The following is a 288,358-nucleotide window of genomic DNA, read 5'->3' as shown; positions in this document are numbered from 1 at the left end:
ATATATGAAGAACCACCACCACCACTGCCGACAAGGAAAGCAAAACCTGCTAAGCATAATACTAGTTGACGGTCATGACGAAGAAGAAATTCTTCATCATGATCAAAGTATCATTCACCATCAGGAGATTGTCCTTTCTCCATTGCTTGCTTTCTAAAGCAATGATGTACTGTGTAAGCTTAGGAATGTAAGTCCATTACACATACACAGTACATCATCAAAGGGCAGAATCTGGAAACAACATGGCACCATTATACAAAGACATTATTTAAGAAAAGTAAAAATTATTTTTTTCTTAACTAATGTCATTTTATAATAGCAATAACCCACTGCTGGCTGTGGGTAGTGCTGGTTTACCCATGGCTGGCTTTCTTTGGTCACTTGGGATTCACCTTTGTGACCAAACCATACCAACCATGGGCAAATCTAGCATTACCCACACCCACATGTGGGTTATTGCTATAATAGTCAGCTATAGAAAGAGATGCTGTTTAATATCTACATGACAAAGTCCTTTGCTTTCATCAAGTCATGTGCTTTACATAAAATTGCTCTCTCTCTATGCTTTGGATCTATTTCTTGTGTCATTTTTGCCAAAATACCTGGTGACCATTAGTCTCCTCTCAATCTGACATATATTGCTGGGGGGGTGCTGTTATCCATACAGCCATTTGAGTATTTTGTCCTTTCGCCAGCATCCTGGCAATGACAGCTTATTCCATTTGTAAGGCCTAATCTCACCTCTGATGGTGATGTAAGAATTAGTGTTACTGCAAGGGCCACCTATGCCCTGTAGTACAGGATGAGCATGTGTGCCCCTACATATATGCTGACAGGAGCTAACGTCACCAGCCTAGGTGGCCATGCCCATGTCTTCCTGGTCAGATTGTCCACATCATGATAAGCCCCTACTCCCCAGCTAATGCACTGTCATCAGAGCAGTAATGTGAGCTTGGTGGAAGCCACTGCCACCCCTGAATGGGAACACTCATCCTACCTGCCTGCACTATCAACTGTTTGAGCTAGCAACCAAACGGGGGTCACACTGACTGTAGCCAGGGCTTCATCCCTCTACAATGCCTGTGTGGGCATATGGGAATCTATTTCTTACTTTTTATTTACCATGTAATAAGATTTGTTCTTTCTCTTGCATGTCAAGCAATATCTTAGTTGATTTTCTTCATTTTAACTTTTATATTGATGCTATGAAACTGTATGTTATGTATTATAATGATAATTTCAAAATGGTGGGTAACAATTTAAAATGAATATTGATGAGACCATGTTGTTATTTATCTCCATATCCCTGGTTTCTTCTTCCTCTCTCCTAACTCTTGTTGTTTCCTTTAAATTAAAATAACTGCTAAATAAATAAATGTACAAATAAATAAACAAATAATAACTTGTCATAACCACACTGATGTTGTGATGGCAGGCAATTGTTGCTCAGCTTCTTTGGCAATTCTTTGGCAACAGCAGCCATATCATTTGGATGTCTTTGTTTAAGAGAACTGCTGCTTCCTCCAGTTGTAATATCTTGACTGTGCATATGTCAGTGATGGCTGCCCGGGATGTACAATGAATATTAGGAACAACTGACCAAGTGCTTTGAGTGTGAAGGGGTCATCCTTTAAATCTTTAGTAGTACAGACCTTACTTATTGGTTTTCTGAAGTTAAGCTGGAAACAAATGTGTTTGTTAGGATATTGGAAATGTTATGTGATTTAGAGCAGGTTGTACCACTGATCGATATGGCTTTATAGTCTTCATTATTACTTCTAAATGTCATTATGTAGTTATGTAGGTGTAGGACACTTCACTTTCGTCTATTTTATTTTGCATGCTTATGTTTAGAGAAGGTACTGGTTGAGTGCATTGTCCATGTGAGTAATTTATGAACTAGACTGAGCTTGTTTTTAATTTTACAAACTGTGTTTCATTTTGGGGTATGTATTGCCTTTTCTTCCAATTATATTATTTTTCTATTATGTTGTTCTAGCACATGGGTTTATTGCTACATTTTCCAGTGTATATGTGTTGAATGGAGACATAGTTTATGATGTGGCTACACAGGGAGTCATCAGATTTATGTAAACTATCAGTAGCTGACATGTTGGAAATGTTTGGAGCTTGATTTTAATTAGTACTGCTGAAGACATTATTAATTTAGGGTAGTCACTAACAAAACAATTCTTGCATGTGAAGATATTGAACATAAGATTAGCTTTTTTTTCTGAAAGCCACCTCTGTCTCAGTGTCTGTCACAAAGGCAAGGCTAGTGGTAAGGCTTGAGAAAGCCACTAGTGCTCTAGCCAAAAATAACATTCAAAATGCTTTTTTTCCCAGTGGTGAAATGTTTCATCAACTCTTAGAAGTTATTAGCATTAGTAAAATCAGGGAGTCATGGGGCTCATTTATTACATCAAGTGAATTATCCCAGTGCTTTGCAGGACAATTGAAATCCTACATATTAGTTGTATTATTTTTGATTACTACTTCCCTTAAGTCAAGGATGAAGTCTTTGTGATCATTCTAGGTCATGTAAAGGGTGAAGTAACAAAAAGATACATGGTAATAAGTATTACTGATGGCTACTTTCAGCTCAGTCCTCTTTGGGTTTTTATGAACATCTGGGGACACACTCCACAAGTCCCATAAGGTCTAAAAGAATTGAAAACATTGTATATCATATTTTCTATCTGAAAACATTATTTTAATTCCATCTGAATATTCTGAGGATGTACAGCTATTTTGTTGTTTTGCTACCGGTATATTTATTCTATAGAAGGGTATGGTAGAGTGATTTAATATGTTTTTAGGTATATAGAACATTGTTTCTCTTTTTTATCCTTCTCTGTGTGCAATTCTAATGAGGAAATAGTTTTTAGATGTTAAAATATGTAGAAGTTATATAGAAAAGAATGTCAAAGACTTTCATTACTTCATCGTACTAGCATGAATACACCACATGTCTTTAATAATGTTATTATGGACAATTTAGGCATACATCTAGGTGCCTAGGTTATATGTAAAGGAAGGGGATTTTATACATGATTTGGAAGAATTAGAACTGAAATTTAAAACAAGAGGTTACAAACAGAAAGACAAATGACAGAGTTGGTTACAATGAAGGTTCACCAAACTGATCAGAAGACTGGACTGTAAGACCATATGGAAAGACTTTGGCATATGTAATGCAGAAGAGTGAGGAATAAGAATAGAGATGATACGGGCAGGCTAAATTACAATGGGGCGAGTAAAGGATTTGGTATTGGGGAGAAGGTGGCAGTGGATACAGCTGGAAGGGGAGGGAAGCAGTTCAAAGCAGTCCACATGAAATACTGCTTTTAGAGAGAGTATTGTAGCCTTAGACAGTATTATCAGAAGTAATGGCAGCATGCAGATCAAAAAATAATTTTAAACTAAAAGGTAAAGGTGGTGGGAAAAGGGTGTGTGAGAGAAAGCTGAATAATGGAGAACTGTATCACTAGGCTGGAGTCAATAAATCACAGCAATTATTCTGTCAGCATATTTAATTAATTTGTTTTTTTTTTTATTTTTGATCAGATCAGAGACTGAGACATTGTAGTTTGTGAGGTACGAACTTACTTTTCAAGCTCTTAGAGTAAATATTCCGAGCAAAGACAAAAATAAGGAGTGTATAAAGGTCCAACTTTTTGGGCAGAGTTTAAATATTACTTGTTTAAACTTGAAAGCTGATAGAATAACAAGTTTTGCACTAGTGTGCACTTTCTAAAGGATATGAATTCTGAAACTCAAATGTCTGTCACTATTGAATGACTTCAATCCTCAATTATTTACCAAAAAAAAAAAAACATAAATTTTATGAGCAATAGACCAAAAATACAAGAAAAAAATATGTTCATTCTGAGAAATCCCAAACAGTTGTGAGGTATGGCCCTGAAGTATGGACAAGTACAGGGCTCCTAAGCAAGAAATAAAGTCAAACAAGTATATAAATAAATAAAATAACTCTACTAGAATAAATCAGAAATCACATTTTGATACAACAAATTTCTCTCACTGAAAACAGGTACGCCAGAATAATACAGTGGCAGGAAGCAAACTCCAGCTTTTCATACGTCTCTAATTTTACCTAATCAACCTAGAGGTCATTGCATCTTGGGCCATATTCCATCACACGACTCTAGCCAAGATAACAATTTAGCAAGCCATGGCTTCTGGCATGCTGAATTCAACTAAATAGCATTCAAGTGATCAGGTTTGGCTGACCTGGTGAAACGAAAATTAAGCTCTCCATCACAGAGGTCTGAATTACATTTTTCTGTCTGTAAATATTTCCCATTCCTGTTATAGTTTGCTCATCTCTGTATATGCTGCTGCATTTAACTGCATTTCTGGTTTTCCTGTATTTGTTCATATAATATTTGTTTATATATTTTCTTTATTAGGAATGTCCTGTCTTCCATTATTATAAATTTGGACCCAACCTATGGCTAGCAGCTAATATCCACTTAGCAAACTTTTTAATTATTTAAGTAGATAACCTAGCTAGAGCGTCTTCTGCGTGGAGACATGCATGAATGGGCGTACCTTTGTTGAAGGTTGTGCATCAGGGCTGGTAACTCGGCACATAAAAATCAACTACCAATCATTAGCGGACCGGAGTTCCGCTGTGGTGACCCCTAACCGGGAAAAGCCAAAAGACACAACACAACAAGTAGATAACCTCAGAAAAATGTGAAAATACAGCTACATCATTTTTAAATTATATTTTGTTTACTTTGATAGTCCTACCACTGAACCAAATGTTCCATAACAGGACAGACCAACTCTATATTTCAAAGGTATAGAAAATTTATTTGAATAGCTAGTCTACCTACCCAACGTGGCTTTGGAATGTGGGAAGAAACCAGAATACCTCTAGAAACGTCCCACAGACAAAGAGATAACATCATTTAATCCTGATAGCATCTGAAAGCTATCATTGATCCCTTCTGTTCTTGGAGAGGAGAAGAGAATGAACAGAAATATCCATAACATTTTTTAATCATTTTATTTCACTGTGACAAGATACACTTTAAGTGATTGCTTACAAAATATGATAAAATACTGCACAGAGCACAAAAAGGGGCATTATTCTTTCAGGCAGACTTACTATACAGAATAAATCATAGTCTATGGGCTATACTTATTTAAAGCAACGGCAGTTTATTAAATGTATTCACCACAGAGTGGCATGACCAATTACCTCAAGACCAAAACATGCACTAACAGGAAATGTGAGACATGTCAAAATAGGATCAAAATGTTTTTTTAAAAAACATTTTTCAGTAACATATTAAGTGGAAATTGTATATTGAGTAGCTTGATGAATAAATGATCAGGTTTTAGTTATGGAGTACACTTTCTGATTGATGTTCCAGTTAACAACTTAATATTTCTTTAACTAATTGACCAGAGCAGTGTAATGTTGATACATGGGAAAAAAACAGAATTCTGGGAGGGCACACAGAACACCTCCTGAAACATTGGGTTTGGGAACTTGGACTTGGGTTAAACATTTACCATAGAGTCTGTCACACATCCATACTGTCCAAATTTGTAAAATACAGTGACTACATATTTCTGAGAGGCTTTTGTGTTGACTTGCTTTAAACGTAGTGCACAACCCAGTGTTACCCTGGTACCCCAATAATTAAATTAAATAATAACTCATCTGCAAACATTTAAATACAATAAAGAGAATTCATAGGCTAAATAAATAAAAATAGCATTTGAAGAGGCTTACATACAGTTTATTAAGTGTCCTATACTCAATGTCATTTGGTAGATTCATATCTGTAATTTGGATTAATTATTTAAGTAGACAGGAGACCAAAAACATCTTACAATGCAGGTTATTAAACCAGTCTTACCTACACTAAATTACTTGACTTTCACTGTTTCTATTCTGTGTAAACAGCTACTAATTTTGCATCTGAGAAATTTGCACAAACCAGAAGTGACTGAAATCTGCCTGACTTCAGATGAATCACAATTTTATCATAAGCACCAAACGATGGGATCTATCCATTAAGTACATGAAGATGAAACATTGTAAGTGAAGAAAATTAAATCATTCAGTGATTCCATCCACCCAACCCTTATAGAATGCTGCCATGATCCTGCAGCTGATATCAGAGTTTGGTAAAGCATTAAGGTATTAATAAATAACAGGTAACACCTACTGTATGTAGGTTTCGAGAGCTCTTTACTTGTTTATATTAAACTACAATTAAAGGGGAAAAAGAATGATGATTATATCTACACCTGTTGTAGTAGAAAGATTTTACGTTTCTTTTATGTGCACTGTATTAAGTTTCTATTAATATTTGAAAATGTCATCAGGATGCAGCAAAGCCACTAGAATTAAATGGAATAAATAAAAAGCAGTAAGTGTGCTTTGGATGTACAGTTGCAGACAGCAGCACTTTTATCTGAATAGATGACTGACTTAATGAAGAACTTAAAAAATCCCTACTTCACTGCAAGGGTGTAGCCAGGCATACTCTATTTGTACTGTACTGGGTAAATTATTTTTGGAGTATCACATCAACATGGCTTTTTCAGGTCATATTATGTCTACAACTGTCTAAATGAATGCCTTTAACAACAGGTGCAATATTGTTTATCTGAAAACAATATTTTAAAGGTTTTAGGTGGAACAGCTGAAAATGTTACTTACATTTATTAAGTACTTGGGGGCAGCATTTTAAGAGAAGTGTCCATTTTTAAGTGATAGGTGTGCAAAGGGCCTGTGAGTACAAAATGGAATTTGCTTGCTACACTCCTGCTTCACTGCTTTATTCATTGAGGTTTGTAGATAAGAGTTAATATAGCACAATCTAAAAATGAAACAATCCCGTCTTATTGTTGTTCAAATGAAGATGTCCGTCTGTATTTTCATAAACAAACAAATATTAAGCAGATTCATAAGTGCATGTTAATGTCTTTCATCACCGTCTAACCCCATCCCCCATCTCAGTCAAAAAAAAAAAAAAAAAAAAAAAACAAGTCTTGCATAGCTAGTTGCTGGCATGAGTTTATAGGAGCTCTTTGTTGTGAGATGCATTTGTTTGCATTCTGCACGTTTCAGGCACATGGTAAATTCTTGTATAGAGGAGCCCTCTGCTGCTGCAAACTTTGTATAGCAGGATGCATATATGTATTCGAATACCTCTCATTTCCTGTAAGCTCCAATTAATTCGGAAGCACAATTTAAACAATGAGGCCTTTCTGACTGCAGGCCCCAGTTTAAGTGAAGCAAAAGATAGAGTCTGAATGTTGGCACAAGTATAATTGCTCAGGCATGCCATGAAGAGCTGATGCCATTTTTTTAATTAATATTGAGGTATTTAGTAACAAAATTATTTCTTCTGCAAATGTGTTAGTTGTACATTCAGAAATGCTAATTTATAAGTTTAGTTTTCTGTTCATTGTGTTTCATAAAAGTATCAATATATATATATATATATATATATATATATATATATATATATATATATATATATATAGTGTTTAAACAATAATGATAACCAGCAATATTAAATGGCTTTAAAGCAATATGCTTTGAAGATTCTTCTTCTGCCTTATGTATTTTAAGTTAAAAATTGCAACTAAGAGTTTTGAAATAAACATTCATAGTGATTTGGGATATATGACACTTTATCTGTTTATTTTCTGCATGCAGTACCTATAATCTATGTTTTATTTATATTTTTACAGCACTGTTTATTTAGTATATTCCAAACCATACTTGATTGCTTGACTGCTGTGTTTTTACAATCTGTTTTTCTCTTTTCTGCTTTTTGAGTAAATGCAGTCTAGAACTACCTGCCTGCCACAAATCACCCTTAAATGACAAATATGTATCTCTGGGCATGGTACAAATTAAATAAAGGGCACAGTTGTTGTTCAGAGCAGGAAACTTGGTGGATATATGAATGAGTCTGGAATACACAAGTCTTGATGCAATGGTGTTTGGATTCTGAAGGTACTGAAAGGTACAGATAATCTCTGTTTGGTGTGCCATGTAGGAGTTTTGCTGTTTCTTGGTTGTAAAAAAGGGTTAATGGCATGGGTAAATCTATTCAGTTTACCTATGCCAGAATTCAGTGGAATTACGTGATTTTTGTGGAATAAGACTTATCTGAAATGTTTGTGGTCGAAATCTATTGACCAGGCACAAACTAAAAAAGAAAACCTAAAACTCCATTTTGCAATGTTACGATGATAACAAATATTATGTGTTTAATTTGATTTGAAATGGTTTTAAATGTAATTTTAGTAACTGTTTTTTAATATGAGTACAATTCTTGTGAGTATTGCTTTAAATTTCAATGATTGTACAAACTGATTAATTGAAAGGGGTATTTAATTTGGTTGGGTGACTGTAATGTTTCTTTGTTCTGAGGAAGTCTCTGTAGGGGAGAGGAAAGTGCTTAACATTTTGTTAACAAATTTAAGTATTATACCTGTTTTAAAAGAATTGTCAGATTCAATGTGCATGTCTTTTTAAGATCAAATTGTTGGAAGGTCTTGATCATATGATTTCTTTAATTGTTATACAAATAATTTTCATTTTCTAAGCAACAAGCCTGATGAAGCATTTGTGAAAGTTTTTAATTTGCATTTTTATTGTGACATTAAATACAATTTTTACCAGTGACACTTGTGGTTTCAGCAGACTTTTCTCTTTGTGTTAACATTTCTTTGGTTTGCTGGACTTTTGCTATGTTATTTCATTTGTTCTATTTATTATCGTATCGAGAAAACAGAAATGTATCAGTTTTATAGAGACGATGACTACCAAAAGAGATTCCCATGAAGAAGGCAGCAACTTTACTGTTCCAGGAATAAAAAGATAACCAAGTTGTTGGATGTGATGTGTTTGTACTGATCGCACATCATCAGGATGAGTAGGTACTTGGGTAGACCATATGGTAGGAGGGTGTGCATACAAAAAAAAAAAAAAAAGCAAAAAAAACAAAAAAGTGCAGGAATAGCCATGTAACAGAACCTAATGGATATTAGCTAAGTTCTGCTTCTTCTCATCTCAGTGGCATTGCGGTGGTGATGATGTAATCTGTTGTACAATTCCAGCCTGCACTAAGCACTAAACAGTAAAACAAAATTACTAAATTAGATGTTTGAAATCTGCTACATTTTATTGGGGAAGTTGTCTTCAAGATTATGTTCAACACGATTCACTTGCTGGATTGCTTTTGATGCGACCAATTGTTTTTGCCATAAACTATGTTTGGCCATTGCAGTGACCCAAATATGGAAGACGCTATTTGAAATAATTTTCCATTTTTCAAGGAATGGATTAATGAACTTATAACAAAATGGATAAAGAAAAATTCTACTAAGAAATCAATGCATTGTGGGATTTTGGACTAGAGGATGTAAAATATATTATTACCTGTTGCAGATAACAAAATTGTTAAATTTACTAAATTGTTTTATTTGGCAAGGACATGGATCTTGTAGAATATTAAGAGCAGGTTAAGAAATGTGTTAACTGTAAGGCAGAGGGAAATGTAGGTTTTCACTGCACTTCCATGATGTCTCTCTTAGGTTGGCAGGGAAGGACGTCCAAAAGGCGATTTTATCATTTTATCTCAGTGAGGAAAATGTCATGGCTAAGTGATATCTCCAGTGGAAGACAGAGAATGTACACAGTGTGAGGAGTGGGAGCCAAGGGCAAATCTCTTTTGACAGTAGGTCAAGTATATTTGGTAAGGGGAGAAAGGGACAAATACCTGTTAGAAATGGGTCCACTTCTGAAATGCAGAATAAAAAAAGGGAAGATAGAAATGCTAGAAAACAGGGTTTTGACACAGATGTCATGGGAGCTAGAGGTAAGCTCTGTAGAAAAGAAGGCAATCAGGATGTTTGAATGACAAAGTGACAACAGAATTACATTCAGTTATCCTCCACCAATGAGCATAGCAGAGGTCAAGGGCTGTAAGAAATGGAAGCAGGAGATCTTAGCAGAAACCTGGTATCTGGAAGGAACACAGCTGGATCAAAAGTGCCTAGGAGAGTGCAGTTGTGAAAATTATACAATAAACCACTGTGAGGATGTGTGATGAGTGTGTGCTGCCCTAAGCTTCTGTGGGTATCTATAGAGTCTTGCTATAGATCTGTATTATTACTTTTTATATTTATATTTGGATGTGCTGGTGCCTTGATATCATGTTGGATGTACTGAGCTAGAAGTTGAGGGGTTGAAACTGTGAGTCTGGATGGTAATCTACATTTGGTAGGGTAAGGCCATTTGCTCTGCAGTAGATATTGTTGCTCATTCACATTATAGGCCATCATTTGAAGATGTGGGAAACTGATTTATGGTTTCAGCATTTCAACATTTTTCTATTTCCTTGAGTGCACATGCACCCCTGGAGGTATGGGAGAAAAGCTTTATTTATTTAGAGTTTTTATAGCATTACTACTCATGTGGCATCTTTTGGCAGAGGTAAAGATTCATAAAGGCAGTGCAATGTTCATGCCCTGAGGCTGTTGGTATAGCGACTTCATTTAGTAACTGCTTTTCAAAGACTAACTCCAATTACAAGGGGGAATGTATATTCCTCCAGCTTGTATCTTCAGCCATAGCCTACCCAGTCTCTATACTAATAAATAGATCCATCAACAAACACCACATTCCATCCTTATGGAAAACCTCATGCATCAACCCCTTCACAAGGCTGGCCCATCCACTGACGTATCCAACTACCGCCCTATTGCAATTGTCTCACCACTTAAATCCTAGAAAGATGTATCCATCACCAACTCCTCTCCCACCTACTCTCTAACAATCTACTCTCCCAAATCCAACACAGATTCTGTCCTGGCCATAGCACTACCACTGGCTTAATTAGCTTTAGCAATACCATAAACATATACAGAAATCAAGGAAAGTTAGTCTCTGCCACCTTCTCAGATTCATCAAAAGCATTCACACAGTCTCCCACAATAAATTACTATCTACCTTATCCAAACTCGACTTTGATAATTCTACATTACAATGGTTCAGTAGCTACCTAGGCAACCACTCTGAATCAGGTAAATGGCACAATTCCCTATCCCCCCACTCCCAGTCAAATGTGTCATTCCACAAGGTTCCATACTTGGTCCCCTCTTATTCAATATCTTCACAAACCAACTCCACCTAGCAATCACAAAAGCCAACATTATCCAATATGCAGATGACACTACCCTCATCTGCAACTCACCCAACATCCATCTGCTACAGGCCCAATTCCAAGATTCTTTCTCTGAAATAGAAAACTGGCTAAACAATTCTCAGCTAATACTCAACCCCAAAAAACACAGCTAATACTATTCAGCCAAACAAAGACTATAGACACCACCTTCTGCATTCTCTCAGCCAACAACACCCCCATAACTCCTGACCCCGAAGCCAAATTACTTGGAATTACAACTGACCACCAACTTAAATACAATAAACACATAACCCTAACCATCTCAAAAGTCCATAAAAAGCTAGGCTTTCTCTATTGTAGCAACAAATTCCTAACCCAAAAATCCAGATCTACCATAGCTAGAACTCACCTCCTACTAACCCTACTTTACGCATCCCCAGTATTAACAAATCTCAGTTAGACCAACCTTAGAAAACTAGCGACATGTTACAACAAAATAGCTAGGTTCACAACCAATGCTAAATAATGCTCACACCACTGTCAAGCCCTGCATAAGCTTCACTGGTTAGAATTTCCAAACCTACTTCACTACCACCAACTCAGCCTAGCCCGTCAGATACTGTACCACCCAGACAAACCCCCTGCCTTAACACATCTAATAAACTTCCACAACACAAACAGGGAACTACAATCCAGTACCTAAACCCTAGCAGAAGTCATTCCATGTAAAAACAGCTCAGGGGAATCTCTATTCCCTTATGAAGTTGCAAAATTATGGAACACATACCCCCCACAACTCAGCCTACAAAACCACATTACTACATTCAAAAGATTTTAAATAAAACTGCATTGTCTTAATTTTTCTGCCTGGGTATCTGTGGAAATCTATGCCTTGGGTGGCCTTATCTGAGAAATGTTATGTGTACATTTTTATTGTAAGACTGGAGTAAGACTGGAGGATAACTGATATACAAGGACCGATTATACTAACAGAGATGACATATGAGTCCCCATTCAGTATGTATGTGTATGTACTCACAACTACAGTGATCACAATGGTTTCTACATAATGCCCCATTCAGTATGTCATCACAATGGTTTCTACATAATGCCCCATTCAGTATGTACCTGTATGTACTCACAACTAGAGTCATCACAATGGTTTCTACATAATGCCCCATTCAGTATGTACGTGTATGTACTCACACCTAGAGTCATCACAATGGTTTCTACATAATGCCCCATTCAGTATGTACGTGTATGTACTCACAACTAGAGTCATCACAATGGTTTCTACATAATGCCCCATTCAGTATGTATGTGTATGTACTCACAACTAGAGTCATCACAATGGTTTCTACATAATGCCCCATTCAGTATGTATGTGTATGTACTCACAACTAGAGTCATCACAATGGTTTCTACATAATGCCCCATTCAGTATGTACGTGTATGTACTCACAACTAGAGTCATCACAATGGTTTCTACATAATGCCCCATTCAGTATGTACGTGTATGTACTCACAAATAGAGTCATCACAATGGTTTCTACATAATGCCCCATTCAGTATGTATGTATGTGTATGTACTCACAACTAGAGTCATCACAATGGTTTCTACATAATGCCCCATTCTGTATATACGTGTATGTACTGACAACTACAGTGATCACAATGGTTTCTACATAATGCCCAATTCAGTATATACGTGTATGTACTGACAACTAGAGTCATCACAATGGTTTCTACATAATGCCCCATTCAGTATATATATGTATGTACTTACAACTAGAGTCAGCACAATGGTTTCTACATAATGCCCCATTCAGTATGTATGTATATGAACTCACAACTAGAGTCAGCACAATGGTTTCTACATAATGCCCCATTCAGTATGTTTGTGTATGTACTCACAACTAGAGTCATCACAATGGTTTCTACATAATGCCCCATTCAGTATCTACGTGTATGTACTCAAAACTAGAGTCAACACAATGGTTTCTACATAATGCCCCATTCAGTATGTATGTGTATGTACTCACAACTAGAGTCATCACAATGGTTTCTACATAACGCCCCATTCAGTATCTACATGTATGTACTCACAACTAGAGTCAACACAATGGTTTCTACATAATGCCCCATTCAGTATGTATGTGCATGTACTCACAACTAGAGTCATCACAATGGTTTCTTCATAATGTCCCATTCAGTATGTATGCATATGTACACACAACTAGAGTAAACACAATTGTTTCTACATAATGCCCCATTCAGTATTTATGTGTATGTACTCACAACTAGAGTCATCACAATGGTTTCTACATAATCCCCCATTCAGTATGTATGTGTATGTACTCACAACTAGAGTCATCACAATGGTTTCTACATAATGCCCCATTCAGTATGTATGTGTATGTACTCACAACTACAGTCATCACAATGGTTTCTACATGATGTCCCATTCAGTATGCATGTGTATGTACTCACAACTAGAGTCAACACAATGGTTTCTACATAATGCCCTATTCAGTATGTACGTGTATGTACTCACAACTACAGTGATCACAGTGGTTTCTACATGATGCCCCATTCAGTATGTACGTGCATGTACTCACAACTACAGTGAATACAATGGTTTCTACATAATGCCCCATTCAGTATGTACGCGTATGTACTCACAACCAGAGCGATCACAATGGTTTCTACATAATGCCCCATTCAGTATCTACGTGTATGTACTCACAACTAGAGTGATCACAATGATTTCTACATAATGTCCCATTCAGTATGTATGTGTATGTACTCACAACTAGAGTCATCATAATGGTTTCTACATAATGCCCCATTCAGTATGTATTTGTATGTACTCACAACTACAGTGATCACAATGGTTTCTACATAATGCCCCATTTAGTATGTATGTACTCACAACTAGAGTAATCACAATGGCTTCTGCATAATGCCCCATTCAGTATGTATGTGTATGTACTCACAACTAGAGTCATCACAATGGTTTCTACATAATGCCCCATTCAGTATGTATGTGTATGTACTCAGAACTAGAATCATCACAATGGTTTCTACATAATGCCCCATTCAGTATGTATGTGTATGTACTCACAACTCGAGTAATCACAATGGTTTCTACATAATACCCCATTTAGTATGTATGTGCATGTACTCACAACTAGAGTCATCACAATGGTTTCTTCATAATGCCCCATTCAATATGTATGTGTTTGTACTCACAACTGCAGTGATCACAATGGTTTCTACATAATGCCCTATTCAGTATGTATGTGCATGTACTGACAACTAGAGTCATCACAATGGTTTCTACATAATGCCCCATTCAGTATGTATGTGTATGTACTCACAACTAGAGTCATCACAATGTTTTCTACATAATGCCCCATTCAGTATGTATGTGTATGTACTCACAACTGGAGTTATCACAGTGGTTTCTACATAATGCCCATTCAGTATGTAAGTGTATGTACTCACAACTACAGTGATCACAATGGTTTCTACATAATGCCCCAATCAGTATGTACATGTATGTACTGACAACTACAATGATCACAATGGTTTCTACATAATGCCCCATTCAGTATATACGTGTATGTACTGACAACTAGAGTCATCACAATGGTTTCTACAGAATGCCCCATTCAGTATGTATGCATATGTACTCACAACCAGAGCGATCACAATGGTTTCTACATAATGCCATATTCAGTATGTATGTGTATGTACTCACAGCTAGAGTGATCACAATGGTTTCTACATAATGCCCCATTCAGTATGTATGTGTATGTGCTCACAACTAGAGTCATCACAATGGTTTCTACATAATGCCCCATTCAGTATCTACGTGTATGTACTCACAACTAGAGTGATCACAATGATTTCTACATAATGCCCCATTCAGTATGTATGTGTATGTGCTCACAACTACAGTGATCACAATGGTTTCTACATAATGACCCATTCAGTATGTATGTGTATGTAATCACAACTAGCGTCATCATAATGGTTTCTACATAATGTCCCATTCAGTATGTATTTGTATGAACTCACAACTACAGTGATCACAATGGTTTCTACATAATGCCCCATTTAGTATGTATGTGTATGCACTCACAACTAGAGTCATCACAATGGCTTCTGCATAATGTCCCATTCAGTATGTATGTGTATGTACTCACAACTAGAGTCATCACAATGGTTTCTACATAATGCCCCATTCAGTATGTATGTGTATGTACTCAGAACTAGAATCATCACAATGGTTTCTACATAATGCCCCATTCAGTATGTATGTGTATGTACTTACAACTAGAGTAATCACAATGGTTTCTACATAATACCCCATTCAGTATGTATGTGCATGTACTCACAACTAGAGTCATCACAATGGTTTCTACATAATGACCCATTCAATATGTATGTGTTTGTACTCACAACTGCAGTGATCACAATGGTTTCTACATAATGCCCCATTCAGTATATACGTGTATGTACACACAACTACAGTGATCACAATGGTTTCTACATAATGCCCCAATCAGTATGTACATGCATGTACTGACAACTACAATGATCACAATGGTTTCTACTTAATGCCCCATTCAGTATATACGTGTATGTACTGACAACTAGAGTCATCACAATGGTTTCTACAGAATGCCCCATTCAGTGTGTATGTGTATGTACTCACAACTAGAGTCATCACAATGGTTTCTACATAATGCCCCATTCAGTATGTACATGTATGTGCTCACAGCAACAGTGATCACAACGGTTTCTACATAATGCCCCATTCAGTATGTACGTGTATGTGCTCACAACCAGAGTCATCACAATGGTTTCTACATAATGCCCCATTCAGTATGTACGGGTATGTACTGACAACTACAGTGATCACAATGGTTTCTACATAATGCCCCATTCTGTATATACGTGTATGTACTGACAACTACAGTGATCACAATGGTTTCTACATAATGCCCATTTCAGTATATACGTGTATGTACTGACAACTAGAGTCATCACAATGGTTTCTACATAATGCCCCATTCAGTGTGTATGTGTATGTACTTACAACTAGAGTCAGAACAATGGTTTCTACATAATGCCCCATTCAGTATTTATGTGTATGAACTTACAACTAGAGTCAGCACAATGGTTTCTACATAATGCCCCATTCAGTATGTTTGTGTATGTACTCACAACTAGAGTCATCACAATAGTTTCTACATAATGCCCCATTCAGTATCTACGTGTATGTACTCAAAACTAGAGTCAACACAATGGTTTCTACATAATGCCCCATTCAGTATGTATGTGTATGTACTCACAACTAGAGTCATCACAATGGTTTCTACATAATGCCCCATTCAGTATGTATGTGCATGTACTCACAACTAGAGTCATCACAATGGTTTCTTCATAATGCCCCATTCAGTATGTAAGCATATGTACACACAACTAGAGTCATCACAATTGTTTCTACATAATGCCCCATTCAGTATTTATGTGTATGTACTCAAAACTAGAGTCATCACAATGGTTTCTACATAATCCCCCATTCAGTATGTATGTGTATTTACTCACAACTAGAGTCATCACAATGGTTTCTACATAATGCCCCATTCAATATGTATGTGTTTGTACTCACAACTGCAGTGATCACAATGGTTTCTACATAATGCCCTATTCAGTATGTATGTGCATGTACTGACAACTAGAGTCATCACAATGGTTTCTACATAATGCCCCATTCAGTATGTATGTATATGTACTCACAACTAGAGTCATCACAATGTTTTCTACATAATGCCCCATTCAGTATGTATGTGTATGTACTCACAACTAGAGTTATCACAATGGTTTCTACATAATGCCTCATTCAGTATGTACGTGTATGTACTCAAGACTACAGTGATCACAATGGTTTCTACATAATGCCCCAATCAGTATGTACATGCATGTACTGACAACTACAATGATCACAATGGTTTCTACATAATGCCCCATTCAGTATATACGTGTATGTACTGACAACTAGAGTCATCACAATGGTTTCTACAGAATGCCCCATTCAGTGTGTATGTGTATGTACTCATAACTAGGGTCATCACAATGGTTTCTACATAATGCCCCATTCAGTATGTATGTGTATGTACTCACAACTAGGGTCATCACAATGGTTTCTACATAATGCCCCATTCAGTATGTATGTGTATGTACTCATAACTAGAGTCATCACAATGGTTTCTACAAAATGCCCCATTCAGTATGTACGTGTACGTACTCACAACTACAGTGATCACAATGGTTTCTACATAATGCCCCATTCAGTATGTATGTGTATGTACTCACAACTAGAGTCATCACAATGGTTTCTACATAATGCCCCATTCAGTATGTATGTGTATGTACTCACAACTAGAGTCATCACAATGGTTTCTACATAATGCCCCATTCAGTATGTATGTGTATGTACTCACATCTAGAGTCATCACAATGGTTTCTACATAATGCCCCATTCAGTATGTATGTGTATGTACTCACAACTACAGTGATCACAATGGTTTCTACATAATGCCCCATTCAGTATGTACGTGTATGTACTCACAGCAACAGTGATCACAACGGTTTCTACATAATGCCCCATTCAGTATGTACGTGTATGTGCTCACAACCAGAGTCATCACAATGGTTTCTACATAATGCCCCATTCAGTATGTACGGGTATGTACTGACAACTACAGTGATCACAATGGTTTCTACATAATGCCCCATTCGGTATATACGTGTATGTACTGACAACTACAGTGATCACAATGGTTTCTACATAATGCCCATTTCAGTATATACGTGTATGTACTGACAACTAGAGTCATCACAATGGTTTCTACATAATGCCCCATTCAGTATGTATGTGTATGTACTTACAACTAGAGTCAGAACAATGGTTTCTACATAATGCCCCATTCAGTATTTATGTGTATGAACTCACAACTAGAGTCAGCACAATGGTTTCTACATAATGCCCCATTCAGTATGTTTGTGTATGTACTCACAACTAGAGTCATCACAATGGTTTCTACATAATGCCCCATTCAGTGTCTACGTGTATGTACTCAAAACTAGAGTCAACACAATGGTTTCTACATAATGCCCCATTCAGTATCTACATGTATGTACTCACAACTAGAGTCAACACAATGGTTTCTACATAATGCCCCATTCAGTATGTATGTGCATGTACTCACAAATAGAGTCATCACAATGGTTTCTTCGTAATGCCCCATTCAGTATGTATGCATATGTACACACAACTAGAGTCATCACAATTGTTTCTACATAATGCCCCATTCAGTATTTATGTGTATGTACTCAAAACTAGAGTCATCACAATGGTTTCTACATAATCCCCCATTCAGTATGTATGTGTATTTACTCACAACTAGAGTCATCACAATGGTTTCTACATAATGCCTCATTCAGTATGTATGTGTATGCATCACAACTAGAGTGATCATAATGGTTTCTACATAATGACCCATTCAGTATGTATGTGTATTTACTCACAGCTACAGTAATCACAATGGTTTCTACATGATGCCCCATTCAGTATGTACGTGTATGTACTCACAACTACAGTGATCACAATAGTTTCTACATGATACCCCATTCAGTATGTATGTGTATGTACTCACAACTAGAGTCATCACAATGGTTTCTACATAATGCCCAATTCAGTATGTATTTATATGTACTCACAACTAGAGTCATCACAATGGTTTCTACATAATGCCCCATTCAGTATGTATGTGTATGTACTCACAACTAGAGTCATCACAGTGGTTTCTACATAATGCCCCTTGCAGTATGTATGTGTATGTACTCACAACTAGAGACAACACGATGGTTTCTACATAATGCCCCATTCAGTATGTATGTGTATGTACTCACAACTAGAGTCATCACAATGCTTTCTACATAATGCCCCATTCAGTATGTATGTGTATGTACTCACAACTAGAGTCATCACAGTGGTTTCTACATAATTCCCCATTCAGTATGTATGTGTATGTACTCACAACTAGAGTCATCACAATGGTTTCTTCATAATGCCCCATTCAGTATGTATGTGTATGTACTCACAACTAGAGTCATCACAATGGTTTCTTCATAATGCCCCATTCAGTATGTATGTGTATGTACTCACAACTACAGTGATCACAATGGTTTCTACATAATGCCCCATTCAGTATGTATGTGTATGTACTCACAACTAGAGTCATCACAATGGTTTCTACATAATGCCCCATTCAGTATGTATGTGTATGTACTCACAACTAGAGTCATCACAGTGGTTTCTACATAATGCCCCATTCAGTATGTATGTGTATGTACTCACAACTAGAGTCATCACAATGGTTTCTACATAATGCCCCATTCAGTATATACGTGTATGTACTGACAACTACAGTGATCACAATGGTTTCTACATTATGCCCCATTCAGTATATACGTGTATGTACTGACAAATAAAGTCATCACAATGGTTTCTACATAATGCCCCATTCAGTATGTATGTGTATGTACTGACAACTAGAGTCAGCATAGTGGTTTCTACATAATGCCCCATTCAGTATGTATGTGTATGTACTTACAACTAGAGTCAGCACAATGGTTTCTACATAATGCCCCATTCAGTATGTATGTGTATGTACTCACAACTAGAGTCATCACAATGGTTTCTACATAATGCCCCATTCAGTATGAATGTGTATGTACTCACAACTAGAGTCATCGCAATGGTTTCTGCATAATGCCCCATTCAGTATGTATGTGTATGTACTCACAACTAGAGTGATCACAATGGTTTCTACATAATTCCCATTTCAGTATGCATGTGTATGTACTCACAACTAGAGTGATCACAATGGTTTCTACATAATGCCCTTTTCAGTATGCATGTGTATGTACTCACAACTAGAGTCATCACAATGGTTTCTACATAATGCCCCATTCAGTATGCATGTGTTTATAGTCACAACTAGTGTCATCACAATTGTTTCTACATAATGCCCCTTTCAGTATGTATGTGTATGTACTCACAACTAGTATCATCGCAATGGTTTCTGCATAATGCCCCATTCAGTATGTATGTGTATATACTCACAACTAGAGTCATCGGAATGGTTTCTACATAATGCCCCATTCAGTATGTATGTGTATGTACTCACAACTAGAGTGATCACATTGTTTTCTACATAATGCCCCATTCAGTATGTATGTGTATGTACTCACAACTAGAGTGATCACAATGGTTTCTACATAATGCCCATTTCAGTATGCATGTGTATGTACTCACAACTAGAGTCATCACAATGGTGTCTACATAATGCCCCATTCAGTATGTACATGTATGTACTGACAACTACAGTGATCACAATGGTTTCTAAATAATGACCCATTCAGTATATACGTGTATGTACTCACAACTAGAGTTATCACAATGGTTTCTACATAATGCCTCATTCAGTATGTACATGTATGTACTCACAACTAGAGTCATCACAGTGGTTTCTACATAATGCCCCATTCAGTATGTATGTGTATGTACTCACAACTAGAGTTATTACAATGGTTTCTACATAATGCCCCAATCAGTATGTACATGTATGTACTGACAACTACAGTGATCACAATGGTTTCTACATAATGCCCCATTCAGTATATACGTGTATGTACTCACAATGTTTCTACATTATGCCCCATTCAGTATGCATGTGTATATACTCACAACTAGAGTCATCACAATGGTTTCTACATAATGCCCCTTTCAGTATGTATGTGTATGTACTCACAACTAGAGTCATCACAGTGGTTTCTACATAATGCCCCATTCATTATGTATGTGTATGTACTCACAACTAGAGTGATCACAATGGTTTCTACATAATGCCCCATTCAGTATTTACATGTATGTACTCACAACTAGAGTGATCACAATGGTTTCTACATAATGCCCCATTCAGTATGTATGTGTATGTACTCACAACTAGAATCATCACAATGGTTTCTACATAATGCCCCATTCAGTATGCACGTGAATGTACTCACAACTAGAGTCATCACAATGGTTTCTACATAATGCCCCATTCAGTATGTACGTGTATGTACTCACAACTAGAGTCTTCACAGTGGTTTCTACATAAAGCCCCATTCAGTATGTATGTCTATGTACTCACAACTTGGGTCATCACAATGGTTTTTACATACTGCCCCATTCAGTATATATGTGTATGTACTGACAACTACAGTGATCACAATGGTTTCAACATTATGCTGCATTCAGTATATACGTGTATGTACTGACAACTAAAGTCATCACAATGGTTTCTACATAATGCCCCATTCAGTATGTATGTGTATGTACTCACAACTACAGTGATCACAATGGCTTCTACATTATGGCCCATTCAGTATGTATGTGTATGTACTCACAACTAAGGTCATCACAATGGTTTCTACATAATGCCCCATTTAGTATGTATGTGCATGTACTCACAACTAGAGTCATCACAATGGTTTCTACATAATGCCCCATTCAGTATGTACGTGTATGTACTCACAACTACAGTGATCACAATGGTTTCTACATAATGCCCCAATAAGTATGTACATGTATGTACTGACAACTACAGTGATCACATTGGTTTCTACATAATGCCCCATTCAGTATATATGTGTATGTACTCACAACTAGAGTCATCACAATGGTTTCTACATAATGCCCAATTCAGTATGTATGTATATGTACTCACAACTAGAGTCATCACAATGGTTTCTACATAATGCCCCATTCAGTATGTATGTGTATGTACTCACAACTAGAGTCATCACAGTGGTTTCTACATAATTCCCCATTCAGTATGTATGTGTATGTACTCACAACTAGAGTCAGCACGATGGTTTCTACATAATGCCCCATTCAGTATGTATGTGTATGTACACACAACTAGAGTCATCACAAGGGTTTCTACATAATGCCCCATTCAGTATGTAGTTGTATGTACTCACAACTACAGTGATCACAATGGTTTCTACATAATGCCCCATTCAGTATATACGTGTATGTACTGACAACTACAATGATCACAATGGTTTCTACATTATGCCCCATTCAGTATATATGGTTATGTACTGACAACTAAAGTCATCACAATGGTTTCTACATAATGCCCCATTCAGTATGTATGTGTATGTACTCACAACTAGAGTCAGCACAATGGTTTCTACATAATGCCCCATTCAGTATGTATGTGTATGTACTTACAACTAGAGTCATCACAATGGTTTCTACATAATGCCCCATTCAGTATGTATGTGTATGTAGTCACAACTAGAGTCATCACAATGCTTTCTACATAATGCCCCATTCAGTATGTATGTGTATGTACTCACAACTACAGTGATCACAATGGCTTCTACGTTATGGCCCATTCAGTATGTATGTGCATGTACTCACAACTAGAGTCATCACAATGGTTTCTACATAATGCCCATTCAGTATGTGTATGTACTCACAACTAGAGTCATCACAACGGTTTCTACATAATGTCCCATTCAGTATGTATGTGTATGTACTCACAACTAGAGTCATCACAGTGGTTTCTACATAATGCCCCATTCAGTATGTATGTGTATGTACTCACAACTAGAGTCAGCACGATGGTTTCTACATAATGCCCCATTCATTATGTATGTGTATGTACTCACAACTAGAGTCATCACAATGGTTTCTTCATAATGCCCCATTCAGTATGTATGTGTATGTACTCACAACTACAGTGATCACAATGGTTTCTACATAATGCCCCATTCAGTATATACGTGTATGCCCTGACAACAACAGTGATCACAATGGTTTCTACATTATGCCCCATTCAGTATATACGTGTATGTACTGACAACTAAAGTCATCACAATGGTTTCTACATAATGCCCCATTCAGTATGTATGTGTATGTACTCACAACTAGAGTCAGCACAATGGTTTCTACATAATGCCCCATTCAGTATGTATGTGTATGTACTCACAACTAGAGTCATCACAATGGTTTCTACATAATGCCCCATTCAGTATGTATGTGTATGTACTCACAACTAGAGTGATCACATTGTTTTCTACATAATGCCCCATTCAGTATGTATGTGTATGTACTCACAACTAGAGTGATCACAATGGTTTCTACATAATTCCCATTTCAGTATGCATGTGTATGTACTCACAACTAGAGTGATCACAATGGTTTCTACATAATGCCCTTTTCAGTATGCATGTGTATGTACTCACAACTAGAGTCATCACAATGGTTTCTACATAATGCCCCATTCAGTATGCATGTGTTTATAGTCACAACTAGTGTCATCACAATTGTTTCTACATAATGCCCCTTTCAGTATGTATGTGTATATACTCACAACTAGAGTCATCGGAATGGTTTCTACATAATGCCCCATTCAGTATGTATGTGTATGTACTCACAACTAGAGTGATCACATTGTTTTCTACATAATGCCCCATTCAGTATGTATGTGTATGTACTCACAACTAGAGTGATCACAATGGTTTCTACATAATGCCCATTTCAGTATGCATGTGTATGTACTCACAACTAGAGTGATCACAATGGTTTCTACATAATGCCCATTTCAGTATGCATGTGTATGTACTCACAACTAGAGTCATCACAATGGTGTCTACATAATGCCCCATTCAGTATGTACATGTATGTACTGACAACTACAGTGATCACAATGGTTTCTAAATAATGACCCATTCAGTATATACGTGTATGTACTCACAACTAGAGTCATCACAATGGTTTCTACATAATGCCCCATTCAGTATGTACGTGTATGTACTCACAACTAGAGTCATCACAGTGGTTTCTACATAATGCCCCATTCAGTATGTATGTGTATGTACTCACAACTAGAGTTATTACAATGGTTTCTACATAATGCCCCAATCAGTATGTACATGTATGTACTGACAACTACAGTGATCACAATGGTTTCTACATAATGCCCCATTCAGTATATACGTGTATGTACTCACAATGTTTCTACATAATGTCCCATTCAGTATGCATGTGTATATACTCACAACTAGAGTCATCACAATGGTTTCTACATAATGCCCCTTTCAGTATGTATGTGTATGTACTCACAACTAGAGTCATCACAGTGGTTTCTACATAATGCCCCATTCATTATGTATGTGTATGTACTCACAACTAGAGTGATCACAATGGTTTCTACATAATGCCCCATTCAGTATTTACATGTATGTACTCACAACTAGAGTGATCACAATGGTTTCTACATAATGCTCCATTCAGTATGTATGTGTATGTACTCACAACTAGAATCATCACAATGGTTTCTACATAATGCCCCATTCAGTATGCACGTGAATGTACTCACAACTAGAGTCATCACAATGGTTTGTACATAATGCCCCATTCAGTATGTACGTGTATGTACTCACAACTAGAGTCATCACAGTGGTTTCTACATAATGCCCCATTCAGTATGTACGTGTATGTACTCACAACTTGGGTCATCACAATGGTTTTTACATACTGCCCCATTCAGTATATATGTGTATGTACTGACAACTACAGTGATCACAATGGTTTCTACATTATGCTGCATTCAGTATATACGTGTATGTACTGACAACTAAAGTCATCACAATGGTTTCTGCATAATGCCCCATTCAGTATGTATGTGTATGTACTCACAACTACAGTGATCACAATGGCTTCTACATTATGGCCCATTCAGTATGTATATGTATGTACTCACAACTAAGGTCATCACAATGGTTTCTACATAATGCCCCGTTTAGTATGTATGTGCATGTACTCACAACTAGAGTCATCACAATGGTTTCTACATAATGCCCCATTCAGTATGTACGTGTATGTACTCACAACTACAGTGATCACAATGGTTTCTACATAATGCCCCAATAAGTATGTACATGTATGTACTGACAACTACAGTGATCACATTGGTTTCTACATAATGCCCCATTCAGTATATATGTGTATGTACTCACAACTAGAGTCATCACAATGGTTTCTACATAATGCCCAATTCAGTATGTATGTATATGTACTCACAACTAGAGTCATCACAATGGTTTCTACATAATGTCCCATTCAGTATGTATGTGTATGTACTCACAACTAGAGTCATCACAGTGGTTTCTACATAATTCCCCATTCAGTATGTATGTGTATGTACTCACAACTAGAGTCAGCACGATGGTTTCTACATAATGCCCCATTCAGTATGTATGTGTATGTACTCACAACTAGAGTCATCACAAGGGTTTCTACATAATGCCCCATTCAGTATGTAGTTGTATGTACTCACAACTACAGTGATCACAATGGTTTCTACATAATGCCCCATTCAGTATATACGTGTATGTACTGACAACTACAGTGATCACAATGGTTTCTACATTATGCCCCATTCAGTATATATGGTTATGTACTGACAACTAAAGTCATCACAATGGTTTCTACATAATGCCCCATTCAGTATGTATGTGTATGTACTCACAACTAGAGTCAGCACAATGGTTTCTACATAATGCCCCATTCAGTATGTATGTGTATGTACTTACAACTAGAGTCATCACAATGGTTTCTACATAATGCCCCATTCAGTATGTATGTGTATGTAGTCACAACTAGAGTCATCACAATGCTTTCTACATAATGCCCCATTCAGTATGTATGTGTATGTACTCACAACTACAGTGATCACAATGGCTTCTACGTTATGGCCCATTCAGTATGTATGCATATGTACTCACAACTAGGGTCATCACAATGGTTTCTACATAATGCCCATTCAGTATGTATGTGCATGTACTCACAACTAGAGTCATCACAATGGTTTCTACATAATGCCCAATTCAGTATGTATGTGTATGTACTTACAACTAGAGTCATCACAATGGTTTCTACATAATGTCCCATTCAGTATGTATGTGTATGTACTCACAACTAGAGTCATCACAGTGGTTTCTACATAATGCCCCATTCAGTATGTATGTGTATGTACTCACAACTAGAGTCAGCACGATGGTTTCTACATAATGCCCCATTCATTATGTATGTGTATGTACTCACAACTAGAGTCATCACAATGGTTTCTTCATAATGCCCCATTCAGTATGTATGTGTATGTACTCACAACTACAGTGATCACAATGGTTTCTACATAATGCCCCATTCAGTATATACGTGTATGCCCTGACAACTACAGTGATCACAATGGTTTCTACATTATGCCCCATTCAGTATATATGTGTATGTACTGACAACTAAAGTCATCACAATGGTTTCTACATAATGCCCCATTCAGTATGTATGTGTATGTACTCACAACTAGAGTCAGCACAATGGTTTCTACATAATGCCCCATTCAGTATGTATGTGTATGTACTCACAACTAGAGTCATCACAATGGTTTCTACATAATGCCCCATTCAGTATGTATGTGTATGTAGTCACAACTAGAGTCATCACAATGCTTTCTACATAATGCCCCATTCAGTATGTATGTGTATGTACTCACAACTACAGTGATCACAATGGCTTCTACATTATGGCCTGTTTAGTATGTATGCATATGTACTCACAACTAGGGTCATCACATTGGTTTCTACATAATGCCCCATTCAGTATGTATGTGTATGTACTCACAACTACAGTGATCACAATGGTTTCTACATAATACCCCAATCAGTATGTACATGTATGTACTGACAACTACAGTGATCACAGTGGTTTCTACATAATGCCTCATTCAGTATATACGTGTATGTACTAACAACTAGAGTCATCACAATGGTTTCTACATAATGCCCAATTCAGTATGTATGTATATGTACTCACAACTACAGTCAACACAATGGTTTCTACATAATGCCCCATTCAGTATGTATGTGTATGTACTCACAATTGGAGTAATCACAGTGGTTTCTACATAATGCCCCATTCAGTATGTATGTGTATGTACTCACAACTAGAGTCAGCAAGCTGGTTTCTACATAATGCCCCATTCAGTATGTATGTGTATGCACTCACAACTAGAGTCATCACAAGGGTTTCTACATAATGCCCCATTCAGTATGTAGTTGTATGTACTCACAACTACAGTGATCACAATGGTTTCTACATTATGCCCCATTCAGTATATACGGTTATGTACTGACAACTAAAGTCATCACAATGGTTTCTACATAATGCCCCATTCAGTGTGTATGTGTATGTACTCACAACTAGCGTCAGCACAATGGTTTCTACATAATGCCCCAATCAGTATGTACATGTATGTACTGACAACTACAGTGATCACAGTGGTTTCTACATAATGCCCCATTCAGTATATACGTGTATGTACTCACAACTAGAGTCATCACAATGGTTTCTACATAATGCCCAATTCAGTATGTATGTGTATGTACTCACAAGTGGGGTCATCACAATGGTTTCTACATAATGCCCCATTCAGTATGTATGTGTATGTACTCATAACTAGGGTCATCACAATGGTTTCTACATAATGCCCCATTCAGTATGTATGTGTACGTACTCACAACTAGAGTCATCACAATGGTTTCTACATAATGCCCCATTCAGTATGTATGTGTATGTACTCACAACTAGAGTCATCACAATGGTTTCTACATAATGCCCAATTCAGTATGTATGTGTATGTACTCACAAGTAGGGTCATCACAATGGTTTCTACATAATGCCCCATTCAGTATGTATGTGTATGTACTCACAACTAGAGTCATCACAATGGTTTCTACATAATGCCCCATTCAGTATGTATGTGTATGTACTCACAACTAGAGTCATCACAATGGTTTCTACATAATGCCCCATTCAGTATGTATGTGTATGTGCTCACAACTAGAGTCATCACAATGGTTTCTACATAATGCCCCATTCAGTATGTATGTGTATGTACTCACATCTAGAGTCATCACAATGGTTTCTACATAATGCCCCATTCAGTATGTATGTGTATGTACTCACAACTACAGTGATCACAATGGTTTCTACATAATGCCCCATTCAGTATGTATGTGTATGTACTCGCAACTACAGTGATCACAATGGTTTCTACATAATGCCCCATTCAGTATGTACGTGTATGTACTCACAACTAGAGTCATCACAATGGTTTCTACATAATGCCCCATTCAGTATGTACGTGTATGTACTCACAGCAACAGTGATCACAACGGTTTCTACATAATGCCCCATTCAGTATGTACGTGTATGTGCTCACAACCAGAGTCATCACAATGGTTTCTACATAATGCCCCATTCAGTATGTACGGGTATGTACTGACAACTACAGTGATCACAATGGTTTCAACATAATGCCCCATTCTGTATATACGTGTATGTACTGACAACTACAGTGATCACAATGGTTTCTACATAATGCCCATTTCAGTATATACGTGTATGTACTGACAACTAGAGTCATCACAATGGTTTCTACATAATGCCCCATTCAGTATGTATGTGTATGTACTTACAACTAGAGTCAGAACAATGGTTTCTACATAATGCCCCATTCAGTATTTATGTGTATGAACTCACAACTAGAGTCAGCACAATGGTTTCTACATAATGCCCCATTCAGTATGTTTGTGTATGTACTCACAACTAGAGTCATCACAATGGTTTCTACATAATGCCCCATTCAGTATCTACGTGTATGTACTCAAAACTAGAGTCAACACAATGGTTTCTACATAATGCCCCATTCAGTATGTATGTGTATGTACTCACAACTAGAGTCATCACAATGGTTTCTACATAATGCCCCATTCAGTATCTACATGTATGTACTCACAACTAGAGTCAACACAATGGTTTCTACATAATGCCCCATTCAGTATGTATGTGCATGTACTCACAACTAGAGTCATCACAATGGTTTCTTCATAATGCCCCATTCAGTATGTATGCATATGTACACACAACTAGAGTCATCACAATTGTTTCTACATAATGCCCCATTCAGTATTTATGTGTATGTACTCAAAACTAGAGTCATCACAATGGTTTCTACATAATCCCCCATTCAGTATGTATGTGTATTTACTCACAACTAGAGTCATCACAATGGTTTCTACATAATGCCTCATTCAGTATGTATGTGTATGCACTCACAACTAGAGTGATCATAATGGTTTCTACATAATGACCCATTCAGTATGTATGTGTATGTACTCACAGCTACAGTAATCACAATGGTTTCTACATGATGCCCCATTCAGTATGTATGTGTATGTACTCACAACTAGAGTCATCACAATTGTTTCTACATAATGCCCAATTCAGTATGTATGTATATGTACTCACAACTAGAGTCATCACAATGGTTTCTACATAATGCCCCATTCAGTATGTATGTGTATGTACTCACAACTAGAGTCATCACAGTGGTTTCTACATAATTCCCCATTCAGTATGTATGTGTATGTACTCACAACTAGAGTCAGCACGATGGTTTCTACATAATGCCCCATTCAGTATGTATGTGTATCTACTCACAACTAGAGTCATCACAAGGGTTTCTACATAATGCCCCATTCAGTATGTAGTTGTATGTACTCACAACTACAGTGATCACAATGGTTTCTACATAATGCCCCATTCAGTATATACGTGTATGTACTGACAACTACAGTGATCACAATGATTTCTACATTATGCCCCATTCAGTATATATGGTTATGTACTGACAACTTAAGTCATCACAATGGTTTCTACATAATGTCCCATTCAGTATGTATGTGTATGTACTCACAACTAGAGTCAGCACAATGGTTTCTACATAATGCCCCATTCAGTATGTATGTGTATGTACTCACAACTAGAGTCATCACAATGTTTTCTACATAATGCCCCATTTAGTATGTATGTGTATGCACTCACAACTACAGTGATCACAATGGCTTCTACGTTATGGCCCATTCAGTATGTATGCGTATGTACTCACAACTAGGGTCATTACAATGGTTTCTACATAATGACCCATTCAGTATGTATGTGCATGTACTCACAACTACAGTGATCACAATGGTTTCTACATAATGCCCAAATCAGTATGTACATGTATGTACTGACAACTACAGTGATCACAGTGTTTTCTACATAATGCCTCATTCAGTATATACGTGTATGTACTCACAAGTAGAGTCATCACAATGGTTTCTACATAATGCCCAATTCAGTATGTATGTATATGTACTCACAACTAGAGTCATCACAGTGGTTTCTACATAATGCCCCATTCAGTATGTATGTGTATGTACTCACAACTAGAGTCATCACAATGGTTTCTTCATAATGCCCCATTCAGTATGTATGTGTATGTACTCACAACTACAGTGATCACAATGGTTTCTACATTATGCCCCATTCAGAATATACGTGTATGTACTGACAAATAAAGTCATCACAATGGTTTCTACATAATGCCCCATTCAGTATGTATGTGTATGTACTCACAACTAGAGTCAGCACAGTGGTTTCTACATAATGCCCCATTCAGTATGTATGTGTATGTACTCACAACTAGAGTCAGCACAATGGTTTCTACATAATGCCCCATTCAGTATGTATGTGTATGTACTCACAACTAGAGTCATCACAATGGTTTCTACATAATGCCCCATTCAGTATGAATGTGTATGTACTCACAACTAGAGTCATCGCAATGGTTTCTGCATAATGCCCCATTCAGTATGTATGTGTTTATACTCACAACTAGAGTCATTGCAATGGTTTCTACATAATGCCCCATTCAGTATGTATGTGTATGTACTCACAACTAGAGTGATCACATTGTTTTCTACATAATGCCCCATTCAGTATGTATGTGTATGTACTCACAACTAGAGTGATCACAATGGTTTCTACATAATTCCCATTTCAGTATGCATGTGTATGTACTCACAACTAGAGTGATCACAATGGTTTCTACATAATGCCCTTTTCAGTATGCATGTGTATGTACTCACAACTAGAGTCATCACAATGGTTTCTACATAATGCCCCTTTCAGTATGTATGTGTATGTACTCACAACTAGTGTCATCGCAATGGTTTCTGCATAATGCCCCATTCAGTATGTATGTGTATATACTCACAACTAGAGTCATCGGAATGGTTTCTACATAATGCCCCATTCAGTATGTATGTGTATGTACTCACAACTAGAGTGATCACATTGTTTTCTACATAATGCCCCATTCAGTATGTATGTGTATGTACTCACAACTAGAGTGATCACAATGGTTTCTACATAATGCCCATTTCAGTATGCATGTGTATGTACTCACAACTAGAGTGATCACAATGGTTTCTACATAATGCCCCATTCAGTATGTACATGTATGTACTGACAACTACAGTGATCACAATGGTTTCTAAATTATGACCCATTCAGTATATACGTGTATGTACTCACAACTAGAGTTATCACAATGGTTTCTACATAATGCCTCATTCAGTATGTACATGTATGTACTCACAACTAGAGTCATCACAGTGGTTTCTACATAATGCCCCATTCAGTATGTATGTGTATGTACTCACAACTACAGTGATCACAATGGCTTCTACATTATGGCCCATTCAGTATGTATGCATATGTACTCACAACTAAGGTCATCACAATGGTTTCTACATAATGCCCCATTTAGTATGTATGTGCATGTACTCACAACTAGAGTCATCACAATGGTTTCTACATAATGCCCCATTCAGTATGTACGTGTATGTACTCACAACTACAGTGATCACAATGGTTTCTACATAATGCCCCAATCAGTATGTACATGTATGTACTGACAACTACAGTGATCACATTGGTTTCTACATAATGCCCCATTCAGTATATATGTGTATGTACTCACAACTAGAGTCATCACAATGGTTTCTACATAATGCCCAATTCAGTATGTATGTATATGTACTCACAACTTAAGTCATCACAATGGTTTCTACATAATGCCCCATTCAGTATGTATGTGTATGTACTCACAACTAGAGTCATCACAGTGGTTTCTACATAATTCCCCATTCAGTATGTATGTGTATGTACTCACAACTAGAGTCATCACAATGTTTTCTACATAATGCCCCATTCAGTATGTATGTGTATGTACTCACAACTAGAGTCATCACAAGGGTTTCTACATAATGCCCCATTCAGTATGTAGTTGTATGTACTCACAACTACAGTGTTCACAATGGTTTCTACATAATGCCCCATTCAGTATATACGTGTATGTACTGACAACTACAGTGATCACAATGGTTTCTACATTATGCCCCATTCAGTATATATGGTTATGTACTGACAACTAAAGTCATCACAATGGTTTCTACATAATGCCCCATTCAGTATGTATGTGTATGTACTCACAACTAGAGTCATCACAGTGGTTTCTACATAATTCCCCATTCAGTATGTATGTGTATGTACTCACAACTAGAGTCATCACAATGTTTTCTACATAATGCCCCATTCAGTATGTATGTGTATGTACTCACAACTAGAGTCATCACAAGGGTTTCTACATAATGCCCCATTCAGTATGTAGTTGTATGTACTCACAACTACAGTGATCACAATGGTTTCCACATAATGCCCCAATCAGTATGTTCATGTATGTACTGACAACTACAGTGATCACAGTGGTTTCTACATAATGCCCCATTCAGTATATACATGTATGTACTCACAAGTAGAGTCATCACAATGGTTTCTACATAATGCCCAATTCAGTATGTATGTGTATGTACTCACAACTAGAGTCATCACAATGGTTTCTACATAATGTCCCATTCAGTATGTATGTGTATGTACTCACAACTAGAGTCTTCACAGTGGTTTCTACATAATGCCCCATTCAGTATGTATGTATATGTACTCACAACTAGAGTCAGCACGATGGTTTCTACATAATGCCCCATTCATTAAGTATGTGTATGTACTCACAACTAGAGTCATCACAATGGTTTCTTCATAATGCCCCATTCAGTATGTATGTGTATGTACTCACAACTACGGTGATCACAATGGTTTCTGCATAATGCCTCATTCAGTATGTTTGTGTATGTACTCACAACTACAGTGATCACAATGGTTTCTACATAATGCCCCATTCAGTATGTATGTGCATGTACTCACAACTAAAGTGATCACAATGGTTTCTACATAATGCCCCATTCAGTATGTATGTACTCACAACTAGAGTCATCACAATGGTTTCTACATAATGCCCATTCAGAATGTATGTGTATGTACTCGCAACTAGAGTCAGCACAATGGTTTCTACATAATGCCCCATTCAGTATCTATGTGCATGTACTCACAACTAGAGTCATCACAATGGTTTCTACATAATGCCCCATTCAGTATGTATGTGTATGTACTCACAACTAGAGTCATCACAATGGTTTCTACATAATGCCCATTTCGGTATGCATGTGTATGTACTCACAAGTAGAATCATCACAATGGTTTCTACATAATGCCCCTTTCAGTATGCATGTGTATGTACTCACAACTATAGTCATCACAGTGGTTTCTACATAATGCCTCATTCATTATGTATGTGTATGTACTCACAACTAGAGTGATCACAATGGTTTCTACATAATGCCCCATTCAGTATGTATGTGTATGTACTCACAACTAGAGTCATCGCAGTGGTTTCTACATAATGCCCCATTCAGTATGTATGTGTATGTACTCACAACTAGAGTGATCACAATGGTTTCTACATAATGCCCCATTAAGTATGTATGTGTATGTACTCACAACTAGAGTGATCACAATGGTTTCTACATAATGCCCCATTCGGTATGTATGTGTATGTACTCACAACTAGAGTGATCACAATTGTTTCTACAGAATGCCCCATTCGGTATGTATGTGTATGTACTCACAACTAGAGTGATCACAATGGTTTCTACATAATGCCCCATTCGGTATGTATGTGTATGTACTCACAACTAGAGTGATCACAATGGTTTCTACATAATGCCCCATTCAGTATGTATGTGTATGTACTCACAACTAGAGTGATCACAATGGTTTCTACATAATGCCCCATTCAGTATGTATGTGTATGTACTCACTACTAGAGTGATCACAATGGTTTCTACATAATGCCCCATTCAGTATGTATGTGTATGTACTCACAACTATAGTGATCACAATGGTTTCTACATAATGCCCCTTTCAGTATGTATGTGTATGTACTCACAACTACAGTGATCACAATGGTTTCTACATAATGTCCCATCTAGTATGTATGTATATGTACTCACTACTAGAGTGATCACAATGATTTCTACATAATGCCCCATTCAGTATGTATGTGTATGTACTCACAACTACAGTGATCACAATGGTTTCTACATAATGCCGCATTCAGTATGTATGTGTATGTACTCACAACTACAGTGATCACAATGGTTTCTTCATAATGTCCCATCCAGTATGTATGTGTATGTACTCATAGCTAGAGTCATCACAATGGTTTCTACATAATGCCTCATTCAGTATGTATGTGTATGTACTCACAACTAGAGTCATCACAATGGTTTCTTACAAAAAATATATTCCCTAACTTACAAAAACTATGCAGACCATCTCAAACCTCTGTCCCTCTCCTTGGTATCATTCAGACTATCAAGAGGCGACCTCTGCCTTGTATGCACATCCGCCACAGACCCTATCCAATCAGACCTATTACTCATTCAAAAGTATGATGGTACCATGAGCACCCACAGAAGGGATCTCAATATCTTTTGCAACTTAAATAGAGCATGTTGCAGGGACTGGTATGTATCATGGATAATACCTCTTTTGTGTATCCATGTTCCAATTCACATAAAGCAAAGTACTTCTCTTCCTCTAAACAAATGTCATTTGAATAAATGACCAGGACACCTCAAATCTGCCTCCTGATTAGCACTTATGTCCCTCATGGATAGGGACAATAAATAAATATCCCAACATATCTTTGTTCTGCCCACCACTGGGTCATTTGTACCTAAAATATAATATCTAAAAACTACAAATGGGAATGTAAGGCTAAACTTTTTGAGATCCTCGCAGGTTAATTGCTTAGGAAATACCTATGAACCTATACAGGTTGCAGAAAAAGAAGTGGCCAGGACATACATATATGGGAGAAGGAAGCAGCTGCATTTATTAACTCAGTGCCCACATGGAATAAATTCTGGAGGATGACAGATAAAGAGGTGGAGTGGGAACTAGCAATGGCCAAACATCAGATAACATTTTTTTCTGAATAAGTCAGGCCAGTTAGTGGCTCCTAACAGAAAAAAAACCCTATGACAAATACAGCGTCCCCTATAAAGAATGGTACACCAGTGTCACAACAAGGCCATCCCATGGTAAGTCCAACAGATGTCCATAACCCTTGGTGGAATATCTCTTCTGGTAAAAGTGGGAGACTGCAGCAGACAGGACAAGAGACTTTGCTGAAGACGCAAGAGATGAAGGCCTGTTGTAACTAGAGCAAACAAGGTCCCAGAAGAAGACATTAATCTCTCAATTTTGGAAATTCAGCAGAGGAGACTAGGACATGCACTAAGAAAACATGGTTTGATATTTTCTTGAGATCATCTTTACCAGTGGATAAGCATTGTTGGTCCTCTAAGGGGCTGCAGAAACTAGACAAAAGTAGAATGGACAACTAAATGTTACTAAGCTTCTCTAAAATGGTCATTGAGGTCTAACTATTATCCTTTCTGTATTAAAATCTGGCAAGATTCTCTTCAGTGGACCTAAGATCATAAATGCGGTTTGGTAACCAATTTGTCCAGGGCCATCTTCAGGTGGGGCTCTTGGTAAAAGTAGTAATGGGTACTAAGAGAGTAGTGGAAGGAATCTAGTTGGGGGGAAGAAAGGGTTAAATGGGAAAGTAGGATGATCGAGAGGAAATGAGGTAAGTGTAGGGAGGGGGTTAATGGGTTTTATGACAGTGTAACTGGGTAAGGAGACACATTTTGGCATGATCTTGCTCTCCACCCTCCCTCCCTGTTTGGAACTTTGGAGATTGTGTGGTTGTTATAAGTTGGGAGGCAGAGAAGAGGGGAGGTTTGTTCCTCTTCTTTTCCCCCTCTGGTGTTGGATGTTCATTTCAATGAGTTGGGAAATGTAAGGGAGCTTTGGGACGCTGCTTGATAAGTAAAAGTAAGCAAGAGAAGATAAGAATGCTGTTTATTTGGATGGATGTTTATTTCAATGAGTTGGGAAATGCAAGTGAGTGGTGGGACACTGCTTGACAAGTAAATAAGCGAGCGGGGATAAGGACGCTGCTTATTTGGTCAGGGTGAGCAGGGTCATGTTGCACAAGTTAACAGTTATATGGCTGTTTATGCTGTGATTAATAAATTAAAATATTAGTTCGTCAATAAATTTATGTTTATGGAACTTTAATAAAGGGCGTCAAATGTCATCTGGTGTGGTATGTGTTTATTGAAGGAGACTGGGACAACTGCACTTTTTTATGTCTTCCACTTTAGGTAGTACAGATGTTTAAGCTAACAGTAGTGAAGTAAATATGATGTTGTGGCTTTACTGCCTTGTGTATCTGGGGGAGAGTGTAGGGGGGAGTAGATTCAGTATGTACCTGATATATTGTTGTGTAGACATGGATGACTAGCTAGCTTGTGAGGGTTTTGGATTTTTAGTATAATTCCTACATATTGTGCTATATAGTTCTGCAGTATTTATTTTATTTAATTTCTTTATTTTTTGCATTTTTTACATACGCAATCTTTATTTTTTTTGTGTGTCTGTGTGTGTGTTTGTGTGTGTGTGTGACCTACATTACATAAACCTTTTACCTCCCCCCACTGATGCATGCTTCCCAGATGTTGGCGAAGGATGCTCTTCTTTGATTCAGCTCCTCTCCAGCTGAATAAAATGTTTATTGCTTGTGTGATTGATGAAACACAATTGTTGTTATTGGGGATAAAGAACTTAGAAAGGTGTTTAGGGAGTTTTACGTATCTCTCCATAGTTCTGCTTTCTCCATGGATGCCAAATTATGGGAATTCCTGGTAGCTCAGACATAGTCTTTAATCCTGAAAAGGGGATGACTTTGAATAAGCCTTTTAGCTGTGAAGAAGTGGTAGGGGTGATTACCAACCTCGAGTTCAATAGGGCTCTTAGGACTTCATGGACTTTTAGCCATGTTTTATAAGGGTCTATTTCAAGTCTTCAAACGGTTAAAATTTCGAACATTAAATGGTCGAGACCAAGCGTTTGAAATTTCAAGTGTTCAAAGATTGACTTTCAATGGCGGCGTACGGTGCAGATAGGGAGAATTCCCTTTTCTGCACTGAAGTACGGTCTTGGAATTGGTATATTTAAGTAGGTGGGGGTGCAGTGGGGCTTGACCCCCTGCTCACACTGTTAAGATGTGTTTTTCTTTTTTTTATGTGATATTCGAACATCCAAATGTCGAACATTTGGTCCCGACCATGTAACATTCGGCATTTTGGATGTTCGAATATTTAACATAGACCCTTTTATAAGTGGAGAAGCAGGGACTTTTGCAAATGTTAGGGGGCTTTACAGCACTCAAGACTTCTTTGTAGGTCTTGCCTATCACTGTAAGCAAGCTATGATAACAGTTATCCTAAAACTCAACACAGAGGTATTAATGTTAGAAAACGTTAGACCCATTTCCCTTATCAACTTAAACCTGAAGGTTCTGGCTAAATTCCTAGTAGTCAGGTTACATGACTTGTTGCCACAATTATAACAGGAAAGACAAAATGGATTTGTGAAAAGTAAAGACATTGCCAGTAAATGGTGAGAGATAATGGTTTTCTTCTATAAATATGGGAAGATGCAATCAGATGCAAGTATACTTCTTTTAGACCGCTAAAACTTTTGACATAGTTTATTGGGATTTCTTATTTACTGTTCTGCAAGTCAGACAACATGGAAGTAGCATCATGCAGTGGATAAAAGGCCTTTATAATGATCTTTCCTTCTCAGTGATTATCAATGGATGGCTTCAGAGGCTATTGGCAGAGGTACAGACAGAGGTGTAGCTAGCTATTATTGTAACTGTTGCTTTCACTTAGCTGACACCTCTCCTCAGACTTGAGGATACAAAAATAAAAAACTTCCTTCCTTCCTTTTAAACTGCTGCAAACTGCTCACTACAGTTTATGACACACACACACACACACACACACACACACACACACACACACGCACGCACGCACGCACACACACACACACACACACACACACGCACGCACGCACGCACGCACGCACACACACACACACACACACACACACATTGCTACAAGTACTCTATAGCTTTCTGTGTGTGGCAGAGGGAACTACAGTTTTTCAGTTTTGATACTGGCAGGCTGAATTTGTATTGAAGACTGATCAGGATCTGCTAATTGAGCCCCTACCACTTTGCCGTCCTCTTCACCCCACCTAATGTACTATCACATATCATTTACCTGATCAGAAATCTACCCATTCTAATAACTCATCAAAGCTTCAACATCTGCAGGAGATGATTAATAACCAGGTACTGTGAAACTCAGAGTGGAGAATACCTACCACACTAGCATATGTGTGATAGAATATCACATAGAATGTGATGTGGAGAATGGGGCCAACCACATGTGGCTAACTATGCCATCACCTATAAATTAACACAGTACATTATATGGATATTATATGGATTATATGGATATGCATTAGCTGTAGGGATACTCCTGAATTAAACTAAAACTACAGCAGTGATTTAGCTATAACTAATACAGAACTGGAAGTGGACAATATATAATTAGTGCATAGAGTAAGGAAGTATGGCTTGTGCAAGGAGCTGTACAAATGTTATCGGGGACTCTCCTACAATCTTAAATGCTGTTAAAGGTCCCATAAGGGAGTACTGGAAGGATAAAGGGGTTGTGGAGTGTAGCCAGATATTGTTAAACAGAACATGTCTATATTCATTAATTTTGAAGTTGTCTGGGCACACCTCTAACTTACAAAACAGGACTAGATGACATTTATGAAGATAAGTCACATATGGACTAGATATATATCACCAGAGAAGGTAAGCAGGTTTTCCTATTGAAGAAATGGTTGAGTGCAAGGGTGGGCACGCAGGTTTAATATACAGAGATGTATGAAAGACAAAGGAGACAATCTTCTTACCAATGGAGGAGTAGAAGCAGGCTTGGAAGGAGTGTAAGAAATTAAGTCATTGGCTTTATTACATAGATCAAAAGAAAGCACTTAAACATTTAAAAATAATTTAAAAAACCTCTCTAACAATCAACAACTGCGACTGTCAATTGTGTTCCTCCTAAACAGGGTCAATATACAATTTTCTCATCTGCTTTCATATTCATACCCATAACCTAAGCTATCTACGACAATCCTAAACTAAGCCTCTTTCTTCTGACCTCATAATTTTAATTTTCAACCTCATAACCTTTTCACAGCTCCTTAACTAATAAATCAGTTATTGCTCTAAACTGAGTTACAAAAAAATCAAAACAATAATTCTTTGACTAAATATTTGTAGTTCTCTTATAGCTTTAGTAAATCTCTTTTTCTAAACATTCATTGGCCACTGACTTAAACCATGCCTACATGTACAAAATTCATCTTCATTTACATGTTTTGGCAACCGTTTGGAATTCAGAGACAGTACTGACACAGTGCTGTATGAAGCTGTAGCATCATCTACCAAAAATGAAGTAGTACAAGGAACAGTGGGTGGGGTTGGGGGGAACCACTAGCCACCAGGAATAATGCAATTGTGCTTTAACAGTGCCAATAACAATATGAGCATTAGGTGTGGGGGATACACTAGTCACAAGGCATACTATGCTTGTGCATTAACAGCACCTACAGCAGTATAAAGATTGGGATGGGGCAGAAGCAGTAGACACCAGGGAATACTCTAAACCCTTGTCCCTTAACAGCACTTAAACTAGCACTGGGATTGGGTTTTGGGGGAACCACTAGAAAGGGAAAGAGCATACAACTCATGTACAGGCATGGGACTGTGGTGTGTGTGCGTGCGTGTGTGTGTGTGTGTGTGTGTGTGTGTGTGTGTGTGTGTGTGTGTGTGTGTGTGTGTGTGTGTGTGTGTGTGTATGTGAGTGTGTGTGTGCATTTGTATTTTGAACATATACTTCTGAATGCGGGAGTGTGATTGAGGGGGTATGCCTTCATGATGCAGATGATGCAGTTAACTACTGCGATGTCCAGATCAGAGCTTCAGAGATAGGTAAATTAGATGCCAATGAGGTGTTTTCTCATCATAGCTAACATGCCTCTGACTCATAAACTACGACATCATGAGAGCAAGCCCTATTGCTTGCACAAGGTCCTTTAATGAATTTCCAGAAAATATAAACAAATAAATATTACAGACTGGATTTCATCTCTAGATATAGATTGCCATGACCAAGACACACTATAACATTTCAAATACTTATTTCAGTGTGTTTTCAGTAAAACTGTCAAGTAGGTTTACAATAATTGCACATTTTGTAATGCAAATGGTTGAGGATAAGAAATTAATATTGATGGGATTTAACCGGTCACTTTGGTATAAAAGAGTCATAGTTACAGCTATAATTTCCTACCAGTATGATATGAAAAGTATTGGAGATAGTGCATACATAATTATGTTGCCTATGAAACAGACAGAGGTTTCCATGAATACACAGTTGATAATGCTGAAAAGGTTAAGCATAGGGAATTAGTGAGGATAGGACATTGTAGGTGACTTGGTGTATTAGAAGGGATACAGTAAGAATTTGAGAAATGAAGCACAACAGCCTGGAGTATTTGAAAGCAAGAGACCAATGGTAGATATCATTAAATCACAGTAGTATTGGCCAAGTAGAGTGGGGGATGGAGCTGCCTGATACAGATTGATCAGGAACTGCAAAAGAGGAAGAGCTAGAACTGGAGAAGCAATTAACATAAAAAAGTATCAAATATGAGGTCAGAGAGGAGGACAAGGTACACTGCCTGTGAAGGGAGGAAATAGAGTGGACAGGGTCAGAATCCAGAGTATTCATCCTGCTGGTTAAGGTAGAGGAAGGGGAAAATTAGGGAAATTAATACAGTGACTGACTGCAATAGCTTTCACAAGAGGAGGATAATAGAACTTAGATGGGAATAAAGGAATTACACTGGAATAAGAAGTGCATATTCCTTGGAGATCTGAATCTGACAGGAGCAGACTGGGATATTCCAGGCTCTTCAATAGAGAGGGAGTGGACGTTGACTGTGGTTTTCAGCAAAGAAGTGTTCAGCCAACTGGTGTGGGACAGTACTAGAATTGATATAATTCTAGATGTCATGTTAACTAAGGTTGATGGGGTCAAGGACGTCTAGGTAGACACATAACTTATCAGTGATGGTCATGCCAGTGTCTGATTCTGAATAAAGGGGGCATTGGAAGGATAACAACATAAGAACATAGCTGACAGTGTATAACCTTAGAAAAGTGGCTAATGACAAGCTGTGGTGAATATCAGAGTTAAAAACAAAATAAAAACATGAAGTATTCCTAAAGATGCAGAAGTATAAACATTAAAAAAAGAAAAATGAAGAAAGGCAATGCATCACATTCCTGGACAATAAAAAAGAAACATTTAAGGTATAAAGCGATAAGCCAGTTGTCACTTTTGTTTCCAGCTACACTTGAAATGAACATCATCAGAGGGATTTAACAGCAATTAAATCACATTTAAATAAGTTCCCTAAACAGCAGTATGTTCAAAATCCACCAATAAAAAATCACTAAATACGAATATCAAACAACATGAATTATGTTTGGAAACAGACAGAAAATACATTTTTAATATTTCAAGAACTTTACAGACTGAGGGAATAATTGGTCAAGGATGCAGTACTCAGAGCTTCAGACAAAGGTCTGATAAAGAAGGAAAAAGGCAAAAAGAGGAGAAGACAATGGCCCTGATTCCAAAAGACTTGCTCTTGGTGAAAATGACTACTTACACTTAGAGAAGGCTGAGAAAAGGTCTTTTGGAATCTGGCGCATGTAGCAAGCTTGCTTAAAGCTAGACCTTATATTAAAGTAAGTCACTTACACTGAGAGTGACTCTTGGAATCCGGCCCAATGTGATTACACTGGAAGATGAAGCTATTAATTAGGACAAAAGACAAAGAATAGAAGACAGGGTGGGGGAGCTGTAGAGATAGAGGCGTCTCTGTACAAGACGCTACAGAAACACAGTAAAGGAAGTGAGAGCATTTTATTTATTTATTCATTCATTAATTAATTCTTACTGACATTGAGGGCAAAGGCAGAAATAGAGTTGGCAGAGGAGATCAAGAGGAGAACAATGGCTACATTAAGTAAGTATGTTACAGAAAGAAGAAAGGGAAAGACATACCTCTTCAGGCTGAATAAAAAAGAATGGCGATTACAGAACATTGGGAAAAAGAAGTACTGAATTAAAACTTTTCTTTATTCATTGTAAAGAAAAGGAAATGTATGATGTCGTGTTGGAGAGAGGTAGGAAAGAGTGGAGGAGAAAAGTAGAAGAACAGCAAAAGAAAAAGAGTGGAAACTGTCTTTTCAGAGGAAGGCCCCATCTTTGTGAGGTGCTGGCAGCTCAGTTGGATGAAGAAGACCCCATGGCAGTTACTGAAAAGAGTAGGGGATGTTCACTGGTTCCCTGTCCATATTTCTGATAGTCAGTATGAATAAAGCTTTGGGCTTCACATGAAAAGAGGCCATTGGCTTAGTAGGCCTAACCAGGTCAACAAAGTGAGTAAATAAATAAATAAACAAACAAATAAATATAGTGCTAGGATATCCCATAACAGTCAATGTATCAGTTGCCACCATGGAAGTGCTTAAGAAATGGAACACACCAAGTGTGATTCCTTTATACAAGAAGGGGGGAAAATATAAAATCATGGAACTACATGCCTGTTAGGTACACATCAGTGTCAAAGAAAGTCATAGAGATAATACTGGGAGGACTTTGGGTGTTTTCCTAGAAAACATCATTCTCTAGAATGATATCATGGAGTCATGGTCAAAAGAAGTAATCACTAAACATTAATCCAGTTTTATGTCTGGGTTACAGAGCAACATTTCAGGGGAGTACTGATGGATGTGGTCTACTTAGGTTCATAGGTTCATAGGTTCATACTAGGCTATCTGCCCTAGGGCATTTATAAGCCTAGCCAGAGTATGTTTGGCTTTCGCCACCCATTTTAAATTAATTTTGCTATGCCCTTTTTCGAGGTTAGTATACTGTGCCTCTGTCTAACAGTGACACAGAAGTGATACCGGGGTAAACCTACGATCTCCCATCCACTCATCAAGATTCCTCTTGAAGAGAGTCAATGAGGGACTCTGCCTAACCTGGTCTGGGATTTTATTCCAGAGTGAAGGGAACCTCTGGGTTATGAATCTGTCCCTCCTGCATGTTCTATTTATTTCAGTGCTGAGGTTCAAGTCTCTCGAGCGCGTAGCTCGATGGGATTTGGATTTTTTGAGGTGCAGCATGTCCCTTAATTCCGGGTTGGACATGGCTTTATACGTCAGGCACAGATCGCCTCTGAGCAGGCGGTATGCCACTGAGTAGAGCTGGAGTTTCTTTAACCGGGCAGCATATGGAATCTGTTTGAGCCCTTTGATCCTCTTGGTGAGGTACTTTTGGGGTCTTTCCAGTTGCTGCAGGTGTCTGGTAAGGTACATCCCAAAAGGGGCATTGTACTCGATTATGGGCCTGATGAGGGATGAGTAAAGAGGCCCGATGACCTCCCCTGATCTAGATGTGAATCCCTTCATGATTAGGTGGGCTATATAAAATATTTTTCTAACCACTTTGGCCACGTGGTTGTCAAATGAGAGATTGCTATCAACTTGGGTCCCCAGGTCCCTAATTACTTCTTCTGTACTTAATGGATTACCACCTATGTGGTAATTTGTGGGCACTTGTTTTTGCCAAAGGGATGACTATACACTTTTTGGCGTTTAGCTTGAGGCCATGGCTCTGGCACCAGTTGTCTGTTTCTATGAGGCCCTTTTGGAGGATGCTTGTGTTGGCTGGAGAGTCGATTATGGCACCCAGTTTGCAGTCATCTGCGAACTTGGTCAGCCACAGTCCTTCCGTGTTGGCCTGTACCTCCGAGAAATATATACCGAACAAGGGAGGTCCCAGGACTGAGCCTTGTGGGATGCCACTTGTAACTGGTTTGGAGTCTGACATGGCTCCAGCAATTCTAACCATGTGGGTTCTGTCCTTGAGCCAGTTTGCAAACTATCTAGTGACATAGGGGTTTATATTTAAGCTGGAGAGCTTATCTATAATGCCCGAGTGGGGTATTGTATCGAAGGCTTTTGCGAGGTCCAGGTAGGCTGTGTGGACCACCTTCCCCTCGTCAATGGCCTTGGTGACTGTTTCAAAGAAGTCGACCAGGTTTAAGAGGCAGTATTTGCCCTTAACAAAGCTGAACTGGGTAGGATCCAGTGTCTGTAGGTCCCCAATATCTTTATTTATGAGGTCCATGATGATCCTTTCCATAGCTTTGCAGACCAAGCTAGTCAGGCTTATGGGGCGATAGTTTCCAGGGTCTGTTGAGGCACCACCTTTGTGGAGAGGGACCACTGTTGCTATACGCCACTCTTTGGGTACCTATCCTGTAGTAGGGCTGAGACTGAACAGTAGTTTTATGTTTGGGTTTAGCTCTTCTTGGACTTCATTAACTTGGACTTTTTTAAAGATTTTTATTCAAATTTAACACACCAATACAACGTATTAACATTTGAAAGAAGAACAAACAATCACACACACAAAAAAAAACTATTACAATAGTGTCTACATCACAACAATTAAGCCTTATGCTTCAGAAAAGAGCTATAAGTATGTTAATTAACATAACCATTGTAAAATTTTTAAATAAGTATTTTCTATAGCACATTCACCTTTAACCAATTATTATATTCAGAAGTAATTGTATTTGTTCTCATCTCAGTCACGATCAATTCATTCTGACATACAATGTCTGCAATGTTTTTAATTCCCTAAACAAGGGAGTGATTTATTTTTTCTAGTTTTTTAGAGTAGCGTTTCCAGTAATGGCTAAAAGACTCCAGAGAGGAGGATACTGTGTTCTGGGTACACTTCTAGGAATTGCAGTGTTAAATAAAACTAATGTGTTAGATAAATCAAACGTGTCTGTCCATAATGCTTGCAGAAAGCCATCGATCTATTTCCAAAAAAAATGTAAGATTTTGCAACCTAAAACATGTTGAAAATCAGCTTTTAGCATCTGATACCTTTTATACATGAGTTCAGAAACAGAAAGGGAAAAGGAAGGAAAAGAAGTAGTAGGAAGTTAACCAAGGAGAACTAGAAGAGCAGCCAGGTGAAATATATCAGAATCAGACAATTACACAGGTAGCAGACTAGCCCAGCCCAGCCCTGCACTTTAAACATGGCAAACAGCATTCTTCCCTGTTTTTTCCCAGGAACTCTGCAACACTGCAGTATACAAAGAGAGAAAGCTTAAAAACTTTAAAGTCAGACAAAATTTTAGGGGCTGCTCTTGCTATCATAAACCAACATGTGCAAGGTGCTGAGGGTGGTGATGTTGTGAATGCTGCTGAGCAACCCACAGTGAGGAGATGGAGAAGAGTGTGCAGACCCAGGGTAACCTACCAGAGGGTATATGAGCTGGAGATAGTGGAGCGCTATAGGGTGGACAGAGACCTCCTGCAGCAAATTGTTGAGATGTGCTGGCCATGCCTCACACACAGAACCAACAGAGGGGAACCCATCCCAGTGGATACAAAGGTATGTGTTGGCCTAAGAATACTAGCTACAGGTACCTTCCAGAGACCAACTGGTGATATGATGGGGATTTCACAGGCGTCAGCATCCAGGGTACTGCACCAGTTCCTGGATGCCATGTCAGCACATATTGGTAAGCACATATATTTCCCCAATTGCCATGAGGCATTGGCCAGCAATATGTGTTTTTTCCACAAAATAGAAGAATACCCTGAGGTAGTGGGTGCAATAGACTGCACGCACATACACATCAAAGCACCACCCGGTGAGCGGGGTAGGGTCTACATGAACCACAAGGGCTTCCTCTCCATTAACTGCCAGGTCATGTGCAATGCCCAGGGCATAATAATGAATGTGTGTGCTGGCTGCCATGGAAGTTATCACGATTCCCACATCTGGCATCTGATGCAGCTGTACCAGAGATTTGTCAATGGAGACATCCCTGATGGTCACCTAGTGGGGGATGCTGGATATGCACTGGAGCCGTGGCTGATGACACCCATCAGAAATGCACACACACCCAAACAAGAAATCCATAATGAGGCACACGCACAAACAAGAAACATAATTGAGTGTGTGTTTGGGATGCTCAAGTCACGGTTCCGGTGCGTGGACACATCTGGTGAAGCCTTGCAGTACTCACCAACTACATGTACCACAATTGTCATGGTATGTGCCATGCTACACAATATGATCCTGCAGAAACAGCTGCAGCAGGAACAACATGGGGCAGGGCCAAACAGCCCCCCACCATTGCCAAGGCCTGCACAGACACAGCATGACTCAGAGGAGAAACAATCTGAGCCTACCCCAGTAAGCAGAAGGAGGCGTGCCCCAGTATGCCCTGACCTTGGCAAGAGGCAACACATAGCACGTACACTGACTCAGTAGGAACCCTAGAATGACACCTCTCTCTGACTCGCACATACAGTAAAAGGGATGACGAACTTGACACTACCTGTTTTCAAACATGTATAGGGAGTGTAATATGTGCATCCGACATAGGCAGCCCTGCAGCACCACCTGAGGCATGAGTCCCTATTTTAAACAATATAAAGCAGTGCTAAGCAAATTTTACCAGTATTGAGCATATTTAAATACAATTGTGCGTAGCTGCGCAACACGCTAACCAGCGCAACGTTGAGCAGTAGGTTCATAGGTTCATAGGTAGGTACTAGGCTATCGGCCCTAGGGCCCATACAAGCATAGCCAAAAAATGTACTCTGGCTTTCGCCACCCAAGAAAATTATTTTCCTGTGCCCCTGTTGAGCAGAGCCACAGAAGTGATCCCCGGGGTGAATTTCCCATTTCCCATCCAATCATCAAGATTTTTCTTGAAGAGTGCTAATGAGGAGCTCTGTTTGACATAGATAGGTAGTCTGTTCCAGAGTATGGGAAGTCTCTGGGACAGGAATCTATCCCTCCAGCATGTTGTGTTTATTGTGGTGACAAGTTTAAGGTCCCTAGAGCGTGTAGCTCGGAGGGATTTCTTTAAGTGGAGCATGTCCAAAAGCTCTGGGTTTGACATAACTTTGTATGTTAGGCAGAGATCGCCCCTGAGTAGGCGATATGCGATGGAGTAAAGCTGTAGTTTTTTGAGACGGTCTGCATAGGGCATCTGTTTGAGGCCAGTAATCCTCTTTGTGAGGTATTTCTGTGGTCTTTCCAGTTGTTGTAGATGTCTTGTGAGGTACATACCAAAAGGGGCGTTGTACTCTATAATGGGTCTAATGAGTGATGATTAGAGGGGAACAATGACCTCTTTTTTTCTGGATGAGAATCCTTTTGTGATGAGATGAGCCACGTACAAGGATTTCCTGAACACTGTGGCGATGTGATTATCAAAGGAGAGACTACTGTCCACCTGTGTCACAAGGTCTCTTATCACATTTTCGGCATTAAGTAGACTACCAGCTATGTGGTAGTTCATGGGTACAGCGTTTCTACCAAAGGGGATGACAATACACTTTTTGGCATTGAGCTTCAGGCCATGGCTTTGACACCAGGTATCTGTCTCAGTGAGGCCCTTTTGTAGTTTGTCCACATCGTTAGGTGTTTCTATTATGGCTCCTAGTTTGCAGTCATCTGCAAACTTGGTTAGCCAAAGACCTTCTATGTTGGCCTGCACTTCAGAGAAGTAGATACCAAACAGGAGAGGACCCAGGACTGAATCCTGTGGTACTCCACTTGTCACTAGTCTGATGTCGGATTTGGAATCCGCTACTTTCACAGTGTGGGTTCTGTCCATGAGCCAGTTGGCAACCCATCTTGTGACATAGGGATTTATACCTAGTTTAGTGAGCTTATCTATAATTCCAGAGTGGGGGATGGTGTCAAAAGCCTTGGCGAGATCTAGATAAGCTGTGTGAACCATTTTACCCTCATCTATGGCTTTGGTGACTGCTTCAAAGAAGTCAATCAGGTTTAGGAGACATGATCTGCCTTTTACAAATCCAAACTGAGTAGGGTCCAGAGTTTGGAGATTACCAGTGTCTTTGTTTATGAGTTCCACGATGATATGTTCAATGCCAGGCAGCACTGGGCAATGTTGGGCAATGTTGGGCAAAGTCGGGCAAAATCGAGCAAAGTCAGGTAAACACGCTCACACCTGCTTTACTGTTCCTTAACCAGTCAGGTCTGCCCAGCAGGAAAATAAAAAGCAGTGACAGGGCTCGAACTCAGGATACTGTGCACTATAGTCACACTACTGAACCACTAAGCCATGACAGCATTTCACTGGCACAGACACAACTTAAGTCATTCACACATACCAGTTGGGGGGGGGGGTCACATACCTAACAGTCACAGCCAGCAGGACAATTATAGACAAACGCAAACACAAACAAATGCTGTATCATACCCTCTGAAGAGGCATATGAGTAACTGTCAGAAAAATATGTATTAATGTGTGTATGCTTAATGCTAATTAGAAACTAAATAAGTTAACACGTTTTTCATTCTGTTTTATATGCACTGTTTTATATACAGTTGAGTTTTATATGAGACTGAAAAGATGCTTTTTGAAACTGCAGTGTGCTTTCTGAAACTTGCAAGATGCCCTCTGACCTAGTAATTGCTAGCACAGCAATATTCATGTTTATGCCTTTTGGAAATGTACTTGAGAAGCAGGTGATTATCTACTAGGTCAGGAAAAATGAATGAACAATGCTATATTCTGTAAATGTAATGACTTTAAACAATCAGCTCTGTTCGAAGTATGGGAACCTGCACAGCTGCAAAAGTTAGAGATAACATAGACAAAGGACTGTTAGAGAAATGAACTGTAATCTATACTTGCTTTGTGCTCGAATTAGCCATAGTACCTTGAATGGTAACATTGCATATATCTAACTGGTGGTAGCCAAGGCCACGTTGTTTTTCTTAGGAAGTTTCTCACAAAAATTGATGGTACCAGCAGAATATTGTATAAACAATCACTGTGAAGTAATGATGACAGAACTTGTGATTCACTACGTCAGCTTGGTAGGCAATGTCTTATTAGAAAATGCATAAAAATACTTGCATTTCCTGATTCTAGTTAGACAAACTTTGTATTAGCACGTTTTTGTCTCCTTGCTGCAAGATTAAAGTGCCTTAACCTGAACATACCGTGTTTTGATAATTTTTAAGGTATATTTTCCCTTTGACAGTTTTGGTCCTTCGGACCGGAAAGTACCTCTCACTCTAGGCTCAGGTCAGAATTGGGCCCGGTGGCATGTACCCATATGGAGAAGTGGCCACATCAGCTCTTCTGTCTTGAAAGACCTCCGACTGAATTGTCGTTCGAAAGAGGCCAGCCACTGTTTCTGATCTGGGATTGGAGGACGAGTCAACGTTCCGGTGGATCAACACACGAAGGGTCAGGTAAGGAGGAATTTACCTTTTTTCTGTTTTGGATCAGGGACTTGTTACAGTATTGTTTTGTCAGGAGATTTGCATGTGCAGATCAGGGACAAAAAGATTGCTGTCTTGTCATAGATCAGGGAAACAGAATAGGTAGGCAGTTATTCTAGATAAACTGTGAAAAGGTGTAAAATCGTGGTACCACGTGATAAGAAGGGTTATGTAACAATTTCTAACTTAGCTAAGGCAACATGGGAAATCAGTGCACGAAAATTTCCCGAGACCCGCCCCTAACCGAAGACGCGAAATATATGCAATTACAGCGTGCCGATAATGTTAAGCATTATACAAAATGGGTTGATAAATACAAATTTGATTGGAATTTAGATAAACCTTCACTTACACTTGTTAGACAACTTAAAACAGACGTGAAATGTCAGCTAAAAAAGCAACAACATTTAGGAGTCCCTCAGGCACACAGGTGGCTTGAGGAAGCAAACCGCAGGGAACAAAAGATTAAAAATTCAAAAGCGATGTTCTTAAATAAAGAAGATAATAACTTGGTAATAGCAACAGGCCCTCCTCTGCCCCCTCCGCTTCCCTTACCAGAATATGAAGCGAGTGGACAAGCTGATCCACCTCCGCTATACCCAGCTGTTCTTGCAAAACCAAAACCGTTTGTCAGAGATCCTATCGAGACCAGGTCTTGAGCACGCAACTTGAGAGGGGATATTGAATTATATGAAATAAATAAAAATTCACAAGCTATGAGTGAAGAAGAGAAATGTCCACTCATAGAAGTACCAAATCCGCAGGCAGGACAGGCAGGACAGGATCCAAATCTTCTAGTATATAGACCGTGGAGACCGGAAGACATCCGGAAAGCCACAGAGGGAATTCCCCATCCAAAGTTAATTTTAGAAAATTCTTAGAAGACTTACAAGGCATGAGGTTAAGTTACCATTTGAATGGAGAAGAAGTAGAGAAAGTAGTTAGACAAATCGTAGGTCCAGATTGGCACAAATTCAGTGGCAACTGGAATCCCCGTGACGCAGAGCTTAGACCACTCCCACATAGTAACGTAGAACTGGACAACAGAGTGAAAGGTCTGATAGACCGAATCTCTGAGAAATGGAAGCCTAGGGCTGATTGGACTTGCATTAATCAATGCATACAACAAGAAGGTGAAACTGTTGATAGATATTATGCCAGATTATTAGAATGTTTTAATAACCATTGTGGAATGCAGGTACCTGAAGATCAAACACATGATTCCCCATATGAGCAACATCTAAAGAATGCATTTTTAAAAGGCAGTATTGTGCCCATTAGCAGCTTTATTACAAAGCACATGGTAAATCATCGTACAAGTAGATTACAGTCATTACTTGAATATGCAAGACATGCCGAAAGGCATTTTAATAGCAAAAAGAAAAAGAAAACTCAAGTATTTGCAGTAGAAGATGGATCAGAAGTCTTTGTAGTACAAACTGGGAGGAAGGATAAGAAAAATACCCAGGGAAACAAACAATCTGATAAACGATCAGAAGACTTTGAAGAAAGAAAGAAAAGGGGTGAATGTTTCAAATGTGGGAAAAAGGAACATTTAGCAAGGGATTGCAGGCAAAATAAAAAGGTAACCACAGAAGACAAGGAGGGTGAGGAATGACTATATGACAGTCAAGAATCACTGGATAGGAATAAACAAGAAAAGACAAATGCAAATGTGATAGAAAGGGTAGAGGATGTGACAGAAGAAATAGAGGATGTACATAAATTCATAAATAATGAAGAAAATGAAATTTTGGACTTAGCATTATTGAGCTTAGAGCTCTACTTGGCAGACACAAAACCGGAAGTTACACTTCTGGTAGAGGGGAGGGAAATCAAATTCCTGTGTGACTCAGGGGCTTCACGGACCCTGATACATCCTTCCAAACTACCAGAAAATTCAGAATCACTGGACTACATATTAGTGAAAGCAGCTAATGGACAGCTGTATCGGGAGCCACTCTCCCACTGCATAGCAATAACTGACTCAGTTTCAGGGATGACCCAGAAAAGCAAAATTGTTGCTTCTGCAAAATGCCCAGTGAATCTCTTGGGCAGAGACCTAATGTAGATATTTATCATAGCCGTAGTTCCAACTATGCAGGGTATGGAAGCACAGTGACAAATGGATACTTTTGTAGTGCGACCAGAGGGTGAAACATTTTATTGGTACAGCCAGGACTTAGTTACGACAGGTCCAGGGGCAGTAACCGAAGAAATGATGAACGTAGCCATCAGTAAATCCCCCTCCCTTGACACTGATAAACAGCATTTGTTGCATTGCACTCTATATTACTGTAACAGACCAGGACCTGATAAAGAATATGAGCAAGAACTGTTTAGAAACCATGCTAATAGGTTAGTATTACAAAATTTGTACTGGGACACAGAAGGAAACAGTGTAGTAAGCTGTTCATTGCCCCAGGAATTCCTAGCACTTTACAAATCTAATCGATTACCACATGTAAGTTTAACTAAAGATAGAAATTTGAAGTGGACAGACCTAGGAGAAAAAGTCACAAGGTGGGAAAAACAGACAGAGTTAGAACTCTCTGAACAAGGAGTACAAAAGCAGAAATTAAATTAGATAACACAGACACACCCAGCTGTGCACTCACAGGCAAGTGAGTTTAGCTGAGTAGCACTCTTACTAGAGGAAGAGGAAAAAGCCTTACGAGACATACCAGAGACTCTCTGGTCAACAGGGAAATCAGATGTAGGACTTATTTGTACAGCAGGACCAGTTACTATCATGCCAAAATCAGCATTTAGACCTAAAAAGAGACAGTATCCCTTAAGAAAGGATGCAGAAATAGGAATCAAACCTATAATAGCAGCCTTACTTAAGGAAGGAGTCTTAATAGAATCTCCTGATTCACCATGTAATACACCCTTATTTCCTGTTAGGAAAGCAAACGGAGAATGGTGTATGGTCCAAGATTTACAAGCTGTAAATGACGCAGTTATACCCAGGGCACCTACGGTGCCAGATCCACACACTTTATTGAATGATTTAAAACCTCAACAAAAGTATTTTTCTGTGGTAGATATAAGCAATGCATTTTTCTCAATACCGATACACCCAGACAGCCAACATTGGTTTGCATTTACATTTCAGGGGAAACGGTATACATATACGAGACTACCACAGGGATATTGTGAAAGTCCAACAATATTTGCACAAGAAATGGCAAGTAACCTGGCGGGAGTTATCCCACCGAAAGGCAGTCAGATTTTACTTTATGTAGATGATATTCTGCTGGCAGCCTCCACCCAGCAAGAATGGAGAGAGGATACCATAGCATTATTAAAATGTTTAGCCACTCAAGGACACAAGGTAAACAAAAACAAACTGCAACTTTGGAAAAAACAGGTCAAATACCTGGGATATGTAATATCCAAAGTAGGCAGAATATTAGATGAAGACAGAAAAACAGCAATATTACAAGCACCTAAACCAACTACCAAGAAGGAAATGATGTCCTTCTTGGGTACTACTAACTTTTGTTGGAGTTGGATTCCAAACTATGCTTTGGAATCTGCTACACTGACTAACTTGATATTCAAAAAGACGATGACAACACAAGATTTATTACAGTGGACACCAGAAGCAGAATCAGCTTTCTGCAAACTGAAACAACTGATAGCTTCTTCCATAGTTTTAGGATTACCAAACTATCATAAGCGATTTTTCCAAACTGTAGACTGTAAGCAAGGTTATATGACATCAGTGTTAACACAACAGCATGGGGACAAACAACACCCCATAGCTTATTATTCATCACAGCTAGACCCAGTGGCGCGATCCTTGCCCCACTGTGTACAAGCAGTAGTCGCAGCTGCAGTGGCAGTGCAGGCTTCAGCCTCAGTAGTATTGTTCCACCCTCTCACATTGAGAGTGCCTCATGCAGTCGCGATTATTTTACCGCAAGAAAAAGTAGCATATCTTTCTCCTGCTAGACATCTTTCCTGTATGACTATATTGTTGAGCCAACCTCATATGACAATTGAACGATGCACAACTTTGAATCCATCAACCTTGCTCCCAACCCTTGCAGATGGCAAACCACATTGCTGCCTGCAGGAGATTGAGCAAAAGACACTACCTAGAAAAGACCTTACAGATGTTCCCTTGGATGATGCCGAGGTGACATACTATGTGGACGGCTCGTGCAGGAGGGGTCCTACAGGACAGAATCTAGTGGGGTATGCAGTAGTTTCTGATACCGAGATTTTAGAAGCAAAGTCTTTACCACACAACTTATCTGCACAAGCAGCAGAATTGATTGCCTTGACAAGGGCATGTACCTTAGCAAAAGGTAGGAAAGTAAACATTTTTACTGACAGTCAGTATACTTTTTCTACTGTACATGTTTTTGCGCAGCAGTGGAAAAATAGAGGAATGATAACATCTACTGGTAAACCAATTAACCATGAGCAATTTATTTTAGACTTGTTAGACTCTATTCAGTTACCTCAGAAAGTAGCTATTTGCAAATGCGTAGCGAATACCAAGCAACAGGATAGAATTTCAAAAGGTAATGCGAGGGCTGATACAGCTGCAAAACAAGAAGCTTCAGCTTCAGAAGTTTTTCTTTTGAGTGAGGAATTACAACCATCTGAGATTTTAGACTTAGAAATGTTAAAAACAATGCAGACAATTACTACAAATGTAGAAAAATAGAAGTGGATAAAACGAGGAACAATCCTTGAGAAGGGACTGTACATCTCCAAAGAAAACAAACCGATTTTACCATCTAACTTGTTTAGATATGCAGCTTTGTTGAGCCATGGGCAGTGCCATGTCTCAACAGGGGGGGTGGTACAGTTAGTGAATCGAGTGTTTACGACGTATGGATTTACAAACTACACAAAAAAATTTTGTGCAGCATGCCATGTTTGTAACAAGCATCATGCACAAGGGGCATTGAAACCTAAGCAAGGGAGTTTCCCTGTACCACCGTATCCATTCCATACTATTTGTATGGATTTTATAGAACTGAACAAATGTGAAAATAAGAAGTACTGCCTTGTCATTATAGATATGTTTTCCAAATGGGTGGAAGCTTTTCCAACTAAAAATCCAGATGCAGCTACTGTTGCAAAAGTCCTTGTTAAAGAAATTATTCCTAGATTTGGCATACCGGAAAAGATTTATAGTGACAATGGCACACACTTTGTAAATCAAACTATACAACAACTTAGACGTTATTTCGGGATTTCTCTGAAAAATCATTGTGCATACCACCCCCAATCTGCAGGATTAGTAGAGAGGCATAATGGGGTTTTGAAAAACAAACTTAGAAAATTGATTAGTGAGACAGAAAAGAACTGGGTGCACTGTTTACCTCTGGCACTGTTGAGCATGAGAACTGTTCCAAATGCAAAAGTGTTAAATCCTTTTGAAGTTCTGTTTGGGAGGGCATATTATACACCTCAATGGAAACCTCTCATGCCTGCAGAGCAGGAGGCTGACAGTTCACTTGCAGGGTATATGAGGCGATTTTTGAATAACAAACTTCTGCAGTTGAATTCTGTTTCAGATAAAGAGCAAACAAGACCATCGGAAGCAGCAGTAGCCCCAGGTGCATGGGTCTGGGTGAAGGTTGTGAAGAAAAAGAACTGGAGTTCTCTGAAGTGGGAAGGGCCATACCAGGTACTACTGTCAACACCCACTGCAGTCAAGATCGCGGAGTGAGCGTCCTGGATTCATTTGACACACTGTAAACTGGTTAAGAACTTTGAACTGGACAAAAACCTTGTTACTGTTGTACGACGAGAACAAAATGACCAGGTATAGAGTAAACAGGGATGCAGAACAACCTCAGAAAACTTGCATGATTATTCTGGTAGCTATACTGATAACAATGATCTTTTTGTTGTGGCCTTTCCTTTTTCCCACCACAAAAGTTGAACTGATTAAACGTGATAAGTCGACCATAGACTGGCACCCAAACTTTAACACTTATCAGGCAATTGCATGTGTGTATGCTGAGACTTTTAATGTTTCGAACTGCTGGATTTGCACAGCCATACCAACAGCATACAGGGGGTTATTAATGACTGCAGTCCCCCTAGGGATCAATGAGATCTGGGAAAATTTGATTCATGACACCATAGCTATTAAAGCATATGATAAGGTAGCACTGTATTTGCCTGTGACACAGAAGGGAATTGTATGTTTTTATAAGAATGACACAATTCAAGTGGGTTGGAGCAAGTGCAATGTGACTGTACATTACAAATGTTATACCAAAGAAACAAAATGGGTACAGCTTGGAATTCAAATTATGACTCATTTCTTGAGTCCATGCATAAGACTATTGAACAAGTGCAACGTAATCCTGTACTTTTTAAACAACTATCTGTAATAGATAAGAAAATGTTTCATGCAGGGCAGCCATTTTGTAACAAAGTAACTACTAAGGTAGAGGATTGTTATTTTGTGTGTGGTAAGAAAGCATATAAATGGTTACCTGAGAATTGGTCCGGCAGTTGTTTTTTGGGGTACCTGGTCCCGGCCATATGACACACTGCAGTTTTGCCTCAGGAAAATATTCAAAATACCTGAGATGTGGCCAAGAAAGCCATCAGGAAGCCTGAAAACCCAGTGGGACAGATCGAGGCTGGCTGGAAAGACCATCATACTGTGGGTACCAAACTGACGCACATGGACTTGAGTGATGCTGTCATATCGTGGGCAGGCATATTACCTGCATATGGTGCAGTGAAATTGATTTGGGAGTTGTGAAAACTGTCTAAACTTCTCAAAGTAATGAGTAATGCAACTTTTTCTGCTCTTGAATTGATAACTGATGAACTGAATGCTATGAGAACTGTAGTGCTCCAGAACCGAATGGCTCTTGACTTCACCCTAGCGGCGAGAGGTGGTACGTGCACTTTAATCAAAGAAGAGTGCTGTGCATATATACCTGATCATCAACATGAGATAAACGACCACCTTGAGGTGATACAGCAAGTGTCGACCATGACCAAACCAGGCCCAAACCCTCTGACGGACTTTTTCCAGAATTTGTTTGGGGGATGGGGTTCCATCCTAATGAACATCCTGATTGCCATTTGTGTGGGATTACTCCTATTAGGAGCATGCAATTGTTGTGGTATTCCCTGCATGAAAAAGTTAATCAAAGAATTTATAGATATATCAGTTTCTGAGACTTTGTATCAAAGTACTGAAATTGAAGAATTGTTAGAATGTGAAACACTTTCATAAGTTTAAACTGAATGACTTTCTTAACTGCAAATCCTGAATGGAAGAGGTTAGGAGAAGAAGCAAACTGTTTATCCTTTTGAAAATAGAATTAAAAAGTATTAACAGGGGGGAAATGTCAGAAAAATATGTATTAATGTGTGTATGCTTAATGCTAATTAGAAACTAAATAAGTTAACATGTTTTTCATTCTATTTTATATGCACTGTTTTATATACAGTTGAGTTTTATATGAGACTGAAAAGATGCTTTTTGAAAATGCAGTGTGCTTTCTGAAACTTGCAAGATGCCCTCTGATCTAGTAATTGCTAGCACAGCAATATTCACGTTTATGACTTTTGGAAATGTACTTGAGAAGCAGGTGATTATCTGCTAGGTCAGGAAAAATGAATGAACAATACTATATTTTGTAAATGTAATGACTTTAAACAATCAGCTCTGTTCGAAGTATGAGAACCTGCACAGCTGCAAAAGTTAGAGATAACATAGACAAAGGACTGTTAGAGAAATTAACTGTAATCTATACTTGCTTTGTGCTCGAATTAGCCATAGTACCTTGAATGGTAACATTGCATATATCTAACCAGTGGTAGCCAAGGCCACTTTGTTTTTCTTAGGACGTTTCTCACAAAAATTGATGGTACCAGCAGAATATTGTAAAAACAATCACTGTGAAGTAATGATGACAGAACTTGTGATTCACTACGTCAGCTTGGTAGGCAATGTCTTATTAGAAAATGTATAAAAATACTTGCATTTCCTGATTCTAGTTAGACAAACTCTGCATTAGCACGTTTTTGTCTCCTTGCTGCAAGATTAAAGTGCCTTAACCTGAACCTACCGTGTTTTGATAATTTTTAAAGTATATTTTTCCTTTGACAGTAATCTCCTCCCAGGCCTATGCAGACAAATAACAGCAGGCCAGGCAGTGTGATGTGGGTTGGGTAGGCTATGAAGTCACAAACTAATATGCGTGTAATTGGAAGCTAAGGTCTGTAGTACAGTGGTAAACCTCAAGCCAGTATGATAGGCAACAGTACAGACTGAAATGCAATACCTGACATAGCAGTGCAGGCCTAGAAAATGTGTATAAGTGTCAGGTGTACCCCTCATCCTATGTACACCCACAGTAACAATCAGGTGTGCCCCCAGGTAGAAATGTACAAATAATAGCTGTCCCCCCCCTGTATGTAGAAATGTTGATAAGTCTATGCAAATTTACTCATGGAAGCCCTGCAGGCACAGCGTGCTTCCTGTCAATATACAACACAAAGCTGAGCCCTGAAGTAAAAACCAATTGATTTTTCACACACATATATGCCCATAGTGGGCATGCTCACACACTTAAACAAATTTAGCAAATTTCAGTCAGCAACATACTGAAAGGTCATACTGGGCATGCTCACACACAAACAAATGAAGCAAATGTCAGTCAACAATATATTGAAAGGCCATACTGGGCATGCTCACACACAAACAAATGAAGCAAATGTCAGTCAACAACATACTGAAAGGTCATACTGGGCATGCTCACACACACAAAAAAAAATGAAGCAAATGTCAGTCAACAAGATACTGAAAGGTCATACTGGGCATGCTCACACACTTAGGCCATGTCTGAGTACAGCAGTGGGCCACACATATCTGGCAGTTGCAGTTCTTACTCCAGACACTTGTCACTATTCACTAATCTTGCCTTGCGCACACAGTGATATGAAAACAGACCCATATAATATATTGGACCCCTGTCATAATCAAACTATGTACTACAAGTACATAAGTTGCTCATGGGTTCATAGGTTCATAGATTAGTACTAAGCTAACTGCCCTTGCGAGCCATTTTAAGCCTAGCCAATTATCCCTTGTGAGACTCAAACCCTGGACCTTGTGTTTATAAGGCAAACACCTTAACCATTAGGCCACCCTCCTAACCTAACTCAAAGAAAGTGAAAATGCAAAGAAGATCAATAAATCCCCAATCAGTTTCATCAAGAAACAATGAGCACTCCTAACATTATCCAAGTCATGTTCTGGCAAAAATATTGCCAAGGAGTCCATAGAGAACCATGAAGCTTTCTTTCACTATGTCATAAATATCAATGTTAACTTATATATGTTCTGAGTCAGTGCAAAGTGTAAATGAATACATGTACATGACTGACATTGCCAACATCTTGTCAGACAGGTTCATACATATTTGCCCCCCTCTCACTGACAAAAGGGCCCATTACCATACCTGGAGATTGTGAAAACCCAGAAATCATGTATACAATGGTTAAACATCTCTATCCAAACCTAAAAACACGGCGTCTATGGGATGTGGGATGACATGGTTTCCCTGGCTGTGTCATATGTGAACTCCAAAACAAACAGACCCTGCACCTGAACAGTCTGTTGAGACTAACCCTCTGTACAGGATATGAAACTGTTGAATGAGTTACAGCAACATTTGGCACACTACACATGTGTCGGTGCACAACAGACCATGGGAACTATAGTCTTATAAGCCTAATAAGCCTGATCTGCAAGGCCATGGAGTCCATCATTATGGAACTCATAAACATATCAAGTCAAAGTATTTATTGTCAGCTTCACTTTGTCATGGTTATCATTATTTTAATAACAATTTGGTCGTTATTATTTTTTGTGTTCTGGACAAATAATTTATACAAATTAATTTGTTTAAATTTGAATATTTTTTTATTTATTTTTTCTTTTTAATTTCATTCCTTTTTCTATATATCAGTTTTAAATATATGCACCTGATTGTCTAATAATGTATAACAGGTTTGACCTTAAAATGTTATATTTATTTACTGACATAAGCACTGCCAGTATCAACATTTCCATATTAAGCAGTTTAATGATGTAATGGTAGAAACATTTTGCACAATGGCTACTCTTAAAGTCAAAACAGTCTATTTGTGAAAACAGCATGTCACTGTGAGTGTTAAAATTATTATTGCAATAATCTAATGTCATGCAGTTGCCATGAATAGATAAATCACAGACTTACAACCATGATAGATGTAACACATTAACTAAATCCATATATATATATATATATATATATATATATATATATATATATATATAGATATATATATATATACAGTCAGTAATCAAAATTCAGACACACACCATGACGTAACCAGATAAAAGTGAGTTCTTATTTTGTCTACATTCTATTTATTTATGTTCAATTTCACTGATTTATGTACAATTTGCTTTACCTTTCTGCTCCACATTTCAGGTCATCAATACAATATGCATCTTCAACTTTCTTTTGAAACTCTGGGCTCTGTCACTTTAAAAGTATGTATAGTTTTCATCTGTCATCTTGTTTAGTATGTAGTTTACAGTAACTTAAAAAAACTATTTTCTACTGTGGTGACCTGGGCTGAAGATTCACAAGAAAAGAAACTGTACAGTTTTGATTATAACTTAAGAGTACACAATGCACAGAATTTGGTTTAAAAAATATTGAACTACAGTCTCTTATATAATTATTGGGTTTTTCAAGCAGTAAAAATGTTGTGTCATACAAAAATATATTCTTATCTGCTTAACCATGTTTCTCATCAGACTAAGAGGAATGTTAATTGTATTAATAATATTCTATTGCAATACACTTGAAATAACTCTACTCCATGTGTGAGTGTGTGTGTGTGTGTGTTTGTGTGTGTATCTACTTTTAATTCCCAAACAGCCACTTCATCAAATGATGGAAAGTAAATTTTATGAACACCCGAATCACCATTGTGTAACTCTGGGAAACTAACCACCATGGCCACCATGGTGACCTTCGCCCTTTTCTCCACTATAGTGTGATCTCAGAGTTGGTATAATTAGATAGGGGGGTTGTGGGGGGTGCAGCCCCCCACTTAGATGGGTTTGATTTGTTTTGGTTTTATTTTAAAGTGTTGCTGACCAAATGGTTTCTTTCCTGAAGTTACATTATGGTGATCCAGGTGTTCATAAAATTAACTTTTCAGCAACGTCGTCTCAATGTTCCATCGTTCTATGAAGTGGACATTCGGGAATTAGAAGTACATTTGTGTGTGTGTGTGTCTGTGTGTGTGTGATGTATGTGTATATATGTGTGTGTGTGTGTGTGTGTGTGTGTGTGTGTGTGTGTGTGTGTGTGTGTCTACATGCATTTGTGTGCGTGTGTGTCTGCATGCATGTGTGCAAGTGTCAGTGTGACTATTTAATCCTTGACTTAAGATAGCTGTCTCTGTGCATCACTGTTTTGTGTCTTGCCAGGTAGGGCATTCTAAAGGAACTGTAAAGATATTGTTATGAAGAAAAAAGTGAGAACTTATAATGTAAAATAAAATATCTCATATCATACAAAATAAAGTACAATCTACCATGCACAGCAGTTCATTCCTCAGTCTACAAGGAATAATGGCCAACGTCACTGCTTTCATCTTAGCCATCCTTTTTTGCTGCTTTTCAGTATTAAGCAGTGTCTGTAACTCTCTCTTTCTTTCACTCTCTCTCTGTGTTTGTTAAGCTTGAGCTAATTTATTACTAAATGTCCTGTGCTGCATCTGAACACTATCATCAAGCAAAAAGAACACATCCATGGAAAGTCTCATTCTATAGACTGACTGTGTCCACTCATTCCTCACCATTACAACAGATGACACCATCTCCAAGCTTTTATTCTGAGGTGGACCCACAACTAGTTTTAAAGAGCTGGCAACAAACTCTTTACTTCAAGCCTTTACTCAAACTACATGATAACTTACTTCTCTACCATACTTTCAAGAAAATAAAACAATCTGCCCCCCACTATAAAGACACAGTTAAATTGCCTTCAAATCCCATATATGACAATACTTGGCCTTCAACTGGAAATGTAATTTTATACAAACTGTGTGTATCCTGTTTCTAGCTCTTAGCATTTTCTCTTATATTAATGCACTTAGTTACTGTGTATGTACTGTAAAGTTACAATCTGCAGCAATGTTGCACACTACTTCTATGTGACAATACAAAATAACTGATTTACTAAGTCATTTAATGAAACAATGCATTCATAAAACTTGAACCTTAAAACTCTTGTATGGTGTCATTTTCTATTCTTTATTTTCCATAAAGCTTTTCATCTTTCTTCTTGTGTAATTAAAGTGTCTGCATTTTGTAAAACTGAATTGTGTATTGATACTTTTTTTCCCTACACTTCCTTCAAAAACTGGTTTCTAACTTATTCATATGATCTCAGCAAACAAAGTCAGATAAAGATCTAAAGAAATTGCTTTTCAGCTCTTGCAGTTGTTTCAGAACTAGTATTACATATGCATCAGGGCGGGATCCACATACAAGATCTTACTTTCAGCCAATTGCCACACTGTCATGCTAACAGTAAAAATCATAATTCATTTGATAGGTACACAGATGATGGTAATAATAAACTTTTAATTCTAACAGAGTCTCAAAGCATAATTAAATACTGCCATGTAAATAATGTTTCAAATACATTATTACTACTGTCCAACACATTGTCACTGTTTAGATTTACATTTTACCAATGCAACGTCTGAGCAAGAGCACATTTTTTTTAGTCATAGTGAAATAATACCACAAACCTAAACTGCACAATAAAACAGCCATATAGATGACATCATCCATCTATCCATATACCACCCATTTTTTCTCATTTTTGCAAATGGGGTCAGGGTGTGACTTCAGCAGTGACAATCATCTAGAGCTATCATACCATATAAAATTTATTTTTTGTTTGTAGGGAACTGTAGATTCTACACAGTGCATTAAAATGCACTGAGCCAGATCTCATAAACTTAAAATTCACCTTCATTGTGAAAATAAGACAAAAAATGTTGTTGTACAGGCCATGAAAGTACTTCATTTTAGAGTTAGTCCTCTTCCATTGATGTGTTTTAAGTCAGTAGCACTGTGTATGTGTATTAAAATGCAATAAAGTGTGTCTTAACTCGTGTTTTCCTGTTCAGGATAGAGGAAATGCTATTTGATACATACAGCCTGAAAGCTGAAGGTATATTCTGATTAAAGAAATTAATTTACAATTCAGGAATATAAGGCTGAAGTATTATAAGTAGATGTTTAGTGAGGAGTACATGGTAAGAACTAGAATAACTATAGACATTTACCTCTTCTTTTAGTTTTTGCTGTGGTTTGCTTTGATAGCATGCTATATACATATCTAGTCTGTCTGCCAGCTTCTATAGATTTTTGTGCACTTTTGAACAATTTGTAAACATTTTCTGATGGAAAATAGCATGTCTGTTTACCTAGCCATCTTCGGTGCGCATGTCTGTTTATCGTCATTCTCTGAATCATAGTATTAGTAACACTGTGTGAACAGTGAAGATCTGATGAGTCATCGTCATCTTCATTGTTTTGAACTAGGTCACTCAGAGTTTGTATTTGTCTTATGTTCTCTTTTTGGAAACTAGCATTGCAAAACTTGTTCAGGTTTTTCAGCTCTGTGACTGTTAATCAAACGAGCAAAGAGCTAACTACACAATGTCACTGAAGCTGTTTGCTTTATAGTTCATATTGGAGGCCTTTCTGAAGTCATTGTATCTATAGGTTATCTGCATGACTAATTTAAAAAGGCTCAGATAAATTAATTTCTAACCTGATAGCCACAAACATGTAATAAAAGTAATAAAGTAGGACAGATTTTTTGCTGAATCAAAAAATGTTCAGATTTTTGTATGTAAAGACACAAAATGTTTGCATAAAGTATACAAGTACAAATACACACACAAAGAGAGATACATGTCGTATTCTAATAAGTTCCTCTACCTCAGTACTTCTGTATATTCATTGATTCTTTTAAGTGGTAAACTGTTATCACATTACCTTTCCTTTGCATTAGTGAAACACAGTTCTCAGCAGGACTAACCAGTACAAGTACTTTATATATTTGTAATCCCATGGATAACAGCAGTCATTTTTGGCAGTTAATTTAGTTATCATCATTCATAATAACTGTGCTTATTTAACATTAAATAAATGAAGGTGTAAGTAATGCTTAATCCTAAATGAGGCAAGTAGTTTCTAGTTAATCACCTGAATACATTAGCATCATTCTCCATTCCAAAACATATGTGGCCAAGTTCCCAAAGACTGAGACAAATTTAAATGGACTGTTATCTGTATGACAAGCCAACATGAGAGGAAAATATGCAATGTTTTATGGTGTTGAAGGTAAGCCTATGATTAATACACATCTGATATTGATACATCAACAACACTAGATGATTAATACATAACCTAGATTACTATATCAACAACACAGTGTGATTAATACACAACCTATTTTACTATAGCAACAATACCAGATGATTAATACACAACATGTATTACTATATTAACAACACTGGGTGATTAATACCCAACCTATATTACTACATCAGCAACACCAATTGGCCTGACACACTACAACCTACATATTTATGTAGTTTTATAGAATTCTTCTTGGTTAAGCCTTCCAACCACTGACTTTTTGACTGGATCATGACATACTCAGAAGCTGATTGAGCCCAGCAGAGGTTCTGACGTGTCAACATTCTGTGGAATACCTGATGAACTTTGATGAATGGATGATTCTACCACTATCAGGTGTAAAGTTAGTATGTGACCCAGCTGTAGAGCTTCATGTTTCTCCAGAGGTACAGAGACTGTACTTCCCTGCATACCCCAAACAGGTTCTGGGAATGTAATTGTGATGACATACGATGACTTGGTTGGCTATTCCATCCCTCTGTCCAACTTTAGAGACATTGACAGCAGGTTGGAGCTTAACAAGCTGCGTTATAGAATTTGCCTGATGGCACCAGTGTCTGTAATTGGTTTTAATGATACCATCTGCCTTTTGGTCAAGCTTAAAATCATGCCAGGAAGGTTGAAGACTCATCACAGTGCTGGATTTGTGGTTCTAACCTGTAAGCCTAGTATGAGGTAAGCTGGCACGATAAGCACTAGATGTTTTTGCTTCTCACTTATTGTTATGCACTGAACGGGATAGATTTTAGAGAACTTTGTAAAGTCTTCACCCTAAACTGAGACCCATTATTATTAATGAGGATATTTGCCATGCCATCATGTAAATATGTTGTTTAACTGAGCTACAAGTTTCTATTAATCATGTCAAGCAGAAACAGACACTGCAACAAACAGCTGTGTGCATGTGTTTCCTATATATTGACAGCCACTTGTTTGCATAGCCCAGCACTCATTTAGTTCTATTGTGTTTTCATATTGGTAGGTAACGCATTGTGTCACTTTGCATTCAATACCTTTGCTTCCTCATAGCCACCAAACACTTAATTTTGCTCATTCTCATTAATAGGTAATGCCATGCTATACATCAAATTCTTGGCCAGTGATTTCTACTCTTGTTTTTCCTGGACCCATCTAATGTTTGGAATAGTGTTATACACCTCTGATAATGCATTCTTTTCTGATAAAAATAAGGTTTTGCAGCCTTTTGAATCTTTTTGCATATATCAGCCAGCCCAGCATTAATCAAACTTACTAACCAGTCTGCTGATCCTAGTCTATTACTGTTACCTACCTAGCCAGATCCAGTGTGGTTTCATAAAAAGGTTGGGTGGTAAGGGTTATTTATTCACAGATGTTGATTTTTTTTTTTATTCATCTCTGACATTTCAGGTTGAACTGCTGAGAATGAATGCCCTGCCAGCGTGACAGCTATAGCCTGAACTATAGTATAAATGTATAACCAGTACAGGAAGTGACAAGCACCATCACCCACACACACACACACACACACATACACACAAAACAGAGCCAGACAGAAGTAGCATGTGAAGGTTCAACAGTACAGGAAGTAATAGCCAGTAGCGGAAATGCAGGTTCAGGAAGCAGAAACAAAGAAAGTGCAAACAGCCCCAGGAGTGTGGGAATGAGGTCTTTGCTTTCAAGTGAGAAAGGAGAATTTAACTGAATGGAAATTCCATCTGCAAACTCTATTAAGTGCTGTAGATGAAAGCAAAAGGGTGTATGTGTGTGTGTGTGTGTGTGTGTGTGTGTGTGTGTGTGTGTGTGTGTGTGTGTGTGTGTGTGTGTGAGTGTGTGTGTGTGTGTGTGTGTGTGTGTGTGTGTATATGAATGCATTACATATTTAAGTATGTTTGTGTCTGTGTGCGTGTGTGTGTGTGTGTGTGTGTGTGTGTGTGTGTGTGTGTATGAATGCATTACATATTTAAGCATGTTTGTGTCCATGTGTGTGTGTGTGTGCGCATGTCTGTGTGAATGCATTACATATTTAAGTATGTTTGTGTGTGTGTGTGTGTGTGTGTGTGTGTGTGTGTGTGTGATGGAAACAAATGAAGGGAAACCTAGTAGTTTTAGAAGAGTATCACTAAGGTGAAGTTACTGAAAGTACTTTTAACATCAAGAAATGAAGCTTGTTGTACACCTTCTCCCACTGGGAACCCCCCTGTGAGTCCGAACACTGTTCATACTTAAATCACTCGGTCCTTGTGCATACCTGTGCTGAATCTACCAATGTTTCTGGGAACTTCGAACCACTACAGTACTACCCAATCAGCTTTCTTGGATATGCTTTCTCCTAGTCTACACATGCCCAGTTAGAATCTTTCCTTCTCTCTAGCTTCTTTTTGACTATCTGTTCACTGCAAACATCAGGATGCGTGTGCTGCATCCTCTCTGAATCTAGACTGCTCATCTTCCTTGCTACTTTCTACTACTCTGCTTATTCATTTATTAGTCACTCTGTCCAGAATTTTCATGCAATGTGACAGGAGTTTGATACCTCTGTGCTGCCCACAGTTTGGATGTCCCCTTTGTTGTTGAACACTGGCACTGTTTGCTTATTCTCCAAACACCTAGTATATCTTTCCTTCCATAGTGCAAAGAGTACACCCAGAGACACTTGCCTGCTTTCTCACTTAACATCTTGATCACATCTGCCATGACACATTTGGGCCTGCTACTTATCCTGGGTTCATTTTCCTTAGTGCTCCTCTTTTTCTTTCATCTTAGGCTGTGTCTGGGGCACTGCTTCTTCCATGAGGTTTTCTTCGTTCAGAAGGTGCTGGAAGTATTCCATCTGTCTTTTATTTTCTGTGGACTGGTGCTGCACAGGTTTTTGCTAGCATCCCTTATGAAGGGTATCTGACTATCTTCTTTATCTGTCTGTCTGTCTGTGCCTTGCAATCTGATAGAATTACTTTGTGCCATCTTCTGATTCATTTTACAAAAGTTGATACCTTCTGTTTTTCTATTGCAAGTCTTCTCTTAGCCTCTTTGTTAGCCAACCAGTATTTCTTCTTAGCCTAGTCTTTTATATCTCACCCATTTTTCCTGCACCCCTTCTTTCTTTTGATGACTTCCTAGATTTGTACATTGCACCACCAGCTTTCTTTATGTGCCTTATTTCCATATGTAGCCCAGCTGCATGCCTGCTCTATAGCCATTTCACACGCTGTGTTGAGGTGCTGCCATTCTTTCCCACTTCCACCTATTTCATCATTTCCTGAAGTGCTAGAACCCTGAGTAATTCCTCTTGTGCTTTCTCTCCAGTCAACTTCCAGGTCTTCAGCCTTGTCTCTGTCAGCCTGAGAGCCTTCTCTGACCACTGCTTGCAGATGATTTTGACAACCATTGGTTTATGCTGTGGGTCAGCTGTTTCACTGGAAATGATGTTGCAATCATTGATTCTACACCAGTGCCCTTTCCTTACTAGCAGGACGTCAACCTGAGTTGCATGTTTTCTACTCTTGTATGTGATCTTGTGACTGTCTTTCTTTCTGAAGCATGTGTTGGCCACCATCAAGCCATTTACTAGACAGTAGTTTTGAATGGCCTCTCCTTCTTTATTTCTGTTGCACTACCCATGTGGACCCTAGGCAGTCCTTATATCCTGTTCTTTCTGTCCTGACATGCATTCAGGTCACCCATTACCAACACCAATTCATGTTGCCCTGCTTTATCTAGTAGGTCTTGCAACTGCTGTCTGAATTCACTCTTTTTCTCATTATCACAACACTGCTGTGGGGCCAAGGATAAGATTATGAATACTGCCCTCTCCTTACACTATAGTCTGATTGCCATGAGGCGATCACTAATTCTGATTATGTGTCTGTCTTCTGAAGCATCTCCTTCACCATAATTCCTACACCATTTCCAGCCTGTCCTTCTGAGTAGTAGACCCTGGATTCCAAGCCAAGTGTCTTTGCTGCACGGCCCTTCCATCTTATCTCATGGATACATAGGATGTCTAGCCTCCCTTTTACCATCATGTCATCCATTTCCAAGCTGCATCCTGTCAGTGAATCTACACTGAGTGTAGTAATCCTTAGTTCATGTTCTGCAAGTTGACTGGTTTGATGTCCAGCTTTCTCTTAACAGATCTATCCCAGGTAACCTAAGTCTGTAAATAGAGCAGTGAAGTGGATGGCTTTAAGCCAAGTTTTGTTAACACTATTGGTTGCTAAAAGCAAATGAAGCTCAACAAAACAGGAAAAGAATACTGGTTGGCTAACAAAGAGGCTGAGCATAGTCAGAATAGCAAAGAACAAGGCATTCGAGGCACTGTACCAGCTTTTGGAAAGCGACATAGCAGATACCAAAAAAATTAATAAATAAGTAAATAAATACAAATGCATCAGCTTTCAATGCAAAGACAGAAAGATAAAGAAGACATTCATCAGACACCATTTATAAGGGATTCCAGCAACAAACTGCTCACCAGTCAAAGGCAGATGAAAGGAGTACTTCCAGCAGTTTCTGAAGAAGGAAAGCCCTACAGTATCTGCCTCATTCAAATCCTAAAATGAAAGAGGAAGAAGCACCCACCAAAGAAGAAGTAAGAACAGCACTTAAGAAAACAAAGTCAGAGGAGTGCAGCAGGTTCAGACAAAGTCACTATAGAAATGATCAAGATGTTGAGTATGTTAGGGAAGAAAAGGCACCTGATGGTACTCATAGCAGTATAAAGAGAAATGCGCATCCCAGATGAATGAACAATAAGCATTCTAATGCCAGTGCTCAAGAACAAATGGGACATTCTGAGCTGTGGGCAGTACAGCTAGACTTGAGTAACACTGCTTGAAAGTTCGGGAGAGGATGATTGATAAATGAATATGCAGAGTAAGATGGGAGATGAGCAGTTCAAATTTAAATTGGGAAGCAGCACAATCAACCCGATGTTTGCAGTGACAGATAACACAGAAAAAGTTAGCGATGAGGAAAGAGTCCAACAGGACCTTCCTACACCTGGAGAAATCATATAGCAAGGTCCCAAGAAAACTAATTTGGGCAGCTCTGTGATGGTTCAAAGTCCCATAAGTATTGCTTTTGTGACAACTATGTATAGAAACCCAATGACATATAAGTAAACAGTATTCAGACTCACAGAAGGGCTCAGAGTGGGAGTGTGTGTGAATTACAGTTCAGCTCTGGGATTACTTGGTGTGACATTATAAGTGCACACCAACCAGGATCTTCAGCAAAAGATTGAAGAATGGAATGGACTGCAAAATGGAGGGCACATGAGATAAAATAGTACAGATGAAACATTTTTCATAGCAGCAAATAGGAGAAATTGGAAGAAACTGAAAATTTAGATAAGAAGGGAAAATAGTGAAACAGATTAAGAGCTTTAAGTATCTGGCAGGGGTGCCTGAGGAGAAGGGAAGTCTAAATTAGGTGGTCAAAGCTAGAATCAGAGGTCATGCAGCCAACTGACAGAGTATTAGGGTTAGTGTGTGACAGACAAATGCCAAAAAAACTGAAAAGCAAGGTGTATAAAACAGTGGTGTGACCAGTACTTGCATATATTGCAAATACCTGGGCAGTAAAGACAGCACAGTTAATGAAGCTAGCGGTGATGGCGATGAAGTTCCTTAGACAGGTAGTAGGATACTCACTCTGGGACAGATGAAGAAAGAAGGGCATCAGAGCACAAACCAAATAAGCTCCAATCACAGAGAAGGTTAAAGAGAGCAGATTATGGTGCTTCAAACAGATGTGCAGGGAAGCAAAAGATGATTTGTTGAAAATGACTTTGCAGAGACAGAAGGAAGGCAAGAGGAAAGAGATGCATAGATTGCATGAGGGAAGATCCATGACTCTCAGGGAAAACTGTCAAAGATGGTATGAGTGACACTGAACAGACAGAGGTGTTGGCAGTTGACTTGGCACACTCACCCAATGTAGAAAAAATGGGAAAAAGGGGAAGCGATGATAAGATGATGTTGATGATGATTTGTTAAACATATTCATACAAGATTCTCAGTTGTTGTCAAACAGCAATGACTGTAGCATGACCTTTGGTCCAAATAAATTTGACTGCTTTTGCAATTCTGTCGGTCAGTAGTTTTGTTCCCAAATTACTTAAATGATATTTATCATTTTCTTTCCATATTTTCCCATAAATGCATAGTGTGCATTTCTTTACTAAATGTCTATGTCAGTCAGCTGCTGAACTGGACTGCTTGTTATTCGCGTTTATATCACATTATCGAAAGATGAAAATAGTGAACGCTATTTCATCGGCCCCAAAACATCTAAACATGAAAATATCGAACATTCAGAACAGCAAATTTTTTCCCATGGAAAAAATTTGCTGCTCCGAAACACATACACAAGCAAATCAAACAAACATCAACCACACACATACACTTAAATTCCTACATCTAACGCTACACTAAACTAAACATACACTACTATCTACCCACTTACCTTATCCCAAACCCTAACCCTAAGGTCTGGCACTATCTCACACTCACCTAAGCCGCCCCCTAACCCCAACTCACTTAAACCGCCCCAACCCTAAATTCTGTCACTACTGCACACACGCCTAACCCGCGCCCCAACCCTAGCTCACTTAACCCACCCCTAACCCTAACGTACAAACAATCGCACACTTACCTGAACCCAACTCGTAACTTTCCACCACAGCGCTAAAAATAGCGAAGCCACAAAAACGGCCAACCAAATTCTTTCCTCAGGAAAGAATTCGCTGTTATCAGCTTCGCTATTCTTAGTGTTTGCTGAATAGTGTTCGATATCAGAACATTCGAAGTTTTAATACTTCGATGTTCTGATATAGACCTTGTTATTCTGAATTCCAAAAGACAGACTCAAATGAAAATGGAGGAATATCACAAACACAAGCTTAAACTTCTCATCATTGGACAATTGCAGAATAATCAGGCTCAAGGAGTGCATTGTTTGAACATTAGTTGTACTCTGTTAGTGTAATTCAGTCCTACCTAAACAACAACTAAACTCTATAGAGAAGCACTTGGAAAGAGTCTAAATAATGCCCCTTTTATATCAACCAAATTGCCCCCACTGGAAGTGATTATAATTCTACTTTGATCTATTCTTTAGACAAAAGTCTTTAAATCTCATTGTCAAGTGTCACCAAGAATCAACACAGGGTCAGATATGAAAGATGTGAACATTGTCTTGGGATTTGTTTGTGGTATATCAGCCACTTGGTTGCTAACTGCCAAGTATCTAAAGCGTTCTGACCAAATGTTAAATGGATCTCTTTTTTACTCAAAGCTTTTCATCTCTTCTTTTCTATGGGTAGTAAAAATCAATCAGCAATTATAACAATGTTGTTTACTGTATTCTTTTCAAATACCTCTGTAAAAATAAAAATCAATACCATTAATAATGGGCCCAGTAACATATTTCAAGTTTGTCTCACTCAAACACATAGTAGTCATAATAAAGTATTCAAATTTATTTCACACATATGCACACTAGTTTTGCAAAGCCAGATTTAAGACTGTTTAAGCATGTCTGGATGATAAGAACATAAGGTACTTTCATCCACAGATAGCCCCCCCATCTCCACCAGCAGTTATAACCATTGGTTGGCTGCGTACACCACTTATTACAATGAAGAAATAAATTACATGTACTTTATTGGTAGCTTTGAATGGGCTGCGTGAAATTTGACAAATATCACTAGGATCATACCATAAGACACAGCCACGCTTAATACATTTTAAGTAGAATTGTATTTATGAAGAGAACATAAGAAATATTAGCTACTTGATGGCATATGCTAAGCTAATATGAATTATCACAGAAGTAAAAGTCATCTTAATAATTCCATATTAAAGAGAACTTGCAGATATTGCTGCTGACACTCAACTTTGCATTTCATTCTTCATCTACAAATGCAGTGCCTGCTGCCATTAAATAATAAATGGCCTATGTTACATAACAAATGATGCAATGATAATATTTACATAACACTTCCTGAATTAGATCAGCAGTGCAGTAGGAAATGGTTGGCAAAAATAAATAAATACAATAAGTTCATATTTACTGTGCATGTAGATCAGGATACCTCTAAGGAGTCTAACCCAAATTACCAAACCACTGTCTGATTAACTGACTTGCTCAGGGCACACAATGAGTAACTGAAGGAATAAAGATTCAAATCCTGCACCCTTGACACAGGGAGCAGCTCATTAACAAGTCAGAGCTTTAGTCCTCTGCACTAACTACTAGGCATGGTAACACAGTGAAGAAATCAATTACAGTGCATTATAAAACTGGAGGCAAAGCACTCTCCAACCAAGACTGAACTTGACAGTCATGAGGAGAAGGTAAACATTTGCACCACATCACACTCATCACATAGTCTCACTAAATCTACACCACCAAAATCCACACATAGTAACACAAAATCATTCGCAGAGGCTCTCAGTAATAATCTGTCTAAGCAACAGAGACCTCCAAAGCAGAAACGCAAGCAACCTCCATCCCCCAACACAAGCCAAATGACACATAGCCCACAGACTCAGTGTACCACTCAACCACAGCCAATAAGGCAAAACAATGTACCCAGCACACTAGTCATAGGTGACTCTATAGTCAGGCACACTGATGTCCCACTCACCAGGCTAAACAAGGAGAAGGTTACTGTCAGCTGCCTGTCGGGTGCCAGGATCCACCACATAACCCACACACTCAGGTCACTCCACAACAAGTACAAATATGACTTTGTCATTGTCCATGTTGGTGTGAATGACCTGAGACATACCTCCCTGGACTACATGAAAAGAGACATGAAAGAGCTCTCCGATGACCCTAGCCCTGAGTAGCATTCTGCCATTGCCCTGAATGATACTGCAGTACAAGGACAAAATGATTGACTTCAACAATTGTATAAGGTTCTGATGTCATTCTAAGGGGATCCAGTATCTGTCTGCTTGGGATGACATGGTCAACAGACCACAATGCTTTGTCACAGATGGCCTGCACCTGTCACCTCTGGAATTCCGGATACTGGCTAAGGCTCTTGCTGCCCCTATAGTGCCTTTTTTAGGCAAGGTTCAAATAACAAATTCACCACCATAACAGGAACAGGCAAGCAAAATCTGAGGGTAATGCTACTCAATGCTAGAAGTCTAAATCTCAAAATGCACTCACTCAAGGCACTTCTTAAAATGGAGAACATCGATATCTGTGCAGTGACTGAGACCTGGTTCAAGGCTCCAGAGAGCACCCCTGCACTACCAGGCTATAACTCATACCACACTTTTTGGCCATGTAACCTGGACCAAAACAGCAAAGATGGAGGTGTGTCCATATTCATTAAGGATATCCACACCTCCAGGCTAGTTGCTCAGCATAATGCATCCTGGGTTACCCAAGTGCAACTAACTCTGGGAAAAACTGCAGTCCAAATTGTAGCTTGCTACAGATCCCCCACCATGCCCCAGGATTCCCACTCTTCTTTTCTTGATGTACTGGAAAATATTAGAGTTCAGCCAAACACCCTAATAATGGGCGACTTCAAGTACCCCACCATTAACTGGGAAAACTACTCATGTACCACCTCGTTAGCTCAATGCTTTCTGGAATTCATAAACTCCGATGCCCTGGATCAACTTATCCACACCCCCACCAGGGGCAACAATATCCTAGACCTAGTCATTACCAACATGAGTGACTGGTGTTCCACACCTGAAGTCAACTCCTTGTTGGTCCGATCCGACTATAAGATAATCACCCTTGATATCCACACCCCCCCCCATTAAGGAAACCACGGTAAAAAAAATTCTCCAAAGCCAACTTCATGCTTCTTAAGACAGAAGTGGTGAACTTCATGACACCCACGCAGATGGACAATACAGTTACAACTGCTGAATCCTACACAAATGCACTCTATAAGCACTTACATGAGTGCATGGATCATGCTATCCCAAACAGAACCAAGACGCTATCCTCCAAAAAAAGGAAGCCAATCTGGTGGTTCCCTACCATAAACAAACTGTACAACAGAAGGAAGAAACTGTTGCAAAAGAGAGTAAAATCCCATAAGTGGAGGAGCTCCCTGGTCAGCCTCAGTAAGAAGCTGAGATCCCTTATAAGATCCTCCAAAGCTAGGTATAAAAACAAAATCACCACTAATTCTAAGGACAACCACAAAGCATTCTATAGCTATGTCAAGAATCTTGATGGCAACACCCAGATCTGCTCTGAGTTACAGCACAAAGGCTCGAAAATTACAGAACCAACTGATATTGCAAACATCGTGGCAGATAGGTTCAGTGCTAACTTTACCGCCCCACACCATCTAAAGGGCCCATATCTATACAGGAAGAATGCAGAGTCTCTGTAATCACAACTACGCAGGTAAAAGCTGCACTCTCTAAAGCCAAAAACACAGCATCCATGGGACTGGACAACATCCCAGGCTGCATTTTACATGAACTCCAGAATGAACTGGCTCCCCACTTAAGCACCATGTTCAATAATAGCCTCGCATCAGGCTTTGTGCCCACTGAATGGTGCACAGCAACAGTTATCCCACTCCTTAAAGGGGGAGCCACCACTGATCCCGGGAACTATCGACCTATTAGCCTGACGAGCCTGGTCTGCAAGGCCATGGAACGTATCATCATGGAACTCATAAACAAAGACATTGGTAACCTCCAAACTCTGGATCCCACCCAGTTCGGATTTGTGAAAGGCAGATCATGCCTCCTGAACCTGATCGACTTCTTTGAGGCAGTCACCAAAGCCGTAGATGAGGGTAAGGTGGTTCACACAGCCTATCTTGACCTTGCCAAGGCTTTCAACACCATCCTCCATTCTGGAATTATAGCTAAATTCACTACACTAGGTATAAATCCCTACATCACAAGATGGGTTGCCAAATGGCTCACTGACAGAACCCACACTGTAATAGTTGCAGACTCCAAATCTGACCTCAAAGCAGTGACAAGTGGAGTACACAGGGTTCCGACCTGGAACCTTTTCTGTTTGGTATCTACTTCTCTGAAGTGCAGGCTAACACAGAAGGCCTCTGGCTAATGAAGTTCGCAGATGAATGCAAACTAGGAGCCATAATCAAGTCCCCAAATGATGTGGACATCCTACAGAAGGGCCTCGCTGAGACAGATGCATGGTGTCAGAGCCATGGCCTCAAGCTCAATGCCAAAAAGTGCAGTGTCATCCCCTTTGGTAAAAACTCTGTACCCATGAACTACCGCATAGGCAGCAATCTACTTAACACTGAATGTGTGATAAGAGACCTTGGGACCCAGGTGGACAGTAGTCTCGCCTTTGATAGTCACATCGCCACAGTAGTCAGGAAGTCCTTCTATGTGGCACACCTCATCATAAAAGGGCTCTCATCCAGGAATAAAGAGGTTATTGTTCCCCTCTACTCGACACTCATTAAATCCATTATAGAGTACAATGCCCCTTTTGGAATGTACCTCACAAGACATCTGCAGCAGCTGGAAAGGCCACAGAAGTACCTCACAAAGAGGATTACTGGCCTCAAACAAATGCCCTACACTGACTGCCTCAAAAAACTCCAGCTTTACTCCGTAGCATATCGCCTACTCCGAAGTGATCTCTGCCTAACATATAAAGCTATGTCAAACCCAGAGCTGTTGGACATGTTATACCTAAAGAAATCCCATTCACTCCGAGCTACACACTCTAGGGACCTAAACCTTGTTACCACAATGAACAGGACATGCTGGAGGGATAGCTTCCTGCCCCAGAGACTTCCCATACTCTGGAACAGGCTACCCATCTATGTCAAGCAAAGTTCTTCATTAGCACTCTTCAAGAAAAATCTTGATTAGTGGATGGGAAATAGGAAATACACCCCGGGAATCACTACTGTGCCTCTGCTCGACAGTGGCACAGGAAAATAACTTTCTTGGGTGGCATAAGCCAGGGAACCTTGTTGGCTAGGCTTACGTAGGCCCTTGGGATAATAGCCTAGTACCTACCTATGAGCAATATGATGTTGCAGAGTGGAATGCAACAGTAAAATGTAACAATGACTACATAATGGATACTGAAGATCAAATGATTCTGATCACCACTCCAAATAATTCACATTAGATGAACTGACAAATGTTAACCCTTCCCAGTTGCTGAAGGCTGTAAAGAAGGTATTGCTGAAATATATTACTAAAATGCAACATGTTTAGACTATATTACACAATCCAGGCATATTAATGAATGAATTAATTCTTCACGGCAATTAGTAAAGGAAAACAAAGACAATTTAGATGTTGTGACATCTTTTCTTAAACAACCCACAAGTCATACAAATATCATACATATTACATCTACATCTTATTTTTGGCCTTCCTCTGTCTATGTCTTCCCATTTATCAAGAATACTCATCCTCTCTGACAGTAAAGGTCTGACCTACCTGAATGGCTGATAATATTGTATTCTTGCAGCATATACCTCCATAGTCAACAGAGCCAGACCATGGTCAAATGGGGCTCTGTGCGGGATAATGAAGCAGAGCTCCACCAGTTATACCAATATTCCATCACTTGGTTGTCTCTCCCTAATTACCATGAAACTCTGACAATTCCTGTCAGTGTGATACTATTTTCTTCTTTACTTTTACAACTCTCCCAGAAATCTGGATTTCATTTAAAACTTTTATTTCAAATTTTACAGCAAAGACTCTGACAGACATTTTTAGCAAAACAAAACCCTCTCACATTGTAAACAGACTTAGCATGAGAAACAGTAACCTACATTCCCCTTCAAATTCACATTTAGTAAAATGCATCTGACAACCCATTACAGTACAAGAGACATGCTGAAATTCACACTCAAATAGCATATAATGAAGCAGTAATTAGTGGCTATGTGAAGGGTAAAGGAGTTCAAAACATAAATGTGCAAAGCATTTGCAGGAGTACTGTATGTGAAATAACATGATCAGTCACACAAAAGAGAAATGAAGGTTGAGTGAATCTAACCCTGTATGAGTTTAACAGCTTTATGAAGACTTATTTAATACTGATGCTAGAAGTGGAATACGAAAGGGAGACTGACAAACAGCAGATTTAGGAAGTATTTTATGGAGGCAGAGTTCTAAATGCATTAATCAGTCTTCATGTGGAGGTAGTGAAATAAAAAGCAGCAGTAGAAGTAAATGATGCATAGGATAACAAAGCCGTTCCATCAGACTATATAAAGAAATACATTTCACAAGGTACTGTGCCCAAATTGTGACATAGGATAACGTGGCAGCTAAGTGGACAAAACAAGTATTTCTGTGTTCCATTAACCACAAACCATCATCCACTTATACCACAAATTAATCTGTAAATTTGTGCCATTTGTAAAGTTTTTTTTTTCATGAGAATTGTGCATTAGCTTGTGCAATAATATTTTAAATTATAAAAAAATAGGATGGAGCGTGATCGGTGGGGACTTTCCACAGGTGGGTTAATGGTCCACTAAAAGGAAGCACAAGTTTTTAGTTTGAAGCAATATTAAAGATAAAAGATTAAAGATAAATAAAGCTAAGGCCAACAAAAGAATGCACTGTGTTCTTTGATAACACACATAAGATATGGGGAACTTGCACTACAATAATATACAAATTAGTGGGGATAGCCTACTCAAGCACAGTGTCCAGTTTTATGATCCTCTCTGGAAATGTACATTAATCTAGTGGAGATTGTATTCACAGAAGTGCAAATGCAGCATTTAACCAATGCCTTTCTAAAAAAAATAAATGAATGCCTCAAAAACTATTCAGTCAAGAAAAAAAACTCATATTTTTATGTTTATGCCACTTAATATGGTGAAGAGGAAAGTTAATTTGGCTAAATAGAAAGTTCTGGAGCAGTAGAGTATGAAGGCAATGTGTGAGGAAGGTAGGACGATATCCACTGTTTCACAGAATCAGGAATGAACAAGAGCAGCTAAACATCATCTGGACATGGTCAACAAAAAGTAAGTAATCTAATAAATAAATCAAACTTTATCTACGGATGTTATTAACTGTCCACTGTGCCTCATTTTAGAATTTAAATGCGGTAAGTCAGAAATTAATTGTCAAATGTGAAGTGTATTTCTTTACAGGGGTATCTGTATTTTCTATCAGCTTAATAACCGAATATCTCTATGATGCTACTTTGATGTGGTTGCATAGTTATATAGACGAATATCTTTCTGTGGCTGCAGTCATGAATAGAGTTCACAATACTTCTCTTCTGAATGAAAATCTTCATAAATCTTACAAATTATTTGCATGCATCTTATGTGGGCTATCCTGTGCTATGGTATGGTTTATATTACTTTTGCTGTTTTATCATATATTTTAGAGTATAATGACTGTGATGAGATGGGTTCACTTACTTACCCCCCACTATTTCACTAAATCTCATTTAATGAAGCCCTGGAGTCTCAATGGCAGCAAAACAGTATTCCTTCAAATTATCTCAAGGTCTGCCAATCTCAGAGGGCACAGTACCTTGCATCCATGATTTTGAGACTTTGACTAACGTAAAGAACTGTGTTGCCTAATTGCTTAATCATCTTTCACTGAGCAGACAAATGGGCTTCTGTGAAGTCGGTTTTGACAGGTGAACAGGTACAGCACATCTGGCTGCGATTCATGATTCTAGTCTGTCCTAACATAAGTCTTTTAAAAAACATTAGCGACATGATGACAAATAATAGTCTTCTCCCTGCCTTTCATTTACCATCACCTGCAGTAGACCATGCATTTTACATATACAAATAATAGTTAAGTACATACAGCAGGAGGAGATGCACACTTCTTTATAATTTTTACTGACTATTGGTGTGTCAAGCAGAAGATGTCAGAGAAACAAGTACACAGATGTTCTGATGATATCTAGTAACAATCATCATTCTCAGGAAATCAACACTTAGAGCCCACAAAGTCTCAATCCCTACACCAGATACATGCTACTACCAACACTTTGCTCTTCCCATTGGTTATGGACTCTGTCGCATATCGTCTACTCAGAGGCGATCTCTGCTTAACATACAAGGCCATGTCAAACCCGGAGCTGTTGGATATGCTACACTTAAAGAAATCCCAATCCCTCCAAGCCACATGCCCCAAGGATCTAAACCTTGTCATCACAATAAACAAAACATGCTGGAAAGATAGGTTTCTGACCCAGAGACTCCCCAGACTCTGGAATAGACTGCTCATACATGTCAAGCAGAGTGCCTCTTTGGCCCTCTTCAAAAGGAACCTTGACAATTGGATGGGAGAAAGGAAATTCACCCTGGGGATCACGTCAGTCGCCCTGCTAGACAGGGGTCAAGGGAAGTAAATAGTGTGAGAAGAAATAGCCAGGGAATTGTTGTGGCTAGGCTTGCATAGGCCCTAGGGCCGATAGCCTAGTACCAACCTATGAACCTACAAATCATTCAGTCATACAATGGCTGTTCTTTTCCCCAAAGAAACAACCACAAGAGACCTGTTGGTCTCTCAGCCTGTTCAAGTCATAACTTAAATATGTGTCTCTCTTTCTTCTAATTAAAAATAAAAAATACAGAATCTCTGTAAATCCCCATTTTCTGCTATCAGCAGTTAAAGGCACCAGCTATCCCATCTGTGGATATCTAAAAGCAGATTTCTATTGCTTCTCCTTCAAATACACTCAGCAATAAGATTTATCCACTTTCCTCTACTTTCTTTCTTGTGCCTGTTGTTTCTGGTAGTCAATATGTTAAAGATAACATGCATAAACCTGGATTATTGACAAGTTGGTCAAAAATCTTATTCTTACAAATGGATCACAGTGCAAGAAGCAATTTCTTCTTATCTTAGCATGTATTGATTCTGCAGATAACTATGTAAGTAGCAGAGGGTACACGGAAGTGTGGAGTGTGTGTGTGTGTGTGTGTGTGTGTGTGTGTGTGTGTGTGCTACTTCTGCATGTGGCTTTGTCCTAACTAGAAAATGTGGACTTGATTATATTCAGTTTTTACCAACTGCAGACAAAGTCAAAGAGAAAAGATTATGCTGGTTTGGGCACATGCAGAAAAGCAGAACACAATCTGGTGAAGAAGATTTGGTACAGACAGGAAGAAGGCAAGAAACAAGGACATCCAGCAAAGAGATGGATGGATTATGTGAGAGAAGACCTGTGATGGGCAGTCATTTCTGTCGAACAAGGTAGGTGAGTGGCATTGAACTTAGAAAGATGGTGACAGCTGACGACAACTCGACACCATGTAGATAATGGGAAAAAGGGGGGTTGATGATTATGTACTTTCACAAATCAAGATCTGACAAGATGAGGGAGTTGTCAGTTTTGATTAAGAAAAACCTACCATCCTCCCTAGCCTGTTACACAGAAGGATAAAGCTCTAACTGCAAGCCAGATGACCTGTGCTTAACTAGCAGCTGGAGTGCTGGACGGAAGAGTTTGCTGCTGATAGTAGTCTGCCCATCCTGGGGGGGGGTAGGGAGAGGCAGACTAGACTTTCTGCAGTAGCAGCATTAAGATCCTGGTGAATTTCACACTGCAAGTGCTGTACTACTTGGTTGTGGGGTTGTACAGGCTCAGATGTATGCATGCACTTCATAAAGGCAGCCATGTCAGAGCTTGTAGTGGGGTTGGGCATACTACCCTGCAACAGTATTAGGCTGCATCAGCATCTTTGATATTCTCATTGGTCCTAGATGTGGATAAGATAAAGCCCAAGAAAGGCTAATGGCGGATCTGATAGCCCTGATGATCAGTGGCAGGGAGCTAAAAAATAACGGGCCTATATTAGAGCATTGAAGTTTCAAAACTTTGAATATTCTAATATCGAACCCTGTTCAGCGAAAGCTGAAAATATCGAAGCAACAGAAAACCAAATTTTTTCCTAGGGAAAGAATTCGGTTGTCCGTTTCTGTTGCTTCGGTATTTTCAGCACTGTGGTGGAAAGTTACGGGTCGGGTTCAGGTAAGTGTGCGATTGAGTGCGGGTTAGGTTGGTTAGGGCACGGGTTAGGTGTGTGTGCGACTGTGTGGACGTGAGGGTTTAGGGCGGGTTAGGTGAGTTAAGTTTAGGGGGCGCAGGTCAGGTAAGTGTGCGATTGTGTGGACGCGAGGGTTAGGGCGGGTTAGGTGAGTTAGGGTTAGGGCACTGGTCAGGTAAGTGTGCAATTGTGTGGACGTGAGGGTTAGGGTGGAGTAGGTAAGTTAGGGTTAGGGCCCGGGTGAGGTGAGTGTGCGATAGTGACGGACCTTAGAGTTAGGGTTTGGGTTAAGGTAAGTGGATAGTTAGTGGTGTGTGTATAGTTTAGTGTAGGGTTAGGTGTAAGATTTTAGGTGTATGTGTGTGGATTGCTGTTTGTTTGGTGTGCTTGTGTTGTGTGTGTGTGTGTTTTGGAACAGCAATTTTTTTCCCTAGGAAAAAATTCACTGTTCTGTATGTTCGATGTTTTCAGCTTTCACTGAATAGGGTTTGATATTAGAACATTTGGAGTTCTGAAACTTTGATGTTCTAATATAGACCCAAAAATAACATACCACCCCCCTGAAATATTGTGATTTAACATTCATGTTGTACATAATATTAAGTCCATAATTTAGTCTAGTGTAGTCCAAATGTGAAATCAATAGAGAATGCTAGCTTCATGACAAAGGCCAACATGTTTCTTTTTTTTTTCAATTTATTTAATTCATTTCCCAGTCTTCATTCTTGAAGGTGATCCTAATTATCCTAACACCTGTTTGGACATATACTGTTCTAAATCGAAGCGTGACAATGGTCTGGTTCTGGTTCTTACTCAAGAAGGATGCAAATAATGAGTAAACTTCCTTACAAAACAGTCAAAAACTCAAATTTAAATTTATTAAAATGCTTGGAAAACTGATCACTATTATGATGTAAAAACATATTAAAAACATCACAGCATAATTAGTGTTCTGAAACACAGACCTACAATTCTGAATACAAAGTTAAAAGTCATAACTCAAATACCAGTTCAAATAGATGGATTTTAAGAAACTCGTTAAGACTGGTCAGCATGAGAGGTTCTTTTGTTGACTGGTGAAACAGATAGAACCCAATGTTGTGTGCCTGATAACAAAAAGCAAACATGATTAATATATCCAAATTCACTCTTAGAATAACGAGTTACATTAGGAATAAGGAGGACGATTAGCTTGAGACTAGTAACTCTCTCAGTTAAGTGAGATCTAGGTCATGAATTGCTAATTAAACCAGTCCTATAAATTTAAGGATGATCTATGACTTTCTGGCAGCCAGTGCAAGCTTTGCAAATTTTGTGTTAGCAATGAAGTGTACCACTTAGCTACTAGGCAACATGACTCTGCACTACCTATAACTAGGCAAAGAACTCTGCACTACCTATAACTAGCCAATTTATGTGCCTGGAATTCATAGGTGAAGGGGGCTTGGTATAGCCCACATGGTATTAGACCATGGCAATCACCACTACCACTCCCACATTTTGTGATGGGAGTAAATGCTTGAAATGTGAACTGTTTTGTACATGGACATACAATGACCTGACAAAAGAAGACAATGGATCCCACAAAGTAAATCTGTTGTTGAAAAGCACATTAACATTTCGTATCATTTCAACAAACCATAAATTGTGGTGGATTTCAAAACCGGAAAGTTTATTTGCCTAAGAGTGGTGTGGATAACTGTTGCCACTACGTAAGCAATGTTAAGTCTCAAGTGATTACTATTCATCCACAGATGGATGTGTTTCAAATCACTACCAAAGTAATCCACAACAGGCTGATTATGCTGAGGAAAAGGGAGGCAAAGTAGATTATCTCTGACACAGCAGTGCTACTGTGAGCCTCTCCTATGAATGAGCTCACCTAATGGAAGCATGTGTACATGAAATAATATAGATTGCAAAACTGATTTCTGTGAGATACTGGAAGTGAATCCCTATCTGGACAGGGAATGCACCCAGAAATATAAGAAGCAAGCTGTTCTAAGACAATACCTCAAAACTTTTGTAAATGATCTAGTGATGTTTTATGATCCATCATAGAAAATGCAGCAGCAAGATCAAAGCAGACCAGAATATAGCAGCAAAACTGACCTCTAGCCATGAGAAGATGATTCATAATCATAATCAGTGATGCCTCACTAATGTATCTGTGACAAAAGCCAGACTAGAATGGATCATATGCTTGATTCATCTGTAAAATTAAATCTGGCTGCAGATATAATGTTTTTCAATAGCATTTCTAATAACATGAAGATTAAAGATCGAACAGTAACTATGGAGTTATTCTAAATCAAGTGCAGACTGTTTTAAAATAGGGATCACCCAAGTCTCCTTTAAAAAAGCTTTAACTATTCATAAATGTTGACACGGTTCGATAAATCTAGACCAGCCTTGCTAAGCATGAGTATATTTCACATGCTGGAAACAGTGGAAACAAAATATGTAATCTTTAACTCACAACAAGTCCAGAGGAGAAACACAGTACATGCAGAGCAACTTTTCTCTGAGCTTGACATTGTCTTATTTATTCATAGGTTCATAGGTGTTTACAAGGCTAATGATCACAAGGGCCTTTTTAAGCCTAGCCATGCATCCCAAATCTTTGATAAGTTCTGATACCCTTGATAAGTGTAAGCATGGGCCTGGGAGATTAAACCATTTACAGGTTACCTGTGTCCATTAGAGGCATAGGTATTCCATCTAGGCATTTTGGTAAATACCCAGTAATAGAAACGTAATACTTGAAATACTCAAACTATTAAAAAATATTATGTACACTATGATTTCATTATTTTTCTTTTAAAAAATTGACTGTTGTATCATTACATAGCATGACATGGAGGGGGAATTGCTTGATCACTATAGTGAGCTTTTTTATAATAGACTACATTACTTTCTTGCTTGGTAGGTGAACACTCAAATTTAAATCAAAGGCAAATAAAGTTACATCATGTTAGTAGAATAAGAAAACAAAAAGGTCTGCCTAAAAAACACGTCACTGGAAAATAAGTAGATTCCCTCATTTCCTATACATCACTTCCTTTCTAACATCTCCTTCCACCATCACTCACTATGCCCCCTATATTACATCACACATTACTCCTGTTTTCAGTCTCCTTTCTCCTTCTAACTCTTATACATATCACAGACGTTTCACAATGTCTTCATCCCACTACAATCTCTGCAACCTGCCTCAATTTCCCCACTCTCGACCCATATTCTGATATAGGCCTTAGCCTATCCCACATTAACCCCATTCTCTATATCAAATTACATATATTCCCTACCATTGATATTCCATATCTTCCAAACTACAACATCATGCACTATCTCAACACTAAAATATGTTATTTTATAAAGCATCTCTCCTATGCCTTCTCCCTATTCTCACGTTCCGGCGACATCCATCCCAACCCCAGCCCAACTTCCTCCTACTTTCCTACAAACCTTAATATCCCCAGCTATACTAAAACCCTCCACGTAACTAATGTGAATTTCCAAAGTATCTGCAATAAAACTACTGAATTACATGCCTGGCTGTCTCAGAATAATACTAACATCCTTGCAGCCACAGAAAATTGGCTTAAACCATTTATCCCAGACTCTGAGATTCTCCCCCCTACTTGCAACACAATCAGGTCAGACAGACTACAAAAAAAAGTTCCAACACCTTCAGTTTATCCCAATTTAAAGGCCACATTCCCAAATTCCAAAATGCTGAAATCGTAATCTCCTTTCTTGATATCAACCATTAAAAAAAACTCTGTATAACCATCATTTACATCCCACCTGGAAATAACATTCCTATTCTAGAAGAATTTCTGTCCTGGATATCTAATACCATAAAAAACAAAACAATAATCCTTGGAGACATGAACATTGACTGAGCTTCTATCTCCTCTAAACATTCAACCTCTAGCATTAATTGTTTCATTTCACACAACTTTTTACTACCACCACTAGATATAATAAAAACAATGGGAGGAACCATCTTAGACTAGATTCTAGTCTCTGATCCCACCAAGTACTTATCCTCGGGCACTATGCCCAACTCCTTTAGTGATCATCTCCCAGCCTATACCATCCGCACCTGTACTTGTATTCCACAAACCCATAATATTAAACTAGTCCAAAACCTCTCAAAATTTAATCCCACCACCTTTAATAGCATCCTGAAAAATATCAGCTGGAATTCCCTTAAATCTCTCCCCTTAGATGATACCCTACAATACTTTAACAACACTTTCCTAGAAATTCTAGGCAAACTAGCCCCTATCAGAACTAAAAGGATCAAATCTAATAATGCACCCTGATTATCAAAAAATGCCAAAGAAATCATGCATGCTAGTGACAGAGCATGGAAACCAGCAGAAATCTAGCAACACTTCTGACCTCACTCATTACAAGCAGCTTGACACCTGGCACTAAGCCCAACTCCTGCCCCCATCCTGACATGCAACCAGAACAAATAGCTGGTCTCTTTAATTCTTATTTTATAGACACTATAGCTAAAATGAATGCAACGTTTTCCCTTCCTCTCCAAAACAATCCTATGCCCACATCACTCCCTTCATCCCAACAGAGTACTCTTCAACCCTGCCCTAACAGTCCCAACACCTGCACTCCTCAACACAATTACACACAAAAAATCTTTCATCCTCAGTTTAATCTCTCACCCATCTCCACCTCTTTCATCAAAAAACTATTGCTAAAGCTAAAACCATGCTTGAACTCTGCAGATAAAATTCCTGCTAAATTTCTAAAACTTGCTGCTGATTCAGTGGCATATCCTATCAGCATCCTGATAAATAGATCTGTATAGGAATCTTATGACCCAGTTTATGGAAAAAAGCCATTATTTTACCACTCCACAAAGGGGGCCCATCCTCTGATATTTCTAACTTTTGTCCTATTGCTATTATTTCCCCTATCTCCAAAATTCTCAAAAAATGTGTGCACAAACAACTATTAGCCTACCTACTGAAAAACAATATCCTCGCCACTACACAACCCGGGTTTCGCCCAGGATACAGTACATCTACAGCACTTATCTCCTTCCTTGACATGATCAACAAGGCCCATGATTCAGGTAATACAGTGTCAACCATTTTTTGGACTTATCAAAAGCATTCAACACCATCTCCCACCCCATTCTCCTTACCCAGCTATCTGCTATAATTCTATCACCCCAATCCATTAACTGGTTCAAAAGCTACGTCTCAAACAGAGAGGATGCTGTCAAATGGCAGAACTCCATCTCCTCCTCATGTCTGGAAAACCCAACAGGAGTACTGCAAGGCTCTGCCCTAGGCCCTCTTCTGTTTAGTATTTTCATTAACAACCTAAACCAAACCATCTAACATGGCTCCCTAATCCAATACGCAGATGACTCTACCATAGTCTGTTCTGCTCAGACCTCTAACAGAGCTCTAGTACCCCACAGAAAGCCACCCAAGCAACATTTTTAACAGGTGAAAAATGGCTTCACAAAAAACATCTCTCCTTAAATCCAAAACATCCAAACTTATGATATTCTGTCTTAAGAAAAATACCCCTGTAGACAACTTTGAAATCTTCTCACTTGACTCCACTAAAATCAAGTTAGTCACCCATGCCAAATTGCTGGTGGTAATAATTGATGAAAACCTCAAATTTGATCTTCACATTCAGAACTGTATAAGTAAAACCCGCAAAAAACTTGGGTTACTCTACCAGCATAATAAATTCCTCTCCTTCCCAACCAAACTTTAGCCTCTTCTTATCTTCTACCCTCACTAACCTACAGCACCTCTTTACTATTAAATCTACAGTCTTCTTTACTAACAAAACTAGAATCCTGCTACAACAAGACTGCAAGATTTGCCACCAATAATTACCAGTCTAGACACCACTGTCTAGCCCTCAAACAGCTGCAATGGCTGGAACACTCCCACTACCTGCTTCTCCTACAGATCACAGGTACACACAAACTAATATACAGGCCTTAAGACTGCCCCATTCTCAGCTCCTTAGTTAGCCTCTGTATCTTACGATCTGAACACCAATACCTCCTCCACGTCTATAAGCCCAAGCTACCTGTAGGACAATTATTGTACTCATGGAAAATTGCCAAAGTCTGGAATAACCTTGCTCCTTCTATCTGCCATCACTTAATTCACCTACTTATACTCAACCACTGACTCTAGCCTATTCTAACATTGCAATGCTTATACTCAGCCACTGACTCTAGCCTACTCTAACTTTGCCACCATACTACTTACCCTTAATCTCCAGAAATGTATATCTTCACTCATTCTTCCCTTTCTGCTTAAGCCTCTCCACTGCTCCATCCATTCCCCTTCCCTCACTCTAACTCTCCCCTCTTTTCTTCTCTCACTTCTAAAATTCAAATCTGCTATTTCTTTTCATTCTTTACTCTTCAAGCTGTGCTTCCATTTCCCACAAAAAAATACTATTTTAACTTCCTGCATTTGTAATAACCATGGAACTTACTGTTCTGTGAATTTGCTCTGTAACATTCTCTTTTTATTTCTTCAAATATTATATAACGTCTTGTCTGGAAAAATAACTTACTAATTATAATGGAGCTTTTCTCCTCGGGCCTCCACTGAAAATGGGCTTCCAAGTGCAGTGGACTTTCCTGGTAAACAAATGCCAATAAAAAACTAAAATAAAATAAAATAAATAAAATAAATGTTGACAATAATTTCTTACTAGCTAGTTTAAGTGAATTCAGAAAGCTTATATAATTTGTAAGAAAATTCACCTAGAGTTGAAGGTGGATGAAAATGATTTGTAATAATCCACATGCTTTCTACTCCTCGAATTCTAGTAGGAACAAGGGACTGAAAACGACCAAGCATTACTAGTATTTGGTGAGTATCACCTAGTCACAAGTTGCTAAATATTTTAGTAACAGTTTTATTTTTTTAGCACCAAAGTTAATGTAGACTGAGCACAGGGTGAACTGGGACATAGATAACCTGTGCCATCTAAATTTCAGAAGAATATATAAAGTAGTTTCTTGTTAAAATTAGCCTAAACTGTATTACTGGCACTGATTACATCCCCACAGTTATCATCTCCATGACAACCAATGAGTCATTACCCATCTTAAACAATCTGTTCAGGAGTCCCTCAGCCAGGGCTACATGGTTTAAAGCCATGAAGAACAGACGACAGTGCAAGGTTATAATGCCTTCTACACATTTAGACCAGCTACTACACAGACAGGGACTAAACTTTATTTATGTATTTATTTATGCATTTATTTATTTGCTTTTGTTAACTAAGGCACTTTTAGAGTAGAGTAATACCAAAAGCTGTACAATTATGACAATTCAGATAAGGTAACAGAGACAGATTGGTACAAGATGTACAGTAGATAAAAGTAACTAAAGAGGATGGAAGAAGAGTGGGGAGCTGGAACATAAACTAAGAAGGTCAGAGGACAAACAGGAGTCAGTGTAACAGGTGGGTGAGATTTGAAAATAGGTGGTGGGACTCTGAGGCTTTTGGCTATTTTAGTTAGATGTGCATTGTGTAACTAGAGGCAAATAGGTAGACAGAGGGATAAGCAGATATAATGTGTGTAGAGCTAGGGGAAAGGAAACAGTAGAGTATAATTAGGTCAGAGAAGAGAGGAAGAATGATGTAGAAACTAAATTTTATAATCAGAAAAGATGAGAAGAGGGGTAGACTGGTGTGTCCATATGTGTGCGTGTGTGTGTGTATGTGCGCATGTGTGTGTGTGTGTGTGTGTGTGTGTGTGTGTGTGTGTGTGTGTGTGAAGAGAGAAAGGGGAACAGAATGTTCAGACGAGAAATGAAAGAAGGAGAGAAAAGGTTAGGGTTATAAAAATATGTTAATTTAGTAAGGACTCAAGGAAGACAAAGTGTGCTACTAATAACGATTTTAGAAAGAGAAAGGGGTTAATAGGGAAAAAAGACAGTGGGGATGTAGCTTGTTTTCAGTGGTGGCTGGTGACTTCAAATCAAAGAGGGGCTGCAGGAGACAGCTGAATGGGTGGGACCAAATGGGAAGGGGTGTGGTTAATTAGAAAGGGGTAGAGCTATGCTCAAAACCACAAAATCTGGGACTTTAATTAAATACACTGCCCTGGGTGCCAAACTATCATTATGAGAGTCCAATCAAGACAAAATGAAGTGTAGAAGAAAAAATATTTCAATGCATTGGCTACATGACAGCTTACTTTAATATCTAGATGGAAACAGAAGGTTGAGAGGCATGAAAAAATAAATTACTTTTTAAATACATTACTGGAATGCCATTCAAAATCAAGTATAAAAAAACAAGCAGAACTCAACTCAAACCACTTCTCCTTGCACTGCAGTTCTAATTATAATTTATATTTAGCTTTATAAAAGTATCAAGTAATATGCTGAAAGTAGCAATCTCTGTGATACCCCCACTTGTAAAAATGTTTCTTATCCAAAAAAGACCGATCTACTTGTTTCATGGAGAAATCATGATCAAAGTAAAAAATGAACAGCAAACAAGAAACAAGCTCAAGATAAATTGCTTAAAGGATTACTGCACAGATTATGGACCACACATGATAGATTGGCATTCTGTTTAGTTTACGGGTAAAGTCTGCAAAGATGACTGCAAGTCTCCAACAAATGTAATGAGCTTCTGAAAATACTGTAATCTTATACTTTATTACAAATACTGTCATACGTATTTCAATACCTAAGGCTTATACGTATCTAGTTATGTAAATATTCTCTGCATGGCAACAACAAAAGGCTTTCAATGTTGGTAATTCTTTAACAGTATACTTATTAAAGCTTAGTTGCATCTTACAATCTCAGACAAGCTTACCTGATGGTCATTAAAGCATTGCTACTTAAACACAGAGCAACAGGCACTGCAACAACATGGATGTTCTGAATAATAAGAAGCATAAATCAACAGTATAAAAATATGACAGAAAACCAGAACATTCTGCAAAATCAAGGAAAGATTTAAAGCCACTGTAGTACTTGCATCTACCTTGGATGAGGGGATACTGTGCTCACTTACACTGCATATATGCTCCTTGCCTTGCTTGGACACATCCAGAGTCACTACATGGGGGAGTGGGGTGCAACAAGTATATCACAATTTGAAATGTCGCTGGCTAATGGTGATGGCCCTGACACATTTGTCATACCTCTCAACCTTAGAGCAAGAAATCTGGGCAAAACCATGAATAGAAGTGGGACAATTTTTAAATATTGCTCTTATAAACTTAAAAAGAGAATCGTAGGTGTTGCATTAGTATGACTTTTCTGAAGGGTATGAAATCTGAAACTCAAATGTCTGCCATTATTTTCTCACTTTAATCTTTAATGATTTGCAGTAATTTGCCAAAAAAACTATTTTATGAAAAACATCTAAACGTCGACACCTAATCTTCGAAAACTTAAAATCGCGAACGGCAGTTTCCACACAGGGAAACAATGCCGTTGGCCAAAGTAAAAAAAAAAATTTAAGCATAAATGAAGTTGGGGGCTTCGCCCCCACACCTGCCCTAACTAAATATATCAACTCTGAGATCACTCTATGTTCTAAACAGGGCAAAATCCAGATAACGGCCAAATGACTTGTTTCTCTGTGTGGAAACGGCCGTTCACAATATTAATTTGTCAACATTTAGACGTTCAACAACCTAAGCGGGAGACAATATGATATAGACCCTGCATTTCGCAGCCAAGTCTTGAACCCACGATGCTGTGCACTACAGTCAGAGCAACATATCACCATGCCAAACCAGCTGTTTCTTGAAAGACAGGAAGACTGAAACTTAAATGGCTATCATTTAGTGAATTCAGTTCTCACCATAGCTCTCAACCTCTTAGCACAAACAACCTGGACAAAGCCAATAATGGGGGAACACAGCCCCAAAAATAGGGACAGAGTTCAAATATTGATCTTATAAACTTAGAAAATTGCTAGAATAAAAGGCCTTGTTTACCATGTACTTTCTAAAGAATATGAAGTCTGAAATTCAAATGCCAGTCATTATTTAGTGAATTCAAAATCCAGAAAACCACAGATTTTATGAGGAACAGAACAGAACAAAAATATGAGGCAAAAATCTGAATAGCTTTCACAAGTGGTGGTGGGTAGGGAATTCAGGCTCTTGCTACCTGTACCCAAGGTACAGGGTTTGAGCCTGAGTTATTCTCTTTAGCCACCAGGTATATTTCCTGAGTTTCTCTCTAGCCACCAGGTATATTTAACTGGGGCATTACACACACACACACACACACACACACACACACACACACACACATACACAAACACACCACACTACCTGCGTTTGAAGTCCGTCCCAGCTTCATCTGAAATCCTTCTGCAACTTCAGAGTCCCAGCCATCTACAATACAAGTCCCAGCATCATTGAAATACAAATGTCCTTCTCACGAGAGCAGCTATAGCTATCCAGCCTATAGACATTGCAGTCCGATCCCCTTCCAGTCTATGCAGTTGTAACCACATAGACTTCTGGGGCATCTGTAGTCTAATGCCTTCTTTCCTAATCTAGACAGGTTAAACCCAAGCACACATGTGCAGAGTTCCAGGACTCACTAATTATTTTTTTATTTTGTTTTTCTTTTTTTTATAGCTGGGGGGGCTGCAGTTCTGCAGTCCAAAAGCACGAGCCGCCACTGCTTGTTTTTATACTGGTGTCAGTGTTTTTATTCTGAGGGCTATCAAACTGATGTAGTTGATAGGACTTATCAAAGACTTTTAATACTGCTTTACACAAAGAAATTATAGCCTTAAACAGCGTCATGCTAATTCAGCTATTGCGGTATAGATTCCAGAATGATCTGTTTAAAGAATGTTTGACTAATACACAGTTTCTGCTATATATAATACTGGAATATTTTGTTGCTAAAAATATAACAATTGCTACTGTGGTAAATCTATACACCTCAATGGAAGAATTCTTATTCTTGTATTTTGAATTAAAAATGTATTCATTAATGTTTCAAGCTATATTATATTGAAAGTACTTTCGACATAGCAAATCAAAACCAAGAAAATCTAAAGGTGTTACTGCTCAATGCTAGAAGTCTAAACAAAAAACTCCACTTCCTAGATGCTTTCTTCCCCCTATAGAATGCTGTTGTCTGTGCAGTCACTGAGACATGGTTTAAAGCTGCAGAGAGCACACTGGCAGTGCAAGCCTTCCACATATTTAGACCAGCTACTACACAGACAAGGACGAAAGGTGGAGATGTTTTGATTTACATCAAATATAATTATACCTCAAGGATAACCCAACAGGACAATGCACTTGAGCTTCTCCACATTCAAATCACTATAGGCAAAATCACATACCAGTTCCTTGCAAGCTATATTTCCCCCTCTATGACCTGGAAACCCCATACCATCTATTAAACATATTGGAAACTCTCATTATCCAAACCAGTCCTATATTGATGGACGACTTTAATTACCCCATATTAACTGGGAATCCTATACAACACTAAAATGTACAGGCACAGAGATTCCTGGATTTTGTAAACACAAACTCCCCGGACCAGATTGTCAGTAAACCAACCAGGGGTGCAACCACACTGAATCTGATCCTTACTAATATGGGAGAGTGCTGCACACTCCCTAGTGTTATGTCTTCTCTGGTTTAGGTCATACCACAAAATGGTCTCCTTTAAGTAAAAAATAAACATGGAACCCTAGCTAACCCTATAATATTCAGGAACTACTCTAAGGCTAACTTCCTACTAAGTGATAACCTGGAAAAATTTCAAACCCCCATAAACCCTGAGAACACTGCTGCCTACCTGAAACTGTTCACAGAAACCCTATACATGCATGTTAAGAGCTGCATAGAGGCAGCTGTACCCACCAGGAAGAAGTACAGAACTAACTATAAAAACAGGCCAACCTGGTGTACTCCCAACATCAACAGGCTGTATAACAGAAGGAAGAAAATCATGGAAAAAACTAGGAGGTGCAGCACCCAGCAAGATAAAAGCACACTCATCAAACTAAATAAACAACTCAGAGGACAAATAAAGTCTACCAAAGCCAAAGTTGAGGTGAATCTGGCCTCACAGGCCAAGGACAACCACAAGGCATTCTTTAGCTATGTCCACATCCTCAAAGGCAATACACAATTTTGTGCAGAGCTCATTGTTAATGGAGCCTCCATTACTGAATCAGAAGATATAGCAAACCTACTGGCCGATAAATTCAGGTCCAACTTTAACCCCCTCTCCCCCCTCAACCGTCCCTCAGAAAATATCATCAAATATAACTCCTCCTGCTATCACTACAGAACAAGTCCTTAATGCTCTCCCTAAGGCCATGAACACCACATTAATGAGCCCAGGCAATATCCTAGGATGCCTGCTAAATTGTATTAAACATGACCTATCAGGCCCTCTGGAATTGCTATTTAACTGTAGCATCCAAACAGGCTCCATGCTTCATGAATGGAGAACAGCAGCAACTCTGCACAATGGTGAGTCATCTACAGACCCTGGAAACTACAGATCTATAAGTCTAAATAGTCTCATATGAAATGCCATGGAAAGAATTACCATAGATATGATCTATAATGTCATAGGAAACCTCTAGACACTGGACTCAATGCAGTTTGGTTTCATCAAGGGCAGGTCATGTCTACTCAATGTGGTGGACTTCTTTGAGAAGGTCACCAAAGCAATGGATGAGGGCATTATGGTTCACACTGTAATACCCCACTTAGGCATTGTTGACAAACTGAAGAGGTTAGGTACAAACCCTTATGTCACTTGATGGATAGCCTGCTGGCTAACAGACAAGACCCAGGAAGTTAGAATTGGGTAGGTGACCTCTATAAAGAGGCCAGTCACAAATGGAGTACCTCAGGGATCAGTTCTGGGACTGCTCCTATTTGGCATTTACTTCTGTGAAGTCAAGGCCAATGTCAATGGCCTCTGGATGACTAAATTTGAAGATGATTGCAAATTAAGAGCTGTCATTGAATCCCCCACTGACACAAATGTTCTCCAGGAAGGGCTGACACAGACAAAATAACTATAGTGTCAGAGCCATGGACTAAAACTAAATGCTAAGAAATGCATAATAGTATCCTTTGAGAAGTCATCCACCTCTGGTAACTATCATAGTGACAACACACTCTTAATAGGTAACCCAGTAGTCAGGGACTTGGGGACACACATAGATAGTAATCTAGCCTTTGACTATCACGGGTCTACATTAGTAAGGAAATCATTCTATGTTGTGCAACTTATAAATAAAGGTTTGGCATCTAACTCCAAGGAAGTCATTGTTCCACTGTATTTGTCATTCATCAGACCTATCATTAATTGAAATGCCCCCTTTGGTATGTACCTAACCAGGCATATCCAACAATTGGAATGTCCACAGAGGTTCCTCTCTAAAAGAATATGGGGCATAAGAAACATGTCCTTTGCAGACCACCTCAAGGACCTATCCCTGTATTCTGTCTCCTACAGGCTGTTAATGGAAGATATATGCCTGGCATATGAGGCATTGTCAGGCACCACTTTGATGGACCTCCTGTATATATACAAAACAAACAGCACCAGAATTACCCATTCTAAAAACTTAAACCTTGTCTATGATATAAATAGGACCTGCTGGAGAGACAGATGTGCATCCCAAAGACTATCCCTTCTATGGAACAGGCTCCCCATCCATGTGAAGCAGAGTTCCTCCCTAACCCAATTCAAGTGTAACTTGGACAATTGGATCGGGAACAGGAAATTCATCCCTAGTTTGGCACCTATGTCTCTAAAGGACACAGGCAGCCTATAAATGATTCTTCTCCCAGGCCCCAGCTTGTAAATGTTTCATCTCCCAAACCCCTGCTTACACTTATCAAGGTTACCAGAACTTTTCAGAGATTTGGTATGCATGGCTATGTTTAAAAAGGCCCTTGTGGTCATTAGCCTAGTAAACAACTATGAACTTGTGATAATCTGTTCTTATAAACTGGACTTTTCTCCTTATAAATTGAACTGTTTTCCCTGTGCCACTGCTGAAAAGGGGCCGTTGAATAGACTCAGTTGACCAATCCTGGTCAACAACACTAATTATAAATAAATAAATATGAAAGTAGGTAAATTCTTTCTGATCTAAAACTAAATGTTTGTGCAGTTTCTCAGGGCTCCATGTTATTCTCCCTTTTATCTATTTTTATGCAGTGTATCAATATAATAATACTATTATGTGTTGTAAATTCACATGTGACTGTAAATTGGATACAATAGTTACATCAGCTGTAGACAAAGGGTGCTATAAAAATACTTTGACAAACTGTAGAAATGAACATCATTCAGTGACATGATCTTTAACACTAACATACCTATAATGCATTTAAAAAAGAATAATAATAACCTAGTATGCATTAATGAATGTTTCTTGGCTCAAGTTACAATATATAGAGAATTAGGCAGTCACAAACTAGACTGGTCATTCAAGGTAAATGAGAATACTGAGCAGTGTTATTGTAAAATTTGAACTATTTGTAGTACTGTTTCTCAAGGCATAAAATTATTTCATTTCACTTTTTATAAAAATGTGATTAACCCTGCTATTGCAATGTTTATCTTTGTAAACAGAGAGTCAGATGAATTCCATGACTTAGAATGCATCCATATGTATTATATGAAATACATGTGGGGGCTTAATCATTTCTTGTACGTGAAACATCTAGCAGAATTAAATTTATGTTCAGATTATTTCTGACTTTTCAGTTTGGACATAGTTTACATTTTTAAAGTAATTTCTTCTGAGGAAAAGATAGTTATGATGGGTGCAAACTTAAATAATATTTTTTTATGAGTCAGTAATCAAGGATCACTCCTAATTGATGGTCTCTATAATTCAAAACATTATTTATTTATTTATTTACTGGGAAAGTCCAACTGGGCCAGAAGCCCATTTTCAGCAGAGGCCTGATGAGAAAAGCTCCACAAAAATACAAACAATATACAATAGTTAGATAGTGAGCTTTCTATCAAACTTTAAAAGTACCTTAGATAATTTTTTAGACAAATATAAGAACAAGGTGATGGAAGCAACATATGTGCTCCTGTACAGTTGATATATGACAGAGTTTGTCATACACCTACATTGTAATAATGTTGTACATTGCATCAGATCTGAATATGAATAAAACTAATATTTCAAACATACTGCTATGCTGTTACTATATAAATCATTTAAAAAACATAGTACCAAACAATGATAGATGAGCACTTTATTGAATGCAGTAAAATGAAAGATCCTTTCACTGACGGCAAATTCTTCTTCTTCTTCTTCTTTTGGCTTTTCCCGGTTAGGGGTCGCCACAGCGGATCACCTGTCCACTCATGATTGGCAGTGGAGTTTTATGGTGTCGAGTTGCCAGCCCAGCGCCCAACCCTCTACAGAAGGCACACACACACACACAAGCACTCATGCCTTGGGCCAATTTAGAGTGTCTAGTCCACCTACAGCATGTCTTTGGGATGTGGGAGGAAACCCGGAGAAAACCCATGTGACCACAGGGAGGACATGCAGACTCTGCACAGAAGGTACCCCAGCTGAGGATCGAATCAGAGAACCTCTTGCTGTGAGGCGACAACGCTAACCGCTGCACCACCGACGCCGCCCCTTTCACTGACGGCAAGTATTAATACTAAATAACAAGAACGCAAGCACTTTCACCTCCCTGTAGCCATCTTACCCATGCTCCTTATTTTAGAAACTCTCATGTTACTCTTTGTTAGAGAACAGCAGTTTGTGCTTATATTCACAAAACCACCTCTTTCCCTTTCTGACTTCCAGTATGTTTTTCCTGTTAGCTAAAACAGCGTGTGGGCTAGACTTTGGATCTACTACCATTTAATGTTCTTCTCTGTTCTAGGTCATGTCATAGCTTTAGGATTTATTTAGATTTGTATACTTCTGTACAGACATATAAATTGCTTATGACTGTTTCAGTCTTCTGCTCTACATCTGTTCAGATAATTAAGACAGAGTCAGTTAATAGGTTTCATCCTGTAATCCTGGGACTCATTTCCTTTATCTCTATTTGCCTAAATAAGTCACTTAACCAGACAGTGTTTCTGAACCTTCACTGAAAATGAACATTACCCCAGTTATATAACTGACAAATATGAATGAAATAAATATAACAATAGCTTAGAGGCAACCAACAGTTCTGTGCAGAATGTATCTCTAATGATCCTTCCTTTTCTGACATCCAAGACAATGCTAATATTTTTGCAGACAAATTCTCTTCCGTTTTCACCTAACCTATCCTCTCCCTACCACTCACTTTTATACCTCCCCTCCAGAAATCATTTTCTTTTTTTAGCATTTTCCAAAATTAAAAATACAGTTTTCATGAGTTAAAATCTTATTCCTTGGTGTCTGCTGAGAAGCTTTAATTTTCTCCTAGGAAAACCCCTCTATTAAATACCAAGGACATCAGGAGGCCTACACACTGTATGCGTTTACAGTTTATCTGGAGGGGGTGCTACAATTTGGGAGGCAGTAGGTGGCTCATGGTATCCGATTCTATATGGAACTCGGAGCAGTGCGCATATGTGCTCGAGTTCCACTTAAAAAATGAAACAAAAAATCTTTTTGTCTCTGGACTGTTTTAAAAACAGTCTGGATTGAGAAGACCACAGACATCAATGAAGATGCCTAGAAGTTATTGCAGTTTTAACCACAAGAAATAGGAAGCTGACTCAGAGGACTGTAAAGTCTGCAGCCTGTCATGTACATGACACAGCTGCTGATTAGTCAGGCTGCATTCTTTTGCAGAGCTTTAGTTGCAAGGGAGATTGCAAGAAAGTGGAGAAACAGCAACTGGGTTAGTGTATAAGTTAAGTTCTCATTTTTTCCCCCCGGCAGGGCCAACCAGATACTTTCTGTATTTTTTCCTGGCAGGTTCAGCCAGATTCTAGCGGTCTGTGTGTTTTAGGGGCTGTTGATGACTTTCCTTTTTTTTTAACTTAATATCTTTTGGCAGGGTTTTTCAAGATACATTAGGATGGTTTGTCAATTATTTATTTATTTATTTTACATTTGTTAACCAGGATAGTCCAGCTGGATACATGTCCATTTTCAGTGGAGGCCCGGGGAGAAAAGCTCCAAAGAGACAATTTTTTACAGTACATAAGGACACACTTGGGTACATATCTCATCTAGATCCATAAGGGTACCTAGTTATTGACACTTATAGGTATAAGCAACAGATACTAATAGGTATAGTCTACAGACAGATACATTTAACAATAGTCATTAAACAGTTTTATGTTTTTCAGACAAATACTGTTATGTGTATGTTATCAAACCTTTGATGTGGTGTACATTTATATGCAAGTAACAGATAGGACTCTAGTTTAGGACAATGGTTACGATAGTAATGGTGTGGATCTGGCATTAGTCTGGAATTGAACAGGGACAAAACCATTTGTTGTTGAGGTAGTTGTAGATAGCTTTTTTAAATGTAGGTAGTGAGATAATCAGGGATAAGGATGCAGGCAGGGAGTTCCAGATTTTGGCCACATAAGAAGAGTAAAGGAGTCCCGGCATGGTTGTTGGATCTAGTAACAGTTAACAGTAATTTGTCAGTTGAGCGGAGTTGCCTAGGACAGGAGTATAGTTGGACAATGTTAGTTAGTGAGGGTGATATATTTTGTTGATGGAGTATCTTGTGAGCAGTAACCAGCTGATTATAAATAAGTAAGTTAGGTAGTTCCATCCAGCCCAATTGCTTTAGGTTTAGGCAGTGATGTGTTCTGTAGGAGCTGTTGTTAGCAAATTTGGCTATCTGATTGTAGCAGGTTGTCATTTTGTTGATTTCTGTTTTGGATAAGTTAATCAGGATGGGTGAGGCGTACAGTAGTGTTGTGAGAAGGTGTGTGCGTGCTATAGTAGTTCTAGCATTATGGGTCAGGAATGCTTTATGTTTGTAGAGGCTACCTAGCTTTTTGTTAGTATTTTTAATGGCCAGATTGATGTGTGCATCAAATCTGAGCTTGTTGTCAATAATAATACCTAGTAGTTTTGTTTGGGTTTCAGGTGATATGGGGGTACCATTATTAGAGTGGATAGTAAAGGTGCAGGTGAAGGCAGTAGTGGTTGAGGGATGAAATAATAGTAGCTTGTTTTTTTTGGGGTTGAGTATCAGGCCATTATCAGTGAGCCATGTTTCCACTGAGTGAAAGTTATCCTGTGTCTTTTTGTGGAGGTCTTGTAAAGTGGGGGCATTACATATTATAGTTGAATCATCTGCATATTGAATAAGGCTTGAACCTTTTGCGACTGAGTGAAGATTATTTGTAAAGATTGAGAACAGCAAGGGGCCTAGTATAGATCCCTGAGGTACTCCGAGTGTTACCGGTAAAAGTGGAGTCAAGTTATTATTCCATAGTACTGCCTGTTGTCTATTGTAGAGGTAGTTTTTAAACCAGGAGACTGATAAGTTATCTAATCCTAGGTTTATTAGATGGGAGATTAGTTTTTCATGGTTAACCATATCAAATGCGTTTGATAGGTCTAGGAAGAGGGCTGAAGAAAACTTACCATTATTCCTGTTGTGGTTAATGGTATCTATGAATGCTAGCAGGGCTGTGGTTGTGCTATGTCCTGGCCGAAAACCATGCTGAGTATGAGATATGAGCTCTTGATCAATAAGATGTGTCATTAATTGATGGTGAATACATTTTTCTAGTATTTTAGCAAGTGGGGATAATATTGCTATTGGTCTGTAGTTTGATATGTCATAGGAATTACCTCCTTTGTGTAGGGGTATGATATAGGCAGTTTTCCAGATCAATGGTACTGAACCTTCTGAGATGGATCTGTTTATTAGGATTGAGACTGGTTTTGCTATTTCGTTAGCTGCTAGTTTTAGGAATTCATTGGGGAGGGAATCAGCTCCTAGTGTAGTTGGTTTTAGTTGGGATAGTAGTTTTCTTATATAAGAGGTTGAAGTGGGTTGTAGCTTAAATGTGGGGCAGTTGTTAGGTTTGGGAGGGGCACTTGTAGTATTTGAATAGGTTTGGTTTTGGGCAAGGGCAAGTACAGTCTCAATAAAGAATGAGTTAAATGATTCAGCTATATTTTCTTTTGTTAGGCCTGTTGTTGGAGGTGGGGTAGTGGTTTTTCCAGGGTGTAGTAACCTATTTAAGCCTGCCCAGAATTTTTTTGGATTGTTTGAGTGTTGGGTTTGATGGGTGATAAAGTAATTTCTTTTATCTTGCATAACTTGTTTCTTAGTAAGATTTCTTAACTGTTGGTATGCTTGCTGTGTTGCTGGGTTTTTGTTGGACCTCCAGGCTGTCCAGGCACTATTCCTTTCTTTTATTTTTTGCCTTGTTTCCATTGATAGCCATGGAACTGTTTTAGATCTAATTCTGGTAGTTCTTGCAGGGGCATGCCTGTTTAGTATCTCTAGGAAGGTAGAATTGAAGTGTTTGATAGCTTTGTCTAGGGGTAGATAATACAGTTGCGACCAGTTGTAGAGCTGTAGGTCTTGTAAGAAATTTGGTAAGTTAAAGTGTTTTTTGTTTCTTATTGTTTGAAGTATAGGGGTTTGGGGGTGGTGGGAGTTATATTTGAGTAGAAAGGTAGTTTGATGATCACTTAGTGAGTCAGGAAGGGTACCTGCTAAATAGGTATTTTGTTTAGTAGAATCCAATCTAAAAGGGATTCTCTCTTACTGTTTCTGTCAATTCTAGTGGGTTCTTTGATTAGTTGAGAGAAGTTAAGTAAGTTGATATGATTAGTGGGAGTCTGGGAAGAGCATGTTAGCCAGTCAATATTAAAGTCCCCTAACAGAAAAGTTTCTTGTGTAATGGTTTGTGATAGCCATTGGAGTAGATTTTCCATGATGGGGATATTATTGCCTGGGGGGATATAGCCTGTAACTAAGTTGATAGTTTTGTTGTTACCTATTTTGAGCTTAGTTAGTAGTATTTCTGCCTTGTCCAGAGGGGGTAAAGTCAACTCAGTTTTAGCTATGGATAATGTGTTTTTATAAAGTAGAGCAATGCCACCACCTTTCTTCTTTGGTCTATCTTGACGAAGGATACTGTATCCAGGTGGTAGTAACTCTGTATCCTTGGTGATTGGTTTTAGCCATGTTTCTGTTAAACTGATTATATCTGGGAGATATTGTGAGATTAGAGCATGAAGCTCATGTATCTTTTTGTTGATGCTCCTGATGTTTAGATTTAGAATGAATAGACTATTTGTTGGTCTGGTATTGATTTGGGTTAGTTTGGTAGGTTTAGTATTAGTAGTAAGATTGGTATCATAAGGACCTGGGTTAGGGTGGATATCTCATTTAATAGTTCACGTTTTTGTTTTTGTAGAGTTGTTACTATCTTTTCTAATATTATTATGTGTTTGTGTGTAATATTTGATTTGGGGTTGGTACTGATTGTTTTAAGAAGGGTATAAGTAGTGGCAGTGATGTTGAATAGGGAGAGGCTTATTGTGAGGGAATATGTAGAAGGGATGGGAGAGATAATGGATGTGGATTTATGGGTGAAGGAAGAGCTATTTTTTAATGGGTAGTTGTAACAAGTAATATGGTAGATAAATGCTAGGAGGAGTAGTAGGGTTGTTTGCTGGAGGTAGATCTTCATTTTGATTGAAATTGGTTGATTGACAGGAATGAATTAGAGTGATGTAATTAAGTGTATGAGGGTAGTAAGGGTATGATTGGTTACAGGAAATGTAGATGGTGGGAAGGATGCTCAGTGGTTGTAAGTTAATTGTGGGAGGGACAAGCCAGGTATAAGTGTAAGTGATGTGGAGGTGGGTGAGATTTGGGGGTAGGGTAGGGGAGCTGAGTGAGCCCGCAGGGCGAACGGAGAGGGTAGAGCCAAGTAGTGAGGAAAACAATCAGAGATGTGAAAGGTAAGTTCAAGGTAAGGTATACAAGGAGGTCAGGGGCTTACCAGTGGGGGGGGGAGGGAAGAAAGATAAGACTAAATGCAATGGCACACAGGGGTCTCAATGTTATACTGCCCTCTAGTGGTTATTCCTTGTAACAATTTGAGATATCACAGGGGGAGGATTGGGAGAGTTATTGGGAAAGGAGAGGAAACACTAGAAAGCCAGGGGGTAAGATAGAGGGTAGAGTAATGGATGGTATAGAGGATAGTGAGTGGGAGACTATGGCTGCTGGTATTCCCAGTAGGGACTGCTCACTTAAGCTAATAAAACAGGAATTGGTTACAGTTGTAGAAGATAACACATACTCTTTTATTACAGTTCCTGCTTCCTAGGCAAGTACAGCACAGGGACGACAGTGGTCCTTTTCAGCGCTGGGATGAGGTAACAGAATTTGAGTATGAAGTCTGTTATTTCTGTAGGTCTTGACCAGGCCAAGGGGCACAGTATATGGGGAGGTTAATCCTGTCAGGAGGGGTACAAGCTATGAGAAGAAGTGAAGAGAGGGAACAAAGTGTTAAAAGATCCACAATGTGGAGACATGCAATTCTTCATATAGTCATACAAGAATCCTCTATGCTGTTGAATGCATTTAGTCCTACAAACATCCTCTATGCTGTTAAATGCTACACAATTCTAAGTCAGGCAAATAATTCAGACTGTTATGCAACAAACTATTAGGCTATATGCAGACAAACAAGGTATAAGAGTTACAAACAATGGCAAAGTTGACATTACATTGGGGTCTTTAACATTCTGTGTATATGTTTAAAGGGGTCAGTTAGTGGACCTAAGTATGGATGCTAGTCTTTACAATTAAGTATCATTCAGTTTAAACAGTTTGCTAATAAAAATGTACCAAATACATGTCTGTGCGGTGCCTGCCGCACCTTAGCTAAATTTAAAATAGTGGGCACAGAGGAAACAGTTCCGTATACAATTTCTTAAAGAAAATGAACAATAAACCTTTGCTTGCACTGGTGTCCGTGATAGCACTATTAGAATTAAAACTCCATTCAAACAGTTTGATGCATATTAGTTGCAAAAACTACAACCTATCCTGAGGGTTCCCGAGATATTCGTATCCACAGTTAGGAATGAGCACTAGCCGAGGAGCTTCTTTGCCTTTGATTTGCCTACCGACCCTTAGCTCAATTTAATTTAACAGACACAAGGAAACAATTACATGTGCGGCTGATAGAAACAGAACAGAAAATCATTTACATGCATTAGCGTACGTTCATAGTGAAGGGGAAGATGCTAGTAAGTAGCAAATGGAGTAAAACATAGCGAGGCTAATGGAATGTTGATTTATATCCAGTTACAAACTAACACTTGACATACCACTATCCTGGAAGCTATGTACTAGATACCAAGTGTGATATAATCAATATCGTACCCCATTCACCGCTCCTACTATACTAAAAGCGTGCGAATAACTAACAATTAACATGCTACTATCCTGGAAGCTATGAACTAGATTCCAAGTGTGATATAAGCAATATCATACACCATTCAGTGCTCCTACTATACTAAAAACGTCAATGTTTTATTGTTGAAACAAACTCTACTCTTGAATGAGTAAAGTGCATATGGGTGAACTGAAGTAAGATTACACGCAAGTTCCTGACTATGTGATGTGAAAGAAGTACAGTAATGTAACCACAGTCTTTTATTTTCATTATTTTAAACCTTGTAGGCTCAGAGCAGATCCTCTGCATAGACAGTTACGATGGGGGCAATGCTTGTGTGTGAATGGAATGACTGCAGTTCTGGCTTGATTTGCAAGAGTAATGTGCATTTAAGTGAAGTAAGACTGACCACAAGCTCTGAACTCGAGTATTGTTTATGTGAAAAAAAGAATACTTACCTTAATGACAGTGTTGTCTTTCTTTATGTTGTTGTTGTTTTTGTTTTTAACCTCGCAAGATCAAATCAGATGCTGTGGGTGGGGTAGGCAGTGGAGGGTGAGGCTATGAGTGAAAGAAACAACTGGCCCTAATGTTTACTGTTGTTGTAATTCCAGCTTTGCAAAATTGTAAGACTTTTCTGTCTGTACTTTATGATGAATGTAAAATAATTAGCAAGTTTATGAGTAATTCTTAATGTATATTATTTCATATCTGTTCATGTATGCACTGAATATTTGTTTAAAAATGTTTCTAATATGTTGGAGCTTTTCTCCCTGGACATATGCTAAAAAGTTTTTTGTGACTAAACCTGGTTGCAGAAACTCGGGTAAACAAAAGTAAAATAAATAAAATGAAATGTGTATTTGGCTGGCACACAAGCAGTAACTAATGTTTCTGTCAACAAAATGAAAGCAATGCAAGTATGCAACTACTTTAATCCAGGATATAAAGCAGCTACTTTAGTTAGGTAATGAGGGTGTTTGTGAATGACTGGCCTTGCTGTTTACTGCTGTAAATGTGGCTTTGCGAGATTAATGTGTATTTGGGTGAAGTCAGCTGTCATACAAGCCTGTAACTACTGTTTTTGTGCGACAGAGTAAATTAATGCAGTTGTTGCTATTCTCATTTTAATCCTGGCAGGGTCAAAGCAGATACGTATGTAAGCAATTGATATGATGGCTGTTTGTGGGAGAAATGTTTGGCACTCTAGCTTTCGTGTAATAATTCTGGCTTTGGAGGACTAATGTGTATTTGGGTGAAACAAGATAGAATGCAAACTTGGACTATTTGCATGCATCAATTCAATACAGTAATGAAAACATTAGAACTGATGCTGGCAAGACCAAACAACCTACTTTAGGTAGGTAATTGATATGTGGGTACGGGAGGGTGTTTGTAAGTGAAATGAGTGGTCCTACTATTTACTGTTATAATTCTGCCTTTGCAAGACTGCTGTGCATTTGGTATGCATACTTGCACTTGGGACTATTTGATAATGTTTGGTATCTCTGTTTAACTGGTATACATGTGTGGTCTGGTGTGGTGTGGTGTGGTGTGTGTGTGTGTGTGTGTGTGTGTGTGTGTGTGTGTGTGTGTGTGTGTGTGTGTGTGTGTGTGTGTGTGTGTGATTGGGGTAAATGTGAAGGTATTTTGTTTTTTTGACCCACGAAGATGCACTTTCAGAATGAAATACTCATGCTGCTTCATCATGCAAGTAATTACCATCCTGGCATATGGTTGTCAGTGATCCATTAAGTGAGCAGCATTGTAAAAGGGGTGTGGCTTTGTCAGCAGTTTAATTAAGTGCACACACAGCAATATGTTGACGTGGGTGTGGCATGATGGGGCAGCAGTCTGGGAGCTGTGAGTATAAATCTGAAAATCCTGCCTACACCACTGTTAACTACTGTAGCAAAATGGCTCCTCTGGTTTTATCTCTGAAGTGTGATGAACAGCTGTTGTGTTCTTTCATAAAGACAGTCCCACTGCTGACTGTGGGAATTATACACATCTGTCTCACTAGTATTATACCAAACGTTATAGAAAATATGATAGCTGAACTAAAAACAATGATATAGCTGACCTTATATCCATGGAGACCCATTAATTCAGCTTCCAGAAAGGCAAGAAATGTCTACCAAACCTAACTGAGTTCTTTAAAAGGGCCATTGAGGCCATGGATAAAGGGCATATAGTCCATATTACCCAGGGGGACATTTCCAAGGCCTTCTATACAGTACTCCATTCTAGAATCATTGATAAACTCTCGTAACTCAACATTAATGCACTCATGACTGACTGGATAGCATTTGATTATCTTAAAGATATCATACCATTAGGGCTGGAGTTCTATCCTTTAGGTTGAAAAAAATCAATATAGATGTCCTCAAGGGCTCTGTATTGGGATACCTCCCCCTTGACATATACTTCTCTGACATGCAAGCTGATTTAAAGAGAGTATGGAAAACCAAAACTAATAGGTTACAACCTGATTATTGCAAAATTGGGTATTTATCAAATATCATTTTCATAATCAAATTATCCAGCAAAGGCTAGACCAAACAAATGTTTGGTGTGTTGATCATGGGCTTACTCTGAGTGCAAAGAAACACAGCATTGTTTCTTTTGGTAAACTTAGCATCACTATGCCATACAATATAGATACAATTCCACTTAAATCTGACCTAATCATCAGTGAGTTAGATATATTAATAACAATCTCTCCTTTGACCACCAGTTGTCTGCCATGCTTAGAAAATTCATCTAACTTGTGAAATGTATCCTTTATGGTATTTCCTCAATGTCTGATGAAGTTATCATCTCACTTTATTCCTTTCTTATTAAGTGCATCGCTGAATTTAATGCCTCTTTTGATATGTATCTCACTAAGGATATATATTAAGGGACTACACCAACTCAACAGACCTCAATGTTTCTTCACTAGAAAGATCTCATATCTTAGTATTACTAGGTGCTCTGACAGACTAAAAGCCTATCCTTCTACTTAGCCTAGGTTATGAAATAGAGGGGTGATCTCTGCTTATCCTTCCATACAATGAATGACCCTGCAATCCTTGAACCCCCTCATCCAAATAGAACTAGTAGTAGCAAACACCTGCTCTAGAGACCTAAAGCTATACAACCACATTAACAGTACTAGACCAGCATTAGAAGCACCACCCCTTTTCTTCAGCTAGGCTCCCCCCATATCTCAAGCAGAGTATTTCCCCTGGCAACATTTAGGTTTGTATACATACCCTTTTATATAAATCTGGTTAGGCTTTCTGAAATGTGCATGAATGAGTGCAGCTGAGCTCTGATTTATAGAGGCCATTTATATCAATGCACAATGACCTCAAATGTGCTTATGCAAATGTACAAATAATGAGACAGAAATGAGGAATGATGTAAATCTTTGTATGCTAATTATGTTTTACACTATTTGCAATTCATAGTCAAATTTTCCCCCTTTTCCGCACTAGTCACAGATGCAGTATATAAAGGGAAACATTTCTAAATCTATCAGAGTTGTAGTCAGTGAAAATGCTATCAATTGCTGTGAGCTTTGTTAATTCTAGGTCTGAGTTGCTTGTCTTGGCTGGGCCAAAACTGCTTGTGCCCAGCAGTACTCACCAGCAAAGAAGGAGAAAATATAAGTGAAGGATTACTTATTATAACTTTGATAATCAGGAAGTCCTTGATAGGTTCGGAGTGGATAGGGCCATTATAATGGTCTTAGTGGGCATATTTTACCCCCATAGGGGCACTGGAGGAATGTGTGGACTTCCTATTACTGTGGACACCAAAGTATGTAAACCCCTCACTATACTTTCTATGAGGACCTTCCAGAGAGAGACTGGGGGCACGTTGGATACATTGAGAGATCCCCAACAATTCCTCAGAGAGATACTGTGGACATATTGGGGATCTCTCAGGCTTCTTCCTCTAGGATACTGTAGCAGTCTTGTATATACTCTTGAAACATGTGGCTCGGTAGATCTATTTCCCAGGGGTCACCTCAGGACCAAGCCAGGACTATGCATGCTTTTTATGGGCTGAAGCATTTTGTTGAGGTACTTGGTGTGATAGACTACATCCATGTTGCAATTAGGACCCCTCCTGGTTCACAGGTGGAGCGACACCAGAATAGCAAGGGCTACTATTCCGTCAGTTGCCAGGTTTTGTCTGATGTATGGGGGTGCATCACCAATCTCTCTGCTCAGCATCCTGGCAGTGCACATGATTTTCATATCTGTCACATTAGGTCACTCGACCACCATTTCCTGCAGTGTAGGATGCCCAGTGGTCATTATATTCATAAATGGAAAAATAATTTTTATATTTCATTTAAATAGTTATTCATATTTCTGCATATTATTTTTTTCTGTTTTGCTTCCCCTTCTTTTTTCCCTTTTCTTCAGTTGATGTTGAATATCCATCGGAGTCATGGCTCATGACTCCAGTGATAAGTCCAAGTGGAGCTGCAGCTGTAGAGGAGACTTATAGCACATCCCTGTCAAAGATCTATATTTTCACTGAGAGGGTCTTTGACCTCCTGAAGAGCTGTTTTAAGTGCCTAGATGAGTCAACGGGTGCCCCCTCAGTATGACCTAGGTACTGCTTGCAGGATATTTAGTGTATGTTACATTCTGCATAATATGATCATGTACCAGTCTGGTGGTAAAGTGCTGTCAGTGCAACTCCCAGTTCTAGTCCCACTATGACTAATGATGTCAAGCCAGAAGCAGTAGTAATTCACCTCATGCAGCAGGTTCACTCATAGCATGTGTCTGTGCAGGTAAAGAGGCAGTGTCTAGTCCAGAACTATGAACCATGATATTTAGGTTAGTGTTTCCTTTCTTGTAAAAAGCACATAGAGTATAACTAATGCATTCAGTGGTATCTGTGGGTTATACTGAGTGGTACACTGTCTACTGTCACTGTTCATCAGACATTCTTTCTCATCTGAAAATATGTTTTTACTTCCTGTTTAAATGCTACTTCTGTTGCTGACATACCTGAGTGCTTACTGATTTCTGTTCAGTGATGTCAAAATTCATCAAATAGAAAATAATTCACACTTTTGTCTGGTGTAATAATTACTAAAGTTTAAAAAAGTAAGGAATACTGACAGCAATGAAATACTTCAGGAGGAAATGCATTACAAATGTATGCAATGCTTTCATGTATATATGCCCTTTCTTCTAACTTTATTCTGTTATGCTGTACATCAGGTTAATTTTATAGTGTCATACGCAATAAATTCTTACTTCAGAAACTATCATTATTTGTGCAGTGGGGAGAGTGTAGTGGCAGCAGGATAAGTTTACAAGGCAGGATGTTCATTTTAATGTGTCATTTGCTTCTGTTATATCTTGCCTAAAATGTTTGCTCAATATTATTTTGATGTTTTAGGTGACTGCCACTTGAAGGAATGGTAATCCATGTAGCGTTGTTTTTTGTCAAATGTCCATTGATGGTGCACCTACTAGTTTTACAGGGATGAAATGCATATATATGCAACCTCCTCCCCAACCCTATTTCAACTAAACAGAAAGCTGTCCGAATTAAACTGATTCACAGTAGTTCAAGATTAAATGAGTCCTACACATCTCTGATTGATAGTCAAAGTGATGATACAACTGGTTTGGAGGAGAGGATACCATGAAAACTAAAGTGAGTTAGTCTGATATCATGACCTAATTGATAAAGGTGATCCCTCTGTCACTGACCTGACACTGCTGAGTGTCCTTGATTGTGACCTCAAATGTGAGGTTCTGCTAGGTGCAGATGACAGTTGACATGGCCTGTGTGAAATGTGTTTTGATTGTTCACTTTCACTACTGACATTACTGTTTTGAGAAGCAACAGCAATATCATGTGATCTTCCCAACTGTCCTGACAGTACTCGATCCTCTGACTCTTGCAAGACTGACTTCAGTTTCACTCTGGTATGTCCGATCTAGTGCGCTTGGTGTGCCACCATGCTAAGCAACAATGTAACCATGGCATTATCCCTACTCTCTGCCATTTTGAAGTAGTGCTGGAAATCATCCCATATACCCTGGAGGACTCTGACCATTTCCATCTGAGTCTCAGTGCTCTAAGCCCTAACAATATAATGGTGCATTTCTTGTTGGGCAGCCATTGCTTTACATGTTTTCTAGGGTAGCTGTAAGAAATTCTTGTGCTTTGTAAATGTATCACTGTGGACATTGTGGCCTCTGAATGTCTGCCATCATCCTCTAGGTCTTCTTCTGTGTGTGCAGATACTGGCGTAGAGGTGCAGGGGTGTTCCTCCCATACAACCGTGAAAGCTATGTCAAGTTGTGCTTGACCTTTGACTTGCACTGTCACTTTCTGCAGAGTTTTTAACATATTGTGAGGTGAAAGAACCTACCATTAAACTTGGGGACTGGCTGCCACTTAGTGCAGGCTGCATCATAAATGTAACTATGTTATCAGCAGCAGCAGCAGTGCCCATTCTGCTGCTGACATCATTCAAATTTATTCGTATAGTTGATCTGTTTGTTTCTGATGCTGCCTCTAAAAAAATGATTACAAATAATAATAAAAGTAATAATGCAGCAACCTATAGTACGGTATGCTTACAAGGCCTTAGATGCACAATGCTTTCCTTGTTATTATTTGCTGATGTACAAAGCTCACATAATAATAATGAAATGTGATGTGTTTAATTACACCATTCCTTGTCAGAATTTAATTCTCTCTATATAGCTGTGTGTTACTAATTTTAAACCAACCTTCGTGAGCAGATAACTATTGCTTCTGCTGCAGACATTGGTTAGATGGAGTAGTGTACACAGTACCACTAATTATTCCTGTTGTACCCATCTTCTGTATCATAGCCATCCCCATGCATGGACAGAAGGCATTTATCATCTGGAGATAACTGATTAAGATTTGGAGGTCCTCCCACAGTGGTACAGGAAATTGCATTCTGCCTTGCTTTCAGAATGTGCTACCATATCATTTGCTATTTTCTTGCATTGTGCCAAAGCTAAGTTTCTGCCTTTAACTGCATTGATTTCAAAAACTACTTGACTCCAAGCCTTGTTTGTCTTGGCTTGCCTGGGCCCCTCTTTAAAAAAAAGAAGTTTCCATATGTCCTAAATGCTGCCATGAGGACATAATTTTCCTCACGGCTGAAGTTATCCTTTCTATTCTTTGATCCCTTATACTCTATCTGTACTACTAATCAAAAAAGAAAAATAAGAACCAGTCAGATAGTGTGACAGTAATGTTTGGAAGTAACCACCTCTTATAGTACAAAACACTGGCCAGCTAATTCTGCCACCCACAATAACTGTTACTTAGTACAAATAAATATAACTACCTAATAGAAATCTCAATATATCCATATCAAAGTAGAATATATAACTACCAGTTCATTAAATCACTATAGTCAACAAAAAAGTCATCCTTGCTTTATCCTTTGCCATTGTCATGGACTGCTAATGTTGCATTTTTTTCCTCACTGTCACTACCAAAACATCAGATTCATCAAACATACCTGTTCATGTCAATGTCATTTGCACAGTAAAATCTCTGTAGTAAATCACTTCATTTATTCCCAGGGAAGCATAATCGGTAAAGTATACTTCTGTAATGATCATTTTCTGTAATCACTACTCAGTTCCACTATTTGTGTTATGAAATGCAACTTCAAAATAACAGAAATTTACCAGTTAGTCAATGTTATCATAACATGCACAGCAACTGAGCCATACAGCAATAGTGAAATAATGTTTCAGTGCAGCTTATAAATAATAATAATAATTTTTAAAAAGTCCCTATTTTAGTATGTCTGTAATATCCTAATACATTTGCTCCCTATCTCAGCTATTTGCCAATTAATATGAAGATGCTCAGCTTATTGGTGAAAATGTAGGGCCATTTAAATGTGTCATATGCAAATTAGGCTAATTTATATGCATCTCTATGAAGTGTAACACATAACAGTTTCCAGAGGTATGTTGGGAAGTTTCAACATTTCGACAATTGTGAGTGAGCATCCAACGTTACATGAACTAATTTCAGAAAGACATGGAAGTTCACAGTACCCCGCAGCTATCCTAAGTTTTCCACCAGAATGTGCAAGTAACCCTAGATTAGTCAAAATAAGAATATAGTTAAAAAAATGGAGTTATCTAAATGTCAGGTTTGCAGCAATCTGAAGCTGAGTACCTGCCTATCCAACATTGTGTGCCATGCAATAGCAGCTCAAACAAATCATAAGATTAAAAAATGCCATACATATTTATATTTAGCTCCCCACCCAAAAAAATATAATAAAACTATGAAAAACCAGGAGCAGAAAGTCGAACACTCAAAATTATTTAATGAAAGCTAAGCGCTTTCGTTCTAGTATCTGGACTTGATCAGATCAAAATACATCAGTGCAAGCCTTGATTTATATAGCATAAATTGGTCTACTTCATAACATTGAATTTTCACAATGTTGAATTTCATAACAATGAGACCAAAACATCTAAATCCCAAAACATTGAAAACTCAGAACATTGAATATGTGCTTCATAACATTGGAAGCAACAATACATATGTAAATAAGATTATCTCCACCTATAACAATACCTAACTAACAAACACACTTTCTACTACATTTCTGCAGGTGGGCAAGCCCCCCCTGCACCCCCCATGTGGGTGGCTCTGCCCCCCACACTCCCGTAAATTAAATATACCAACTCCAAGATCACACTACAGTGGAAAGAAAAAAGTTAATTTCCTAACCTCACTATACACTTAGGTTAGGAAATTAACTTTTTTCCACTGTAGTGCGATCTTGGAGTTGGTATATTTAATTTGCAGGAGGTATGGGGGCAGACCCCCCGACATGGGAGATGCAGGGGGGGGTTTCAACAAAGTATTAGTTTAAGGTTGTGCACACACAACAAAGTATTAGTTTAAGGGTGTGCAAACTTATGCAACCAGTGTATTGTACACTTTTTTATTTTTTATATTTTTCCCCTAACAGATTTGCTTGCTTTTCAATTGGATTGTACAGGTTATAGGTCACATTAAAGGTGGGAAAAGTTTTGAAATTATTTATTGTGGTCTCAATTTTTATATCACAAAAACCTAGCATTTTAACAGAAGTGTGTAAACTTTTTATATCCACTGTAGATATATAGATAGGCGGATAGATAGATAAATAGATAGATAGATAGATAGATAGATAGATAGACAGATAGATAGATAGATAAACATCTGTACTAATGAACTTGGTCATAGCTTTTCCTAAGAAAAGAAAAGCAAGATAAATATCTGCAGTTTTATAAAACAAAAGCATCTAGTAGTTAAATAAGACTTCCTGCTATGTCATTTATGACTAATGAGCACACTGCAGTGCTACATTTGATATAAGATCAAAATACACTTTAAAACAATATGCATAGAAATTCAGTCTGCCTCAAAAACAAAACAGGGAAATAATTTTGAAAAGAAGCATCAGCCCAAACACTGAATGAAAAGAACTCATTAATTTATTGTAAGGTGTAAATAATATTACCATGTTAACTAATAAGACCTAGCCTTCTGTGAGTCTGAAAACACCTTGCTAGTTTACATGATGAAAGCACTTAATCCAGTCAATAAATTATTGAGATCTTTTCTTTGTATTTGAGCCAATTTTTCTTCTTCTGCAGCTGCTTCTTTTTTTAGTGCCAAAATATAATTTATGAATTACTGTACTAGTACTGGTAACAACTAAGCCAACGGTATAACCCACAAAGCAGGTAAGCATTCACATTGCTTTAAATTGCCTACAACATATGGTTGTTAAATTTCTCATTATCAGCATCATTTCTGGGTTTAGTCTTGTGGATACTTCAATCTAGTAGTACAGGAAAATATCTGATTTCAAACTACTGTAGTATCTTGTAAGTCACAGCAGACAAGATGGCAGCCATAGACTCGCGTTTCTTTTGTAGTATGTTGCAACCTTTCTGTATACATCTGCCTTTTTTGGCCTGTCAAAGTGAAATTCCACGTTTCATACAGTATGGCAAAATGTCATTGTGATTTTATCCTTTGCCATGTGTAGACAGAAAGAGCTGCAGCTTGGCAAGATATTCAGCCTGGAATGAATGCTTTCCATTCTTCATTGTCAGTTTGCAACATTCAGAAAGCACAACAAAGGAGATTTAACAGCTTATATTATTATTCAGTTAAATCATTTCATTATTTCACTCATGAAACTGTTGAGAGAGAAAAGAAGGTTAGTCAGTGCAAGGCACCGAAAGCACTACTTAAAACTGAATAAACTGTTCCTCTGAGCAACTGTGTTATGTTAGTGCTAAATACATTTTGATATGAAAGTATTACTGTATGTTTTTCAGCTTTTAATTGACCGCATGCATTAAGAGCTTCTGTGTTTTAAATAATTGAAATTTTACAACAGTTGGGCAACTGAATGGTAATGAATACGCTGAGTATAGTATTAATGTTTATAAAAGATTAGTTGAAAGCGACATTTCGATGAGCTCACCTCTTCATAGCTAAGACCAGTAAGATATGCATGGTTAACATATGAATGGAATGCTTTGATGCTTCTGGTCTATGACTAAAAACAGATGTGGATTTCTTCTGTTTGATATTCATATGATTCGGAGAAGTGGTACTGTACATTTTGAGCACTGGGCAGCATCAGAAAGAAAAAAACATCCTGATTCTGAATTCCTCTGTTACAGACTTTTCAATAAACCGAGGTGTGTGTTCATGTCAGTATTTTAATAAGCACTGGAATGCTGACAGTGTGCAGTGTAAAATACTTTTGTAGTTGATGTGTATCAGCCAGTTGGAACCTGTTTTCAAAACCTAAACATAAGTCATTGATTGACTGATTAGTTCATCTTAAAGTTACTCATAATCTCATCCCTTTGCTTATTTTGGCCAGAGAAGTTGATGAAAATCTTATTCTCAGGAATATGAAAAAAAATGCTCTTTTTAAAGCACTGGAGCAAGGGTTCCACTCCCAGAACATGAAGGTAAGAAGCATAAAAGCACAGAGACAAAAGGAAAGTATAGAGAATCAAAAATATTATTTAATTGTTTTAAACCTGGACAGAAATAAGTAAGCATCTGTTAGTACTCTATAAAATATTCTGGGTGATGACAAACAGAAACAACATAAAGGCCTTTGAAAACTATTGTGCAACAAAGATTTTTGCTGCAATTTGCATGTTTTTCTTCCTTTATTCATCCATTATTTCATCCTTTATTTTTACAGTATTTAATCTAATTACTAGTTTGTAAATATTCCAAAACAATAAACATATAAATACAATAGATAAGTAAAAAATGAGAATTGATGGCATCTTGTGCAGTGACTGTGAAGAAACAGCCCTCCTCCTGTTGCTGGAATTTGGCTATTTGGAAAATAAAACTGCAACAAAAGGAAAGTGAGGAATTATTATAATGCAGTGACTGAAAAGGATATGAAACAGGCATACATATGTGGTAGGAATTGGGATGTCATTCTTAACTTCAGTGCATCTGATCTGACAAGGAAAGGAATCAAAGTAGTATATACGTTTGTGGAGTGCTGCATGTTGTTAGACAAATAATACTACAGGTAAGTTTCTTATAAGAATAACACGTCTATGTCCTTTATGTTAGAAGAAGAGCTGTATACTGTTATCTTTGAGGAATGGTTGAAAATCTGATACAGAGCTCAGGGCTTTGACTTCAGCTTGGAGTGGACAGCTACCTACGTGGATACTGGACTTCTGTCATGTATTACTTTGCTCCTGTCCAGGAAGGAGATGTGATTCCCTTGAGCTTCATAGACTCATTCTCAAACATTTAAAATAGCTAAGTAGGGTAGCATAATTGTGCAGTGCTTAGTATTGATGCCACACTTCTGGTTCAATTCCTGCCTTGGGTACCATCTGTGTATAACTGGTATGCCATTTGTGTGCCCATAGGGGGTTTCATCAGAACTTTGGTTTCTTCCATATTTGAATGGCATCCCATAAGGAAAAATGTCAGTTCTCTACATTTTCTACAGGTATGTTGGTAGTATGTCAGTGACAGTGTTTGGGCATTACATGGTAGACTGATGACTGACTCTTTCTCTTATACCCACTGCTTGACAGAACAGGGCCTGGCTCTCCAGTCACCCTTAATACAAGAAGGTAATTATTGGGGAATGAATGTATGAAGTATAGATGTACTGGAAAGATGTAGGTGAACATAAATTTTGGTCAAAAAAGTGGTATTTTATTATGTTTAATAATTAAAAGCATAATATATTAACACATAACATAATTGTCTTTTAATTTATTAAAATAATATAAAGAGACTAGCTACCTGGTCCTGTGTTGTAGGGGAAATAAAGCCATGACTGCATCCCACATAACTAGTGTTTTATTGGCAGCACAGGAATTGGAGCGGCCCGACTGGAGAGGATGGGAGCGAGAAATTGTTTTCTCTCTCATCCTAGGGTGAGGGAAGCAGCCCAGTTTGCCACAATAGCAGCTCAAAAAGGCTGTTAGGTTGCATACTGTAAGAGATATGCCTCTTTGTCATGAAGCTGAGCATTTGTTGAACCAGGAATGCAGCTTCTAAAGGTAGCCATTGCAGAGTTTGCCAGGCTACCACTGGGTAGCATATTAGGGTATGTCCCCCAGCAGCAGTATGACTCTGCACCAAAATCCTCAGTCTGCTTAACAGCCCACTTTAGCCCCCCCATATCCAGGACTATCGCTTGGGGATGGGCTAGAACAAATCCATCATTACCATGATCAATAGCCGTAGCTAGAACACCCCACCTTCCCCTGCAAGGAGGTAGATGGCATTTCAGTCCCCCCTGCTGAAATGTGGTATTTGAAACTTGGTGGCTTGGGTCAGACAGAACTTTATGTAGCTGTGCGTGTTGCCGACATACATTTTGCCACATTTTATGACTGACTATTTTAATTATAAAAGTTTTATCTATTAACATTAAGCACCCTATTACTGTAGAATCCAGTTTGGCTGCTGAATATCAACTCTCTTTTGTTGCTCTACAGAGTTTTATAATTTTTGACCATACTACTCAATTAAAAAGGGAGCTATGGATCCTAAAAACTTGTTTTATGGAATCATTCTCAAATTTATGAATTTGCAACTCTGGTACCATTTTTTGACTTTCCTATAAATAGCCAGAGTAGAGCAACATTAGAAATTGAGCAGTCATAGATCTCAACAGTAAATGACTATAAGAAAAAAATTGCAACAGATATTAAATGTTCTTCATGAATTCTCACTGCAGATGGATAATTTCCACATATAAATGAATTTCATACAAAAGAACTGAGACAAACAACTAAACTTCTTAAGATCATGATTCAACAACACTGAGATCAAGTAAAGGACAGAAAAATTGTATTATATCATATAAATGGCAGGCTGCAATAAAAGGAGGAACAAACTGAGCTGTGATATAAGAAATATGTGATTGTTGGATAAACTGGAGGAAACAGAAAAAAGGCAGAACATACAAAGAATATATGCATATCTGAAAAGAAGAAAGGTAATAGCATGGTTAATTTCTAAATCCACTGGCTTCCAAAATAGAAGGAAATTCCTTTGGAAAACAGATAGAGCATATTAATTGTTTTTGAAACACCAGCACAAAAGCAGATGTTCCTCCAACATCTATAACTGTAACATTTATTGCTTATTTGGGCAATTGTAGGGAGAGCCTCGTCTAACACAAACCAGTGAAGTAGTCAGAAATAATATTACATTTGACAGTGACTTTTCTAAAAAAAAACTACTGTAAAAAGAAAGTTTGTTTATCCTCGGTAAAAACTGTTTGCAGAATAATATCAAAACTCATATTCATTACCTTCCAAGACACAAATTGTTAACCTATCTACCTTCCAAACATGTATACTTATCGCCAATCTAAAATCTGTTAAATGGATTTCTTTACATGCCCTACAAACTGATGCAGCAGTATCCTTATTGAACACCATTTTCCAAATATTCTAAACAAGCTGGTCTCTATCAGAACTAAAAGAGTAAAATTTAATCCAGGTCCATGGAAGAAGATATATCATTGACATAATCAACATTATCTAATTAACAGAATATGTGAATAGTGCATTAAAATATGAATGGATGTCTAACTAAAGTTTAATGAGAGTAAGACAATGCATTATTAATAAATCAAAAGCCATACCAGCCCATATTAAATACTTATAAATAGAATTGTGATTGTAAAATATAAAAATACATAGGAATTACATCATCTAAAATAGTCAAAAATATTCAAGTTAATCGCAAAGCTATATTTGAAGATCTAAAACAGATAATTTTAACTTGTAATAAGACATTTTTTACATTTGAAGATAAGTTCAGTCTGACCAGAATGCTGTTATTATCAAAAATGATGGGCGTACCTTCGTTGAAGGTTGTGCGTCAGGGCTGGTAACTCGGCACGTAAAACTCAACTACCAATCATTAGCGGACCGGAGTTCCGCTGTGGCGACCCCTAAGAAAAGCCGAAAAACACAAAAAATATATAGAATGCAAGCTACATTTTTAATGATAAGTACAGCTTGTATTAAAGAATTAAATAAAATGTTGATAACATTCCTTTAGTGCACAAATAATCCCAGAATTTTTTCAACCATCATAACAGAACACAGCAAGTAATGACAAGGACCACGGGAAATGACTTTTAAGTTATGGCACCTGTATTTAAAGTGACAGTTCACTTGCTACATTCAGCTTATTCCACAGTAGAGAAAGAAATATATAACATATTATGTATGGATAATCTTTTTAAATTGTTAAATAAAATTATTTAGTTTATACAAAACAAACTGCATGTATATTAATATTCCCATTCCTAAAGAATACAGCTGCGTACATTCTAAATCAAAGTTCTCAATATTTCTCAATAATCTTAATCCCAGATCTATTGAAGACTCAAATATAATAAAAATGTTGGATTTGCTAGTAATTGGTTTATCGTTTTGGTTTTGTCTAAAAGAAACTACAATTTTACCAAGAGGCAATATTGTTCAAAAATATGGATTAATGCTAAAGAATGATTATTTGCTCAAAACACTAACATTTAGAGATCATACTTACAAAGACACAAAATATGATGGAAATGGGAATAAAGAACTGGCCAGCTTTGTTGAACCACATAAAGTCTACATTTTTAAATGAAAGAACTGCTAATTTAATTTTCATCTTATTTATATGACATTATGTTATTGATCATCTATTCCAAATTATTATTGTAATTTTCTAAATCAAACTAATTATCCAAATGTTATGGATATAGATAAGATCATAGCATCAGGTTTAGCAAGAAGGAAAATTCACTTTATTTCTGAAAAGTTTGCATTTAAATGCATACATAGAACATTTCTTACTCCAAAGATAATTTAGAAAATATAAAAATAAAGAAAATAATTATTATTAGAAATGCAGCACAAAGGTTGGAGCTGATTGGCAACATGCCTGTAATTGTAAAATACTAAAAAAATGTTGGGCAAAATGTCAAATATTTGTTCAAGCATTGTGGTCAGATAAATTTCAGTTTCCTAACCATGTAGCCTTATTTTATGGTACATTTCCTACATGAATTATTTAAGATCAATTACCACTTTTTTTGCTGTGTCCTGGGTATGACATGTAAAACAATACTTACAAACAGGGAAACCTAGCACCACTTTCACATATGAAAATGAAATGAATGCTAGCACAATGCGATCTAAACAGCCATCTTTTAATTATAAATGTTGGCCTCTCTATTGGAGAAATATTAGGACACATATAAGGATATGTATCTGTGATAATATAATCTTTGTCTTCAAAATAATTTGTTTTACATTACAATAACAAATTTGAGTATGGAATCAAAAATGCACAAAACCCACAATAAATAATTTGTTAGAGACTTAGGAGTTTTGTCCAACAATTTATATGAATTTCATCAGAATCAAAACAATAAGTGCATAATCCTCATTTAAATAAGAAGACTAAAATCACATGCTCTGACATCACTGATTAAGTCATCTCACTGCTGAAATTGTTAAAGGTACAACCAACAAAGGGGTCTATATTAAAAGCCCGAAAGTCCATAACATCAAAGCTATGTACACCGACACATGAAGGTCGATGTACATAAACATCGAAACACGTAAACGGCGAAAATCACAACGCCAAATGGAATGAAATGGTTGCATCAATCCTTTCCATGGCTTTTTTCTGTTTTACTTTGTCACTTTGACTGGAAGTATAAAATGAATAAATGTCTCCTTAATTATCCACCTATCATTACTAATCTGCACTCTACAGCAATAGGTAAGGTAACCCCAAGATTGCCACAACAAAAGGAAAACTCCAAGTTCCTTGATGTAGCAGTTTCAGATGTCCAAAAGATCACTTAGCAGAAGGAGACAAAATCTCTTAGACCAAGTACATGACTACACTGTAAATGCTGTACCTGACTTTACTTACTGATTCTAAAATCTAAATCTAAAATTTATCTTGCTGTTTTAAAAATAGTGACTCTCCACTAAAACTTAACTCTTAGACAGGTAAAACGTAAGTTACCTACTTTCATATCTAACTCCTCTAGTGCAAGCTGCAGTGTTTAGGATACACCATATTTTTCATCTTACCTTTAAGCATCTATTACAAGACCACCAGTTATTGTAGATCACACATTCTGCCTCTCAGTAGTCATCTTAGGATTAGTGCTTCTGTTTTCTCCTGGTGAGAGAAGGAGTGCAGTTACATTATTTCCTGGAGACTGCTGATCACCAGAAAGCTTAATAACTGCTCTATAGGTGACAGCTTATAATCTGTGCTTATATTCTGATCCTGGTGAGAGTAGAAGTAGAGTGCATTTATTCCTGAGTCTTTCCGGTTGGAGAGTGAGTGAGTGTCTGTGCTTAACATACCTGATTGGTCTGGTTGCTATTTGAGGCATCTACCATAAAAAAGCTACAAGCCTACAAACCCTTGCATCATCTGGGACAAGACTGTGGATCACCAAACAGGCCGTGGCCTGCTTCTCTTCTTGGGATTGGTGCTTAACCTAGTTAGTTTTGGCTAGAACTAGCCAGTGTTTTTATTTTCAGCACTCAAATCTGTTTCCTTGTAGTCAGCACTTGCTCAGAACTCATTGTAAGCACTAAATAAACTACAAATTACTACAGCACTCAACTTTCCTCACTTGTCAAGAGGAAAGCAGTTCTTAGTACTTAAATTAATAAGCACCTATCCAGGCATGTCCATGGGTCAGCTCCTGGTGTTTTCTCCTGTCCACCTGATGAATCTGGCATCTTGGGACAATGTAGCAATTGTCTCATGTACACCGACAACCCTCTCCTCCTACCACCCAACACTACAACCTGTAAGAGATGCACTTATATAGCCAAACTGGAAGCCAAGCTCTCTCTCTAGCCAAGACTGGACTAGACAGTCAAGAGGAGAAGGTTAAGACCTGCACCACACCACACTCAACACATAGTCCTTCAAAACATACACAACCAAAACCCACACATAGAAACACAAAGCACACACCCACATTCATGGAGGCTCTCAATAAAAATCTGCCCAAGCAACAGAGACCTCTCAAGCTGAAACGCAGACAACCACCACCCCCTAAGACTACCCAAATGACACATAGCCAACAGAATTGTTGGGAGGGTGGCCTAATGGTTAAGGTGTTTGCCTTACAAACACAAGGTGCAGGGTTCGATTCTCACAAGGGATAATTGGCTAGGCTTACAATGGCTCACAAGGGCAGTTAGCCTAGTACTAACCTATGAACCTAAGAACTTAAATCAGTGTGCCACTCAACCTCAGCCCATAAGGCAAAACAACGTACCCAACACACTAGTCATTGGTGACTCTATAGTCAGGCACACTGATGTCCACTCACCAGGCTAAACAAGGAGAAAGTTACTGTCAGCTGCCTGTTGGGTGCCAGGATCCACCACATAATGCACGCACTCAGGTCTCTCCACAACAAGTACAAATACGACTCTGTCATTGTCCATGTTGGTGTGAATGACTTGAGATGTACCTCCCTGGACTACATGAAAAGAGACAAGGAGCTCTCGGATCTTGTAGCCGAGGCAGGTATGACCCTAGCCCTGAGTACCATCCTGCCATTGCCCAGAATGATACAACAGTACAAGGACAAAATGATTGACTTCACCAATTGGCTAAGCTTCTGGTGTCATTCTAAGGGGATCCAGTATCTGTCTGCCTGGGACGACGTGGTCGACAGACCACGATGCTTCACCAGAGATGGCCTGCACCTGTTGCCCCTGGGATTCCAGATACTAGCTACGGCTCTTGCTACCTCTATAGTGCCTTTTTTAGGCAAGGTTCAAATGCTAAATTCACCACCATAACGGGTACAAGCAAGCAAACTCTGAGGGTAATGCTACTCAATGCTAGAAGTCGAAACCTCAAAATGCACTCACTCAAGGCACTCCTTAAGATGGAGAACATCGATATCTGTGCAGTGACAGAGACCTGGTTCAAGGCTCTAAAGAGCACCCCTGCATTACCAGGCTATAATTCATACCATACATTTCAGCCACCTAACCTGGACCAAAACATTAAAGGCTGAGGCGTGTCCATATTCATTAAGGATATCCACACCTCCATGCTAGTTACTCAACATAATGCATCCGAAATTATCCAAGTGCAACTAATACTGGGCAAGACTCCAATCCAGGCTATAGCGTGTTACAGATCCCCCACCATGCCCCAGGATTCCCACTCTTCATTTCTTAAGATACTGGAAAATATTAAGGTACAATCCAATACTTTAATTATGGGCAATTTCAACTACCCCACCATCAACTGGGAAAACTACTCATGTCCTAACTTATTCACTCAACATTTTCTGGAATTCATAAATTCCAATACCTTGGATTGGCTTGTCCACACCCCCACCAGGGGCAGCAATATCCTGTACCTGGTCATTACCAATATGGGTAACCAGTGTTCCATGCCAGAGGTCAACTCTTTGCTGGTCAGATCTGACCACAAGTTAATCACCCTAGACATCCATATCCCACCCCCACCCCACCATTAAGGAAACCACAATCAAAAAATACTCCAAAGTCAACTTCATGCTTCTTAAGACAGAAGTGGCAAACTTCACGACACCCATGCAGACAGAAAATAGAGGTACGACTGCTGAATCTTACACAAATGCACTGTATAAGCACATACACAAGTGCATGGATCATGCCATCCCCAACAGAACCAAGACACTATCCTCCAAAAAAAGGAAGCCAATCTGGTGGTCCCCTGCCATAAACAAACTCTACAACAGAAGGAAGAAGCTGTTTCAAAAAAGAGTAAAATCCCAAGATTGGAGGAATTCCCTGGTCAGCCTCAGCAAGAAGTTGAGATCCCTCATAAAATCCTCCAAAGCCAGTTATGAAAATAAAATTGCCACTGATTCCAAAGACAACCACAAAGCATTCTACAGCTATGTCAAGAATCTCAATGGCAGCACTCAGATCTGGTTTGAGCTACAGCACAATGGCACTAAATATACAAAACCAACAGATATTGCCAATATCCTGGGAGATAGATTCAGTACTAACTTTACCTCCCTCTTAACCTCAAAAGGGCCCATCTTAATACCAGAAGAATGCAAAGCCTCTGTAATCATGGATGAATAAGTAAAGAGCGCACTCTCCAAAGCCAAGAACACAGCATCCATGGGACCAGACAACATCCTAGGCTGCATACTGCATAAACTACAGAACAAACTGGTACCCCACCTAAGTACCATGTTCAATCATAGCTTCACCTCAGGCTATGTGCCTACTGAATGGCGCACAGTGACGGTTATCCCACTCCACAAAGGGGATGCCACCACGGACCCCAGAAACTACTGCCCCATTAGCCTGATGAGCCTGGTCTGCAAGGCCATGGAACATATCATCTTGGAGCTTATAAACAAAGACATAGGTAACCTCCAAACCCTGGACCCCACTCAGTTTGGGTTTGTAAAAAGTAGATTATACTAAACCTGATTGACTTCTTTGAAGCAGTCACTAGAGCCGTAGACGAGGCCAAGGTAGTGCACACAGCCTATCTTGACCTCGCCAAGGCTTTTGATACCATTTCCCACTCTGGAATTATAGATAAACTCACTAAACTGGGCATAAATCCCTATGTCACAAGATGGGTGACCAACTGGTTCACTGACAGAACCCACACAGTAAAAGTAGCCAACTCCAAGTCCGACTTCAGACCAGTGATGAGTGGAGTACCACAAGGTTCAGTCCTGGGTCCTCCCCTGTTTGGCATCTACTTCTCTGAAGTGCAGGCCAACACAGAAGGTCTTTGGCTAACAAAGTTCGTAGATGACTTCAAACTGGGAGCCATAATAGAATCACCTAATGATGTAGACATTCTACAAAAAGGGACTCACAGAGACAGATACTTGGTGTCAAAATCATGGCCTCAAGCTCAATGCCAAGAAGTGCATTGTCATCCCCTTTGGGAAAACTCAGTACCCATGAACTACCACATAGGCGGTAGCTCATTAAACATTGAAAGTGTGATATGAGACCTCAGTACACAGGTGGACAGTAGTCTCTCCTTTGATAACCACATCGCCACGGTAGTCAGGAAATCCTTCTACGTGGCACACCTCACCACAAAAGAGTTGTCCTCTAGAAAACAGAGGTCATTGTTGTTCTCTACTCATCCCTCATCAGAGTACAATGCCCCGTTTGGCATGTATCTCACAAGACACCTACAACAATTGGAAAGGCCACAGAAATACCTCACTAAGAGGATTACCGGTCTCAAATAGATGCCATACACAGACCATCTAAAAAAACTCCAGCTCTACTCCATCACATATCGCCTATTCAGAGGTGATCTCTGCCTAACATACAAAGCTATGTCAAACTCAGAGCTGTTGACCTTGCTACACTTAAAGAAATCCCAATCTCTCTGAACCACATGCTCCAGGGACCTAAATCTTGTCACCACAATAAACAGAACATGTTGGAGGGATAGATTCCTGTCCCAGAGACTTCCCATACTATGGAACAAACTACCCATTCATGTAAAGCAAAGCTCCTCATTGGCCCTCTTTAAGAAAAATCTTGATGACTGGATGGGAAATAGAAAATTCACCCCGGGGATCACTTCTGTGGTACTGCTTGACAAGGGCACAGGAAAATAATTTTCTTGGGTGGTGAAAGCCAGGGAACCTTTTTGGCTAGGCTTATATAAGCCCCAGGGCCGTTAGCCTAGTACCTGCCTATGAACCTATGAACCTAAATAAAACTCAAAAAGTTTGTTTCTTTCCACTTAGAGCTGATTAATACTGTGCAATTGAGCAGTAGACTGTATTCACTATAATCTTATATGTAATGCAGTTTTTATACTACATTCTAACTAATTATTTATATGCTTATGGATATTGATATAGATATAGTTATAGAGAAAAATAAAGTACTGTTATTGTCTGTTCCCTCCTTCATATTATTACTAATATATTATGTCAGCTATGTTTGCATCCTATGCACTTTACATGCATTACAATCTAGCCTCAGTCATGTCTGAAAAAGCAGGTTTAATTCATTCCACTAGCATGTTTAAAAAATGGAAACACGTCAAGCACTAGCAGAGATGGCCAGGCGAAAACAGCAGTGGGAGACACAGGGAAAGTCAGGAACAGACATAGGTGACCTTACAAGAAACAGATCAGTAAGAGCTGTATATTTACTTTGGACATGGACATTTTTAAAGCAGATGGGACCAACAGTGTTATTTGACTTTATTTCCTGTGATTCTATGCCAGAAATAGCTTATTGTACTTTACAGCTATCTAGCTGAGTATGAGTCATCAAAGTGATATAGAGGTCTATGCATTATATGCTGTCTGAAGGTTGAAGAGAGGCTAATGAATCCATTTTAATTCTTTTCAATCAATTCTTTATATCAATTTCCTTCTGGCCAAATAATGCATTATAAACAATGAATGCCCTACACTTGAGAATACTGTACACAATGCCTGGCAAATGCTGAGGAAAAGCCATTTTTACATTGCTGTTTTGAAACATAATAAAATATGACATATAAATCTTTACAAATTAATTGCGGTATAGTTAATTTAGAATAAATGTTTTGAGCTATAAAAATACATTTGCGCAATATGTAAGTTACTAGCTCCAGTGGAATCTGAAACATCTTTGTAAGACTGTATGGTTAAAAATGCTTGCATCAGTAGGATGCACTGCTCTATAATAATGGAACCTAGCTTAATCACAACGTGTTCCAAGTTCTAATCATGTAAGTAAGAATATGGCACACTCTGACTGCAGCACCTACAAAGGAATACAGTGAATACCTTCAATCTATACTGTGTAGCTGTAGGACAGGTCAGAAACTTGTAATGCACCAGGAATCGCAGCATTCATTGAAGTCAGCTTTTCAAGAATGTGACAGGAGAAGTTGCTTAACCATGCTCTGATATAGCTACATCTAACATATGGACAGTAACAACGCACTATTCTAAGAGTCAGGGCATGCTAATAGTAACTACACCATTGTAGGAAATATATGCATGTGCAATAATGTCATTTGCCAAAAATGCCCTTAACTGCTGCAGTGAAACATGCAGTCCAATATACTGACAACGGAAAGCAGTAGGCACTGAAAAAAAACAGCTTAACACCATATATCTTGTATGCAAACTACCTGTAAATCAAGAATGTATGACAATAGAGCACGCTATCTTTGCATCATGTACATAGATGCACGCAATCACCCATGAGTGCAAGTACTAACACAAATACATACACATGTGAACTGACATGCTCTACCATGGAACACTGACTGTAACTAAGAACTGTCAACAATGTCTTGTTCACAGATGTGCTAGAAAGCAGGAATTACTATCCACATGTAGTTAAATGAGCACCCTAGACACATACATAGATGTGGTACTTGCCTAAAAAGGGCAGCAAAGACAATATAAATATAATGGGAAAATGGTTACTGGTAGGAGAACTTAGTTACCACACAAGTGAGATACATAATTCCAAAACCATTATGTGCAGTAAACAGTGGGTTAGGTGCATAATTCCAAAACTGTTATGTACAATAACCAGTGTTCATGACTCCAATAAGCCATGTGCACTGGTCAGTGTTTTAGGGGTATGGTCCCAACATTGCCATATACGGTAGCCAGTGCATTATTTGTACAACTTCGACAGATAGTTATTTGCTGTAGCCAGTAAATTACACAGCAGACAAAGGCCATGAAATGCTACCCAGCTGAAATGGAAACGTACTGACATCACAGTTATAACTTACCAGCGAGTAGTTCCTGTAGAGCCAGCTGCTGTAGGTCTGTTACAAGTGTCAGTAAGTAGTAGACTTTGTGTTATGAAACATGGAAAAGATATAGATTAAACAAATGTAGAAGTTCTACAACCATGGCCCACGAAACAGAACAACAGATGAAAAGGACTACTTCAATCAGTAAGACATAACTGAAGGCATGCTTTTGATACCTTCTTTAGCACAAAGTCAAGTTCACTGGCATAAATGGCACCCTTCTAGGTAATACCCTTAACATGCAGGCAGAAGCTGGTTCAGTTAATAAATTTTGGCCGGTTTTAACTGGACACGAAGAATTATGTAAACATATCCCGAAGCATCCAAAATTTACAAGACGTAGGGACACCAACATAAAGGAATTGTTTGAGAAATTTCAACAGCAAGAAAGAACTAGTAACAACAGGAAGTTGAAAAAAGGCACTTACAAATGTGGAAGCTGTAAACAATGTGCACATATTATAAATAGTGATTCCTTATTTATTCCATCTAGGAGTTTTTGTTTCAAAGTTAGTATTCACACAAACTGTGCAACACAAGGGATTGTTTACTTAGGTTATTGCACCAAATGCCACAGTTTCTATATAGGTAAAACAGAAAGGTCTCTGAGAAAGAGGATTTATGAACACATGTATGAGGTTTCAAAGAAAAAAGACACAAATGCCTTTTACAAACACCTATTACATTGTCCTGAAATGTCCATAAAATTCATAGTGTTAGAACAGGTGCAAGTGGATAGTAGAGGGGGAGACTGGGAAACGCGTTTGGAATACAAGGAATTGTTGTGGCAACTTAAATTGGATGCTGCCACAAGTCCCGGTCTAAATGATAGTATAAACATTAAAAGTGTTCTTAAGCTAAGAATGGCCAGATTGTGATATTTATATCAAGGAGTTATTGTCATGAATTAAGATGTAATCAAATGTGTATTAATCTGTTTCTAGTACAGTGTTTTAATAGTTGTGCATGAAAGCTTCATATAAAATTTTATAATAATTCATGATTGCAAGTTACTTTTTCAAGTCATATAATAATTTAAAGTTTGCAAATTCTTTTTTAGTGTGTTTTTTAAAACAAGCATAATTTTTAAAATAACACAATTTTAAACTACATCGATCTCCATTTAAAATTAATTTATTCAACAATCAATTTACTTAAATATTTTTAAACTGTTATACATGGCCCCATAATCAAATAATTAAATATATGATTTGCTGGGCATTGTTTTATAAACTTGGTGTATATTCATAGAGTTTTATATATATTTATTATACATTTTTATATATATATTTTTATGCACTTTTTCAATTTTTAATATTAAATCTTTTGAATGTAAATGTAGTGACAAGCACAGTAAAGTGATCTCATATGTTTTATTTAAGGTTTTCCATTTTACGGAGTAACACTGGTATATTCACAGCAGTGGCTAGTCTACTGTTTACTGCTCGTTTGAAATGTTTTGTGTAACTTTAAGAACTTAATTAATCAAGCTATCACATGATGGTTAATTGTCCCTATAAAAGATGTTAGAAATCCATTACTTTTTGATCTTGAAAAAGCTTGGCAATGAGACCAAGCGAAAGCGCTTGATTCAACTGTTTGGATTATTCACGTATTTGTGCTCTACCAAGAGGCAGTATTGTGCTGTAAAGATTTAAACTGTTTGGTGTTTTTTCACGTAATTGTGCTCCACCAAGAGTCAGTATTGTGCTGAAAAGCAAAGCGATTTAAACTGCTTGGATCAATTTTGTACTTGTGCTCTACCAGGAGTCAGTTTCGTGCTGAAAAGCAAATTTAAACTGTGTGGACATTCTCACGTGTTTGTGCTCTACTAAGGGTCAGTATTGTGCTGAAAAGCAAAGCGATTTTACCTGCTTGGTTTATTTCTGTACTTGTGCTCTATCAGGAATCAGTTTCGTGTTGAAAAGCAAAAGTTTTTAAAAACAGTTGGTGTTGAACAATAAAATCGTTTATCCAGTACCTCCGTTGGCTGTTTCTTAGCAGTGGAAGGCTTGCTTTGGTGTTTTTGGTGCTCACATTTTTTTTAAAGATATAGATTAAACAAATGTTGAAGTTCTACAACCATGGCCCACGAAACAGAACAACAGATGAAAAGGACTACTTCAATCAGTAAGACATAACTGAAGGCATGCTTTTGATACCTTCTTTAGCACAAAGTCAAGTTCACTGGCATAAATGGCACCCTTCTAGGTAATACCCTTAACATGCAGGCAGAAGCTGGTTCAGTTGGGGCAAAGAAAAATTGTACCACTGTGTAGTGACCCTACACATTACATAAAAATGACAAAGATGTAAATGTATCATAGCATGCTAACAGTAGTGTAATGAGGACACAGAAATACCACAGCTAGATCAGTCACCACATGCATGACAACATTTGCAAGTGTTGTCACATATATGACCTCAATAGTGCACTGAACACCAAGGTAATTGTTAAATTGTGCAGGGAATTAACTGAGAAAGCTGTGGTATTGTAGCAAAACCATGTAAGCAGGCCATAATAATGACATGGAAGCTATTCCTTGACAGCTGCACCAGGGAACATCCAGTGATAAAGCTGAACAGATGTAAACATGCATAGTACACAGGAGCAGTAAGTGAAAGGCCAGCATTGTCCCTTTGCAGCTGTTTCATATACTGTAGTATGAAATGATACAACACAGCACACAACACAGGGAACAGATGCATTACACAACAGATGCAACGGGACAAATGTAAACATGCATAATACATAGGAAGAGTAAGTGAAAGGAAAGCATTGTCCACTGGCCGTTGCTTCAGGTAGCATGAAGTGGTACAACACAGCACGTGGGAATGGAACAGACATAGTACAAAAAGAGCAGTAAAAGCAAGAGCTGCATGGTTTCATGACATCTGATAGAGGGAACATGCAGTAATGCGAAAGAACACATGTGAACATGTGTACTACACAGAAAGCAGTAAATGTAAAGACTACATGACTCCCTGACAACTATTCCAGTGATCATTCAGTAATGCAAAACAACACATGTGAACATCTGCAGTGCACAGGAACAGTAAGTATACAGACTGCACTGTTCCATGACAACTGCTTCAGGTACAGAATCCCTCCCAACCTCTTAGCACAAGAAATCAGGATGAAGCCAAAAATAATGGGAGAGCAAAGCCCAAAAATACGGAGGAAATTTTAAATACTGCTTATATAAACTTAGAAAGTTGCTAGAATTAAACATTTAATGTTGCCATGCATTTTCTGAAGGATATGTCTGAAATGTAAATATCTGTCATTATTTAGTGACTTCACTTCTCACTGATTTGCCAGAAAACCACACATTTTATGAGGAACAGACCAAAAGTGTAAGGCAAAAATCTGGATATTCTGCAAAAAACTGGAAAGCTGAGTGCTAGAATATATGTAAACTGTTGTACTGAGCAGAGAACAGTATCTGCAAGGACTACACTATTCCCCCACAACTGCTCTAGCGAAAATGCAGGGATGCAAAAGAACCAGTGAATATTTATAGTACACAGAGATCTGTAGTTGCAAAGCTGGACTTGTTGCTGACAACTGCTTAAGGGAACATGCAGTGATGTAAAAGAATACATATGAACATCTGTGGTAGGCAGGGAGCAGTAAGCGCAAGACCTTCAATTCCACTTAAGGTAATAGTGCACATGGAATGCTGCAGCTCACAACTCTGAGAGATGAAATTCCAGTACCAAAAACTTGAATGGTGTCAAACATAAAATTAACAAAAAGTAGCTCATACCCCAATGTGGATGGCTTTGACACAAGCATAACCATCATACCTCTCAACCTGGAAAAATCTGGACAAGGCTCATGAAAAATAGGTACAAATCTGTACGCTGATTAACATCTAATTTGCATATAAAATTATGTAACCCCACCCACTCCGATGGAATTGTGGGATACCAACTTTCAAACGCAAACCGAAAAACAGACAACCAAAATATGGCACCAGAGTCCCCCTGCAGCCATTCCAATGTCCCATTGCCTGGCTATTTCATTCCATTTACCATAAACACTAATGTATGCATACTGCTTTACTTCTACAATGATTATTTGGATTTTATTTTTACATTTTACAGCACAACAATGCAGAAACACTAATAGACATCATCTGGTAAACAAAGCAATATTGTCTCATAATGAGAATAGGCTTGGCATTAAAACTTCTCTGCCCTTGAAACTCACATTCATTGAAACAGCACTGAAGAACACATGACTAAGAGTTCTACACTATACACCCTCAGATACTAAAGTTCGGAACAAAATGATTTGCAAATGAATGACACAAATATTCAGCCTATCATTAACCACCAAGACACAGCCTTACTGCTTCATACACAACTCCACACTTTCCTCTGCAGCAGACTACAGGACTGTTATGAGTCTCTGCTATAACAAAGATACTTGAAAATCTAGCTTATGATCAGATTTAGTTATTTATTTAAATTTGTTAACCTGGGTAGAATACTGATCACACATGATCAATTTCAGTCTCAGGCTATTTCATCCCAGGAAAGCATTAACATTTAAGAATTGCTGAGATACTTTTTTGAGACCATCTAGGAATTCTTTACTATAATATAGATAAATGTTTACATATGCAATTTCTGCGCTGTCATAAATACAGGTGAGCATGTTTATAAAATATGCATTGTATTGTTACACAAAGTATACACAAATTAATATATTTTTAACAGATGGTTATAGAGATGGTTGAGACTGCTTACAATGGAGATCTAGATTACATCCAGATATATGACATTTTCTCTGACACTCATCATAGCTTTCATCCAAGCTGTAGAACAAATATGTTATACTCATTCACTAGCCAGCTACACTGCCACATGGATAATAGACTACTCAGGAGCTACTTTCTTTCTTTCTTGATCTTAAAGGACCATTCAGAACAGCTAACCATAACCTACTGTTCCATAATACTGACCACGCCTGAAGTCTCAGATGGTCACTTTATGGTTCAAAGACTGCCTTTCCAGTAGATTGTTTCACACAGCTGACACTGATGGCAACACAGGATCTGTTAACATCACAAAAAGTATATCCTGGCAGTTAGTACTTGGCCCTTTCTGTTTACAATTTCCTTCGATAACCTTCCATGGGACCTCCCACTGTTTAAATACATGCTATGTGCTGATAATATTTTACTCGGCAGGGCATAAGGTACATAATATCATTAAGACATTGTATAATGTAGATAATATCATTCTGGCATTGCAAAATGTAGATAGTTGCATTAGGGCATTGCACAATATAGGCAATATCCTTAGTGCATTGCAGAGGGATTTTGAGCTGACATGGAACAAGCTTAATAGGAAAAAATTGAAAAGCAATGTACGAATAACCAATCAAATTGTTTCTTTTACCCCATATACTGAAGCACAGATAAATAAAGTTTAAACTCAGTTACAAATTTAATACAAGATGTCAAATCTGCTTACAGCTCAAACAGGAAAAGCAGCTGCCTTAAATGTGTTGCTTCCTAGATAGGAATGTGGCCTTCCCAGTATCTCATTAATTTCATTTCTTTCAGCTCAAAATGTTACTCCTTTGCAAACAGCTGAAAGATACTGAGATTCATTAAACTGGACAGTCTGAGAGGCACATGACTGTAATACTTAAAGGAAAGGCATCTTAATTCCTGTAACAGCCAGAGCTACTATTTTCCAGGCTAACATTTTTGCTAAAAAAAGATACTGCCCACCACTTAACAACAAGCTGCTTGTCAGACAAGAAGCACTCAGCTGGGAACTGCTGCACTTCCACTCTGCCTAACAGTGCATTCACAAAAATTTCATCAGCATACCGAAATAATAAATATGGAAAATAAATGCACAGGCTTCAGAGACACAGGCTAATAAACAAACTGCTCAAGTCATACTTACACACACACACCACTTTCCTTATTTGAGTCTTGCTACCCTGAAATGAGTTCTGCTGCCTGCCATTTCCGCTTGCAATTTTGTCATTATCCTCTGCCGTTCCTGCTTGCAAACAAGTTCCTCTGCCATTCCTGCTCGCAAACAAGTGCTGCTGTTTCCCCATTCCCGCTCGCAATTCTGCCATTATCCTTGCAGCCAGGCCAGCCGGAAATGATGATGTGAACTCCTTGAGCTCAATTCCAACTGGCTTGTAGCTCTGACGTGATGACATCAGCTCCGACCGCGCGAAAATTGAAAAAAAAAAAAAAAAAAAAAAAAAAAAGCAAAAAAATCGGAAATGAAGGGGTGCCACTAGGGAATCATGGCACCCCTTCATTTAGACCCCAAAACTCGGTAAAAAACGAGTAATTCGGTATGGTTGTGAGGTATGATAACCATTGCTGCTATTCTTATTGCTGAGCTACCAAAGCTCATCGGCAAAGCTATTCCATTCCCAGTTCAAACAATTGGCAGCAGGAATGTATCACTTAGACTTAGAAGCCACAGCCTGATTTCCACATTATATATGTACTATGAGTGATGGGACTAAAAAGAGTGGCAGAAGATTGCAACAAACCATAACTTTCAACCCCTTAGTGCAAGAAATCTGGAGAAAGCCTAAAATTATGGGGGACAAAGGCCCCAAAAAGGGACAGATTTTAAGTATTGCTCTACTAGACTTAGAAAGGAGCTAGAATAACAGGATTTCTGTTATCATGCATTTTCTGAAGGTCATGAAGTCTGAAACTCAAATGTATGCCATTATTTTGTGACTTCAGTCCTCAGTAATTTGCTAGAAAAGCACATATTTTATGAGGAACAAACTAAAAATATGAGGCAGAAATCTGGACTTTCTGCAAAAATCTGGAGAGATATAAAACAAACACATACTAGATGAAACAGACATGCCATAAAGGTCAATAACATAAGCATTTTTAATTATTTGTTCATTTGTTCCCTGAGTAGGAGAAATGCTCCAAAGAATTCTTTTTAATCAAGAGCCAGGTCATAAGCAGTACAAAAACATACAGGAAAAACAATGCTGCATGAAATGCATAGACAATAGTATAGCTCAAAAAATAAACTTTTAACAGTAAATAATCAGAAATGTTCATGAAAATGTATATCACCTAGTTTCTCCACTCTAGTCCCAAGTAGGTAATAAACTTTCATTTCAGCTTTTGGAGTTTTGTTCACCGGACAATAATGGTTTTCATTTTACCAAAAGTACCTCATGCAGCACTGTTGGCTGTTAACATATATTATTTCCTGCAAATTTAACAATACCTGTGCAGATAGTTATTTTTTCTCAGTTTTGTCTTTGAGATTCATGGCTGCTTAACATATATTATTTCTGCAAATTTAACAATACCTGTGGAGATAGCTTTTTTTCCCCTCAGTTTTGTCTCTGAGATTCACAGCTGCTTGAGGGCCAGTGCATCCCGCTCCATTTGCCCTCCGCTTCAGTCCGGGCTCACTCTGATCCCCTACCTTACCTCCATTCACACCCACCCCCTCTTTCCCAAGATTTATACCTAAAAAACACACACACACCCTTCTACCTCCAGCCAGTACAACACCTGCCTCAATCCCCTCCCCTTCCCCTCACCTCCACACCACACCTTTTCAACCATCCACTATGTCCCACCTCAACTCCTTGCTACCCAATACTCTCCTACTCCATCTACTATACCTTTTGCTTAGCTCCACCTCCCTCCACTCATGCACCATCATTCACCTTCAATCACCTACTCTCCCTCTATCCTCCTCCAACAGCCACACCCACACATATGCAGCCATTAGCTCACAGCTCTACAACACAACTACCTTTCTCCTCCTACCTTTCAAACATTTACCCACACATAGGACTTACCCTTCAACTCACAGATATGTAAAACTTACCAATAAATTCAGACAACTCACGCTATACAATATAACACAAATTAAACTCCTGAGTAACATACAGCCCAACCCTGGCCCTCTCACCCACACCCCTCTTTATCCAGCCATTTCTCCACCCAGCCCTCCACCAATCTCTCTCACACATCCTACTAACCACCACCCCCTTCCCCCACTTCCAAAGATCAACAACACAGACCTAGTCTTTATAAACTTTAACCTCCGTAGTATCGTAAGTAAAATTACTGAATTCCATGCAACCCTTAACTCCTACTTACCTGACATTTCAGCAATAACTGAAACCTGGCTAAAGCCATACATCAAAGACAAGGAAATTATTACAAACAGATATTACATAATTAGATTAGACAGACAAAACAAAAGGGGTGGTGGTGTCGCTATTATGTATAAAGACACACTCAAAGTAGAACTATTAAACTGTGCCCCTCCTGACCTACCTAACTACAAAATCCTAACAGCATGCCTAGTAATAAACAGTAACAAATCTATTATTGTCATAACCACCTACCACCCCCCCTCCCCGGCAACAACCTACCCATAATTGAGAATCGTCTCGCCTGGACATCAACTAATTTCAGCCAGGAAACCATTATCCTGGGAGATTTTAACCTGGATTGGCATTCCTGCAACACTGACAGCTCCTCCAATTTCCTAAACCTCTTCAATTCCACCCAAACCATATCCTGTCCAACCCGACTAGATAAACAATCTAAAAAGCAGTCCACACTAGATTGATACTAACTAACAAACCCAATCTAGGTTTCTAAGCTATCTTCCAGACTCCCTCAGTGACCACTCACCTACCTTCCTGTACAGAAAATGAGCTCAGACACAAACCAAGACAATATATAAATTTATCAGGAACAAAAAAACTTTTCCCCCTCTACTTTCAACCATTTTCTTCAGCAAAGTAACTGGTCACCTCTTAGAAACCTCCCACTTGATCAGGCAGTCCCTTACTTCAACAATACATTTCTTAAAATACTCAACAATCTAGCACCCACAAGAAAAATAAGAGCAAAAACTAGGCGCATACCTTTGCTATCTAAAGATACCCTAGCTGAAGCAAAGAGACAGGACATGGTCCACTGATCACACTACCAAAAATAACACAGACCACACAACATATCAGCAGCTATGTAACAAGACTAAGAGACAGATAAAAATAGACAAGCAAAACTATTTCCTTTCAGATCAGCAAACCCACCAATTTAACCCCAATAAATTTTGGCAAAACACTGACAATCTTCTCAACCCAGGCTATAGCCCTACCCCCCACCCACCAACTCCAAGGTTATAGACTCAATAGCTACACAATTTAATACCCACTTCATTAACTCAATCACATATTGTCTTGGTAATCCAACTAATCAACCTCTCACTGTACCCCTTCCCTCTTCTGACTCCCCCCATTCCCTTCTCTTTCACCTTAATCCAAACTACATAAAATCTCTCCTTTCAAAACTCAAACCCTGCTGTCTAGCAGCTGATAAATTACCTAATGAATTCCTTAAAATTACTGCCCCCTCAATCACCTATCCCATATCAGTCCTAATCAACTGTTCTATCTCTGAACAATATGTACCCCAGCTATGGAAAATAAGGTTTGGCACCCACATCTCCCTCACCATCAAAAAGTCCACTCCATACTTTAATTATTGAATTAAACCTTACCTTACAGACAATGCCAGACTAGCCATTGCCTGCACACATCTACTCTCTACCCTCCTCTATGGTACGCTAGTATTTACAAACATTCATAAATCTGACCTAAATAATCTGGAATCATGCTACAACAAAATCATCACGTTTGCCACAGGCCGCCCTTACAGAACCCACCACTGCTCTGTACTCTCCAGCTTAAATGGTTAGAACTACCAAACCTTCTAATATTTAACCAACTGTCCATAGCCCACAATATAATTCACAAACCTAACAACTCCCCGACACTCACCAATCTAGTCCAACACAACAGAAATCCTAGGGCTCTAAGATCCTCAAATAAACTATTGTTAAAGATTACCCAAGCCCACAACACACAGGGCACTGTCCTTTTTTCTCATAAAATTGTCAAACTGTAGAACACTCTTCCTCAACCTATGGCTAAAACCCTCAGCATTCATGAGTTTAAAAACTTCCTTAAGGAACATCTAGCAAAACACTGGTTCTGCTCCTGCCACACTCCTGGTTAAGCTACCTACTACTCCCTTACGTTACCCTAAACTAGCTCACTCTCACAGCTACAACTATTAACTGCTGAAGGCTATCTTGATTCTACACTCAGCTGCAGTTAGCAATGTATACACATATACTGCTTTCTCTTTAACTGTTATGTAGACTGCATTTCTCTATCTTGCAACCACTGTATCACACTGTTCTCACTATTAACTCATGTGGCCAGTTTGTATCACTAACTGTGCCATTTTTTGTTAAATTTGTTAATTTATTTGTTAATTATTTGCGCATTATTGTTATATAACTAATTTCTTTACTGACTTGCTTTGTACAATGTTGATTAATACATGTTCAATTTGTTTGTTTAATACTGTCTATTTGTATATATGGAGCTTTTCTCTCCGAGCCTCTGCTGAAAATGGGCCTCATGCCCAGTCAGACATTACCTGGTAAACAAAATAAATAAATAAATAAATAAATAAATAAAAGCTTGTCCCAAATGAAATGATAACGCATATATCGAGTGAGGCAGCCCATGGCACAGAGGGTTAAAGGCCTTACTGCACTCCAGACAACCCAGGTTCAATTAATCGTACATGTATTGGATTAGTCACAAGAAGAGGGTGGGAGTGAGCAAGGAATGTCAGCTTCTGGGGGGGAGGGAGGAGCCTAAAGACTTACTACAATATGCAGCATATGGACCTGGCCAACTCTGTGCTGCATGAGTGGTGAGCCTTTCACTCGGGAGATTGCTCATGCATGGAAGCACACATGCATCTGACAAGGGTAGCAATCACAGAGCTTCCAAGGCTGCCGTGAGGGAAAGGGAGAAAGGGAATTAGGCCATACTCCCCAGACTATGGCACGATTCCCTTGATTTCCTCACAGACCTTGGACTGGGGTCAGGTTGAGGCCTTGGGAGACTAAGGTGGGTCCAGTAGACCTGATGAATGAACAGAGAAGAGGAGCTCATCCTGGGAAGGAAGGTAACCTACAGGCTCACTGAGGAGGGCAACCTTCAAGCTCACTGCAATATGCAGCATATGTGACTGGCTATCCCTGTGTTGCATGAGTGGTGAGACATTCAATCAAGAGCTTAAACATTCAAATAACCAAAAATGAAAAAAACTCACAGAACCAAAACAATAAGCAAAGAAATGTGAGGAATAACTAGGTCACCCCAACTGAACTGGAAAGCAGCCAGATCATAAAAAATCAATAAGCCAGATGTCCATAAAATGAAAATAAAAATAGAATTGTACTGGTAGTTGAGGGCTTTCATCCTTACATAGTCTGGACTTCATCAGAATTAAGTCAAAACACAAATCTACCACCCTTAAGTATGCCCAGCATTCAATCAACTTGCTATACAATTAACATAATTAAAGTGCACTATAGCTTAAAAACCTATTAAATGTTTTGTTACAAATTGTTATAGAATATCCAGTACTTCTAAATAATTCACACAATCTTCTCCTTGGAAATGATTCAATAAAATATTAATTAAAAAAAAACAGTACTATTATTTATAATCTTGATGTTCTTAGCTTAAGAGCACTACTTATTGAGCCAGAATAATTCAGTACTGGATAAACACTGGCGTTTAATCTAATCTGCCACATTAACATTCTGTACTCAAGTCTCAATTCCCAGGACCTCCCCTGGGATTAATTGCCACTTTTTTCCAATACAAAAAAAAAATAAAACTTCGTATTGTTTTCACATTTCAACTTATGTTTAAAAACTGCATTGTTCGTATTGCACTTACTGACATCATAACAATGTTTGTAAATCCTCTTCTTGAGTGGTTGCTTACTCTTGCCAACATATTAAGCATGGTCAGAGTCACAGAAAGCTAGGTATACTACCCCTGACTATTGCAATCACAGTGGTCAATACTTGTAAACTCAGAATTAATTGACGTACGGGTTATGTTAAGTTCTTTGTGTATATATTTACAATAAGGACAAGTTCCACATTTTGTCATACCCTTGTTAGGTTTATTAGATGGTGGTTTCCTTTGATCAAATTCTAACCTGTCTTTTAAGTTAAATTGCTGTTTATGAGTAAATCTCATTTTTTCACCTAATAGTTACAGCCATCATCATACCTAATAAATTTTCAGTTGTCCATTAATAATTGCTTAATCTGGTTACTTTCATTGCCACATTTAATAGCCATACTTAATTCATAGTTATCAAGAGCTTTAACTTTTGTGGTGATAGTCCCCTCATTATTTTCAGTGGATACAGTACCTAACAGAGGACAAAATATCTTGTTCATTCTTTTTTGTATTACCTCACTTCTTATTTGTTCTAACATATAGTGGGGCTACTCCCTTTCTAAAAACATAGTCACCAGATTGTCAATCTCAGTAAATGACTGTGCATCATCAGTTGTTAACCTAAATGCTCTTACCATTTGTCCTTTGACAAGACCCCTCTTCTTGAACTTAGGACGATTACTGTTGAAATGTAAAAATATATTTTAAAAAGTAGGTTTTTTATAAAGCTTAGAACAAAATTTCAGTCTCAATCTGTCTTTAACAATAAAACTGTAAAATTCCCCAAAGGAGGCAGAAGACAGCTCGATATGCAGCTAAATCCAAAAACTTGATGAACCAGCAAGTAATCGTACCAAAAAAACTTTATTGCAGAGAAAGAAAGTTAGCGCTTTTACGGTAATACCATACTGCTTCTTCAGACAAACTTGAATGGGGACAGAATAACTTATATACAAATGACATAATCTCAAACGGCTTAGCCAATAAAACAAACATTCATGCAGCCACATTCTCAGCTTAAAGGCATATAAAGTAGATAATATTTACTGGCATAAAATCTGATAAAAAATAAAAAATAACAATAAAAACGTTAACACAAATAAATAAAACATGAAAAATATTCATAAATATATAAACAAGCAACAATAAATGCCGTACAGCCATTTATTCCTTAATACAGGCTTAATGGGGACATGATCATTCAACCCCATAGCTAGGTGTGCCCCCAGCCTCAAGATCCACTCCAACTCGACCGCCTCAGTACGATTCACTATATCACCACCTCGCAGACCTGGGCTGATCACATATAATACCTGGAAGACTAAGTTGTGTTCAGGGCCAGTAGACAAAACATGTTTCACTGAGGTACTAAAATCATATTGCTTCTTCATGCAATACACATGGACCCTAAATCTTTCTTTTAAGCTCCTGTTGGTCTTGCCATCGTAGAATTTATAACAGCACTGACAATGTCCTAAATAAACCACATTCCTGGTGGAGCAATCAGCAGATGCCCTCAACTTCTACAAGTAGCCTGTGACAGGGTGCCTAAAGAACCTAGACTCATCTATAAACTGAGAAAAATTACATTTATGACATTTAGATGTACCCATCAAAACTTGGGATCCAGACATAACATGTCTAGGAAAACATAACTGTTGCCTTAAATTACTGTGGTTCTTATATACAAATCTAGGGCCATCTGCTAATATATCGGAACATCTGCTGTTAGTCTGTAAAATATGCCAGTTCCAGGTAACTATATCTTTCACCATATTTACACCATGGGAAAATGTCAAAACAATGGGAGGACAACAATACCTATGAGGTGATCTAATTGATTGCCTATACAGAGCAGAAAAATACAGACATGCTCTACTATCATGCTTGTTGGTTATTCTGGCACAAGCTTGATCAACTTCTACTTGGGTGTAACCCCTGATGGCAAACTCTTTCTTCAAATCTGACAAACTTCCTTCAAAGTCAGAAGTAGTATATGACAACCTTGAGACCCTGAAGGCTTGACCTGTAACAATGTTCCCAAATATATGTTGTGGATGCATACTCCGTGTATGGAGATATGACGGTCTATAACAGTCCTTCCTATGCATCCTGGTCAGCATTTTGCCATTCTCCAGCTGGATGTTCACATCCAAGAAATCAACAGTGACTTGGGAACAAGTGAGGGTAAATTTAAAAAAATTACTGCTATTATTTAAAGAATGAAAAAATAAGTCAAGCTCTTGCTTGTTGCCTTTCCAACCAATAAACATGTCATCAACAAAACGTCTATATATGGCAATATGACCTGTATGTTGTCCCAATACATGATGGAATTCCCATTCTGACATCACCAAATTGGCATAGGAATTAGTGTAGCTGGTCCACATAGCCACGCCAGATTGCTGCCAGTAACATTTGTCCTGAAACATAAAGATATTGTGTTCAAGGACCAACTCTAGAAGCATGCACAGGAAGTGAATATGCTTCATGTCAAATTTATTACTCCTAGCCAAAACTGCCCTGACCATACTAATGCCTTCCTGGTTAGGAATGCACGTAAACAGGGATACAACATCTATCGTCACTAAAAATTTAATATCCGAAACATCCCCCTCACTGGTCACATTATATAAATCTCTCAAAAAGTTTTTAGTATCTTTCAATACAACTTCATTCATGTCAAGAGCTATTCGAAGTTGTTTGTCCAAATAAATGGACATAGCCTGAATCAACCAACCACTCTCAGCTACAATCAGTCTAAACTGTGGGAGTGTAGGGTGTTTGTGGATCTTGGGTAAGCCATGAATCCGAGGAATAACAGGAAATTCAGTAATAAACTAATCAAATAGTTCCTTGGTAAGTAGACCTAGATTAAAGCATTCAAGTAAGCAATTATCTATTCTGTTCTTCATCACACTCACAATATCAGCTTCCACACTAATATATGTATTAGTATCAGACAACATCTGATTCATCATATCATAATGATATCCAAAATCTAAAATCACTACACATTGTCTGCTGGGCGGATACCTATATTTTCATTCTTAATCAAATCATTCAAGGCTTGTTGTTCAAATCTAGTCAGATTATTACAACTTGTCATCTGTATTCTATTAATGACTTAATATATGATAAGAATGAAAATATAGCTATCCGCCTGGCAGACAATGGCGGCTGTGTAATGATTTTAGATTCTGGATATTATTATGATATGATGAATCAGATGTTGTCTGATACTAATAAATCCCAATCCCTCCAAGCTACATGCTCTAGGGACCTAAACCTTGTCACCACAATAAACAGGACATGCTGGAGGGACAGATTCCTGTCCCAGAGACTTCCCATACTCTGGAACAAGCTACCCATCTATGTCAAGCAAAGTTCCTCATTAGCACTCTTCAAAAAAAATATTGATGAGTGGATGGGAAATAGGAAATACACCCTGGGGATCACTTCTGTGGCTCTGCTAGACAGGGGCACAGGAAAATAACTTTCTTGGGTGGCATAAGCCAGGGAACCTTTTTGGCTAGGCTTACCTAGGCTCTTGGGCCAATAGCCTAGCACCTACCTATGAACCTATGACTATGGTTTTGATACCCAAAGGAGGACATTCATTCTACAGCCAAACAGTTACAGGTCTTAATATTGACACAAAAATTATGCTATTGTATTGAGGTAAGAGGACATAGTCTCTTATTTGGCACCAGGGGTTTAAAGGGAGGTCAGCTGAGAACAGCTGCAGATTAGTGATCAGGTTTTCAGAAGGCCAGAGGAGGCGGGGAAGGAGCAAGCTGGAGCTATGCTTTTTGGCATCAGAGTCATTTGACAAGGTAGAGTGAGACTTACAGTTTAAAGTTTTGGCCAGGAAAGGGGAAGGTCCAGATTTTGCAACTAAGTAAGATGGCTGTATAGACACCCCTGAATAACACTGGTAGTAAATGACAACTTTTCAAAGGAGGTGAAGGTAACCAGGGTCTCCAGGCAGATTGTACTCTGTCTTCTAGTCTCTTTCTATTGGTAATAAGTTCTACTTCAGAAGCTCAGGACTTCATGAGTGGAGTAGAAGTACATGAGGTTATTTAGACTGTTTGTCAATGATTGTATGTTGGTGATAGGTTGGGTTTAACTGCACAGGTGGTATTGGAAATATCTGAGGACAATGAAAAGAATTCAGAATTGTCATTATGTTAAATCTAAAAATGCAATATTCAAGCTACAATTTGAAAATGGTGTTGACACAACAAACTTAGGAAAATTTGGTTTAATAAATAATGATTATTTCTTTAAAATATATAACCACAAATTAATAGAAGTTGAATATATATTATACAAATATATACAAGAAATCCTGAAAAAATAAAGCTTCAGGACAAAATGGATATTTAGCCAAATTTTATCAAACCTTTATAAATGAATTATCACTATTATTATGTAAACTAGCAAATCTATTAGCTATACAAACTGGATCAAACCACAATCAATGAATTTGACTGAAGAAGTTTTAATTAAGAATGAATGGGAAATAGGATTAAATCTGGACATTATAGGTCCATTTCATTATTCAATCTAGATTATAAAACATAAATAAATTAATAACACATTTAAATAAAATAAACTCATTTTTTCCCCACATTTGGTTTCTGCACTAGTAGGTTCATGATGGAAACAAATAAGTTTCTCCAAGCAACTATATGAAAGTATATAATTATGTTTAGAAGAAGACATTTTTTGGATTTAAATAGGCATGCTGCCTTAAAAGATTAACAGAGAATATGTATGACAAGTGTTGAAGTATTATTCAGTTCCAGAAAACATGATTAATATGATATATCAGAATTCTAAAGCTTTCTTCAAGGTTAACAAAATAACAACTATATTAATTTAATGATGTTATTTCAACTTCTATAGTAATTAAGAACAATTACCCTATTACAGTTTATGCTGATGATTTAAAGATTATAATAGCTCAGTTAAACAGGATATAAATTCATTTACAAGTACTTTTATTCAAATAAAAAATATTATTGGATATGTAATAAATTACGATGCATCAGAAATGTTGCTGTTATCTGATCATGTAACAAATGAAATGTCACATCATATTATGAATACACCTGTAGTACCTGAAATTAAATTTCTGGCATAAAATTACCTGCTAAACAAGAAAAAAAATCAGTCTGATACACATGTAATACATATGTAAATAGAACTGAAAAAGTAACAGAAACAACTCAAAACCATTGTCCATGGTAGACCGAGTAAACATTATTAAAAATGACTATTCTAATTATCCTATTTCTATTACAAAACTTAATAGCCCCAGTTGTTACAGAGGATAAAGCTGTGAACTGTACTTCTTATGGCACAGGGTTTGATTCCCTCAGCTCTCATTTGCCTTCTGTGTGACCATGAGGAAGTCACTTAACCAGACATTGCTCCTTGTTTGTCCCTGAAATGTGTCTGGTCTGTCCAGTGGACCAACCTGGTTAAAAATGGGTATTACTATTACTATTATCAAATGGATATCTCAATTGAAAATACCTTTAATTCAGTTTTTATTTAGAGAAGGAATACCCAGAATTCACTGGCAGATAATGACAGCTTCTAAACAGCAAAGAGGTTTAGCCATGCTACATGGTTTTGCAAATATTATAAATATCCAATATGCTGAAAAAAATATAAGCTAATAAGATCTTTATGCTTGATTCCTGGATTATTAAAAGTAAGTTCCTAAGATATTGAACTAATTGGCTTTTATAACCATACATAAATTAGACATTACCTCCGTGTTGAATGCTATACATATACCATGTGAAGATCATGTAAGTTTTGATTGTTTTCTGATAACCTGATTTATTCTTACATCATATAAGTCACAAACATGTTTGAGAAAGCATCATTTCTCAAAACTGTAAAATAATATGACAAATCTTTTTGGAAATGGTTCTCAAGTTCAAAACGGTATAATTTTATAGGTATGAAAAAGCAAATGATATACGGTATTCAGTTGGAATACAATAAATATAAGGTCTTTTCAGGGAAAAACACATGGAAAACCTAACTGAAGATAACTTCTCTAAAAAATTGCTAAGTAATATTATGTTGATTCATTATTGTCAAAGGAAAAATATGCTTTAAAAATGATCAAAACACGGTAGGTTCAGGTTAAGGCCTTTAATCTTGCAGCAAGGAGACAAAAATGTGCTAATACAGAGTTTGTCTAACCAGAAACAGGAAATACTTTCATTTTTATACATTCTCTAAATAGTCATGGCCTACCAAGCTGACGTAACAGATTACCACCTTTCTCATCATCATCTGTTGATCATCATTCCCATGAATTTCTGCTGATTTATCAATTTTTATGTGAAACTTCCTCAGGAAAACAACATGGCCTTGATTACTCCCAGTTAGATACATGTTATGTTACCATTCAAGGTACTATGGCTAATTCAAGCACAATGCTAGCAGTTCATTTCTCTAATAATCCTTTGTCTACTTTATCTCTAAGTTACTGCAGCTGCACATGTTCTCATGCTTCAAACAGAGCTGATTGTCTAAAATCATTACATTTACAGAATATAGTATTGTTCATTCATTCATTCCTGACCTAGCAGATAAGCACCTGCTTCTCAAGTACATTTCCAAAAGGCATAAACATGAATATTGCTGTGCTAGCAGTTACTAGGTCAGAGGGCAACTTGCAAGTTTCAGAAAGCATACTGCAGTTTTCAAAAAGCATCTTATTCAGTCTCATATGAAACTCATATAACACAGTGCATGAAAAATGGAATAAAAAGCGTATTAAATCATTTGATTATTAATTGGCATTAAGCATACACACATTAATACATATTTTTCTAACATTTCCCTCCTGTTAATACTTTTTAATTCTATTTTCAAAAAAGAAAAAACTGCTTGCTTCTTTTCCTAACCTCTTCCATTCAGGATTTGCAGTTAAGAAAGTTATTCAGTTTAAACTTCTATGAAAGTGTTTCACATTCTAGCAGCTCTTCAAATTCAGTACTTTGATACATAGTCTCAGATACTGATATATCTATGAATTCTTTGATTAATTTCTTCATGCAGGGGATTCCACAACAAACACAAACTCCTATTAGGAGTAATCCCACCCCAATGGCAATCAATATGTTCATTAGGATGGAACCCCACCCCCCAAATACATTCTGAAAAAAGTCTGTCAGAGGGTTTGGGCCTGGTTTGGTCATGGCCAACACTTGCTGAATCACTTCGAGATGATCATTAATTTCATGCTGATGATCAGGAATAAATGCACAGCATTCTTCTTTGATTAAAGCGCACGTCCCACCCCTCACCGCTAGGGTGAAGTCGAGAGCCATTCAGTTTTGGAGTACTACAGTTCTCATGGCATTCAGTTCATCAGTTATCAGTTCAAGAGCAGAAAAAGTCACATTACTCATTACTTCAAGAAGTTTTGACAGTTTTCGCAGCTCCCATATCGATTTAACTGCACCATATGCAGGTAATATACCTGCCCAGGATATGACAGCATCACTCAAGTCCATGTGCGCAAGTTTGGTTCCCACATTACGATGGTCTTTCCAGCCCGCTGATCTGTCCCACTGGATTCTCAGGTTTCTTAACAGTCTTTTTGGTCACATCTCGGGTATTTCGAATGTTTCCCTGAGGCAAAACTGCAGTGTGTCTGATGGCCGGGACCAGGTACCCCAAAAAATAACTGCCAGACCAATTGTCAGGTAACCATTTATATGCTTTTTTACCACACACAAAATAACAGTCCTCTACTTTAGTTGTTACTTTGTTACGAAATGACTGCCTTGCATGAAACATTTTCCTATCTATTGCAGATAACTGTTTAAAAAGTATAGGATTACGTTGTACCTGATCAAGAGTCTTATGCATAGATTTCAAAAATGAGTCATAATCTGTACTACAAGATCCACTTAAATTGTTTGGTTTTCTATAACATTTATACTGTACTGTGACATTACACTTACTCCATCCCACTTGGATGGTGTCATTTTTGTAAAAGCATACAATTCCTTTTTGTGTTACAGGCAAATACAGTGCTACCTTATCATGTGCTTTAATAGCAACTGTATCAAAAAACAGATTTTCCCAGGTCTCATTGACCCCTAGGGGGATAGCAGCCATCAATAAACCCCTGTATGCTGTTGGTATGGCCATACAGACCCAGCAGTTTGAAACATTAAAAGTCTCAGCATACACACATGTAATTGCCTGATAAGTGTTAAAGTTCGGATGCCAGTCTATGTTTGGTTCATTACGTCTAATCAGTTCAACTTTTGTGGCAGGAAAAAGGAGTGGCCACAACAAAAAGAACAGTGTGATTAGCATAGCTATTAAAATGATCATACAAGTTTTCTGAGGTTGCTCAATGTCTGTGTTCACTCTGTACCTGGCCATTATGCTCTCGTTGTACAACAGTAACAAAGCTTTTGTCCAATTCAAAGTTCTTAACCAGTTTACAGTGCGTCAAATGAATCCAGGAAGCTCGCTCCGCAATCTTGACTGCAGTGGGTGTTGACAGTAGTACCTGGTACGGTCCTTCCCACTTCGGATAACTCCAATTCTTTCGCTTCACAATCTTCACCCAGACCCAGGTGCCTGGGACTACTGGTGTTTCCGATTTTGGTTGTTCTTTATCTGAAACAGAATTTAACTGCAAAAGTTTTGTTATTCAAAAATCACCTCATATACCCTGCAAGTGAACTGTCAGCCTCTTGCTCTGCAGACATGAGAGGTTTCAACTGAGGTGTATAATATGCCCTCCCAAACAAAGTTTCCAAAGGAGTTAATCCCTTTGCATTTGGAACAGTTCTCATGCTCAATAGTGCCAAAGGCAAACATTGCACCCAGTTCTTCTGTGTCTCACTCATCAACTTCCTAAGCTTGTTCTTCAACACCCCATTATGCCTCTCTACTAACCCTGCAGATTGGGGGTGGTAAGCGCAGTGATTTTTTAATGATATTCCAAAATAACGACTAAGTTGCTGTACTGTTTGGTTCACGAAATGTGTACCGTTATCACTATAAATCTTTTCCGGTATGCCAAATCTGGGTATAATTTCTTTAACAAGGACCTTTGCAACAGTAGCTGCATCTGGATTTTTAGTTGGAAAAGCTTCCACCCATTTGGAAAACATATCTATAATGATAAGGCAATACTTTTTATTCTCGCATTTATTCAGTTCTATGAAATCCATACAAATAGTATGAAACGGATACAGTGGTGTAGGGAAACTCCCTTGCTTAGGCTTCAATGCCCCTTGTGCATGATGCTTGTTACAAACATGGCATGATGCACAGAAATATTTTGTATAATTTGTAAATCCATAGGTTGTAAACACTCGATTCACTAACTGTACCATCCCCCCTGTAGAGACATGGCTCTGCCCATGGCTCAACAAAGCTGCATATCGAAACAAGTTAGATGGCAAAATTGGTTTCTTTTCCTTGGAGATGTACAGTCCCCTTTCAAGGATTGCTCCTCATTTTATCCACTTCTGTTTTTCTACATTCATAGTAAGTGTCTGCATTGTTTTTAACATTTCTAAATCTAAAGTCTCAGAGGGTTGTAATTTCTCACTCAAAAGAAAAGCTTCTGAGGCTGAAGCTGCTTGCTTCGCAGCTGTATCAGCCCGTGCATTACCTTTTGAAATCCTATCCTGTTGCTTGGTATGAGCTACGCATTTGCAAATAGCTACTTTCTGAGGTAACTGAATAGGGTCTAATAGATCTAAAATAAATTGCGCATGATTAATTGGTTTACCAGTAGATGTTATCATTCCTCTATTTTTCCACTGCTGCACAAAAACATGTACAGTAGAAAAAGCATACTGACTGTCAGTATAAATGTTCACTTTCTTACCTTTTGCTAAGGTACATGCCCTTGTCAAGGCAATCAACTCTGCCGCTTGTGCAGATAAATTGTGTGGTAAAGATTTTGCTTCTAAAGTTTCAGTATCAGAAACGACTGCATACCCCACTAGGATCTGTCCTGTAGGACCCCTCCTGCACGAGCCGTCCACATAGTATGTCACCTCGGCATCATCCAAGGGAACATCCGTAAGGTCTTGTCTAGGTAATGTCTTTTGCTCAATCTCCTGCAGGCAGCAGTGCGGTTTGCCATCTGCAGGGGTTGGGAGCAAGGTTGACGGATTCAAAGTTGTGCATCATTCAATTGTCATATGAGGTTGGCTCAACAGTATAGTCATACAGGAAAGATGTCTAGCAGGAGAAAGATATGCTACTTTTTCTTGCAGTAAAATAATTGCGACTGCATGCGGAACTCTCAATGTGAGAGGGTGGAATAACACTACTGAGGCTGAAGCCTGCACTGCCATTGCAGCTGCAACTACTGCTTGTACACAGTGGGGCAGGGACTGCGCCACTGGGTCTAACTGTGATGAATAGTAAGCTATGGGGCGTTGCTTGTCCCCATGTTGCTGTGTCAATACTGATGTCATATAACCCTGCTTACAGTCTACAGTTTGAAAAAAATGCTTATGATAGTTTGGTAATCCTAAAACTAAGGATGATGCTATCAGTTGTTTCAGCTTGCAGAAAGCTGCTTCTGTTTCTGGTGTCCATTGTAATAAATCCTGTGCTGCCATCAGCTTTTTGAATATTAAATTGGCCAGTGGAGCAGATTCCAAAGCATAATTTGGTATCCAGCTTCAACAAAAATTAGTAGTTGCCAGGAAGGACATCATTTCCTTCTTGGTAGTTGGTCTAGGTGCCTGTAATATTGCTGTTTTTCTATCTTCATCTAATATTCTACCTTCCTTGGATATTACATATCCCAAGTACTTAACTTGTTTTCTCCAAAGTTGTAGTTTATTCTTGTTTACTTTGTGACCTTGAGTAGTTAAAACTGTAATAATGCTATAGTGCCCTCTTTGCATTCTTGCTGGGTGGGGGCTGCCAGAAGAATGTCGTCTACATAAAGTAAAATTTGACTTCCTCTCGGTGGGATAAATCCCGCAGGTTGCTTGCCATTTCTTGTGCAAATATTGTTGGACTTTCACAATATCCCTGTGGTAATCTTGTATATGTATACCGTTTTCCCTGAAACATAAATGCAAACCAATATTGGCTGTCAGGGTGTATCGGTATTGAGAAAAATGCATTACTAATATCTACCACAGAAAAATACTTTTGCTGAGGCTTTAAATCATTCAGTAAGGTGTGCGGATCTGGCACCGTTGGTGCCCTGGGTATAACTGCATTATTTACGGCTTGTAAATCTTGGACCATACGCCATTCCCTGTTTGCTTTCCTGACAGGAAATAAGGGTGTATTACATGGTGAATCAGGAGATTCTGTTAAGACTCCTTCCTTAAGTAAAGCTGCTAGTATAGGTTTGACTCCTATCACTGCATCCTTTCTCAAGGGATACTGTCTTTTCTGGGGTCTAAATGCTGACTTTGGCGTAATAGTAACTGGTCCTGCTGTTCGTATAAGTCCTACGTCTGATTTCCCTGTTGACCAGAGAATGTCTGGTATGCTTTGCAAGGCGTTTTCCTCTTCTTCTAATAAGAGTAATACTTAGCTATTCTCACTAGACTGTGAGTGCACAGCTGGGTGTGTCTGTGTTATCCAATTCAATTTCTGTTTCTGTACTCCTTGTTCGGAGAGTTCTAATTCTGTCTGCTTTTCCCACCTTGAGACTTTTTCACCTAAGTCTGCCCATTTCAAATTTCTATTTTTAGTTAAGCTAACATGTGGCAATCGATTAGATTTGTAAAGTGCTAAAAATTCCTGGGGCAATGAACAGCTTACTACACTGTTTCCTTCTGTGTCCCAGTGCAAGTTTCGTAACACTAGTCTGTTCACATGGTTCTGAAACAATTCCTGCTCATAATCTTTATCAGGTCCTGGACTATTACAGTAATATAGAGTACAATGCAACAGATGCTGTTTGTCAATGTCAAGGGAGGGGGACTTACTGATGGCTACGTTCATCAGTTCTTCGGTTACTGCCCCTGGACCAGTCGTAACTAAGTCCTGGCTGTACCAATAATATGTCTCACCCTCCGGTCGCACTACAAAAGTATTCATTTGTCGCTGTGCTTCCATACCCTGCATGGTTGGAACTACGGCTATGCCAAATATCTGCATTAAGTCTCTACCCAAAAGGTTTACTGGGCATTTTGCAGAAACTACAATTTTACTTTTCTGGGTCATCCCTGAAATGGGGTCTGTTATTGCTATGTCATGGGAGAGTGGCTCCCGATACAGCTGTCCATTAGCTGCCTTCACTAGTATATAATCTGGTGATTCTGAATCTTTTGGTAATTTGGAAGGGTGTATCAGGGTCCGTGAAGCCCCTGAGTCACACAAAAATGTGACTTCCCTCCCCTCAACCAGAAGTGTCACTTCCGGTTTTGTATCTGCTAAGTAAAGCTCTAGGCTCAATAAGGCTAAGTCCAACATTTCATTTTCTTCAATGTCTGCAAATTCATGTACATCCTCTACCCCTTCTGTCACATCCTCTACCCTTGCTATCACATTTGCACTTGTCCTTTCCTGTTTATTTTTATTCAGTGATTCCTGACTATCATATAGTCATTCCTCATCTTCCTTATTCTCTGTAGTCACTTTCTTATTTAGCCTGCAATCCCTTGCTAAATGTCCTTTTTTCCCACATTTAAAGCATTCACATTTTTTCTTTCTTTCTTCAAAATCTTCTGATCGCTTGTCAGATTGTTTATTTCCCTGGGTATTTTTCTTACCCTTTCTCCCCGTTTTTACTACAAATACTTCTGACCCATCTTCTGCCGAAAATACTTGAGTTTTCTTTTTCTTTTTACTATTAAAATGTCTCTCTGCATGTCTATCTAGCATATTCAAGTAATGGCTGCAGTCTACTTGTACGATGATCTACCATGTGCTTTGTAATAACGCTGCTAATGGGAGTTATACTACCCTTCAAGAATGCATTCTTTAGCTGTTGTTCATATGGGGAGTCTTGTGTCTGGTTTTCTGGTATCTGCATTCCGCAGTGGTTATTAAAACATTCTAAGAGTCTAGCATAATATCTATCAACTGTTTCACCTTCTTGTTGAATGCACTGATTAATGCAAGTCCAATCAGCCCTAGGCTTCCACTTTTCAGAGATTCGGTCTGTCAGACCTTTCACTCTGCCATCCAGTTCTGCATTAGTATGTGGGAGTGGTCTAAGCTGTGCGTCACGAGGATTCCAGTCGCCACTGATCATGTGCCAATCTGGACCTACAATTTGTCTAACTACTTTTTCTACTTCTTCTCCTTTCAAATGGTAACTTAATCTCATACCCTGTAAGTCTTCTAAACATTTTCGAAAATTCACTTTCGGATGGGGAATTCCTTCTGTGGCTTTCTGGATATCTTCCGGTGTCCATGGCCTATAAACTAAAAGAGTTGGATCCTGTCCTTCTTGTCCTGCCTGAGGATTTGGTACTTCTATGAGTGGACATATCTCTTCTTCACTCATAGCCTGTGATTTTCTATTTATTTCGCACAATTCAATCTCCCTCCTCAAGTCGCGTGTTCAAGACCTTGTCTCGATAGGATCCCTGACAAATGGTTTTGATGCTGTAGAAACAGCTGGATATAGCGGAGGTGGATCAGCTTGTCCACTCGCTTCATATTCTGGTAAGGGAAGCAGAGGGGGCGAAGGAGGGGCCGTTGCTATTACCAAGTTATTATCTTCTTTGTCTAAGAACATCGTTTTTGAATTCTTTATTTTCTGTTCCCTGCGATTTGCTTCCTCAAGCCACCTATGCGCCTGAGGGACTCCTAATTGTCATTGCTTTTTTAATTGACCTTTTGCGTCTGTTTTTAGTTGCCTGACACGTTTAATAAGTGCGAGTTTATCTAAATTACCATCGAATTTATACTTATCAACCCATTTTGTATAATACTTAACATTGTCGGCACGCTGTAATTGCATATACTTCGCGTCTTCAGTTAGGGGCGGGTCTCGGGAGCTTTTCGTACACTGATTTCCCATTGTTGCCTTAGCTAAGCTGTAAATTGTTACATAACCCTTTTTATCACGTGGTACCACAGCTCTATACCTTTTCACAGTTTATCTAGAATAACTGCCTACCTATTCTGTTTCCCTGATCTATGACAAAAACAGTAACCCATTTTTCTGTCCCTGATCTGCACATGCAAATCTTCCTGACAAAAAACAGTTCTGTAATTAGTCCCTGATCTTAAAACAGAAATAAGGTAATTCCTCCTTACCTGACCCTCCGTGAGTTGATCCACCGGATCGTTGACTTGTCCTCCAATCCCAGATCAGAAACAGTGGCTGGCCTCTTTCAAATGACAATTCAGTCGGAGGTCTTTCAAAACAGAAGAGCCGATTTGGCCTCTTCTTTGTGCGGATGCATGCCACCGGGCCCAATTCTGACCTAGGCCTAGAGCGAGAGGTACTTTCCGGTCTGAAGGACCAAACTGTCAAAGGAAAAATATGCTTTAAAAATGATCAAAACACGGTAGGTTCAGGTTAAGGCACTTTAATCTTGCAGCAAGGAGACAAAAACGTGCTAATACAGAGTTTGTCTAACCAGAAACAGGAAATACTTTCATTTTTATACATTCTCTAACTAGTCATGGCCTACCAAGCTGACGTAACAGATTACCACCTTTCTCATCATCATCTGTTGACCATCATTCCCATGAATTTCTGCTGATTTATCAATTTTTATGTGAAACTTCCTCAGGAAAACAACATGGCCTTGATTACTCCCAGTTAGATACATGTTATGTTACCATTCAAGGTACTATGGCTAATTCAAGCACAATGCTAGCAGTTCATTTCTCTAATAATCCTTTGTCTACTTTATCTCTAAGTTACTGCAGCTGCACATGTTCTCATGCTTCGAACAGAGCTGATTGTCTAAAATCATTACATTTACAGAATATAGTATTGTTCATTCATTCGTTCCTGACCTAGCAGATAAGCACCTGCTTCTCAAGTACATTTCCAAAAGGCATAAATATGAATATTGCTGTGCTAGCAGTTACTAGGTCAGAGGGCAACTTGCAAGTTTCAGAAAGCATACTGCAGTTTTCAAAAAGCATCTTATTCAGTTTCATATGAAACTCAATTTATATATAACACAGTGCATAAAAAATAGAATGAAAAGCATATTAAATCATTTGATTATTAATTGGCATTAAGCATACACACATTAATACATATTTTTCTAACAATTATAATCAAAAATCTGTTAGGAACATAGAAGATTGTGAGTGGATCTCTAACTGAAACCATGTTATTATGTGTTTGAGACATGAATACCAAGATATTCACATAAAACTTCCATGTCAAGAAAACATAACAACTAGTTGTGATCAATGCAACCAGATCATAACTCTTTGTAGTGCATGGAGTTGTATCTACTCCATGTACAACCAGTTGCAAAAAAACAGCATTTTCTGTATTTGAAAGCCAGTAAAGAACTTAGCAAGTTGTCACATGAAAAACAAGTACATAAAATTGCAGGAAAATTTAAGGGACAGTTTTTAAATGCTGGTCTATTTTAAATAAGTTACTCACAGACTGATGTCTGTAAACTTCCATACACAGATGAGGCAAGATAAGTAGGGACAGCTGAGAGTGAAGGAATGTCCCTTCCATGAGCCCAGACTGCAGCAGCAGCACTTATGGGGTGTGTAACAATTGTTACACACCCCTTAAAATACTATTATGCTTGAATCTCATACTATAGAACTGTTTTTGCAGGGTTTTTTTTGTCAGATTTTAGAGTGTAATCACAGTGGTCCATGCCCTATAAAGCTATTCAGTATAGGATTATATATGGGATACATTTTTGTCCTTAGATTATATTGACTGCATGCTAAATCTGATTCTAAATGTTAGCATTGTCAATATAATAAACTAACTTATACCATTGCTGGTGGTCATGCTCCTAAATATACCAATATTGGTACAAATATGAAATTGTGTTAATTTTGGTGAACATTAGTATCCCCTTTACATACAATATGTTTATGCTGTATCCATGAGAAACTGGAAAAAAGATAAGTTTAGCTAGCATGGTAATGAAACATATGTAGGGGTAGGAGCCCCTAATGGATGAGAAAATCTGTGGTATGAATTATTTAGGTATTACAGTAGAGGAAACTTTGCTATATATGTTAATATGTAATTATACAGATTTGTTATATTAGATTTCCAAATTCCAAACTGCTGAGTAGCTGGAGTAAGAAGGTATCCATTCCTCTGAGCAGGATTAATGTTACTCAAATGATGGTGTTACCAGGAGTTTATATGTTATGACATCCTCATATAAGCAAGGATGATAGGTGTATCCAGGCAATCCAGACACACTATGACAGATCTGCATGGGGCTGTAATGGGATATATATTTCTAGAAAACAACTAAGGCTGCCTATAAAATATGGAGGGGTGGCATGTCAGATTTCCAGTTGTATGCATTGGCAGTAGCTGCATCCCTTATTCTGAGAGGTAAAGAGGATGAGAAGGAAGAAGGTGAAAACACTGTGATAGAAAGCAGCAGAGATAGCAGTATCAGACACTCAGTCTTTGGCCTAGCAGGCAGTTAGTATGGACAAACAAGGAAGTGAAGGTTGAAGGTTGAGTAGTTGAGTAGAGAATATGGTGAGAGGGATGGAGATAAAACAGGAGGTGACCTTGTTGAGATAAGGGAAGGATTATAGCAGCTTTTGAGTTTTTGGAATGGGATAGTTTTAGATATTATTTATTGATTTATCTTTGTTTACCAGGAAAGTCTGATGGTTTCTGAACCCTTTTTAGCAGAAGATCGGGGAAAAAAGCTCCACACAAATTTAATGATGCTACAACGATTACAATGCAGATTACAAGTTAGAAACAACTTTGATTTTGTTATAGTGATTATACAAAATAACAAAAGAAATGACAAATTAAAAATGTCTAATGTGTACAAAGGTGACAGTTTTACAATTCAACATGTACAAAACGAATAGATGAGGTTGTTGTACATATTATGTGTAGAACAATATGATTGTGGCAAGTGCCTATAGTGATGTTATAATGAAAGAAATTATGAAATTGAGGTAGTTTAGTAAGGTAGGAGACAGACCTCTGGAGGTATATGCCTGAAAATGAGTTATATATGGGAAAGGTAATAGAGGTAGGAAGTGTAGGGATAGTATGTAAGATTATTTAGATGTGAAGAGAAGAGGTTATGGAGAGAGAGTGTAGAACAATAGGTTGGAGATATGTGAAGTCTGTAAGGATGAAGAGTAAAGGAATGATTAAGGGAGAAGAGTTGTAGAGAGTTGTGAAGGTTGTGGGAATAGAGGATAGAGGATGATGTAGATTAGCCAGGACAGGAGCACTGGCATACCCAGGTGACAGTGAGATGTTATTTTAGTCATACTTTGAAGGACCTGGAGTTGTTATCTTGTTTAGGGAGAGATGTTCCATATCTTAGTAATATGTGAAGAGTACATTGATTCACCAGTAGTGTTACTGTATTCAGGGAGCAGAAGGATTTTATCTGTAGAATGAAGTGGGGACTGTAGGAGGCAGGACTGCATTAGATTTGCTAGTGAGGGGCATCTATTGTCATGGTAGATGATGATGTGTATGGTGGTTAGCTGTGAGAGAGTTAGGTAATAAGTTCATTGGTTCATAGGTGTGTACTAGGCTAACAACCACTAGGACCCTATAAAGCCTAGTCATGCATCCCAAATCTCTGACAAGTCCTGGTACCTCTGATAAGTGTAAGCAGAAGCTTGGGAGATGCAATATTTACAAGCAGAGGTCTGGGAGATGGACTGTTTACAGGCTGCCTGTGTCCATTAGAGACATAGGTGCCAAACAAGGGATGAATTTCCTGTTCCCTATCCAATTGTCTAAGTTACATTTGAATTGGTTTAGGGAGGAACTCTGCTTCACATGGATAGGGAGCCTGTTCCAGAGAAGGGGTGGTCTCTGGGATACATACCTGTTTCTCCAACAGTGTTTATTTATATCACAGCCAAGGTTTAAGTGTTTAGAATAGGTAATTCAGGTTCTGTTTGTTTTGCAGATATTCAGGAGGTCTATCCAGATGGAGTCCTACAATGCCTTATATGCCAGGCATAGATCTTCCCTCAACAGCCTGTAGGAGACAGAATGCAGGGATAGGGTGCATATCTATAGATAGGTGGTCTGCACAGGACAAGTTACTTATGCCCTGTGTTCTTTTTAGTGAGGAACATCTGCAGACTTTCCACTTGTTGGATGTGCCTGGTTAAGTACATAACAAAGGGGGCACTGTAGTCAATGACAGGTCTGATGAATGCTGAACATAATGGAACAATGTTTTCCTTGGACCTACAGGCACTGGGGGGCAGTGAATATTTACTGAATAGCTGGGTAACTACAGCAGAGCTGGTAAGGGAGACAGGTAGAAAGGTGCTTGGTGTGACATCTGGACAGAGGAAGGTGGTCAAGGAGACCTGGTGGTGGAATGAGGAAGTACAGGAGCATATACAGAGAAAGAGGCTGGCAAAGAAGAAGTGGGATTGTCAAAGAGATGAAGAAAGTAGACAGGAGTATAAGGAGATGAGCATGGCAAAGAGAGAGGTGGTGATGGCTAATAATAAGGCATATGGAGAGTTGTACGAAAGGTTGGACACTAAAGAGGGAGAAAAGGACCTATACCAATTGGCTAGACAGAGTCACCGAGCTGGGAAAGATGTGCAGCAGGTAAGGGTGATAAAGGATAGTGAGAGAAACGTACTCAGGAGAGTGTGTTGAGCAGATGGAAGGAGTATTTTGAGGGGCTGATGAAGGAAAAGAATGAGAGAGAGAGAAGGTTGTATGATGTGGGGATAGTGAATCAGGAAGTGAAACAGATTAGCAAGGAGGAAGTAAGGACAGCTATGAAGACGATAAAGAATGGAAAGGCTGTTGGCCCAGATGGCATACCAGTGGAAGCATGGAGGTGTTTAGGTGAAATGGCAGTGGAGATTTTAACCAGATTGTTTAATTAAATCATGGAAAGTCAGAGGATGCCTGAGGAATGAAGAAAAAGTGTTTTGGTACCTATCTTTAAGAATAAGGGTGATGTGCAGAGCTGTAGTAACTACAGAGGGATAAAACTGATCAGTCACAGCTTGAAGTTATGGGAAAGAGTAGTGGAAGCTTGGTTAAGAAGCAAGGTGATGATTAGTGATCAGCAGTATGGTTTCATGCCGGGAAAGAGCAATACAGATGCAATGTTTGCTCTGAGAGTGTTGATGGAGAACTATAGAGATGGACAGAAGGAGTTGCATTGTGTCTTTGTGGACTTAAAGAAAGTATATGACAGGGTGCCTAGAGAGGAATTGTGGTATTGTATGAGGAAGTCGGGAGTGGCAGAGAAGTATGTAAGAGTGGTACAGGATATGTACGAGGGTAGTGTGACAGTGGTGAGGTCTGCAGTGTGAGTGACAGATGTGTTTAAGGTGGCAATGGCATTACATCAAGGATCAGCTCTGACCCCTTTCTTATTTGCGGTGGTGATGGACAGGTTGACAGACGAGATCAGACAGGAAGCCCCGTGGACTATGATGTTTGCAGATGACATTGTGATGTGTAGTGAGAATAGGGACCAGGTTGTGGAGACCATAGAAAGGTGGAGATATGCTCTAGAGAGGAGAGGAATGAAGGTCAGTAGGACTAAGACAGAATATATGTGTGTGAATGAGAGGTAGGATAGAGAAATGGTGAGGATGCAGGGAGTAGAGTTGGCAAAGGTGGATGACTTTAAGTACTTGGGATCAACAGTTCAGAGTAATGGTGTGTGTGGAAGAGAGGTGAAGAAGAGAGTATAGGCAGTGCGGAATGGGTGGAGAAGAGTGTCAGGACTGATTTGTGACAGATGGGTACCAGTAAGAGTGAAAGGGAAGGTCTACAAGAGGGTAGTCAGATCAGCTATGATATATGGTTTGGAGATGGTGGCATTGACAAAAAGGCAGGAGTCAGAGCTGGATGTGGCAAAGTTAAAGATGTTAAGATTTGCAATGGGTGTGACAAGGATGGACAGGATTCAGAGTCAGTATATTAGAAGGTCAGCTCGGTTTGGACAGTTTGGCGACAAAGCCAGACAGGTGAGATTGTGTTGGCTTGGACATGTGCTGAGGAGGGATGCTGGGTATATTGGGAAAAGGTTTCTAAGGATGATGCTGCCAGGTAAGAGGAAAAGAGGAAGGCCTAAGATAAGGTTTATGAATGTGGTGAGAGGACATGCAGGTAGTTGGTGTGACAGAGCAAAATGTAGAGGACAGGAAGAAATGGAAACAGATGATTCGCTGTGGCGACCCCTAACAGGAACAGCTGAAAGAGAGGGAGAGATGCCATACCTTTCTTTATAAGCTACACAACACAGAATGATATACTCAGTACTGTAAACACATGATGGTCAAAGGCTAGATTACTGTCTATGTGTCTCCCCAAGTCCCTGACTAGTGGGTCGATCCTTAGAACGTGTTGTCCATATGATAGTTACCAGGGTGGATGACTTCCCTAAGGATACCATTATACATTTCTTGGCATGTAGTTTTAGTCCATGCCTCTGATGTAAGTTGTCTTTGTCAGCCCATCCTGGAGAACAACAGTATTACTGGGGGATTCTATGATTACTTCTAATTTGCACTCATCTACAAATCTGGTGAGCCAGAGGCTCTTGACAATTGTCTGCAACTTCAGAGAAATAAATGCTAAAAAGGAATGGGCTAATTCTATCCAAGTAAGTAACTTTAGTGCACAGCAATGGTGGAAATGGTAGGCAATATTTCTGCCAAACTGGACTAATTTTGTTGTAACATTTTTCAAGCAGTTTAGATTGAGTTGACTACAACATGGGCTGCATAGAGGAGTGTGGGTAACAGATATGTTGTTGCAGTGCTTATTCTGGCATGGTCAGATAAGAAAGGCTTGATTTGGTAAAGGATACCTAATTTTGTGTACGTTTTGTTTGTGACCTGCCAGATTTCAAGGCATTATCTATGGTGATACCTAGCAGTTTGGTGTGAGTTACAAGTATTGTAGGAGTTTGGCCCAAGGAAGAATGCTGAATGGAAGTGTGTGGTTAGTACATGTTTTTGGAGTGACTAGCATTAATTTTTTTTTTGGTACCTAGTAATAGCTGATAATTGGAGGATCATTCCTCTATGGGGTGAGACATAGTTTTGTGAGAGTTGTTAGAGTTTAGTTAAGGCATTTGCCAAGCTAAGTGTGGAGTCATCAGTGTACTGGATAAGGCTTTCTTGTTTTCTGTCTCTAGAGGTTATTGATAAATATATTGAATAACATAGTACTAGCATAGACCCTTGGGGATGCCAGCGTGATCAGAGAGAAACGATAAAGAGTCATTTTGCCACTTCACTGCTTGAAGTGTGCTGTTAAGGTAAAAATAAACCAGGAGAAAGATGAGTTATTTAGGTCTAGGGAAAAGAGTTTGAGAAGTCAATAAAAAATACAGAAACTTGGTTACCCTTATCTCTATGCTAGTTTATATTTGAAATAAAGTTTAGAGGAGCTGTAGTGGTGCTGTGGTGAAGACAAAAACCATGTTGTGTAGGGGAGAACAGTTTATTTGTAGTGATATTGGTGAGTAGTTGGGAATGAATGCATTTCTTTAGTACCTTGGATAGGATGGCTTGGTTGGATATAGGTCAGAATTTGGAGATTTTAAAGGAGGGACTACATCTGTGAATAGAGATGATGTATCATTTTTTTTCTGTAGACAGGGAACATAATTCTCTGGAATGAAGCAGTTAATATACAGATAGGTATGTCAGGGCATCGGTGGCAATTTTAATGTATTCTGCTGGAAGGTTATCTGGTGCAGGAGTAGTTGCTTTTATTTTGTGGAAATGGTTTATGATGATAGAAATGGGAACTGGGTGAGAGAGAGAAAGATGTAGGGAAGTGGTAAGTTCTAGAAATGGTGACAGTTTGCTAAGGAAGAAGAGAAGAATTAGATGTAGAGGTAATAGAGTTTTCTTTTGGTTAGGAATTGATATTCTCTATGAAATAAGAATTGACTTGGGAAGCATTGTTATCATTGCTACTGGAAAATGGAGGGGAGGGTTAAGCGGTGTGCCCAGGATTGATACATTTGTTTAGCTCCAGAATAGTTTGGGGTTAGTCTGATTGTTTAATTGGGAGTTGTTATAGAATGATTTTTCAGTCAACTTTTATTTTGTTTGGCTAGGTTTCTAAGGTGTTCAAAGTGCTTTTGGTTACCTAGGATATTTGTAGTTTTCCAAGCCTTCAACGCCCTGTCTCTTTTTTCTTTTGTTGCTTTGTTTCTCTAGTTAACCAAGGCCCTGAGTTGGATTTGAATCTTTTTGGACAGAGTGGAACGTGAGCATCTAAAATACTTAAGAAAGTAGTGTTAAACTTAGAGATGGTCTCATCAAGGGAGGAGAGTTTCTAAGGAGTAACATTTTATTGATTGAATCTAGAGGTGAAAATTTCTGTTCATACAAAGGTGAGATTATAAGTTTGGCTGAAGTGATGTTCTTTGCTTAGGAAGCACGATTGTCTGATGGTGTATGTGGGAAGATGGTCACTTAGAGACACTGTGAGTGTACAACAGGGAATGATTTTATGTGGTGAGCTAGTTTGAATCCAGTCTATTATGGAATTCTTGTTGCTGGTTTTGTTGTATCTGGTTCGGGTGGAGTTGAGCTGTGTAAAAACAAAGAGTTTTATACTTTTATTAGCGGTATTGTCATGGATTTCTTGGCAGACTATGTTTATGTCTCAAAGCATTCTTATCATATGTTAGTGGAAGAATAGGATAACATTTCTTCACTGGGGTAAGTGCTGTTATCTGATGAAATGTAGGCTGCTATCATGCAAAACCTTTATGGATGTTAATCTTAAGTGAGGTGGCCAGCACTGCATTACTGGTTTGTGGAGGACCAAGTATTGCAAGGTCAAGAGACAATGTGTTCTTGTACAGTATGGCAATGCCCCCCACTTTTTTGTTTATTTTTTTCTATCTGTTCTGAGTAGATTATAGCTGGAAAGAAGTATTCCTTCATTTTTATCTGTTCTTTGAGCCAGATTTCTGTAATAGATAAGATGTCTTTGCAAGTGGAGGGTTCCCCAAGCGTTCAGCTCAAGTGTTATATTCAGAATATTTCTTGTATTGATGTGATACATTCATGGGAAGCATTAAGGGAGTTGGGGGTTATTGACTTGTGCCAGGGTTTGGATGGATGTCACCACCTAGCTTTAGTAAGTGTAAGATGGATTGGGAGATGAGGGTATTGACACTTATGAATTTTGTTTTGCTTTATGCATGGTTTTGAGAATGGAGAGCTGTGGGTGAAGTATTTATATTTTAGTAGTTATATGGGGATAAATTGATTAGTTGTGTGGATATATGGGATATATGGCTTTGATTAGCAGTATGGGATTGAGGGCCTGGGTAAGGTAGGTCGGTTAGGTGAAGTAGAACGTGAGAGTATGTGATGTAAGTTAATTGTATAAGTAGAGAAAGTAAGAGTAAAAGTGTAAGAAGCATTGCAGGGTTTAATGGAGGTTGAGTGAGGGGTCTGTGGGGTCAGGGGAAGGAAGTAGGAGACAGTTGTGTAAAAGGTATAGAGGAGTTTTAGAAGTGAGTATATTATTTTTGGAAACACTAAATTAGTTGTGTTGAGGTGGAGGGGGCTTGAAAAAATAGGTGGGTTGAGTTGGCTATGATATTGGCTGAAGTTAGGGAGTGGGGAATTCAATGATGGGATAGGAGGTGGAGTTTGTACAGTTTAAGTTTGAATGTAGATTGAGTGGGTGGGAACTGGGAGTAGGATAGAGGAGCAGAGTGAGCACAGAGTGAGGGCAAATAGAGAGGCTATATTTACTGCACAAGTTCATGCGGTAAAAAAAAAAAACATTCATTCTGTGTGGTGGTAGTAGGTAAGTACAATTGCCTGCCAGGTTACAGGTTACAGGTTGATATTTTGTGGGGTATAACTCTAGACTGCAGCTCTGGTCCTTACTAGCAGATATTTATGAGGAATTCTTGTTTGCACAACTAAATATGGAGAATCTTTGGACCTACAGTGACCCGGTTTGTCAGAAAGGGAGCCACTCTAGATGTAGAAGCTTGTTATAAACTAAGCTTTCTGTATTAATAGTAGGGTAAATTAGTTATACTTTATACTACTTTAATTAGAGGGCAGAGGATTTACAACAGGATTGGGTGAAAATGTTCTCATTAGAAAGCACTACCTACACTGCATCTACTTTCTTGCAGTTCTTACCATAGTAACGAAAATCCTGCATTTTGCTCCTCATCTGTTTAGTCTTGATGTAGCACAGAGTGAGTTTGTAACTGCTGGTATCCAACTGGGAATAAATACTGTCTGATTACAGTGCTGGGAAAGAAAAAGAGAAACAGATTTAAGTAGGGGAAAAGATTATAGGGATGAAATGCAGTTAGATGTAAAGAGAGGGTAGAGGAAACTAATGCACATAGGCATTAAAAAACCCACAATATTAGAGATAAAAATGCTCTTCAGGGATGTTTAAGTTCATGCAAGAAGATGTCTGTGAATAATCTAAGGTCAGAGTACTGAAGGGATTTGGCCAGTGTAAAGGGAATGTAAGAAAAACGGTGGAGAAAGAATGCAAGAGTAGAACAGATGTGTGTGTGTGTGTGTGTGTGTGTGTGTGTGTGTGTGTGTGTGTGTGTGTGTGTGTGTGTGGGGGGGGGCTATGGAGAGTTCAGAAGGATAGCAATAATAAAGAAAAGAACATTGGAAGAACAATTGGAAAGGAGGTCACTGTTTCACAGTAGCAGTTAACAGTCAAGTCACAGTTGATAAAGTAGGCAGAAACACAAGCAAAAACAAAAATTAGTACAAAGTTGAAGCTTAGGGAGATGAACTGGCAACTCAAACTCAATTTGAGTGTGTATCCTGGTCTCAATGATATAATTAGCAGTGTGCTCAAACTGAGATCTTGGAACTTGTGACACTACTTGTTTCTAATTGTGTTTTTAAACTGCTGTTTTATTTTTAGATTGTTTAACTTTGTACTATTTTACATCTGGTGTTGTGTACGTAGTATTTTTTTCTGGGATGTTTTCTTTGGCAACAAGATACATTTCACTTTTCATATTTTATATTCATTAATTTTTTTTTATTGGTCATGGGTTTAATTCAATGAATTTTCAATTAACTGATTAATTATGCATTCCTTTTTACTTTATTGGTGCTTTGTTTTTTATAAGGAGACAAAGTAATTAAGGGATTTACTCTGATGAAGTTAATATAACTGCGGTGGTGGTGCTGCGGTAGCGTTGTTGCCACACAGTAAGACGTTGTCCTGTTTGATTCTCAGCTAGAGTGTCTTCTGTGTGGAGACATGCGTGAATGGGCGTACCTTCGTTGAAGGTTGTGCATCAGGGCTGGTAACTCGGCACGTAAAAAATCTACTGCCAATCATTAGCGGACCGGAGTTCCACTGTGGTGACCCTTAACCGGGAAAAGCCAACACAGCAACAACAAAAACTCTGATGAAGTTAATGTTTATACAACAAAACCGCTCAGTTCAATAAAGTTTTTCAGCACTTGATCATTTCCCACTGGCACTTTGGATTCATTTGCTTGTTGTTTGAGACATCTATCTTCTTTTTCTTCTCCTTTCAGCTTTTCCCATCAGGGGTCATCACAGTGGAACAACAGTCTGCAGAACAATTGGCAGTAGACTTTACAGTGTTGAGTTGCTAGCCTGGCGCCCAGCCTTCCACAGAAAGCACACACACGGACACGATCACATCTATACAATACCATAATTTTCAAAAAGATTTTACTGATGTTGAATATTTATGACCCTCTTTAATTGTATCTTGTTGCTGTAAGAGAGATGTAGCAAGTGTTTTATATATGGAGTTTCATATTTAAAAATGAATAAATGATCTGTATAAAATGTTTTTATAACGTAATCTACAAAAATTTTTTTGTTGAATATTTATTTTAAAGCTGGAGAAAGCAAAGTTTATGATGAATATAGTTGAAACTGAATAAAATAAACTTCTATTCTGGGTTACTCAACCATTTCTTGACCATAATATTCTGAGATTCAGTCTTTATCTTTTTAAAGAATATGTGTTGTTTATCCTAGAAGATTTTGGGGTGAGGCAGGACAAAGATTATGGTATTACTCCTCCATGGTTAACTCTCCAAAACTAAGGTTGTATTCATGCTCATGTCGCTAGGATCACACCATGGAGCTGGAGACATTGCACCCAGGGAGTTCAGCTCCACTGATCATGCTTGAATACATTATATTGTTCACAAGCCTAATTCCTGGATTGATGCACTTGGGAAGATGAATGTGCTACCAAAAGTCTGGGCAGAAGCACTGAGCTCTAGTGTGTTAGCAATCAGAAAAAAAAAAAAACAAAACTTCTTTCTCAACCATTGAAAAAAATTCTGGACAGGTGCAGCAAATATAATGTCATGTACCTTGCTCAACACATAAATGTTGACAGGGACCTTGAAGTGCAGAATAAGAAGTTGTGAAGACACTGGTCCAGTAAGCGCTAAGAAATATTTTTTTCCCTGATAAAAGAAATTTATGCGTATTCTATAGATTCTCTGTAAGCATTACTCAAATTCTAAAAGGAGAGGCCAGCACCAAAAAGAGAGGAAAACTTGAATTTTAATATAGTGGCAACAGCAATATAAATCAGACCAGTTTCGGCACAAATGCTTTCCTCAGTGATGAATTCATCAAAACAACAGAGTATATATATATATATATATATATATATATATATATATATATATATATATATATATATGCATATGTGATCTGTACAGATGCTCGACTGCATCCTTCACCGAATTCCAATTTGGTGAGCATACTTTCAAGAAAGTGCTTTTCACTGAAGCAGCACTTTCGTGTAAGTATGCTTGTTGTTTTGGTCATACTATAGTGTGGTAAGGGGAAATTCCCTTTTCCCCACTATAGTGCGACCTCAGAGTGAGAATATTAAAGTAGGGGGTGTGTGGGGGGCAAGCCCCCTGCATTCAAGTAGATTTTGTGTTTTTTTTAACATACTTTAACAAAAGCGCTTTTTTGATGAAAGCGCTTTCGTTAAAGCATGTTTAGTGGTAATGGATTCAGGCTTTTGATCTTTCAATCAAAAGTCACAGATCTATATATATATATATATATATATATATATATATATATATATATATATATATATATATATATATATATATACACACACACACACACACACACACACACACACACACACACACACACACACACACACACACACACACACACACACACACACACACACACACACACACACACACACACACACACACACACACACACACACACACACACACACACACACACACACACACACACACACACACCTAACTAATTAACACTAAGTTATTGCACAATTACCTTATTCCAAATTACAAGTGGTCATTAAGACCTGAGGAAAACAACCCACCTAACTTGATAATCCAACCTCTTTCTTTTTTATTTAGTAGAGTATGCCAGCCTAACTTATTTGTTCTGTCACCCTGAATTTTGTTTATCACCATAAAATTAAATCTGGTCTATCTCTGTAAGCATTCCAGCTAAGTAAAAGCTCCTTGACTGAAAAAAAAATAAGAGTGTCTTGTTTTATTTTCGCCTCACAGTAAGACACTGTTTGGTTCGATTCTCAGCTAGAGCGTCTTCTGCGTGGAGACATGCGTGAATGTGCGTACCTTCGTTGAAGGTTGTGCATCAGGGCTGGTAACTCAGCACGTAAAAATCAACTACCAATCATTAGCGGACCGGAGTTCCGCTGTGGCGACCCCTAACCGGGAAAAGCCGAAAGACTCAACTTGTTTTATTTTTGCTAGACTTGGCAATGCAACTTCTGTAATTTACAGCAAAAGCACCTTTAAAGTGTAAAGGAGCTTTATTAAGGTAGATAATCTGAATTAAAACTTAATCATCTGAATACAAGCAAGTAAGCAATAAAGAAAATAACATGAAGGATTTAACTTAATTTCTTTAACCATCATCAGTGGATTTCAGAATAACATTAAACATTAATAGAACTTGGTTTCAAGGTAATATAATTTCAAAGGATATAAAACAATGCATTTTTTCATTGTTATATGTTCTTGCAAATGCTCCCTTTCATTCCTCTGTCAGGAATAAAAGTCAGACATTCTCTTGTCCATGTGAAAACCCTATGGTGCATTGGTCCCCTCCTTCCCCAGCTGGAGGGCACAATCAGCCCATTCTTTCCCCTCAGAGGTGAGATTCAGATGGCAGAGTGGGAGCTAGATTGCTAGACCCAATGAACTCCCCTCAGCTCCCCTTGAAGTTCTGAAGCCCCACACTGGCACTTTATAGCAATGTTAGTGCTGTTAGCTGTAGGAAGCATGTGTGTCTTTGCTGACATGCTGATCCGTGGCCTCTAGGCAGCACAAGCTCTACAGGCTCCTGCTTCATGGCTGCTACCCAGTGCACCTTCTAGGTATCACTCAAGCAGTGATCCAGAACCAACTCCTTCACCCAGGATGAGCAAGCTGACAATAGTCCCTCCCTCCCTCTCTCTCTACGTCCATCCCTTCCATGTTCATGCCCACTAACTGAACCTGGGTCATCTGGGCCAGGTCAAAGTTAGGGCTTCACCCCTCTGTGCAGCAGAAGTGGGGAAGCCTTTCTAGGTTTTATTCTTTAATATAATACAGAGGTAAAGAGCTTGTCATAGTAACCCTGTCAGAATATTTTAGGTCGAGCACAGTGGATATCTTTGTAAATCAAGAAACTCAAAAACAAAGAAGTAACATCATTTTGGAAATAAAAATTCAACTTTAATTAAATTATCATTAATTATTTTATTTATTTATTTATTTGCCATTTGTTTACTGTGAAAGTCCGACTTGGAAAAAAAATATTTTCAGTGGAGGCCCAGGGAGAAATGCTCCAGACGCATGTCTTTGTGATGTGGGAGGAAACCGGAGTACCCGGAGGAAACCCACACGAATACAAGGAGGATATGCAGACTCCACACAGAAGGCACTCCAGCTGAAAATTGAAACAGAGAACCTCTTGTTGTGAGGTGACAACACTACCGCTGCACCACTGCATTATGAAAGCAGCTTTGGTTCTGCAACCCTAAGCTGTCCTTGACACTGCTCAACTGCAACAGTATCCCAAGTAATCCTGAGAGAGTCTTCCATCAACAAGAATTTCTTCAGTAAAATTCAAAATGTATTATACCACGGATAACAAGGTGGCATTAATGTATTTTGCATGAAACAAAAATCCACTCTGGAAATCGTTTGATTTTTAGAAACGTATTCTTTTTCTTCACTGCAGCTGACATCACTTGCTCCCTTTTCCTCTCCTCAGTCACCAGATCTACTGGACCCACCATTGCCTCCCTGGGACTCAGCCTGTCCCAGTCCAAGGCCAGGAAGGAAATCAAAGATACTGTTGCAGTGTCATATTGCATGTCAGGGAGTGTGCCTTAACTCCTGTTTCCTTGTGGCAGCCTTGGCAGCTCCCGGATAACTGCCCTCAAGAGGTGGATGCAACCTCCCAACTGAGTACCTCACTGCTCATGTAGAATAGAGGTGACCAGGCCTGTATACTGTGTGTTGTAGTGGCCCTTTAGGCTGCCTTCCTTCCTCTAGAATTGGTGAGTTGACATTGATAGCTCACTCCCATCCTCACTCTGTGGCCCCTACAGAGGCCATGCTGTTAAATGAATGTGAGTGTCTATTAGATGTTTTGACAGTTTATAATCTCTAAAGATCAGACAGCAGCACCTTACTACTTGAGCCTTACTTGAGGCCAACATATCTTTAGAAATTATTAGTCTAACAGGCGCTAAGTGCCTTAATACTCCAGGGAAGAGTTAGTCCAAGAATAGCAAGGAGTCTTGAGTTCCATTAATGTTAAATTTGTATCAACTGACTGTGTGTAGTCTGATACTGCTAATAAAAGATCATCTGTGCAAATAAAGTGCTTTATATCAGCTTCTGCAATTTAAATTGAGAAAATTCCTTCATGTGAACTTATTGAGGCAATAAAAGTTTAAAATACCATAACAAACAGATGAAATGACAGCACTCTTCTTGTTTTACCATAGTAAGCTGGTATCAGGTTTTTCTCTTATTTCCATAATGGATAAAGTGGTAGAGTAAAATAGAGAAGAGAGAATATATCAGATTAAGGAAAGATGCTGGTTGGCTTATTTTATTTAATAAAGCAAATTAATCATTTTTTTTTATTAATGTTGTCAATATGTCATCAATAGGTATTAGGACTGGCAGCTTCTCAGAATAAGGTTGAACATAAGAAATAATGGTCTGCAGTATATAATTCATAGACTTTATAGACTTCCACTTATGGGACCCAAACTGCTTAGAGAGGATTAGAGGGGACAGATTAAGTTAGATGCTGAAATAAAAGATTGTTAAACAATTCTGCACAGATTTTGTAACTGGTACTTAAGAGGGACATACGACAGCGGCTTTCTGCACTATAAAGTTTTTCTCTAGTTTCAAAATGATATAATTTTACTTAAAACTGAAGAATTTACCTTGAACCCCAGTTTGTTATTGTAAGACACTGAATTAGTTTTAATAAATGATCAAGCGGATGAGAAAATGTTTGATAGAATTCCACTGGCAAAGCATCTGGTCCTGGTACTTAGTTTTAGAAAGCTTTTTATTGTTTCATTTATTAGCTATGAACAAAGAAAGTATCTAGAAAATTATAATTAATTAAATAATATTTTCTAAAATGAAGATCAAAACACAGGTGGATAGCTACAATCAGAAAACATATTAATTTATTTTCCAGAAATAAGAAATAAGCAGTATCAGAAAGACACTTACAATCAGAAGACATACTTATTTACTCCTATTGGGACAATTCTCTTGGGTGCTGCCCATTTTCATAGGGTACGTGAAGAGTAAAAGCCTCTAAACTAATAAATATACTATGTTAAACAAGGGGAAAATGCAAACACTGTGAAAAAAGAAGCAAGAACTGTAAAAGCAGCATCACCAAGAATGTGCAAAATAACAGTGAGCCTGTCTAATTAAAATTAATAGAAAAAAATGGAAATTTTTGACAAGCGGTGGAACATAATGATTTTTGCCCAAAACTTTCAGAAATTCTTGTGTGGGTCTATGAAGAAAAGACCAGACTATGAGAGTGAGTTAAATGCATTCCTGTTTATTTTCTTTATTCAGTTTAAATGAAAATAAAATCATCTTATTCTGCTTTGAAGTATCCTGACTGACAGAATAATAAAGAAGATATAAGTTATTTTTCATAATTATAGGGTCAGATTCCAAAAGACCTGTTCTCAGTGTAAGTCTGCACTGATTCTCAGTGTAAGTGACTTACTTTCGTGTAAGGCCTATCTATAAACAGGCTTAGTCCGATGGACAGATTTCAGAACATCTGCTCTGAGTCTGCTCTCAGTGTAAGGGGTCATTTACAAAGAGAGCAAGTCTTTTGGAATTGGGCCCCTTAATATTTTTGACCAGAGGAGTAGTTAGGCCATTTGGAGCTCAGGGCAAGACCCTAATTTTGGACCCCAGCTAAAGAGGGGGAAAAACCTACTGACAAATTAAGGGAAAAATGCCATGGCAACTTCTGCAGATACTGTATAGTTAAACATAAAACATATTATTCTTGCAACTTTCTAGGTTTGTAACAGCATAGCAATATTGTAAACATTGTCGCTGATCTGATACCTCCACCACAAACAAGGTGAATTCACAGCTAAATGATATAGGTTAATAGGTTCATAGGTGTGTACTAGGCTAATGGCCCTGGAGTCTTTACAAGCCTAGCTCATAGGATTACCCTGCCACCTGACCTTAGTTCCCAGTGCCTCTATCAAGTAGAGCCACTGGAGTGATTCCCAGGGTGAAATTTCTATTTCCCATCCACTCATCAAGATTTATCTTGAACAGGGCCAGTGAGGTGCTCTGCTTGACATGTATGGGAAGTCTATTCCAGAATATGGGCACCAGTGGGTTATGAACCTGTCCGTCCAGCATGTTCTGTTGATTGTGGTAATGAGGTTGGGGTCTCTGAAGCGTGTGGTGTGGAGCGATTGGGATTTCTTTAGATGTAGCATTTCTAACAGAGCTGGGTCAGACATGGCTTTGTAAGTCAAGCAGAGATCAACTTTTAGTATATGATATGAGGCACTGAATAGCTGGAGTTTTTGTCTGTCCATGTAGGACATGTGTTTAAGGCCTAGGATCCTCTTCATGAGATACTTTTGTGGCCTTTCCAGCTGTTGCATATGTTTAGTGAGGTACATGCCAAATGGGGCATTATACTCGATGATTGGCCTAATTTTATTTATTTATTTATTTACATTTGTTTACCGAGAAATTCCGACATAACGCAGGTCCTTTTTCAGCAGATGCCCGGGGAGAAAAGCTCCACATCATGTACACGATAGAGATACAAAGTTGCAGCAATAGTAAACAACATTACAGGTTGTTGACTTTAATAGAAAAACAAGATATTGATTATCAACAGTATATACAGAAAATGTTGCAAGTTAAGACTTTTACTAATATTATAAATGACAAGAAACTAAGTTGTCAGACAAAATGTTAAAGTATGTAAAGACAACTAGCTATTTCTGACTGTGGTTAGTAGTGGAGGTAGTATAGTTGGGTTAAGAGTCTAGGTGGGGGGGATAAGGGTGGGGGTGTTAGTCTGGATTAGAACAACGACAAAGCCAGTGCAAATTTAAGTGGAATTTGAGTGCAAATGGTGGTAATGAGGGAAGAGTAGAGAGAGATGATGACCTCTTTCTTACTGGATGCAAAACCATTGGTAATGTGATCTGCCACATAGAAGGACTTTCTGACCACAGTGGCAATGTGATGGTGGAAGTAGAGGTTGCTGTCAACCTGTGTCCCCAGATCTCTTATAACACCTTCAGTGTTCAGTGGGCTCCCATCTATGTAGTAATTAGTGGAAACTGAGTTTTTCCCAAAGGGGATGACGATGCATTTTTTGGCATTAAGCTTAAGGCCATGGTTTTGACACCAGTCATTGGTCTCAGTGAAGCCTTTCTGTAGGATGTCTACATCACTTGGAGAGTTAATAATGGCTCCCAGCTTGCAGTCGTCTGTCAGCCAGAGTCCCTCCGTGTTGGCCTGGACTTCTGAAAAGTAGATACCAAACAGTAGAGGACCCAGGACCGATCCCTGTGGGACTCCACTCATGACTGTTCTGCAGTCTGACTTGGAGTCTGCTACTTTCAGACTGTGGGTTTTATCTGTAAGCCAGTTTGCAACCCACCTAGTGATATAGGGGTTGATACCCAGTTTGGTAAGTTTATCAATAATTCCTGAGTGGGTAATGGTATCAAAGGCCTTGGCCAGATCGAGGTAGGCTGTATGAACTGCCTTGCCCTCATCCACAGCTCTGGTGACTGACTCAAAGAAGTCAACTGGGTTGAGCAGACATGAACTGCCTTTCACAAAACCAAACCATGTGGGATCTAGAGTTTGGAGATTCCCTATATCCTTGTTAATTAGGTCCATGAAGATGCCCTCCATAGCCTTACATATTAGACTCATCAGACTAATGGGGAGATAATTCCCAGGGTCTGTAGTCACTTCCCCTTTATGGAGAGGGATGACTGTAGCAGTGTGCCATTTGGTAGGGACAAAGCCTGAGGTGGGGCTGTGATTGAACAGGGCACACAGATGTGGTGCCAGTTCACTTTGTAGTTCATGTAGAACACATCCAGGGATATTGTCGGGTTCCATGGAACCTGTGTTCTTGGCCTTGGACAATGCAGCTTTAACCTGTGCTGCAGTAATGCTGTGTGCCTGGCATTCCTCCAGTATTGTGTTTGGTCCTTTGGGGGGGAGAGAGGGGTAAAGATGGCACTGTATCTGTCAGCCAGTATGTTGGCAATATCTGTTGGCTCAGTATAGGAGGTACCATTGTGCAGTAACTCACAGCAAAAGTGGGTATTGCCATGGAGATTCTTGATATAACTATAGAAGGCTTTGTGGTTGTTTTTAGTGTCTGCCGCAATTCTGCCTTCATAGCTGGCTTTAGAGGTGTTGATGAAGGATCTCAACTTTTTATTGAGGCTAATAAGGGAGTTTTTCCAGTCTTGGGACTTCATCTTTTTCTGCAACAGTTTATTCCTTCTGTTGTAGAGTTTATTAATGGCAGGGGACCACCAGATTGGCTTTTATTTTTTTTTGAGGAGAGCGTCTTGGTTCTGTTGGGTATGGCTATTTCATACAGTGCATTGGTGTATGATTCAGCAGTCATGCATCTATTTTCCATTGACATGGGTGCCGTGAAGTTAGCCACCTCTGTTTTTATGAGCCCAAAGTCAGCTTTGGAGAAGTTTTTCATGGTGGTTACCTTTGCGGGGGGTGTGGGTGAGATGCAGATTTCCATGGTGATTAGTTTGTGGTCAGATCTAACCAGGGAGGAATTGACTATTGGTCTAGAGCAACAGTTGCCCATCTTTGTAATAACCAGATCAAGGATGTTGCTTTCTTTAGTGGGGTATGAATGAGCTGTTCCAGGGCATTGGAACTGAAGAATTCCAGGAAGCATTGTATTGGAGCATGAGTAGTTTTTCCAGTTGATGGAGGGGTAGCTGAAGTCACCTAGTATGAGAGTGTTGGGTTGGACCCTAATAGTTTCCAGGGTGCTTAGGAATGTGGAGTGAGAGTCTTGGGACATGATTGGGGACCTATAGCAGGCTACGACCTGAATCGCCATCTTACCCAATGTTAGTTGTACCTGAAGTATCTCAGATGTGTTATGCTGGGCTACTAGTCTGGAGGTGTGCATATCCTTTATGAATATGGAGACACCACCGCCTTTGGATCTTCAGTCCATGTTTTGGGGCTAAAAGGTGTGGAATGAATTATAGTCTGTTAGTGGAGGGGTGCTTTCTGCTGCTTTAAAACCAGGTCTCCGTTACAGCACAAATGTCGATGTTCTCTATTTTGAGGAATGCTTCAAGCAAATGCATCTTGAGATTTAGACTTCTAGCATTGAGTAGCATGACCTTCAGATTGCATTTATTTATAGCTGTTATGGCGGTAATTTGGTCTTTGGAACATCACCTAAAAAAGGCACTATAGGGGTGGCAAGAGCCTTAGCCAGTATCCGGAAACCCAGCGGAGACAGATGCAGGCTATTTCTGGCAAAGCATTAAGGTCTGTCAATCATGTCATCTCAAACACACAGATACTGGATCCCCTTAGAATGATACCAGAAACTTAGCCAATTGTTGAAATCAGTCATTTTCTGCTTGTACTCTGGTATCATTCTGGGTGATGGTAGGATGCTACTCAGGACTAGGGTCATACTTGCCTGGGCCACATAATTCAAGAGCTCCTCCATGTCTCTTTTCATGTAGTCCAGAGAGGTACATCTCAGGTCATTCACACCCACATGGACATTGACAGAGTCATACTTGTACTTGTTTTGGAGTGACCTGAGTGCATGTGTTACGTGACGGATTCTGGCACCTGATAGACAACTGACTGTTACCTTTTCCTTATTCAACCTAGTGAGTGGGACATCAGTGTGCCTCACTATACTCACCTATGATTAGTGTATTGGGCAAGCTATTTTGCCTTAGGGGCTTAGGTTGAGGGCACACTGTGCAGGTGAGCTATGTGTCTTGTGGTTTGTGATGTGGTGGTCGAGTGCATTTTTGCCTTGGAGGTCTCTGCTATTTGGGTAGATTTTTATTGAGAGCCTCCACAAAGGTGGGTGTGTGGTTTGTGTTTTTATGTGCGAGCTGTGATGGTGGGTGTTCTGGAGGGCTATGTGTTTCATGTGGTGTGGAGCAGGAGTTGACCTTCTCTTGACCAGCTATTCCAATCTTGGCTTGAGAGTGCATGGCTTCCACTTTAGATATATAAGTGTATCTCTCACAAGTTGAGTGTTGGGAGGTAAGAGGAGAGGCTTGTTTATGTACATGAGGCAGTTGCTACACTGCATCAGAATGCCCAAGTTCACCAGGTTAATAGGAGAAAGCACAGGGAACTGACCTTTAGACATGCCAGGAGGGATGGTCATTATTACTAAATACTGGAGCTGTTTCCTTACATATTCCTTTTACAGGAAAAATGTCACTCAGGGTGTCTGAGTCTGTACAGAGCACTGCCAAACACCTGAGTGAGGGAAACTAATACATAGACCCTGAACATTTAAGGATGAAGCATTTAGGCAGATATTCTGAAGTTAGAAAGAAATCAGGCAGTATTTACTAAAAGGTAAAGAATTAGCTTGTCAATAATGATGAAAAGAGGGGAATCCCATGAATGGCTACTACCTGGCTACTACTAATGCTGGTGTCAGCACAGCTTCACTCTGTTGGGATACAGTACTCCTCTGGTTCTTCTCCAGAAGCAAAATGTTAGCACCAATCCCAAGAAGAGAAGCAGGCCATGGGCTGTTTGGTGACCCACAGTCTTGTCCCAGATGATGCAAGGGTCTGCAGGCTTGTAGCCTTTTTCTGGAAGATACCTCGAATAGCAACCAGATCAATCAGGTATGTTAAGCACAGACACTCTCCAACTAGAAAGAATCAGGAATTAATGCACTCTGCTCCTACTCTCATCAGGAAAATAATATAAGCACAGATTCCAAGCTGTCACCTATAAAGCAGTTATTAAGCTTTCTGGTGATCAGCAGTTTCCAGGAAATAATGTAACTGCACTCCTCTCACCAGGAGAAAACAGAAGCACTATTCCCAAGATGACTACTGAGAGGCAGAATGTGGGATCTCCAATAACTGGTGGTCTTGCAATAGATGCTTAAAGGTACGATGAAAAAAATGGTTTATCCTAAACACTGCACTGTGCACTAGAGGAGTTAGATGTGAAAGTAGGCAACAAGTTTTACCTGTCTAAAAAGTTAAGTTTTAGTGTAAAGAAAACAAATCACAGTATACAAAATAGAAAAAGGCAATAAAGTAATACAAAATACAACAAATAAAAAGCAAATTAACCTTTCCCTCACAGCAAATTGTAGTAGGGTCTGTGTGAGCCTTTCTAGTAAAGCCACATTTGGGTTTCAGACAGACTTTTTCATACGTCAGAAAATGCACATTAATTGTAAAACATATTATTCTAGTAACATTCAGTGTTTATAATAGCATTTCAATATTTTAAACTTTGTCTCAGGTGCAATCCTCCCCCATCTTAGAAGGGAGTCAACAAATGACTAACATTTGCGTTTCAGACATTAATTCTTCATCCTTCAGAAAATGCATAATGAATACAAAATACGCTATTCTTGCAACTTTCTAGGATTATAACAGCAATATTTTAAACCATCAACAGCAACTTGGTCGCCACTAAATGAAAAACATTTGGGTTTCAGACAGACTTTTTCATCCTTCAGAAAATACATAGTAAATGCAAAACATTATTCTAGCATATTTCTATGTTTACAATAGCACTACAATATTTTTGTCCCTGATGTGACCCCCCCCCACCAATTTGAAAGAGAGTCACTAAATGACAGACATTTGGGTTTCAGACATCAGACTTCTTCATCCTTCAGAAAATGCATAGTAACTGCAAAATATATTATTTTTGCAACATTCTAGGCTTATAACAGCAGTATTTTTAACTTTGCCCCAGAGATGATCCTCCACAAATAGCAACTTGAAGCCATTAATTTAATGATAGTCGTTTGTGTTTCAGACATCGGTCTTCATCATTCAGAAAATACATAGTAATGCGAAACATATAGGATTATGATTGGGTCACTGATCATAGCGAACATACTATGTTTGAGATATGGATGTCAAGAAATTCACTTCAAGAGCGAAGCTCAAGAGGTGAATCTTGGCATCCATGTCGAGAACACGCAATCTTTTATTATGATTAGAAATCTGGTCATAACTCTTTGTAGTGCACGGAAATGTATCTTCTCCGTGGTGGCAGGGGGGCTAAGATTAAGAAAATGAAGTTTTGTACCAGCTTTGAAAGCTGGAAAAGTAGTGAAGAAGTGGCTGATGCCTCATGTACTCCCTATGAAGGGAAGTAGTTAGTAACCAAAGTACTGGCTGTACTTTAGCAGAGAGCAGGCAGAAATTAGAGTTGAAACATGTAATTTCATGCTATGCTGTACTGTTTTCTGGTCACCACTGTCTGCTTTTAGTGCAGGCTCAGTGTTAACAGCACCTCAGGGGTAATTAACAATGCTCTTAAATGTTGTTAAGGTTGGGGCTTTTTCTGTAGTAGTGCTTAAGTAGGATATTATTTAATCTTTTTTAATATAATTACACTGTTCTATGCACTACATATTATTCCAGAAACTTTCTGTGTTTATAACATTAAAATGTATCAAAATTTGTGAACCCCCCAAGTCAGAAGTTACTAAATGACAGACGTTTGAGTTTCAGACTTCACATCCTGGCTTCAGTTCAGAGAATTTATATTAATACAAACTATATTATTCTAGCGACTTTTTAGGTTTGTAACAAACAGAAATATTTTAAATGCTGTCCCTGATCCGCCCCCCTCCTCCACCACTAACAACAGCTTCAAGTCATCAATCAAATATTGACAATGACATTTGGGTTTCAGATTTCATCCTTCAGAAAGTGCATAGTGGTAAAAGCAAAACATTTTATTCAAGCAACTTTCTAAGTTTATAATAAGAGCAGGCCATGTTTTACACTTTGTCCCTGAGGTGATCCCTGCCAAATTTCAGACCTGATATCCTGCAGAAGATGCATATTGTAATTTGCACAACAGAAGCATGCAACTTTAAAAAAAAAAAAAAAAATCATTAAATAGCATAGCAATTAACAAATTAAATGTAATTACAATAATAACAACTACCAGCAGGCCTCTCAACTGTCCCTATTTTGGATTTGGAGAAACCTTCCTATTTTCAGCGTGTCCCCATTTTTAGAGGTATGTCCCTATAATCAGCCTGTCACTCACTCTTCTGAATCCCCTCATCATGTGTGATTTTTGAAGTTGTCTAGTACACAGAAAACCACACTACATGTCGTGACATGTCTTGACAAACATACTAGTAACATCACTAATTTATAAAAGAAGGCACATATCTTAAAACTCCTTTTTTTGAAGCAGAAATAAATGATCATGTGTGGCAGTAGAATTTGTTGATATACTTCATTAAAAAGTCTACAAATTTTATACCGTCTCTTTGATAATTTGCTTATATTTTCCATTATTTTTGTTACTCTCTGTTTACAAGTGATTAATACCACACTTTCTTAATGAAAGTGGAAACAGCTATAAGCCATTTGCAGTAAACTGTATGCTAATTAGATGATATTCAAGGGCGTCTGTTCTTATTTTCAATGCCTGCGGCCAAGATGAGAGCAACAGGTATGGCTGTTAGTACCACTGCTGGCCTGCCGGACTGCCGGACTGCCTGTTGCCCACCCAGTACCCTACCCACACTCCAGTCTTCAGTCTAGTGTGATCACTATTAGCCCATTCAACCACTTGCTTTTTAACTTACCTGGCTACCACCTAATGTGTTTCCTGGTTGAAGTGTCTGATCAGCCTCCAGGTACATAAAGGCAGGCTCTTATTCTCCATAGTTTGTTAAAAAGTTTAGTAAAAAAAAATCTTCATTCAGATTCTGAATTCAATCTAACATTAATGGGCAGCTCAGCAGAAGAAGAGTACTGCAGCACTGGTGACACTGTCCAGAAAATAATTTTATTTTGACTTACTTCACCTGAGAGCAGACCACAAAACAGGTACTGTTTCACTATGGGTGCCCAGTAACTGTCTTCTCTACCCTATCTTTCCACCCAGCCACCCAATTAGAAGCCTTTATGGAGGTACCTGTGGCCCATCCCTTATGTAAAATGTAGGGATGAGCACATTCCCATGTAAGTGATGTCTAAAGGGGCAGAGAGCAGCCAGGAAGTACAGCATTGCTGTTTACAATGGAAAATGTGTAAAAAAATAGCAAAATGTATATATGGAAAATGTGTAAAAAAAAGCAAAATGTATATCTATCTTTCTCACTCTCTCTCTCTCTCTATATATATATATATATATATATATATATACATCATCATCAGCAGCAGCCCCCTTTTTCCCATTTTCTACATGGGGTCAGGGAAGCGTGTTAACTGTCGCCATCTCTCTCAATTCAATGCCTCACTTCTGCCTTCTCTGACACTCATGCCTGACTGTCGCAGATTTTCTTTCACACAATCCATCCACCTCTTTGCTGGATGTCCTTGTTTCCTCTTACCTTCTTCCTGTCTGTCCAAAATCTTCTTCACGAGATTGTCTTCTGCTTTTCTGCACGTGTCCAAACCATCGGAATCTGTTCTCTTTGATCTTTTCTGCAATTGTAGCTACTTTGGCTTCTGCTCTTATGTCCTCATTTCTTCATCTGTCCCTCAGAGTACATCCTAGCACCCTCCTCAGGCACTTCATTTCCATCACCTCTAGCTTCTTCATCTGCTCTGCCTTTACTGCCCAGGTTTCTATACCATACAGTAGTACTGGTCACACCACTGTCTTGTACACCTTACTTTTCAGATTCTTTGGCATTCTTCTGCTAGAGACTACACCTGGCACTCTATGCCAGTTGGCTGAAGCCCCTCTGATTCTAGCTTTGACCTCTTCATTCAGACTTCCCTTCTTCTCAACCACCCCTCCCAGATACGTGAAGCTATTTACCTGTTCCACTATCTTTCCTTCTATCTCATTTCTCAGCTTCTTCTGATTTCCCTAGTTTGCTGCCATTACCACTATTGTATCTGTGCTTAGTTTTATCCCATGTGACTATAGTTTTGCATTCCATTGCTCTATACTTTCCTGTAGTTCTTGCTCAGACTCTGGCTGTAATGCCACATCATCTGCATGCAACAACTTTGCTGATCTGTTCCCTCCAACCTGTTTGCTAATGGTGTCCCTCACCAGTATGAACAGTAGTAGGCTCAGAGCTGAACCCTGGTGTACACCCACTCCCACTGGGAACCCCTCTGTGAGGCTGAACACTGTTCGTACTTGAGTCATTGGGTCCTTGTACATAGCCTCCACTAATTCTACCAATGTTTCTGGGACTTCGAACCACCACAGTACTGCCCAGATCAACTTTCTTGGGACCTTGTCATAAGCTTTCTCCAAGTCTAGGAATGCCCAGTTGGACTCTTTCCTCCCCTCTATCTTCTTCTCAACTATTTGATCCACTGCAAACATTGGGTCAGTTGTGCTGCATTCTGATTTTAATCCAAACTGCTCATCTCCCATCTTACATTCCACTACTCTGCGTATCTGTTTATCAATCACCTTCTCTAGAACTTTCATGCAATGTGATAGGAGTTTGATTCCTCTGTACTGCCCACAGCTGTGTATGTCCTTTTTGTTCTTGTACACTGGCACAAGTAAGCTTATTCTCCAGTCATCTGGGTATGCCTTTCTCTCCATATGGCTATAAGTACCCTCAGGAGCCATTTCTCCCCTATCTCACCCAGCATCTTTATCATATCTGTTGTGACCTCATCTGAGCCTGCTGATTTCCCTGACTTTATTTTCCTTATTGTTATTCTTACTTCTTTTAAGGTGGTCTCCTCTTCTTCTCCAATTGTAGGCTGTTTCTAGGGCAGTACAGCTTCTGTGGGGTTTTCTTCATTCAAAAGCTGCTGGAAATACTCCTTCCATCTGCCTTTGATGTCCTGTGGACTGGTTAGCAGGTCATTGCTGGCATCCCTTATGAAGGGTGTCTCCACACACACAGGCACACACACACACACACACACACACACACACACACACACACACACACACACACACACACACACAATAGTGAGACGCATGGATTCTATTTATGAGATGTTTGTGCCCTCTAAAAGCTACCATCTGGGGTAGTTGTCCCCCACCCTTTCTATACCTGACATGTATCATCATATCTATGATGGTAAGATGATATTAAAGAGAACTTAGATTTTTGTGAATTTGTTTTTTATTGGTTATTGAAAGTAAATGTAAGTAGCAGAGACTAAAGATGTTGAATGCAACCAGTTTCTAGAAATATTTATCTTTTAACTATGGTTTAGTTGTCAATATTTCATATTTTTTGCCTGTATTAAATGAGAGTTTTTTGTGATAGATTGAATTACTGATTCTTGTACAGCTTGTTCTTCAGGCAATATTATTCGATTAAGGAAGAGTTGATGAGTGATCAGAGAAGGTCTACTACAACTGTTTGCAAGCTAGTAGTTCACAGCACACTTGCTCCATACCATTTGCTCTAAATGTGTTTTAGCTTTCACTAGTCCATTCCTAGCTAATTACCTAGCTATTTACTGAGCCATCCCACCACCTGACCCCACTGAGTTGCACAGCCCTAACAGAGCCCTAATTCTAACCCTAAAACTTTTACCTGGTCCCTAAACCAACTGTAACACTCTTCTCCTGCTCCCTAACCCTAAATTCTCTGATGGCTCAATACTCCTAAAACTCCAGTCCTGCTCCCTAATCCCAAACTCCCCTTCCACTATTTAAACCTAAAATTCCCTTCCCGCTCTGTAAACCTAAAGTCCCTGATCTCTTCCTAACTGGAAATTCCCTTCTTGCTCCTTAACACTAAAATTCCCATTGAACTTAAAAATTCCCTCCTGCTATCCTAAACCTAAAGTCCCTGATTGCTCCCTAACCCTAAACTCCCCTCCCATTCTCTAACCCTAAAACTCTTGCCCCATCACTAAACCTAAATTTCACTCCCAGTTACTGCTGAAACCTGGGCTCCCACACCAACTCATGATCTCCCTGTTGTTGCTTCACTCACCTTGTTCAAACCTGGCAACTGTGTGCTGATGAGATGTGGCAGCTTCATTCTCTCTGTATACAGAACAAAACAGAAAAAGGTACAGTGGATAAAGAACAAAGCCAAATGCAACACAAAAATCAAAATAGAAATAAGGTTCCAGACACCATGTAAATAAAGGGTTTTAATCAAACGTCTATAGTCAAAGAATCCTTAAAAATATTTTGTCATCAAAGCTGCATCAGGTTTTTATGAAAATTGTAAAAACACCTTCCTCATAAACTCACACATAGTCTTATGCTTCTGTATGCCACATGTTAATCATATTCAGTGTTTCAAGTTTCTTTCTTTTTATACCAGTTTTAGTGAAACATAAGACCTGGACACTTACGTGATTCAAGTCTCAAAACCCATCTAAATTCAACAGCCTTTCATATGGTTCATGAAGTCATTACCCCTATAACTCAGCATAAGTACTTCAAGTGCTTGAAATTTATATGTATGTTCACTGCCTTTATCGGCTGTATGTCACGCGAATGCATTAGTAGCTTTGTTATGCCATATATCAAAATATGCTCAGAAATACCTTCTTTCAATATCCTATTGGCTTTCCCTACATAGAATGCTAAACATGACTAACATAGTGCTAAGTAAATAACATGTTTAGTTGTTAACTGTTTTTTACATGTACTGATGGACCTTATTCAAGAATTAATTTGATATGCACACTGTTAGAATTGGTCTTAGAAAATACCATATTTTTATTTAATGATAGTTGAATTTAAATTGATTTTGAGACTTGAATCAGATAAGTTGCCTGGTCTTAATGATTATTAGTGAGATTTTAAACTATGGATATGAAAGGATTAGAAAAAGAATGCATCTTAGTAATGGGGTCTTATAAGGACAGGACTGTTTCATTGACAGGTATGTTTATTGAATTTTAAATGATAGATGAGATAAGACGAGATATTTCGGATGTTTGCTGGGAGAGACTTTAACAGTCAATGATGTATACAGATTACACACATCCACCATTATGATTTTTAGAATTTTTGAGTAAACACCAAGTGTTGTTTCGGCGAATGCAGCTCTCTGTGGGACAACAAATATGAGTTTAATAACTGGTAGCAAAGCACCTGTCTGGAGTGTAGAGAATGTTGTGGTCAGCCTTAATGCAAGTGTAGGCTAATAGATTAGGTAGTTTCAGCCAGTTGAGGGACTGATGTTCAAGGCAGTGATGTACTCTGTTCATGTGATTACTACCAAACTTTAAAAATCTTATTATAAGATTGTTCCAGTTTGATTAGTTAAGAGGACTGTACATTAGTCAAAATTAACAAAGCATATAGGAGATTAAGGAGAAGATAGGCTTGAACCATGGTCTTACATGCATACTCTGATAGAAATGTTTTGCTTTATAAAGAAAGTCCCAGTTTATGGTTGTTTTATGAACTGCATATTGAATGTGCTGCTCAAGTCTTAATCTATGGTCACTTATTATTATCAATAGTTTTGTGTTTTATATTATCTAAACTCTAGTATCATTGACAAATAATATTTTTAAGTCATGATGGTTTGATTACTGGGTTTTCAGTGAAATTTCCATTAGTTTAGTTTTCTTTGTATTTAGCAGTAGTTTTGATTCTCCTATCCAGTTTTCACTTATTGTAGAGTAATGTTGCAGGTCATCTTGGAGATGTTTGACTGAAGAGGCTATGCAATTAGATTTTCTCGGAAAGGCTGCATACATTTTATTTGTAAACATATTGAAGAGTAAGGACCCTAATATTGGACCTTGTGTCACAACTATTGTTTCATTCTGACCTCAGGAACACCACACAGTGAGAGATGATCACTAAAAACCCAGTCCAAATAATGCTATTCATCCCTCCCTGGTTGCAAAGAGACTGACAAAATAAATTTTAAAAAACATCCACCAAATTTTATTGTAAAAAAATCAAGTAAGCACTTTTATCTCTTTTTTATTATGGGACTTCAACAAAGTTAATTCAGTCATCACATGTAACCCTTTTAAAACCACAAACACTTCTCCCGTCCAATTGCATGCACCTAATTAATTGAATCAGATTCATCTATTCAAATCATTCCCTAATTTAAAAACACATACATAAATACTTGTTGTTCAGTACGAAAACCATATATGAAAAATATGCATTCACTAAATATAATATATCAAATTCACACAAAAACTCATTTAATCACCTTGTACGAAACAAATCTCTCTCTCCTACCTATGTAAAAACAGGGACAGTTCCGACACTGGGTTGCATATACTAATTTCTGTGTTACACAATTACAGTACTTGAGGCTGCCTACCTTCACAACCCCATGAATTTAAACAAATGTTCCCTCCTTAATGTAGGGGCAATATTTATATCTCCCACATTTGAATGCTCTAATGTTATTGCCTCCCTTCATGAAGGTTTTTTTCCCATCCTTTCAATACAATCTTTAAGACACCAATCTTGTTTAAATATAATACAGGGAGCTTCTCCCACCTACTACAAATTAATGCCACTGACCTCAAGTATCTTCCAGTTTCTTTTTATAATGTCATATACATAAAAAATGGCACCAGAAGCAAGACAAAGGCAACAATATGTATAACATCACTGTTTAATAAAGGAACGTACAGAGGTAAGCACATTCACAGACACACACAGGTGCGTCTTCAGACCAAACAACTACAAAACCAATATATCACATTTAAATACTGCAATCAATAAAACAGTTAGCAAATCAGAGAAGTGCATTAATTACCTAAACAAATCCCTGGATTTCAACACACGTTCCTAGCATCACACCTTCTTATATAGTATATGTGTTCTCTAATTTTTCAAAAAGCAAACGATTGGTCTTACCTACATAAAAAACTGGCACATGATTTACATGTAACTAGATAGACCACATGAGGGGTCCTGCAGTCAGAAACTACTCTAAAAGAATATGTCTGATGAGAAATCAGATGTACAAAAATATTTGTGGTATCTATGTATGAGCAAAAATTACATTTATAACAAATATGTGTCACTTGCATGGCAGAGTCCACTTGACATTGTACAACGTTATTCTTATAACAAAACTGGTGTTTAAGGGACCTCTTATTCTTATATCTAATGCAGGTTCTCTCACCCACTATATCCTTAATGTGACTGTCCATTGTCAAAATCTGCCAATTAGATCTAATGATGTCACATATCTGTTTTATATCACTAGCGTACGAGAAGGTTAAGGGGACACATCTACAGACCTCCAGGTTCCCACTCCTGGTAGCATCCTCAAACCTCCTCCCACAATTGTTGGAGAAGTAAGGTTTAGCAATGTAGGATCTTAAACATTGTACTTCTTTACACATCTTTTCTACTTCATCATGTCTATAGCCCCTTTCCTTAAAGTCTGTCTGTAGAGTAATCAAATCACTACTGAAGCCTTCTTCTGAATTGTTCAACCATGGGAGAACAGTATTTTTCCTACACGGTTTTCTATACAATCTAGTTGTAAATGCACCTTCATTATTTTTACATGTGAAGACATCCAAAAACACAATCTCTTCCCTGGAATAATTGCTGGTAAATCTAAAAAAGATGTAGCAGAATGTAAATACAAAACCAAATGTTTCAGCTGTTCTTCATTATCTCTCCATAACAAATAAATATCATCAACAAATCTTTTATAAAAGGCAACAAAATCAACAAATTCATTGCCCTACAGTACATACTGATGTTTCCAGAAAGCTAAGACCATTTTGGCATAATTATTGGCACAAGAAGTGCCCATAACTATGCTAGTCCTCTGAATATAATGTTCTCTGTCAAACATAAAAGCATTGTTCTCAAGCACCACTTCTGAAAATAAACAAATCAACTCTATCTGTTTAATATCGTAATCACTATGTGTCATGAGAAAACATTTAGTCATATCAATCCCATCAAGATTGGGGATGATTGTGAAAAGTGACTCCACATCAAGCTTTACCGTGTCACTCAAATCAACATCCATATTCACAAAAACATAGAGGTCATTCAAAAACTGCTTAATGCCCTTCAAAACAATATTCACACCATCTAAAACCTTGCACAATAGTTTATCAACATAAATAGAAAATGGTTCTGTTAACTACCCTCTCCCTGAAACAATAGGTCTAAATGGTGGACATAGGGCACTCTTGGATCTATGTTACATTATCACAAATTCAAAATGTCGAACGTGAAAATAGCAAAAATGCCGAAAACTTGAAGTTCCGTTTTTGAGATCACAGTATAGGGAAGAGTGGGATATTTGCCCTTTCCTCACTGTAGTGGGATCTCGGAGTTGGAATATAAAATTTTGCTCTTTTGAGCATTCAACATTTTGCGTCTTCGATAATATGATATAAATGCAGCATTCTTGTGTATCTTAGAGAGCCCTTGAAAAAATTGTTATTGTTGGATGTTCAGTGGTGAGATACTGTGAAAACTCATCAGTTAGCAAAAAATTGTCGACAGTCCTGTATACGAAATGAAATTGAATGCCGTATAGTGTCAATATAATCACCAGGGATTCATTTATACACAGCCTCATTGGACAACATAGCACCATTGGAGTTCTTATAAAACTGATAATCCATAACAATAATTGCAGCCCCCCTCCCCTTATCTGCAGGTTTTATTGCTAAACTTGTATCTTTCTGCAATTCCCTGAGAGCTTGTCTCTCACCATGACTCAAATTAAAAAACTTACTCTTTAAAGCACCTGGTGCAGAAAATAAACATCCTATTCACACTTTCTACAAAATATTTCTAAAACTGGATCTATCAGTGGCTGAAAAGCACTGGGTTTCTTAAAAGAATGATCAAAGTCATGTGGAAATAGCATTTTCAACACTGCATTTGTGCTGAACATCCTTAAATTAATAATAACTTCAGAAAAGTCAGAATGCTGTGCAAGAATGTAACTGAGGCCATGTTCAAGCAAATAAACTTGTATGGCATTCAGAGTCTTACTGGGAATGTTGCAAATCATGGAATCGATGTTCCCTCCAAGCTCGGTTCAATGTATTGAGCTGAGGCCCCTCTAACTGCTGTCCTCTCAGCTTCATCCCTGTGCTGAGGAACCGTTCTTTGCCATCTAATTTTTGTCCATCTGATTTCTCATCAGACATATTCTTTTAGAGTTGTTGCTGACTGCAGGACCCCTTATGTGGTCTCTCTGGCTACATGTAAATCATGTGCCAGTTTTTATGTAGGTAAGACCAGTCGTTTGCTTTTTGAAAGAATTAGAGAACACATATACTATTCAAGAAGATGTGATGCTAGGAACGCATTGGCTAGATATGTTAGAGCAGGGTTCTTCACATGAGTTTGCATTTAAGGTTATTGGAAGGGTTGAGTTAGGACCACTTGGGGGTGATTTTAGAAATTACACTGAAATCAGGAAACTCCATTGGACTGTGAGGTTACAGGCTGACAAAAAGCCTGGCCTGAATGGAGTCTCTTTAAAATCAGTGTTGAAGTCCAGGGATTTGTTTAGGTAATTAATGCACCTCTCTGATTTGGTAATTGTTTTATTGATTGCAGTATTTCAATGTGACATATTGGTTTTGCAGTAGTTTAGTCTGAGGAAGCACGTGTGTGTGTGTGTGTGTGTGTGTGTGTGTGTGTGTGTGTGTGTGTGTGTGTGTGTGTGTGTGTATGTGTGTGTGTGTGTGTGTGAATGTGCTTACCTCTGTACGTTCCTTTATTAAACAGTGATTTTATACTTATTGTTGCCTTTGTCTTGCTTCTGGTGCCGCTTTTTATCTATTTGACTTTTGTTTCTGCTTAGTGTTGACCCAGTTTGTCTGTTGAGGGTATTTGGTTCATTTTTTTTTCTTCTTATAATTTCACTGACCACCTCTGCATCCCCGTTGTAATTAATAACATACTCCCAAATGTAGTACTTATTTTGTTTCATATAATCTGGGACACCCATCTCAGTACCATCACCATTTCTTAATCCCAGTAGTGTAAAAAACATAATTTCTTTTGTTGTATACTTCTACAAAAATATTGTGCAAAAATCATTAGGGTAACTTCTATTGGTTAACATGGATCTCAGTTTGTCTCCTTCTTTATAAAAGGTATCAAAAGGGGATATCATCCATGCCAGCTTAACTAACTGCCCTTTGACCAAGGCTTTTTTCTGATGTAATAGGTGACACCTATTAAAATGCAAAAGTGAATTAGAACAGGTCAGTTTTCTGTAAATATTAGAAGCAAATCTCCTTTTACCAGTATCCTTCCTAATTTCCACATCCAAAAAAAGGGCAGTAAACAATCTTTCCATGGTAAACCTCAAAAAATCAATTGTGTTGTTAATATATTGAATAAATTCCAGTAGTCTACTTTCAGAATCTTTCCAAAAATGTCATTGTCATCCAAAAAATAACCATTAAACCCATATACTCTCATACTTCGAATGGCACATGCAACTGTGTTCCCAGTGTACCATAATTATATATGGTGGTGAATAGTATTACTTGGATTGGACTCTTAGTGATCATCCTTTACTGTGTGGTGTTCCCAAGGTCAGGTTGGATTTTTGAGTTGTTCTGACATTTTGCTTCACAACCATTGTTTGCTGAGGAATTGACAGCTCATCTTCACACACTGTGTTTGGTGGCTGAGGTAACATTTAAACCAACTGGTTGTACTGGTTGTGAGGCCCAGCTCCTTTAGCCTAATTCCCTAAATTGGATGCAAAACTATCTCAAATCATTTGGATAGTCCAGAAATAGGGATGCAATCATTTTATTTTTATTTTATCCTTTATGACTGCAGTTAGCAATGCTGTTTCCATACTGTGGCTTGACCCTAAATCCATGCCATACCATGCTGTGGAAAGTAATTTGTCCTTTGTTGGATAGTTCACTATCTGTAGGTGAACACATTGATTTATAAATATAGAAACTAGTATCCAAAAAAAAAAAAAATTGTAAGCCTGTTTCCTACCTTTCCTGTAATTAGTGTTCCAGATACAGATTTGCTGTATCCAGGACTATTTGTAAGCTTCTGAGCCCCCCAAGCCTTTCTGTGTTGGAGGGAAGCCTTCTAGCTTATCAGTGGGAGTGGTAAGCACTAGGTAACCTGTCTACCACATAAGGAGTGGTTCTGGCCCAGAATTTGTAGTTATTGGCCGTTTGGGCGGTCTTCCATCTCTCTCAACTTTGTGATTTGAAGGCCTGCATTTGCACTTGTTTCTGTCCTGTAACTCCTGGGCCCATCTCATTTGCTCACTCAAAAAAGAAAAAAAAAAAGTATCTGATTTTACTATATTTGTGTTTCTTCCTACTTTATTTTGCTTTTGCGTCATCTTAAAAGTACTCACTTGTATTTATTACTGCTTGGTGTAACTCATTCTAAGCCTTTTAGTTTAAGCACTTGGGCTTCAGACCAGTTGTTTTACATTAAGAAGGTTTGTGGTCTGCACTGTAGTGGCAGAACAGGTAGCTTACATCCTTCTAAGTTGGGAACTGCTGATTGAGGGCTCAGTGTCTGTTATTCTAAAAGTGTATTAATTCTGGTTTAAGCACTTGGGCTTCAGGCCAGTTATTTTACATTAAAAGGGTTCGTGGTCTGCACTCTTGTGGGAGGAGAGGCTGGATTCTGCCCTTCTGAGCTGGGAATTTCTGGTTAAAGGCTTATAGTGCCTGCATATTTAAACTGCTTCTTGCTGAAATTGGTACACCTTGTTTGCTGTAGCATAGACTAGATCCAGGCCTGCTGAATCTAGCTTTGTTTGTATAACTTGAGCACTAATCCAGGCATTCTTTAAAGTATTCAATTGTATTTATTACTGCTTGGTAGTAACTTGATTGAAGTGTAGCTATCATTCTAAGTCTTTTGGATTAAGCACTTGGGCTTCAGACCAGTTGTTTTACATCAGGAAGGTTTGTGGCCTGCACTGTGGTGGCAGGACAGGTAGTTTACATCCTTCTAAGTTGGGAACTGCTGATTGAGGGCTCAGTGTCTGTTATTCTAAAAGTGTATTAGTTCTGGTTTAAGCACTTGGGCTTCAGGCCAGTTATTTTACATTAAGAAGGTTTGTGGTCTGCACTCTTGTGGGAGGAGAGGCTGGACTCTGCCCTTCTGAGCTGGGAATTTCTGGTTAAAGGCTTATAGTGCCTGCATATTTGAACTGTTTCTTACTGAAATTGGTACACCTTGTTTGCTGTAGCATAGACTAGATCCAGGTCTGCTGAATCTAGCTTTGTTTGTATGCTTGTTATTTGTTTGCTTGTTATTTCCCTGAACTGCTAATTCCACCTAAAACGCAGCTTTTCAGTGCTTCTGTGGATCCCTAGTGATATCTGCATTGCTTACTGTACTTATTTCCTTGTTTTACTTGAAAGAAAGTTACTGTTTGTCATTTTTGCATTTAAGTTACGTGTAACACATTGCATTTAAGATACCTGGCACTTGCTCACTAAAGCAATTATATAAGTCAGCACTAAAAAATTAAAAGCACTACACCCTCACAAACTCCCCTTGAGTACCTTGTTCCCCATTGGCCCTTTTTTTCAATTATAAAGGAATTCCTAATACTATTCTAGCATGTCCAAAGGTCAGTTGTCAATCTCCTCTCCGGTCCAGCTGGTGAATCTGGGAATCTTGAGGCAATGTTACAACTGCCTTATGTACACAGACAACCCTCTCCTCCTCCCAACAAATTCCAACACATGTGAGAGATGCAACCATATAGCCATACTGGAGGCAAAGCTCTCTCAACTCAGTACTGGTGAAACCAGTCAGGAGGAGAAGGAAACCACACTCACTACAATTCCAGTCTCACATAGACCTACCACGACAGCAAACCAAACACATAAACACACAAAAACATACTCGGAGGCTCTAAATAAAAATCTGCCTAAGCAGCAGAGACCTCCAAAGCAGACACCCAAGCAACCGCTACCCCGAAACAAAACACGTGCAACACATAACTCACAAAGCCAGTGTGCCGAACAGTCACAGCCCTTAAGCTAAACAACACACCTGATACACTTGTAATAGGTGACTCTGTCATCAGGCACACTGACGTCCCACTCACCAGGCTGAACAAGGAGAAGGTCACGGTGAGCTGCCTGTCGGGCGCTAGGATCCGCCACATAACACAAGCACTCAGGTCACTCCAAGGCAAATACAAATATGACTCAGTCATTGTCCATGCTAGTGTAAATGACCTGAGACATACCTCCCTGGACTACATGAAAAGAGACACAGAGGAGCTCTCTGAGCATGTAGCCCAGGCCGGTATGACCCTGACCTTGAGTAGCATCTTACCCTCACCAAGAATGATGCCACAATATGAAGACAAGATGATCAATTTCAACAACTGGCTTAAGTATTGGTGTCATTCAAAGGGGATCCAATGCCTGTCAGCCTGGGATGACATGCTCGACAAGCCACAATACTTCGCTAGGGATGGCTTGCACCTGTCACCCCTGGGCTTTCGGATATTGGCAAAGGCTCTTGCTACCCCCATAGTGCCTTTTTTAGGTAAGGCTCAAAAGACAAACCCACCTCCATAGGTATCACAAGGGATAAGAAACTAAGAGTAATGCTACTCAACGCCAGAAGTCTAAACCTCAAGATGCATGCACTCGAAACTCTCCTTAGCATGGAGAACATCGATATCTGTGCAGTAACAGAAACCTGGTTCAAGGCTACCGAGAGCACCCCAACACTACCAGGTTTTACCTCATACCATGCTTTTTGGACCGAACCACAAAAGGAGGGGGAGTATCAATATTCGTCAAAGATACCCACACCTCCAGGTTGGTGGCACAGCACGAAGCATCAGAGACTATCCATGTGCAACTAACAGTGGGTAAAACTGCCTTCCAGTTTATAGCCTGCTACAGACCACCCTCCCAAACCCAGGAACCCCACTCGGCCTTCCTGAGAACACTGGAAAATATGAAGGTCTCTCCAAACACCATTATATTGGGTGACTTCAACTACCCAAACATAGACTGGGAGCATTACTCTAGCTCCAACACCCTAGCCCAAAGGTTCCTAGAATTTATAAACTCAAATGCTATGGAACAACTTGTTACCACTCCCACAAGAGGGGAAAACATACTGGACCTGATCATCACCAACATGGGGACTCTATGCTCCAGACCAGAAGTGTATCCCTCACTGGTAAGATCAGACCATAAACTAATCCCACTGGATATTCACATCCCGACTCCACCCCCTGCCCTGAAAACCACAGTGAAAAACTTCTCTAAAGCAAATTTCACACTCCTCAAAACTAAGGTGGAATCCTTCAAAGCCCCCGGGCCTGTGGAAAATACGGCCCAGACCGCAGAATCCTTTATAAATGCATTCTATGAACACCTTCAGGAATGCATGAATTATGCAATCCCAAATAAAACCAGGACCCAATCCTCGAAAGGCAGATGTCCTGTCTGGTGGACCCCAGCCATAAATAAACTATACAATAGAAGGAGGAAGCTACTACATGATAGAGCAAAATCCCAAAAAGGGAAGGCATCTCTGATCAGTATTAGCAAAAAACTACGGGCACTCATAAAATTGTCTAAGGCCAGCTTCGAGAGAAAAATTGCACAGGACACTAAGGATAATCACAAGGCTTTCTTTAGTTATGTTAGGAACCTGGGTGGGAATTCCCAGATATGCTCAGAATTAGTCCAAAATGACAAAAAATACACCGAACCTACAGACATTGCCAACATCCTAGCTGACAGGTTCAGTGCAAACTTCTCCCCCCACTCCCCACCTAAAGGGCAAATATCTATCCCAGCAGAGTGCTTCCCCCTGACATCTCAGATGCTCAGGTAAGAGCTACCCTCTCCAAAGCAAAAAACGCAGCATCAATGGGACCAGGCAGTGTCCCAGGCTGCGTCCTACATGAACTCCAAGAAGAGCTAAACCCAAATATAAAACTACTGTTCAATCTCAGCCTTACTACAGGATATGTACCCAAAGAGTGGCGTACAGCAACAGTGGTCCCTCTCCACAAAGGTGGTGCCTCAACAGATCCTGGAAACTATCGCCCCATAAGCCTGACTAGCTTGGTCTGCAAAGCTATGGAAAGGATCATCATGGACCTCATAAATAAAGATATTGGGGACCTACAGACACTGGATCCTACCCAGTTCAGCTTTGTTAAGGGCAGATCCTGCCTCTTAAACCTGGTTGATTTCTTTGAAACAGTCACCAAGGCCATTGACGAGGGGAAGGTGGTCCACACAGCCTACCTGGACCTCGCAAAAGCCTTCGATACAATACACAACTTGGGCATTATAGATAAGCTCACCAGCTTAAATATAAACCCCTATGTCACTAGATGGGTTGCAAACTGGCTCAAGGACAGAACCCACATGGTAAGAATTGCTGGAGCCATGTCAGACTCCAAACCAGTTACAAGTGGCGTCCCACAAGGCTCAGTCCTGGGACCTCTCTTGTTCGGTATATATTTCTCGGAGGTACAGGCCAACACGGAAGGACTGTGGCTGACCAAGTTCGCAGATGACTGCAAACTGGGTGCCATAATCGACTCTCCAGCCGACACAAGCATCCTCCAAAAGGGCCTCATAGAAACAGACAACTGGTGCCAGAGCCATGGCCTCAATCTAAATGCCAAAAAGTGCATAGTCATCCCCTTTGGCAAAAACAAAGTGCCCACAAATTACCACATAGGTGGTAATCCATTAAGTACAGAAGACGTAATTAGGGACCTGGGGACCCAAGTTGATAGCAATCTCTCATTTGACAACCACGTGGCCAAAGTGGTTAGAAAAACATTTTATATAGCCCACCTAATCATGAAGGGATTCACATCTAGATCAGGGAGGTCATCGTGCCTCTTTACTCATCCCTCATCAGGCCCATAATTGAGTACAATGCCCCTTTTAGGATGTACCTTACCAGACACCTGCAGCAACTGGAAAGACCCCAAAAGTACCTCACCAAGAGGATCAAAGGGCTCAAACAGATGCCATATGCTGCCCGGTTAAAGAAACTCCAGCTCTACTCAGTGGTATACCGCCTGCTCAGAGGCGATCTGTGCCTGACGTATAAAGCCATGTCCAACCCGGAATTAATGGACATGCTGCACCTCAGAAAATCCAAATCCCATCGAGCTATGCACTCGAGAGACTTGAACCTCAGCACTGAAATAAATAGGACATGCTAGAGGGACAGATTCGTAACCCAGAGGCTCCCTTCACTCTGGAATAAAATCCCAGTCCAGGTTAGGCAGTGTCCCTCATTGACTCTCTTCAAGAGGAATCTTGATGAGTGGATGGGAGATCGTAGGTTTACCCCGGGTATCACTTCTGTGTCACTGTTAGACAGAGGCACAATATACTAACCTCGAAAAAGGGCATAGCAAAATTAATTTAAAATGGGTGGTGAAAGCCAAACACACTCTGGCTAGGCTTATAAATGCCCTAGGGCAGATAGCCTAGTATGAACCTATGAACCAAAGACGTCTTCACCTATTTTGAGATATTTTAGTAGGAAGCTGTCTGCTGCAATAAAACTGGATTTAAGTGTTTGAATAATGTTGTTTTATTGTGGTAATAGAAGGAGTTGTGGTAAGTGGGAGGGGAGTAATCACATCTTCTGCTTCACTTACTGACATGGGTGCACTGGGTTTATTATGCATAATGTTAACATATATGTTCTGTGACTTTTTTAACAGACTCAACAACTTCACTGATTTTTTTTTTTAAACAAGAAACATTTTTATGAAATTAACACTTATGACATAGGCAGTCATACATTTATATAAATGAAATCAAACCATATTGACATATTTTAATTGCAAACATTACACATCACGTGTAATGTATCTAGCCATTGTCAAACATTACATAGCGCATTCAACCTGCCTTCCCTTAAACCTCATTCCTCCTCCAAAACATTATTCTGTATGTATTGCTCCCCTATTTCCCATTTCTTCAATGTAATTTGCTCCTACCTTTTTCTAAAGATCTCACTTCCAGCTGTTGTATCTCTGTTACTATATTCACAACTAATGTACTGTTGATTTAAACTTTCATTTCAGTTTTCTAGTAATTGCTTTTTTGGCAACCACCAGAATTAAACTTAGCCAAGCCTTACTGTCTTAAGGCAATTCCAATTCTGTGTCATTCCTCAAAATATTATTTCCTTAGTTACACCAATCTGCTCACCTCTTATTGCTGATAGAGTAATCTGTAGGACATTTTTAAAGTCTACAAACACATTACACTCCCAAAACATATGTTCCCAATTACCTCTTTCTTCCCCATCACTCCTTCAGCATTTGCAATCTACCTAAGGAAAATTCTTTAGAATCTGTTCAGGATATAAAAATACCTATGCAAACACATCCAAGCAAAGATCCTAAATCTTCTAAACTTTGTTGTATATTTGGAAACTATACATATATTCCCCATTATTTCTTTGTGAATTGCTTTTCGAATCTCTCTTCACAGTCCTTTCTAACCTCCTCTATCTAATTGATTACTATAGGCATCATGCAATACTTTATATGACCTACTAATTATCCCTTTTTAACAGCAGCTTCTGTTCTAGATTCTACTAAAAACTCTACCACTGCTGGTATTTCACTTAGGATCTCCCTATTTCTTTCTCTTTGCCTATACTCTGATATCAATCCTCGATAAGGAAGGCAATCTCCAGCTTGCAGCCCAAATGAATTCCTGGCCTCTTCCCATTCTGTTACCTTCCCCTCTCTAATTATTTGCTCCCAATACCTTGGCTCCTGTGCTAGTTTTATCCATTAAATTCCAGCCCCTTACCAATTATATCTACCCCTGATTGCAGTCATCCCTATCAGCAGAATCTCATTTGCAATCCCCATGTTGTCTTAGTTCTTAGAATACTTTCTGCTACTTTATGAATATACTGTTCTGTATGATTATTGTTATTCTTCTTAAGAATCTGCATCCAAAATCCCAGTCTCTTCTTGTTTCTTGAGCCCCCCCCCCCCGTTTCACCATCATCCTTTTTGACTTTGAATTATAGCTTTCTGCTTGTGCAATATATAGGAGCCTTAACTTTATAGCTCTGAAACCCCCCCTTCAAACCAGGTAATGCCAAACCACCTTTTTCGATTCGAAGGATCAAGTTATCCCACTTGAATCTTACCCTCTTCTCTTCTCAGATAAAATCTTTCAACTCTTTATTTACTGCTATCCACAACTTCTTCTCTGTTTATAAAAATATGCCAGCCCTGTGGATAAAACTAAAGAGATTAAAACATTTTCACTGCTTGTATCTTGCTAGTCATATTCATAAAACACTTCCAGTTTCTTAGTTTTTGTATTATCATTTATTTAATATTTTCCCACATATCCTTTGCTGCAATAACAGAATCATTTTTAATCCATACTCCTCAGTACTTCATTTTAGCATGTCCCCATAAATATGGGTATTACTGAATCAATTTGTGTGTGGGCATGTACCTTACAGATATTGCCTTTGTTTTATCATCATTAATTTTGTATCCTGAAAAGACTTGAAGCTGTCTCAGAATGTCCCTCAGCACTGAAATGTCCTTTTCTAGTTTTAGCAGGTATAAAATAATATAATCTGCAAATAAACCCAACTTTTCTTGACCATAGCTCTCAGCCAATCAGAGACAAATCTCAACAGAATCAGGGACAAATCCTCAAATAATCAGGGACAATCAGGGACATTTTTTAAATATTTGTACTATTAGCTTGAAACATTTTCAGATTAAGAGAATGTGGATTAATATAGCTTTTCTGATGTAAAACGTCTATAACTCTGGATTACACCACCTTTTCTTCAGCAGTCACCAGAGGGACAGACCTACAATCGGAGTCTAAATCAGGGAAATCCCTGAAGATCAGGGACAATTGAGAGGTCTGTTCTTGACTACCATACCAATTATACCCAGATTTTCTTTGTAATGGAATTTAAGGGTTCATATCACATTACTGAAAGCCGATAACGTCGAATGCCATAATGTCAAACCCTATACAGCAAACACTAAAAATAGTGAAGCTGCAGAACATTGAATTCTTTCCTAGGGAAAGAATTTGGCTGTCCTTTTCTGTGGCTTCGCTATTTTTAGCACTGTGGTGGAAAGTTACGGGGGTTCAGGTAAGTGTGTGGGCATGTGGACATTAGGTTTAGGGCGTGGGTTACGTGAGTTAGGGTTAGGGCGCTGGTGAGGTGAGTGTGCAATTGTGACAGAGTTTAGGGTTAGGGGCGGGTTAAGTGAATTAGGGTTAGGGCGTGGCTAAGGTGAGTGTGCGATAGTGACGGACCTTAGGGTTAGGGTTGGGTTAAGGTAAGTGGATAGATAGTAGTGTCTGTATAGTTTAGTGTAGGGTTAGATGTATGATTTTAAGTGTAAGTGTGTGGATTGCTGTTTTTTTGGTGTGCCTGTGTTGTGTGAATGTGTTTCGGAATAGCAAATTTTTTCCCTGGGAAAATAATTTGCTGTTCTGAATGTTCGATATTGTCTGCTTTAGATTATTTAGGTTCGATTAAATGGTGTTTGTTTTTTTTGGCTTTTGATGATGTGATATAAATGCGAATTTAAATATAATGCAAATAATAAAGGGGAAAGAGGACACCCCTGCATGGTTCTTCTACTCAAACAGAATTTATCAGAAAAGAACTCCTCACTTTAATTTTCACCTCTGATCCCTCATATATCCTCCTAATCAACCTTATAATTTTATCAGGGAATGCAAATGCTTCCATTGTCCTACTCATAAATTCCCAGCTTACTCTGGTGAATGCTTTCTCTGTATTAAGACCCATCAACAACAGTGATATTTTCTTACATTTTGCTTCCCTCTGAATCATCATTGTTCTATTAATGTTTTCAAATGTTTGTCTCTCCTCTCCATAAAATAACATTGATCCATATCTATCAATTCTGACATCACCTTTGCCATGATTTTAGCCATTGTAGATATAAAGACCTTATAATCATGGTTTAAAACCAAAAAAATCTTTAGGTATTACAGGCACAACCACTTTCTTCCAGGATGTTGGTGCTTCTTCTCCTTTTAAAATACTGTTAAAATAAAACTTTCCAGATCTTTATCACTTTCTTCCCTCCTAGCTTCCAAACTTCCTCAGAAATACCCTCTATTTCTGTGGACTTTGCTATAGACTGGCTATACATCACCTTTTTTATCTCATCTCCTCCTATCCTCTCTCTCTTTTCTGTTTACGCACCATGTGATACATCAGCTATGAGCACCTTTCAGCGCTCACTGTTTCTGTAGCAGTTATGGCTTTTACAGGCTCATGTTTCTAGCCCAAGGCCCAACCCGCCTCAGAGGGTGCAACACACACATATGTATGCACGCGCTCACACCTAGGGCCATTTTAGAGTGTCCCATTCACCTAGTGCATGTCTTTGAAATGTGGGAGGAAACTTGAACACTCAGAAGAAACACATGGGAATACAGGGAGGACATGCAGACACCACAGAGAAGGCACCCCAGATGAGAATCAAACCAGGGAACCTCTTCTTGTGAGGTGACAACACTAACCGCTACAGCACTGTACCACCCCTTCTATCCTAACTGTTAGTAATTGAGCCTCATCTACCTCTTACCTTGGCATATTTAATTCTTCCATAAACATTTCCATTTGTTCTTTTTCTTGATTTCCACATTTCTCTGCTTTATTCAGATTTTACAAAATATCTGAAATATTTCTAATACCTCTACAGCATCTCTGGTTATTTTCCTTGTAATATGCTCCCTAAGCATGGCAACAACCCTTTCTACTTTTTGTTGCCTGATCCATTATGCTAAAAGTTTTTGTGATCTGAAGTTATTATCAAAAAACAGTTGTTTAACAGTGATCTTTCTAAACTCCCGCATATGATTGAGGTAATCCCTTATTTTCTCTTTATCTCTCTGCAATTGCACCTCTTCTTGTTCTGTAAGATACCCCCTATTCTGTAATACTTTAACCTTTGTCAGGCCCTCTAAATAATTCTTGTTACTTCTTAACCACATATCTTTTTCTTTTATTTTGAACCTACTTTTAAACTCAATTTTATTTTTCTCAAACTCCATAGCTATATTTTCAGGAGGGAGCTCTGCCTTCCCTAATAACTCCAAAGTAATTTCTACCACCCATTCCTTAAATTCTTCTCTTTTTACCAGATAGAAGGGAAAGCTCCAGTGTCTCATTTTTATTTTATTACCTTGCATTTATATGTTAGTTATTATTGGTGCATGATCTGAAATAGTTATTAGATGTATGTCAAAACTTTAAATGTACATCTTCCTGTGAAATATAATTTCTGCCTAGCCTAGCTCAGTTTTGTAGCTTGGGGAATAATATGTAAATCCCCTCCGATCTCCTACTACTGAATTCACATCTTCCATAACAAATATTTTCAGCAATTTCTTCAAAAATCTAATCTCTTTGTTATATTTTTGCTTTTAGACCCCAGATATATATCCTCATTATTGCACATCAAATTCCAGGCCCCACCTATAAGTAATATTCCATGCTGAAAGATAATTATTTCTCCCAGAATTTTCTTAAACTCCACTGTAGCAGTTTGAGGTGGAATATAGATACATGCCAAAGTAATCCCCCTCCCTTGCCAGTAGGCCCTTAGTACTACAAATCTGCCATTATTATATTTTTTCCTCTTCTATCCTTACTGATCACACTTAATGTAAGTACTCCCCTTTTTCTTTGCCCTCGATATTCCACTGAATAACCATCCTGAAATAATTTCTTTATCAAATTGACATGTTCAGTTCTTTCCAAACTGGTCTCCTATAGCATAGCTATTTGCACTCTTCATTTGTTTTAATATAGTTCACTACTCTTTCTTTTTTGTATACATCTATGATACCATTCACATTTAAAGATAATATGGAATGATATGTCATTATGATAGGAAGTTATCATTCTCACTTGCTATGTGTAACAACTTTTTTTAAGTGTCTATTTTCAGTTTTTGTGTTACATGCATACACTAATGTTTGGCAGGTTGATCTTTTAAACAGTTGTTTCTTGTCATATCCATTTGAACTCATATCAAATCTTGCAAGACTTTTTGTTTTAATGAAAACTCTCAAAGAAAGAAAGATACAATATCTTTATTTTTATTGATTGTTACCCACAACAGCTATGGAGTTTTCCTATAAGGGTAGTGTGGAAGTTTTGCTTAGTCTTTAGCATGATACTTTCGATGATACTTTTTTTTCATGATAGCTGAAGGTCAGTTTTGATAAATTGCTTTTGGAATTTGAGTTTAATTAACACTGAACCTTTTTATTTTACTGCAGCTTTCAGCATATGGTTGTTATCTGCCAAGGATAAGCTTTTTTTCATAAACACTCAGGCCGAACATGTTTGAAGGGGCCAGTGTTAGGAATAACTGCCAGGTTAAAGATTGTTGAGTAGTTCTGCAAGTAGTTTGCAAATAGAAGTTTCCATTCTTTGTGGGGAGTCCCATTGCTTAGGAATACATATAAATATTAAACTGTAATGACAGCTAGCTTGCAAGTCCTCTGCTTTTCTTAGTGCTGATTAAACATATACTAAGTTCTTGACATTTAGAATCAAACTTTTCTGTACCAAATTGTAGAAATTCTGGCTTGTTAACTGTTCTGAAATACTAAGCATATCGTGTACTATTTCATTATTTGTACTGAATATCAGTTATTGTCTTTAGCTAAGCGCTGCAGTGAATGAATTAGATATGCCTTTAGATTTGGTTGTGATAACTCTGGATCAAAACCAGGGTTTTATCCTTTTTTGCCAAAAAGATGACATTTGTACATCATGACTTTGAATTTTCACTAACTATACATTTAATTTCTTTATGCCTTCAGCAGTTTCAAAATATTATCTTGTTTAAAGCATTTATTCCTTTACAGTATCAGTGGTATAAAGTATATACTTTTAAATTTGTTTTTCCTATGATTTCTTTACTAACCATTTAGAACTGCCCTTCTGACCATAACTCACAACTGTAGATATTTTTGCAGACTGTCCCGATTTTGACTCATATTTTGGTCTGTTTCTGATAAAATTGTGGTTTTCTGGCAAATCACTGGCAAATCATTGAGTGTTGTAGTCAGAAAATAATGATAGACATTTAAGTTTCAGACTTCAAACCCTCCAGAAAATGTATGCTAATACAAAACCTGTTATTTTATCAACTTTCTATGCTTGTAAGAGCAATATTTAAAGCATGCCATTATTTTTGGGCCTTCATACCTCCATTATTTATGGCTTGTCCAAATATCTTGCCTAAGAGTTTGAGAGGTATGCTCCTGACTATTCTCTACATATATCCACTTCTCTGGCAGACAGCCCTTTGGCCTATTTATTCTGAGGTGTAAGAAGTGAGCTAACTGAAAGTTGGGACAATCATCTTCATACTGTATATTGGGGTTTTCCAATAAGCCTTAGTCTCCCCTGCCCATGTCCTGTCATATGCAAGGTATTAGTGTATAATAGGGCATCCATTTTATTTAGTTTGACATAGTCTGTGCCTAACTGTGTGACTCTGAGCAAGTCACTTAACCAGACACCTCTCCTGGCCTGAGTCTAAAAAAGGTCCATGGAGGTCAGTTCTCTACCCAAAAAAACAAATACAAATAAAAAAATAAAATAAATAAAATCAGTTGTATCTGGTCCCTCATGTGAGCCCTGGCTTCTAATAAGACTTCAGCCACGGACAATGTGCACACCAGGCTGATTTTTATCACTCCTTTCCCCACATGCTGGCTGCAATAAGTACCTGAGCCACTGTTGGAGCATGACTCTCCTGGGTTGTATTCAGGTGTTTATCCCTTTTTAGAAGCAGAGGTGACCTTACAATAGTACATAAATTTGAAATATTTTAACTTATTCTATCAGAATGAGACAAGATGAGTGCAATGACAAAAATATAATTTGCTTAAGTTAAACAGTAATAAAAAAACACTTATGAAATGTTATACTTGAACTCTTCAAAGACCTATTGCTTTACAACCTATGTGTTTTAAGGGATTCACTTCAGAAGCTTGAAATACTGAAATCTCAAATTTCAGTATCTCGAGCCCAAGAAGCCAAATCCACATAACAACGAAAACTAAAAACTGCGAAATACAAAACCTCGAATACCGGAGGTTTTGAATGTTGCGGTTTACTACACACACACACACACACACACACACACACACACACACACACACACACACACACACACACACACAAACACACACAATCTCTCTACTACATGAAAGCAGGGGGGTAAGCCCCCTGCACCCCCTACTTAAATATTCTCACTCTGAGGTTGCACTACATACAAACACACACAAAACACCACCACACAAGCTACATTCTCCTCACACACACACATCACAGCAGCAAAACACACTGACACACACCACAACCCCTACCCCAATCCCTTAACACACACACACACTTATCTGAATACATGACCACAGCGCAAGTTTAGAAGCGTGAAATTCAAAGCTTCCGGTATTTGAGATTTTAAATTTTGTGCTTCTAAACTTTCGCTATTATGTGGATTCAGCTTCTTGGGCTCAAAATACTCAAATTCGAGATTTCAGTATTTCAAACTTCTGAAGGGAACCTGTTTTAAGAGGTGCTCAGGGTTAATTTGTTGTACCATGAGAAAAAGGCTTCAGTAACTTTCCAGCTCATTGCACTAACTTTTCTCCCTTAAAAAAGCCTTTAATAAAAATTGAATACTCGCAAAAAGAATCAGCCTGACAGGTCAGTTAGACTCTATACAGAAATATTAGCTGTTGGGAGAAACACTCTAGTTATAATAGCTTAATTGACAAACATGTTACAGTTACAGCTTAAGTGACGAACATACTATAGTTATGATAGCTTAAATGGTTAACATACTATAGTTACGATAGCTTTAGAAACAAACATGCTATAGTTATAATAGCTTAAGTGGTAAACATGCAATAGTTATGATAGCTTAAGAAGCAAACATGCTATAGTTATGATAGCTTAAATGGTTAACATACTATAGTTACGATAGCTTAAGAAGCAAACATGCTATAGTAGCTTCAGTGGTGAACATGCTGTAGTTGGTATACATGCTATAGTTGTAATAGCTTAAGTAGTAAACATGCAATAGTTATGATAGCTTAAGAAGTGAACATGCTATAGTTATGATAGCTTACGTGGCTGACATGTTATAGTTATGATAGCTTAAGAAGTGAACATGCTAAAGTTATGAAAGCTTACATGGCTAACGTTTTAGTTATGATAGCTTAAGTGGCTAACATGCTATAGTTATGATATTCTACATAGCTAACATGTTATAGTTATGACAGCTTAAGTGGTTAACATGTTATAGTCATGATAACTTAAGTGGTTAACATGAAGTTATGAAAGCTTAAGTGGTTAACGTTGTAGTTATGATAGCTGAAATGGCTAACATGCTATTATTGCCTGCACACTTGCACTAACTGACACTGCTGCTTTGTGTTTGAATCCTTATTGCAGGCACAGGACTGGATAGGTATATTACAGTGTTAACATTCAGCATTAACAGCCCTTGTTTAGTGTTAGTGAAATGGAACTGATTTTGAGAGAGTTGTGTTGTTTACCAGCATTTAAGCATAAATGGGTGAGTTTTCACTCCCTAATCCCATTTTTTAAGATACTTTTCCAAAAATGTGTTTTTATTTAACTAGGTGGATAGTTTCTATATAAGATAGTTATACAGACAAGGAGGACAGAATATTTTTGCTGTTAATTTGCACATTACAGGTTCTCAAAGGTGTTGTGCCATGGGGGGTGGGGGGGTCAGAGCAAATAAGTAAGGGATGTGTGCAAGTGTAACCAATGCAAAATTATGTTTTAATTTTTGTGTTGCATATTCCATCATGTTTTTCCCTGCAGTCATGCTTTGATCTCTTGGGATTGATGTATTTGCATTCAAGATTTTGACGGACGATTATTCATAGTGAAAGCTGCTGGAACATCTGCATAGTCCAAAGGCAAAAGAGGGATTGTAATCAAAACTTTAAGTATGTTGCTTATATCTTCTAATTTAGAGATTAAGGCAATATCTGCCCAGCAGACTGTCTCAGCTAGCATAACTCAGAGTGTGAAACATATTTCAAATATAAAAAATTCAGTACAATACCTTTATAGTTTTATTTTTACAACTATTTGGCACTGACTGTTACTAAACGACTGCTGCTGAAAGAGTATGCCCTTGCACTAATGGCATTAAGATACAGCAAATTCCTTTTTTGTGTCTGCCCTTCCATTATGTTGTAAAATCCCCACATTGTCAATATTTCAAAACTAGCTGAAACTAACATCATTGCATTTCAGATATCCATATCCATCGGTTGCTTTAGTGCTTTTAAGATTATTTAAAGGTTCATACAAAAAGCTTTACTTAACAGTTCATTTTGCTGTTTTTTTTTCCTAAAATCTAAGTAATATCTCTTGATTTTGGTATAATATAGTATTGTATGTTCTTCCCAGGTGCTTCATCTTCTAAAGAGAGCAACAATTACATTACTTGGTGTTGTATCTATCATGCACCGCTGCTTTTTTCCAAACCTTTAACCCTAGTTCCATCACTATTCTATTTCATTCTGCAGCACTGCCAGTTGGAACATAGTCACCAGGTATGGTGAGTACTATGCACAATGTCAGCATATGTCACAGCTCCCTAGTGTTCAGAATTAAAGTTGTTGTGTTCCCCAATGCACAGGATTAAGGTGTAGTGTACCCTGATGGACAGAATTAAGGTGTAGTGTCAAGTCCCCAAAGCAACAAATGTGCCCCTTATTAGCATGCCAGATGCATTCAGTAATGTTTCATGCCTTTTCTTTTACATTGTAACATCACATTTGGCCTACTGTTTAAAGCCAGTGTTAGGGATATTGTGCACACTGTGGTAGCTTATATCAGTACCCGTCTTTCTCAACATACCTTGCTCTCCTGTTTTCCATGGCTGCAAGATTACTGTCTCCTTTTCCACTGCATCCTATGAATCTACTATCAAAGTGCACAGATTCTTCCTACCAAGGTTTACAGTTTATTTACATCCTAATATCACCTGTTTGTTTCGATTTACTATCACACAGCTTCCTCTCTGCACCCTCATTTATAATTTTGCCTGTTTCCTTACATTTCTTGCCTGTAGACCTGCCTGCTTATAACATGCATAGATCTACGGTCATACTGCAGAAGGAAACAATAAGTCTGTCTAATACATTTAGCATTTCATTTCCCATCCATTCTTATCTGCCCTTTCACTCCACAGCCTTTGTCCACCTGTCTTCTGTCCCATAATGCACTGTTCAAAGGTTTATAGGTACATACTAGGCTAACGACCCATAGTGCCCTTATAAGACTAGTTGTGCAACCAAAGTGTGACCCACAAATCCGATTTATATAGGGGATGATTTACTAACTGCCTCTGACCATCAGTGACATAGGAGCCAGACCTGGGATGAATTTTTAATTACCAAGGTGTTCTTAAATAGGCATAGGGAGAAACTCTACTTGACATCAATTCACTGAGACACATGTCTCTCCAACATGTCCTATTTATGCTGCAAGCAAAATTTCGGTCTTTTAACCTAGCAGTTCTGATGCTGTTTGTTTTGTGGATGTGCAAAGGTTCATCAAAACAGTGTTCAGGGATGCCTTGTATGCCAGGAATAGATCACCTCTCAGAAGTCTGTATGATACCATGTGAAAATATACAGCTTTGAGGCGATCAGCCTAGGACACTGTCTTTACCCCCTGCTTTCTTTTTGTAAGGAATTTTTGTGGATGTTCCAATTGCTGCATGTGTCTGATCAGATACATACTGAAGGGGGGCTATACTCTATGATGGGTCTAATGAAGGCCAAGTGCAGTGGTATGATGACCTATCTGGATCTAGATGCCATGCCCTTACTTATAAATTGAGCAACATAGAAGGAGTTTCTTATAGAAGGATTTTCTTACTACCTTGGACACATTGGTTGAAGGCTAGGTTACTGTCTACATGAGTTATCAGATCCCTGACTAGTGAATAAATGTTTAAGGGTGTTTTATTGATGACATAATTACTCAGGTGGCAGACTTCCCTAAAAGGTAATATAATGCATTTTTTGGTATTGACTGTTAAGTCATGGCTTTGGAACCAAGCATTTGTCTGTATTTGACCTTCCTTAAGGGTGTTCACATATTGGGGAGGGGGGATTCAGTGACTGCTCCCAGTCTGCAATCATCTGGGAACCTGGTTAGCCAGATCCCTTTGACATTGGCTTTGACATCCAAGAAGTAGATGTCAAAAAGAAGTGGGCCTAGCACAGAGCCCTGGGGGATACCACTGATGACTGGCCTCTTTGCGCAGATGGCCTCACTGATTCTAACCATCTGGTTCTTATCAGTGAACCAGCTAGCTATCCAGGATGTTATATACCTAGTTCTGAAGGTTGTTGAAAATGCCATTTTGAGGTATCATTTCAAACACCTTAGCCTGATCTAGATAGACAGTATGCTCCATTTTCCCCTCATCCATTTCCTTAATGACCCGTTCAAAGAATACACCAGATTCAGTAAGCATGACCTTCCTCAGACAAAGAAACGCTGGGATAGATTCAGTGTCTGGTGGTCTCCTATATCCTTGTTAATAAGTTCTATGCTAATTCTTTCCATGGCTTTGAAAATAAGACTAGCCAGACTAATGGTTGTGTAGTTTCCAGGATCTGTCGAAGGTCTGCTCTTATGAAGAGGGATGACCATAGCAGTTATGCATTCAAGTGGCATATACTATAGACTATAGTTAAATAATGACTCCAGATGTCCTGATAACATCTTGGGATGTTATTGGGGCAAATTCAGGCAATGTTATTAGCTTTAGTGAGTGCAGCCAGTACATGCTCTCTAGTTATACTTGGAGAGATGAAGTTTGAGGGTATTTTGGGGGGAATGGTTGTGGGATGAGAAGAGAGTAATGTTGGAAATGAATTTGTCCACTAACAGGTTCACTATATCATCAGACTCTGTAAATGTGGCACCATTAACCACCAATTCAGTGCATTGCTGTGTACTGCCTTGAAGTTTCCACCATAGCTGTAAAGGAAATATGGTTGTCTTTCACCTTGGAGGCTATTTTAACCCCAAAGTTGGCTTTGCTAGACATAATTAGCCCTCTTAGTTGCCTATTTACTTTTATGAGAGGGTTTTTATCTTTATGGGAATTATGCTTCTTGAGTTTTTCCATAATTTCTTCCTTTTGTTGTATATCATATTTAATTTGGGATGGCACCAGGGTGGTTTATTTCTGAGGCTAGTATTGGACTTACTCATGGTAGGCACAGCATCCTTTTTGCAACAATACCAAGTTTCTGATAGTAATTCAGCATAGGCTGGTGGGTTGTTAAGGTTTAGGTTCATAGGTTGGTACTGGGCTATCTGCCCGAAGGCATATATTAGCCCAGCCATGTTGTGCGGTATTCACTGCCCCTTTAGTAGTTCCCTAGACCGTTGTACTAGCAGCTAGTACCCTTGGCCCCTATCTAGTAGTGCTGTTGGTGTGATCCCCGGTGTGAACTTTCTGTTACCCATCCACTTATCAAGGTTCCTCTTGAAGAGTGATAGTGAGGGGCTCTGTCTTATGTAGATCGGGACCCTGTTCCATAGTAAGGGAAGTCTCTGCGAAGGGAATCTATCCCTCCAGCATGTTCTATTCGTTGTTGTGTTGAGGTTTATATCCCTAGAGCATGTAGCTCGAGTAGATTTGGTTTTGCTAAGATGGAGCATGTTCAACAATTCTGGGTTGGACATGGCTCTGTACGTTAGACAGAGATTGCCTCTGAGAAAGCGGTATGCAACAGAGAACAATCTTAGCTTTTTCAATCGTGCTGCATAGGGCATTGGATTGCATTTCTGAGTACATGTTATATATTCATCTGTCTGAAGGGTATTTGCTGCTTGACTGTTCCCAGATGTATAGCACAGACCTATGCTTATTCATATTAAGACATAATACATACATCTTGAGAAATATGCACAAACATTGATACAATATTGCAGGGCATTGTATGCACATGGTAGTTGAAGGAGTGTTAACATTCTACATTTTCATATGCTATTATTTTTTTATCAGATTGGGGATGTGTTGCTGCATTAGTGGTGCTAATAATACCAAATAAACCATGCTGCAATGTGGCTTGTTGAGCTCTTGTGCTTCTTCTCTCACACTTCTTTGGAAATGTGTATATCTTTAAGCACTAAAATGTGAACATATGACAAGATGCAACACTTAAAGGATTGTTTAAAATCTGGTTAGTGCCTGTAGCTGTTCCATATATGGCAAACCCTGTTTGCACACTCCCTGTTTTCAAACATTACCAGAATATTTCCTACATATCAATAAAGTGGACAGAGCTCACGTGGGAAGGGCACTGCGTTATGGACAGCCAACCACGACCTTTTGATTACTCTCTCCAACTTTCTTGGCCACACTAGCATGCCTTCCATCAGAAATGGAACTCTAGCTATATTTTAACCCACCATTCTTTGTTCTGTTTGGTTATTTTTTTACTGACTTCCAAACTGTTTCTAATATGCTATACTTTGCAAGCTGTCTTCCCCCAGAGCTATTAACATAGCCATTCTGCAGTTTTACACAGTTTAAGGTGGAGACAGGAAATCTCCATCATAAAACTATGCAAATGATGTTCCCTGAAGTATATTTTACTTATTTGCGTTCCTAATCAGTATAATCAACTGCCTGGTCAAAGACATGTTATGATATTGTTTTAGTCCCATTTCACTTACCCTGTTGTTTTGCTTGCTGTCTACTGATGCAGCTTAGTTTTCATTTTCTGAATCCCAGCTATGAAATATAAGAACAAATCAAGTATTCATACCTTCTCAATATCACTTTTACATTCTAGTATTACCTCTCAATCTGTAAAATGAACCTTTTATCACTTTCAGTGTTTATTACTGCATTTATAAATTATATACACCTTTATTTATACATTAACTGGGTATGTGAACTGGTCAGCAAAGACCCTTATCAGACACTGTTAACCACACACACACACACATATGTATTTTTATTTATTTATTTTTTTTATTTTACATTTGTTAACTGGGAAATTCAACTTGGAACATAGCCAATTTTCAGCAGAGGCCTGGGAAAAAAATGCTCTAGATGCATGTCATTGAATATATATGTATATATATATATATATATATATATATATATGTGTGTGTACACACACACACACACACACACACACATATATATATATATATATATATATATATATATATATATATATATATGGGTCCCCTTCACATGGCCGACAGTTCATTTGATCGACAGTTATTTGGTCGACAATTCATATGGTCGACAGGCAGATTTGCCCCCCTCCCCAATGTTGTGTGACCCTGGAGTTGATATATATAGTTAGGGGGGGTGGGGGGCACAGCCCCCCACATTGGGGGGTGTGGGGGGCAAAGCCCCCCACATAAAACTGCTTGTCGATCAAATGAATTGTCGACCAAATAAAAGTTGGTCAAATGAACTGTTGACCATGTGAAGTAGACCCATATATATATATATATATATATATATATATATATATATATATATATATATATATATATATATATGGACAGTTTAGAGTAGTCCATGAGCCAACATGTTTAATGCATTATTTTTTCTAGTTATTTAAAATGGAGACCAATGTGATTTCACACAAATATCTTTTGTTTCTATTCCATATTGATTTTATTTTGTTGAATATTTTTCCAAGAACATGTAGAATGCAGGGTGACACATACTGAATGAGTTCAAATTTCTTACAATCTGTTGATCTCTCTCACTTGAATTATCAAGACACTCAGTGACAGTAACAATAACACTCCATTCTGCATTTTAGATGGGCAGTCTGCGATACTGTTACTAATGCAGAGGAATTTGGTGGTATAAGAAATAAGTACACCACTGAACAGTGTTACAATGTAGCTATAAAGTAAAAGTAAACTAGTAAGGTAAAAAAAAAAAAAAAAGTTAATCAACTTACTAAAATAGTAATAGCTAGAGAAAGAGGAAGCAGGAAAGAATCTGTTTCCCATTATCTTAAGCAAAGAGTATGAAATGCAAAACAATAATGGCTCATTATAAAGTTAGATGCATGTTATTCATTCAGAAACTATTTATCAAAAAAAAAATCAAGCTACAGGAAAAAGCAAATACATGCTACCTTCTTGTAGCTGAATTCATGCCCCATGAAGTTTGCATCAGTGTTGCAATCTGTAGATACAGGATCTGATGGGTGGAGCAAAACATCCAGAGTATACTTCCTTTCTTTGTTGCTTCATATCTTACATCTGGAATGTATACAATTAATTTTACTATGCCTCTTGTACAGTATTAGTCACTTCTAAACAGCAATCCATCTATCATTTTTATAGTGTACATTATGTGTAAGTTTTCATGTATCCAAACAATTTCTCTGTATATTACAGGGAAAGGGGCAGATTCCTAGCTCTATTAATAATATTGTGAGCATATAATTTGCACTGTAGTAGGACAAAGACATCATTCACAGGTGAAACACTTTGGGATACCTAGTATAAACAAAAGAAAACACCACTATGAGTGAGAAAACAGCAGCACCATCACTGCGCTGTTTTCTCAAGCAAATTTTATGTTTATTATTTACATTTGTTGACGTGGAATGTCTGACTGAGCTAATAGCCCTTTTTCAGCAGAGGCCCAGGTAGAAAAGCTCTACTTTTACATAATATAATATTAGAAATGGTAATACATCAAAAAATTGAAAAGATAATATATCATTATTTGGAGATAAGCTCTAACATTTGTTAGCAAACGTTTGTTAGAAACATATTAATAATGTTTAAAATAGACATTAATTGAGTGCAGACCAGTTTAAATGAAATTACAATTACAAAACTGTATATAATGCAAACAGGTTAAGATACAGACTAGGCAGTACAGATTTATTTGGGTTCAAAAATAGTGGACTAATAATAAGACTTTTGTTTAGAGATGGGGTTGTGGAGGAGATACTGTAAAGTTAGGAAGTAGTGATTGAAAGGCATTACATTAAAAGGATAGTAGGCTGGCATGATAAGAGAGTAGAGTGTGTTATGGTTGAGAAAGAAAAGTGAAAGTTTGTAGATAGGGGAGAAGCTGAGTAGGGGTTCAGTGTAGGCAAGGGAGGCTGAGTACTAGATAATAAGTTAAGGAGGCTGGGTGCAATTGCAGGACCAGTGATTGTTCAGGTAGTCTTTTAAGGCCAATTTGAATTCCTTAGCATTATTGAGAGTCCTAATTTCCCAGGGTAGTTTGTTCCATGATTTGGCAGGGTTGTAGCTGTAAAGGTTGCAGCCAGTTTTATTCTTTGGTTGATGGGTTTGAAGTAGGTCTTGGTCAGAGCTTCAAAGAGTCCTAGAAGGAGTGTGGTAGGAGACAAGAGGGGATAGGTTAGGACAGAAAGAGGGTTGATATAAAATAGAATGTATAACCATAAGTTGTTAGAGAAGAAGCTGATGGGGAAATTCAAGACAGTATAAAGTTTTTAGAGAGAGACAGTGATGCAATTTATAATTTAAGTTTGCTGTGAATCTGGCGATTTTGTTACAGGTAGATTCTAGCTTAGTAAGGAGTGATGAGATGAGGTTAGTTAGGATTTGGGTGCTATACATAAGACTTGGTAATGGATAAGCATGAGACAGGGATGTCCTTGCTTTATTAGTAAGGAACCTTTTATTTCTGTATAAAGGCTCCAGTTTTTATGTGTGTTTTACTGATGCAATTGTTAACATGTAGATCAAATTTTAGTTGGCCATCTGTGGATCATGGTAGAGAGGTGTGAGGTATATGAGAAGAAAAAGTACATAGTAAGATAACATGGATTAATTGATTAAAAGCCAATGAGGGAGATGAAAAAGATATGAGCAGTAGGTGGGTAGGCCAAAAGTCAGAGAAGTAGTGGAGAAGTAGAGGTAGATAGGTGGTGCTGTTGGAGATGGAGTAAGATATGTAAGTGTGGGAGGTGAGGACGAGTTCTCATTTGTTGTGAGGAGAGGTGGAGTTAGATGTGCGAGTGTGGAGGTGAGTACAGATTCTAATTTGTTGTCAGGAGAGGTCAGGGTGGGGTTAGGGGGAGAGAAAATTGGTTGGTGAGGTAGAAATGAAATGATAAGGTAGTGGGTGGGAATGGGGGTAGAGCAGAGGAGCAGAGTGAGCACGAGCACTAGCAAGGGTAAAAGGAGCAGGGCTAGACCCAAGGTAGTGAGATATCTGAGAGGTTTTCAGTAAGTAAAATCAGGTAAGACCTGTGGGGGGAGGAGAGATAGTGTCGTAGTCACACGGCTATGTGGAGAACAGTCAAGAACAGGCCAGTTTTAAAGCAGGAAGGGTAGTAAAATCACAAGAGGAGGCTATGTGGGAAGACTAAAAGCATGCAGGTTTGTAGGAAGAAAAAAGTACTGGGCAGAAGTTATGAGTCAAATAATCACCTGGATAAGGGAGAGTTAGAAGGGGAGTTAATTCAGACAGAAGGCTAGTAAGAATGATAGGAGGAAATGGTAATGGTGAGGACTGAGGAAAAAACTGATGGGTAATAGCTGAGATGGAGGAAGAGGGAGGGGCTGAGGAGAAGGTTCCAGTGGCAGGGAGTTAGCTGAGATTTTACACTACAGGCAAGCAATTACAAAAAACAGTATAAAAAGGTATGAAAAAAGCACCTTATCACATACAGTGATTAACTCAGACAGTAAGAGTGTGCCTTTTTCTTATACAGATAGCAGGGTATTGGTTGCTGAGCTGGGACCGCATAGCTTGAGTGGTAGTGGATTTTGGGTTGTTGGTTCACCTGGGAGGTGATACAGGCAGCAGTTCCTGAAAGAGAAATAAAGGAGAGGAAAAATCTAAGAAAGGGTAATAAGAATAATAAATAGAGACAGCCTGGAAAGTGATTAAGTCCAGTGGAGAAAGTTGAGAATTAGGTGTAGTGAAGATATAGTATGAGAGAGGCAAAAGTATATAGGGTAGGAGTACAGGGGAAAAATGGAGTAGGTACACTACCTTTAGACTAACTACGACAGGTTGTCTTATTTACACCATAATCTAACCTAACTAGGAAAAAAACAGTGGATATATTCGGACACAGCAAAGTGTAACATTAGTTTATCTAGGCAGTATTACCAAACAAAAACACAGACCATTAGTATAATGTAAAATAATCTAACTAATGCAGTCTAATAGAAGCTACAGCAAATACTGTAAAACAGATACAACGCTAGGAAAATACGAGCGTTCTGTGAATGACCCAATAAATTACAGGGTAAAAAGATGCATTTACACATAAATACACTCAGTGTATACTTCAACAGTTGCATCAAAAACAATCAACCTTCACACGTAGTTCAGAGAGGTGCCTCAGCAGTTACTTAAAAGCCAGACATCTTGTCGGAAAGATGGCAGTTATAGACTAAAACACTCCCACACAAAAGCTGTATCAAAGTTTCATTACAGAAAGCAACCTTTGTTGCCGGGAGCTTCATGGGTGCAATTTATTGACTGTTAGATTATATTTAGAGTGGATATCAGGGCCAGAAACACGTTGTTGACAAAAATGTTCGTCTGCCTGGTATCATTAGATTACATTAAATTCCTCAGATGGAAGTCTAGCAAATTATATCAGCATACAAATCCTTTGACTTTGCTTATACAAGCACATAGAATTCCCTTCATCTCTTCTACTTGCTGTGCATGCTGTCTCACCAGTGTCACATTTATATATATAAAATAGTTCAGTAGTCATCCATTTCTACTTGCTACTTGATTTTCCATTTCAGTGTCGTCCACTTACCATTGTAAATCCACTGTCTCAGTAAATAGCTAAACATTTGCAAAATTAGAGTAACTAATTCCAATAATGTCAAAACTGTGAAAATGTGAGACATTAGGTGATGCCTTAATCATTGTTCCATGTAAAATATTAAAAAAATACTTTTTGTATAAAATGTAAAATGGTCCATAATCAGTGTCTCTCCACTCTTCAGAGTCACTCTTCAGAGTGTATAGCAAGTAAACACATTTGCTTTGACCAGTGCCTGCCACAGTCAAGTAAGATTCACACTGCAGCAATGGAGAGCAAAGTTATAAAACCGGTTTCTCAGTATTTCATTCATTCCACTCACAGACCAGTACATTTCAGTTTTACCTTATCAAAAGAAAATGTATAAATTCCAAACTTGTTGCATTCACACACACACACACACACACACACACACACACACACACACACACACACACACACACACACACACACACACACACACACACACACACACACGCGTGCACGCGCACACGCGCACACATGCACACACACACAAACACACACACACACACACACACACACACACACACACACACACACACACACACACACACACACAATGATTTCCTGGAGTACTAACACCCTTATACTTTTTACAATCAGGTACTGACAACAGTCAAATCAGTCAAGTAAAACAAGGAAACAATTATGACACACTGGTAAAATAAGCCAATCATACTGTTAACTTATAGAAGCAGTACCTTAGTGTCTCTTCAAAATTCTGATACCAACAGTTATAATTCACCAGTTTTCTGTAATTACAATAATCTAAATTAATAAATAAACAAGCATAACCTTGTAAAACTGTATAATGGAACTTTTAGTTAAAGTAACTAGGCAATGCTCTTTGAAAATTAAATAATGCAGACAAATATAGTGTTACAATGGGAAATATAAAATAAAAAGGTTTGAACAGATATGTCATTTGAAAAACACTAGTTATTAGCTATCTGGTTGTACTGCTACCACTAATTGAGGATAACCTTTCTCTAGCTACCTCTGACTTTAAATACCATTCACAGTTATAAAAGACTTGCAGGCAAAAGTAATAACGCTTCACTGGTATTCATAAAGAAATTTTGCATCTTCACTTCCAGCTGGGTCAGTCTTCTGAATTCAGATAACATCCTTCAATGAAAAATACCAAAACTATGTCAGTTTCATCAAGTTCATGCAAGCAATGCAAAATACACGTTCTTTTGTAGCTACTTCCATATTCTCAGAAAGAAGCCATATAATTTTGTAGGGTTTAGTCATACCTAGTAAGTGCTTTTCCCAGGGGGTAATCCAAAGCATGAAACAAACCAAAAACCAAACTAGTAATCCACAAAATCCGACTAATAACTGTGAGCCGAGGAACTTGTAAGTAAAGTACAAATTTTTTCTTATCGAATTAAGAGCTTTTCGTTGGCACAAATGTGTCAACTTCTTCAGATTCAAAACATTTTTGTAAAATACACACACCGCTTAAAACAACTTACTCTTATCATGTGATCAGCATCAGCTGGTGCTGTCGTTCTAATGCCTGCACTTATTTAAAGTGATGTTACATATAAAAAGCAATGATGCATATAAAAAGCAGTAACAAAACATATTATGCACCCTATTACAACGTTCAACAGACAAGATATGTTAATGACCAGTACATTTGTACAATTTGTACCCAAAAATGCTAATTGAGCAACTATCTCAAGAAGTCAGAAATTGCCGTTGGTCAACTCCATTTTTCCAAAAAAGTACAGATGTTAAAGGTTTATTAAAGGTTTAAAGTTTGTAGAAAACTATTAGAGGCTTACCTCCAAAAATAACTTCTAATTACAAATAACCAAACTGCTGAATAAACATAATAAAAAACACATTATTTTAAAATACATTGTTTTGAAACAAAAAGTACCTACTTCATCTATTTAAACTTTCTAACTTTAAGAGGCAAGCAATATTGCAGGCATCATTCAAGCCAGGACTTAGAAATGCATTTAGTCTCACCTGCCATAACAGCTTGCGCTCTTCGAGCATCAAGTTAAATGGTCCACCCCTCACATCAAAGCTCACATGATCTATAATTTTAAAAAGAAATTTGTGGTTACTATGTTCAATAAGATGTCTTGCTAAAGGATTTTCATCTTTTTTCTTTTCTATAGCATATGTATGCTCATACACTCTATCTTTTAACTTACGTTCGGTTTTACCGATATAAAAGGCTGGGCATACTTGGCACCTGGCCACATAAACCACAAGCTTAGAGTTAGAGTATTTAGACCTCAACTTGAAAGTCCTACCATTAACAATACAACTCTCCCCTATCTCTATATGTCTACACATTGTGCAGTTACCACATGTGGTCATTCCTACTCGCTTTGACAGGCGTCCCATGCTCTTTCTTTCGAGCAAAGTTTTCAGGTTTGCTCCTTTCCTAAAGACAAGGTATGGTGCTTATCCAAGTTTAATGGTCAAAGATCTATCAAGTAAAATTAATTCCCAATTTTTGTTCAAGATAAATCTGACCATTTGACTATCATTACTGAAAGTAGTTATAAAGCTAATTTTAAATTCTTTAGCTGTCTCCCTATAAATAATAACTTTTTAACCATAGATGTTAAAGACTTATATACATCAATTCCACATTTGGATGGAATTGAATGGGTAAGCCTCATGATGAAGTCTAGGGCCGCTCCACCACAAGAAATCCAATTCGTGGAACTCTTATTGGATATAATTTTAACTAACAATTTGTTTTGTATTCAATGGTGAGTTCTACTTGCAAAATTGTAGAGTGGCTATGGGCTCACCCTGTAGAGGTAGTTTTGCCAATTTAGTGATGGCATTTTGGGAAAACAACTTTATTTTTAAACATCCACTACACAGGGTGAGCATAACATTTTATACCAGATTTGTGGACGATATTTTCATCCTCTTCAAGGGTGATGAACAGCAGGCACAAGAATTCATTAGGTATTTAAACTCAACTACTGAATTCTTAAGGTTCACATCTAGTTTTAGTACAAACTCTATTGACTACTTAGACTGTAAACTCGTCAAAGATACTACAAATGAGAGATACGTATCTAGAATACATAGGAAAGAAACGTATTCTAACTCATTTTTGCATTATACTAGTAACCATCCTTATTACCAGAAGCGCTCAATAGTGAAAGGACAACTTATTAGAGCGGCTAGGATGACTACTTTAGATTCAGATTTTAATGACGAGTGTCTACTGTTAAGCAAAATGTTTACACAACGAGGTTACCCTTTACAGCTGATACAATCTTTGGTAACAGAAGTGAGACTTAAGAGACAGTTAGGTGTAGTTAAACCTTTACTCAACAGTAACCTTATAAACACAATAAATGTCAAGGTAACGAACTTGACAGAGGGTAGTACTACTAGTAACTCCCCATTGACAGCACAAGTAACAACTGGGGAGACAACTAAAGAATTTCAAATTAGCTTTATAACTACTTTCAGTAATGATAGTCAAATGGTCAGATTTATCTTGAACAAAAATTGGGAATTAATTTTACTTGATAGATCTTTGACTATTAAACTTGGACAAGCGCCAAACCTTGTCTTTAGGAAAGGAGCAAACCTGAAAACTTTGCTTGAAAGAAAGAGCATGGGAGCCCTGTCAAAGCGAGTAGGAATGACCACATGTGGTAACTGCAGAATGTGTAGACATATAGAGATAGGGGAGAGTTGTATTGTTAATGGTAGGACTTTCAAGTTGAGGTCTAAATACAACTGTAACTCTAAGCTTGTGGTTTATGTGGCCAGGTGCCAAGTATGCCCAGCCTTTTATATCGGTAAAACCGAATGTAAGCCAAAAGATAGAGTGTACGAGCATACATATGCTATAGAATAGAAAAAAGATGAAAATCCTTTAGCAAGACATCTTATTGAACATAGTAACCACAAATTTCTTTTTAAAATTATAGATCATGTGAGCTTTGATGTGAGGGCTGGACCATTTAACTTGATGCTCGAAGAGAGCGAGCTGTTATGGCAGGTGAGACTAAATGCATTTCTAAGTCCTGGCTTGAATGATGCCTGCAATATTGCTTGCCTCTTAAAGTTAAAAAGTTTAAATAGATAAAGTAGGTACTTTTTGTTTCAAAACAATGCATTTTAAAACAATATGTTTTTTATTATGCTTATTCAGCAGTTTGGTTATTTGTAACTAGAAGTTATTTTTGGGGGTAAGCCTCTAATAGTTTTCTACAAACTTTAAACCTTTAATAAACCTTTAACATCTGTACTTTTTTGGAAAAATGGAGTTGACCAACAGCAATTTCTGACTTCTTGAGATAGTTGCTCAGTTAGCATTTTTTGGGTACAAATTGTACAAATGTACTGGTCATTAACATATCTTGTCTATTGAACATTGTAATAGGGTGCATAATGTGTTTTGTTACTGCTTTTTATATGCAACATTGCTTTTTATATGTAACATCGCTTTAAATAAATGCAGGCATTAGAACGACAGCACCAACTGATGCTGATCACATGATAAGAGTAAGTTGTTTTAAGCGGTGTGTGTATTTTATAAAAATGTTTTGAATCTGAAAAAGTTGGCACATCTGTGCCAACGAAAAGTGCTTCATTCGATAAGAATAAATTTGTACTTTACTTACAAGTTCCTCGGCTCACAGTTATTAGTCGGATTTTGTGTAATCCAAAGCATCCAACATCTGACCAAGGCCTCACTATATCATATAGAGATGGCCCCTCTTCCTATCATGATTGCCCCTATTAAGCCATCACTATTGTTTGCAATGGTTGTTTTCTATTTTAATCTATCATTGTCTGAAAATGCCACTGCATTTATATGATTAATGTGCATGTACTAGTTATAATTTTAATCAGTAATTGCAATACTGAACAGTATGTTAATATATAAAACTATGACGTCCATAAGTTCTTAAGTTGGAATTTGTCAACTGAAGATGTAAAATCAAATGACGAGTTGGGTATATGCAAACATTTCTCAATTTCTCAATCTCCAAATTTTCATTTGAACTGGATTTGAGCAGTCAGTGTAGAATAACATCTCATTTCCAAGGGCAAAGGATTTTGCAGTTTCTTAAACCATATTGTAAAAAGATGATGTGTGGTTTGATGCTTATGAATAATTCTCTATTTCCCTCTACCTCTCAAGGCAGCAAATTGTTTAGTGTTTATGCCTAAATCTAATCTATTACATTTTATTTTTTATTGATTGATTTACTAGTTAACTGGGTAGACAGACTCATCCATGGACTTTTTGCAAACTAGTTTGTATCAAAGTTGGTAGCAGTTAGATGCCACCGGATGATGACTGTCATTTTATTGCTATTATTATTATTATTATTATTATTATTATTATTATTATTATAAACAAAAAGCTTGAATATTTGGTTCTGCATAATATGATTCAATATGCTGCACCAAGCATTCTTATGAATCAGTTCAGTAGACCTTGACTCTGTTTTTTTTTTCTGTTTTTGATTGTTCATACTCCAGAAGTTTGTGGGATAACAGCTTAGTCACAGTGTGAAACATTTAGTAACCCAGAAGTTTGTGGGATAACAGTTTACTCACAGTGTGAACCATTTAGTAACCCAGATGTTTGTGGGATAACAGCTTACTCACAGTGTGAGCCATTCAGTGCTCCAGCAGAGGTTTGTGGGATAACTGCTTAGTCACAGTGTGAACCATTCACTACTGCAGAGGTTTGTGGGATGACAGCTTACCCACAATGTGAACCATTCAGTGCTCCAGAGGTTTGTGGAATAACAGCTTACCCACAGTGAACTATTCAGTACTCCAGAGATTTGTGGGATAACAGCTTACCCACTTTTTTAAATTTCTTCAAATCTTTTGAGTTTCTAATACCATGACAGGAATGGACCCCATTCTTAAATCAAAGCATGATTAAAGTTCATGAAATTAATATTGTTTCAGTTTTTGATGTCAGCCAGAAGTGCTCTTCACAGCACCTGCAATATGCCCAGTAATGGCTCCTTCTGCAATTCAATGGAGTTACACATATCGGTAATATATCTAAATACAATTGTAGATTCTTTTTTATAAGACCCGTTGCTCCTACTACTATTAGAACTGGGTATCTTTATTCCACATTGCTCTCAGTTCTCCCTGCATATCCTGATATTTTATGACTTTGTGTCTCTCTGTATGCAAGACAGTGTAGTCACTGGGTGCAGCAATTTCAGTGATCAATGCTACTTTTGTATTCTTTTCATGGACCACTATATCTGGTTTTCTCGCATCTGTCTTTTGAACTGTTGGTAATGGGTGATCCCATGTGATGTAGACTTCATCATTTTCTATGATGCTTTGTGGCTCATGTTTCCAGTGTTTTTCAGCCACTTCAATATCATAATATTTGCACAATCCCCAGTGCAACAGACTTGCCACATTACTATGCCTTTCAGTATACAGTCCTTCTGCCATTAGTATGTCACAACCAGCAACAAGGTGTGTGACTGTTTCCAATTCTGTTTTACAAAACCTACATTTGTCTGTTTCTCCCATGTGTTGAAAAGAAACCCCCAGCAACTGCAACATTGCCAATTAAAACCACTGCTATGGCCCAGTTTCTTTCCACAACTATTGCAAGCCAAGAATAATACTTTTTAATAAGGATACCTACCAGAAAAGTCTGCATAGTACACTTGATCTGCTTGTATCATCGTGGCTCTAGTCCCCCCCCCCAAGCAACTTCAACATTGCCAAATAAAACCACTGATATGGTTCAGTTTCTCCCTACAGTTACTGCAAGTCAAGAATAACACTTTATAATAAGGATACCTACCAGACAAGTCTGCATAGGTGACTGGATGTTCTTGTTATTAGCAGATTTGGTCCTCAGTAGTTATGTTTTAAACATTGTGACTGGTTATTTACATTTCTTTTTATAGCAAATTTGTTACTTTTACTAGTTATTTTTTAAACATTGTTCTGGCCAGCATGCACATGTGCAAGGACTCCCTACCCCTACCCCAGGTAACTATAGCTTTGTCTCTCACCACTAGGTGGCACACCTAACAATATACTTGCTGTATCTTGTCCCCAAAAATCTGCCTCCCCATTGAATTCTTGTAAAGTAAGGCTAGTACCATTTACTTGGTGTATTTTGTCTTCAGATAGATTTGTCTTACTTTGTTTTACTTACACACCAAGGCCATAAAAGTAGTGTTTCTGCAACTATCTGCTTACACTCCCACCTTTCTGCCTCTACCTCTTCCTTGCTTTCACTTACCTTACAGCTTCAATGCTTCAACTTCTCATACTGATTGTTTTTCTTTGCACTCTTCTGTGAGGGAGGTAGCCCGCTCCGTTCACCCTCGCTACACTCGTGCTCACTCTACCCCCTTACCCTACCCCCATTCCCACCCACCCCTGCATCATCTAGACTTATACCAACACTAACCACTCCTCTAACTTCCCCAATCAAGAATCACCTTCTATCTCCCAGTTACACCTCAATTAACCAATACACTATTAGTAACACTCCTCCCTCTCCTCACACAACTTTATTGCAACTGTCCTTAATCACCCTACTCCCACCACACTACACCAACACCCCTCGGTACCTACATCTTCATCACACCATCCAGATAACCTAACACTTAAAAAGAATACACACCATGCTCTTTCTCCTGCCCAGACTCTATACCCTACTGCTATCAGCATAATATCTAATATCCTACACTCACCTACAGATACATGGTCATAGCCTCAAGCTATATTATACTGATATCATCCACTCTTCACTTTCCTACCTTGCCATCTCCTCCTAACTCTACAATCACACACCTATTGCATACTTCCACTTCAAACATGCAGCTGTCAGCAGTACCACTAACACTTCAGCAAATGCCTTCACATACTCTCCAAATTGTCATACAAACATGCATGTATATTACCACAGATTATATATGCACCCCAATCCTGGGCCACATACTGCACAACATACCATCATGGCTACTATTCCACCCCTTCCTCACATTTTAAACTACAGACCTTCTCATTCTTAACATGAACCTTAGAAGCCTAGTTTACAAAATCACAGACTTGCATGCAGTCACTGCACAATACTCACCAGACATTCTTATAGCAAAAGAAACTTGGTTAAAACCGAATATAAGAGATGCAGACATACTCCCACAAGGTTATAGTGTACACAGGTTAGACAGGATGAGGAAGAAGGGTGGTGGGGTTGTAATCTTCTACAAAGATAACCTAAGCATAGACTACCTACCCATCAAATACCATTATGATAGCAACTTTGAAGTCCTAGCAACACGGCTCAGAATCAACCCAAAGAAAAATATTACCATAATAGCCACTTACATACCTCCCAACAATACTCTCAATGCCATTGAGGAACTCATAGGCTTGACAGCCTCAACCTACAGCTATGAAACCATTATCAAGGGTGACTTCAACTTAGACTGGAGCACTTACACTGGTGATACAGAATAACTGTTTTATGCAACTATTACATAAAATATAGGACATAATTAAGTCCTACAATCTCAGGACATTTGCCATTTTTAATATTTTTTGTCAGGACACAAATGCCCAAAGAGAGACTGTCCCTTGCAAAGTGGGACAGGTGGTAACCCTAACACCACTCCTTCATCTCCAACTTCACCAGGCTGTAACATACTTCAGTGACACATTTCTAGCTATTCTAAATAGCTTAGCATCAAATTGCAGATGTCATGTTAAAAATAAGAGACTGCCCTGGATATCAAAACAAATTATTAGACTTCAAAAACTAAGGGACAAAGCCTGGTTTCAATACCAGAAAACAAAAGACAATAAAACTCTGCTAGCATACCAGCAGCTCCACAATAAAACAATAAAACAACTCAGAGTAGACAAAAAAAACTCACTCCTCCACCCAGGTAAAGCTACAACCCCAGAACTAACAACCAATAACCAAAGTGTGAGTATTGCCTCAAAAACCAACACCTATTTATAAACACCATCCTCTTCTTAGTTACAGTAAACAATTCCACCCCACCATCTCTTCCACCTAATGTGGAAACTAACAACAACTCTTTTGACCAGAAACCTGCTCCAACTAACACAATAAGAACAATGCAGAAAAACTGAAATCTTCCTTAGCAGCTGACCAACTGCCCAATGAGCACCTCAAACTTTCAGCTCATGCCATAGCTCAGCCTATCTCCATTCTGGTAAATAAGTCTATAGCAGAACAATATGTCCCAGAATTATGGAACATTTCCTATATAACCTCAAACCAGCAAGTAGTATCAATCTTTCTAGACATGTCAAAAGCATTTGACACTGTCTCCCAGCAGAAACTCCTTAGTACTCCTGCCTCACGAAACCTATCAAAGACTTCCATCTCATGGTTCCTAAGCTATCTTTCTGACAGACAACAAGCAGTACGATGGAAATCCGAACTATCACTTCTGCCTGTCTCAGTTGGAGTCCCCCAAGGGTCCGTACAAGGACTCCTTCTTTGTACCATCTTCTCTAATGATCTAGCCTCATCCACAAAATACACTAAAGTAGTTCAGTATGCGGATGATTTAACTTTAATCTGCTCATCAGATACATTACCAGACCTCCAAATAGTAGCCCAACAAGCTTTTAATGGTATAGAAACATATCTAAGTAAATCACAACTAATCCTCAACCCCAAAAAGGCACAGTTAATGCTATTTACCAGTAGCAATCACCGACACACCTCCTTTCAAAATTCTGCCAGCAAACAACACAGTCATCCAACCAGCTGAGCATACAAAACTCCATGATGTGACAATTGACAACAAACTCAGATTTGACCAACACATAGCCATCACAATTAAGAAAGTTCACATCAAACTTGGCTCACTGTACAGAAGCAAGTCATTCCTCATTTACAATAACAGACTAGCCATATCCAGAACCTTCCTTCCCTCTATGGTCCTATATGCTTTCCCCCTCTTTATCAACTTAAAAAAAATCAGACTGAACCAAATTGGAAACTTAAATTGGCTTGAGCTACCTAACCTTCTCCATCTCTACCAACTTAAATTCACACACAATATCATCTTCCATCCTGACAGTTGCCATTCCCTCAAGGAACTTGTTCCCTAGCCCCTACTCATGACCACAAATTCTAAGATCTGCAGACAGAAACTTTCTCACAGTAAACAAAGCTAACAACACTCACAGTAAAGCCCTATTCTCAAATCAAATAGCCAAATTATGGAACTCTTTACCCCACACCCTCCAAAACACACCTGTATCTATCAATTTCAAACAACTACTATTTGAACATCTATCCACAAACTGGCATTGCTCCTGTGCCAAACCTGACTGATAAGATATCTATACCTCTGTCAACACACTGTCTACTCCTTACCTCATTTTCTCCCTCTCCTCAGTGTTTATTACTACTCAAAAAAAAAAAATTAAAATATATATATATATATATATATATATATATATATATATATATAAAGGAAATCTAATTTGTTTATAGCTATTATTTAATATGCACACAGTACTAATTTTATTTTTCTCACAGTGATCTTCATCAAAATGCTTGCATGTTTTTCTTTTTGAACCTATATCTTCTAGAAAATTGTACTGAATACTACTTTGTATAGACTAACTAGATGATGTGTATTCTGCATCTTACTCTATGTATTGTACCATCTAATTATTGCATTTTGCTTATATGTGCTTGTATTTCTGTGGAGCTTTTCTCCTTGGACCTCCGCTGAAAATAGGCTTTTGGCCCAGTTGGACTTTCCTGGTAAACAAATGTAAATAAATAAATACAAGGAAAAATAACTGAGAGTGGAGTAAACTCTCCTCCTATTGCATCCGATATAAAATAATAAAATAATGATGAATTCCAGATACGGAGGAGAGAACACAGCTTAGGAGGATATTTCAAAAAACTCGAGACATCCAACGTGCTTAAAACACAGTATTTATTCGAGTAAGCGCTTTCACCTACTTGGCTTCTTCAGACTCATGTATAAACACACAAACAGTTTTACCAGTGCTTTAATACACATAATAGGCGGGAAATGCTAATCATTAACTCCACCCAAAGCAGTTAATAATTAAATCAGCAATTTTTACGGTTTTACAGGCAAAGCTCTATAAACGAGCTCTATGAAAAGAATCATCAAACAGCTAAAAACCTCATTGAAACGTATATGCATGACATAAAGACAGATGACAACTAAGCATGTAAAAAAGTTATAAAAGTTAAAAACATTAAAAATAATATATAGTATGATATAATGTCACATGTAGCTATCACATTAACTGAGCATAAACAAAGGCTTTAAAGCATGTGAATGAAGTTCTGTTCAAATTAATGTCATGAGTAGATAGCATCTAAGTAAGTAACTAACACGACAGACATAAAGCTTATGTACCTGTTAATATGCTTTAAGTCTTCTCATTCTCAAGAATGGTTTGACAGATAGTTTTGCGTTCAGTCCTGGAGGTGCGTCTGATCTGAACTTCATAATCCACATATTCTCCCTAGCTTCAGTGTGTGTTCTTATGTCCCCTCCTCTGATGTTTACATGCATCTGTTCTAAGATCCTGAAAGTAAAGGTATGTGTAGGGTCAGATTCAAGGACATGTTTCGCAAGTGCATTACTTCTATGTTGCATTCTTATAGCATAAAGGTGCTCACGTATGCGATCTTTTAAATGTCTATTCGTCTTTCCAATGTAGAAAGAAGAACATTTTTGACATGTGGCAATATATACAACATTAGTAGATAGACAATTCCCATTAGCTTTCAAATAGTAAGTGTGTTGACTAACTGGATGAACAAACGTAACCTCATTATTGATATAAGAGCAATAATTACAATTACCACAAATGTGAGTACCTCTAGAATTACCTAAGAATGAAGCCTTAGATATTTTCCTTTCACATAAAATCTTCTTGAGGCTTTTCTTATTTTTATATCTAAAAAATGGGGACTCACCTAACCTTTCCCTAACCTGTGTATCAACTGTTAGAATATTCCAGTGGGCTTTAACCACTTCTCTAATTCTCCAGGCATCAGTAGTATAGAACATGGTAAATGCTTCTTTGTGAAAGTTATGTACATTTGCTTGTGGTAGTTCCTCAGTAACTAGCCTCTTATCTGAGAAATAAGGTGCTGCTGTGCCTGATCTAGTTTCTTGGACACTTTCAAACCCCTTCACAATCTCTTGGTCCTTATAACAACGTTGAGATAGACGATTGTATAAGTCATCCAGGTCTTGTTCATAACCTGTGGTGGTAGGACTGTACCTAGAGGCCCTCATTGCCTGTCCCTTAACAACATTTCTGTAAACATATTGTGGATGCATGCTATGGCGATGCAGGAGTGTATTGATATGACATGGCTTCCTAAAAACACCAGTATTAACTAACCCATTAGGTAGCTTCTCAACATAGACATCAAGATAGGTTATTTTGGTTGTAGATATCTCATAACTAAACTTGATATATGGTGTGGCATTGTTCAAATGATCAATGAATTCATAAAGTACATTAGTGGGACCTCTCCAAATAAAGAAGAGGTCATCCACAAAACGTCTATAGAACACTGTGTGTTCTATAAAGGTAGGCAATTCATACATATATGTGTTCTCCCATTCAGCCATAAACAGGTTGGCGTAGCTATTGGCACACGAAGTGCCCATAGCTACGCCATCCCTCTGCAAAAAACAATTGCCTTCAAAGCAAAAAACATTATTATGTAAAACCACTTCTAGCAGAGAAACGAGTAACATGATCTTTGAATCAGACATCTCAGAAACCCTTTTCAGATGTTCGGTCAAAAAATCAATACCCACAAGATTAGGGATAACTGTAAATAAGGATTTTACATCCATTGTTACAAAAGTTAATTCTGTTATATCTGTTACATCCTTCAAACAATCATACAGGTCAACCAAGAACTGTTTTGTGTCCTTCAATATGAATCTATTCATGTCTACAATTGGTCTCAAATTACGCTCTATAAAAATTGAAGAGGGTTCAGTGATCCATCCCCTGCCTGCTACTATTGGTCGCAGGGGAGGATCTGCCATGTTTTTGTGTATTTTGGGGAGTCCACTGATCAGTGGAATCAGTGGTGATTGAACATCAAGAAAAGAGAAAAGTTGATTGTCTATGATGTGGCTGTTCAAAAGTCCCAATAGGAATGAATGTACCCTATGGGAGAATACCCTCACAAGATCTGTATCTAGTGGCTGGTAGAACTGTGTATCTCCAAGCATGTGTAACATCTTGTTGGCATAGTCATCAAATCCCATAACTACAATGCCCCCTCCTTTATCAGCCGGTCTAATACATAGAGAGGCATCATTGGAGAGGTCCTTCAAGGCCTTATTCTCTCTGTACGTTAGATTATATTTGGTAAATGCGTGGGGATAATCACAATCCCTCATCTTATATAGGTCATCTTCAACCAATTGACTGAAAGCTGATAATAAGGGATGTAGTGGTGGAGTAAAAACGCTGGGGCGGTGGAAATGCGAATGGGAGGGTTGTGTATGTGAGGAGTGGTCATCAACTTCATTGAAGTGTAACTTCAAAGATAGATTACGTATATATAACTTGAAGTCCCTAATCGTTTCTTCAAACACACTACGTGTGGTGGGTATAAATGATAAACCCTTGGATAGTACAGATAACTCTTCACTGGTTAAAACACGTGGAGAGAGGTTGAAAACTAAGTTTTCCCCTTCCCTTTGCTTTCCCACATTTTCTTGATATTCTTGTTCGATGGCTGTTCGAACGACAGCTTCCGCTTCTGTCGCCCCCTGCTCAATGCCACACCATATATCAAGTTTAGTTATGAGATATCTACAACCAAAATAACCTATCTTGATGTCTATGTTGAGAAGCTACCTAATGGGTTAGTTAATACTGGTGTTTTTAGGAAGCCATGTCATATCAATACACTCCTGCATCGCCATAGCATGCATCCACAATATGTTTACAGAAATGTTGTTAAGGGACAGGCAATGAGGGCCTCTAGGTACAATCCTACCACCACAGGTTATGAACAAGACCTGGATGACTTATACAATCGTCTATCTCAACGTTGTTATAAGGACCAAGAGATTGTGAAGGGGTTTGAAAGTGTCCAAGAAACTAGATCAGGCACAGCAGCACCTTATTTCTCAGATAACAGGCTAGTTACTGAGGAACTACCACAAGCAAATGTACATAACTTTCACAAAGAAGCATTTACCATGTTCTATACTACTGATGCCTGGAGAATTAGAGAAGTGGTTAAAGCCCACTGGAATATTCTAACAGTTGATACACAGGTTAGGGAAAGGTTAGGTGAGTCCCCATTTTTTAGATATAAAAATAAGAAAAGCCTCAAGAAGATTTTATGTGAAAGGAAAATATCTAAGGCTTCATTCTTAGGTAATTCTAGAGGTACTCACATTTGTGGTAATTGTAATTATTGCTCTTATATCAATAATGAGGTTACGTTTGTTCATCCAGTTAGTCAACACACTTACTATTTGAAAGCTAATGGGAATTGTCTATCTACTAATGTTGTATATATTGCCACATGTCAAAAATGTTCTTCTTTCTACATTGGAAAGACGAATAGACATTTAAAAGATCGCATACGTGAGCACCTTTATGCTATAAGAATGCAACATAGAAGTAATGCACTTGCGAAACATGTCCTTGAATCTGACCCTACACATACCTTTACTTTCAGGATCTTAGAACAGATGCATGTTAACATCAGAGGAGGGGACATAAGAACACACACTGAAGCTAGGGAGAATATGTGGATTATGAAGTTTAGATCAGATGCACCTCCAGGACTGAACGCAAAACTATCTGTCAAACCATTCTTGAGAATGAGAAGACTTAAAGCATATTAACAGGTACATAAGTCTTATGTCTGTCGTGTTAGTTACATACTTAGATACTATCTACTCATGACATTAATTTGAATAGAATTTCATTCATATGCTTTAAAGCCTTTGTTTATGCTCAGCTAATATGATAGCAACATGTGACATTTTATTATACTATATATTATTTTTAATGTTAATAACTTTTATAACTTTTTTACATGCTTAGTTGTCATCTGTCTTTATGTCATGCATATACGTTTCAATGAGGTTTTTAGCTGTTTGATGATTCTTTTCATAGAGCTCGTTTATAGAGCTTTGCCTGTAAAACCGTAAAAATTGCTGATTTAATTATTAACTGCTTTGGGTGGAGTTAATGATTAGCATTTCCCGCCTATTATGTGTATTAAAGCACTGGTAAAACTGTTTGTGTGTTTATACATGAGTCTGAAGAAGCCAAGTAGGTGAAAGCGCTTACTCGAATAAATACTGTGTTTTAAGCACGTTGGATGTCTCGAGTTTTTTGAAATATCCTCCTAAGCTGTGTTCTCTCCTCCGTATCTGGAATTCATCATTATTTTAAATAAATAAATAAATAAATAATGCTGTTCAATGGACTTTGTAAACCAATGTGTACATAACCCACTGTCTTGGACTGCCAATATTAACCTTTCATCTTTTGGTTTGAATTTGTCTCTCCTTAACTATTTCTGTATTTGATCCTGAACAACATGAGGTTTTTCTACAAGTTTTCTATAATTGCAAGTATATTTATGCACACTTCTTGTCTTCTCATCTGATTCTTCACCTTATATCCTTTCTTTTGTTTTTTGGCACATTCAGTTGCTGCCTGATTTTTATCTACTTCTGGTTTGATTTCCATTCCTGCTTGATGCTGATATGCTTCTACTAGACTAAGAAGGGAAGTCATCTTAGATTTATTCTCCTCATGTTTCTAGACTTTCACTTTGTTTGGGTCTTATGAGATCAGCAGATATGTGTGCAGTCCTACGATTGCAGATCTATACATGTAATCAATTTTGAGGAGGCCCATACCTCCTTAGGAACAGGGGAATATATAATCTTGTTATGCGATGATTTTTATAAATCATTTAATGAGCATGAGTCATCTTTCTTATTTTCCTATCTAATCTATCCAACACCTTTTGGGGCCAATCAGTCACTCCAAAACTGTAAGTCTGGACAGGAAGAGAAAATTAGTTTATAGCTTGAATTTTGTTCTTAGATGTCAAAGCTGTTTTCAGAATTAATTTAAGTCTTCTAAAATATTCCTTACTAAGTTTAATTCACATTTGTTCATGTTTTTTTGTTGATCATTCATCAGTTTCTAAATATTTATACACTCCCTCTTGCTCAAGTTCTTTTATATCACATTCTTGTCCCAAACTGATGTTTTCTTGGTGCTGCAGCTTTCCTGCTTTAAAGGTTGCTTTTCCACATGACATTCTTATATCATCTGAAAAAGTTTTGACCACTTGCAGTTTTGCATTCCGTTCCTCATCTGATGAGCTATACAGTTTTAAATCATCAACAAAGAGAAGATGAGAAGTCTTTGCACTTTGTTGTTTTCTAGTAGACAAATTATAGCCGTGACATAATCCATTAAGCAGACATCTTAATGGGTTAAGGGCAAGGCAAAAGAGGAATGGTGACAAAGAGTCACCCTGGAATATCCCCCTTTGGATTTTTATCCCTGGAATAATTTGATCTTTATCATGGATTAACTGCAAAGTGGTTTGCCACTGTTTCATGGTTGCTGTGATGTAATTCATCAGTGTAGGGTATATCTTATATATTTTTAAGCACTCTTTATCCACGAATGTGGGATACTGTCGAATGCTATTTTGTAGTTAATCCATGCCATACTTAGATTCTTTCCCCTTTTTACAGTTCTCCACTATGACTTGATTTAACAACAAATGATCCTTTGTTCCATATGGCTTTCTTTTATTGCCCTTTTGTTCTGTTGCCATAATTGAGTTTTCTTATAAAAAACTATAAACTCTGTCAGTAACAGCTCCAGTGTGTAGTTTATATGTCACTGGAAGGCAAGTTTTTGGTCTATGATTTTTAGTGTAGCTTGCAGAATCACTCTTAAGTAGGAGCATTGTTTTTCCTGTTTTTAGCTAGGTTGGTGTCTGTTCAGGATGCACATATAAATAGCGCTTTCTCATGGCTAAATATTCATGCAGAGATGTTAATACTTTTAACAGGTGCACATCACATGGCTGAAAACTCAAAATAATGAATTTCATTTCACTGAGACCATATATATATATATATATATATATATATATATATATATATATATATATATATATATATATATATATATATACCCGCGGTAGTGGTGCTGCGGTAGCGTTGTCGCCTCACAGCAGGACATTGTTTTTGTTCGATTCTCAGCTAGAGCATCTTCTGTATGGAGGCATGCGTGAATGGGCGTGCCTTCACTGAAGGTTGTGCGTCAGGGCTGGTAACTCGGCACATAAAAATCCACTACCAAACATTAGCGGACTGGAGTTCCGCTGTGGCGACCCCTAACCGGGATAAGCCGAAGGACACAACATTTCACTGAGACCACAATACTTAATTTTCAAAATACTGAAAACTCATTTGACTGAGTCTCATTATACTGAAAGCTTGCAATGCTGAATTTCAAAATGCTGAAGTTTAAGCCATAGACATGCACACTTACAACTCCAATGACTAACTCTTTTCCAAAACTTAAAAACTACTTACTTACCCTCTTAACAGAAACTGGATGATGTAAAACCAAGCTAGGTGGGGCCTATGCCCCCTCACTCCCTCCATTGAGGGGGGCTGTGCCCCCACACCCCCAACTATATATACTAACTACAGGATCACACTACATTGGGGAAAAGGGCATATACCTTTTACTTTCCTTACAGTACCGCACACACTGCCACTACTGCCGGGAGCACAAAAAATGTACGCCATATTACTTTAGATACTTCCCATAAAATTGTTAAGAGATATACCCACATTTTGAAACAATACGACACTACTTTCAATGCTACTATCGCTATTCTGATAGTCGGCACTTTAAGGTACAGTAATGTTTTTTTTTTTTTTTTTGTCACAAGCAAGTCACAGGTGAAGGGAAACACATATCACATCTATGGCTTAAAATTCAGTATTTTGAAATTCAGGATTGTAAGCTTTCAGTATAATGAGATTAAGTCAAATGAGTTTTCAGTATTTTGAAAATTAGGTATTGTGGTCTCAGTAAAATGAAATTCAGTGTTCTGAGTTTCCAGTCATGTAAAGTAGACCCTTTTAACCAGAAGTTAGGTACTGCATCTGGGCCTGGGGTTTTCCATTTGGAGACTTTTCTTAACTTGATTTCAATCTCTCTGGCTATTTCATCCCATTTCATGTCCAGCACCTTTAAACTTCTTATTCTTTTTTTTACTTCTTCTATCCATTATCATCTTCATTATGTTCCATACAAGATCTACATAAATATTTCTCCAAAATATATGTATTTCTTCTTTTTTGGTGATATTTCAATTCCTTTTACCTTGTTTCCCAATTCTCTATAAAACTTTTTAGGTCATCAATAAATTGCTTATTTTCCACTTTTCCTTTATATTTATCTGTGTATATTCTAATTTTTTCTGCCTGAGCTGATATTTTTAGTTTATTGTTTGTGATAGTGCATGATAAATCCTGATCTGTTATAATACTGCGCATTGCTTTTATCATATCTATCTTTCCGAATATTTTTGTTGATCTGTTCCCTCTTCTATACTCTTCTAACAGTGACATTTCTTGACTTAATTGCTTTATAATTTTCTCTATTTGATACTTCCATAATGGTATTTGATTTGTCCCCTTCCTTTTCCTTACTACCCTGTATTCTTGTTTTAAAATTTTATCTGTTGTTAATTTAGCTGTACAGTAATATATGTTTACTTCTGTTATATTGCATGGATCTCTATGGACAGTCCTAATTTCTGTGTTCATTTGTTTTATCAGATTTCAGACTTTTTGGGTTTTATTGACCTTCCGCAGTCTATTTCTTTCATTGATCTTAATATGTTTATCTCCATTAAATCAAGCAACTTGTCTCTTAGCTCATTTTCTTCTAAACTGAGTGCACATTTTTTTGTTCTCCATTTCCTGTGGGCATTCTACAGAAAGTTCTATAACATCTTCCTGTGGCACATTCTTCTAAACTGAGTGCACATTTGTTTGTTCTCCATTTCCTGTGGGCATTCTACAGAAAGTTCTATAACATCTTCCTGTGTCACATTCTCTTCAACTTCATCTTGTGCCAACCATTGCTCTGTCATATGGGAACTCACTGGCCTATCACCCCTCAACATTGACTGTGTCAGAGTTCTCACAGTTTCCTGTTTCTTCCCTTGCTTTCCAGCTTCAAATGAACATTTATATTGGTTTCCTGTGGAAAGCTCCAAAATATCATCATATGGCAACTGACAACCTGCTTCCTGTTCCACTGGTTTTTCCTTAATTTAGATCTCCATTGTTCTATCCTGCTGTGGTGTTTTCTGAGTTAGATTTTTTACACTGAATCCTTCAATTCGCAGGCACTCCATAACCTCAGTTTCTATTTCTTTAACTTCTCCATTACTAATCTTCTTTTCTGTGTTTCCTCTTTGTCTTCTTATTTTTTGTATTGTACAGTTTTCCATGTCCAGATTCCTTTGCCTGTATTTCTCTTCAGATATCTTTAGTGCTGCTCTTTTTGTATTGATTAGATTCCTTTTTCCTTTGCATATATATTACACCATATAAAATCTCTTTTTGTTTCCCATATCCATATTTCTTCTTCAGATGGCTCCTGATCTTCCTGTTTCTCCTTACTTTGAGGCCTCCTTCCATCATGCTCTGATGTAACCTGTGTTAGACATTCTTCACCAAACCCTTTACTTTGCAGACATCTCATAATTTCAACTTTTATTTTTTTAACTTTTACTTTACTAATCTTTTCTACATTCCCTTTTTGTGATATTATTTTTTATTGTGAAATTTTCTGCCTGTATTTCTCTTCAAATATCTTTGGGGCTGCCTTTTTTGTATTGATTACCCACAGTGTGAACCATTCTGTGTTCCAGAAGTTTGTGGGATGACAGCTTACTCACAGTGTGAACTATTCAGTGCTCCAGAAGTTTGTGGGATATCAGCTTTCTCACAGGTTGAACCATTCAGCATGTTGATTATATATGAATATAGAGTGCTATTGAAATACTTGGTGAGGTCAATACACAGCAGATGGAAAGAATCTTTCAGCCAGAGCCTCAGTAATTATGTCATAAAAGGGCACAATATTAGAAAAAGGTAGAAGTACTTTGATCATATGTTATGTTTGCACAAATAAAGAGATTAAAAACACATTAATATTTTCCACTGGCTGCAAAATAAGACTTTCAAACCCCCCAAAAATGCTAATGAAGCTTATCAATCTACAGTTTCATAAATCATTGCTCCCCATCCCAATAAGGCATTTTAAAGCTATGCCTATAACGAAAGGAACAAAAGCAGACTCATCAATAATTTACATTATAATAATGCTGTTGTATATTTTGAAGTCGTTGACATTCTGAAGATCTCTGCTACTCTCTATGGGAACCAAGGACTGACCATACATACAACTAGAATATGTTGCATTAGAGTTTGCAGAAGTTTATTTTGTGCTTATTAAGATTAAAAATAATATGGATATGGGAGAAGATGGAATTCTTGAGTTGTTTATTCATAATTTGAAAGATGCAGTGTATGATGAGTTAAACCACTTAAGGAAGAGAACCATAAGTTGTGCAGAAAGTATGACATAGCTGATGGTGGTGTGACTATTAGTATTAGATAAAGAACTGTCCTTCCTTTAATGGGTTTTGCAGAAGCTGTAAAATAATTAATTATTGTAATGGTAAGGAATGTTAAATTTATTAAAATGAATTTATTTGTAGAACAAAAGTAGGAAATTATTTTTGAAATTTACTAAGATGGAAAGAATTGGTCTGTGGTGGTGGTGCTGCGGTAGCGTTGTCGCCTCACAGTAAGACGCTGACCAGTTCGACTCTCAGCTAGAGCATCTTCTGCATGGAGACATGCGTGAATGGGCGTACCTTCGTTGAAGGTTGTGCGTTAGGGCTGGCAACTCAGCACGTAAAAATCAACTGCCAATCATTAGTGGACCGGAGTTCCGCTGTGGCGACCCCTAACCGGGAAAAGCCAAAAGACACAACAACAACAACAACTAAGATGGAAAGAATTGATACACTGATGATTGAAAGGGTTTGGAAAAAATGAGGCAAGAGTGCATTTTATATTATTGATGAGAAGTGATGAAAATTAATAAAACTGTTTAATTAGAAACTGACATTTGAAGAGGGAAATATTATGTCTACAAATATTTTTGAAACACCAGGGCTATGTCTAAAAATATTTTTGAAGCACCAGAAAAAGCTGTATGTATTTGTATCTATATTAGAGGCATCAGGTGAAACCACTAAGCCAAAAGCTACTATTGTAGATATAAGTCAATATAAAAATAAGTTGTACAAACTTTCTTTTTTAGATTATAACACTTAAAGAAAATTGTAAAAGCAAATTGCCTTAATTTACTGAATAGTTTGGCCTGTGAGAAGCTAAAAATGGTAAACCGAATTCACATTGTGAAGACAAAGAGCAAATGTGGTCCTGCTTATATTCAGGGACTGATTTAAGACTGCAGAGACATCCTGAACACTGTCAAAGCCATACCTATGAAATCTATTATAGTTACAATTATTTATTTATAGGCTTAAGAAGCATGCCAGGAGAATATCATATGCAAATATAACATGTTGCTAAGTCATACGTTCATAGGTTCACCAGTAATGGTATAGCTGCCCTTGCAGACCATGTTAAACCTAGCCAGTTTCCTTTCAAAGATGAGAATCAAACCCTGTGCTTTTTGAGGTAAACATTGTGCCAACCTCCAACCATGTCAGTAAACCTGCTCCAAGAAAGTACATATAATCTCTCAAGAGTAGAAAAGGAAGATGAATGAATAAAAAGCATGGGTATTATTAAAACACAATTAGATCCAACACAACGTGGATAATATGCTTTTGTTCATTTCAGTACAAGATGCAAACCAGGAGTTCTGGCATATAAAGGTGGGAAAGTACAGATTTGTTAGACTACCATTTACTATTTCACCATCACTAGCAGTGTTCCAAAGAGTCATTGCACAGGTGAGTGAAGGATAGAAAGCTGTAATAAATTTTATTGATGATTAACTCGTGTGGGTTCAGGCACAGTAAGAGCATGATTAGACATCAAATAGTTAAGCCAATATAATTTCAACTTAAGTAGGGGCAAGAAACAAATCTAAGTACATGGGTCATATTCTAAAATCTAGTGGACTAAAGCTTGAGATAGCAAACATCAGAGCAACTGTGCAAATTCCAAATCCAGAAGACAAACGGAAATTAAAGTGATTTCTGGGAATGATGCAGCAGCTTGTAAAGTATGTACCTAATATATCTGAAGAAACTGTGCCTCTAAGAAAGCTGTTAGGTCAACACCTATATGGAATCCATAACAAGAATAAATGGAGGCATTCCAGATATTTCTGGGGCTGATAAAGTACATTTTAAAGGTTGTAGCCAATATGTTCCTGATTCTGTGAACCTAAGAAAGCTGTTAAATCAAAGCATATCTATGGAACAGAGCTAAATATAAGAGAATAGTTTTGAAGGAGTAAGGAAACCAGAACTAGTTACTGATTCACCAACATCAAAATACAACAATGCAATCAAGCCAGATGTATTGAAAACAATTGCCAGTCAGAATGGCATACCATCTATCATATAAGGGAATAGGTCTATTGCCTGCAATTCAAAAACATTTACAGATGTACAAACAAGATATCCTCAGATAGCTGATCAGTAAGTAAAACTTCAGACAATACTAGATGAATACTTACAAATGTAAATGTAACAGTTCATTTGTGTAGGAGTCCTTCTTTATCTTCCTCTATGGAAGTAATATATTATTCCAATATAGTGGTGGTATTTTGCATTTTGGTATAGCTGTTATGTTTGTCTATATATTGTGATGTGTGCAGTGATGTAGTCTTATATTGCCTATTATTACTGTGATTTATCAGAGCCCTGCAAGAAAATGTTATTGTATTTGTTATAATTGTTAACACTATTATATTGTACTGATTCTGGATCTACTTGTTCTAGACATCCATTGAAACCAAACAGGATATATCATGTATAACTATTCTGAATAACAACATGAATAAATAATAAACTGAATACATGGAAAATAATCTGGTAGCAGTAGAGTGTGAATGAATAAATATTAAAATAAATAAATAGAAAATAAACTATAGTAGCGGGCAGATGTGGAAAATTCAATAAATATGCCTGTTGAAAAGAAGTTAATGTGTAAACAAGCCATAAAGCCCTGCAAAGCATATTCAGAAAGTCTTTGAAGAGAGCACCTCCAAGGTGTCAGAAGATACTGCTCAATCTACATATGTTTGATCAGAAAGTAAAATACACACCATGCAGGGAACTGCACATAACAGACTGGTTAGAACATATTTATCAGAGAAGGATGATGATTTGTAAGGAAAAATAAATAAGAGATTAGCTGTATTATACTGCAGTTATTCATGACAGAAAAAAGACAAAAGAATTGCAGAAATATACTGATTCTAACAATAGACATGCAGTTACTGAAAGAAGCTACAAAGAGCAGCTCGCCTGAGCATAAATCACTGGTGGCGAAAGGAATCAGTCCCATTTGTTTTTCAAGGAACAGATAAGCTGTGTTCAACACTTAATGTTTAATCCTAACAAAATAATAGCTTGCTAGATTAGTTGAGAAGGTAGATGGTTTGAGGATACATGGATCTCATCTTGCAATGAAGAAGTGAAACGTTAAGTGCAGGAGATATAATGTGCTGGTTACGAAATTATACTGGAAGAAATTTTGGCATAAAGAGTACCACCTAATCTATGGAATTAAACAGGCACTGAGTTGATTCACTAAAAGAAAGACATATATTTTGTATATTCAGATTTTCTTTCACCATGAAATAATTACACTGACAAACAAAGTGCAAGTGTGACTAGTACTAAGTAAAGTCTATATTACTGAAACAAGAGATATGTGATAACATATACAATAATAGCCCACAGAACAAAAGTTGGGAGAGCACATTTGTGCGTGAGTGAAAATTTGCTCACATAATATTGAGTTCATACTATCTGGAGTGTAAATGAGAAATGGACAGAGATATCCAGACAGTAACAAAATCTATTAAGAAGAGCAGGACAAAACACTATAAGGATTGTCATCTCACAAGTCTAAAGTATAGGAATAGTCCACTGAAATAAATCAATCTTTCACAAGCTAAGTTGTTAATGGAGAGCAGGTGAAAAACAAATTACCTCCTACAGTTACATTAGTGATGCCTGATAAATCTATGCAAAATAAAGAAAATACTGAAAAAGAAGTAAGACAAGCAGTGAAAAAAGTACTGTTATGACAAAAACTGCTGAAAGACAAACAGCCCTTTGGGATAGAGGGATATAGCCCTTACTGTGTCCCAGATGACAAGCAGCACAGGCACTGGAGGGGGTGAAGGGGGAGTAGTCAGTGTCAGGTCACCTATCCTACAGTGAGGGGGCAGCCTAAAGGTTCACTGTAATATGCATCATGCAGGCCTGGCCAGCGCTGTGTTGCATGAGTGGTGAGGTTTTGGGTTGGGATGTTACGCATCAACAGAAGTGAACATGCATCTCCCAACATGAAGATCTCAAGGCTGCAATGAGGGAAAGAGGGTTAGACCACATGCTCTAGCATGCAGCATGACACTGCGGCAGCAGCATCCTTGATTTCCTGACTGGTTCTTCACTAGAGCTGGACTGAGCCCTTGGGAGGCTAAAGCAGGTCCAGTAGACCTAGTGAATGATGAGAGGAGCTGGTGGTAGTTGATGGACTACTGCAGAGGAGGACAGATGTGTAGAAAGACTAACAGATTTACTAGTGAGGACAGAATTAGAATACAAAAGCCATAGGAAAGTTTGCAGCCTGAAGCTACAGTAGCTGGAGAAGTAGCTGAATCACAGTATTGTGCTATTCATGTTGAAGATACAAAGTATTTGTATAATGCATGTATGTAGGATTTCAGTGAAGAATAGTAACCAGAATAGGTAATGCCACAAGACAATGGATATTGTTAGGACTGAGAAGGCCAAAGGTTTAAGGGAAAAGCTCCTCAAATCATATCACCAAGTAATAGTGCTATAAGAGTTTTCCTAAAAGGAAGGTCATATGTCTATAGTGACTAGTTTTATTAATTATTGCAGCTCTTGAAGGTCCTTAAAATGTCAGTCATATATATGTATGGTTTGAAAGCTAACCATGGCAATAAAACATTGAAAAGTTGTATCCTTTGGAAAAAAAGCTTATTAGTGTGGACAAATAAAATAAAAAAATAAAAATGTTCTGCTAGTGGTGGCATCTAAAAGCAAAACAAAAAATAAAAATACACTGAAATGAGAATAACTCACAGGTATTCATTGTCTTCATTCTATTTTATTCACTGACTTCATTAGAAAATATTTAAAATTTATGTACCCTCTTTTCCAGTAGGCAGTCCCTGAAAAAGAAATTACCCTCAGCAGAGATTTGTTTTGCTTCTCCTTGACTGTGCTAGCCCTAAACCACATCTGTAATTTGTGATGCACTGGCTTTAAGTAACATTGCAATATAAACTATTATAATTAAGTGTAATTCTTGAGATGAGCCTGAAATTTGTCCAGCAGAATTAGTGCTCCACTCAGTAAACAAACATAACAAATTCATAAAAAAAATCAGTAAACATATGGACTGGTGGGAGACTATTTAAACTTCCTTCCGTTAGCAAAGCTCTCCTCAGTGGTGTTCATTCCTCCTTTTATCTCATGTTAATACAGATTTTGTTTTATCTGGTGCAGTCTCCACCCCATCCCTAAATTCAGATTCTTTTGGTACATTCCTTGAGTAAGAATCAGAACCTCGTCCCCACTGATGTCTGTAAGTAGGATTTCCCTCCCTTTGATTCTTACCCTTTAGCTGTCAGTGGAGTTGGCATCAATTCAACATGCACTTTCCCTGTCTGCTGCTTTAGTGCATGCTTGGTTAGTGATGCTGCTCAAAGTCCCATGTACTCAATGCCAATGCTGCTGAGGTTTATTGAACAGATGTTAGGTTTGCCCACTATCTGCTGATCATACCACTGCCTCATGTTTTGCAATGTGATATGCCTTCTAGAGATACACTCATTTTCTGAGTACTAACAGCAAGCTAACAGCTCTGTTCATCACATAAAACACACACAGTCTGCTAAGTTGTACACCATCTGCAGAGGCAGGTAAGTTTCTTCACATGTTTATAGCATTTTTTTTTCAAGTGGGATTAAAACTCTGTGATACTGTCCACCCTCCACTAACAACCTCCATACTGTCTATGCACATAAAACACTGTTTATCATCTGAAATACAGAGAGTACAGTATTGTGTGCCTTGAGCAGGAAACCCTTTTATGTTGAGTGCTTACAAAATTGTATGGCACATAAGGTACACAACTGGTGACATGTGTAAGAACCTCTCCCCAATTCCACAATTCCTCTGGTTTTCTATGGCCAGGTCTACCTTTTCTGACTGCTCGTATTACTCTGTGGCATTAGAAGTACACAGAATGCAGTGCTATGTATCCACTACAAAACCTCTCACGCTTTTTGTAATACTTATGCATGTGTTTACATGTGGGTTGCACAGTGCCATTCTGTTGCATGCACTCATAACCTTCAACCATTTACCATATGGTGAAAGCTTACATCTTTACAACACCTTTATAAAGAATGCTATACTAAGCAACATTGTACACCATCAATTTCATAACCTGAACTGATGCTGATATACATATCTATATACATACATACACACACAGACATCTTCTTCAAAGGTTCATAGGTTCATAGGTAGGTACTAGGCTATGTGCCCAAGTGCATTTATAAGCCTAGCCAGGATGTGTTGGCTTTCGCCTCCCTTTTAAATTAGTTTCCTGGGCCTCTGCCTAACAGGGCCACTGAAGTGATCCCAGGGGGTAAATTTATAATTTCCCATCCACTCGTCAAGATTCCTCTTGAAGAGAGTCAGCGAGGGGCTCTGCCTAACATAAACTGGGATTCTATTCCAGAGTGAGGGAAGTCTCTGAGACAGGAATCTATACCTCCAGCATGTCCTGTTTATTGTTGTGCTGAGGTTTAATCTACTGGAGTGTGTGGCTCTAAGAGATTTGGTTTTCTTGAGGTGGAGCATGTCCATTAATTCTGGGTTGGACATGGCCTTATACGTCAGGCAGAGATCACCTCTTAACAGGCAGTAAGCAAGCAAGTAGAGCTGGAGCTTCTTTAGTCGAGCTGCATAGGGCATCTCTTTGAGGCCCATGATCCTCTTGGTGAGGTATTTCTGTGGTCTTTCCAGCTGATGCAGGTGTCGAGTAAGGTACATACCAAATGGGGCATTGTACTCTATTATGGGCCTAATGAGTGATGAGTAGAGGGGCACACTGACCTCTCTTGATCTAGAGGTGAACCCTTTCGTGATTAGGTGGGCTACATAGAAGGAATTTCTAACCACTTTGGCAATGTGATTATCAAAGGAGAGGTTGCTATCTACCTGGGTCCCCAGATCCCTAATTACATTTTCTGTACCTAGTGGATAACCACCTATGTGGTAATTCGTGGGCACTTTGTTTTTTCCAAAGGGGATGGCTATGAATTTTTTGGCATTCAGCTTGAGGCCATTCTTAATTATGTTATTCAGTACAGCAGCAGTAAAGGCACCATCTATTGGATCCCAAATAAAGACATTTCTAAATCTCATCCTCTACTGCATCTTCTGAGAAACTGTTGAGGACTGTTAAACCTAGAAGTCTGCATTCTTTAGATTAAAGACATAATCTTTCCATCAGTTTTCAGTATTTCACTCCTAAACTAATGGTACTTTATTAATAAAGGCACCACATTCTTCACACATAGTAGCTAAGCTGATTTTGAAAAAAAGAGCAATCACTGGTATAGAAAATGCATTTTAGTCTAGGTAAAAAATGTGGTTATTTTATTTATTATTTTCTGATGAAACGTTATCATCTTTCTGAGAAAATTGTTGAAAATTACCAGAGTTAAAAAGCAATGTTCAGTAAATTAAAAACTGTGTAATAGTGCTGGCAGTTTGCAAAGGTTTAATTCTTTCAATTTCAGCTTTATACTGCTTCTATCCAAAGCATCTAAACAATACAATATTGTTAATAAAATAACTGAACAGGTGAAAATACAATAAATACAATAAAAATTAAAACAGTATATAAAAATAGAATATATTACGAATATTCTCAGAAACAAAAAAACACCAAAAATAATATTTTATGAAACTTTCTGAATATAGGCTGCATGGGTGTTTGCAAGTAAAATAAAAACAATGACAGAGTGAGCGAGAGAGAGAGAGAGAGAGAGAGATTGAAAGACTGAGCCAAGAAACATTTATGAGGTGGAAAATGAATTTAAGTAGGATCTAAAATAATAGCAGCTACAGGTTGTATGCAAAATCTATGCTGAAATAACCATGCTAGAAGTATTAGGTACTAAAATAGAATGAAATGGGTTATTTATAACCAGAGGATCATTACAAATTCTAATGTGGGCAAGAACCACACAAAGGAATTAGAGTAGCCCTTATAAAAGAGTACCAATTCAGTGATTGGTTACAATCCCAGAAAAATGATGGATCAATCTCAATCAAACTCCAAATGAAGGGAATCAACATTACTGTGATACAAACTTCTTCTTCTTTCAGCTTTTCCTGGTTAGGGGTCACCACAGTGGATCACCTGTCCGCTCATGATTGGCAGTAGAGTTTTACAGTGTTGAGTTGCCAGCCTGGCGCTCAACCTTCCACAGAAGGCAGACACACACACACGCACTCACGTCTAGGGCAAATTTAGAGTGTCCAATTCATCTACAGTATGTCTTTGGGATGTGGAAGGAAACCAGAGCACCCAGAGGAAACCCAAGCAACCACAGGGAGGACATGCAGACTCCACAAAGAAGGCACCCCAACCGAGGATCAAACCGGAGAACCTCTTGCTGTGAGGTGGCAACACTAACCACTGCACCACCATGGCTGCCCTATTGCTGTGATACAAACTACAGATGGTAAAATGGATGAATCCAATGATTTTGTATAAGGCTCACCAACACCTACTGGAAATGACAGAAAAAGATATTACATTTATCATATGTGACTGGAATGCTAAAGCTGGTTGTCCAAGAACAAATGGGCAAATTAACAAGCTTGGCCTTAGACTGTGAAATGAAGAATGACATAGACTAGTATAATTCTTACTAGATAATTAATTTATCATAGCAAACACTCCCTTTCAACAGCCTAAAAGATTGCTTTAAACATGGATATTACCAGAGGAGGCAATGAAAATATTTTAAATAGAAGGAAAGATGAAGAAGAAAAAAATAGCTCTTTGTGAATGTTTTATAAGTAGCCAAGGAAAGAAGGAGTGCATGCAAATAAGAAATAAATATGTCAAACTGAGAGCAAAGTCTCAGAGAATATCAATAAGAAATAAGGAGATCTATTTAGATGAGCAATGCAAATAAATGGAACAAGGCACTAGAAGAGTAAAGACAAGAGATCTCTTCAGACAAGACTAACAATATTAGGGGAAATTTTTGAGTAAAATGTGCAGGATAAAAAATAATCCCTGGAGGACCCTAGCAGAACTGCAGAATGTATTCAGTAGAGGTGGCATGGATAGACAGAGGAACTATATAAGAATGACTGATATGCATGATAACATGTTCTCTGATCTAGAGCCTGGTGTCTTGAAGAATGAAGCTAAATGGGACATATAAAGTCCTCCTAACAACAGTGCTATGTGAAGTGATAAGAATTCAGCTGAATTGTTTAAAATCCCTGCAAAATAATGCTGCTACATTCTGCTAATAATTTGCTAGCAAATTTTGAACACACAGCTGTAGTCATTGGATTTGAACACACCAATTTATATTCCACTCCCAAAAGCATAATGCTAAAGAGTGCTGAGATTATCAAACACTTGGATGTGGTTCACATGCAAAGTAATGCTCAAGCTCCTGCATGGATGACTCCAGCCACACTGATTGTGAGCTAATAGATGTACACACTGATTTTAGAAGGGTCAGAGACAGCAGAGACCAAACTGTCAGAATCCATAGGGTAATACAGAAATCAAAGAAATCCCAGAAAAATATGTACTTTTGCTTTAACAACTACACTAAAACCATTGACTATGTGGACTATAATAAAACTGTGGCAAGTTCTTGGAGAAATGGATGCACCAGATCATCTAATTTGAACAATGAATAACGTGCATGCAGACCAGGAAGAAACAGTTAAAAGTGACTATGGAATAACTGATTCAAAACTGAGAAAGGAGTGTGACAAGGCTGCTTGTTGTCTTATTTTAATTTATATCCTGAATGTATCACATAAAATGTTTAGGTTAGATAAGTCAGATGCTGGCATTAAAATTGCCAGGAGAAACACTCTCAACCTCGGATGTGCAGATGATACCACTCTGATGGCTGAAACTAAGGAGGAATTTAACTGCCTGTTGAGGGTGAAAACAGATAGTATGTTGATTTGCTGTTCATTAAAAAAACTCAAAGATTATGTCATCAAGCATTATCAATTCTTTGCAGACAGATAGAGAAGAAGTGGCAGCGGTGACAGATTTTATCTTCTTGGGCTCAAGGATGTCTACAGCTGGTGAGTGCAGCCATAAAATGAAGCAATGGTTGTTTCTTAGCACAGCTTTGGCAACTCTGGGTAAGAGTACAGTCACAGCTATATTTTCTCAGTATTAACATACGGTGGTGAGAGGAGGACAGTGTGTATGGCTGAGCACCAGAAAATCAAAGCTGGCAAGCAGTGGTGCTGAAGATAACATTTAAGAATTCCATCGACTGCAAGAAGATCAAATCAGTCAATACCTAAGGAAATAAAGTCAGAGTGTTCAATGGAAAGTATGATAGCAAAACTAACACTTCTACACTTTGGCCACATAATTACAAGACAAGATTCACTAGAAAAGCCACTGCTACTGAAAAAAATCAAAGGCAAAAGAAGAAGAGGCCATGATGAATAGCTAGCATTACTGAAGTCATGAATATACATTTGCAAAAATGCAGACAGGCCTGATATGCCGAAGTCTTTTAAGCCACAATGTGTATAACTCAATTAACTGACTAAACTGCAATAACAACAAAGTTTTGAGTACAGAATATTTTAAATAATCATAATCTTGAGACCGCTTTGACCAGATGAAATGACATGTCATGAATTTGGTAGTTTTCAATTTTTTTTTATAGCAACATATTTACAAATGTTACATGTGTTCTTTTTAAATAGGTAAGCATAAATCTACTACATAAATGGCAGTCAAGAGCCCAGCATCATAACATTTCTTGAATTCATTTTTAAATGTATCTGATTCATTACCATGTTTCATCTTCACATTCTGAATGTAAATTCTTAAATTGTGCCTGATATCTTTCAATCCCATTTCCCATTAGTATCTAGTAGATGAGGTGTGGATGAAGCTCACTGAAAAGAAACAAGGAATTATTCTGTTCTGAACAGCAGCCAGTCAATACCAGACATGCATTCTTGTTTTTAGTGTCCCTCTTACTTTGAGGGTCTTCAAAAAGTGTATGTCGACAGTAGCCACTCATGAGGCAAAAACATTTCCCTGTCTGGACAATTGTCTTCTAGTGACTAAGAGCAGAGATAATCCTTAACAAAAGGGAACACATGCTCTACATTCCTCACTGTGTGACTAAGAGCAGAGATAATCCTTAACAAAAGGGAACCACATGCTCTACATTCCTCACTGTGTGACTAAGAGCAGAGATAATCCTTAACAAAAGGGAACACATGCTCTACATTCCTCACTGTGTGACTAAGAGCAGAGATAATCCTTAACAAAAGGGAACACATGCTCTACATTCCTCACTGGTGTGACTAAGAGCAGAGATAATCCTTAACAAAAGGGAACACATGCTCTGCATTCCTCACTGTGTGACTAAGAGCAGAGATAATCCTTAACAAAAGGGAACACATGCTCTACATTCCTCACTGTGTGACTAAGAGCAGAGATAATCCTTAACAAAAGGGAACACATGCTCTACATTCCTCACTGGTGTGACTAAGAGCAGAGATAATCCTTAACAAAAGGGAATACATGCTCTACATTCCTCACTGTGTGACTAAGAGCAGAGATAATCCTTAACAAAAGGGAACACATGCTCTACATTCCTCACTGTGTGACTAAGAGCAGAGATAATCCTTAACAAAAGGGAATACATGCTCTACATTCCTCACTGTGTGACTAAGAGCAGAGATAATCCTTAACAAAAGGGAACACATGCTCTACATTCCTCACTGTGTGACTAAGAGCAGAGATAATCCTTAACAAAAGGGAACACATGCTCTACATTCCTCACTGTGTGACTAAGAGCAGAGATAATCCTTAACAAAAGGGAACACATGCTCTACATTCCTCACTGTGTGACTAAGAGCAGAGATAATCCTTAACAAAAGGGAACACATGCTCTACATTCCTCACTGTGTGACTAAGAGCAGAGATAATCCTTAACAAAGGGAACACATGCTCTACATTCCTCACTGTGTGACTAAGAGCAGAGATAATCCTTAACAAAGGGAACACATGCTCTACATTCCTCACTGTGTGACTAAGAGCAGAGATAATCCTTAACAAAGGGAACACATGCTCTACATTCCTCACTGTGTGACTAAGAGCAGAGATAATCCTTAACAAAGGGAACACATGCTCTACATTCCTCACTGTGTGACTAAGAGCAGAGATAATCCTTAACAAAGGGAACACATGCTCTACATTCCTCACTGTGTGACTAAGAGCAGAGATAATCCTTAACAAAAGGGAACACATGCTCTACATTCCTCACTGTGTGACTAAGAGCAGAGATAATCCTTAACAAAAGGGAACACATGCTCTACATTCCTCACTGTGTGACTAAGAGCAGAGATAATCCTTAACAAAAGGGAACACATGCTCTACATTCCTCACTGTGTGACTAAGAGCAGAGATAATCCTTAACAAAAGGGAACACATGCTTTACATTCCTCACTGTGACACTAAGAGCAGAGATAATCCTTAACAAAAGGGAACACATGCTCTACATTCCTCACTGTGTGACTAAGAGCAGAGATAATCCTTAACAAAAGGGAACACATGCTCTACATTCCTCACTGTGTGACTAAGAGCAGAGATAATCCTTAACAAAAGGGAACACATGCTCTACATTCCTCACTGGTGGGCTCACTGTGAATTTGGTAGAATCCCATCTCCCTCCAACATAGCTGTTGACTTTAACAGGCTCATTTTGAGATACAAAAGACTTCTCAAGAAAATGTTTTTCTCTTTCATCCATGGAGTCTTTTCCAATGGATCCCATTCCTTTGCCTCACTCATTTGTTCCTTTTCTGGAGGGCTGCATCTAACCATTTGTTCTCCAGAAGATGTGTTTGTGGTATGGAGTGAACCAATTTGCTCAACCCAGTGTGTATCATCCCCTGCCCAGGGTGCTTAGTCCCAGCAGCATACCCTTCAAGCAGATTTACTGCCCACCTTGGTACCTTACATGTACAATCTTTTCCCTGGGCTTCACTGTGCAAATGTGGCTTGTCAGTGTATGCTCAGCAGGTTCAAGCTCCATGGGGACAACACTTAGTTCTCCTTCTAGATGTTATCCAAAATTATGCCAGAGTAGCTGGGGGGGGGGGGGTGAACCATCAACAGCCACTCATTCACATTCTCCTCAGTCTGTCCTCTACAGTGCACATTGGTTAAACATGAGTCATTTGGGTTGCAGTCAGGACTATTTCTCAAGAATGTTTTTGCTTTCAAGAGAATTTAAAATATTCTTTCAACAACCCACTTTCTTCTTCTGCTGGCTTTTTCCTTAAAACTTTGGTTCATAATTAATTACTGCCTTGAGTTTCTTCATGCCTAATATGTTGATACCACATAAGGTCCTACAGTGGATCTTGAGGGATCATTTATTCCAAAACTCTGACCCCTTGTGTGTGCCCACCAAGATTTCTGCCACTTGTCCCCTAGGTCATTGGACTATCACATGTAATCTATTGGTAGGTAAACCCTTTGTTCCACCTTATCTCATAAATAATTTGACTACAAATATCATATCCCTATAATGTGAAGGACTCTGCATGATCTACTGTACCTATGGAAGGAATATTGCAGTAATGTGCTACATGCACAAGTAGGAAGGAACTCATTCACAACTCATATATAGAAAAAGTCAAGGGAATCTGGGACTGCATATTCAAGGCAGAATGATTTCCACACTTAAAATTCCTGTAGAAGCCAAGCAGGCTAAGAAGGTTTTATACCGGTGCATTTTGTCCCTTGAGTTTATTTATTTATTATTTATTATTTATTATTTGTTTGTTTATGTATTTATTCATTCAATTTAGTAACCAAGGTAGGGCGTTGGTCCAAATGGACCTATTTCAGTCTCACCCTGGACAAATATAAATGGCAATAGACAAGTAAGTTAACAAGAAGTAATATGAATACAAACCAAAATGTTATGTGAAGATAGCAATGAATCAATAACAGTAATAATAAGAGCAAGTTATAAGGCGCAATAGGAAGGGATGGTTAAAGTAAAGAGGGAAGAAGAAGCAGAGAGTGAAATGGAGGAGGGATAGCGCTAGTAATAGCTAGGGCAAAATATAGCAAATGTATTGTAAGGGCACACAGAGATTAATTGTATACAACATATACAATGTGGAAGAGATGCCACATATTAGTGTAAGGAAACAATGTGAAGAAAACAAAGGTGCCTGGCCAGGAGAGTGGGGGATTAGGTGATGTGTCAAGAGCGGAAAACATTTGCAAACTGACATGGACTACTGATGATCTTTAAGAGTTTCAATAATTACAAGGATATTCAAAAAAGAGAAGTCAGGTCAAAGCTTATGTGATCTGTTTGCCTTCTCCATGACCATTGAATGCCATAAATATAATTCTGTTATTCCCTACCTAAGGACTGCAGCTTAGGCAACCTGAAATAGACCTATCTAAAAGGTCTCCTCTGGGCTTTTCTACCAGTTTTGTAACATTTATTCTCAAGGTTAAACAGAATGGTCAGCAATTATCCTGATTTCCCTTTGGCAGACTTAGCAGTTGTGATTTTCTATGTATCCTCGGTCCAGTTTCACCTTTGATTTCACAAATACTTGCTGGCTTACCTCTCTAGAACAGTCCCTCACATGAACCCCATGCCTTAAAACTGATAACTTCATTGCTCCAATTCCACTAGTAGCTAGACTGAAAGACTTTTTTCGGGCAGAATAGTTTCTGTCATATATTTTCAGTATCCTGAGGTACAATTTAAATATGTGTCAAAATAGCTTTAAGCTAATCAAACCAGCAGGTCGAGCTCCGAGCTTAACACAGAGCTTAAAAAAATGTTTATTTTTCAAAATGCTGCAAAAGGATTCTCCTGTACAATCAGAAAAATGACACGGTGACTCTTGGTACTTCTTCAAATAAGATTCTTCTTTATTGTATGATCTTTCCAGAAGTTAGGTGAGCACACTTGTTATGAAGTTAGGTAACACGTGCACTCACCTAACTTCTGAAAAGATCGCAATAAACATTTTTAAAATTACTTGCAGGCAAACACATTTTAACTTCTCAAGCTCTTGTCTGCCTCTGTCTGCTCTCTACAATGAAATGAAATTACCCAAAAAGTGTGTTTTTTGTGTTTTTTCATCTCTTTGGCTCTGCTACTTCCCCTGTACTGTTGTTGTCTCTCCACATCCTTGACTTTGTAGCTGCTTTCTACAGAGTTCATTTACTATTTCATACACATTACAAACAATATGCACCAATGTTTTATATTACAAAAAAGATTCTTCTCACTCTGTAGTAAATGAATAATTTTCTTCTGCCTTTAATTTCTTCCTGAATAAGAAGTCAAAGTGTCTCTGTGCTTGGGTTCAATGCCCCCCCCAGATAGATAGATAGATAGCAGAAGAAAACTGCGTGAAGCAATTTTAATTTATTATCATGAGTTATACAGTACAACTACAGCTCCTTGCTTTTTATAAGGTAATCCTAAATTATCTAATTCAGATCACACAGGACATTTCCTCTCTTTCCTCACCCAACCTCTTGCCTTCTACTTGGAGTTTACTTGAAATTTTAATTTCTTATTATCAATTATACAGTACAACTATAGTTGCTTACCTTTTATAAACTGTTGTCACAGCAATTGGGGAGCTGCTTAAAACTGCAATAATCATGTCTCAGTTCAGTTATACTTATGAAAATATGTAAGCCATCAAAGGGATGTGCTTATCGTCAATGTAGAAATATTAAAATTACACTGATAACTTGATTATCTTATTTTATAATAGTATAAGTTCATTTAAAATACATACAAATGCAGATTTCTTCTGAAAGAATATATTCACTTCAGAATGCATTCATGTGAACAAGTCTGAAAACAAATATATAATTTACATGCAGAGAAAAGAAAATCTACACTTAAGTGTAAAGCAGCAAAATCTTTTTGAAATAATTAGTCACACGACGTCATCAGTTTCCATGTCTGTTTGAATACAGCTGATTCAACAGTCAGCTTATGGCTTTTCTGAAATGATAGGAGCAAACAGGCAAAGATCAAGGTTAATCTAGTATTGCAGCTTTTACCCAGTTTTACATTTCAGAACATAGTTTTCTTCCCCTAATTAGCATATGCTGCTCCCCAGTGAAATATCATCTTTTTTTATCGGTGACATTCACCCTTTGGCTGGCCTCTCTTCCAACATCTTTTTATAATGTGCTCAATTCTAGCTAAGTCAATAGAACGCACAATAATGCTTCACATATTGTTGGCCTAAAATGTTTGCTCTGAGAACTCAAGTTGCATAGTAAATTGTCTGGGGATAGTTTCATGATGAACAAAGCACTAAATTCAATAATACAGGTAGACTGCTACTCACCTCATTTCAAACAAAGTCATGCACAGCATGATTGCATTACAGCAAATATATTTCAGAAGGCAAGCTAGAATGCTACTATATAGCATTATTTTCTTGTTCCACTCAGGAAAGTGAAATACTATACTTTTATACAATACTTAAAACAAAATGCAAAGCTATTTAGGGAATAAGCAAAGACATTGGATGGTTTATTAAAAGTATAATAGTATTTCCAGCAGTGCTAACTCACAATGTGGTACCAAGTCCCCTCATAGGACAATGAAACAGGCGTCTGCATAAATGTATGCAAATACATTTGTGCAGTCGTGGGAGATATGAGTTGAAATAACATAACACAAAGCAGGTAGTATTATACAAAGTGGTCTGTATACCACTCTTATTAAGAAAATGTCCCAATACTGTGAGCAGACTGCCCTGAAAAATCTGAAATAAAAAATATTATCAACAGAATGTAATAAGTGCAGAAAGTTAAGTACATCATCATTGTACTAAGAGGAGACTGATGATTGCATACCAGGTGCAATCACTGAGTCCTCAATAATGTCAACATATTACATGAAAGGCTAACGCAAACAAATGATTTGTGCCAAAGCCATGGTCTAAAAATAAACACAAAAAATGCATTATTATTCTCTTTGGCAAAATGAAATTCCCTACAAATTACAATATTGACATCACCTCCCTGAGCTCCAACCCAGTAGTGCAAGACTTGAGAACACAGGTTGATAGCAATCTGAGCTTTGACCACCAGGTTTCCACAGTGGTAAGTGGTATGTAGCACACCTCACAAGCAAGGGCATAGCATCTAGGTCAAGGGATGGTGTAACCCCAGTGTACTTGACCCTCATCGGACCACTAATAGAGTATAATGCACCCTTTTGCATGTACCTCAACAGAGACCTACAGCAGCTGGACAGACCTCTGGGGTTTCTCACTAAGAAAATACAGGGACACCAAACCATGACCTATGTGTACAGGCTAAAAGCCCTCTCACTTTACTATGTATCTTAAAGGCTGCTGAAAGATGACTTGTGCCTGGCCCATAGGACAATCTCCAACCTTGCCCTAATGGAAATGCTGCACATCCGCAAGTCAAATGGCACAAGAATCACTTGCTCTAGGGGTTTCAACCAAACATGTGACATTAACAGAACATGCTGGAGAAACACATATGTCTCCCAGAGACTGACGCTTCTCTGGACTAGACTTTCTATTCACATAAAACAGAGCTCCTCACTGAACCTATTCAAACATAACCCAGATAATTGGATGGGAGACCGCAAATTTCCCCTGGGGTGACACCCATGCCCTCATGAACATGGTTAGCCAGTGTTTATCAGATGCACGCTCTGTGCATAAATTCATTCTGCAAACTACCCAAAAAGAACAAATGGGGATACTTGGGGTTAACATGGCTAGGCTTGTAATGGCTCTAGGGCTGCTTGCCTAGTAACCTGCTATGAACCTATGAGACATGCACAAAACTGCATAATGTTCCACCCAGCTTCTTGCCTTACACTTGGAGCTTATTCACAATTTTAATTTCAGCCATATCACACAGTATGTCATGCAGAACTCAAATGGCATTTAATTATATGGCTGAAATAAGCTAAAGAAGAGAAATATAGGTGGACGGTGCTGGTAAAAGATACCTGCACAAAATACATAATAAGAAAGTCAGATGTATTGTACATAGTATTGTACTATAGTATACTGTAGTTAAGTACATCTGACAAGCTCATACACAATTAGGTACACTGCTACATTGGGAAATATGTTATTCTGTCTAATCTGGGCCCATGCAGTATGCTGCTAAGCAACAGTGAGACAAACCAATGTCATATGTGCCACAGGAAGGCAGACAGCACAGCCATATTGACAACAGATACAAGAATATGGCATAGCACTGCATGCAACCCACAAGACATGAGGTGTATGCAGAATTCCTTGAGTACATACTGCAGAATGGCACTTAACATATACAGGGCACACCTGTTCCAAGATTCAGAAACAACTAGTGCAATACAGAGCATAAAATTGCAAGGTGAGCAGCAATGCACATGGTGGTGCTGATTCAGAGACATAAGTACCTAGGTTGCACTTCCAGAAAAAAAATTGTACTTAGCATCTTAAGTAAATTACTAGATAATGATTTGGAAATGAGTGACATTATGCTAATGAGGCAAACTACAAATGAAGATAATCAATGTGGTGGAGCGATCCACAGATTAAAAAAATTCAAGAACAAGATGCTTCAGGCAGGAAATTTCTATACCATTATGTCTCAGCAACCAATAAAGAAACCACATTAAGATGCTAGAAGTATTATCTACATTTGCCAGACAAAACCTTTGGGGGCTATTCTCACAACCAGTGAGCTTATGGCATCATAGTGCTGCAGCAAGTAGTGTTGTTACCTCACAGCAAGAAGTTTGGCTGGGGTGCCTTATGTGTGGAGTCTGCATATCCACCCTGTGTCCACATGGGCTTTCTCTGTAGTTTCCTCCTGCATTCTAAAGACACACAGTAGGTGGATTGGACTCTCTAAATTGCCTGTAAGTGTGAGTATTTGTGTATGTGTGATATAAAAGAACAACCATGGCAGGGCCAGCCACCCAGTGATGTGAATATTGGCTCTAGATGATTGTCAGTGCTGAAGTGATACCCTAACCCCATCAGTAAAAATGAGAAAAAGGGGTTGTGGCTGAATGGATGGATGGATGGATCGATCGATGGATGGGTGGATTCTCACAACCATTGTCTGTAATAGTGCATATCATTACCCTTTCATCATAGATGGATCAGACCATTCCCAACATACAATCATTTCTATGACAGGAACATATTTGAATGTCGTTGTGTGGACAGAGATACCATATTAAAGCTAGTAGATATATGTTGTCCTTATCAGGAATCCCATGAGATGCATGGAATACCAGTCACTGTGGACACTAAGGTATATGTAGCATTGGTCATACCTCTTCTGGATGCCTTCCATCAGCTATCAGGGAGTACAGTAGGCATTTTATAGGCATCTTCCTCATAAATAGTATACAATTTCCTTGATGTCATGCTGAAAACTGTGGAGGAGCAAATCTGGTTCTGCAGAGTGCAGAGGTGAGAAAGGCCACTATGAGGGCATTCCATTCAGAGAAATAACCCATTTCTAAAGGCCATTGGCTGCAACACTTTGTTATCAATGCTCCACCTGGTCCACATGGGTACTAGCATGTAATCTATAAGGATTTCCTCTCCAACAACAGCCAGGTAATGTGCAATGTGCCCCTGTGCCATCCAGGCAGTCCCACAGTTCCCAGATCTGGCACAGGTCCAACCTACACTTGTAATTTGTGAAGGATAATTTCCCAAAGGGACATCTTATTGGTGATATCAGATATGTCACAGAGCCATGGCTCATGACATCAGTATGGAATCCACAGAGCATGGTTAAGACTAACTAAAACTCTGTACTGTCATAGACTCACAACATCCTTCTGAATATGTTTGGATCATTGAAGACCTGCTTTTCTTGCTTAGAGTCCTCTGCTGGCATGGTGCAGTATGCTGTGGAGACCTGTAGCAAGATATTTACAGACCTGCTATTCTTGCTTAGAGTCCTCTGCTGGCATAGTGCAATATGCTCTGGAGACCTGTAGCAAGATACTGTCTATGCAATGCTGCACAACAAGGAGGTACACAGACAGCAAGAAAAGGGGATCACCATCAAAGGACCATAGTGACTAGACCCTGCAGCAGAGGTGAAGCCCATACAAGACTGAAGAGAGCTACAGCACAGATAACTAGGCAGCATCTGGCCTACCTGGGCACAAATATGCCTATCGTCAGATGTGCAGTACCACACCCATGTAACAGCAGTGGCTGTAGCAAGGGGCATGCCAGCCATCAGTAGTGTAGCTAGGGCAGGGAGACATGGGCAAGTACTCCAGGACCAACATGTTAGAGGACACAGTCAGTCACCAGATCCATTATCCCAATTGTTCTTTAGTGCATACCAGCTTTTAAAAGCCAGTATAGTATTTGGGGTCAGACCTGAGTATTGCAGCAACTTGTTTGCTGCTACATTTTAAAGGAAAAACAAGATTTTTTCTTTCTATTAAAATATGAAGAAGGAGGTTTGGGGCAGGGAGCAGAAATGGGACCTGATTGGCTCCTGCATTTCAGGATCCCAAGGTACCTTATCCAGATTTCTTTTTTTTTTTTTTCTTCATTTGCTGTTCAGCTGAGGAGGGTAGTGAATGGAATACAGAAACAGGATGTAATTGGTTGGGTGGCTAAGAGCACTAAATGAGCTGGCTACTCCCCAGCCTGCCGTACCTCACTATCACAGACCACATCCATGCAGCAGTCCAGAAAAAAGACAACACTGACTAAAACTTCACCCAAGCTATGCAGTATGTTGCACTTTGATTGACCAAGCTGTGTATCAGTCATAACTTAACCCTTGTAAGACAGTAGTGAGGGCAGGGCACAGTTGTCATTATCTGAACAGGTGCTCTAGTCAGTCATAACTTAGCATTTGTAACACAGTAGTGAGGGCAGGGCACAGTTGTCATTATTTGAACAGGTGTTCTAGTCAGTCATAACTTAACCCTTGTAACACAGTAGTGAGGGCAGGGCATAATTGTCATCATTTGAACAGGTGCTCTAGTCAGTCATAATTTAGCCCTTGTAAGACAGTAGTGATGGCAGGGCACAGCTGTCATTATTTGAACAGGTGCTCTAGTTAGTCATAACTTAACCCTTGTAATACAGCAGTGAGGGCAGGGCACAGTTGTCATTATTTGAGCAGTTGCTCTGGTGCACAGTGATCAGCATCAGAAGTGACTACATAACTGGAGGACAGACTAACAATTTGGAAGAGCTTGTTTTACATGGCTTCTTGACTAGGAGATCTACATATATTGTGCATTTAGAGGGTGGTGCTTCCAAAGAGGAGGCAGGTAGACAGCTTTTGTGGGTATTTGCAGGTTGCTGGAGCCAAGGGACCTAGGTGCAACAGATGGCATGATGCTACACATCATGGGTCTGGAACTGTTTAACCAGACTTTTTGTTTTGGTATATAGTGAACCACTGTTTTAGGAACCAAGGGGACGTAGCATTGCTCTAGATATATTGGCAATATTTTGGTTCGATGAATTGTGAGCCGAAAAGGGAGCAAGGGCTACTATTGTCTCTTTATTTAGGAATGGGTGTCCATTCCAAGGATTAACAACATTACAATTAGATTCTTATGTCTTGGTTCTCTTTTGATTACGGATTTTGGCGGGAAGGGGACGTAGCATTGCTCCCAATATTTGCACTCTAATAATAGTATGAGTGCTGGGCAAGGCTTAGCAAGGGCTATTATTGTCCCCTTTTTACACAATTGGTTGTGGAAGGTGTCATTTTCAAATTGCTATCACTAGTTTTGTTTAAATGGTCGACTTAAAGTTTTTTTGGCCATTTGCTAATTCTGCGGAACAACTTTTGGGGAAATTCTCCATTGGACTATACTTTGGCATACTGCTTTAGGTCCATTATAGTGTTTTTCTCCATTTTAGGTGAGTTTACCAGCTTGGCCAAATATGTGGACATAACAGCAAAGCATATTTGTGCCATGAACAAATATATACTGAAGGATTCTTGGGACCTATTGAGGGACATTAAGTCTGAGTTATTTTCAAATGATCTCATTTTTGTGACAATTGATGTCATTGATTTATTTTCATGCATACCCCACTATGAAGGCATGAGGTTATTTGAGGATATGATTTTTCTTGACAAAAAATTGTCACATTTGGAGAAGAATGCAGTGGTAGCATTGATTGATGTTGTACTAAGGAACAACTTTATGGTTTTCAATGATGAGTATTACCAGCAAATTAGTGGAGTAGCAATGGGTGCGGCCTGCGCACCCACATATGCTAACATTGTGTTAGCAGCCTGGGAGTCCAATTTTGTCCACAATTCAGGATATACACAATATTGGACTCTTTACAGGCGGTTTTTAGATGATATAGTTATTTTTTGGACTGGGGGTAGTGAGAAATTTTTGGAATTCATGAATTATCTACAGAACACTACTAATTTCCTAAAATTCACGTACACCACGTCCACAGATAGGTTACAATTTTTGGACGTTGAAATATACAAGAACGTGAATAATAGGGATTTCGAAACCAAGGTTTTTAGAAAAAACACCTTCTGTAATTCCTATTTACATTTCACTAGCGCGCACCCCCCGCATTGCAAAAAGAATATTGTCAAGGGACAATTTGTGAGGGGGTGTCGTATGACTAGTAAAGATGATGATTTTTTTAAGGAATGTAATACACTGGAGGGAATGTTTTTAGCCAGGGGCTATCCATCTGAATTTATTTCTAGAACTAGAAAAGAGGTAGAGGAAAATAGACCAGGTAAATACAAACCAATAAAAGGTACAGAATTAACTACAAATGATGATAATTTACCATCTCTTATTAACTATAATAAAACCAATGAAGTTAATGATGGACAGTATAATTCAGCGTTGGTGATGGAGTTCAATAATTTGAACATCAAAGTAAGAAAGATTTTTCAGAAAGAATGGAGCAATTTTGTCTCATTCACTGACATTCTGAATAATAAGAAAGAGATGCCTAAGTTTGTGTATAAAAATGGTAGAAGTATTAAAAATTTGTTGGAAAATAATAAAGTAAGTAATAACAATGAAATTTCTATGAAAATGTTACTATGTGACAAAAATAGAAAATATGGAACATATCAATGTGGACACTGTAATCAGTGCCCACATATTAGTAACAGAATGGAAATATTGGTGCCAACAAGGGACATTAATATTACTGCCTCTGGATATTTTAACTGTGACACACAAGGTGTGGTGTATTTAGCTACGTGTTTGGAATGTAAGTCATATTATGTGGGGAAGACGGAGAGAGCATTAAAGAAGAGAATTTATGAACATATTTATGAGATATCTAAGAAAAAAGAAACAAATGCTCTGTTCAAACACATGCTAGATTGCAATAATGCTAGATTCACCTTCTTTGTATTGGAACAGGTTAAAAGAGAAATAAGAGGAGGCCTTTGGGAAGAAAAGTTAGAATTTAAAGAGCTCTGGTGGCAGATTTTATTAGATGCAACCAATTCCCCAGGGCTTAATGATCATATCTCTTTAACTTCAGTGTTAAAATTAAGAGCAGCCAAGATTTAATTTTATTAGCAATTGCTCTTTAGGAACAGCAGATGGTGCTATTAGGTTAGGAAGGAATTCTTAGGAAATAAAAAGTTGAGGGTTTTAAATGAATAAATATTTAATAGTTTTTATTAACATGTGTATTTATGTATTTAATGTGTTTTTAAATAACTTATTGAGTGATTATGAATTTTAAACTAATGAGGAATGGTGTCTTTTTAAAGCTGAATATTGAAATGTGTTTTTAGCAATTTCAAATGAGCCTTGCAAGCAGATGTTTTTAATGTTAATTATTTATCTAATGAATTTTATTGGTTGGTGCAGACCACATGTGAGTATATTAGGTGCTTTCAAATATTATTTTTTAGTCTGAAGAAGTCTTACATGTTTGTGGAGACGAAAACGCATTTGTGTACTTTAATAGCGTTTACGTTTGCTGTGATTTGTTTCTTGTACCTGCAATAAAGTGAGTTGGTCATCGCTGGTGGACTGCTTCTGTGTTTTTGGATTTATGAGTTTTATTCAGGCTATACCCACCAGAAGTCACAGATTTGATTTAATAGTGATTTGTTTTATCTACAGGTCATACTATTTGCAAACATTAGTATGAAACTAACAAAAATTTTTAAGGGCTTGTCAGCCGATAAGGGTGATGTGTGTATTTTTGGTTTGGGCTTAGATGCCCAAACATCCCAAGAGTCTCTTCCCACTACATTAGAAGCCATGTGTGAGGCTCATTTTCAAAATATAACTAAATATATGAGATCTTTAAGAACTAATGTTTGGCATGCCAAACTATTTAAGGCATATTTAGCCAAAAACATGGTCCCATGGGGTTTGAGGGTTCGCCTTCAGCCTTTGGTGGCCAGAATTGATGGTGAACTTACAGAGCAATGGGTGGCAGCACAACAACAGGTATCCATGAGTTTTGTTAAAGTATTACTAGCATATTACGAAAGGGTTATTGAATCGGACACGGTGGAAATCAATGGGCTATGTGAAACTACCAAAACATCTGAGGGGTTACCAGTGTTTCAAACTTGTCTCCAAAAATTGAATAAGGATTTGACCAATCTTGAACAATATTTGAGGTCCAAAAAGATTAGAAAATTTCAAAGGGACCTGGCAGATTACGATAAGGGGGTACAATTCTCCAGCAATAACAAACAAGTGGGGTTCAATGAGCCAACTAGAAAAGTGGGCAAACGGAAGAGTCCCAGGTCAATTTTGAAAAGAACACCAAAGTCTAGTTCTAATTATGAGACCTCCGGGGATGAATCATCTGTAACTGACCTCGATATACAGCATCCCGGGGACTCACCTGTATCTAAAAAATCCACTCCGTTAGATGACGGCAAGTTAGTGGGGGTAGGAAACACAACAGAAATAGGAAACATGGATGTCTTACTGAAATTAATATCTTGGAAATAACAACTCAGAATAATGTCCTGAATATTTCAAATGTATCACTGATGTACAAATAAAGATACTAAATAAGGGATTGCATTTTATTCCTGTTTTTTGTTTGTTTCTGACGACCAGCTAGCTCAAGATGTTGTTGCTTTTTGCAGACTACTGAATTTAAGAATGTTTTATAAGGATTCTGATAATAAGACATGTGAGGACAGGTTTCAGTATCATAGATCTAAGTTTACACCCCCCCATGCATACCAATGTTCTTATGTTCCAAACTGTTGTTCTGAAAGATTTACATTATAGCTCTAAGGAATATGTATGTAAAGCTAATAATCTCTCAAAGACTGAACAACCAGCTTTACGGGAATTGGTTGACAATAAGGACTTGGTCATCTTACCTGCAGATAAGGGGGAAGCAGTGTTGGTCATGAACTGGAAACAGTATAATGATGAGGCCACGAGACAATTGGGTAATGGACATTACTATATGAATATGCCCCTTGACCCTACTCAGAAATTCAAGAAGGAAATTGATCAGTTTTTGGCCCTAGCTAAGGAGGAAGGTATCATCTCGGATTATGATTTGCAACAACTAATGGACGCGGACCCAACAAATTAATACATTTATTTCCTCCCTAATATACACAAAGACCTGCATCACCCACTGGGTAGACCTATAGTCTCGGGTAAGGGTTCCATTACTGAACCCCTATTGCAATATTTAGCTTTGAGGCTACAACCTCTACTTAAGTGGATACGCTCCAGACTTCGTGACAGCACTGAGTTTCTTCAAATTATAGCTGATACACAACTGGAACCTGGCTGGCTACTCTGTACCCTAGATGTGTCAGCCCTATACACGAATATACCGCACTGGGCAGGCTTGGATGCCCTGGAGTATTGGTTGAACAGGTCAGGTCTTTACCCACCAGGAATAAATACTCTGATTATCTGGCTTGCTGAACACATACTAACTAAGAATGTTTTTTTCTATTGTGATCAATGCTTTTGGCAAACTAAGGGGACTGCTGTGGGGGCTTCATTCACCCCCTTTTATGCAGATTTATTCATGGCATATGTCGAGGAGCTCATTATTTATGATAGTTCCCATATCATTTACCTAAATGAAATTGACATCTGGAGGAGGTTCTTGGATGATTGCTGGATGGTATGGATATTGGATGAGAGTTATCTGAAGGAATTTGTAAGTTACCTTAATGAAAATAAGAGGGGTATTCAATTTAATGCTAGTTATCATTCCTATAGGATCATTTTATTTGTATGTATTGATTACTAGGAATGCAGATCATACCTTAGAAATGCAGGTATATAGGAATACCCCCAATACAATTCTCTTCTCCATGCCTCCATCTTTCATCCACCTGACATCTGCAAAAACATACCTAAGTCCATATTTCTTAGAATGAAACATATTTGTTCCAAGCCTGACAGTTATGTTCATTACAGGGATGATCTTATCGACAGATTTAGGGACAGAGGTTATCCAATGGGTTACATCTTGAGTGCTAGCAGTACAGTCTCTTCACTACACAGGCATGATACTTTACAATATAAAGAACAAGGGACCAACCAAAAATCTGTCATCCGCCTTGTGACAGCTTATGGCAGGAATACGGAGACTTTACTTAATATTGTCCAGAAACATTGGAACATATTAAGGTTGGATGACTATTTCTCTACCATTCTGGGGGACAGGTACTCATTCTCATTCCATAGGGGGAGAAACATTGGGTACCAGCTGAGCCACTATAAACATATCAACCATTTTCAGGGGCTTCTGGACAACAGACTATAGTTGGGGACTTATTAACAGGTTGTGCACCTTGTGGTCACTGTACCCACTGTTAGGCTATGAATAAAACTAAGGATTTTTCCAGTAGCAATATGGGTAATGTTTTCCAAATTCCATTTTTTGCGAATTGTGGGACAGATTGGCTTATTTATTTAGCAACCTGTAGTTGTCATGCCTTCTGTGTTAGACAGACATCCAGACCCCTCAGGATCCGGATCTCAGAATACTTTAGTGGGATAAGAAACAAAAACAGCTAGTAATACATTGTACAAGCATACTACTAAACATCCCAATGCTACATTTAGATTTACAGTAATTGACAAAATCATGGGAAACAAGGCTAAGAAAGCTGGATGGCATAGCCTTTTGGAGTCAAAGGAAAATAAATGGATAATTAAATTAGGAGCATTATTTGCACCTGGATTGAATGAACATTTGTAAGGAACCAATCACGATTTAGTATTAATTCATGTGTTTGCTATGTAAGGCACTACATTCTTTATTTTATTTCAACACTGATGAAGGCTAATATGTAATTGAGCCAAAACTGGTCTGTTTGTTATGCTTTAAAATAAGCTAATAAAGGAGTACAGCTTGCCATTATCTGCTGGCTGAGATTTGTTTCTTGGATTTTGGTTTGAGCCATGCAGTTGCCATACAGGCAGGAAGCAATTTTGGTTTGTACCACTAAATTCTGTCACCATAAGTCAGGATCCGTATCCATGTTTTCATTTTTTGTTTAACGTGAGTGGTAGGGGTATAGTTAGTAAGTTCTCCATGATTTTGTATAGGGAGTTATCAGGTATGGTGTTTGCTGATATGAAACAAACTTTTGATTATCATATCACACACATGCAGATATATTAGTAATCATAATTTTTAGCATCAGTTATTTTATGGAGAATTATGTAAATGAAGTGTTTTCTTGTCTCTGCAGCACTCTATCCTGTGTCTTTCCTTATTGGAAAGCCTATAAGCATTATTTTTTGTGCAGATGCTTCTGCTGCATCCTACTACTGAATGATACATTTACTGTCTATTATTAATGTTGCATTCACAATTTTCTCATTCAAGTTTAAGGTAGAATTAAAGAATGCATGATTTCTATTTTTAACTTTTAAGATTACACTAAGATTGTAGTTAGATTTGGAAGATTTAAAGGTTTGAAGTTTAAGGTAGAATTAAAGGATGCATAATTTCTACTTTCAACTTTTGAGATTACACTGTTTGTAGTTAGATTTGGAAGATGTGATCACAAAAGTAATTAGTTTAATTCATAGCTTCATAGGTTCATAGGTGTGTACTAGGAGAATGGCTCTGGAGCCTTTACAAGCCTAGACCATAGGATTACCTTGGCTTCATGCCACCCAACCTTAGTTCCCAGGGCCTCTATCGAGTAGAGCCATGGGAATGATCCCCGGGGTGAATTTTCTATTTCCCATCCACTCATCAAGATTTCTCTTGAAGAGGGCCAGTGAGGTGTTTTGTTTGACATGTATGCAAGTCTATTCCATAGCATGGGCAGTCTCTGGGTTATGAACCTGTCCCTCCAGCACATTCTGTTGATTGTGATAATGAGGTTGAGGTCTCTGGATCATGTGGTGCAGAGAGATTGGGATTTCTTTAGATGTAACATTTCTAACAGAGCTGGCTCAGATATGGCTTTGTAAGTCAAGCAGAGGTTGCCTCTAAGTAGGTGATATGAAACAGAGAACAGTTGGATTTTTTTGAGTCTGTCCATATAAGACAAGTGTTTAAGGCCTAGGATCCTCTTTGTGAGGTACTTTTGCGGCCTCTTCAGTTGTTTCAGGTTTCTAGTGAGGTACATGCCAAATGGGGCATTGTACTCGATGATTGGCCTAATTAGGGAAGAGTAGAGGGAGACAATAACGTCTTTCTTCCTGGATGCAAAACGCTTAGTAATGAGATGAGCCACATAGAAGGACTTTCTGACCACAGTGGCAATGTGGTGGTTAAAAGACAGGCTGCTGTCAACATGTGTTCCCAGATTTCTTATAACACCTTCTGTGTTCAGTGGACTACCATCGATATGGTAATTCATGGGAACTGAATTTTTCCCAAAGGGTGTGACGACACATTTTTTGGCTCTGAGCTTAAGGCCATTGTTCTGACACCAGTTGGTGGTCTCAGTGAGGCCTTTCTGTAAGATGTCAACATCATTTGGGGAGTTAATAATGGCTCCCAACTTGCAGTCATCTGAGAACATTGCCAGCCAGAGTCCCTTCATGTTGGCATGGACTTCAGAGAAGTAGATACCAAACAGGAGAGGACCCAGAACCAATCCCTGTGGGACTCCACATGTGACCAGTCGCAGTCTGACTCGGAGTCAGCTACTTTCACACCGTGGGGAGACTCGGAGTCAGCTACTTTCACACCGTGGGTTCTATCTGTGAGCCAGTTTGCAACCCATCTAGTGATATAGGAGTTGATGCCTAGCTTAGTGAGTTTTTCTATGATTCCTGAGTGAAGAATGGTATCAAAGGCCTTGGCCAGATCAAGGTAGGCTGTATGAACCACCTTGCCTTCATCCACAGCTCTGGTGACTGACTCAAAGAAGTCGACCAAGTTGAGCAGGCATGATCTACCCTTCACAAAACCAAACTGTGTGGGATCCAGAGTTTGGAGATTCCCTATATCCTTGTTTATTAGGCCCATGATGATGCATTCCATAGCTTGGATATGACCAGTAGTGGGAGCAGGAATAGCCTATGTTTGACAGTATAATATCCAAAATACTGCCATCACTAGGTTGATTGTTCATTGCTTGCTACGAATTGGTTTAATATACTTGACGAATATCTGAGTACATATATTTGATATTAAGTAATTTGTAAAGTCATAATATGCATAGCTGTAAGCTCTGTAGTAGAGAGATAAAGCTCTTACTGTGACACAGACCACTTGACTTTAACTAAGAACACTGCTCCTGATGGCTAGGAAGAGAGTGGAATGATGAGGAGAAATGGTTCCTCACTTCTCTCTGGGACAGGACTTTTAAAGGGGTCTAAAGAATGATACTATAGTTGGAAAATTCCATTTTACTACTTACACTCCTTGGGAAGACAGCTGAAGCCCACATGACTGCATATCTCACTATGGGTTGAAGGGCACTGACCCTCCTTATCTATGACATCATACCCATAGGCACTGACTGAATGTTATCACCTTCTTAATGAGAAAGGTCTCCTTCCTGCAGGGCTGGGCACAGGTTTATCTCAGCACTCTGTAGTATAACATGGGAGATTTTCAGCATGCCATTCTCCTTACAAATGTCTGCATTGCTCTTCTTGTAACTTATATGCAACTAATTTGTATGATGAGCAGCTGAGTAATGACTGAGTATCATTATTCACTCAAATTTCTCAGCAACTATTTAACCTTGTAATGTTCTCCCAGTTCCTTTAATTATGCAGATTTCTATTCCATTTTCTCTGTCATTGCTAAAGTGACTATTTCAGAAATCCTCTTAAGTGGTGGGATGTGGACAGCCCTGGAGAAAGATGGCAACATCTCTCTCAGAGCCTACTGACCAGATATATTATATGATGTTATTGCTTTAGTAAGCACAATAAACCAACCACATTATGACTGCAGAAGTGATTGAGCAGTTTAGAACTGCTAACCCTTAGGACAAAATAGTTTTCTTTGAGTAAAACTCTCAGCTTGCTCTGGATGTCATGGCCATTCACCAGGAAAACAGAAGTCGGTCAGATAGAATCTCAGTTTTGTAGGGAAAAATGGAAACTATGGAGGAGAAAATGGATGGTATTGTTAAATCAGTGGTGTTTAAAGGGGTAAGAACTGATTCATTAGATAAATAGTTGGATAAACCGCAACAAAAAGTAGATAATTTAGAGAAACACAGTAGATGAAACAATATGCATATTATCTGTATACCAAAAAAACATTCCCTCTGAGGAATTTGAGTCTTTTGCTGTTATCTTCGATGGAAAAGTTTGTAAAGCTGCCACAGAAATTGTCTGCCAGAACAAATAGGATCCACAAAGTAAATCAGAGATACCAGGATTCAGGCAGGTCTTGGCATGTACTCATGGTGTTTGCCTCCTTCAAAATGAGAGTTGAGTTAGAGTAGAAAGCATAAATGAATACAACAGAGAAACTACAAGATTAAGTTTGTAGAAGACTTTTCTCCAGCTCTCTTTCAGCACAGAAAAGGCTAGACTAATCTGAGACATTTGTTTTGCTAGGCAGGTTCTTTGCCTATGCTCCTGTATCCAGCACTTTTAGTGGTTAAGAATGAGGAAGCCTCCTGGCAGTTCGAAGACAAATCATCTGTATGGACCTTCTTATAAGGGAAAACACAAGCTGAGTATTATTGTTCTGGAGAATATATTGAGGGTTAAGGAGATGGAATGAGAGGTCTATAAAATTCAGAAAAGAACAGAATCTGACAAAGACAATTCAAAAATGTCACCACCTGTACAGAAAGAACAAAATGCAGGTGAAAAAAACATGAGTTATAAGACAATGCAGGGCAACTAGCCAGCTAATGCTGACAAGTAGACAGCATCCTTTACTGAAGCAATGGGGGCAAGACCAAAAGAAGAGTCAGGGAAATTAGCTGCAATGAGACAGAATGACTTTCCCTATGGGGCCTGCACAGGATGCGGATAGGACTAGGCACAGAAGAGTTTAAGTAAAATGAAAGTAATTCATACTCAAAAGATGATTACTTTTGGTCAAGGGAAGGAATTGAGAGACTGGACCATGGCAGATCTCCACTTAAGCTAAAAGATGGAAAGAAAAACAAGAAACCTACACTGGATACACTAAAGATCGAAGGACTCTGAAATGAACTAACTGGGAAGGTCATGCTGCTAGGATATGGCTTTGTGAATTGCAAATATCATGCTACTTCCTCCCCCCTTCACTGTCTAGTGATACCTCTCTTCCTCTCTTCTTTGTACAACCCTGCCATACACTAATTGGATAGACAAGAGCTTTGTAAGGTATGTTTTAAAATGTTTATGGAGTGTTTGGGCATGTATGGATATAGGATGTTTCATATGGGGTCATACCAAGAGTTTGACAATTTTGCTCTGGGCATTACCTTTACAGCATAGGAGAAACCTTTTTGCATCCTACCAGCATGGGAACTCCTTCTTGGAGGAAATAGACTTATGCTGATGGACAGAATGGCCAATTAGATATGATTGTTTCCTTTCTTTTAGACTTGACATCTGCAGGACTTCATTGTACTAACATCTCCAGCCTGCTGAGTGATCTTGTAGGTACCCTTTGTACATAAAGAACTGGTCTAGCACATATATTTTGCTACTTCCCTGGAACCACTTGACCAGCATGCCCTTTTCTCCACTGTAGTGTGATCCCAAAGTTGGTATGTATAGTTAGGGGGATTGTGGGGGGTGCAGCCCCCCACCTAGGTGGGTTTTACTTAGCTTGGCATGAGTTCTGTTTATATTTGGGCAAGTGTTTACTTAATTTAATAAAAAGTTGACATTCGGGTTTCTGCAGTTTTATGATTTTCATCTCAGGATTTTAAGAGTTGATCTTATGGGAGTCGGGATTTGAAAGTAGACCACATGGAATATATGAGGTTACTCCCATCCAATTAAGATAAAACAGTTCTTATCAATAGCTACACGGAGATGAAGGGAAACATTATTCATTTACAGGAAACTCAACTAATAACAAGAGACGCCTGAAAGCTATAACACTCCTTCATAAATATCTTCATATTAAATGCTGGGTCTGCATGCCTGCATTGTAAATTCCAAGATTGCTTTCTTCATTATTTTGGAGTTTCTGTACTCCTTCACAGTGTAATGTACTGTTGACTATCACTGTAGTAAGTGCTTGGTTCTGCCCATTTACATTGTAAATTCTAAGATTGATTTCTTCATTATTTTGGAGTTTCTGTACTCCTTCACAATGTAATGTACTGTTAACTATCACTGTAGTAAGTGCTTGGTTCTGCCCTTTTACATTGTAAATTCCAAGATTGCTTTCTTCATTATATTGGAGTTTCTGTACTCCTTCACAGTGTAATGTACTGTTGACTATCACTATAGTAAGTGCTTGGTTCTGGCCTTTTACATTGTAAATTCTAAGATTGCTTTCTTCATTATTTTGGAGTTTCTGTCCTCCTTCACAATGTAATGTACTGTTAACTATCACTGTAGTAAGTGCTTGGCTCTGGCCTTTTAGATTGTAAATTCCAAGATTGCTTTCTTCATTATTTTGGAGTTTCTGTACTCCTTCACAGTGTAATGTACTGTTGACTATCACTGTAGTAAGTGCTTGGTTCTGCCCTTTTACATTGTAAATTCCAAGATTGCTTTCTTCATTATTTTGGAGTTTCTGTACTCCTTCACAATGTAATGTACTGTTGACTATCACTGCAGTAAGTGCTTGGTTCTGGCCTTTTACATTGTAAATTCCAAGATTGGTTTCTTCATTATTTTGGAGTTTCTGTACTCCTTCACAGTGTAATGTACTGTTCACTACCACTGTAGTTTAGTGTTTGGTTCTGCCCTTTTACATTGTAAATTCCAAGATTGCTTTCTTCATTATTTTGGAGTTTCTGTACTCCTTCACAGTGTAATATACTGTTGACTATCACTGTAGTAAGTGCTTGGTTCTGCCCTTTTACATTGTAAATTCCAAGATTGCTTTCTTCATTATTTTGGAGTTTCTGTACTCCTTCACAGTGTAATGTACTGTTGACTATCACTGTAGTAAGTGCTTGTTTCTGGCCTTTTACATTGTAAATTCTAAGATTGATTTCTTCATTATTTTGGAGTTTCTGTTCTCCTTCACAGTGTAATATAATGTTGACTATCACTGTAGTAAGTGCTTGGTTCTGCCCTTTTACATTGTAAATTCCAAGATTGCTTTCTTCATTATTTTGGAGATTCTGTACTCCTTCACAGTGTAATGTACTGTTGACTATCACTGTAGTTAAGTGCTTGGTTCTGCCCTTTTACATTGTAAATTCTAAGATTGCTTTCTTCATTATTTTGGAGTTTCTGTACTCCTTCACAGTGTAATGTACTGTTGACTATCACTGTAGTAAGTTCTTGGTTCTGCCCTATTACATTGTAAATTCCAAGATTGCTTTCTTCATTATTTTGGAGTTTCTGTACTCCTTCACAGTGTAATGTACTGTTGACTATCACTGTAGTAAGTGCTTGTTTCTGGCCTTTTACATTGTAAATTCTAAGATTGATTTCTTCATTATTTTGGAGTTTCTGTTCTCCTTCACAGTGTAATGTACTGTTAACTATCACTATAGTAAGTGCTTGGTTCTGGCCTTTTACATTGTAAATTCCAAGATTGCTTTCTTCATTATTTTGGAGTTTCTGTACTCCTTCACAGTGTAAAGTACTGCTGACTATCACTATAGTAAGTGCTTGGTTCTGCCCTTTTACATTGTAAATTCTAAGATTGATTTCTTCATTATTTTGGAGTTTCTGTACTCCTTCACAATGTAATGTACTGTTGACTATCACTGTAGTATGTGCTTGGTTCTGCCCTTTTACATTGTAAATTCCAAGATTGCTTTCTTCATTATTTTGGAGTTTCTGTACTCCTTCACAGTGTAATGTACTGTTGACTATCACTGTAGTAAGTGCTTGGTTCTGGCCTTTTACATTGTAAATTCCAAGATTGCTTTCTTCATTATTTTGGAGTTTCTGTACTCCTTCACAGTGTAATGTACTGTTAACTATCACTGTAGTAAGTGCTTGGTTCTGCCCTTTTACATTGTAAATTCCAAGATTGCTTTCTTCATTATTTTGGAGTTTCTGTACTCCTTCACAGTGTAATGTACTGTTGACTGTCGCTGTAGGAAGTGCTTGGTTCTGGCCGTTTACATTGTAAATTCCAAGATTGCTTTCTTCATTATTTTGGAGTTTCTGTACTCCTTCACAATGTAATGTACTGTTAACTATCACTGTAGTAAGTGCTTGGTTCTGCCCATTTACATTGTAAATTCTAAGATTGATTTCTTCATTATTTTGGAGTTTCTGTACTCCTTCACAATGTAATGTACTGTTAACTATCACTGTAGTAAGTGCTTGGTTCTGCCCTTTTACATTGTAAATTCCAAGATTGCTTTCTTCATTATTTTGGAGTTTCTGTCCTCCTTCACAGTGTAACGTACTGTTAACTATCACTGTAGTAAGTGCTTGGTTCTGGCCTTTTACATTGTAAATTCCAAGACTGCTTTCTTCATTATTTTGGAGTTTCTGTACTCCTTCACAATGTAATGTACTGTTAACTATCACTGTAGTAAGTGCTTGGTTCTGCCCTTTTACATTGTAAATTCCAAGATTGCTTTCTTCATTATATTGGAGTTTCTGTACTCCTTCACAGTGTAATGTACTGTTGACTATCACTATAGTAAGTGCTTGGTTCTGGCCTTTTACATTGTAAATTCTAAGATTGCTTTCTTCATTATTTTGGAGTTTCTGTCCTCCTTCACAATGTAATGTACTGTTAACTATCACTGTAGTAAGTGCTTGGCTCTGGCCTTTTAGATTGTAAATTCCAAGATTGCTTTCTTCATTATTTTGGAGTTTCTGTACTCCTTCACAGTGTAATGTACTGTTGACTATCATTGTAGTAAGTGCTTGGTTCTGCCCTTTTACATTGTAAATTCCAAGATTGCTTTCTTCATTATTTTGGAGTTTCTGTACCCCTTCACAATGTAATGTACTGTTGACTATCACTGTAGTAAGTGCTTGGTTCTGGCCTTTTACATTTTAAATTCCAAGATTGGTTTCTTCATTATTTTGGAGTTTCTGTACTCCTTCACAGTGTAATGTACTGTTCACTACCACTGTAGTAAGTGCTTGGTTCTGCCCTTTTACATTTTAAATTCCAAGATTGCTTTCTTCATTATTTTGGAGTTTCTGTCCTCCTTCACAATGTAATGTACTGTTGACTATCACTGTAGGAAGTGCTTGGTTCTGGCCTTTTACATTGTAAATTCCAAGATTGCTTTCTTCATTATTTTGGAGTTTCTGTACTCCTTCCCAGTGTAATATACTGTTGACTATCACTGTAGTAAGTGCTTGGTTCTGCCCTTTTACATTGTAAATTCCAAGATTGCTTTCTTCATTATTTTGGAGTTTCTGTACTCCTTCACAGTGTAATGTACTGTTGACTATCACTATAGTAAGTGCTTGGTTTTGCCCTTTTACATTGTAAATTCCAAGATTGCTTTCTTCATTATTTTGGAGTTTCTGTACTCCTTCACAATGTAATGTACTGTTGACTATCACTGTAGTAAGTGCTTGGTTCTGCCCTTTTACATTGTAAATTCCAAGATTGCTTTCTTCATTATTTTGGAGTTTCTGTACTCCTTCACAATGTAATGTACTGTTAACTATCACTGTAGTAAGTGCTTGGTTCTGGCCTTTTACATTGTAAATTCCAAGATTGCTTTCTTCATTATTTTGGAGTTTCTGTCCTCCTTCACAATGTAATGTACTGTTAACTATCACTGTAGTAAGTGCTTGGTTCTGGCCTTTTACATTGTAAATTCCAAGATTGCTTTCTTCATTATTTTGGAGTTTCTGTACTCCTTCACAATGTAATGTACTGTTGACTATCACTGTAGTAAGTGCTTGGTTCTGCCCTATTACATTGTAAATTCTAAGATTGATTTCTTCATTATTTTGGAGTTTCTGTACTCCTTCACAATGTAATGTACTGTTGACTATCACTGTAGTATGTGCTTGGTTCTGGCCTTTTACATTGTAAATTCCAAGATTGCTTTCTTCATTATTTTGGAGTTTCTGTACTCCTTCACAGTGTAATGTACTGTTGAATATCACTGTAGTAAGTGCTTGGTTCTGGCCTTTTACATTGTAAAATCGAAGATTGCTTTCTTCATTATTTTGGAGTTTCTGTACTCCTTCACAGTGTAATGTACTGTTGACTATCACTGTAGGAAGTGCTTGGTTCTGGCCTTTTACATTGTAAATTCTAAGATTGCTTTCTTCATTATTTTGGAGTATCTGTACTCCTTCATAGTGTAATGTACTGTTGACTATCACTGTAGTAAGTGCTTGGTTCTGCCCTTTTACATTGTAAATTCTAAGATTGATTTCTTCATTATTTTGGTGTTTCTGTCCTCCTTCACAGTGTAATGTACTGTTAACTATCACTGTAGTAAGTGCTTGGTTCTGCCCTATTACATTGTAAATTCCAAGATTGCTTTCTTCATTATTTTGGAGTTTCTGTACTCCTTCACAATGTAATGTACTGTTATCTATCACTGTAGTAAGTGCTTGGTTCTGCCCTTTTACATTGTAAATTCCAAGATTGCTTTCTTCATTATTTTGGAGTTTCTGTACTCCTTCACAGTGTAATGTACTGTTGACTGTCGCTGTAGGAAGTGCTTGGTTCTGGCCATTTACATTGTAAATTCCAAGATTGCTTTCTTCATTATTTTGGAGTTTCTGTACTCCTTCACAGTGTAATATACTGTTGACTATCACTGTAGTAAGTGCTTGGTTCTGCCCTATTACATTGTAAATTCCAAGATTGCTTTCTTCATTATTTTGGAGTATCTGTACTCCTTCATAGTGTAATGTACTGTTGACTATCACTGTAGTAAGTTCTTGGTTCTGCCCTTTTACATTGTAAATTCCAAGATTGCTTTCTTCAATATTTTGGAGTTTCTGTACTCCTTCACAATGTAATGTACTGTTGACTATCACTGTAGTAAGTGCTTGGTTCTGCCCTATTACATTGTAAATTCCAAGATTGCTTTCTTCATTATTTTGGAGTTTCTGTACTCCTTCACAATGTAATGTACTGTTGACTATCACTGTAGTAAGTGCTTGGTTCTGCCCTTTTACATTGTAAATTCCAAGATTGCTTTCTTCATTATTTTGGAGTTTCTGTACTCCTTCACAATGTAATGTACTGTTGACTATCACTGTAGTAAGTGCTTGGTTCTGCCCTTTTACATTGTAAATTCCAAGATTGCTTTCTTCATTATTTTGGAGTTTCTGTACTCCTTCACAATGTAATGTACTGTTGACTATCACTGTAGTAAGTGCTTGGTTCTGCCCTTTTACATTGTAAATTCCAAGATTGCTTTCTTCATTATTTTGGAGTTTCTGTACTCCTTCACAGTGTAATGTACTGTTGACTATCACTGTAGTAAGTGCTTGGTTCTGGCCTTTTACATTGTAAATTCTAAGATTGCTTTCTTCATTATTTTGGAGTTTCTGTACTCCTTCACAGTGTAATGTACTGTTGACTATCACTGTAGTAAGTGCTTGGTTCTGGCCTTTTACATTGTAAATTCCAAGATTGCTTTCTTCATTATTTTGGAGTTTCTGTACTCCTTCACAGTGTAATGTACTGTTGACTATCACTGTAGTAAGTGCTTGGTTCTGCCCTTTTACATTGTAAATTCCAAGATTGCTTTCTTCATTATTTTGGAGTTTCTGTACTCCTTCACAATGTAATGTACTGTTGACTATCACTGTAGTAAGTGCTTGGTTCTGCCCTTTTACATTGTAAATTCCAAGATTGCTTTCTTCATTATTTTGGAGTTTCTGTACTCCTTCACAATGTAATGTACTGTTGACTATCACTGTAGTAAGTGCTTGGTTCTGCCCTTTTACATTGTAAATTCCAAGATTGCTTTCTTCATTATTTTGGAGTTTCTGTACTCCTTCACAGTGTAATGTACTGTTGACTATCACTGTAGTAAGTGCTTGGTTCTGCCCTTTTACATTGTAAATTCTAAGATTGCTTTCTTCATTATTTTGGAGTTTCTGTACTCCTTCACAGTGTAATGTACTGTTGACTATCACTGTAGTAAGTGCTTGGTTCTGGCCTTTTACATTGTAAATTCCAAGATTGCTTTCTTCATTATTTTGGAGTTTCTGTACTCCTTCACAGTGTAATGTACTGTTGACTATCACTGTAGTAAGTGCTTGGTTCTGCCCTTTTACATTGTAAATTCCAAGATTGCTTTCTTCATTATTTTGGAGTTTCTGTACTCCTTCACAGTGTAATGTACTGTTGACTATCACTGTAGTAAGTGCTTGGTTCTGCCCTTTTACATTGTAAATTCCAAGATTGCTTTCTTCATTATTTTGGAGTTTCTGTCCTCCTTCACAGTGTAATGTACTGTTAACTATCACTGTAGTAAGTGCTTGGTTCTGCCCTTTTACATTGTAAATTCCAAGATTGCTTTCTTCATTATTTTGGAGTTTCTGTACTCCTTCACAATGTAATGTACTGTTGACTATCACTGTAGTAAGTGCTTGGTTCTGCCCTTTTACATTGTAAATTCCAAGATTGCTTTCTTCATTATTTTGGAGTTTCTGTACTCCTTCACAGTGTAATGTACTGTTGACTATCACTGTAGTAAGTGCTTGGTTCTGGCCTTTTACATTGTAAATTCCAAGATTGCTTTCTTCATTATTTTGGAGTTTCTGTACTCCTTCACAATGTAATGTACTGTTGACTATCACTGTAGTAAGTGCTTGGTTCTGGCCTTTTACATTGTAAATTCCAAGATTGCTTTCTTCATTATTTTGGAGTTTCTGTACTCCTTCATAGTGTAATGTACTGTTGACTATCACTGTAGTAAGTTCTTGGTTCTGCCCTTTTACATTGTAAATTCTAAGATTGCTTTCTTCATTATTTTGGAGTTTCTGTACTCCTTCACAATGTAATGTACTGTTGACTATCACTGTAGTAAGTGCTTGGTTCTGGCCTTTTACATTGTAAATTCCAAGATTGCTTTCTTCATTATTTTGGAGTTTCTGTACTCCTTCACAGTGTAATGTACTGTTGACTATCACTGTAGTAAGTGCTTGGTTCTGCCCTTTTACATTGTAAATTCCAAGATTGCTTTCTTCATTATTTTGGAGTTTCTGTACTCCTTCACAGTGTAATGTACTGTTGACTATCACTGTAGTAAGTGCTTGGTTCTGGCCTTTTACATTGTAAATTCCAAGATTGCTTTCTTCATTATTTTGGAGTTTCTGTACTCCTTCACAGTGTAATGTACTGTTGACTATCACTGTAGTAAGTGCTTGGTTCTGCCCTTTTACATTGTAAATTCCAAGATTGCTTTCTTCATTATTTTGGAGTTTCTGTACTCCTTCACAGTGTAATGTACTGTTGACTATCACTGTAGTAAGTGCTTGGTTCTGCCCTTTTACATTGTAAATTCCAAGATTGCTTTCTTCATTATTTTGGAGTTTCTGTACTCCTTCACAATGTAATGTACTGTTAACTATCACTGTAGTAAGTGCTTGGTTCTGCCCTTTTACATTGTAAATTCCAAGATTGCTTTCTTCATTATTTTGGAGTTTCTGTACTCCTTCACAATGTAATGTACTGTTAACTATCACTGTAGTAAGTGCTTGGTTCTGGCCTTTTACATTGTAAATTCCAAGATTGCTTTCTTCATTATTTTGGAGTTTCTGTACTCCTTCACAATGTAATGTACTGTTAACTATCACTGTAGTAAGTGCTTGGTTCTGCCCTTTTACATTGTAAATTCCAAGATTGCTTTCTTCATTATTTTGGAGTTTCTGTACTCCTTCACAGTGTAATGTACTGTTGACTATCACTGTAGTAAGTGCTTGGTTCTGGCCTTTTACATTGTAAATTCCAAGATTGCTTTCTTCATTATTTTGGAGTTTCTGTACTCCTTCACAGTGTAATGTACTGTTGACTATCACTGTAGTAAGTGCTTGGTTCTGGCCTTTTACATTGTAAATTCCAAGATTGCTTTCTTCATTATTTTGGAGTTTCTGTACTCCTTCACAGTGTAATGTACTGTTGACTATCACTGTAGTAAGTGCTTGGTTCTGGCCTTTTACATTGTAAATTCCAAGATTGCTTTCTTCATTATTTTGGAGTTTCTGTACTCCTTCACAGTGTAATGTACTGTTGACTATCACTGTAGTAAGTGCTTGGTTCTGGCCTTTTACATTGTAAATTCCAAGATTGCTTTCTTCATTATTTTGGAGTTTCTGTACTCCTTCACAGTGTAATGTACTGTTGACTATCACTGTAGTAAGTGCTTGGTTCTGCCCTTTTACATTGTAAATTCCAAGATTGCTTTCTTCATTATTTTGGAGTTTCTGTACTCCTTCACAGTGTAATGTACTGTTAACTATCACTGTAGTAAGTGCTTGGTTCTGCCCTTTTACATTGTAAATTCTAAGATTGATTTCTTCATTATTTTGGAGTTTCTGTACTCCTTCACAATGTAATGTACTGTTGACTATCACTGTAGGAAGTGCTTGGTTCTGCCCTTTTACATTGTAAATTCCAAGATTGCTTTCTTCATTATTTTGGAGTATCTGTACTCCTTCACAGTGTAATGTACTGTTGACTATCACTTTAGTAAGTGCTTGGTTCTGCACTTTTACATTGTAAATTCCAAGATTGCTTTCTTCATTATTTTGGAGTTTCTGTACTCCTTCACAGTGTAATGTACTGTTGACTATCACTGTAGTAAGTGCTTGGTTCTGCCCTTTTACATTGTAAATTCCAAGATTGCTTTCTTCATTATTTTGGAGTTTCTGTACTCCTTCACAATGTAATGTACTGTTGACTATCACTGTAGTAAGTGCTTGGTTCTGCCCTTTTACATTGTAAATTCCAAGATTGCTTTCTTCATTATTTTGGAGTTTCTGTACTCCTTCACAATGTAATGTACTGTTGACTATCACTGTAGTAAGTGCTTGGTTCTGCCCTTTTACATTGTAAATTCCAAGATTGCTTTCTTCATTATTTTGGAGTTTCTGTACTCCTTCACAATGTAATGTACTGTTAACTATCACTGTAGTAAGTGCTTGGTTCTGGCCTTTTACATTGTAAATTCCAAGATTGCTTTCTTCATTATTTTGGAGTTTCTGTACTCCTTCACAGTGTAATGTACTGTTGACTATCACTGTAGTAAGTGCTTGGTTCTGGCCTTTTACATTGTAAATTCCAAGATTGCTTTCTTCATTATTTTGGAGTTTCTGTACTCCTTCACAATGTAATGTACTGTTGACTATCACTGTAGTAAGTGCTTGGTTCTGCCCTTTTACATTGTAAATTCCAAGATTGCTTTCTTCATTATTTTGGAGTTTCTGTACTCCTTCACAGTGTAATGTACTGTTGACTATCACTGTAGTATGTGCTTGGTTCTGGCCTTTTACATTGTAAATTCCAAGATTGCTTTCTTCATTATTTTGGAGTTTCTGTACTCCTTCACAATGTAATGTACTGTTGACTATCACTGTAGGAAGTGCTTGGTTCTGGCCTTTTACATTGTAAATTCTAAGATTGCTTTCTTCATTATTTTGGAGTTTCTGTACTCCTTCACAGTGTAATGTACTGTTGAATATCACTGTAGTAAGTGCTTGGCTCTGGCCTTTACATTGTAAATTCCAAGATTGCTTTCTTCATTATTTTGGAGTTTCTGTACTCCTTCACAGTGTAATGTACTGTTGACTATCACTGTAGTAAGTGCTTGGTTCTGGCCTTTTACATTGTAAATTCCAAGATTGCTTTCTTCATTATTTTGGAGTTTCTGTACTCCTTGACAGTGTAATGTACTGTTGACTATCACTGTAGTAAGTGCTTAGTTCTGCCCTTTTACATTGTAAATTTTAAGATTGCTTTCCTCATTATTTTGGAGTTTCTGTCCTCCTTCACAGTGTAATGTACTGTTAACTATCACTGTAGTAAGTGCTTGGTTCTGGCCTTTTACATTGTAAATTCCAAGATTGCTTTCTTCATTATTTTGGAGTTTCTGTACTCCTTCACAATGTAATGTACTGTTGACTATCACTGTAGTAAGTGCTTGGTTCTGCCCTTTTACATTGTAAATTCCAAGATTGCTTTCTTCATTATTTTGGAGTTTCTGTACTCCTTCACAGTGTAATGTACTGTTGACTATCACTGTAGTAAGTGCTTGGTTCTGGCCTTTTACATTGTAAATTCCAAGATTGCTTTCTTCATTATTTTGGAGTTTCTGTACTCCTTCACAATGTAATGTACTGTTGACTATCACTGTAGTAAGTGCTTGGTTCTGCCCTTTTACATTGTAAATTCCAAGATTGCTTTCTTCATTATTTTGGAGTTTCTGTACTCCTTCACAGTGTAATGTACTGTTGACTATCACTGTAGTAAGTGCTTGGTTCTGGCCTTTTACATTGTAAATTCCAAGATTGCTTTCTTCATTATTTTGGAGTTTCTGTACTCCTTCACAATGTAATGTACTGTTAACTATCACTGTAGTAAGTGCTTGGTTCTGGCCTTTTACATTGTAAATTCCAAGATTGCTTTCTTCATTATTTTGGAGTTTCTGTACTCCTTCACAATGTAATGTACTGTTGACTATCACTGTAGTAAGTGCTTGGTTCTGCCCTATTACATTGTAAATTCTAAGATTGATTTCTTCATTATTTTGGAGTTTCTGTACTCCTTCACAATGTAATGTACTGTTGACTATCACTGTAGTATGTGCTTGGTTCTGCCCTTTTACATTGTAAATTCCAAGATTGCTTTCTTCATTATTTTGGAGTTTCTGTACTCCTTCACAATGTAATGTACTGTTGACTATCACTGTAGTATGTGCTTGGTTCTGGCCTTTTACATTGTAAATTCTAAGATTGCTTTCTTCATTATTTTGGAGTTTCTGTACTCCTTCACAGTGTAATGTACTGTTGACTATCACTGTAGTAAGTGCTTGGTTCTGGCCTTTTACATTGTAAATTCTAAGATTGCTTTCTTCATTATTTTGGAGTTTCTGTACTCCTTCACAGTGTAATGTACTGTTGACTATCACTGTAGGAAGTGCTTGGTTCTGGCCTTTTACATTGTAAATTCTAAGATTGCTTTCTTCATTATTTTGGAGTATCTGTACTCCTTCATAGTGTAATGTACTGTTGACTATCACTGTAGTAAGTGCTTGGTTCTGCCCTTTTACATTGTAAATTCTAAGATTGATTTCTTCATTATTTTGGTGTTTCTGTCCTCCTTCACAGTGTAATGTACTGTTAACTATCACTGTAGTAAGTGCTTGGTTCTGCCCTATTACATTGTAAATTCCAAGATTGCTTTCTTCATTATTTTGGAGTTTCTGTACTCCTTCACAATGTAATGTACTGTTATCTATCACTGTAGTAAGTGCTTGGTTCTGCCCTTTTACATTGTAAATTCCAAGATTGCTTTCTTCATTATTTTGGAGTTTCTGTACTCCTTCACAGTGTAATGTACTGTTGACTGTCGCTGTAGGAAGTGCTTGGTTCTGGCCATTTACATTGTAAATTCCAAGATTGCTTTCTTCATTATTTTGGAGTTTCTGTACTCCTTCACAGTGTAATATACTGTTGACTATCACTGTAGTAAGTGCTTGGTTCTGCCCTATTACATTGTAAATTCCAAGATTGCTTTCTTCATTATTTTGGAGTATCTGTACTCCTTCATAGTGTAATGTACTGTTGACTATCACTGTAGTAAGTTCTTGGTTCTGCCCTTTTACATTGTAAATTCCAAGATTGCTTTCTTCAATATTTTGGAGTTTCTGTACTCCTTCACAATGTAATGTACTGTTAACTATCACTGTAGTAAGTGCTTGGTTCTGCCCTATTACATTGTAAATTCCAAGATTGCTTTCTTCATTATTTTGGAGTTTCTGTACTCCTTCACAATGTAATGTACTGTTGACTATCACTGTAGTAAGTTCTTGGTTCTGCCCTTTTACATTGTAAATTCCAAGATTGCTTTCTTCAATATTTTGGAGTTTCTGTACTCCTTCACAATGTAATGTACTGTTGACTATCACTGTAGTAAGTGCTTGGTTCTGCCCTTTTACATTGTAAATTCCAAGATTGCTTTCTTCATTATTTTGGAGTTTCTGTACTCCTTCACAGTGTAATGTACTGTTGACTATCACTGTAGTAAGTGCTTGGTTCTGGCCTTTTACTTTGTAAATTCTAAGATTGATTTCTTCATTATTTTGGAGTTTCTGTACTCCTTCACAGTGTAATGTACTGTTGACTGTCGCTGTAGGAAGTGCTTGGTTCTGGCCTTTTACATTGTAAATTCCAAGATTGCTTTCTTCATTATTTTGGAGTTTCTGTACTCCTTCACAGTGTAATGTACTGTTGACTATCACTGTAGTAAGTGCTTGGTTCTGCCCTTTTACATTGTAAATTCCAAGATTGCTTTCTTCATTATTTTGGAGTTTCTGCACTCCTTCACAATGTAATGTACTGTTGACTATCACTGTAGGAAGTGCTTGGTTCTGGCCTTTTACATTGTAAATTCCAAGATTGGTTTCTTCATTATTTTGGAGTTTCTGTACTCCTTCACAGTGTAATGTACTGTTGACTATCACTGTAGTAAGTTCTTGGTTCTGCCCTTTTACATTGTAAAGTCTAAGATTGCTTTCTTCATTATTTTGGAGTTTCTGTACTCCTTCACAATGTAATGTACTGTTGACTATCACTGTAGTAAGTGCTTGGTTCTGCCCTTTTACATTGTAAATTCTAAGATTGCTTTCTTCATTATTTTGGAGTTTCTGTACTTCTTCACAGTGTAATGTACTGTTAACTATCACTGTAGTAAGTGCTTGGTTCTGCCCTTTTACATTGTAAATTCCAAGATTGGTTTCTTCATTATTTTGGAGTTTCTGTCCTCCTTCACAGTGTAACGTACTGATAACTATCAATGTAGTAAGTGCTTGGCTCTGGCCTTTTACATTGCAAATTCCAAGATTGCTTTCTTCATTATTTTGGAGTTTCTGTCCTCCTTCACAGTGTAACGTACTGTTAACTATCATTGTAGTAAGTGCTTGGCTCTGGCCTTTTACATTGCAAATTCCAAGATTGCTTTCTTCATTATTTTGGAGTTTCTGTACTCCTTCACAATGTAATGTACTGTTGACTATCACTGTAGTAAGTGCTTGGTTCTGCCCTTTTACATTGTAAATTCCAAGATTGCTTTCTTCATTATTTTGGAGTTTCTGTACTCCTTCACAGTGTAATGTACTGTTGACTATCACTGTAGTAAGTGCTTGTTTCTGGCCTTTTACATTGTAAATTCTAAGATTGATTTCTTCATTATTTTGGAGTTTCTGTTCTCCTTCACAGTGTAATGTACTGTTAACTATCACTATAGTAAGTGCTTGGTTCTGGCCTTTTACATTGTAAATTCCAAGATTGCTTTCTTCATTATTTTGGAGTTTCTGTACTCCTTCACAGTGTAAAGTACTGCTGACTATCACTATAGTAAGTGCTTGGTTCTGCCCTTTTACATTGTAAATTCTAAGATTGATTTCTTCATTATTTTGGAGTTTCTGTACTCCTTCACAATGTAATGTACTGTTGACTATCACTGTAGTATGTGCTTGGTTCTGCCCTTTTACATTGTAAATTCCAAGATTGCTTTCTTCATTATTTTGGAGTTTCTGTACTCCTTCACAGTGTAATGTACTGTTGACTATCACTGTAGTAAGTGCTTGGTTCTGGCCTTTTACATTGTAAATTCCAAGATTGCTTTCTTCATTATTTTGGAGTTTCTGTACTCCTTCACAGTGTAATGTACTGTTAACTATCACTGTAGTAAGTGCTTGGTTCTGCCCTTTTACATTGTAAATTCCAAGATTGCTTTCTTCATTATTTTGGAGTTTCTGTACTCCTTCACAGTGTAATGTACTGTTGACTATCACTGTAGGAAGTGCTTGGTTCTGGCCTTTTACATTGTAAATTCCAAGATTGCTTTCTTCATTATTTTGGAGTTTCTGTACTCCTTCACAATGTAATGTACTGTTAACTATCACTGTAGTAAGTGCTTGGTTCTGCCCTTTTACATTGTAAATTCTAAGATTGCTTTCTTCATTATTTTGGAGTTTCTGTACTCCTTCACAATGTAATGTACTGTTAACTATCACTGTAGTAAGTGCTTGGTTCTGCCCTTTTACATTGTAAATTCCAAGATTGCTTTCTTCATTATTTTGGAGTTTCTGTCCTCCTTCACAGTGTAATGTACTGTTAACTATCACTGTAGTAAGTGCTTGGTTCTGGCCTTTTACATTGCAAATTCCAAGATTGCTTTCTTCATTATTTTGGAGTTTCTGTACTCCTTCACAATGTAATGTACTGTTGACTATCACTGTAGTAAGTGCTTGGTTCTGCCCTTTTACATTGTAAATTCCAAGATTGCTTTCTTCATTATTTTGGAGTTTCTGTACTCCTTCACAGTGTAATGTACTATTAACTATCACTGTAGTAAGTGCTTGGTTCTGGCCTTTTACAATGTAAATTCTAAGATTGCTTTCTTCATTATTTTGGAGTTTCTGTCCTCCTTCACAATGTAATGTACTGTTGACTATCACTGTAGTAAGTGCTTGGTTCTGGCCTTTTACATTGTAAATTCCAAGATTGCTTTCTTCATTATTTTGGAGTTTCTGTACTCCTTCACAGTGTAATGTACTGTTGACTATCACTGTAGTAAGTGCTTGGTTCTGCCCTTTTACATTGTAAATTCCAAGATTGCTTTCTTCATTATTTTGGAGTTTCTGTACTCCTTCACAATGTAATGTACTGTTGACTATCACTGTAGTAAGTGCTTGGTTCTGGCCTTTTACATTGTAAATTCCAAGATTGCTTTCTTCATTATTTTGGAGTTTCTGTACTCCTTCATAGTGTAATGTACTGTTGACTATCACTGTAGTAAGTGCTTGGTTCTGGCCTTTTACATTGTAAATTCCAAGATTGCTTTCTTCATTATTTTGGAGTTTCTGTACTCCTTCACAATGTAATGTACTGTTGACTATCACTGTAGTAAGTGCTTGGTTCTGCCCTTTACATTGTAAATTCCAAGATTGCTTTCTTCATTATTTTGGAGTTTCTGTACTCCTTCACAGTGTAATGTACTGTTGACTATCACTGTAGTAAGTGCTTGGTTCTGCCCTTTCACATTGTAAATTCCAAGATTGCTTTCTTCATTATTTTGGAGTTTCTGTACTCCTTCACAATGTAATGTACTGTTGACTATCACTGTAGTAAGTGCTTGGTTCTGGCCTTTTACATTGTAAATTCTAAGATTGCTTTCTTCATTATTTTGGAGTTTCTGTACTCCTTGACAGTGTAATGTACTGTTGACTATCACTGTAGTAAGTGCTTAGTTCTGCCCTTTTACATTGTAAATTTTAAGATTGCTTTCCTCATTATTTTGGAGTTTCTGTCCTCCTTCACAGTGTAATGTACTGTTAACTATCACTGTAGTAAGTGCTTGGTTCTGGCCTTTTACATTGTAAATTCCAAGATTGCTTTCTTCATTATTTTGGAGTTTCTGTACTCCTTCACAATGTAATGTACTGTTGACTATCACTGTAGTAAGTGCTTGGTTCTGGCCTTTTACATTGTAAATTCCAAGATTGCTTTCTTCATTATTTTGGAGTTTCTGTACTCCTTCACAGTGTAATGTACTGTTGACTATCACTGTAGTAAGTGCTTGGTTCTGGCCTTTTACATTGTAAATTCCAAGATTGCTTTCTTCATTATTTTGGAGTTTCTGTACTCCTTCACAATGTAATGTACTGTTGACTATCACTGTAGTAAGTGCTTGGTTCTGGCCTTTTACATTGTAAATTCTAAGATTGCTTTCTTCATTATTTTGGAGTTTCTGTACTCCTTCACAGTGTAATGTACTGTTGACTATCACTGTAGTAAGTGCTTGGTTCTGCCCTTTTACATTGTAAATTCCAAGATTGCTTTCTTCATTATTTTGGAGTTTCTGTACTCCTTCACAGTGTAATGTACTGTTGACTATCACTGTAGTAAGTGCTTGGTTCTGCTTTTACATTGTAAATTCCAAGATTGCTTTCTTCATTATTTTGGAGTTTCTGTACTCCTTCACAGTGTAATGTACTGTTGAATATCACTATAGTAAGTGCTTGGTTCTGGCCTTTTACAATGTAAATTCCAAGATTGCTTTCTTCATTATTTTGGAGTTTCTGTACTCCTTCACAATGTAATGTACTGTTGACTATCACTGTAGTAAGTGCTTGGTTCTGGCCTTTTACATTGTAAATTCCAAGATTGCTTTCTTCATTATTTTGGAGTTTCTGTACTCCTTCACAGTGTAATGTACTGTTGACTATCACTGTAGTAAGTGCTTGGTTCTGGCCTTTTACATTGTAAATTCTAAGATTGCTTTCTTCATTATTTTGGAGTTTCTGTACTCCTTCACAGTGTAATGTACTGTTGACTATCACTGTAGTAAGTGCTTGGTTCTGCCCTTTCACATTGTAAATTCTAAGATTGCTTTCTTCATTATTTTGGAGTTTCTGTACTCCTTCACAGTGTAATGTACTGTTGAATATCACTGTAGTAAGTGCTTGGCTCTGGCCTTTTACATTGTAAATTCCAAGATTGCTTTCTTCATTATTTTGGAGTTTCTGTACTCCTTCACAGTGTAATGTACTGTTGACTATCACTGTAGTAAGTGCTTGTCTTCGGCCTTTTACATTGTAAATTCCAAGATTGCTTTCTTCATTATTTTGGAGTTTCTGTACTCCTTCACAGTGTTATGTACTGCTGACTATCATTGTAGTAAGTGCTTGGTTCTGGCCTTTTACATTGTAAATTCCAAGATTGGTTTCTTCATTATTTTGGAGTTTCTGTACTCCTTCACAATGTAATGTACTGTTGACTATCACTGTAGGAAGTGCTTGGTTCTGGTCTTTTACATTGTAAATTCCAAGATTGCTTTCTTCATTATTTTGGAGTTTCTGTACTCCTTCACAATGTAATGTACTGTTGACTATCACTGTAGTAAGTGCTTGGTTCTGGCCTTTTACATTGTAAATTCCAAGATTGCTTTCTTCATTATTTTGGAGTTTCTGTACTCCTTCACAGTGTAATGTACTGTTGACTATCACTGTAGGAAGTGCTTAGTTCTGCCCTTTTACATTGTGAATTCCAAGATTGCTTTCTTCATTATATTGGAGTTTCTGTACTCCTTCACAATGTAATGTACTGTTGACTATCACTGTAGTAAATGCTTGGTTCTGGCCTTTTACATTGTAAATTCCAAGACTGCTGATCTTTTTTGCTGTGGTGATTACTATGCTTTTAGACTTTGGGTTCTCTCTTACAGTATGTTTACATTAGGAAGATTTAAGTCTGTTCTCTAGCAGCAGTAGAAGGTAGCTTGGTGTTGTCTGAGCTGGAAATCACTGTTGAAACCTCAGAGTGTGTTGTTTTTATTCTCCAGTGGACTAGTTCGTTGTTCATTCATTTTCTATGCCTCCTCAGTTATACAGAATTTACTAATGCTTGACAGCCACCACATTGTGATTTGAGTGTATCTGCTTAAATTCAAAGACAATCCAGGCTAGATAAGTAGTCTGCATTGCTAAATGTGTACTTCTTGTTATTTTTAAGTGCTGCTGTTATATTTCTGCATTATTTTATGAGTTTTTGCACACCTTCACAAGTTAAAGTACTGTTGAATATCACTGTATTAACTGCTAGGTTCTGCACTTCTGGATTGCAAATTACAAGATCGCTGATCTTTATTTCTATGGTGATTGCTTTGGTTTTGCACTTTGGACTCTCTCTTATGGTCTTTGTATATTCGGAAGATTTAGATCTGTACTCTAGTGGCAGTAGACTGTAGTCTGGTCTCGTCTGAGTTGGAAATCACTGTAGAAACCTCAGAGTGTGTTGTTTGTGATTGGTCAATGGGCTAGTTTCCTTGTTTATCAATTTCTTGTGCATGTATAAACTAGTCACATTTGCATACACTTAGCATCATGCAGCAACAGTTAGTAGTGCCCTGTACAGACACATGCTGACAGTTACAGTCCCGCTATCTCAATAAAACAGTCTCAGATAATTCCAGAGTACCCGGCTATATGTCAAGCACAGTAGTGCTATGTGGGACTACACAAAAATGTGCAGTTCTTAGCTGAACATCATCCAAGCATACCTGCCGAAAAACAACTAGTCTTCCCCACTACTTTGGTTTGTGCACAGAGAAATATCATCTCAGTAGTCTTGCCCCTTGTAATCTACCTGAAACCAAGAATGGACACTTTCCCTCTGACTCTCCAGCCATCTTACGACTAGATATGAGCATCATGAAATAACGCAGCAAGTGTCCTATGTTTACAACAACCACCTAATTCTTAAACAGACAGATACAGTGTATGAGAGATGTAACTATACCAAGGAGGTTGTCAAAAACACACAGCATAGTTTTCTACCCACCACTCTTACTATAGAGCAAGCAAATAGTTTCATGTATGCTAAAACACTAAAATGCAATCTATTCAACCACAAAGGCCTCCTACACACAGCAATAGCATTAGGATTCCTCAGCAACTTTATAAACATTCTACCAATTCAACACCCACCATGACACATACAGCTTCAAAGCATGATGTCTCAACTCATAAGCACATAAGGCAAACCTCCCCATAAGGTAGTGCTCCAACAGAGATGACTCCATCATGAGATCCACAGATGTTCCACTCACCAAGATGAGCAAGAAAATGGTCATGGCCAGCTGCCAATCAGTGCCAGGATCTGTCAGATCACACACACACACACACACGCACACACGCACACACGCACACACGCGCGCACACGCACACACACACACACACACACACACACACACACACACACACACACACACACACACACACACACACACACACACACACACACACACACACACACACACACACACACCACATTGAACCACAAGTACCAGTGCAGCTCTATGCTTGTACTTGTGCTTGTTAATGACTTGAGACATACCTCTCTGGACTATGTGAAGAGAGACACAGAGGTTTCAGACTGCCGATCCCAGTCTGGTATGAGCCTAGCACTGAGCAACATTCTATCTTTTCCAAGGATGATGCCACAATATGATCAGAAGAAAACTGAATTTAACAATTGGTTTAGATTTTGATGCCATTCAGAGGGGTTACAATATTGTTTCAACTTGAGACAATATGGTTGACAGACTACTCTGCTTCACCAAGGCTGGTCTACACCTGTCCTTTAGGATTTTGAATATTGCCTAAAACTTTGTCCACCCCCATAGTGTCTTTTTTTTTAGATAATGCCAACCTGAAAAACTTTCAAACATAACACAACAAAGCCAGGACAACCTGAAGTTATTACTGCTAAATGCCAATCATCTAAAGAGAAAACTCAGCTCCCTCCATGCCCTACTTACTTTGGAGAACATAGATGTCTGTGTAGTTACAGTGGCATGTTTAAAACCATATAGAGCACTCCTGCACTATAAGGCTACTATGCTTTTCACTCATTTAGACCAGCTACTGCACTAGAAGGAACAAAGGTAGAGGTATTTCACTATTCATCAAAAACAGTCACACACCAAGACTGGTCAAGCAGTATGACCTACCTGAACTACTCCATATCCACCTTGCTATTAGCAAAGTCCCATACCACATCATTGCAAGCCCCCCATATGATCCATGAAATCCATACTGCATACCTAAATAAAATGGAGTCACTCTGTACTGAATTCATACATTTCAACATTTTGGAGCAACAAATCTGGATAAAGCCTGACAAAATGGGGGGGGGGGGTCAGAGGCCCAAAAATAGGAACATTTTTTAAATATTGTTCTTATAAGCTTAGAAAGTTGCTAGAGTAACAGAGTTTGATTTAACATCCATTTCTGAAGGATTTAAAGTCTGAAACTCAAACATATGTTGCCATTTAGTGACTTCAATCCTAAGATTATCCCAGTGATTTTCCAGAAGACCACAAATTTTATGAGGAACCAATCAAAAATATGAGGCAAAAATCTGGACATTCTGAGAAAATCTAGACAGTTGAGAGGTATGATTGAACCCAAACCTAGAGTCCTGAATGACTTCAACTACCCCACTATAAACTGGGAACATTACACAGCATACAATGCGCAGGCCTGGAGATTCCTGGATTTTATCAACACAAACGCTCTGGATGAGCAAGTCTGTCCACTCACTAGGGGCCAAAAATCAATAACCATCAGACATATAAGAAGCTTAATATGACATTTTACTTTTTAATTAAATGAAGCACATATTAATATAAATAGATTAACTCAGAGTAGGCCAATTGATGGCTGAGCATCAGTGTCAAAGCTTTTATTAGTGTGCAGCTCTTGCAAGACATAAATTCATTTGTATGATTAATGTTAATCTTAGATGAATATGTATGCAATTATCTGCACAGATGTCACAAATCCTATAGCAATGAAATAAAATACGCAGCTTGCATCTGTTCCTGGATAGACCAGTCTGATATAGAAAACTGGGTTCGGAGCCATCCTCATGGCTGAAAACAACATAAGCTAGATGAATTTTCCAAACATGCACACAGGGCCCCATGGTCACAACTGTTAGAAAGGGCTACAAAATAAACTATATATTTAATGTGTAAATACAATGAAATGATTCATAAATGTGTAATCAAACTAATTAGGCATTTATGACCTGTAGACAACAAATCCCATAGTGAAACCATGTGAGCAGTCATGTGCCAAAAGCCTAGTTAGCAGCTGCTTTGCCTTGCCTTTCTGTGTATAAAAGGAGTGCAAGAGTCCAGAGTAGGCAAAAGCTGAATGACTTCACAGACCTGCTATAACAGTCCAGAAAAGCTGAAAGCTGAATGACTTCACAGAGCTGCTATAGCTCACACAGTCATATATAATGTAGTAGTTAACATACTAATCAGCCATGGCAGAAACACATTCCTTGAAAAAGGTTATAAACACTT

Source organism: Protopterus annectens, chromosome 17.part0 (assembly GCF_019279795.1).
Source record: "Protopterus annectens isolate FY-2018-M chromosome 17.part0, PAN1.0, whole genome shotgun sequence".
NCBI lineage: Eukaryota > Metazoa > Chordata > Ceratodontiformes > Protopteridae > Protopterus > Protopterus annectens.
The sequence above is the reverse complement of the archived record's forward strand: the minus strand, read 5'-3'. Positions refer to the sequence as shown.